At 41.3% G+C, this 235,055-nt stretch overlaps 1 protein-coding gene across 3 annotated transcripts; it reads left to right on the forward strand.

Annotated features, from left to right (window-relative positions):
- The first annotated feature begins 4,209 nt into the window (after positions 1-4,209).
- On the forward strand, positions 4,210-208,397 carry DOCK8 (dedicator of cytokinesis 8). Of its 3 annotated transcripts, XM_087444521.1 has the most exons (48): positions 4,211-4,512; positions 49,407-49,509; positions 61,301-61,476; positions 64,207-64,278; positions 79,165-79,288; positions 83,422-83,634; positions 88,109-88,194; positions 92,416-92,482; positions 94,888-95,037; positions 99,124-99,204; positions 100,308-100,467; positions 102,378-102,514; positions 104,106-104,199; positions 104,940-105,102; positions 127,277-127,394; positions 128,852-128,922; positions 129,962-130,100; positions 130,708-130,809; positions 133,791-133,886; positions 134,581-134,815; positions 137,671-137,835; positions 139,019-139,188; positions 142,113-142,208; positions 145,616-145,711; positions 152,088-152,237; positions 153,973-154,086; positions 157,369-157,524; positions 159,469-159,608; positions 163,307-163,476; positions 167,442-167,587; positions 169,489-169,671; positions 170,048-170,180; positions 171,156-171,243; positions 175,289-175,385; positions 176,797-176,931; positions 177,835-177,987; positions 179,314-179,472; positions 180,091-180,191; positions 180,935-181,127; positions 185,917-186,060; positions 187,348-187,479; positions 187,933-188,067; positions 189,495-189,584; positions 192,618-192,854; positions 195,326-195,469; positions 196,748-196,854; positions 206,708-206,878; positions 207,287-208,397. In XM_087444521.1, the coding sequence occupies exons 1-48, from the start codon at positions 4,460-4,462 to the stop codon at positions 207,345-207,347; spliced, it is 6,306 nt and encodes a 2,101-aa protein (XP_087300647.1). In that variant the 5' UTR covers positions 4,211-4,459; the 3' UTR covers positions 207,348-208,397. The 3 variants fall into 3 exon arrangements, with proteins under 3 accessions (XP_087300648.1, XP_087300647.1, XP_087300649.1); XM_087444522.1 differs by lacking the exon at positions 142,113-142,208 and having other exon boundaries at positions 4,210-4,512; XM_087444523.1 differs by lacking the exons at positions 4,211-4,512; positions 49,407-49,509 and adding an exon at positions 50,477-50,599.
- The last annotated feature ends 26,658 nt before the right edge of the window (positions 208,398-235,055 follow it).

The raw sequence follows: 235,055 nt of genomic DNA on the forward strand, positions 1-235,055 counted from the left end.
AGTTTTGTGCAGCAAAACGTTTCTCATTGTCACACGAAACTCCAGCCTCTTCTTTCCTATTTACACGTGTCTCGTTCCTAGACCATGAGTTGTGGGAAGTCAGGGAACAAGTTTTGTTAATTTTTTGCCCCTAATATCATTTAATACAGAGCCTGACCTGTGGTAACCACTTGGTAAATATTTCAGGAATGAATACAAGGTACATAAATGATAATGAGAGAATTCATTCATTCATTCATGAATTAATCCAAGCTCCTTCTAGTTATAAAATGCTATAGTACAAATATTCCTATTGAATAGGAAATAGCATTGTACGTTAGTATATAGTCTAAATCCAAAATTTAAAATACTAATATACATAGTAAAGTATACATACAAATATATATCATATGTGTGTGTGTATATATATCTCACCATAATTTTTAAGGAAAAGTTTCTTAATATTTTATTCTTTTCATATTTACAGATTTCTTGTGACAATATAAGGAATGAAGTGGAGAAAATTAAGAACTCCAAATTCTAATGTCTGAACTATAGCCGGCTTTAAATACCAGCACTCAAATCTTTCTGTATCTGTCCTCAACTATAACACAACAAAAAAAAATCTACTTGCTAGTAATAATCCATGTACTAGTTCAATTTTTCAACCCAAGAAATAAATACAAAAGAGAGCTGGAAGATATTCACAGAAAGACACAATTGAAATACTCAAGAGAATAAAAAAGACTCTTACTTCCTTCTGAAAGATACACGAAACTTGGCCACTCTAATTCAAGTTCACTTTAACAAGTATTTATTGAGTGTCTGCTCTGTGGTCAATACTGGATCAGTTATTCATTCATTTATTCAACAAGTACTTATTGAACACTTGCTATGCGCTTAGCATTGTTCTAGGTAATAGAGACAGAGCAGTAAACAAAACAAAAATTCCTGCACTAGAAGCATGAGAATAATGACAAACACACAAATAAAATATATCGTATGTCAGATAGTGATAAGTGCTATGGAGGAAAACAAAGTTGGAAAAGGAGCCAGGAAGTGTCAGGACTAGGGAAGGGGTGTTGCAATGTTAAACAGACGATCATGGAAGGTGGCATTTGAACAAAATCTGATGGAGGTCTTGAATGCTTTGGAGAATAAGAAAGGAAATGTGCAAATGTTCACACATTTCTCTACAGTCCTGTGGACCTTGCAGTCCACTAGGCTCTGTTTATTGGTGATGACCCATTTAAGTAATGAAAGGATGCTGACAGAGCGAAAGAGATACTCCCCTAGGTAGAGTTGGGACTTGACGACTTGAACTTTGAAGAATAGGGAGAGACTCAATGGGATGTGGGGTGAGGATGGCAGGAAGAATGACGTAAGCAGAGGAGGCCCCAGGCAGAGAGGAACACTGCCTTCTCCAGGAGCAAGTTGGAGATCTTCTCTGCTTCTACAGAGAGGTAAAGTATAAAGCCACTTATGTGAAGTGGAGAAGCCACTATAAGCCAGTTGGAGCAGGTCACGCTTCATCATAGAGGCTATTGGGGAGCCACTAAAGTTAATTGAGTGGGAAGAAACATGATGAAGAAACAAGTATTTCAGTAAAATTAATACAGTGGTAGAGTTAGATTCAATCCAAATAAGGAGAAGCTACAGGGAGAGAGGCCATTTAAAATCTTATTTTTGTTATCCCGACATTAATTTAAAAGGGCTGCGCCAGAATGGAAGCAGTGAGAACAGCGATATTTATAAAGGGGTAATGTGTATGACAGGTCTTGGTAGATGATTAGATCTGTAGGGTAAAGAAGAGGAAGAAGTTAGAGCTGACACATTCAGAAAGTTCAGAGAGAGGCAAGCAGATGGTGTCATTCTAAGACCAAGGACTCTGGGATCCAAACAGGGTGTGACTCACTCAGGATCACATAGTTGGTGAGAAGCTGAAGTCAGAACACAGATCTTCTGCTTTTCCCCCACTACATGCCTCCAATGTTTTAAATTTGGCAAATGGGGAAATAGCGTCATCAATAGACAGGGATGATTATGGAGGCATAGTGAGCTTACAATTGAGTAGCAGAGTCGGAGAATTTTAGATTTTTATTTGTGGAGTATGAAGATATTCAAATGGAAATATCTGGGAGTAGGCAAAACTGCAGGATTGGAAATGACTCTGCCCCTTATTAGTTTGGGCAAGTCACTTAACCTCTCTGAGCCTGTTTTCCCAGTTGCGAAGTGGGGATAATGTTATTACTTAATGGTTGCTATTAATTAATATTTGTAAAGGGCTTGGAACAGGTCCTGGTACAAGGTAAGTGTTATTTAATTGTTTGTTAAATAAAATAGGTAAGATGCAATGTAAAGACAGGGGCTGGTTTTCCAGGGAGGTAAGAAGAAGATGCGGAGAACACCAGGGGAGAATTTGGGATGATTGACATAAAGTCTGCCATAGAAGTCAAGGCAGGAATTTTATGAAGGTGAAAAACAAAATCGAATGACACAAAGATGCAGAGAAAGAGGATGGCCAAGAGAGATCATAATGTGTGGGAAGAAGGAGGCCTACCTTTATGATCCCTCCTGCCCCCCAAAAAAGGGTTTCCTTGATTGCAAATTCTGCAATTTTGAGATGCTCTCATTACACTTTATTTGTGTTTGTGTGGAAATCAGTATATTTTTGCTGTGTATGAAAGTGTGTGTCACAAACATTCAGAAACTCAGCAAAGCCCATCTGAAAGCCTTAGTACACAGTGGACTAAAGACTCGGGTGTAAACAATTTTCTACGAATCATCCATTTGTCCTCAATTTAAGAAGTACTCACAGAATTGTTCTCTTAGTATTTTTCTATCTAAATCTCAGTGCAGTAAATATGCTTAGGAGCATTTTGAAAGTCAGAAACTCCACATTTCAAACAGCTTTTTTTTCCTTTAGATTCTTTGCATAGTCTATGTAATGCTAGACCTAGGAACTTAGTCTTATGTGCTTAAAGGCACTGATATGGGGGGGTGGGGGGGGGAGTTACCTAACCAGCTCTGAAGAATTGCTAAACTCTCTGAAGCAACCCAAACCAGAGAAAAGAAGGCCATCAGGTAGGAACTGAATTCAGTCCTCAGGCATTTTAGTATTAGGCTGCAAATTGCAAACCAGCACTGTCCAATAAGAATATAATGTGACCCACATATGTGAGCCACATATGTAATTTTAAATTTTCTTTAATGCAAGTCACATTTTAAAGAGGTGAAAACAAACAGGTGAAATTAATTTTAATAATGTTTTATTTACCTAATATATGCAAAGTACCATTTTAACATGTAACCAACATAAAAATTATTAACAAGATATTATGCATTATTTTTTCTGCATAATCTTCAAAATCCTGTGTGTATTTTACACATTCAGCACGTCTCAATTCAGACTAACCATCATCTGGAATGGTCAATAGTCACCTGTGGCTAATGTGGCTACCACATTGGGCAGTAGTGCCACGTTGAACCAAAATACCTTGCTTTAGTATTTTTTTAAGGGCAAGTTGACAGAGGCATTATTCAGAGAGTGCTCCAGTATAGCAAAACTTAGAGCAAACCAATAACTTGAAATAAACACGGACTTTTCCACTCTAGTGAGCATTGGGGCTTTTCTGATTTTTCTTGAGTTGAGGGCTGGGCTTCTTAGTAGGCTTCTCAGTCTGAAACTGAAATAAACAGGGCTGCAGCATATTCTTGAATCACAGGAGAACTGCGTGCAGTGTTTTCCCAGAGAAAAGCATTTTTCCCTCGATTGTAAAAAAAGGTTTTTTTTGATAACTTATAATGTTTATTCCTTGGATGGATTCATTACATTTAACGTGCCTCAGGAAGGATGACGGACATATCGTTCGCAAAAGTTGATTTGCGTCCTGAAGTTTCCACCGGCTCGTTTTTTTTTTTTTGTTTTTGTTTTTGTTTTTAATTTGCCTTCTCCCAGGCACGGTGTGAACTCCTCATAAGGCCTAGAGTGGAGAATTCCACGGTTGGTTTCCCGATCTCGCCAACTCTGCGGAGCGGGCGGAAGGCGCGGATTCCCCCTTCTTGCCCACACGGTCTGGCAGCTTCGCAGCTTCGGGCAGATGGCGTTTCCGGCCTTGCTCAGTGGTCGCCGGGTCACCCGCCCGCGCTCCTTTCTGCCGGAGGTCAGGGCCCCGGGAAGCGCGCGCCGTCGGCCTGAGCAACCGGAGGGCAGTTCCGCGGTGTGTCCACACCCTCCTCGCCCGCCGCTCCCTGCGTGCCAGGCCGGGCGCCGGTGGCTGGGCTCTCCGCCGCAGCTCGGGGGTTGGTCCCTCCCCCGGGGTGATTTCAGCGCTGAAGGTGGAAATGCGGAAGTTTCCAGCCCCGGCTGACAGATGAGGCTCGCGTCCCGCTCGGCATGCTCTGCCGCGGCTCTGCGGCGCGCCGGGCCCCCGCTGTCCGCACCCCGCGATCCTAGAGGCCGCCGAGCCGCCAGCGCGCCATGGCCACGCTGCCGAGCGCGGAGCGCCGCGCCTTCGCGCTCAAGATCAACAGGTAAGGCGCGCTCCGCGGCGCGGTGGACTCGCGGCCGCACCGCCCCAGCCGGCCGAGTCCCGGGGAGTCTGCACCTGAGACCCGGGCAGCGCGCGTCCCCGGGGCTACTGCGGTGGGGCACCTGAGCTCGCGATGACCCGCGCGCCGAGCTCAGCCAGCTGCACCCCGAGAATCCCAGCCCTCCCGGTTGTCCTCTGCCACGGCGTCCCTTCCCAGGGCCACCACTTGAGCCTCCTCCTCCCCAACCCCGCCTCGTCCGCGCCGCCCTCGGGGTTCTGACAGGTGGCCCGGCTCAGGGAATGTGAAGGGCGCAGGGTTAGCTGTGCTGGGCACGCCACGGAGTTTCTTACAAACTGCGCCTTCCTTTGAGGCTGCTCTGAGACGGGGCAAGAAAAGAAGTAGTTGAAATGAAAGTTATGCTTTGAGGCAGCTGGTTCAAGACTTGGGTTGTTCTGAGTAGGGTTCTTTCCCCTCTCGTTTTATTTTTCCAGAAAAAGTTTGGCTCCTGCCGACACCGCTATTTTTATTCCCTGGTCCAAAGGAGCTATGAAGTGGAAAAAGTGATTTTTAAAATTCTCCGTTTAAATAAACAAAAAGGAATGGCCTATGGCTGACGTTTTTACATTTATAGCACTCCAGCAAAGAACTGAGGACCTGGATCCAACTCACCATCCAATTCATAATAAAAATTGCACAAACTAAATGTAAGCACATTTACTGCTCAAAGTTCTCACCAAAGTTGCTTTAACTGCAGTTTTTCCTTCACTGAAAACTGCTGACAAGGGTTTGGTGACATTTTTGTCTTGCCCTGAGAAATCAAGACTGTCTGGTTAAAAGATAATAGGACACTCGTCCTGAAGGGTCAACTTGTTCTCCTGCCCTCACTGCTCCAGTATTTGTTAGTCTTCATTTGCTAAGCCTGTGAAAGGCTAGTTCCACAGTACTTTTTTTGTGCTGCTTGTGTATGAAGAGGTTTGAGCGGGAAGGAATTAGAAGCCCAGAATAACGAGGCGGTAAGAACTTCCAGAGGGCATATTGAGCTTCATTGGAGATTTTATTTCCACCTGCTGTGAGGCTATGAGCAAGGCATTTCTCTTACCTTACTATTTCTTCATCTTTAAAATGAGTTTAATTATTAATGTGTACTGTGTATTAATGTTGGAAGCCAAAAGGTACTAGTCAAAAGGCATTAAGTATATGAGGGATCTCCCTATGGGGACTTTTTTCTGTATTAGGTTTCATGACTGTTGCACACCAGGAGGGGCAATTCATTTGGAGGCTGTAGGGGATCAAACTGAAGCTACTGCTGGAGATATCACTTGCCATAGCTGCTCCTCCTCCATCCCTGTGAATTTTAGGTCAGGAAGTGTGACTCGGACAGAAAGATATTTGAGACTGTGGGTTGGGTGGAGTCAATATGGGGAGAGCAGCAGGACCGACATGAATCCTACAGGCAATCTTGACAGCAGCAGTGGGGTTGGTGTGGTCTAGGGGTTAAGAATAAAGGCCCTGGCTGGAACAGATCTGCTTGGCGATTGGCTCTCTGCTATGAATGAACTGGGTGACACTGGGCATGTTATTTAACCTCTCTAAACTTTGGTTTCTTTATATGTCAAATAGGGATGATCATAGTACCTACCTCTTATGGCTATTGGGAATCTTAAGTGAAATAATATGTACAAAGTGCTTATAGTGCCTGGCTCAGAATAAATGTTAGCTAGCCTCATCAGCGTTACCATCAGCTTCATCATTGTCATCATCATCTCTGTTATCATCATCTTTGAGATCCTAAGAAAGAACGGTAGGAAGGAAAGCTGAAGTTGAAGGACTTCCCGTACAGAGACCAGTTTGGGCTGGGTATGGAGATGCCAGTGGCTGGTTGGAGCTGTCTTGGGGCAGATGTTCTCCCTCATGTCTTTCATCTCTGTGCCAAGAATACCAAACACAGTCAGTGGAACAAAATGTGTGATGGAATCTGATCAAGAAGAGCCCTACTCAAGTTAAACAAAATATAAAAGATTCCTTAATCCTTGGGAAAGAATATCGATTGGATATTCCTATTCTAGGGGTTCTGTTTTCCCTTTTGAAGCATTTTTGTGTATTGGGAATTATTATTTGTCTATTGAAGAATTATGCTCAGGAGTTTGGCAGAAATTATTGTTCAAAGGAGTGGATTGATAAGGACATATCTAGTATTAATATAATATATTAAAATTCACCATTTATTGATCACTTATTATGTCCCAGATACTTTGTTATATACTTAATGGGTTATATCATTAAATCCTTACAAAAATCTTGTGAGACTCACATGAAGTCTCATACAGAAGAGGGAAATGAGGCTTAGAGATGTAGTTGTACACAAGGCCGTGTAATCTTTTCAAGGCCACACAAACAGCAGTGGCAGAGCTGGGCTTACAAACTGCTCCAGAGACTGTGCTCTTAATTGGGCACATGCTGTTTTGATCCATGTATCTTACAAATTTCCTTTAAAAGCAAGCAGGGAATTAATTTTTTTTAAATCATCATTTCAGTAGCAGCACTGGCAAATTGTTCTGTGTTCCGATCAGTGTTTAATAAGTAAGAAAACTGACAATGTGATGTTTTGCAATTTTGAAGTTGGAAAAGAAAATGTTTTCCCTTGCATGCCTACCCACTGTTTTTTAAAAAATAGATCAACTTACAAAAGTAAGACGATGTTGAAATATGGCCATCAGTACATGCAGCATGGGTTCATATTTTTTCACCTTTCTGCTTAGAATGATACAGACTATCCCTTAAAAACATTTGTGGGTTAAAATCAATGTGCTTCCTATTAAGAAAATATTGGAGTCTGATATATTAAAAAGTTTTATTTGTCAAGAACTCAGTTCCGCCTATACTAACCTCAGAAAGAGTGAGCAGGCCACCTCACAGTAGGAAAAGAATGTCCCACGGTTCCCAAATTCTGTGGCTACCTGCAAGCAGCATTGCCCAGTTTAGGGGCAGGCCACAGCGAAGGAGGAAGCTGGGAATGCCCACCAGTGTCCATTCCCCCATGATTGCCCTGGCTCTCTCACGCTCTCATGAAGTGTAAAGGTCTGTGTGTTGGAAATCGTCATATAGGTCTTGTTTTGTTTTGAGCACCAAGAGGAACTGTATGACTTGTTACAGACAAACATTTCTCTGGAACCCATAGCTCAGGGAGATATAAGAGAAAAGATCCTCCACTGAATTTTTTTGAGCTGGAAGAGTAAAATTTAATTTCTTATAAGTGTTATACACTTGTCTTCATTTCAGTTTAATTGTCGCTGACTTCCTGTGCACAAAGGAAAGACTAGATCTGAATGAGGCAGTTCATAATAATGTTTGCACTTGGGATTTCAAGTGCTGCTATGTTAAATGTGATAATATAGTCCTTCTATGAGCACCAAGTCTTATCAATGACCTTTTGTTCTTACTAGCATTTAGTGCTTTCAGGGATTGTAAAAATTATTACTGATATTCTGAAATTTGGTTAAACAAAATCTTGGTTTCTTTTAAATACAGAATATATGTAGAACTTGACCAAATAGTAAATTAAAATAAGGAACTTAGGTAAAGAGAACAAAAGTGCAGAAAGCAGAAAAAACATTAATGATCCTCTGGACATTCAAGATGGAAAGAAATAAATAATAATGGCTTATGCTTATATAATGCTTACTGTATGGCAGGTATGGGTCTAAGTCTTTACATATCATAACTCCTTTACCCCTATGAAGTAGGAACAATTACTAGCTCCATTTTACAGATGGAGAAACTGAGTACAGAGAAGTTATGAAAATTGTCCAGAGTTATAAACAGCTAATTAAGGGCAGAGCTGGGATTCAAATGCAGGCAGCCTTGCGCCAGAATCCTCTCCCTTAACCATTATACCATGCTGCCATCTCAGTTTTATTTTAAAATAGTAATAAAATAAGTAACATTTATTGACTACTTACTGTGTGCCAAGTATTGTGCTAAGAACTTTATATACCTTCATTTCATCATTGTAGAAAAAAGAATAAAATATTAAGCTTGATAATCCTCGTTAGATTTTATGGAGGATTAAAAACAAGATGCTAAGAAGACAGAATAGAGTTAAATAAAGATTGCATTCAAGAACAACCCCAATCATCTTGGACATAAGGACCAGAACAAGATGATGATGTAGAGATCTTCCTGAGAAGTATTTGCTAATTTTGTCTGCAAAGATGATACAAGCATAAAAATCTATGTATTCATATGTATAAATGTGTGTCTGCCGGGAAACAGTGCTGTTCTTTGGTAGTGATGGTGGGTGGCAAAGTGCGGTGATGGTGCTTTCAGAAATTGCTTCATTTGTCTGCTGTATTCTAGACCAAAGACCAGTAGAAGAGGCTTCAGGCAATCCAATTCAGAATTGTGGTCTTTCACATTCAGAATCATTTTCTTCTGGATTCTTGGAAAAGCTCCACTTGAACTTCAGCATCTAGTGCTATTGAAAGAATCTTCTGCCAGGGTGAAGTTTTCTTTAATTGGAGTTCTTTGAGCTCTGACAATTCACATGTATGTGTGAAGCTAATGTTTACTTCATGGACCTGTGGAAAGAAAATGTAATTACATCATGTGGTTATCTCAGGAGAGAGGGAGAGCTCAGGAGACCAGGTCTCCTGTCTCAGCTCCCCACACATAGCTGGTGATGGCATGGGATAATGTTAAAAACACCTCAACTTTCCATCCTCTTTAACAGGGACCTTGAGAAGGCAGGGAAGTGACATACTCAGAATTCTTGCTGGAGAAGGCTAAGAAACAGGACCGCTTAGTTCTTTTCAGTGGCAGACTACCACGTGCTGATTCATGTTTTGGTCAATAATAGGGGTTAAAGCAACTGGAATGCGCTATCCTGTTCCCACAAGTGTCCAGTCTAATTTGTGACCAATCAGCAGGCACTAAGGTTCTCTAGGCTCTAGGAGAATGCAACAGAGTTTGTACAGTTAGGTGTGGTCCCTGTGCTTCTGGAGTTTGCACTTTAGTGGTGCAGTTTGCTGTATTGACAACTTGGGGGTACGGAGAATCAAACCAGGTTGCTATCTCTGAAAGCATATGTGAAGGCATATGCATGCGGGGGTTTGGTGAAATCAAACAAATTGGTAAAGTAGGGTATGAGACTATTATACTGTGTCCCACTGCATTCAGATCAAATGCAGGATTAGAAAAGCAGAAATGGGAGGGGCGGTTTCTCCTGCCCTCTATTCTTTCATTACATTCGTCATTAAAGATAGGAAAGTACTACAAGCAAAAATTTCTACCACTCATAAATTACAGCTGTTAACATTTGGTGTACATCCTCCCATGCTTGCGAAAATGAGGTCATATTGCACATACTACTTTATGGTTTTTTTTTTTTTCATTTAAAAATATGAACAACTCTGCATATTAATCAATGTAAATCTTCATTATAATTTACATAGGCTGTGTGAAATTGCGTTGATTAGATATGCAATGATTTATTTATTTATTTATTTATTTTATTTTATTTTTTTTAATTTTTTGTTTATTGCAGTAACATTGGTTTATAACATTGTAAAAATTTCAGGTGTACATCATTGTACTTCTATTTCTGCATAGATTACATCATGTTCACCACCAAAATACTAATTACAACCCATCACTACACACATGTATCCAATTATCCCTTTCACCCTCCTCCCTCCCCCCTTCCCCTCTGGTAACCACCAATCCAATCTCTGTCCCTATGTGTTTGTTTATTGTTGTTATTATCTACTACTTAATGAAGGAATGCAATGATTTATTGAATTAATTTTCTATTATTGGGTCTTAAGATAGTTTCCAATTTTGCTTAATAATGTACAGAGCTTGATGGAACAGTCTTATACATACATCTTTATGTGTTAGTGCAAATACTTCCTTAAAAATTTCTAGGAGAGAAATTGCTTAGTCAAAGGACAGAAACGAAACATTTTTTAAGCTTTCGATACACATGGTCACTTATCTCCCAGAAAAGCTGTACCTATTTACACTCCCAGCAGTGACCCTAAGAGTGCTCATTTCCTCACATTCACACCCCTGCTGGGTTTTATCATTCTCTTAAATCTTTTTTCTAAACCTTGACCCCTTCTCTTAAATATCTCTTACCTCTTCCTGTTTAGCTTCTCTCCCAGATCCCTGCATGACCTCTGAAGTCATTCTTTGGGGACTAAAATAGTCATGCATTTCTCCTTTTTCCTTTGCCTCATAGACAATTGAAGATGGTGATACCTCTGTCTTGCTCACTTTCTGTCTCTGTTCATTGAATTGGTGGGTTAATGATAAAGAAAGATTGTTCCAGCAATTTAGTTCTTTCTTGATTCTGTTTTAGACTCTAGTTGCCACACTTTCACTTGTTTTTTACTTTGCTTAACAATCTAATCCAATCTACCCCTCCTTTGCATAAATTCTAGCCCTTTTAAATAAAATGACAAATAGAAAAAGCAGAATCCCTTTCCATCACAAAAGAAGATTCTAGGGGCTGGCCCTAGGGTGGCATAGTGGTTAAGTTCGTGGGCTCCACTTCAGAGGCCCAGGGTTCATGGGTTCCGATCCCCTGCGCGGACCTACGCACTGCCTATCAAGCCATGCTGTGACAGGTGTCCCACACATAAAGTAGAGGAAGATACGCACGGATGTTAGCCCAGGGCTAATCTTCCTCACCAGAAAACAACAAAAAAAGAAGATTCTAGGTGACACATGGGTGACATTCTGGGTAGTGTGCCTTCAAAGTGGTCATCTTTGGGGTCGTGCCACTTCTTTGAAGGATAATAGCGTTATCCAAAGCATTTTTGGAGATCCTTTTAGAATTACTCTCAGAGACTGGAGGACATTTATTTTAAAGAATAAGCTCAATGGTATGAAACCATTTTCCTTTAAGGGAGAATCTGCTTTTTTTCTTACTTGAAAAATTTCACAAATATAGAAAATACAGATGATAATATGGCAAGCACCTGAGGGTCCACTGATCAGAATTAACAAATGTTAACATTTGGTCACTTTTGCTTTAAATATTTTTAAATGAAAAAAGAGAGCAGTGCAGATAAATTTGAAGTTACCTTTTGTTCTGCTCTTCAATCCTATTCTCCCTTCTCCTCCTTCAGAGGCCAGCACTATCACTAAGTTGTGCTGTGTGTGTGTGTGTGTGCGCGCGCGCGCGCATGTGCACGTGTGGACACACAGCCATAAACAATATATTGTATGGTTTCTGGAATGAGCCAAAGTTATTAGCAGTCAAGCAAGCCTGTTCAATTGGGTAATATCAGTCTGAGTTAAGGATAAGATATAACTATAAAAGAATGTAGCTATCTTTTAGGCGCCTCTTCAAGAGGCTCTGACAGCAATTGCAAATAGGAGTTCCAAAAGTAATTTCAAGAAGACAGCTCTATCAGAATAAATTGCATGGCACTTCTTGTGTGTAATTATTAAAAGATAACAGTTATTTAGATGTGTACATTCTGGTAATGTTTTTCAATCACTCCTTACATTATAGTCACGTTACTCATTTCCCAGAATGGCCAGGAAATTTTTCAAAAAAATTTTTTTCTCCATCATATGAATGTACCCATGATTTGCATTTGACCTGAGATAAGCAGTTGAGTTGGTGACAGGTTTATTTTTAAATAATATGGTTTTAAAAGCACAGAATAAAGATTTTGTCTTACTGCCTGGACATTTGATTAGGGCAAGTATGTAGATTAGCAAAAGAGGGTGTGGTATTTGCTCAAAAGTCTGTATATGAATATTTTGGCCTTGGTGTAACTGAATGGTTGGGCTGGATTCTCCCCTGTTTGTTCAGAGAGATGTAGTCCCTCCATTGCATCATACCTCAAATGGGATAGAGTGGGAGGAATGGCCATGGGTGGAAATGCTTTTCCCTAAATCTCTGCTATGCCTTGCTGCTACACAGGGCAATACTCAGCACACAGCAAACACCTTCTTTGGTGGAAGTGTTTGAGTTCTCTGCACTCAGTTCTCTGCTGTGTACAGTGAGCACTCAAGAGAAGCTGGGATCTCATCAAGAGCTTACCATCTGGGGTCCAGGATTGTTAGGGGGGCAAACTAGAGTTGCCTAAAAGGTGCTAGTCATCATGCAGTAATTTACACTAGAATGTTCCATCCACTTTCCCTTACGCTGGTAGAAAAACTCAGGTTCAAAGTCCACTAAAAATACAGTTTATTCTGCAATTTAACATAAACATTGTTTCAGGGCAGTGGTGGCCATCTGTTCTCTGTGGGAACAAGACTGTCATCTCCCTGTTGACATTCTGACTGGTTTCCTTCACCTACTAGTATTTTACTCTTCCATTCCAAATCACCACCTGTTCTCACAGTATCCTTTTAGAACGGGTTTCCAATTTACCTCTTGTATCTTGTTCCCTATCCAATAATTTCATTCAACTCACAAGAATTTCTTTGATTGCCTCTGACTTTCTCTAGGCATTATGAGAGACAAACAAAAACAGAGACAGAAACCCAAAATAACTAGTATATGCCCCCAGAATTCAGCTGGAGTGAGCAGTTTGATGTAAGAGAACACAGGAGATGGTGTTGATTGTGCAGCTGGGTGAGGGTAAGGGCAGGAACTCAGAGGGGAAGGCATTGCAGCCCTGAGGGGTGAGGAGGTAAGGCTTCAGCCAGGTCTGAGGATAGAGAGGTGACTGACAGATGAAACTGATGTAATGGGAGAATCACTAGCAGTGTGCAGAGTGGATTGGAGGGGATTCCATGAGAGGCATAAGGAGGGACCTCCAGTTATTCTGATGTGAGGTGATGAGGTCTGGGATTAGGCTGGGGTAAGGAGAATGGAAAGAAAGCAGACTGCATCTACAGATACTTCAAAGGGAATCACCCGGACTCGAGACGCAACTAAATATTTTTTCATTTACTCTTTTCATGAATATTGATTGTAACCTATTATGTGCCTGGAAGCATTTGTTCTAAGTGCTAAGGATCGAGCCGTGAGTAAGACAGACAAGGTTCTTGTTCTAAAAGAAGTAATTTTCCTTTGGGAAGACAATAAAGAAATAAACTAGGAAATATCAGATAAAATAAGTGCTATGCAGAGAATGTAAAAGGGCCACGTGTGGATACTGCAGATAGAATGGTCAAGGAAAGCGCCCCTGAGGAGATAACCTCTGGGCCAGGACCAGGCTGCGGAATTAGCAAGTGCCATGGCTGGGGCAGGAATAAGTCTGATGTGTTGGAAGAAAAGAGACAGCCAGTGTGTCTGAAGTCAAGTGAATGAGAGGGAGAGTGGTTGAGATGAAGAGAAAAGTAGGCAGAAAGCAGATCATAACAAGGCCTTATAAGCCATGGAAAAAGTTTAAATGTTATTCTAAGCACAGTGGAAAGTTTTTGGAGCAAAGGCATGATGTGATTGACATCTGTATTTAAAAGATCACTCTGGGTACCATGTAGAGAAGCAAGAAGTAGAAGCAAGGAGAGCAGGTGGGAGGTCGTGCAGCATCCAGGAGAAAGATGGCAGCAGGACTAGAGAGCGAGAATAGAGGGAGAGGAGCAGTCAGCTCTGGGATATATTCTGGAGATTGGGCTGGCAGATTAGATGTGGGGTCGGGGAAATGAGAGAAAAAGAGAAATCAAGACGTCTCCAAGGTTGGAGTTATGGGTGGATATTGATGCCTTTAACAGAGGTTGAAAAGACTGAAGGATGAGCAGGCTTTTAGGGTGAGTCAAGAGTTTAATTGGGGACATATGAAGTCTAAAATGCATATTAGAAATTCAAATGGAATTACCTACTATGCAGTTTTATCTAGGAATCAGAGACTCAGGGGAGAGGTCAGAGCTGGATGTTTAAATTTGCAAGTGATTACCATGTAGATGATGTTTTAAAATTATGGAGGAAAAGAAAATATTGAAATTATCTTCAAAAGTTGTTTTAATAGCCGCAAATCTATATGTATAGCATGATATCATTTTTATTGAAAAATAAATATATTTATATCCTGTAGAGATAATAGATCAATACATATGATAGGGAGGGGACCAGAAGGACATAGGCCAACATAAGTGTTATAAGTGGTAAACCTGGGTAGTAGGATTATTGATGATTTTTGTTTTCTTGTATGTGAGGTGTGTATATGTATGTATATTTTCCCAATTTTCTTCAAAGAGTGTTTTCGTAATTGGAAAAAGTAACATTTATAAAAGAGATAATGCCAAGATTTCCATTCTGGGAAAATTGGATAAAGATGGTGCCAATGAGAAATTATGTAAATTAGGAATTAGAGTTAGTTCTGGGAGGATGATTTTGTACCTCCTTGTAGAGTTTTTGTTCAAGAGAATGTAGTATTCTGCACATTGACATATATTTGCTCTTCCTCCTTGTGAGAGGATTATACTTTCCACCTTGTTGAAGGTGATGTGGTCACTTTGAAGTGAAGCTTTAAGAGCCAGCCTGGCCTTTGTCATGTCATCTTTTCCCTGTTTTATACAACCAGTGCCGTTCCAGACAGAGGCTGATCTGTCAGCCTGCATTCTGGGGTAAAGATAATTAGAGCAGAGCCACAGTTGCTCTTTGGAGGTCTTTGTTTTTATAAGCCACTAAAATTGTTGGATTATTTGTTATCACAGCATAACCGAGCCTATGCTGACTAATACAGATGAGCATAAGATATACAACATTTCTGTTAGGCAGCTTGAGATATAGACTTGGGGCTTGAATGATAAGTCAGGATTGAAAATATTGAAGTTATCAGTGAGGTGGGGATGGGAATGAAAAATGGACATATTTTCTAAGTGGGAAAGTATAGTAGGAAGAGAAAAGGAATGGGCCTGGGGGAAGAGTCACTGCCAGTTGGTATGAGAGAGAAGAGCTACAAAAAGAGAGGAAGAAAAATTTGGCCAAGATATGGCAGACAGGGGTAGTATTAGAGAAGGAAGCTAACAGGGCAGTTAAGAAAGTCAGATGCCAAATTATGAGGACGAAGAGCCATTGGATTTGCCTTGGCGGTGGTCAGTGTAAACCTCTGAAACAGCAGTTTTAGTGGAGCTGGGGGAAGGAAGTCAGATTTCATAGGGTTATGGCGGGAGTCAATGCAGAGGAAATAGAGGAAGCTGGTAGAGACCACTCCTTTAAAAAGTTTGGATGAGGCAGAAGAGAACTGGGACAACGGTAACCAGAAAGTTCTAACAAGGCTTTGACTTTTACACAGATATAACACACATGCTGAAGAGAGAATGCTCTGATCTTAGAAAGTGCGTGTTTTATTCCCATAAAATATGTCTTACGTGTGGATAAAGATATTCAGAATACTCAGTACTGTCTAATGTATAACAAATTTTGCTTTGCACTAGCATTAAGACTCCTGACAATAAGTAAAATATTCTATTTAGATATTTTCTTCCTGGGAGATTTTGAAACTCACTGGCACTGCCGTGCATTATCTTTAAGAACATGATAATCCTTTCTATGTTATTATCTTTACATTCATCTTCATATGTTTGAAGTACAAAAAATTATAGGAAAGAGTATCAATATCAGTTATATTTTGCTGTTTAACAAACCACGTGTGGTGTGTTGAATTGTGTTCTCCCAAAAGATTGCTAAGCCCTGGTACCTGTGAATGTCATCTTGTTTTGGAAATAGGGTCTTTGCAGATATAATCAAGTTAAGTTAAAGTCATACTGGACTAGAGCGGGCCCTAAATCCAGTCACTGGTGTCCTTATAAGAAGAGACTCACAACCACTGAGACACACAAAGAGGCCACGTGAAGACAGAGGCAGAGACTGCAGTTATGCCACTACAAGCCAAGGAACACCAAGGCCTGCCAGCAACCACCAGAAGCTAGAAGAGGCAGGGAAGGATTCTTCCCTAGAGCCTTCAGAAGGAGCATGGCCTTGCTGACACCTCGATTTTGGACTTCTGGCCTCCAGAACAGTGAGAGAATAAATTTCTGTTGTTTTAGACCACCGGGTTTGTGGTAATTTGTTATGGCAGCCCTACGAAACTAATACACTACCCCAAAGTTTAGTGACTTAAAACAACAGGTTTTTGAGTTACTATTTCTCATGATTCTGTGGGTTGGCAATTTGAGTTGGGCTCAGCGAGGCAGTTCTGCTGGTCTTGCTGTGGTCATTCATGTGGCTGCAGTTACCTGGTGGCTCGACTGAAGCTGGAGTGTATAAGATGGCCTCACTCACAAGTGCGGGGCCTTGGTGCTGGGTGTCCCTCTTCACATGGGCTCTCTTATCCTTCAGTAGTCTAACCCAGTATTCCTTACAGGGTTGGAGGGAACATTCTAAGAGGGTGAAGGTGGAGGCTGCACGGCTCCTTGAGGCTTAGTGTAGCACTCATACAACATTACTTCCGCCGCATTCACTTGTCAAAGCAACCCAGCTTCAAGGAATAGGGAAATAGACTCAATCTCTTGAAAGGAGGAGCTGCAAAATATTTGGCCATTTTAATCTATTACAGCACCCAACAAAGAGAGTAATCACATCCCATTTCACACTTCACATATTTAAGCAGGTCTTGTCATTCCCTGCTCAGATCACAATACCCATTTTACTGGCAGAGAAACTGAGAACAGATTAAATTGACTCCTTCAAAGTTACCAATGAGTCATGCTTGGTGAGAGACTTTTTTGGCCCACGGAAGACAGCTATGTGTCTGGAAGAGGTGCACACAGTCCTACCTGGAGGCGGGTGAATGAACTTAATAACTTCTTGGGTTTCTCTGAAATCCTATAATTACATGGATGGAGCCCAGATTGCAGAGCTGACTGGTTCAGAGATGAAGCAGCAGTTTGAGGATATCGGAGAGAGAAGGTGCTTGAACATTGCTGTGCGTCACTCAAAGGAGCAGGATTTGAGGCTAAATTAAATGACTAGGAAAAGGGTCAGCGAGCTCTTTATCTTCAGGAGTTACTAAATGGGCTTAAATATTCAGTGACTGCTGTGGTCCAGTGTAAGTTCTGGGCTGGGAAGAATTAAAGTGAGTAGAAGAAGAGAATGGAGCAGGGAGGCAGAGAGACCGACCTCTCAGAAAAGGTATGTGCTATGGGCTGTCTTAGAAGGATCACCTTTGTATCAGTTAGGGTTGCTTTTAGCTGCTGCAAGGAACAGACACCCCCACCAAACAGTGGCTTAAACAAATTAGGGATTTATTTATTTTTCTTACATAATAAGAATTCCAGTGATTGGCAATCCTGGTTTGGTCTCATAGCCCAAGACACTACTGGAGACCCAGGTTCCTTTCGTCTTTGTGTTCCACCCTCCTTAGTGTGTGGCTCTTGTCCTCATGGTCACAACATGGCTCCTGAAACTCTATGCATTGAAAAAATAGTGAAGACAAGAAGAAAAGAGAAGGCAAAAGAGGCATGCCAGCTAACTTTGCTCCCTTTTAAGGAACTTTTCCAGAAACTCACACAATGACACTTGCTATATAGCTCATTGGTCAGATCTGTATTACCTCTACCTACAAGGAAGGTTGGCAAATGTAGTTTTTATTAGCCCAGAACATTGCCACCTCCAACAAAATTAGGTTTGAGTTAGAAGGAAGGGAATAATGGCTATTGATAGGCAACTAGTGGTCTCTGTCATAGCCCCCAACAATTGCTGTGGGTATGAATTAGTGACAGAACTTCCATTATGGCATCATGGCGCCTCCACCCCATTAATACTTATAGCAGATTAAAGCTCATCTAATTCTAGGACCCTGGCCTAATGAAAAGGGATATCCAGGCTTATAGGTCCAATATTAATCAAGGTGAATTAGCTGTTGTAGCAAATAATCCCAAAACCTCAGTAGATTAGTGCAATAAAGACTTCTTTCACATTTATGTCACAGTCTGATGCAGCTCAGCTGGCTCTCCTCCAAGCAATGACTCAGGGACCCAGGCTGCTTCCACCTTATGGCTCTGCCATCTTGTGACTTTCAGGTTATTCTGGCATCATTCAGCCAGTGGCCAGGAATAAGAAAGAGTGAAAGACTGAGCATCCAATTCTTAAATACCTCGATTCAAAAGTGGTACACATCACTTCCACTCACGTTCCGTCGGTGAGGACTACTTACAAGGTCCATCAATATACAAGGAGGGCTGGGGAATATAGTTCTTGTCTGGCAGCCACTTTCCAGCAACTACTCTTCACTGTGAAAGGAGAGCATGAATCTTTGGGGGTCAGCTAGCCATCTCTGCCACAGGGTTCCAGTCACAAAGGAGGAACCATTAACGAAATGTCGATAAACATATGTGTAGATAGATGTTGGCAGATAGATAAAAACCATGAGGTCTCAGTCACAGCAATATGGGTGTGGAGGCTATAAGGGAAGCAAAAACCAAAAGCATATGGCTGAAACCCCTGAGATTGTAGGAGGAGAAGTAAGAACACAAGGCGTCATTATCCTGTAAGGCAGGGTGGCTGATAGAAAAAAAAAAAATTTTAATCAGATTGTCATCAAGGACACCAGAAGTGCCATGTGCAACTGAACACTTTCTAGAAACCTCACAGATTGATAAGGAGCCAAGTTGCTCAGCTATTTTTTTTTTTCTGAGAACAATCAGTTTTAAAATATTTTAAGAAAAACCACAAGATTAAGATATTTTTAAACAGCTTTTGAGTGATTAATTTAGAAATAATATTTCATTTGACAAGAAACAAGATGTTTCTGATCTAAGAGAAGGAAGCATTCTAAAAGATTCACTCCCACTTGTCCAGCGTCTCCTCTGTGACAGGAGAATTTTCATGAGAAACTCAGTCACTTGACTTTCCGTGACTGGATCACTTGAGGTCAGTTGAATCCTCTTGTTTTATGTGCCCTTTAATCATTTTCATAATCTGTGAAATCAATCTTGCTTATTCACGTTAACAGTTGTAGCAACTCACAAAGCCCTCACTGCAGAGAGAAACAGTGTAGACCTTCAAGTCAGAATCTTGGAGGCAAACAAGTCAGATCCCTGTCCCAACTCCACTGAGTCAACAGGAGCATCTTTGGCAAGTTCTTGAACTTCTCTGAGTCTTAGTTTTCTCATCTGTAAAACAGAAATGTTAATAATACCAACATCACAGGGTCAAATGAAATAACATCTATGAAAATGCTACATAAATCAAAGATTACTGCATACACATTAATGAAGTATCTGTAAAATGGGAATAAGAGCCATGTTCCTGTGACTAGTCAGTGAGGTAACACATGTAATACACCCAGCACTGGGTCTCACACTTGGGAGATGCTCAGAAAAGAAAACTAAAAGTAAATATGGACAAAGTAAAATACGGTGGAAATGAGAGATGGAGAAATGTTACAAGCAGCCCCACAACAGCTTAAAATAGGTTTCAACTCATTTACAAAGCCTGCCCCCCTAAAACACACACACACACACATGCACACACAGACACCCTGCACATACTTAATGGTAAACTTGTGAGGAGAGAGGTGTAAAGCCAAAAGAGAAATTTGGATCTTAAATTTCTCCATGACCTCATATTTTCTGAATGCTGAAAGAGAGGATAGAGGCACATTGTTGCCTTTTCCAAAGAGTAACTTTTATGGAAAATCCTGGCGGTTATGAAAGACAACCGGGGGAACCTGGTAGAGCCACTTAGGTAATGCATGTCATGTGATCACCAGGAATGTTTATATGAGGGATGGAAAGAAATCAAAAGTTGAAAAACTAGAACCATTGAGGAGAAGAAGTGATTCATCCTGAAGAATAGCAACTCTACAGATGGGAGACCGACAGACATGTTTCCTATCCTTTTCTAAAATGAAAAATGGCTTCTTATTACAGAAGCTATGTTTGTGAATTATAGAAAAAGTGGAAGTGCACATAAGTAAAAATTTTAAAAATAAAAATTATTTCTAGTTGTTTGACCTAAAGTTAATCACTTTTAACAGCTTTATATATATTTTTTAGATACACAGACGTATGCATGTTTTCTACAAAATTGGAAGCATGCTTGTGTACTGTTTTGTAACCTGCTTTTTTTTTTTTTGGTGAGGAAGATCAGCCCTGAGCTAACATCCGAAGCCAATCCTCCTCTTTTTTGCTGAGGAAGATTGGCCCTGGGCTAACACCCATGCCCATCTTCTTCTACTTTATATGGGACGCCGCCACAGCATGGCCTGACAAGCCGTGTGTCAGTGCGCGTCCGGGATCTGAACCTGCGAACCCCAGGCTGCCAAAGCGGAGCGAGCACACTTAACCACTTGCGTCACTAGGCCGGCCCCTGTAACCTGCTTTAGAGAAAAAAAAAAAAAAATCATGAACAACTTTTCATGTCACTAAATATTCTTGCATTACATTTTTAAATAAATGCATAACATTCTCTTGTGAGGATAAATCATAACTTTAATTCTCTACTGAGCTACATTTATTTCCAATATTCACCACTAGAAACAGCACTTAACTGAATAAATTTATGCATTCATCTTTACTTACATCTTTAATAATTCTTCAGGATAAATGCTAGAAATCGAATCACAGACTCAAAGGTATCTACTGATGTATACATATATATATATATATATATGGCTACTCCATTGTCCTTCTGGAAGGTTTTGTGTGACATCTGTCTTTACATTGAAGTTTACAAATATTTGAAAAATATGGCATCCCTGAACTTTGCTTAATTCTTGGGGAAAGTTATTGAAATATGGTTTGTGTTCAAATAAGTATAAACTGTTAAGGTCTTTTATAGATGTCTTCAAGAAAGAATTAAGTTCAAAAGATTGAGCTGAAAGCATCATTATTATTGAGTCATTGAACCTAAAAGTAAATTTGATTTGGACAAATATTACTAATTTGTCAAGTTTCCTTGTGGCCACAGTTTTTAAAACAAATATTTTCTGGATAATCTTGGTCCTCTTTGGGGCTATCTTCATATGAATTATCAACATTTCCAGCTATACCCAAGAATATATAAACTAGCCCTCTTACAGTAGTTGAATGTATATTTTCTTGAAGAGAGTAAAGTTATATAGAAGTGTAAGATCATCTAGAAAAAACTATTAATTGATTATGTGCAATTTCTTTTCTTTTCTTTTGTTTTTTTGGTGAGGAAGGTTGGCCCTGAGCTGACATCTGTTGCCAATCTTTCCTCTACTTTGTAGGTAGGTCACCATCACAGCATGACTTGAGGAGTGATTTAGGTCTGTGTCCAGGATCCGAATCTGTGAACCCAGGCCACTGAAGCAGAGCTTGCCAAACTTACCCACTATACCACTGGGCTGGCCCCTACAATTTCTTTTCTTTTCTTTCTTTTTTTTTTTTTTAAAGATTTTATTTATTTATTTATTTTCCCCTCAAAGCCCCAGTAGATAGTTGTATGTCATAGTTGCACATCCTTCTAGTTGCTGTATGTGGGACGCAGCTTCAGCATGGCCGGAGAAGCGGTGCATTGGTGCGCGCCCGGGATCCGAACCCCGGGCCTCCAGCAGTGGAGCGCACGCACTTAACCACTAAGCCACAGGGCCGGCCCTCTTTTTTTTTTTTTTTTTTTTTGCTGAGGAAGATTCACCCTGAGCTAATATTTATGCCAGCCTTACACCTCTTTGTATGTGGGTTGCTGCCACAGCATGGCTTGACACATGGTATAGGCCTGCCCCCAGGATCCGAACCCGCGAACCTGCGCCGCCAAACCAGAGCATGCAGAACTTTAACCACTCAGCCACAGGGCCCCCTGCAATTTCTTTTTTTGCCAGGGTTACATACTCTTTACATTTGTCTGATATTTAATTCTTTATTATATCCCCTAATTAATTCATTAACTACTTCATTCATCCATCCATTCATGTGACAAATATTTCTTGAGCACATACTATGTGCCAGGCACTCTGTTAGACTTTGGGGATATAGAAAGACCCTGCCCTCATAGAACTTGGATTTTAATGGTGGAAACAGATAAATGATAAATCCACAGATCAATATAAAATATCATATCAGATTGTACGGTGATGGATGGTAACTAGACTTTTGGTGGTGAACACGATATAGTCTATACAGAAGTCGAAATATAATGGTGTGCACTTGAAATTTATATAATGTTATAAACCAATGTGATCTCAATAAAAAATATATAAATATAATGTCAGATAGTGTTAAGTGCTATGAAGCAAAATAACACAGGGTGAGGACATATGAAGACACTAAGTCATTTTGAAGTCAACATGAATATTTGAGCCACACCAGAGTTCAACTGCCAATTTTACCACTTTCTAACCAGCTTTGAGCAAGTTAGAAAGTAAGAAACCAGCTTTGAGCAAGTTCTCTTGCCTCAATTTCCTTATCTGTTAAATAAAAAGATAACATTCTATTCCTCCATCTTATGAGGATTCAATGAAACTATGCAGAAATTACTTTCCATATGGGTGTTCAATAAATATTATTTCTCTTTCCTCTTCTGGAAAAGGGAAAATGATTTGGTATAAATAATTGAATTCTCACTTGAGATTAAGAAATTAGGAAATTCTTTATTCCATATTAAAGGAAGGCATAGGTAAATGTTTTGAAAAGTGTTTTTTTGTTTTCTGAGCAAATTAAATAGCACTACTACTCCGCAGAGAAGGGCAGCTTCAGCCTTCACATCATGTAGTTCTGATGATTCAGATTTTCCTTTGCCACTTCTTGAACACAGCTATCTTGGGCTGCTACACACAACCTGCAGGACCTTAGAAAAATCATACATTTCATCTCTCTGGGTCTCAGTTTCCTCAAGATGGAGTTATATAAACTGATTTCTAAAATCCCTTTCAGAGGTAACATCACTTTGTCTGTCCTTTTATAAGTTCTTCCCCTACTAGATCCACTCAAAAGGATGCCTGCCAGACCCCAGACTGTCCTTGAGAAGAAATTTGGGACTCAGGCCTATCAAAAATGATAGCAACTTGGCTATGACTTTTTTCAAAATTCTGTTTTCCTGAGAAGTGGAAAGATCAATTGTATAATTTATCTTCATTGACAGAGGAAGACTGATATAAACTAGAAGAAACTGAGACACCAGTAGTATATTTTTTGTCACATCAGAAGGAAAGAGAGAATCTCAATGTGATCACTGATAATTATCTTAAAAAATTAATTCTTGCATTTATTGAGCACTTACTCTGTCCTTCGCATGCATTACCTTGTATAATTCTCATAATAGCCTAAAAGGTTAAGGGTCTTCTTATTATCCCAAGGATGTGGATTTGGAAACTAAGGCTGAGTGAGGCTATGCAATTTACCCAAGGATGTGAGTGGTAAAGCGGTGGTGGAAACCCAGGTATAACTGAGAACAAAGCCATGCATTTAACTGCTTGCTTCTTGTTATTGCCAATCGCTGCTGCCAGCAAGCCAACTTTCTTGCTGGAGTAAGTTTTCGTCATGGCCTTGCCATGGAATTTGTTGAGATTGTTTTTTCCATATGCTGTAATATGTTTAGTTTCGCCTCAAACAGGTCAGAGGATTAACTTTCAAGAGAGATGGACCGTGTCCGCTCTAAACCCAACGAGAGGTAGGCTTACAGTATCTGAAAATTCTGTGGAGGTATCTCTTCATCACAGCTTGAATACGATTTTATGGGTTTTTTTCTTTCTTTCCATCAGAGTGGGCCAAAATAGACTTAATTTTCCCTGAAATTAGCTATGAAAAAAGATGCATTTTCAAACTGAAGATTCTAACGTTTCGCCCTACCACATTATCAAAACTACAAACAACACACTAAAAACACTGCCCAGCCTTCAGGGGATTAATAACTCAGTGGTGTAATGCATGAAATTTGATTTTCAGATGGAGGAGAGAATGTTTGGGATGTTGGAATGTGATCTCTCTATGTTTCAGTGTAACAAATACATTTCCACTCACATCTAGCCCCTTCAAACCAGTGCACGTTCCCACCCCTGAGTGCTGCTAACGTGAGCTGCACTGCAAACCCACAGGTGGAGAGTCACTGTGTGTTCATTCTCTGGGAAGACATCACAGTGTGGAGAAAGAGACGCCGCCCTGGTGATCAGACTTGGGTTCTAGTCTCTACTAGCAGTGAAATTCGAGTTTCAGATACAAAGAAGAAAGACCTGATCGGTTCCCTGACAGTACGATATTTCATGGTTGACATGTTTTGTTTAATGTCAAGATTCCCAGGGTGCCCCGATATGGACCACCACTGTGTTCTCAACTGCAGAGCTGTGTTTTTTCTTCTTCCCTACCCTTCCCTCTGAGGCCTCAAGTGGCTCCAGATGAAATGGAAAGTGTGGGAGAGGTGGGGTGGGGTATGGGTGGGTGGAGTTATGCTATATACCTTATTGTCCAAATCTAGATGACTCTGACACCGAATGTGTTTCCCACCCCACTGTCTGGAAGAGTGTGTCAATGAAAGGGACCCCTTGGCCCACAATCCTCCTTTCTCCCCACAACTCTATCATCCATCTTCAAAGACAATCTGTGGTACCTACTATTCCAAAATCTTTTCACCACAGTCCGTGGAAGGAAATACACTCTACATTACAATCTAGTATTCTCTCTCTCTCTCACACACACACATGCTGAAACAAAAGTTTCAAGAAACCATATTCAACTTGTACTATTTCCAATGCACCTTGATGTTTTCTATTGTCTTCTGTTCTATCGTAATTTTTTAAAATGCTGGTCACAACCCACTAAAGTGACCTCAGATCAAATTTTCATAAGTCAGATTCTACCTTTTATACACGCAGAGCACTCTTGACTCCCCTTCCTAGCACTTATCACAATTTGTAACCCTAAATTTGTGTGATTTTTTTATTTAATGTCCCCCCGCCCCACCTGCCCCTAGTAGAGTGGAAGCTTGGGGAGGTTAGGTTTTGCTCACCTTCAAATTTTTAGAGCCTAGCACAACGTCTAGCATATAATAGATGTTTAGTAAATATTTATTAAATAATTAATACACTAATTAACGTGGCAAGCCTTCCCCAGGTCTGCATGGGTCTTCCCTAGAATTCTGTTACGCTTCCTAATGTTTGCTCCCAGCTGTGGAGGTTTGCTGTGGGGGTTTGAGGAAAGCTCAGAATTACTGGAGCTGCTCCCCTACCGTAGCCCCTGAAGGCCCCACTGGTGTTTTCTTCCTGGTCCATCTGTGGTCAATCATGACAGGGGGCCCAGTGCATTTTGAAGAAGGCAAGTTCTTGGGAACAGGTGCCTCCCTCCGAGGGAGCTGATGGAAGGGCTCTCCAGGGGTGGGGCAGACCTCTGGAAGTCACAGCACACTGGATTTTCTGACTGCTGGCCTCTTGTTTTGCCCACATCAGGTGAGTTTATCATTCTGGCTCCCCTACCTCTTAAGGCTCTTTTGCTGGTTCCTGACTTCAGGTCCCAAGCCCCTAAGGCCTCACTCAGCCATCTGTCTACAGTGCTGTAGGCTGTCTTCAGCTAACAGCATGGTTACTTAGCCTTCCAGATATTTGCCCTTTTAAAGGCAGCTCTTAAGGAATTCATAATACATCTCTAAGGATGAAATCATTAGGCATCTTGAAAAACAGTGAAGAAATTGAGGGGTTCTCTCAATAGCACCCCAATGAGGCCAAACCCTACCCTACTGCCTACCCTAGGCTGGCTCCATTTGCTCTATTGCTGTGAATGAAGGAAGGAACTAGTATTTTGAAGCATCTCCTCTATGCGAGGTATCAGGTGCTTTTCCAAATATCTCTCATCCTCACGCAATTTCAGGTCATTGGCAGAAGGAGGATGCCATCCAAGATCTGTTGGGTCAGTTGGATAGCCCCAAGCTGGAGATGCTAAAACTTCAAACTCACTAGAACAAGTGATATGGGACTTTGAGATAATTATTCAGACAATTTAGGCACGCAAACAAAACAACTAAAAGGGGCACCCAAAAATGTTCCCTTTTGACCTATTTTTTATCTGACAGAGGCAGGAGAGGCACAGGAAATGGACTGTAGGAGAATTTAGAGGATTATTTCCCATGGAAGGAGGAAGGACAAATACATATTTGAAACCTTTAAAAAATACCTATAAAATGATTCCATTTTCTAAGTGGTCTTGCTGCTGAATCCAGAGATTGTGGGCATGTAATTTGAAGGTACTTTACAAATTTTTATTTTTATTTTAATTTTTTAAATTTTTATTTATTTATTTTTTTCCCCCAATGCCCCAGTAGATAGTTGTATGTCATAGTTGCACAGCCTTCTGGTTGCTGTATGTGGGACACGGCCTCAGCATGGCTGGAGAAGCGGTGTGTCGGTGCGCGCCCGGGATCCGAACCCGGGCCGCCAGCAGCGGAGCGCGCGCACTTAACCGCTAAGCCACAGGGCCGGCCCACGAATTTTTAAATAAGACCTTCAGCAAGTTCAAAAAAGTTAAATAAAGGATGATGCCACAGACAAAATGGATTTACCAGCATTTTTTTTTCTTTAAGATGAGTATTGAGTTTAGAATTTCTTAATTGGCATTGAAGATCACATGTGAATATTAAATAGTTAAAAGGTTTTAAATGACATGAATATTTTCCTTTTGACACTTAGTAAAGATATTTTCATACTTATGGCCAAAATAGAATTTAATACTGCATAAATTAATTGTTATTCACCCTTGATGTATAGAAAGAAGTGTGTTTCCTTATTATCATACTATTAATTTAAATTTGCTGTTTGTTGTTTAATGTCTCTTTAAAGTCAACTGGAGAAACAGATTATGAATTGCTATTTTATATCTTTTCATTGCTTCCCCATTTTGTAAATTAATCAAATATGGTAAGTTATTGAGCCTGTAGCATTAACTTGAATTTGCTAATCTTTTAACTGAAAGGGTATTTTTGACAGAAAATCTTTAGTGGTGTCCAGCTGTCATTTTTTAAATATTCAAACTAGTTTTATGGCAGAGAAATCTTTGTTTCAAAAGCATGGCAGTCTCTGGGGAAATAAATATTTCCGGTTTAAGTTCTGTTGATAGTATTATCATTTATAAATAAACTAAAATAGTTCTAATTCCATTCTGTTGTCTCAATGTAAATTCTGTTAAAAACGTCTTTTCTGATCCTCTCTAAATTAAAAAAAAAAAGAAACAAAGTTGAGTAAACAAGCTGTACAGACTTTGTGTTGAAACGTCAATACCTTCAAGAAACAGAATCTTGTGTTTAGTATAGTACAGATTCCAATAATCTGGTGGCATGGAGGGCCACATTTGAGGTGACTCTTCTGGGGGACACTAGCGCTGAGGTGTTACACACTGCCACACTCACTCTCCACCCTGGGCTCGTGTCCCTAGAACCCCAGAAGGGACTCCTCAGTTCTCTTGCTTTGGCTGTTTTTCTCTACACTCTGCTTGACCTGTGCCTTTTAGACAAAACAGATTAACATTGCCCTCTTCTTAGCCCCCAGCATTGAACTTTCTATCATCATATGGCCTGACTCATTACCAGTTTTATTTGGTCAATTTTACATTTCTTCCTTTCAAAGAAACACCATCCACCTATGTCAAGTGCTCCTTTTTTTCTTCTTTTCTCTGATTCAACTGTCAGGGCCTGAGGAAAATTGAGACATAAGTGATGTTGCCTTTAGATTCTCTACCTTCCTGTTCCCTGCCCTCCATTGCTCCTCCCACTTCCAGCATGTTCTGGGATTCTCATCCCCACATGGTCTCTGTGGGTTCTATCTGTACCTGTCTTTCTTCTTCTCCACCAACCACTTTCAAAACCAGCCCTCAGCCGATCCATCCTTCAACACGAATTGATTTATGTCTGATAAACACTTCGTGGGTTATTGCCCATAGAGTTATTTGCATTTTTACTGAGATAATGCTATTACTAAATGCAGGGTTGCTGCCTGAGGAAGCAGAACTAACTCTGGAAAATGGGGACTTTCCAGAAACAGGATAATCTATGGTTGGGCATTTGTGGCCTGATATGGTTACTTCATTCTAGTGGGCAGAGTGGAGTGAAGGAAAAACTGAATGAGACTTATGGAAGGAGGATTACCTCCACTACAGACAGGTAGCAGGGAGATAACACCCTCCCAGTTGAACCCAATGCCCCATCTTCTCATTTCTCTCTTTGTACCTGGTTGTCTTCCTAACTTGTTGCTGCTGTAAACATTTCTCTTACCTGGGACCCCTCAGGAAGGGGTGAAGGTGGAGGGAAAGGACTGTTGAGAAGTTGCCCGGAATCTTGGGCCAACGCCAAGGAACGACAACGCTTCAAATCCAGAGACAGCCCTATGGCATGACTTTTAGGGACAGAACAGCCTCACCAATGTTCACAGCATCCCAGATTTGCCACGCTGAGTTCTCCTCTCTGACAGTAGACTGTACAGCAGTGCAAAGACAAGTCACCATCCAAGGCTTAGCCTGCCTCTGACTGCAGCCTATTCTTCCACAAAGATAAATGAGAGAAGTCAGTGATGTTTTATGTACTGTCAGCACCAATCTGACAGCCTCAATAAAATTCCCTTCAAAAATGTAATATATGATATCAAACCTTTCTTCTCTGTTCCTGGTTCGAAGAGTGTATCACTTCTGCCATGCTGTTTTTGGCCTTTCTAAGGATATACTGTTACTTTTAAGTACAGCATCAAGACAATTCATAACATCCTGAAAGTTCTGTGAAGTTGCCATTGGCCCTCTCCCTTGTTTTAGAACACAGGCTTTGTAAGGAGGAGCCATGCCTTGTGACAATGTAAACTTCTTGACTGTATTCCACACACTAAGGATCTTCTAAGTTGTCATTAATGTCCTGGCACAAGCATTTACCATATCTTTAGGAGCGTGTGGGGTTCAAGATGTGAGAGCAAGTGAGGGCTGGGTTGTTTATTATTAAACTGACAGGAAACAGCCAAGGCTCATGTGCTGCTGCTTTCAGTTGGGCAAACGAGGATAAATTAATTGCTTTATAGAAATTCCTTTCTACATTCTTCAGGGAAAATTTTTCCATGTGAAGCTAAATGATCCAACTGGGCAGTTTGGGACTCAACAGCTTTGACATTGTCCCTTGAAAGAATGAAACAATTAAAGCAACTGATTTCCTCTGAGAAAAGACTATTTATAATAATCTGTCTACTCTATAGAAAACATTCACAGTAGACTCATCACAACAAGACCTTCTGACACCACATAATGCTGGGTTTTTCATGGCTGGGATTCTCCCTTTTTTTTTCTTTAATGCTTCCCCCAGTTTTAGGAACAAGATTGACTTACCTGAAACAATTGCTGACCCTTCCACCCTCAATCCCAAATTTATCCAAGCACTACCATTTGGGAATGGCCTAAGGGTGACAAAAATCAATTCAAGAAACTGAGGACAATCAGCAAGTGGAGTTAACAGTATGTGTATAATCCCAGGGAGGAGTTTCACGAAGGATGGAGAAGGTCAACAGTGTCTGATGCAACAGTTAAGTTAGAACAGGACTGGAAAGAGGTCACTGGCTGCCCAGCAGAAGGTCATCAGTGGCAGTATCAAGGGCAGCTTCTGCAGAGGGGTGGGGGTGGAAGCCTGAGAACAGTGGATTAGGGAGTGTGAGGGAGTGGAGGAAGTGGAGGCTTGGTGGTGAGGGGAAGGGGAGAGATAGGAAGCTTGAGGATGAAGCTTTTCTTTTCTGATAGGACTAAACTGAGCAGGTTTCTAGGAAGAGGTAATGAGTCGGCGGATGGAGAACGCTGGTCAAGATAGTATATGAAACATTTGAGGTAGAAAGAGTTAGAATAAAAACTTGAATGGAATTTCTGTTGCAGGTACCTCCTCTGCCTTCCCCATCCCACATCCCGGAAAAATATTTGGTGCATTAACAGATTTCGAACTTCAAAGGGCTGCACTTTTATTGTGCTTGAGATTTGTTCCTTGGTGAAAGATGAAGAGACAAAACTACACAAAAAAGAGAATCACAGTTGATGAAAAATCAACCTTCCATAATTGCTCTTAAATCTTTTACCCATTGCTAATATGGGTATTTGAATTACGTTTGGAATGTATTCCAAGACTACTTACCCGTGGCAGGATTAATGATATTGGAGCTGGGTTCAAAGTCTCAGCAACAAGCCAAAACCTCTTCTTTTCAGCAGTCCGGGTAAAGTGTAATATTCCTTCCTTGGAAAGCTTTCACATGTTAGGCTTTCCATTGCTAAGCTGTTGGAAAAGGAAAATGCCAGAAGTTTAACTCCTAGGGCAACTTTCTTATGCAAGTTCCTTAACCTTTCTTGGCCTCAGTTTCCTAATTTGGAAAGGGGAGATAATAATATCTACCTCATAGGGTTGTTGTGAGGATTAAAGCAGCTAATTACAACAGTGCCTGTCCGACAGTGAGCGCTCATTAAGCGTGAGCTAGAATTGTAGCAATAGTAGTTATGGTAGCAGGCTTTTCTAGGTTATAAGGATTATAGACACTCTCAGGTTACCTCTGTTAATGGTGGATCATTTTAAGGATACACCACAAAGTAAGGAGAACAGGAAACTACTGAGCCAGCACACTGGGTCTGCAGATCCAAGGGCAATTCTTTTTTTTTTTTTTTTTTCCCTTGCCAACATTTACAAACTGCAGATTTCACACAAAAATCCAGATTTCCAGTAACACTAGGCGTGTACTCCTACATGGCAGTGATGGCCTGGAGCTGAGTAGTCCCCTCACAGCTCCAGATGGATCTGTGATCTTGGGTTTGCCAAGGTTAGTGCCAATCCCTGCTATTAGGCATGGGCCCAGGGCCTCCATGTAAAGCTGGGCAGGCTGCTCACTGCAGAAGGCACCCAGCTATGGGCCAAATACGGGCTGAATTCCTACAGTCTACCAAGGGCAATTCTTATACCCTGATAGGTTTGGGACTCAGGGTCTCCTTCTTTCCTTCTTTTCTCTACCTGCTCCTCCTTCCTCTTCTGCTAACCCCTCTAATTGACATCTTTCCCTCTCATGGCTTCTGCTCACTCGTAGCTTCTGCTCCTTTACAACTTCTGCTTACCACCTCCTATCTGTGTGTTTGCATGCCTCTGCCCGCTCCACCATGCTTAACAGGATCAACTGATTAGCCCAAGATCATAAAGTCAGTGGCTGATGAAGCAGGATGTGAACAAGGTTATTACTCGTTGGAAAATGATTACTATGTAAGTTAGCGTGAGGGTATTGAAGAGAATTTCTTGTTAGATTTGCTTATTTAAAAAAAAATCCTACTTACACTTCCTTGCATGAATTATTAAACAGGCTTTATTGTTAACTTTTATTGTAGCCAACATGCATTTAAACTGACTTGTTCTTTCCTAATCTAAGGAAAACTGGGAAATGGGCAAAGTTGGTCCTAGGTGTCCCAAGGCACAGAATGCTTTATTCTGTCTTTGGGACGATGGTTTGATTCAACATCATTTGTCTGAGACTAGCCTTGAAAGCCTGATTTTACCTTCTTTACTCTCCATGCCTCCTGGAAAAGGACTGGACCCCCATTCCCACCATTACTTTTTGGGACTCATTATCTTCCTCAGCCCCCTAGATCCCCATGGGGTACTCTGGGCTTCATTTCCTCAATGTCCCTGTGTGAGATTAGGTAGAAATAGATTAAGCTGATATAGTGACCTGACACCATAGGAGGTTAAGTTTATGTGTTCTTCTTTCAAGTACCTAATCCTTCAACCCAATAAAATACTCCCTGTATGCTTCAGAGGGGTGGGAATTACAAGCATAGCAGATGACAGTTGGTCAGGGATTTTTGCCCCTTTTAAATCATAACACGTAGATTTCTGCCCATTGTGACTACTTAAAGCAACTTTCTTTGGAAAAAAAGACCACCGTCTGCTTCCTTGGACGTTAAGAGAACTGACTTCTCGTCCCAGCTTTGCCACCTGTGAGGCTTGTTAGCTTCACGCAGTCCTTTAACCACACCAAGTGTTGGCTTGTCCCTTAAGCATCCTTGACTTGTCTTGCCTACTTCATAGGCAGTGAGGCTCTGGACGGGGAAGGGGAGACCTCATAGGCTCTGAAACTTATGCTAAAATAAGATACCAGCAAAGCTGGAGCCGTGTATAGCTGCCTTCTTGTGGGGAGCATCTTGCCCTTGACCAGAAGGGAGGCCACAGGAAGAGCTGCGTGGATGTTGGCTTTGCACCTGCCGTGCGGCCTCTCCACCATGTGTGATAGCTTTATTTCAGAAACCAGTTGAGGTTTTTCGTTTCTAAAATTTCATTCGTGTTCATTACCATGCATTAACTTCAACTTAGCGTGTTTAGTGCACAGTCACCTGGTATAAAAACATTTGAACACCCTCAGGGATTATAAATACACACTCATGCCTTGAGGAAAGAGAGTGTGGCCAAGATTTTGAATTGTGTTCAAATGCAAGAGGCTTTTAAAACACAAAGTATTCTAGAACTGTAGAAAGTTAAAGCTAAATGTTATTCCCTTGTTAAAGGTAAAAAGTAAAGCCATTTTTAGAGAGTACTTTTCCGTGTGTGTTTAATATTTAATATGTGTGTTTAATATTTGTTTGAGAGCAGTCTGGTAGGAACCATGACATCAACAGTAAGATACATTCTTAGTGTAATAGCCAGAGCTAGGGCAGAATTTGCAAACCCTTGGTAGGCGTACGGGTGGCTGAAGAAGAATTTGGTCAGCAAGATCTCACCGAGAGATGCAATTCCATTCCACAATTTGTTATGGATTCTGAACAAGACCGTCCTTCTAAACCCTCATGGACTCTGCAGAAAATATGAGGCTGGAAAATGAGTAACTCCCAACTCTTACTATTTGGTTACTGGCCCGTATGCGGGCTTAGCTGAGTGCATGCCTTCTGAAGCAGACCCTGTAATTATTCAGCATTTAGAGTGCAGTTCATCCTACTTAAGTGAGCAATATTACCTTTCTTTTATTTTTCCCTGTAAAAAATCCATCCCTTCCTTCCTCCTTTCTCTTTTCTCTTTCTTAGCTTTTGTAATCTAAAGTGCCTTGAGCTTATTTACATAGCGGTGAAGAGGAAAATATTTACGGTATCCTGGGAACCTTGACCTTCCTGCCTCAGGGATGAATCATTCCCCTGCTGGGGGAAGTGGGAAATTACAGACAGAACCACATGGACACGTTCTCCTCCCAGTACCATCCGAGTGAGCACCAAGTATGTGTTATTACCTGAGACTTGGAGGTTGGTTTAATAGTGAGGGAGGTTTCTCAGTAAGGTTTTCCATCGGCTTTGAGTTCATAAGGCGGTCGTTGCTTGTTCTCAGAGTGTGCATAGGTAGACTGCACCTGACCCCCTCAGGTTGTTAAAAGTGCAAATTCTGGCCGTGCTCAGACCCCTGAATCAGAATCTCTGGAGGTGGAGCCCAGACATTGGCATCGTTGACCAGCTTCCTAGCTGATTCTTGTGTCCACTGAAGTTTGAGGGTCACTGCTGGAAGGAAAAGGATTCCAGCACAGAGATGGCCAAGGAGGTGTTCGAAGTTTGGTAAACTTAGCCTTGTTGTTATGGTATTAACTTGAATATCAGGAGGTTTCATATTAAAGTTTTCTAAAAAGAAAAAGAAACACAGTCTCAATACATAAAAAGAAAAATTGTCGTATATATGCCCAATTATAAGTATCTTGCATAATTTTCTAGGAGTCTAAACAGAATATCTTTATATCATCCTTATAATTACTATTATTATTGTTTTTTTGTGTGTGTGAGGATGATTAGCCCTGAGCTAACATCTGATGCCAATCCTCCTCTTTTTTTTTTTTTTGCTGAGGAAGATTGGCCCTGGGCTAACATCCATGCCCATCTTCCTCTACTTTATATAGGACGCTGCCACAGCATAGCTTGACAAGCGGTGCATCAGTGCGCGCCCAGGATCCAAACCTGCAAACCCCAGGCTGCCTTAGCAGAGCATGTGCACTTAACCACTAGGCCACCGGGCCAGCCCCTCATCCTTATAATTATTTTGAGATTCTTTCGACTGTTTTCATTTTAAGATGGGTAATACAGGAGAAATCATCAATTAATGGAAAAATAAATTTCTTTATATACAATCTTCACATTTGCCATATGTCTCTTAAAAAAAAAGTTCATGTGACTTTACCATTCACATCCTCTAATCTGTTATCAATTCTCAATATTAAGAATAACTTATACCCATTAGCATAAATTTTGCTACACTTTTATACAATAAGTATAGTATTATTATTCTAATATTGCACATGGGGAAAAGTACTGCATAAGAAACCTCTTCCTGCCCAAAATTAGATGAGCTGGTGTTTTTAGCCAATATTCTTAACTTAAAATACCTTCTTGGTCCATAACTCAGGCTTCACAATTTCACCAAAGCACATACTCTAATAATTTTCGTCTTGAATAACTGTTTCACAATAATGAAGAGCACAGAATGTACTCTTGTTTATTCGGAAGTGATTTAAGGGATTTTTACTTCTGCGTTATCACACTAACATGACCAACACTTTAGTAAAGGATGAGTAAAGGAACTTATTTTTATAACTAGATAGAAATCTTATTAAGGATACAGCAGCAGGATTTTTGTGGCAAAGAGTGGATGGAACGCAAGAATGAGGCTCTTTCTCTCTGAGGCCAGCAGGAAAGAATGTTTGCAGAAATGATAGAGGACATGGGGGCTTCCTGGAAAATGTTGGTGGAAGATTGGGCCTTGCTTCCGGAAAAGGATGAGTGCTAAAGTTCAGAGAGTGTGATATGCCTGTCCAGGCTAGAAAAACAAGCTGGGAGAGGAAGACTTGCCTCCTTAGGTCAGAAGAGGCTCTACTTCACGACTTGACCCGGTTACCCAGTTCTCCTCTGCCTCAGCTTTCTTTTCTGTAAAATGGGGGTATTACTTATCCCATGGGAGAGCTGTTATGAGGATGTTTTTGGTTTTATATAATGTGCATGATAGTTGGAACTTATAAAGATACAAAATTTAGAAGCCTCAGGGAGATTTCCTTTGCTCTGTGAGCGGCTAAATTAGGTTAGTTGAGGTGGGGTCTGGTTGCCTTTCCTTTTTGAACAATTTTCCCCATTTCAGCCATCTTCTCCCCTCCTATGAAGGCACCGAAAGAGTCTCTTGTCTCAGATACCTGCTCTCATGAAGCACAGCAGTACCATGAGCTGAAAGATCACTGGACAAGGCTATGCTTGATACAAATAATGGCGGCAGAAGCTCAGACATCAATGCACATTCCAATATAAGCTTCTTAGGGGCAGAGACCTTTGTCTCCTTTCCTTACTGTAGAACCTTGAACAGGTGGGTGCTCAATAAATATTTGTTGAAAGAATAAATCAGTGTCAAACTTCTGGGCTTAGGTCTCATCTTTCCTTTCTACTCTTCTTACCTAAGAGATTCTCTTCATGCTACAACTTTCCTAACCTTGCTCTTTCTCCAAAACATCCCCCCTTCTAGTCTCCACTCCCCCTCACTTCGGAGCTTTTTCCTACAGTAAATAATAGTTAACCATTAGTAGCTTAATAACTTAGGAACAGTGCAGTTTCTCTGGTTTAAGAAACATTGTTCCCATCCTCCGATCTAAAATAAATTTTGAGGAAAGATGGAGATGGTTTGGGATTGGGGAAGAAGGGACTAGGGGAAGTGGTTATCTTGGGGTGCATTAATGATTTGTATAAAATGGTATGTTTTACTTAAATCTGGCTAAGTAGGAAATATAAGCATCGTTAAATGTTGGTATCTTGATCTTCAAATTTACTAGCTAGGCAGGGTTAGTTAGGCTGAGGAAGGGTGATCAGGTGGCATAGTCCAAAGTCTCTGAAGGAGGATGAGTAAAAGGCTAGGGAAGGCTGGCAAGTAGAGCTGGAATCTGCCTGCTCACAACAGACCAGTGGTTCTCAGACTTGAGCGAGCATCAGAATCACCTGGAGGGCTTGTTATAGCACAGATTGCTGGGCCCCACCCCAGAGTTTAGGATTCAACAGGTCTTGGATGAGGCCCGAGAATTTGCATTTCTAACAAATTTCCAGGGGATGTTGATGCTGCCGGTCCAGGGACCACACTTTGAGAACCATCGCAATATAGGGCAAACTCGAAGATACGACCGACTTTACGGTCCTCAACTTAGTTCAGTTGTCCACCATAGGTTGAGGCTGTGTTCAAGGGCAAACAAAAACTCTCCACTAGTTGCCTCAGCAAGTTCCATAACTTAATGTAGGAAACTCACAAAAAAAGAGGGAGTTAAAATTGCCCCGTTTTACTTTATAGTAAAAGACATTTGTACTTCACAGCTGAGATCACATTGGGTAGCAGAGGCCAGAAGGCTCTTGGGTGAAGCCACCCAAGTGAAGCCACCTCACTAAGACACAGACATGCCGGTAATTCACTGCCCTGGCCAGCACATCTTAAAACAAATAGCCCCACTATACGGCCTTGGATGAAAATATAGCATGTGGCCTCTAAGTGGCCAAAGAGTTGGCCATGCCCAGGACAAATAACTTAGATAAATCACAAATCAGAGTGGAGAAACGAGGTGCTTGTAGCACCCAACAACATTTGTTGAATCTGGGTGGATCGGGAAGTGGGTGCAAGGCCACAAAGTATGCTGAGAACACAGTTTTAATTAGAAATTCCAGGAGACTTAGACATAAAATAATGATGATGAAAGGAGCCTTCAAGAGACTCTTAAGGTGTTCAGGCCCATTCCTGTGTTTCAGCAGAAGAATTTAGATTATTCAGAAAGCTGACAACATGATAGGTTAAAAATATGTGTGTCTGTGTGTACATGATTTCTGTCATAAAATTTTGGCAACCACAGCACAATCTGGAAAAAGAAAAGAGAATAGATAAAACCTATTATCCTACCTCTTTAACATAACTGCGGTTATGTGGTTTTCCTACTATATATTTTTTATATAGTGTACTTAGATTTAAACACTTTTTTTAAGCTTATATAATCATAGTGACTAAGGGCATGGTCTTTAGGGACAGACAACCTTGGGTTCACATTCTGACTCCAGACATTTCCAGCCCTGAGTTTTGCATTTGTCAGATGCGGAGGATAAACTCGAGTTGTAGTGTTGCTGTGTGGATTCAGTGAAATGGTAACGCATCAGATGCTCAGCTCAGGGCCAGGTGTGGTATAAGTGCTCAATAAATAGTGGCATGATTTTCTGTTCTCACTCAAAAGCTGTGTCAACTTTCTATAATCCTAATAATTGGGAAGTTTTTCTCAACATCTAGAAGCATACCTATTTTTATTTTTCATAAGTTTGGTAAAATTTCATTCCATAAATTCTTCTGTGCTTCAGATGCTGCTTTCAAGAAAATCTTCCGTGACCAGCTTGTTGAGAGCTCTTGTGTCCTGAGTTTTTCTTAGAGATTAGACTCATCAAAGAGGAGTCAAAGCCAAAACATACGTATGGCCTTTTGGGCTTAGAGTGAGAGACTGGCTCAGGTGCTCTTTAGCTAGGCTGTGTGACTTTGCTCCAAAACTGCAGATTCTGACCGCACCATCGCAGGCACCACATACAGCCATCTAGATGATGGTTGCTAGGGAGCTGGGTGAGAAACTGGGGTTGGAGAGGCATAGATCTCTACCCCCGTACTGTAAAAACAACCCCAAGCTCACTCCCGGCCAAATTTACGTCTACAACCTGGACCTCTCATTTCTGCTCCAGATCTGTTTATCCAACTGCCAACTTGACCTCCATTGGAGTCCTCACTGGGACCGCAAACTCAGTGTGTCTAAACCAAATCTTCAGCCCGACAGAGGTGATCATACTGTCCTGAGTTTTACAGTTGCCCTGTAAATGGAGGGATTAATTTTATTAGTTGGCAGCTTCCTGCCCACAAAGGGAAGAAATGAGCGCCTCCATGAAGACCTTGGTTTTGCTTAACAGACAAACAGATTCTTGACTCTATAGGATAGTTACAGATAACAATAGGTAGAATAGCTAGTTAGTTCATTAACTCCTTAAATTTGATGAAACCATTTTGTACGTTCTCTTATATTGCTGGTTAGAGTGTTAATTAGTAAAATACTATGAAGGACAAATGCACAAACTCTTTGACCCAGCAATTCCACTTCTAGGACTTTATCCCACAGATATATTTATAAATGCATGAATTAACATACGTGCAATTTACTGAACATTATTTGTGGTTGCAAAAAATTAGAAACAACACGGGAATGTACATTGGTGCAGCCACTATGAAAAACGGTGTGGAGGTTCCTCAAAAAATTAAAAATAGAACTACCATATGATCTAGCAATTCCAGTTCTGGGTATTTAACTGAAGAAAATGAAAACACTAATTTGAAAAGATATATGCACCCCGATGTTCATTGCAGCATTATTTACAATAGCCAAGATATGGAAGTACCCTAAATATCCATCGATGGAAGAATGGAGAAAGATAATGTGGTATATATATATATATAAATAAAATGGAATATTATTTAGCCATTAAAAAAGAATGAAATCTTGCTATTTGTGACAACATGGATGGACCTTGAAGGCAAAATGCTATGCGAAATAAGTCAATCTGAGAAAGACAAATACCATATAATCTCACTTACATGTGGAATCAAAAACAAAACAAAAAACCGAGCTCATAGACACAGAGAATAGATTGGTGGTTTCCAGAGTCGGGGGGGTGGAGGGGAGGGCGAAATGGGTGAAGGGGATCAAAAGGTACAAATTTCCAGTTCTAAAATAAATAGGTCATGGGGAAGTAATGTACAGCATGGTGACTATAATTCATAATACTGTATTGTATATTTGAAAGTTGCTAAAAGAGTAGATCTTAAAAGTTCTCATCACAAGAGAAAAAAAGTTTTAACTATGAGTGATGATGGATGGTAACTAGATTTATTGTGATCATTTCACAATGTATGTAAATATAAAATCATTACATTGTACACCTGAAACTAATATATTATATGTCAATTATACTTCAATAAAAAAATTGGAAACAACAAAAATGCGTAAAAGGACCTGGTTAAGAAATTATTGCCCATCTATATAGTAGAACACATATGCAGCTGTAAAAAAGAATGAGGGCATTCTTATGTACTTATCTATTAGGTGAAAAAAGCACAATGCAGATCACCAGTAAATGGATAAACAGATTATGATATATCCACACAGTGGAATACTCCTTCATAAAAAAAGGAATGAATTGGGTGCTGGCCCGGTGGCGTAGTGGTTAAGTTCGTGCGCTCTGCTTCGGCAGCCTGGGGTTCACAGGTTTGGATCCTGGGTACGGACCTACACACCACTCATCAAGCCATGCTGTGACAGCATCCCACATGTGAAATAGAGGAAGATTGACACAGATGTTAGCTCAGGGCCAATCTTCCTCAAGCCAAAAGAGCAAGATTGGTAACAGATGTTAGCCCAGGGCCAATCTTCCTCACCAAAAAAAAGGAATGAATTATTGATACACGCTACAACATAGATGAATTTCAAATATTATGTTCCCATTTGTATAAAAAATGGGGGAAAGAATATACACATGTATTTGCGTGTATACTGTAGCTATATATGCACAGAAGGGTACACAAGAAACTACTATGTGGATTGTCTATGGGGAGGGAACCTACATAACTGGCAGACAATAGTAGGAGGAAGACATTTTACAGTGTTCTTTTTTATACTTTTTATATTCAAAAATACAAATAATATTACATACTCAAAAATAGAATAGTTTATAACTATGTCTAGATATTATATATAATTTTCTCTTTTTTTGTTTTTAACAATTCATTTACTCAGACTAGGTGCATAAAGAAGATGATGCTTAATATTATGCAATTTGCAAAAGATAAGCTAAGCAAATATTTAGAAAGCTAGTATGTTTTTGTTGATTTCTAGTTAAATTCCGCCGTGGTGTCAGACTACCTGCTCTATATGATATATGACCTTTGAAATTTGTTGAGACTTGCTTTGTGGTCCAGTATGTGGTCAATTTTGGTAAACAGTTCAATGTGCACAAAAAGAATGTGTTCTCTGTCATTAGGTATAGTGTTTTCTACATAAGTCAGTTAGATCAAGTTTGTTTATCATGTTCAAATCCCATATATCTCTAATTTTTTTATTTACATGTTCTGTCTCTTACTGAGAGAGGTATGTTAAAATCTTTCACTATGATTGTGGATTTGATGTTTCTCCTCTTATGCAGTTCTTGCTTTGCATATTTTGAGCCTTTATTACTTGGTACATACATATGTAGAATTGCTATGTCTTTCTGGTGGATTGACCTTTGATTATTTAGGAAATGTCCTCTTTAATTTTAGTCATTCTTCTTGCCTTAAAGTCCTTTTTGCCTGGTATTACTATAGCTACACCAACTTTCTTTTGGCTATTTTTGCATAACTTTTTTTCACCACTTGGTAAACAATTTATTTAGGCATTTACCCAAGAGAAATAAAAGAATGTGTCCATATAAAGACTCGCACCTGAATGTTCATAGCAGTTTTATTTGTAATAGCCAAAAACTGGAAATAACCCCAATGTCTATCAACAGGTGAATGGATAAACAAATTGTGGTGTATTTATGCAATGGAATACTCCTCTATAATAAAAGAGAATAAACTATTAGTACACACTACAACATAGATGGATCTCAAAATAATTATACTGAGTGAAAGCATCCAGATAAAAAAGGAGTTTTATTGTATGATTCCATTTATATAAAACTCTGTGCAGCAAAGGAACCTGTGAACAAAACTAAAAGACAACTTAACAATTGGGAGAAGATATTTGCAAATCATGTATCCGATAATGCGTTAATTTCCAAAATATGTAAAGGACTCATACAACTCAACAACAACAAAACAACAGCCAACAATCCAATTAAAAAATGGGCAAAGGATCAGAACAGACATTTTTCCAAAGAAGATTTACAGATGGCCAACAGGCACATGGAAAGATGTTCAGCATCGCTAATTATTAGGGAAATGCAGATCAAAACTGCAATGAGATATCACCTCACACCCATCAGAATGGCTATAATTAACAAGACAAGAAGTAACAAGAGTTGGAGAGGATGTGGAGAAAGGAAACCCTCATACACTGCTGGTGGGAACGTAAATTTGTGCAGCCACAATGGAAAACAGTATGGAGATTCCTCAAAAAATTAAGAATAGAACTACCATATTATCCAGCTATTCCACTTCTGGGTATTTATCCAAAGAACATGAAAACACAAATGCAAAAAGATATTTGCACCCCTATGTTCATTGCAGCATTATTCAAAATAGCTAAGACTTGGAAACAGCCTAAGTACTCATCAATGGATGAATGCACAGAGAAGATGTGGTATATATACACAATGGAATACTACCCAGCCATAAAAAAGATGAAATCTTGCCATTTGCTACAACATGGATGGACCTTGAGGATATTACGCTAAGCAAAATGTCAGAGAAAGTCAAATACCATATGATTTCACTCATAAGTCTAAGATATAAACAACCACCACCACCACCACCAAACTCATAGATACGGAGATTAGACTGGTGGTTACCAGAGGGGAACGCGGGGAGGGAGGAGGACAAAATATAATAAAATAATAATAAAACAGAGCATATGTGTATGGTGACGAATGGTAATTAGTCTTTGGGTGGTGAACATAATGTAGTCTACACAGAAATCGAAATATAATGATATACCCCCGAAATTTGTGTAATATTATGAACCAATGTTACCAAAAAAAAATTCTAGAAAATGCAAACTATGGATTAGTTTGCATCAGAAAGCAAATTAGTGGTTACCCGGGTTTGGGGAGGAGAGAAGATTAAGAAGGGGTATGTGGAAATTTTGTGATTGCAGTGATGGTTTCATGAGTGTATACATGTGTCAGTCATAAATTGTACACTTTAAATATGTGCAGTATATTGCATGTCAGTTATACCTCAATAAATCTGTTAAAAAATAAAGTATGTCTCTTGTAAGTAGCATATAGTTTTTTTACGTAATCTGATGATCTTTGTCTTTTGGAGACTTTAATCTGATTATATTAATGTAATCACTGACATATTTGAGTTTAAATATACAATTCTACTGTGTTTCTTTTCTATTTTTCAACTTGCCTCTTGTTTCCATAGAGATGACAATACGTACTTGACTCATTAGAATTCTAATATTAATTGGTACTTTTACCATTTCCCAGCCAATGCAAGAACTTTGGAACATATGAACTCCATTTACCCCTCCCTCCTTTTGTGTCATCATTGACATGTATTTTAATTCTACATATTTTTTAATTCTATGTTATTATTATAATTATTTTGTATAGTCACCATCCTTTAGATTTACTCACATATTTACCCTTTGATTTGTTTCAGCACGTCTGTGCTTCCATCTGTGATCACTTTCCTTCTGCCTGAAAACCTCTCTTTACTATTTCTTTTAGTATGGTCCTGCTGGTAATAAATTTTCTCAATTTTTGTTGATCTGATGAAGTCTTTAATCTTTATTAAGAATATTTTCACTGGGTAGAAAATTCTAGATTGGTAGTTCTTTTCAGCACTCTAAAGATGTCATTGCATTGGTTTTTGGATTTCACTTTTTCAGTTAAGTCCATTTTTAGTCTAATTATTACACTTGGAAGTAATATGTCTTCAATATGTCTTTGAAGGTAATATGTCTTTTCCCCAGATTTTTTCAAGACCATTTAAAATTTCTCTTTGATTTTCAGCAGTTTTACCATGATGTGTCTAGGTTTGGTTTTCTCTTGTTGATTCTGATGGGGGTTTGTAGAGCTTTATGAATCTGCATCTTTGGTATTTTTGTCAACAATATTTCTTTGAATATGACTTCTGCTCTTGTTTTATTTCTCCTCCTCTTCTGGGACTTTAGTTTACATATGTTAGATCTGCTTCTTTATGTGTCAACTCACTTTTCTGGAGCAACTCTTTTTTGTTTCAACAAACAAAAAGCACTCCATATTTACAGGTGTTCTTTTAGGTGATTATTCTGCCTCATCAGTAGGTGGTGATTATGTCAGGAGAGAAACTAACTTATGTGCTGACATAAGGGCTGGGGAGATGAGAGACACTGAAGACAGTTAGTAATCCTTCTTCTCTAGGCTTGCTACAGGAACCCTCAACACTTAAGTCATCTAATAAATATTCTTCTATATTCAGAGGAATTTTCCAAGTGAAAGGGATTTGGGACTCCCCTGTGAGGAAGAAACATAAGTTCCACAGCTTGTTAATAAGTGGCAAACTTCTCTTGGTAGTCATGTTTCCACCTGTTGAATCATCTTTACAGAAGTTGTATAGTTATGGCATGTCTGTTTATGAGAAGAGATGGAAAATATGAGAAACTCTAAAACCTGAAATATCTATTGTGAAGCCTCAGGCTGACAAACTTCTGAGGAATTCATTCCAGACTTCATTGCTCAAAACATGTATGTATGTATGTATATGGGAGGATGGAGTTTTATATATATGTGATTATATATATTATATAATATTATGTATCTATTATATACATATAAAATTTGCTACAGAAATTCATTTGGTAACCTGTTAAAGATGTACTTATTAAAAGTATCTGAGGATGCATCTCAGAAAAAGCCTTAGATCATTTTTAGTGGTCAACTCCGGAAGTACTACTCACTCTTGAGCCAGCCCTGCGTTCTTAGACCTTATCCATGCCATGCACTGGGGTCCAACCTTGTGTTATTTACATCATTCAGAGCTGGTTGTTCCACATGCAACACATTTAAAAGCCTTTATTATTGTTTTTATGCTACACTGCCCTAACCTTATAATTCAGGAAGTTTGGGGGGTAACATTCTTTCTGCTTACTTGGTGTAAATCATTTCCAGTCCTGAACAATGGCTATTTTGCAAGGTTTAATTATACCACGTGCTTGTGGCTACGTCTAGATATATGCCAACCACAAGTGTCTGTAATTATTATTTATTGCTAGCTGCGTACATCACACTTTGTATTTGTTGAGTGTTTTACAGTCAGTTGTTAGTTACTAAGAGTAAATTACATGTTTGCTTTTCTTTATCTCACCCCTTTCACTATTGTTTAAAACGTGTCACATTCAAGAAAACCCTAAACCTCTTTAAATACTTATAGACAAGGTTTTTTCTTGAATCGGTTTTAAAATCCTTCCAAGCATTTTGGCTGCTGGCCACACCAGCATACAGTGAAAGAATTTTCCTGTAGGGATGAAAGCCAGAGAGAAGCCTTCCAGGGCTGTTTGGTTTCCTAGCGCAGCTGCTGGTATAGATCACGGGGCTGATTGTTCCGCTTGGAGATTCGTGAGCATCTTTGCCAGTTAGAGCTGGAAAGGTGCCCAGGAGATCGTATAGCCCAGCCCCTTCATTTTACGTGTAATGAAACTAAGACTCAGTCTGGTTAACTAATGTACTTGAACTCAGACAGCTGACACATGGCAAAGCTCAGGACTGAGTCACTGAGTTTTCGCTCGTCTTTTTCTTTGCTCTTCTAGCCACGTCTGTTATAAAGAAACAAGGCAGCCTGATGGTTAAAACACTTGAAGTAGAAGTATGGAATTCTAATGTCTAGATGTCATGAAATGGGAAAAAAAAAATGCTTGAAATGCATTGTCCTCTTTTCCATCAGCCCTGCTACTACTCATTTTTTTTTCAAGATATGCTTCAAAAGTCCCCTTATCCCAGAAGCCTCCTAAGCATTCCTAGGCTGAATTAGTAACTCCTTCCTCTTTGCATACAAGGCTCTGTGCACATTCCTGTATTATAATACTTATCATATTGTATTATAAATATTTCTTCAGTTATCCATCTGTCCTCCTCCCTCCCACCCACTGGACTGAGCTTCCAGGAGCAGCAATAGTATCTTCTTGGACTTCAATCCCTAGCACTTGACAGAGAGCCTGGCACTTTGTGTGCCCTCGATGTTTTATGAGTGAATGAATGAATGAACCAGCCACTCTCTCATAGTCTTGCACTATCCGTGAATCTTATGCTCTATTGGACATAAAAATCACCTGGAGTTGCTGGTTAAAAATGCAGTTTTCCAGGCCACACCACAAGAGTTGCTGATTCAGGACTAAGGTAGCATCTAGGAATCTGCATTTTTATTAAGCAGCTGATAATTTGATGCAAGAGGGTTGATTTAGACACTGGGATGCTAGGTGTTCTCTTGAGTGACAGTCCGTATCAGTAAACTTAATAGCTGATGTTTACAAAATTTTTTAAAATTCCGAGTAGTGCACCTATGCCTGCATGCTACTTGATATGTACACATCTTTTTTTAAAATGATGAACTTAAGCAACTTTACAGGAGAAAGAACTGAATGGGGTACTTATTAAACTTCCTTTATATAACTACCAAGAGGATTTCTGATCCGTGTGGTATATTTACACATATATTGTTAGATATTTGTATTCAATTCCTCATATGACTTTTTATTTTAACTTATTTTGTATGCACATTTCCGTGGGTCAACCTAGTTCATATTTTAGTTATTTTAAATGGTAAAATCATATTTCATGTATTTTATGCTATTATTTACTCAGTGATCTCCCTAATATTGGATGCTTTGATTATTTTCAATTATTGGCTATTACATACAGAGTTTTTATGCTCATTTTGCTCAAATTATATTTATGTTTGTATGAATTCCATGGGGTATATTTTCCAAAGTGAGATGATTAGATAAAAGAGTGATCAGAGCTTTATAGTTCTCGTTGAATATTGCAGCATTACTTTCCAGACACTGAACCAGTATACAACCCCCCAGGGGGTGGGGCATGCTGGTTTTCCCACAGCTTCACCAACATGTAATTTTATCATTCCAGCCTCTGTTTGCTAGTTTAATAGGTGTGTAGGGCCTCTCCAGAGATATTTTATTTCCAAGTTCTGTAAGTGATACAAAGTAATTTTTTTCCACGTGGGATGATTCACTATTTTCATTTTAAGGACAAACAATTCTTCTCCATATTTGACAGTTTTGAAGGGAGAGGTTTAATTCCCTTTTGTAGAATTGATCCTGTAGGAATAGGAAATAGGATCTGCGTTAGGTACTGGGGCAGGCTCAGTGTGTCAGAGAAGAAGATTGGTTGTATAGTTCTGAATTAGGAAACTTATGTGGAAGGCTGCAGCAGAAACACCATCTGACCCTGTTTAAGACGGACTGGAGACCAGAAACATTCTGATTTCATGATGAAAAAAGTATTGGGGCTTTGGCGTAGGACGACAGATTTTGCATCAAAAAGAAAGCAAGAACCTATCCCTCCTGCCATTCTTTGATTCTCTCACAATGCCGCTCCGTTTCCTGAACATTTCTAGACATCCCCATTTCAGGTAGACCCCTCTGGTCTATGGCAGGAAGGGTTTTTAAATGGCCATGAAACTAAAAAATGTTATTTGAGAGGTCTTGCGGGGAGGACTTGGAGGCTGAAGACTGAGGAGCTGTCGGTCACATCTGTGAAAAGTCAGCTCAGTCGCAGAAAAGGGCCTTTACTTGGTTGTCTCGGCCCTATGTGACTATGGTCATCTTATTAAGTAAGCAAATAAGTGGTCGCTGTGCTGGTTTGAGTTCCTGTGGTGCGAAACCCAAGATACAATGTTGTTTATGCAAGATGGGCCTTTTGTTTTGGGCAGTGGTCTAATCTGTTGACTTTTTAAAAATTGGTGACTGTCCAACTTGTAATGAAAATCATCCTATTGAGAACTTGGAATCAAATTCTGAAAAGCTTCTTCCATTCCTGGCTGTTACTAAATTTGGGAATTTTTGCCTTCACTGTTGTTTTGATAGAATACTTACACACACTTAGGTCTATATCTATATCTATATCTATATCTATATCAGCTTTATTTAGAAATAATTCACATACCACACAATTCATTCATTTAACGTGTACAATTCAGTAATTCTTAATGTATTCACAGAGTTGTGCATCCATCTCCACGATCAATTTTAGAACACTTTTGTCACCCCAAAAAGAAACCCCATTTCCATTAGCAGTCACTCTCCATTTGCCTCCAATGTTCCCGGCTCAAGGCAACCACTAATCTACTTTCTGGCTCTATAGATTTGCCTGTTCTGGGTATTTTATATAAGCAGTCATACATGTGGTCTTTTGGTTTAGCTGATTTCACGTAGGGTAATGTTTTCAAGGTTCATCCATGTCATGGTATATATCGATACCTTTTTCCTTTTTATTGCTGAATAATATTCCATTGTATGATATACCACATTTTGTTTATCCATTCCTCAGTTGATAGACATTTGGGTTGTTTCCACTTTTTGATTATTATGAATAATGCTGCTATGAACATTCACGTGTAAAATTTGCATGGAAGTATGTTTTCATTTCTCTTGGATATATATCTAAGAGTGGAATTGCTGGGATATATGGGAATTCTATGTTTAACTTTTTGAGAAACTGCCAAACTGTTTTCCAAAGGAGCTGCACAGTCTTACGTTCCCACCAATAATGTATGATGCTCCAACTTCTCCACATCCTTGCCAACACTTGTTATTACCCATCTTTTTTGTTATAGCCCTCCTAGTGGTTGTGAAGTGGCATCTTGTGTGGTTTTGATTTGCATCTCCCTGATGGGTAATAGAATGCTTACTCCTTATCCTAGTGTTTTCTTATACTTTTAAAAAATTAAATGAGGAAAATGTCTCAGGAAATTAAGGAGTACGATTAGCATGGGCGGCTTGAAGCTTCTCTGGGGTCTCACACACCACTGCCTCATAATGTGAGGGGCCACCGCGGGCGCGAATGTGCTCCGGTCATTGTCTTCCATTCGTGTATCCATTCATCATTCAGAATTCTGGGGAGGAGAGATAATTGTCCTGTGTGGGGTTATGTGCCCACCCCTTTGATTTGTAGTTGTGTCTAGACAGTGTACAACATGCGTGTGCAAATCCTGAAAGGAAACTGAGGTGCTCTTGGGTTGAGAGAATGGATGCCACAGGTAGGACTGGAATAGGTGTCCTGTCTCTTTAGATGTACCGCATTGCCGAATTTGGGAGCCAAGCGGACCATGCCAGAAACCTCATCATGCAGGGTAATTAATAACTATGCCTTAGCACATGTTATAATGGAGAAAATATAACAAGCTTTATTTATAATATTTAAATATTTTAAAATTTTAATTTTTAAAATTTATATATCCCTTTTTTGGATATGCAGCATATTTCAAATATATGATCTCATTTGATCCTCAATAATCTCTGTTAGTTTGTAGTTATACTCTATAGTGGCCTCATTATGGTTTAAATACTCTTTTGTGAACCAGCCTAAGAATCCAACCACCAACAACTGGTTTAGTGAGAAAATGTGTTCCGAGTTCCAAACAAATGACTAACAAATGAGTGCCCAATAGTCAGTCTGCTTGTAAGCCAGGGTAGCAGTGGTCAGCAGCTCATGCCAGCAAGTGTGAGGAGACAGTGGAGAACAACTTTCATGTGCCCGGTTGCTGGCTACCAGGGATGTTGGCTGAGGGCTCAACAGTGTCCACATGGGTAACTCAAAGGACCACTCCACTAGGAGCAATTTGGAAAAAAACACAGTCTTTGGAATTCCAGGTAGCATCTAAGGTGCCTGCAGGGAGGTAGAAGTGTTCATGTAACACTAGAGAATTTTCTGTTATAGCAGGCAGCCAACCGGAAGGGTTCAACTGCTTGAAATGAGAATGGCTGGATCAAAATGGCGGCTCAGTGTTTGAAGGACTCCTGTCAGAGACCAGATGTCCTCATGCAGAGACAATGCCTCTGAATGGCCTGGGAAGAAGGAGCCAAGTGTCCTGGATCTTTTCCTTGGGCCTCAAACTCTTCCTCCTCCTGGTACTGGGCAAGAGCCATGACTGTAGGCATCCTGGCCTCTGTGAACTTCTCAATGGTATATATTATCAGACAAAAGCTTCAATGTCCACTCACAGGCCACAGAGGACATTTTAGTCAGTTCGGCCAATCGCCCAGTCAAAGCATAAGTTTTGTAACGTAATATCAAAGATTGTATCTATAACTGTGATGATTTCTTAAAATAACCACTTCATTTAGATTTTTCTATTTTAACCCAAGGTATTCTTCAGCGGAAATAAGGAAACAGTTTACTCTACCACCAAATCTTGGCCAGTACCATCGACAGAGCATAAGTACCTCTGGCTTCCCCTCTCTTCAACTAGTAAGTATGGGTGATAAGTTTGCTTAGAGAATGGTCAAGTGCAGGACTACCTAGCCTATGCTTCTGCTTCCTGATTCTCCTTACATCTTCCCACTGCCACCTTACACCTTCAGCCACCAGTTATTAGCTCTGTGACCACTTTTTGACCTCAGACAATTTCCCTCTCTCCCTCCCTCAACTAGGGCTTAGAGTACAAAGTGGACCTCCAGGGGTGGTGGTTGTGCAATCTCTGGACTTAGTGGACTTCCAGGCTGCTTGATTTCACCCAAATTATGATTCATATTTTGGGGAGGGGGAGGATTAGCCTGGAACTTTACTACCATTTGTAAGATGCTTTCATATGGAAAAATGTATTCCAAAATCTGAAAAGCCAAGTTATAAACCTTAATTTTTTTAAATCATTTTCTTGGAAATGTAATTTACATACAATCAAATTCACTCATTTTAGGTGTACGGTTTGATGAATTTGGCCAATTTATAGTTATTTAACCACTACTCAATCAAGATATAGAACAGTCATTCTTACTTTAAAAAGTCCCACCGTGCCCCTTTGCAGTCCATCTCCTCACTCAACCTCCAACCCCTAGTCCTGGGCAATCACTGATCTGCTTTTGTCATCATAATTTTGCCTCATCTGGAACTTCAGATAACTGGAATCAGACAGTACAAAGCTTCATTTTTAAAACACACTCCCCCTTTTAAGTTGAAGATTGTCTACATTTTTATATTAACACCAATTGTCCAGCGTGCATATATGTGTTATATTATTTGAGGACTAAATGCCAGCATGTGCCAAGTGGGATAAATCTGACTTAAATGAAATGGTTTGTAAACCCGAAGCGGATATTCACTTCCTTTGTGAGAGAGCTACAGCCTCCACTGTACTCACTTCCTCACCCTCAGCAGAGCTGCGCTCTCTTGCTAGTTCTAGTGGTTATCTGGAGGAGTTAGGGTATGTTTTGTTTCTCTCTTACTACTTCAGCACTACTTCTGCTCTTAGAAATTTTGTAACCTTCCACTCGGTTTCCTGTAGCCGCCATTTTGACTCCTGTAACAATTTACACGCCGTGTAAGTGTGTATCTTTTAAAGGTATGTTTATTGGAGTGATTTGTGGTTATTTCAGTAGGATAATTTGTGGGTTGTGTCATTGATGAAACAGTAGTACTAAAAAACGTATAGCACCTTTTACTGCAAGAGGTAACTTGCAATGACATTCTTCAAAAAAATCTATTTATGACTCCGGTGGCTTGCTAGACTGCCCTTTTTATTTATACTTTCTTATCTGTTTCAAAATTACAGATTATAATAAAAGCACATCAAGTGCATAATGTCCATGCTTTCAGATATATTAGATAAGCTTTAAACCAAGAGAGATTAGGTGTGCTTTTTGGTTTAATTTGGTGCTAATATATATTTCATTGAAAACCAAAAAAATTATTTTTACATTTCTGACTCAAATTGTATTCCAGAATATGCAAAATGCAGTTAAAAAATTATTGAATACACTTTTATGTCTTAAACAAGGTGGGGAGGTGTGGTTTGGTGCTTTGCTTCTCTGTAAATAAAGATTGTGGCTTTCTGCGGTAGCTGTCTTGAGAAATAGTGTGGACATCACTGTTCAGAGGCTTTAAGGAAGTTTAGCTAGCAGGCTTAACCCCTTCTCCGCATGCCACCTCTGACGTTAATGCTGCAGCCGTCAATTTCTTCAGGAGAAATCTTTTATTTTTTTAAAGTTCCAAAGAAAAAAATTGCTTACTATTTGCAGGTGTTCTTTTGGTAGTTATGCTGCCTTATCAGTAGGTTTTGACGAAAGTGAATTTTGGTGAATTACTTCATTAACTAGGTAGTCAAGTTACCATGTGGCGTGACTACCCATTTTCTAATAGAAGATATCAAAGTAGCAAAAATATTTAACTATACAAGAATCATGTGTTCCTACCTGTGATAATTTATTCCTGGTTCTATCTGCAAATGAATATCCTTTAAAATATATTACTCCTGGTTAGTTTAGTTTAGTTTAGTTTTCTGAATATCTTTTCCCAGATCTCTATTCCAGCTTCAGCACAGTCTGCTGCCCCTGTTCCTTCTCGTTACCTGACCGAAGAGCAGGAGGCATGAGGGAGCCAAGAGGCCTGAATTTGTTTCCCTTTTTTTTTTTTTTATGGATGGCCTGCTTAGGAAATCACCCTAATGTTTACATGCTTGTAGTGTTGTAATGTCAGAGGGAAGTGGCTGTTCTTTCCCTTGAGTCATCTTCCCAATTGAAGGTTCCTCCAACAGAAATCATTGACTTAAACGTGGTGATCCCCCTCTACCTTAAAAAGGAATTATTTCATTTCATAGAATCAGCAAGATTCATTTCGGGCAAGGCAGAGGAGTAGTTTATCATCTAAAGACTCAAACTGAAGCAGCTTTAAAAAACTTTTCTTAAATGAGAAGCCATAGACTGTTCATTGTATTATTTTGGATGATTGAAAAATAAGATTAAGAGCATTTTGACCTTTGTTTCTCTTACCTTTGTTTATATGACCACCATTTCTACAACTCCACATGCTTATACAAATGGTTGTTTAATTTTTAAAAGTATTTAATTGGCGCCAAGTTATTTAAAACCCAATCAGTTATAAGTTTGTTGTTGTTTTGCAAGAGGTGAGAACTTGAACTCAGATGGATCTGGAGTGAAGTTAACTGTCACTTATTAGATATATAATTTGGGGCAAGTTAACCTTTATGAAGACTTTAGTTTCTTCATTTGTGATATTGGCATAATAGTACTACCCCTATTAGAGTTAATATAGAATGATATAATAGATGCTGTGTAAATAGAGGCTAATACTGCTGTCTATGTATTTGGCACTATGGAGACACTGGGAGATTAAAAAAAGATGGAAGGTGTTGAGTGTGGTAGGTATTCAGAAGAGAGAAAGATCCATGATATAATAGTAGGTAAAGGCTTGATGGAGAAGGCTGAGAGGACTTAGAGGAAGGTTCTCAGCCCTAACTGCCCATCAGAATCGCCCGGGACCTTTAGAAACATACCTGTTGCCAGGCCCACCATAGAACAATTAAATCAAAATCCTAGAGATGGAGCCCAGGCATTAGTATGTTAAAGTTCCCTGGGACTTTATCATGTGTTCCAGGTTAAGGATGCTTTAAAGAACCTACAAAGGTAGAAGTGTTCCAAATAGGAGGAAGAACATAAAGAAGGGTCAAGTTTCTTTTGTTGTCCTAGTTGCTCTGAATTTCGGAAAGTGTGGTAAGCAAGGATCACTTGCCAACTCTATGGATGTATCCTTATATAAATATAATGGCTTTCTGTCATAAATCTGATAAATCAAATGAGAGGAAGGGCGTGGTTGATTTTTTTTTTTTTTTGGTTTTATTGGGTGTTTGTATTTTAACTCTAATTGTAAATGTTAGCTGTGATGATTACGTGTACATGCATTTTCAAAGCAGGTAAAATATTTTCAAATTTTGCATTTTTGAATATGAAGAGGATTCACCATTTGCAGTTGGTTTTTTAGACATGATGACAGAATGTCCTGGACCAATTTGACAAGCCTGTCAGAGTCCTTTGTGACCAGTGCCAGAGAAGGTGGCCTTACGTGTAGAACCGCCTGTTGGCTTTGGCATTTTCCATGGCCACAGCCATGCAAACAGATTGGCCAGACAATGCCAACAATGCATTGTTGCAATGCCAGACAGTGCCCGCCTCTGATGCCAACCACCTACATAGGCAAACAACTCTATATTTGATGTCTCATTAAAATGAAACTGTGAAATACTAAAACTATTTTTCTACATTTGATATCTTCATTAAAATGAAACTGTAAAATACTAAAACTGTTTTCTGACTATTCAAAGCAGAAAGGGGAGTGGAACACACAAAAGAAGAAGGGGTTGGGATCTATACACTAGGGTAGAAAGAAAGATTTGAGACACTATGTATGTGGTTAATAACCTTAACCTACATTTTTTATAGAGGGAAAAATCCTATTTTTAAAAATGAGAATGGAGAGATTTGAAGTGAAATGGAATGAATCAGCTGGACCATAACGGCTCTGGCTGAAGAGAAGGATGTAAAAAGCCACATCCTGGATGTTATGTACCAAACACCATGGTTACATGACATGTTTGTATATAACATTTATGTAAAAAAAAAAAAGAAGAAGTCTTGTACCTTAGAAAGCATTTATTTTTGTTGTGTTTAAGCTTCTGTGCAATAAAGCAACCGTTTTCTTTTACCGCTAAGGATGACCTAAACAGCAGGTCACTTGATAAATATGGTCTTCTTTTCTTTTTCTGATGCTATTGTTCTTTTGTGCTTCATCTTTCAAAGAGTTGTGCTATTCTTAGGTTTCACTGATTTCACTGGAGGGGACATGATGGAAAATGAAGATCTTAACATAGTTATCATGCAAATTCACAGTGGAAGATAAAATGAAAGAGTGGCACCCTGCATGCAGAGCAGGAGTTTCATTACTGTCGTTGTAAAGCAGGGGAATCAAACCCATCTTGGTGAAAAGAGATTGATGCCCATGATGGCATGTCAACATCTTCCACTGAGTGGCATCAGTGGAAGATGCAGGGAAGAAGCAGGGAAGTATTGTTTAATCTAAGCCATGAAGTACTTTGAAACCACTGAAGCCAAAAGAATCTTACTGTCTTCAGCTCTGTTTACTTAAATACAGTAGAGAGATGAGAGGATTGTCTTAACCATTCATTCATTCAAGAAATATGTATTGGGTCTCATTCTGTACCAGGAACTGCTCTAGGAGCTGGGGGTACAGTAGTGAGTATAACAAAGGCTCTAGCCTCATGGAACTTATATTCTAGAATGGGAGACAGACAAATAGGTGAATGTAGAATATATCAAGGGGTAGTAAGGGCTTTGAAGAATGAAACAGGGAAAGGGAATAGAGAGTAACACAGAAGAGAGGCTGTTTGGATTGTCTATGAAGACCTCTCTCTGGAAAGGAGACACTTGGGAAGAATTCTGAATGAACTTGACAGGTATCTGAGGGAAGAGTATTACAGTCGGAAGGAACAGCCAATGCAAAGTCCCCAAGGCAGGAATGTGTGGCACGCTCCAGAAACAGCGAGGAAGCAGAGTGTGAGGTGAGCAGAGTGGGCAGCAGGAGATGAGATCATAGAGAAAACAGGGCTGGGTCATAGTCCTCAGAGTCCATGGAAGAACTTTGGCTTTTACTTTGATTGAGATGGGAAGTCACTGGAAGCACAGGCCCAGCCTGATCTGACTTTTTACAAAGATTGCTTATAGTGTTCTTTTCATAAGGCTCACTCTGGCTCCTATGTGAAGAATATACCAGGTTGGGGAGGACAGTTAGGAAGTTTCACAATAACTCAGGAAAGTAAGTTGGTGCTTTGGTATAGCGTGGTGGCAGTAGAAAAGGTGAGAAGTGGTTGGATTCTGGATATATTTCAGAAGTAAAGTGAATAGGATTTTCTGATGCGTAAGGTGTAGGGTGTAAGTGAAAGAGAGAAAGCAACATTGACTCCAAAGTTTTTACCCTGGGCAGCGGGTGGAATGGAATTGCCACTTGCTGAGATGTGGAGACTTGGAAGATATGGGAAGAGCAGATTGGCAGGAAAATTAAGAGTTAGTTTTGAATTTGTTATGTTTGAGAGGCCTATGTGATCTCCAAGTGGTGATGAAGAGATGTAATTAGAAAAATCAACCTGGATTTCAGGGCCAAGGTTGAGGCTGCAGATGTAAATTTGTAATTTAAAAAAGAAAGTATTTAAAGCCATGGGCATGGATGAGATCATCTGGGAGTAAATTCAGATTGAGAAGAGAAGATCTTTTAGGACTAAACCCTGGGGCCCTGCATAGTAGGAGGAGAACCTAGAAAAAGTGATGTTCCGAAGGTAGAGTGACCAACTGTCCCGATTTACCCGGGATTCAGGGGTTTCCTGGCACATGAATTTTCAGAGACTGAGACACACTAGGGACAGTTGGTCGCTCCCCATGTGAAGAAAGTGCTTCAAGGCCCAAGCACAAGGATATAGTGCTTCAACTATGTCCAGTGCTATAGATAAACCAAGACTGAGCAACAGCCATTGAATTTGGCAACATGAAGATCTTGGGTGATTTTTTTTTTTTTTTGTGAGGAAGATCAGCTCTGAGCTAACATCCATGCTAATCCTCCTCTTTTTTTTTGCTGAGGAAGACTGGCTCTGAGCTAACATCTATTACCAATCCTCCTCCTTTTTTTTTCCCCAAAGCCCCAGTAGATAGTTGTATGTCATAGTTGCACATCCTTCTTGTTGCTGTATGTGGGACGCGGCCTCAGCATGGCTGGAGAAGCGGTGCATCGGTGTGCGCCCGGGATCCGAACCCGGGCCGCCAGCAGCGAAGCGCACGCACTTAACCGCTAAGCCGCGGGGCCGGCCCCTCTTGGGTGATTTTGACAAGACTCGTCTCTTGTGAACAGCCAAGTAAATTTGAGAACTGCCCCCCCATAGGGGTAAACATGTACGAGGGTACAAGACCAGTGCACCTGGAGACATCATGCCTCTTCCCCCAGCCCCACCCAGAGCAGCGTGAAGTCTCCCCAGTGCTGTAACAAAGGACCCAGGTCCCTTGCGATTACCTGTGTGATTTGGGTCATTTAACCTCTCTGTTTTTCAATATCCTTATTTGTGAAATATTGTCCAGATTTGTTGTTTTAATCTGCCACCAGTGTCCAGTCTACACACTACACTGTGCTAGGAGCTACAAAGATTAATTTTAAACAGATATGGTTCTAGTGCTGTAGGAAATTTCAATATCAGAACAAGTCGAATCCTACCCCATGTCAGGAAAACTAGCCTTTGATGTGCATCAGAGGACAAGGAAAAGCTCAAACTCCCTTAATTAAAAAATGAATATTTGGCTGTGAATAATTTAAGCTTTTAGGGTGTTTATAATCTTTTTTTGTATTTCTCATCTTCTATTGCCCAGGCCTCTGAAGACAGTAGCTAGAAAGAAAGACTGCACAAGTCTTCACTAGAGAAGGGTTGAAAATTGGTGGAGGGCAGTGACTGTATCTCCTCAGCCTAGTGCCGGACCGATGTAGGACCCCAGTACTTGTTGAATGAATGAAAGTAAGTGTATTAGTGTGGGTTGACCCAGAGCGGCAGAACCAGTAAGGGATGCATATGCATGTATATTGAGGAATTGATTACAGGGAATTGGCTGACCCCCTGGTGGTGGCTGGCTAAGCAAGCCTGAAGTCCGCAGGGCAGTCAGGAAGGCAGGATCACAAGCAAGCTGGAACTCCGCAGGCATGAGCTGGAGCTTGGTGTCTCTGAACTTTGAGAGGGCCTCCACTTCTTTGATAAGGCATCCGACTGATTAAGTCAGGCCTCCCAGGACAATCTCCCCTTTGATTAACTTACAGTCAACTGATTAGAGGCTTTAATTACATTGGTAATATCCCTTCACAGCAGCATCTAAATTAGTGTTTGATTGTAACAGTAGAAGGTGTGTGTATGCTCCAAAATAGCTGTAGCCTCCCTTCCATCCTCCCACTCTGGCAAGAGAAAACTCTTGTAGCCCACCCTGTCTAGTAACATACTAGGAAGGGAATTTGGGGCATGTCATTCAGCCTAGCCAAGCTGACACACCACAAAGCCATCACAATAGATAAAGTCTGGTTTAGGATAATTTGAAGTCTTAAGTTGTTGTTTCATTAAGGAGTTTTTTATTTTGATTTTGATTATTAGGGGTTTTTTTCTTACATTATTTTAACAAATGGTAGACACAGTGTGATAATACATGGTATAAGGTGACCTTCCTTTAATTAATTACTTTATTTTTTATTGTGGTAACAGTGGTTTATAACATTATATAAATTTCAAATGTACATCATTATATTTCGATTTCTGTGTAGATTACATCACGTTCACCACCCGAAGACTAATTACTGTCCATCACCACACACATGTGCCTAATCACCCCTTTCACCCTCCTCCCTCCCCCCTTCCCCTCTGGTAACCGCCAATCCAATCTCTGTCTCTATGTGTTTGTTTCTTGTTGTTTTTATCTTCTATATATGAGTGAGATCATACAGTATTTGACTTTCTCCCTCTGACTTATTTTGCTTTGCATAATACCCTCAAGGTCCATCCATGTTGTCACAAATGGCCAGATTTCATCCTTTTTTATGGCTTAGTATTCCATTGTATATATATGCCACATCTTCTTTATCCATTCATCCCTTGATGGGCAAATGAGGTGACCTTCTCAAAATTACTTTGGATCATACAATGCAAACTAGTCTTGGGTCTCCACCGACTAGGAGACCACATATAGCTCAACTGCAGAGAAAACAAAAGCGTTAATTTTTATGTTTGGCCTTTAAGTGCCCAAGGGCCCAAGTCCTGCCTTAGGGACTGACCTTAGAATATGCCCACCCCATTCCCAAACTTCATCCCGTCACGAAATACAGTGCCACTATAACTCTCTTCAGTGTTTGTTTTTTCCCTTTGCTTATCACTCAGTAGGCACAGTGTATGTGTTTGTGTGTATGTGTTGGTTGCCTCCTAATAAAACCTGCTCTTGAGATTAAGACTTCAGATAGTTTAGAGAACAGAAATAATTTTTGGTTCCTGGTTATTATTTGAATTTGCAAGAGGAACAACTTGCTTGGAGGCCTAGTAAACAGTAGTTGGAGTCTCCACCCACTTGCCAACAGCAAGACTAGTTTACGTCAAGTTTGGAATGAACAGTTTCCTCCCTTGTTGGTTTCGGTATAAAAAGGGTAGGGGAGACTATTAAATGCCAGCTTGTGTGTAGTGCTAGAACTATACTCACTAATTCTATCATTACAGTTTGTGTTCACAGTCTATTCAGTCCTGAAATAGATTCAGACCCAAGAGTTTATGACTTTATGACCAATTGTTTATATTGCACTAGGCACAGTGCTACACAATTAGTGTACAATGGTGATACTGTGTTCTTTATCATAGCTCCCCCTCCAAAGATAGCGTTGTTTATATGTGAGAATGTGGCAGAAGTCACCAGCTCATGGTTGACTAGAGATCCATGGAAAGATGCATGAGAGTAGCTACCTGTACTCTTCTGTATCCTAGGACCCAACTCAGTGACTTGCATTCAGCAGATGCTCAGCAAATAATTGCTGGATGAGGGAGTCGGCCATCCTTTTCTCCCTGGTTCTTGGACAGCTTGTCCTATAGGTAATAGGCACTGCTATCAGCCAGGTTTTTCATCATTTGTGGCTTTGAATTTCAGGGACATAACAAGTATAATACTTTGGCTGGACCTGAATTTTTTTCTCTCTGATGATTTCACACAAATACCACTTCTCTGTGGAAGTTTCTACTTACTAGTTAGTGCTAATGTCGCATTGCTTCAAATTGTGCTTCAGTATAATTTTTAAGTATATATTTCTAGTGCCTCTGCTTGAATATTATTCATAATAAATTTACATTTATTATTACTTCAATTAATTAATTAATTACTTTACTATTATTACCTTGAGCAGCCAATCACATGAGAAGCTCAGAGTGGAACTTGTGGGTAGTGGTAAATGTGTTTTTTGAATCGCTTCCAAACACACTTACCATTGCCTTGTGTTTTAATTATTTCTGGAAATACAGATTCCCTGAAAAGCCCACAAGAGAAAAGAAAATTACAGTGGTTGAGAACATGAGCCTGCCTGGGTTTGAATTTCAGGTGGGCTACTTCCCAGCTGTGTGACCATGGGCAAATTATGAAATCTCTAGCCTTCAGTGTCCTCCTCTGTAAAATGGGGATAATTAGAGTGCATACCTTGTAGAGTTCTAGTGAGGATTAAGTGGAATAATGTGTGTAATGACCTAGCCTAATTTCTTGCCACATAGTAAGTGCTCAATAATTATTAGTCCAATGGGTATAAACTTTACAGTAATAAGATTGGGCATGCAAAAAGCACAGTTTTCTTCATTTCAAACTGAAGTCATTTCAGTCCCTGACTCTGAACTCGGTGCTGAGTGGTGGTAAAGAGGGAGAGAGCCCACTTTCTCCTTTGCAGTTGGTCTTATGTAGGTGTTGGTGGTAGACTTAGTCATTCTATGCATAGATGATGCCTGTTGTTCCCTCTGGCAGAGGTCCACAGTGTCCTTTGCAAACTCTGTCCCCACCTGGCTCCTGCATAGGCTGATCTTGGCTCCTTGAGTCCCTGCTGGTCCTGTTGCTTCATTTTGAGAGGGCCCCTGTAAGGACTATGGTCCTCTCCTTAGCTGACCTCCAGGTCCCCAGTCAGAACCAAGGGAAACTTCTTGGCTCTGTCACACCACGTGGGAGCTGAGGGGAACTAGGGGAGTGTCTTTGCTCTCTTCTACTGAAGTATGTCCTATTGCCTTCTCTTCTGCCCCTTTTGGCCTTCACAGCACAGGGCATTATTTAAGTCTGCCACTTTCGAGAATCTCAGACCAGAAGGAGGGCATATGTTTGCTCAATTTTCAGCTTTGTCATCACTCCCCAACATGTCACTCATGTCTCCGCCACCACAGGGACAGCAGGGCAGGGGAGGAGACGGGGCAAGCCGCATCTCCATTCTCTAATGCTGTGTCCTTTTGCCTCTTCAACAGCACTTGGTTCCTCTTCTCCAACTTGGAGCCCTTACGTCTAGTCTGGTGTCCGATTTCAGGGTGATGAAAAACTGGATTTGTTAGCACTTCCCGTGGATCTGTCCTTGTTTCATACCGAGGCAGTACAAGTCAAGAATCCAGGGTGTTTGTTCTGTTGGCCCATTGGGAGGCAGAGGTAGAGGGCACTACCTCCTTGGGCTGATGACTCCAAAGAGGCTGCCATAAATGAACGCCATCAAGCTGCTGCTGTTATTATTATTATTATTTATTATTATTATTACTACACAAGGCCACTCGATCTAAGTGATTCTTATACTCCCTTAGGCAGTGGTTTCTAAGTCTTTAGATTTCACAGGCAAGAAAACAGTATTTGTTGAATTGCCAATTTTATTTCATTGACTACAGAAAGTTATTTTTTTGAATTACTATCTATTTCTATCATTTCTTTTATCCCCTCCCTCTCCCACTGTAGAAGGATATGACTGAAGAGCAAAAAACAATCCTCTGAAAGCGGGTGCATTTAGCCATATGAAACCTCAGCTAATTGCCCTTAGTTTTCTCATTTAACTGCAGTCCAGTGAAAATGTCTTCTAGACCAGCAGCAGTCAGCCCAGCAGCGTCTGGAAATCACTGCTGTGGACTATTTCAGCCACCAAGTCTGGTTCACTGTGAGTTGTGATTATGAATGAAGTGCTTTCAAGGATCAACCTATAGGATAACTCAGGCCAGAGGAAACCCCGTCCCTAAATCCTCAGACACAAAGAGTGTCAAGTTTGCCCGAATTTCTAGAAAACTGCCTCCAATTCACTACTTCACTGTATTTGGGTAAACATGGCCTCAGAGAGCTTTTGCAGGAGAAATTATAAAAATTCAGCAAAGCCTTGTGATCTCATTTTGGATCTCCTCAGGATTCTTCATCAAGATGCAATTAAGCAGAGAAAAATTCTGCCTTGGGGTGTGATTTTAATTACTCATCGTGTTCCGACTTGACTTTTCGTGCTGCGTTTCTTTTCCTTTCTGTATCACTGCTTCTGTGTTTGACAGCTCCTCCAAAGACAGCTCCGCTTGGTTGTAACTAAGAGGAAAGTGCACTTACTGAGTGCAAAGGGGGCAAGGCAAATGTCTACTGTCGCCTTCGTGCTTGTGCCTGAAAACCGTGTGGGAACCTCCCTCTTCTTTTCCCTTCCCCTCCAGCCTCAGTTTTATGAGCCAGTGGAGCCGGTGGACTTTGAGGGACTTCTGATGACACACTTGAACAGCCTGGATGTGGAGCTTGCCCAGGAGCTGGGAGACTTCACCGAAGACGACCTGGACGTTGTGTTCACGCCAAAGGAATGTCGGACTTTGCAGCCCTCTCTGCCGGAGGAAGGGTAAATCATTTTCTTAAAATGTAGATGGGATTGTGCATGTCATGACTGTTATGGGTCAGGGGGCAGATGCCCTAATGCTGGAGTTGTTTTAAAAATAAACAAAGTTACTCAGTTCCATTAAGATGTGCAGGACGTCTATATGGTACGATGACCTACACGTGGATAGTTTCTTAATTGGTTTGACCAGAGGTTCTGAAAAGCCGTGTGGGGACTAAGCCAGTTAAAGGGATGCAGTGAGACAAAATGGAATGCTCAAGAAGAGGTGAAGAGTTCAGGCTCTGGAGCCAGGCTCTTGGTGTCAGCTCAGTGACCTTGGGCGAGTCATGTGACCTCACAAAGCCTCATTTTCTCCATTTGTAAAGATGTCAACATTTTTCATAATAATCATTGAAATGCCTCCATTCAGAAGCACTTTAATTGTTTCCAGATAAGAGACTGGATCAAGTCACAAACATAAGTTCAACCTACATTTATTGAGCATCTACTATATGCTGGGTACTGAGATAAAAAGATGAATAAGGCAAAGTGTCTTCCTTTGAAGAAAGTTTCGCCAAGTGAAAAAACAATGGGGAAAGCTCTGTAGAGTGAATATATGAATAGCTGTTTAGGGCTTGAGTTTCTACAGTGGGTGAGTCTATGTGTTTATAGGTGTGGGCATTAGCTCTTGGTATCAAACAATGGAATGATATCTAAATGAAGCTCTTGTTACTTCCATAGTGTAAAAAGCAACGTCTCTTTGGAGATTTAGGGTGAACTTTTATTTGCATTCATTTGCAAAACAAAATTAAGATTCACATCCTCTTGGACATTTTCAACCTTCTCATCTTCCCCAAACAGTCCCAGAAAGGAGATCATGAAACACGCCGCCTGCCCTCATTACACTGGGATATTCCAGTTCTATTTTGGATTTTATTTCATCGTAATTTAAGGGGGTTGGATGACAGTGATATGGTATTATTGTGACCTTTTGCTCTCTTGTTTAGATAGTTCTCATTCACATAGGAGAGCTGACCATATGCTCAGCAACAAGATTTTGAAAATACCCGCTTCCCAGAAAACACAAACATTGTGATCCTGGGGAAACATATTTCTCTGTGCTCAGTCCATTTATTCAGGTGTGACTTGAATATAGGTAATGTCTATTATTTTTACCTTTGGTAGAGAATCGTTTAATTTTATTTCCTTGTGTAAAATTTTGGGGTAATTGTCTTCAAGTGAGGTCAGAATCTTGGAAAAACCTGTTTAAAATACTTACAATAAATTTAGTGGTAGGAGGAGTTTTATTTTTTGAAATTTCATGGAAGAGGTAATTTTTTTCTTGGCATCAGTATTTGAGTATAATATTGCCTTGTCACCAGAGTTTATAACTAACACACTTTCTGTCTGATGACTTTAAAACAAACTACTATTTTAATCATTGCCAAAAAGTCTTCTGTATAATTAAAGCCCTGGAAGGCATCATCATCATCATCAGCGTAAACAATGGCTGGCTCCTGTGAAACCCCCTGTGCCTAGCCCAGACCTTTATGCTGAGCTGTGATGGTGTGGTGGTTATAAGCCTGTACTCACAGGTGAACTGCCTGGGTTCAAATCCCTGCTCTATCACTTGCTGGGTGACTTTGAGCAATATCTTTATCATCTATTCCTCTGCAAAATGAGAAGAATAATAGCTCCTGCTCTATGGAGCTGATTGAAATGAACGGAATTAATATATGTAAAGTGATTACATCAGTGCCTAGTGCATAATAAATGGTAGCTAAGTGTGAACTATCGTATATAGGTCATATTATGTGCCGGATGCTCTTCTAAGCACTTCATATATTAACTTATTCATCTTCATCACAGCTCTCTAAAGGAGGCACTCCGCTGTTACTATCATCACTTTAAGATGAGGAAACTGAGACACAGAAGGGTTGAGTGACTGGCCCAAGGTCACACAGCTCATAAGGAATGGGGCTGGGATTTGGGCGGTCAGGGTCCAGGGATCACATGTCTAACTTTTACGATATTTCGTCTAATACTAACAGCCATAAGGTGGGTACTGTTCTTATCCCCTTTTTACAAACAAGAAAATGAAAACTTATAGCATTTAGACCTATTTATCTCTAGTACCAACACATTTGGAAAACAGCAAAAACTCTGCTACTGTGGGGAATTGGTTATTTCTGATTTCAAGACTCAGAAGCATTGGAAGAGTCTCTCTCATGACCCGCTCCTAGGCAGGTAGACAAGAACCACTGGATTAATAAATCACTGACTGAAGCCAGTGCCTTTCAGCTCCTCACAGCCTGGGACAACTGTTCTTCTCCATGGCCTTCAAAAAGGAAAATATGCATGTCCTAACAGGGTTACACATGAGCAAAACATATGCCCAAATTACCCTGTGAGGAATTGGTATTTCTGCTTATTTCTCTTGTTTGTATGTGATTACAGCTAGTTCTACCTGTCTTGTGTTGGAATGCCCTCAAGGATAGGTACAGTTTAACATAATTCTCTATAATAAAGAAAACCCACGAAGCATAAAATGCTAACATGTTTGTCTCATCAAAGTAAAAATGTTACTTCCTCAGGAATATCTCAGACACTTGAAATGAGTCGATCAGAATGCCCCTAGCTTTCTCATTCGGTATGGATTTGAAATCATGCTGTTCTCCTGGGTTATGATAAGGGATTGTTTTGTTGTTTTGACTCAGTAATAACATGTTTTTATTTCATTTTCTACCTCATTAGAGTTGAATTGGACCCTCATGTCAGGGACTGTATTCAGACCTATATTCGGGAGTGGCTAATCGTGAACCAGAAGTAAGTTCATTTTTTTTCTCTTACATATATATTTATTTTATATATATATATATATTTTTTTAAAGATTTTATTTATTTTATTTTTTTCCCCCCAAAGCCCCAGTAGATAGTTGTATGTCATAGCTGCACATCCTTCTAGTTGCTGTATGTGGGACTCGGCCTCAGGATGGACGGAGAAGTGGTGCCTCGATGCACGCCCGGGATCAGAACCCGGGCCTCCAGCATCGCAGCGCGCGCACTTAACCACCAAGCCACAGGGCCGGCCCATATTTTTTTAATTAATAAAATTTTTTTAGAAGGTTTTAGGTTTACAGAAAAATTGAGTAGAAAGTACTGAGGGTTCTCATATACCCCCCACCCATCCCTAACAGTTTGCCCTATTATTAACATCTTGGGTTTTTTTTTTTTTTATACACATATCCCCAGATGATAGTGAATATCAATTTTAGGGTTACAAATAAATTTTAGCGAGTAGGCGAATTTGCAAATACAAAATCTGTGAATAATGAGAATTGACTGTATCTTGTATTCTCTCCTGCTCAAACGCCTTCTAAGGCTCCCTCCTGCCTACTATATCAAATATAAACTCCACCTGCTTGCCTTTCAAGGGTTTTAATAATCTGGCCCCACTCAATCTATTAAAATTTATTTCCATTAACTCCTGGAGCCATTTTCTTTCTCTGGGCCTGCCTCCCCTTCCTCACTATTCCACCACATAAACAACTCAGTCCTACCTCCGCACCTTTGCTCGTGCTGTTTCCCCTCTGAGCATGTCCTCCCTTTTTGCACCTGTTGGCCAAATCCTACCTATGGGTTAAAGATCAGATCAAATTTCTTTTTTCTTTGTGGAGCTTTCTCTGACTGATTTATCCTTTCTTGGTTGGATCTTACTTGAGTGTGGTACATTTGTTACAATTGATGAGCCAATATTGATGCATTATTATTAACTAAAGTCCATAGTTTACATTAGGGCTTATTTTTTGTGTTGTACTTTCTATGGGTTTTGACAAATGTGTAATGACATATACTGACATTACAGTATCATACAGAGTGGTATGAAAATAAAAATCCCCCGTGCTCAACTTAGTCATCCCTCCCTGGCAGTCACTTATCTTTTTACCATCTGCATATTTTTGCCTTGTTCCTCCATGACTTTTTGTGGCTTCATAGCTCATTTCTTTTTTTGCTGAATAATATTCCACCGTATGGATTTACCACAGTTTGTTTATTCATTCACCTATTGAAGGAGAAAGTTACACTTTAAACATAAAGAATAGAGCCTTTTTGTTTTGTTTCCGTTCTGCTGAATTATTAGGGGGCAAAAATAAATGAATTGAAACTTGGCCTCAGATTCAAAGGTAACATTTAAATTTGTGACTAAGAAATAAATTACGTGCTAGCCTTCCGGTCAAAAAGGCCCTTCTGTCCTGGGTTAATTAAATGTTCCATGACATTGTCCTGAGCTTTTTGTCCCCGTGCCACTGACCTGAACAGCGCTCTTTCATGAGAAACATCTACACACACTAAATTCCCAACCTGTATGTGTGTATGTGTTGCGGAGCTGGGTGGGAGTTGTCTGCAGATTGGGGGCATATCCCACTAGAAAAATATCAGAGAACCTTTGACAAGACATAGTAGTTTGAAATTCTGATGTCCTCACCTCTTCAATACTCCAGTAAGAATTACTGTTCCATACATATCCCATAGGATAAATGATGAAAGACTTTGGGGGTTGGGTTTTATCCAGCTCCTGGAAATGTGCCCTTGAATTTGTGCAGATGTTTTTTGGACTAATGTCAGTATGCATACCATTTTCAATAGCTAAGAAAGAGAAAGCATCGCTTGTAAAAAGTCATTAAGAGAAAGTTAGATGTTAATCCATCATCTGTCCTAATTTCTAATGCGAATGGAAAACTAAGTTTGCCAGGCAGTCAAATAAGATTATACTTTCCTGGTAATAAATAAAAGATTTCAGAACAAGTTGTACTCAAGCTTTTAAATGTTATAATTAGAGATACTTTCTGGACATTAAAGTTCTAAAAACATCTGAGAAGGAACAATAAATAGAAAGGTCCATTTTACTACATTTAGTTATTTTCTGTTTGGGAACTGCACTTTTTCATTCCTCATGGCAATTCCCATTGGAATATTCTTTTTTCTCTCTCTCTCTCTTGCACAAACTTAAAAGAAAAAAGGACTCTTTTTTAGGATACTCATTGTAGAAATTTTAGAAATGATAGGGAAACAAAAGGAGAAAACAAAAATTACTCAGTTTCACGATAGATAACCACCATTAACATTTGATGTATAGCCTTTGAATCATGTTTCTTTGTATATAATATTTGTATAAAAACTAAATCAGATTATAATACTATTTTGTAGCATGCTTTTTCAATCTTCACAGTAAGTGGTGAATATTTCTCTTTGCTATTAAATCTTTTTCCTCGACACAATTTTTTAAGTTGTTGTATAATGTATTTACACCGAAATTCATTTAACCAGTTTTAATGTTTAGATGATTTCCTGTTTTTCAGTGTTATACTCAAATACAGTAACATTCTTGTACACATCTATGATTTTTTTCCTTTGGAATAAATTCCTTTAAGAGGAATTTCAATGTCTAAGGGTACGCACAAAATTAAGGATTTGGGAATAATATATCAGAAAGGTTATTAACAATATATGCATGAATCCTCAGGAATATTGGATGTTATCTTTTAATAAATTTCCAATTTTATTTGTAAAAAGGCTGTCCTTTATTTGCATTTTCTTTGATAATTAGATTGGGCATCTTTTGTCCATATATTTGTTGGCCATTTGACATTTTTCCTTGGTGCTCTTCTTATTCATGAAATTTGCGCATCTCTGTTAATGTATTTGTCTGGTCTTGTTCATGTTTAGGATTGTTTTTATTTTTAAGGATATTAATCCTTCATATATTAAAAATTCCTTACCCAGTATGCTCTTTATCTTTTAAAATTGTTTATAATTTTTTTAACATTCAGAATTACTTATGTAGTAAAATCTGTATTGACAATTTCCCTTATTTCTATTTTTGCTATCATGCTTAAAATTTAGTTCACAAACCTAATGTTATTTACTAGGAATTTTGGATTAAAATGTTAATCCAGACTGTTAGCCACTTGTTTATTGTTCTGTTCCCTTATGTGTCTTCAGTTGTTTTTATCTCTTCTGTAGGAATAATAATTATATCCATATATTTATTCTATTCTAGTTTTTGTGTCTTTTTTTCCATAAAAAACAAAGCAATATCTGTTTTAACTGTATATTTGGCAACGTACTGGGGATGAGGATTGCCATTGGCCCCGTACTCTGTACACTTATGTAATGAATCGATTCCTTTCCCAGAAATTAGCTAATGGACACGTAGAAGTGTGCAACTTTGAAACTCATTGTCAGTTTCTGGCAAGCTTTGACTAGTGTTTTACTGAGGAAGCACCTTTTTCTACCCCACTGTTTGATTCTTTGGTGCTCTGAATCTGATACTCTGAACATGAAAGCTACGATTCCTAGCACACACTCCTCCCAGAGATCATTCTGCCCGTATATGGATCTATAATATTTACTTGTGGGTTGAATCCAATACACTATTGCCAGATGCCCTTCATCTCCCAACCCTACATACATTTTCAGCTCAGTTGTTTTCTATAAGTTGTTTCTATATGATTTGCAGAATCCTGGAAGAAAGAGAAAGGCAAGGAAGGTGGTGGTTCTGGTAGTGGCGCATATGAGTGAGACTAGGTGGAACTTGTGAGTGGCTTCACAGAGAACGCTCTTCATAGAGAATAATCTTCAGACTTCCAGCCAGTATAGACACTGACTGTTTAGAGTCTGGCAGGAAGGAAAATACCAAGTGCCTTCCTTTGGGTTTCCCTTTGGGGAGACAACTATGGTACATCCTTCTCTGTCCAGCTGCATCTGATCCACAGAGATTCTGTCCAGACTCAGGCATTAAGTTATCTGTTAGTCTGGGTGGGTTTCCATTTTTTTCTGGGTCTTCATAGGCAGTTTACTGGGAAGTTAGAGGAGGATGCAAAGGGGGTTGCTGGCTAGTTGTTACTTAGAGATTAATTAGCTCTCCTTTGAATTTATTATTTTACGTATCAAATAATGCATGCTTGTTTTGAAAGAAATCAAGTAATATAGAAGTGTATCAAGTAAAAAGCAAGTCTCTTGCCTCACTACTCGCTTGTTACCTGCACTTCTCTTCAACCCACTCTTAACTGCATAGAGGTTGCTGTGTAGGCTTCCAAATCTTCTTTTCAGGCCCTCACAAATATATATATGGATATTTATATTTTTGCATAAATATATGTGTATGCAAATACAATATATAAATATGTATGTATATTACATGTATATGCATAATATTTTTTTCAATAATATCTTTGACATCTTTCCATATCAGAGATCTATCCCTTTCTTTTAAAATGCTGCCTGTTTTTCCAGGAGTGAAGGAATATATCATAAGTTATTGACTCTTTTTCTCTATTGATGGATATTGTAGTTGTCTCCATTTTTCACAATTATAAATAATACCACAATGAACATCTATGCACATTTGCCCCTACACAAGTGTGAATATTTCTGAATGTAGAAATGGAACCAGTGCACGTGATACATTCTGAAAGTACTGCCAGATTCTTCTCCAGAAAAGTTGTGCTAATTCACTCCATTACCAACTGGGCATGAAACTGCCTTTTCCCTTCATATCTTTGCCAATGCTGGATATTATTAATTAAAATAAAATTTAAATTCTTCCAATCTTATTCTAATTATCATTTTAAACTGGAAGCTATTATACCTACTTTCTGAATATTGTTTCCTACCACTGAGTTTTCTTCTCTTATCTATTCTAAAATCCCAATTAAATACACATTTACCATACAAACTGAAGTCCCACTCCTCGGTATTTACCTGAGTGAAATGAAAATCTATCTTCACATAAAAATCTGTATGCAAATATTTATAACAGTTTTATTTGTAATTGCCAAAAACTAGAAATAACCCAAATAGTACTCAAGTGGGTAATGGATAAACAAACTCTGGTATATCCATACAGTGGAATACTACTCGGCAATAAAATGCAACAAATTAACGATACGTGCACCAACATGGATGAATCTCAGATGCATTATGCTAAGTGAGAGAAATCAGACAAAAAAGATAACTGCATGATTCCATTTATATGACATTCTGGAAAAGGCAAAGCTATCGGGACAGAAAAGAGATCAGTGGTTGCCAAGGTCTAGGGTGGAGAAAGGGGTTGCCTGCAAAAGGGCATGGGAGAATTTTGGAAGGATGCTGGAACTGTTCTATACCTTGATTGTGGTGGTGGTTACAAAACTGTATGCATTTGTCAAAACTCACAGAACTGTAATCTCAAAAGGATGAATTATAATTGTACCTCAGAATCAATGGATAGAAATCTAGGATGGTGCCTGGCATTAAGTAATTACTCATTAAATGTAAGGCCTATTACTTTGCTATGGTGTTTTATATTATTTTTATAGAATGGTGGTTTCTCTGGAGCAGGAATAAATGAATTGAAATCCTGGCTCCACTGTGTATCTGCTGTGTGACCTAAGGCAAATGACTTTATTTCTTTGTGCCTCAGTTTCCTCATCAGGAAAATAGAAATTAGAAGAGTTCCTACCTCATAAGTTTTGCTGTATACAATAAATAAAATAACACGTGTAAAATACTTAGAAGATTTCTTGGCATATGGAAATAATTCAACAAATATTAGCTACTATTTATGATATTTATTAAATAGTATTACAGAATGTGGCTCAATTGTCTCTGCCCAATTCACAAATAATTTAAATTAGACCAATTAGTAGGATCTTATATGCAAAGGAAAAAAACAAAGGAAAACTCAGTATTGTTGAGGATTTCTTTTAATTTAATGATCTGGGGTAGATTTTACATCATAGGCACTGTAATTTATATATTCATGGAATAAAGATAAGATTTGGGAAATCATAAGACTTATACTTTAGGGCTTATCTAGTTCCAATCCAACCTATCAAAATATTCCTTTCAAGTGAAATAAGATCTTCTGAAGACTTCAGAAAAAGGATGTATATAAGCATGTCAAAAGAATGAACCAAAAACTATCCTGTATATTTTAAAGCACCGTGGGGGGAAAAATTACTTTCCTCTGGAGGACCATAGTTAATGAAGCCACTTCACCTTCTATGGACATGTCTTTGTCATCCATAACCATGCAGTCAAACACTGATTTAGTTAGCTCTTTTATTCCCCAATTATCTCCTTGCTGATATTACATTTCTCTATAATATCTAGGGATAGTCTTTTATGTCCTTGCTATCTGTGATAATGGCTTTGAATCCCACTTAGGGGGCAGGGAGTGGAGTAATGGCCACTTCTGTTCCCTCCCACTCTCATAATTCTATAGGACATTTGCCACTCAAGTTCTATAATTGAGACTTTTAAATCAGACAAATAGTGCTGTCCATGAAGGATAGAGGGAAGTTTTAGATTTTCTTTTTAACTTAATGGGAAAGATTAAACTACAGAGAAACACAAACTACGTGATCTCCTTTTGGATGAAATGTATTTTCCTACTTGAAATGTTTGTCTGTGTTCCTTAGACTGTAAGATGCCTTGAATGAATTCCATTCTCTCTTTCATGTCTATAGCACAAAGTTTGGTGTCTTTTTTTTTTTCTTTTTTTTTTTTTTAATTTTTTCCCCCCAAAGCCCCAGTAGATAGTTGTATGTCATAGCTGCACATCCTTCTAGTTGCTGTATGTGGGACGTGGCCTCAGCATGGCGGGACAAGCGGTGCGTCGGTGCGCGCCTGGGATCGAACCCAGGCCGCCAGCAGCGGAGAGCACTCACTTAACCGCTAAGCCACGGGGCCGGCCCCTGGTGTCTTTGCTCTAAAAATAATAGTGCTTTTCTCTCCATGACTTTTGAAAATGACTGTTGATCTCATGAATAAAACGGTGCCATGCTTACATGTTTATCTCATCTCATTTCCCTATATTTGATAATTTTGTATAGATTGGTGTTTGCTGACGCTCTTTGAGTCATGTTCAATATTTTAAGCACTATTTCCTCTGTCATTTTCTTGAAATGAACTAAAGAGTGATCAGCTTAAGAACGTGTTTGATGTCTTGGTGAAGAATTCGAACTCTTAAGTAATTAAACTTGTTTACATGCTATTTATTCTTGGTGTATTATCCGCAGTGACAGTGAAACATTTCATGAGTGTTATGAGCAGCATCATAAAAGCCCTCAGACTTTATCTTTCATCCTGGGTGATTAAGGTAATTCTGAAGGAAGGTCGTGCTGAAGGAGAGCCGGGATATCAAGGAATGGGGTATCATCTGTTTTATTACTCCATATTTTACTCCCAGTGAACTGGTAAACAATTAAAATTCAAACACATCAGTGCATATAATTCAGTTACTCCCAAAACACCATAAAAATGTCTCCCTGATCAATAATTGCTTATTATGACATGCATTTGTTGTGCTGGCTGTCAAGGTGCTTAGCTATTTGCTTTCTAAAAGTATGGAAAACAAGCTGGGCTCAGCAGCCTGTGCAGTTACAAAGAGCAATCCAGCTGTGGAAGTCACTGAGCCACTCGCAACCTGTTACTCACAGACTCCCCCTCCCCACAAGTCCACACCCACTGAAGCCCAATTCACAGGCCAGGGCTTTCGTGAAGCCTTCCTTGACCTGGCCAGAAGTAATTGCTCCCTTTCTGAATTTTCAAAGCATGTTGTTTGTATTTCTCTTAGAAGCTTTTGTCATACTGTATATTGCATTCTAATTACTCCCCTGCTAAATATGTGATCTTTCTCACTAGACTATGACTTCACCGAGGACAAGGACTCCTTTAGAGCTAGGATTCTTGTGTATTCCTTTTTGCACCCTCTTTGGTGCCTTACTCGCAGTAGGTACTGTGTATAGACATTTGTTGAATGGAAGAATGAATGACACTTTAACAAGCAAATATTTATATCGTGTTCCTCTAAGACAATCATTCTCAGATCTCTCAAACCCAACCGTCTTTCTGTGTAACATATTTTATAACGCGACCTTTGTAATCCACAAGCTTTCTCAGTTTTAGAAGTCAATAAAATGTCTCAACCGTTATATAAAGGAAAAATTAAAAAAACACATAAAATGGCATGTTTGTAAAAATATGCAAATGCTTGGACACAAATACACCTGAGAACATAATGAGATAGCTGTTCGCACCTGCAGGAAGAATCATTTTAAATATAGCACCTACAGAAGCAGACTGCAACAGGGGCTGGCCCAGTGGCTTAGTGGTTAAGTTCACACCCTCAGCTTCGGCGGCCCAGGGTTCCAGGGCCCGGATCCTGGGTGCAGACCTACATACTGCTCGTCAAGCCACATGGCGGCATCCCATATACAAAATGGAGGAAGACTGACAACAGATGTTAGCTCAGGGACAACCTTCCTCAAGCAAAAGGAGGAAGATTGGCAACAGATGTTAGCTCAGGGCCAACTCTTCATCACCAAAAACAAAAGCAGACTGCAACAGGTGTGTTGTATGGATTACTCAGATACCACAAGCAGGACTGCTGTTAGTAATGTGATTTTCCAAAAGGGGGAGAACTCTTGGTAGACCTCTAATCAGCACAAAGTTTAATTTCCCCTACATTTATATGATAGTTGTTTTTCTGGAAAATTCAGTGCAAAAATATTTTACATTTATTGTAAGATGGTATAGAGGTTTGGCTCAGATATTTACAGACTGGTTTTTCACCTCTAGGAAATTTCAGCAGGACATTTGATACTTGTGTTGGATGCTGAATTTGGGATGATCCTTTATTGTGTGTGATGCCCCTGCATTGCCAAGTCATTGAGACAATCGAAAGTAGAAATATTAATTACCTTCATTGAGAACCATTGCTACCAACACATTAGAAAATTGGAATCCCAAAATCCAATACAAACCATAGTTTTAGCAGCATGCCTGGGAAAGGAAATCCACAAACACTTCCTGGAAGGGGTGGAATGAACAAGTTTAATCAGGACAACAGCTTCACACAGGTGTTTGATTTTTGGGAGAATTCTACAAGTGAAATCCTAAAATGAGCACTTTTCAGAGTTCTACTTTTGTTTTTGATAAGAAAGTAAATTCCCCATATAAAAATAATATAGTTCAGCAGAAATAGGATGTTATGAGACTTTAAATTCAACATATCCATAAAATAAGGGTATCTAGATCTATAATACATGCACTGGTGTGTATTGCATCTAGTGGCATTGTCATGGATGCTAATAATAATGGCTATCATTTATTGAGCTGGTGTGTGAGCATCTTAGTTGAGATTCCCTAGAAGCTGAGCCTGCAACAGGGATTCAGGTGCATGTGATTTTCGAGAGTGTGCTCTTTAGGAAAAGCCTGTAAGGGAGTGAGGGAAGCAAGATAGGGAAGCAGAAGTCATCTAAGGGTAAGGGCTCAGATAAATTCTTGGCCTGACACACAGGGTGCTCTGAAGGGATGATACTGCAGTGTTATCCCTCTGTCCCACTTTGAGGCAAGAGATGGGACTATTGTACCCCTCTGGTCGCCACTGGTCGCCACTACTGGGCCAAAGTGGGAGGTTGGGGGGCTGAGGGGCGGAGTGAATTGCTCAGACATCTCTGGGCACAACAGCTCCTACATGCACAGCAGCTGTAGAATGGATGCATGAGTTGATAAATGGGACCCACAAACAGTCTTTATGTCAATGCCAGACATCTAACATATCTTATTTTCCTTTTATTGTGAAACAATCTCAAATTTACAGAAAACTTGCTAGTACAAAACTTTTTCCGCACCTCCCCCGAACCATGTGAGAGTAAGTTGCTGACCTAATTCTCCATTACCCCTGAAAACCTTCGTGTGTAATTCCTACAAACCAGAACATTTTCCATCATGATTAGAATACAGCCATCACATTCAGGAAATTAACATTGATACACTTTACCATCTAATCCTGAGACCCCATTGAGCTTTCACCAGATGTCTCAAGAATGCCATTTAGAGCAAAAGGATGTAGTTCAAAGTCATGCATTGCGTTTAGGTGCCACATGTCTTTAGTCTTATTTACTCTGTAACAGTTCCTCAGTGTTTCTTTGACTTTTATGACTTTGAGATTATAGGCCAGTTATTTTTTAGAAATTCCCTCCATTTGGGTTTGATTATTGTAAATGCCCCATTCCTCATCAAGCTTTCAGTTTATTTATTTGTATCAATATGGAGTCATAGTTTCCTATTTAATTCAATATATTTTAATCCATTTTTATCATTTATTTTGATGCTCCAATTGTCCTCAGTTTGACCAATGTGAATCCCTTCAACTGGCTCTTTTGCCTTTTTCACATGTTCCTAGCAGTCATAGATCACATCCTTGCTTTCTGCCACAAGATATTCCAGGCTGATCTTACCCTTTCCTTTCCTCATCCCTGGAATCAGTCATTTTTTCAAGAAGTTCTGATTCCTTTTAGTGGAAAATGGTACTTAGCAGCCAAGATGTAGGTTTTGGATGTGCTCGTTGTTATTAAGGTATTGCTCCTCCCATGTTTTCTCAGTGACCAGAGTTAGGATGTGTGTGTGTGTGCGCGTGGGTGTGGGTGCTCGTGTGCATGTCCTAAAAACCTTGAGTTCTTGTTAATACGTGCAGTCCCAATCCAACATCATAATATTCATTCTTGTTTTCTTCCTCTCCATATTTTTAACTCCCTTCTCAGATAGTGAAAAATCAGGCCCCCACTGTCCTGAATATGTTTACTTACTTGATTAATCTCTCTGTATGTAGCCATTGCCAACACCCTCCCTTATCCCGCACACAGTTGCCCTCCTCCTCATAGTCTGCCTCTGACACCCTGCAGCAGGCTTGCCCATCCTGCGTGGATGTCCTCTTCAGACTGCTCTGACACTTAGTGCCAGGCCAACCCTCCACAGGGACACCCTTGTCACGTTGCCTTGGCTCTGACACCTCGTGACAGGCTTCTCCAATTCCACTCAGAATGTCTACTCGTTATCACACACCAGGCTGCCCCAGGATGGATGCCATCCTTCTCAAGAAAACCGCATTCCTTTTCTTCAAACACACTTGACACATTTGGGGACAGTCCAAAGACCAAACATATTTTGAGAGCATTCTCTTTAGGAGCAATCTAGAATAGACAGAATCCGGGCTCTAGACTCCAGGCCCTGGGTTCATGTACTGGCTCCTTACATACCGGCTATGAGACCCTGGACAAGTGACAATCTATGGATGCCATCCTCACACCATATGGGGTCTGATTCTCCATGCCAGGCAACCCCTTTAAACGTGTGCCCTCCTCACCCTGTTTGGCCTTCAACTTCCCATTCTGGGCCTCTTCAGCCACTCCCCACCCTGAGGCATGGATGGCTACCTTGTTCTGATGGTTTTCGCACCAAATTGTACAGGAAGGGAGGGGAAAGAAAGGGAAAAGTTATGGGAAGGAGAAGAGGAAAAAGAAGAACATGTATTATATTCAGTCCTCACAATAGGCCTTCAAAATGAGCAATATTGCCTTCCATTTCACACTTGAGGAAACGGGGTCAGAGAGATTGTCACTTGTCCAGGGTCTCATAGCCGGTATGTAAGGAGCCAGTACATGAACCCAGGTCCTGGAGTCTAGAGCCCGGATTCTGTCTATTCTAGATTGCTCCTAAAGAGAATGCTCTCAAAATATGTTTGGTCTTTGGACTGTCCCCAAATGTGTCAAGTGTGTTTGAAGAAAAGGAATGCGGTTTTCTTGAGAAGCAGTAAATTGTGTTCATTTCCTGAGAATAGTCTTTCTACCGCTTGGCTACTTCCCCATCTCTCTCTTGTCTTCAGCTAGGCTCAACAGGAACCTGACTTTCTTTGGCTCAGTTGCCCAGGATTGGGCAATGAGGCTGGCACTCAGGCAGCAGTCTCACTACCTACCAGTGGTGGTTGCTGCCTTCTGTGGCTGGCACTTCTGAAATGAGTCATCATTACATGCTTGCCACCCCTTGTCCTGGCCTCCTCAGCCAGCTTTACCCTTGCTGCCATGAGGGAGCTTTGCAACTCTCCGAGATTTTAAAATGGAGAAGTAGATGCTAAATCTAGAGTGAGGAAGGGGAGAAAAGTTTGCTCCGGTTGCAAACACACAGCCATGGGATACATTAGTCTTAATGTTTTCCATCCCCCAAATTCTGAGGGTTGGCGCGTATAGGGTTAGAGTGTATATATTGTAAAATGAACTTTTAACACTAGTCTGTAACTCAGTTTTTTTTAAATGCCCCTTTGTCAGTGTCTTTGGGGTCCATGGAAAGAATTCCAGAAAACATTCTAGCAAAATGGAGCACAAAAAACAAAGCATCCATTTGCATAAAATAGCAAAAGAACAATTGCCAAATAAATTTCATTTCTCACAGATTTAAGCATCTTTTGAGAAGAAATTCATTTGAATGTTTTCAGATATAATGTATGAACTTTTAATTGTGAAATCTTAAAGATGGAGGAAATACCCTAGAATTCACCTCATGTCCATGCCTCACCTATGAAGAAACAGAAGCACGGAGAGAAGTGACTTGAGGATGGCTCAAGGCTGTAATTGTGTGTGTATGTGTGTGTGTGTTCACTTGTGAGGAAACAGTCTTGGAAATAGGTGCATTTTATAAGACAAGAAATAAAGCTGAGGCAGATACAGTTGTGGTCCCCAGGGCACATAAGGTCTTAAGCCAGGCTGCTTCCTTATGGTATTTCTGTGGCTCAAGCAGCTTTCCTTGTGAGAAGACATGTGACGTTGAACCTTCCACATCGATACCCTTTGGAGTACACAAGCCCTAAGAAAAGCAAAGGGCAGATACTAAAGTGTGAAATTTGAATTTTAATTCATTGTTTGCTTTTGATTTTAGAATGAATTTATGTTAGTTAATTCCTTTGGGATTTTTCCCCTTACAGGTGGATTTTTCAGGAAAAATAATCACCTCTTCAGTATGTTGTAATTACAGGAGTAGTGTAATCTTAGGATGCAACTTAATATTTGCCACTACTTTGAGTTGGGTGGTTTTTCTCCAGGACATTATATCACATGCAGCTTTTTCTTTCAACTCTTAGGGAGAGTCCAAAGAAGTCATTTTATGCACTGGGAAAGCCTGCCCATCTAGCACACGCACACACACGTTGCTGCCTAAATTTATATTGGTGAGAATAACTTTTAAGAAGCTAACACGTTTATGAAATCCCATGTGGGGCTTTCTCTCAAAAATCTCTGTTAATAGAAGATAAATATAAAGTAAATTTTACTTACACGTGTATCTACTCTTTTTAACACTACCATTGGCACACTTAAAGCAACTGGAACCAAAATCATTTTCTTAGATATTTTAAATAGTTATTACTTCTGAGGAACTGTTTGTAAGGGTCCTTCACAATTCTTCTTGTTAATTGATGTTTATGAACAATGTGACTTATATTTTAAATTGCCTTTGTTTTGCTGGTGTTTAGCAATCTCAAACCAGAAATTATGCTGGATATTTCTCTTGAAATCCTTTCTGAATGTTTAGTTTTATTTCCTTATTCAGAGTACACCTTATGTATTTACTTATTTTTTCAGTTCCCCAATTTGGCCTGCTGTTCACCCAGCCCCATGATACAGGTTTGGTCAGGGCGAGATGCAAGTGGCCAGGACATTGAAGATGGCCATTTACAATAAACCTTGACTTCTTTTAGTCACCAAGCCCATCTCGTCTCTCTTCTAGGCTATTTGTTGTCTCCTTTTACTCAAAACAAATTGCTCGTCTTCAGCGCACAATAAAATCCAAGGACAGAGTCTTGTTCTCCCTCAGACGACACTGCGACATCTTATTTTTTCTTTAATTAATTCAATCAACTAAAATTTATTGAATACTTGCTCTGTGCCACTGTGCATAACCCCACACTTCGCTCAGCCCAAAGAGTTATAAAGTCTGTATTTGCATCATTGCTAGTAGCTCTCCTACATTTCCTGCTTTATCTCTCTGCCATTTGATCTGCCTAATAAGTCCTAACCTCATTTCATGTCCATTTACCAACGTGCTCAATGGTTTTTCTAATAGTGTGGGAAATCACACAAAATGGGTGCATGTTTGTGTGGTTGACTTGGCCACATGTTCTCCAGGAAGCCTTTGAGTCATAAAAATGGGGAATACACATGTTGGTTTCTATAGTTATTATTTGACAACTTACATCTGTTGCCTTTTTCATAATGGTCTAGTTTCTTTCCCCAGTGACAGTATAGACGTTATATTTTAAACTTTTTCCATAGCTACACATTTTTTAAACACAATTTTAGTGGAGTACATGGAGTGGAGATTGAGAATGTTAGCAAAGATTTTCGGTATATTAATCATTTATTTCTATTTTTTCTTAACCATGTCCCGCCTTTTTAATTCATTATTAAGAACATGAATGTGGAGATGAAACGTTTTTCTCTATTTTTGTCTTCAAACGGTCTTTATTTGCTGCTTCTCTACATTGCTAGATTTCTTCCAGCCTCTTACACTAGGGTCATAGTTTAGCTTCAACTGGGAGCCAAATGCCCTACAGCTGAAATGGCCGCACCTCTGAAGTGGCATTTTCCCAGGCCATTCCTGCCTTTAATAATGAGCCAGCCAGGAGGCAAGTTTGTATCTCATTACAACAGGGCCTTGTATTAGGCCTGGTGCATAATTAGATGTGAGGAATTACAATTGGTCCTCTCTTTGCTAGATCTTTCAGCACCATGTCTATACTTAAGCCATTACTTTTATTTTTAATTTAATGGTTTTGCATCTCTCTCTCTCTCTCTCTCTCTCTCTTTCTCACTTATATAATAACAACAATAAAAGAAACCAAGGAAGTTCGGAGATTTGCAGCTTTAAAAAGACTGGATCCCGAAAAGATTTTCACAAGACGCTTCAGAAACAGACGTTTGAGTCGGAAACCTTGGAGGGCAGTGAGCCCAGCGCCCAGGTATTTCCTGTCCACAAACATGGTTACCAGGTTACTAGGCTGTTCTGCCCATGGCGTGCTGTCGATTGATTTTTTTTTTAGCTAGAAAAAAGGCTGGACTCATAGAAGAGTAGAGTGGGAGGAACTCTACCATCTGAGTCAGTGATTTTTTTTTTCAAACTTGTTTGTAGCTACAGAAATTGGTGTTCAAATGAAAAACCTAGAAGCTCAATAATAAAAATAGATAAAAGTGGAGGAGCTCTGATTGCAGGGAGGAGGAATTGGGCCCCTCCCTATAAGGATTCCTGCGGAGACTCAGTGGTGCCCCTGAGCAGGCTGCAGAATGATTAAAAGCTTTGCAATGACTGAGGGGGACTGCCTGGGTTCTCTTTGTGATTCTACCATGTACTACCTCTATAGCCCCAGGCAGGATTAGCAAACTCTCTGGGCTTCAGTTCCCTCCTCTGGAAAACAAGGATGATAACAGTAACTAACTCATGAGGTTGTTTGAGTATTAAATGTGTTAATATGTGTAAAGCATTTAGGACAATGCCAGCTCACAGTGCCCCATAACTATTGGCTACTGTTATGGTTGTCGTCATTATTATTAATATTACAGAGCAATTACAGTTTAAGAGTCAGTCCTCTATTCCCCGCACCGCCCCCCCGCCCCGGTGTTCATAGCAGCATTATACACAAAAGCCAAAGGTGGAGACAACCAAGTATCCATGGACAGATGAATGGATAAACAAAATGTGGTATATACATATAATGAAATATTATTCAGTCTTAAAAAGGAAGGAAATCCCAACACATGCTACAACATGGATGAAGCTTGAGGACATTATGCTAAGTGAAATAAGCCAGGCGTAAAAAGTCAAATACCGTATGATTCCACTTGAATGAGGAACCTAGAGTAGACAAATCATAGAGACAGAAAGTAGAATGGTGGTTGTCAGGGGTTGGGGGGAGGGAGGACTGCAGAGTTGTTTAATGGGTATAGAGTTTCAGTTTTGCAAGATGAAAAGAGTTCTGGAGATTGGTTTCTCGACAATGTGAATGAACTTAACGATGCTGAGCTATACACTAAAAAATGGTTAAGATGGTAAATTTCATATTATGTATATTTTACCACAATTTAAAACAAATTTTTAAAAAGTCAGTGGTTTAGTTCAATCTGCCCTTTTTTAGATGGGAAAAATAAAACATAGAGGAAGAAATTTGTCTAAGTTTGTACAGGACTTCTTAAACAATATAGTTTTCAGCTTTCGAGTGCCCTCATAACACAAGCATCTCACCATGCTGAATATGACTAGAAGGTTTTAAAATAATACGTGTTCTCCAAACAACATGGTCTCTACAGCCACGCCAACTACTTAATCTGAGCTCTATAGAAGAATCAGCCATTCATTTCAGTGCCGAATATGGCAGGCTCACTGAGGCCTCGATGTCTGTATGCTCTACTCTATGGGAGGTTTAAGGGATTGTTCATGGTAATTTTGACTAAATTCAATTTTCACCGTACATGATGACCAACTAAATTGTTTGTTGTATCAGTCAGACAGAAGCCATACTAGGTATTTCCACAGAAGAAATTTAACATTCGGAACTTGGTTAAACAGGTTTTGGAGGACTGAGAGAACCAAAGAGGAAAATGGAAACCATGCAGAAATCGTAACTGCAGGAAACAGCACATTACCCTGGGGCTGGGGTCTAGGGCAGTGGTTCTCAAACTTTAGCTTCATCAGAAGCCTCTGGAGGGCATGTTCAAACACAGATTGCTTGACCCCAACTCAGAGTTTCAGATTCACTAGGTCTAGGGTGGGGCTTGGTAATTTGCATTTCTAATTAGCATTTCCCGGGGGATGCTGATGCTGCTGGTCCTGGGACCATGTTTGAGAACCACAGGTCTAGTGGGAATCACTTGGAGTTATCAGAATCTAGAAGCTCAGAAGAGCGGCCTCAGAGTTAGGACTCAAATCTCTGAGGAGGGAGCCCCTCCTCAGAGTGGTGCTGAGGAGGCCTACCTGGTGGTGTTATCTCAGGATCTCAGAGGAAAGACCTGGCGGAGTCTGGGAGTCTGGACTCAGACCTCCTCGAAGGAGAAATTGCCAGCTGGTTCTGGTACCTCTAAGGAGATAAGATAAGGATGGTTCTGGAAGTGCCAAAAGAAGCTCAAGGCTAGAACAAACTGCCACTACCAAAGTGAGAGGAACTGCAAGCAAAGAGGAAGGAGCCAGTCCCTTCCCCCTCCTCCAGTCGTCCAGTCTCTCTGTAGCGCCCCCTATTGGCAGGACCTAAAGGGAGCAGTGGCAAAGCTGAAACGTGATTTGCTGAGACCTGGCATCCCACAGCAGAGTATAAAAGGGTGAGTTTGGAGCTGAGAGACAATGGGTGAATGACCGGCACACCCATGAAGCATATTCATTCTTCCAACATACTAACAGAGCACTCAATGAAGTCAATGGCTGGGTTTCAGAGCCAAGTTATACAAACATGTGTTCTTAAATATTAGACTAATACTCATCACAGAGAGATGCTCAGACCGTGAGATGACCAGCAGCATCCTCCATTTCACTGTCATTCTTGTGCACTTTCTTACTGAGTGGAATGGTGAGGCCAAATGCCTGAATTTACGTGAGTTAAATACGTATATGATGTGACGCCATGGTACATATATATTTCATGAAAATTAAATCATATTATACATAATATTGTATAAATTCCTTTTTCATATTAACAATGTAATATGCTATGATCCTCTTTCTCTTCCAGTGAATACATCTTCTCTTTTTTTTTAATGGCTGCGTAACACTCCATTGTATGAAAATTCTAAAATCTCTTAATGCTTCCTCTTTTGGAGGGACATTTGGATTGTTTCTATTATTTTGTTATTACAATCAATGTTTTAGAGATGCTCTTGCCCTCACATCGTTGCTCACTTGTCCACTTATACCCTTAGAATAAATTCTAGATACATATATATATGTATGTGTGTATATATATATATCCAGATAAAAAATATATATATATATCTTTAAGAATATATGTATATCTTGACATCCTTCTAAAGAAATTGGAAAATCCAATTCATTTTCCCAAGGCTTTTATATATTCTAAAACAAACAAAAGTATTAATAATTAAAGTATTAATATTGATTGTTGCTAGCACATTTGATTTAGGCAAAATTTACAATTTAGCAGACTAGCATTTTTATGAGATAGATAGAGGTCACAGAAAGTATATATTGTAGAGAAATTGTGTAGCAATGTGTTCATTTAGTAGAACTTGAGGACTTGAGGATAACATTTACCATTAATTTTATAGATATTTACAATAGATCCATGTATATTCTTAGGAATATACATTATTGCTATTTACCATTATATATTCTTTGCCAAGTCTTTGGTTAGGAATGCAATTCTCAATTTACAGGACATTCCTAATGGAATAAAACATACACTTTGTGACTGATTTAAGACAGTTGTTTCAAACACACTGCAGCTAAAAGTGGACACTGCCCGAATAGCGAATTCTTTCCCTTTCTTCTGTTCTGATGCTTATTCCTATAACCAAAGTCCTGTACAAAAGTGATGCCCACATGGGCACTCTATGTATTTGGAAACATGGGAACATGTCTTTGGAAAAATAATATTCAGCTTTGGAGTTTATATAAAGTTTCATTTGGAAGGCTCCTCACAGATCATCTTATTTTCCAGTTTCAAAAACCAAGCTCTGGAGTTGAGATTAGGACGAGGTCCCTCTATTGCCCAGGCCCGTGTCCTTTCTGCTGCACCTTCTTGCAGTTCTTGGCTGCTTGAACATGAGTCATGAGCCTGGTTTGTAAGAAACTTGGCTCCCAATCTCCAGAAAAAAATACGTCAAAACTAATAGGAACACAGTGCTATTTTCAAACCTTTCCTCAAGGATGGGTTTATCTACATCTGAGGAGTAATTACCTGCTTCCAGGTGGGAAGGAGACATTTAATTTTAGGATACTCAGGCCAGGAAACTAAGATATTCTTGTCAAACCCTCAGTTTGTTCAGAAACTCCTTGAGGGCTGATTCTGATTCAGTCTTGAGACATCCCAGATTCTTTAGTTCTCGTTTTAGACCCGTGTTCTCTCTCACAAAGATGTGCCTTTTCTCACAGACAGGGCCCCACCCGTTAAACGTGCTGTGTGATGTGTCTGGGAAAGGCCCGCTCACTGCCTGCAACTTCGACCTCCGCAGCTTGCAGCCCGACCAGCGGCTGGAAAACCTCCTGCAGCATGTGAGCGTCGAGGACTTTGAGAAACAGAACGAGGAGGCCCGGAGGACCAATCGGCAGGCCGAGCTCTTTGCGCTTTACCCATCAGTGGACGAGGTGGGTGCGACCATCTTCACGCTGGAGAGCTTCAGTGAAGACACAGAGAGTCGCAAGGAAAATATTACTACTCTATAGCAATGTCAGGATGCTTAATCGTATGATTTCTGGCACTCTGTTTTTTTTTCACTAAGGCAGGCCTGTGTAATTGCAGAGCCAACTATTGACCGTCATACAGATGAGATTCCAATAACAAAACTAGGATTTTCATAACACTTTACAAAACCCTTTCGCTGATATTATCTCATTTAATCCTAACAACATTTCAGGGGTCTATATGCAGTAATCCCACTAAGCAAGTCAAACCATTCTTTTATTTGGGGGTATGTTTTGTAATTAATCCATCAAGACATGTATTACTTAAACCTTGATGTTCTTTAGTGTGTTGTTAAGATTTTTTTTTTGATGGTCTCTGTGAACAACCTAAGAGACTTGCTTTGAAAACATTCCAGGCTAAAATAATCATAGCCATGCTCCCAATGCATAGAATGTTGGGATCTTGATTGTCCACTTCTTTATAGATTGGAGCTGACTCAGAACAATGTGATAAGCTAGGCTTTGCCTGTGGTCATTCCCTGGGGCACTTCGGATGGGATGAGGGATGACCTGTTTAATCAAGCTTGTTTAGGCTCCTTATACTTTATAGGAGGCTCTCAGTCTTCTCTTCGGCATGTCAGAATATCTATACTCCTGGCAGAACAGATACTACAGTATCTCTGCTGTCCTAATTTTACTGAAAGTTTAGTCGCAAGAAATAAGATTTGGGGAAATTTTGTGTAAAAGATATACCATTCATCCATGCCTCTAAATATTTGAAATTTGATCTTTGGATCAAGAAATACCATCAGGGAACCTGATTCTCACACCTTTTGAAGCCCCCACCCCTGAGAATTGTGTTTGGTGACTTGCCCTTCAATGGACTGACTTACCACTGGTCAGCAGAAAGGACAGTAAGGGAGAGAGCAGTCAGGAGATATGATATTGTGTCTACCTTGCAAATATTATTGAGGACATTGACTGACCTGTTCATCATCCATCACCTGCCTCGATGAGGATCCAAGGGGAAATTGTCCCTCAAGCCTTCAGACAAAGAAGAATTGTGCTTCCACTGAGAAAATGTGTATACTTAGATATTGTGCACATCTTATAGTCAACTCTCCTAAATTCTTAGAGTCAAATTTCTGTTCACCTCTACTAAATCTTATGGCTTACTGATTGGTGTCCTGAATTTACTTCAGCTTTCTTTTTTTAATCCTTATTTTCCAGCCACCTTGGTTTTCTTATCTCTTTATTTTATTTGCAGTGGTCTCAAATCCTTTTTCTATTGTCGGTGGCCTCAAATCCTTTTCTGAATGAGGCAGATCAAAAATAAACAAGAATAATGTGGGCAATGTTATCATCTCCATCCTTCAGATTTCAAAGTAAGAATCAGAGAGGTTAAATAACTTGTTCAAGATTCAACAGACAAATTAAATTATAGAACGAGAATCCTAACCATTAACTCCAAATTTTGTGTTTGCCTGTTTATTTATCTACATATGACAACCTGGTATATTAGCACACATAATTGAAATCCAAAGATGATATGAACAATCACATCTTATAACTTTTCAGTTTCCATCTATAACTTTAAAACTTTTCACCCGATTTGTCAAGAAATATTAAATGTGACTGATTTGACCTTGACTTGCGTTCGTCTTCCTCCCAATTCCATGATGGAGATGCCAGTATGTAATAAAGAGACCCAAAATGGACACCAGAAGAAAGAAAACAATTAAAGGGTGAAGAGAATACTTCCAGAGAGACATCAGCTCATTAAAGTCTCCCTCTTGGGATTAAATGGGAGGATATCCAGTCTTGAATCGATTACAAGAATGAATCATAGACTGTTTTGAAGCCACTTTGTTTTATGGTCTTTGAAACAAGGCAGAAACTCAATTGAGACTGACAGTTACTGTAATCCAGCAGAGGTCCTAATGGGCCTGCTTTATTAGTGGAGAGGAATGCTTTGTAATTAGTGTACCAGTTATTTGTAAATTGGTACGTCTGAAGTGCTTGAGGGCTCCTATACCAGCCCTTTAACATGTTAAAGCTGTACACACAGAAATTGCATTTGCACTTCTAATTTGTTCTTTCTCCAGAGAAAGTCCTGTGGAAGAAAGGTAAATTTCTGGCCTACCGTGAAATGATTACAAATGCTGATTTTTTGACAACAAGTTAATGAAATTATTTTATATTATCATTACTTTATTTCCTGGTGAGGAAAGTTAGAAGAGAGGTGAACCATTATATCCAAATCCAAATCCAAAACCGAGTCTACAGGAGAGGCAAAAGTGGAACTCAGCCACTAAGCTTCCACGAGGCGAGTTCTTTCCCTGATTCGCTCTGATTCTGTAAAGGGCATCCTGTGTATTGATCCCTAAGAAAGATGCCACTATGCTCCAAACCATTGAAGAGTTTGCATTTAGGTTGCAAGTGACAGAACCCAACTAAAACCAGTTAAGAAAAAAAGGGGGGTTACTTATTGGCTCACATAATGAGATTGCAGGTAGGCAGATGAAGCGTTGGCCTTAGGATCCATTGGGCCAGCTGATGGAAGAATATCATCTCATACTATTTTTTTCTCACTGTCTTTCTCACTCCCTTCCTTTCTGTCTCTCTTTCTCTCTCATCTATATCTATATCTGTATCTGTATGTGTGTCTGTATCTATATCTCTCCAAGGAAGGTGAAAACAGGTCTCCACTAAAACTTCACATTTCCTCTTCTGCTTCTCTGGCAGTTTGTTCCTATTTCAGATAACTATAAAGGCTCAAAAATTCATATAGGTTAGAAGAGACTTAGGAAATATGTTAATATATAGACCTTGTTTGGATCCTGATTTAACAAACTAACTGTAAACAAAATTGAGACAGTTGGGGAAATTTGGGACTGACTACATATTGAGTGACAATAAGAAATTTTTGTTAATTTTTTAAGAGAATGACAGTTTTGTATTTTTAAAAGTCATTATCTTTTAGAGATCTGTACTGAAATATTTGCAGATGAAATTCTATGACATCTGGGGCCTTGCTTTTGAGTAATCCAGTATTGAGTTGGAGGAGGTAGTAAGTGGGAGTATAGATGAAACCAAGTTGCCCATGAGTTGAAATTGTTGAAGCCAGCTGATGGGTAAAGGTGGTTCATTACATTATTCTCTCTACTTGTATATGTTTACAATTTTCCAAATGAAAAGCTTTTAAAAAAGGATTCCAAAGGTTGAATCCAGATCAAAAGTAGTCTTGGAAACCCATGAGTGTCTTTACGTTGAGGTTGTTTTGCAATAACGGGGACCTTCCCTTTCAGATGTGTCTGTTCTAACACTCTAAAAGTTCCAGCTTGTTCCGAGGGAGTTCAGCTCAGTGTAGGCATCAGAACAGCACCTCCTCTGAAACAAACTCAGCGACTCCACCCAGCAACTGATAAACACAGGTTTAGGCCCTGAAGGAAGATAGAGGTTAGAGTAGAGATGAGTTAAGCACTTTGACTTGTCCACCAAACTGAGTACAGATTTAACAAGAAAGTGACTTTTCTGCAACTTGTAACAATGTTATGGTTGCTGTGGGGTGTTTGGTGGGAAGCTCCCATCATTTATAGCCCAGGAAAATATAATTAGACTGCAGACCACCACCAGTGTTTGGATAGCCTAGTGCAAGAGCAGGAATTAAAGTTTTCAGGGACTTGCACTGTTTATCTTTGTATATGTGAAATATAATTAAGATACTATGATAGTTCAGATTTGAATGTTAAAAGTTACAATAGGGACTTGATATTTCTCTTTAAGTCTTTAGTCCCTATGTGGTAAATAGACAGGTATATCTCTTAATTTGTCATTACTAAGCTTTCCTATACTTAAAACTTGAGCATGTTCTAGCTGGACATATCTGTATAGGACCTATAAATTCAACCCCAAATCTCTATCATCTGTTTAAGGAAACAGTGAACTGAGAAAGATACTCTGTATTAGTCTTGATGGTTTACAACCTTAAGTGAACTGTTCTGACTCAGATCTCAAGTTTGAAACTTACATATTTACTAGTAAAGCCCTTGGCAGGAGAAATATTCGGAATGTGTACTTAGAGCCAGCAAAAAAAAAAAAAAAGTCAACAATAGGTACAAGATTTTGCAATGCCATCTGGTGGATGTTACTAAGCCATATCCATGTTCACATTTCCTTCCTTCCTCCCTCGGTCTCTTTGTCTTAAATGCTTAGCTTTCTGAAAGGAGAAAATGTTTGCTGTACATGCTGACTTGGAAGCTTGGGGGTTGGATAATAAACTCTCTTGTAAAATCAGTGTTATTCTGCTGTTAGAAATAAAGCAAATGCAAGTTGTCTTGAGCAGTGGATGACAGCCTTCCCTTCCCTGGGGTAACTCCAACTGGAACTCTTCATGGAAATTCACTAATGATTTCTTTTACAATGTGATTGATAATAGGAGGATGCTGTGGAGATACGTCCGGTACCAGAATGTCCTAAGGAACATCTGGGCAACAGAATACTGGTCAAGTTGCTGACCCTGAAGTGAGTAACAGCAAATATATAAACCACCTCACTGAGGATGATCTTGCCTTTTAGATACAAACTGTGTCTTTATCATCAGAGCTTGAATCAGGCAGGATTTCCCAACATACTTTCAACAGTGGGCAGCTGTGGGGTAGTGGAAAGAGCAGAGTTTGGAGTCAGCTAGACTCAGATTCTATTCCGAGTCTATTCTGCAGTCTGGACTCATCTATGGGCCAGTTATTTGCCACAGTTACTTTAAAGCAATTGTCTCCAAACTTTCTGATTGTCTCTTTTTATAGTAAAAAAAGTCGTATGTCCTCTATATGTGTGTATTAATTTTGTACTTGCATATTAAATATTATATATTATAAAACATGCATAAATGAGAAATTTTAAAGGATGAACTAAACAAATTAAAATAAATTATAGTATTTTCTTCCTGCACTCCTTCCTGCCTACCCCTGGATTGCTTGCATACCTCTCTGTCGTCTTTGCAGACTGCTACTTTAGAGAATCAGTTCTTCCACTGTTTCAAATCACAGACTCTTGAAAATAATAAGTTGTAGATGCCCTATTTAGGCAAAAGTACATAAGCATAACATTTTTTTGTACCCTCTTAGGAAGGTCATCCATCTCTTGAAATCAATTCATGGACCCCTTAGGCAGCACCTGGTTTGCAATTAGGGCATCTGGATTCTGGATTCAAGGCTGTGTTTCAACCCTGGGAACTTCTCTGGGATTGTGAGTTCTCACTTGTAAATGAAGTTGTTAGACTAGTCGGTCTCAAAGTTCCTGCCTGCCATAAACTTCTGATTCTAAGGAGTAGCCTCCCCAGTTCCTCTCTTCAGAATGCAAGCCAGCAGGACGGCTCACACAGTTGTGGGGACTCTCTTGAAGTGTACCCCCTCCCCCTAGCCAATTCTGCCAGTAGGGGAGGGAGGCGGGGCCTTTTGTCCTATACACAGAGATGAGCAGCCTATAAGCCAGTGCTATATCAAGGAAGGGATACAGAAAGGCACACTCTAGCCCTTGCGAGTTGACCCAGAGGTGGGAACCTCCTAGCTCTTCAGCAGGAGGACCAAGTGTAAGTGGCAGTTCAGTTCCCCTCTGCATTGTTCAGGAAATCCACCCTATTGTCTGTGGCACTCACCCACCCCCACAGGATGCACATCAGGCCCCTTTTAGATGCAGTAACTATGCCTTTCAGGATTGGATGAATTCTCCCCTCTAAAGCTTGTCACCTTTCCAATAAATTACTGGCAGCTGTTCTCACAGGTGGGGAAACATGGCCACTGAGATAGACATGTATTATTAAAAAAAACAAATTGAGTCACTTGGATTTCTCTTGATGAAAATTGTGAAGTGCAGTTTCTAGTGATTCTTCCCCGAAGTGACAAAGCAGAAATTAAGTAGAATTGAGGTGTTTGCTCAGTGCACTTGGCCTGCTCAAGTGTCTTAAATAGTATCCATACCAACATATACCTGCAAGAGGAACGATGAACCAAAGAGATTGTCCTAGCTGTAACTACTTTGAATAAACTGGATAAAAGAAAGAAAGCAAGTTCTCATAGGTAAACCTAGAATGTTAAAATATGAATAGTAAAAATTTCATGATAATGTTCGAGACACACATTTCCCCCGTTGACATTAACATGCAGAATTCTATTTATACTACTATAGATTTTGTCAGATAGGGATTTTTTTAAAAATTGTTGAGATCTGTAACAATCATTGTTTCGCTTTTGAGAAATATGTAAAGCCTCAAGGATACAGAAAGAATTAGGCTGGACACTGCAGATGTTTGTAGCAGCAAGAAAAAAAAAGAGGATGACAATGAAATCTTTTTCTATTTTGTATTTAAGTGGGGAAATCTTTTAATGTAAAATTTAATACCATCTTATGCAAAGTAACCTTCGCTGGGAGGAGTCTTCTTGGTCGTGAAACTGTAGTGTGTGTAAAATTTACCCAGGGAGCTTGTTTTAAATGCAGATTTGGGAGACGTTCCACCACCATTTCCCCCAAGAGATTCTGGTTCAGTAGATCTCAGGTGGGGCAAAGACACCTGCATTTTGACAAATTCCTCATTTGCTTCAAAATGCTAGTTTCTGAGAACTACATTTGGAGAAACACTGGAGGAAAAAACTCAAGTTCTGTGATCAGAAAGGGCTGGGCTCAAACCCAAGTGTGCCAGTTCCTAACCCTGTGACCTTTGGCAAATTACTTAATCTCTCTGAACCTCAAAAATGGGGATAATATCTGCATTATACTATTGTTGTGAAGCATAAAGGAATTGACATGTCTAAACCATTTATCACAGCACAATTATAAGTATGTGACAAATACTAATTCTCTTTTTCTTTCTCTGAACCGTAGAGAACTTAACACTCAGTTCCCACCTAATTAGATCACAGCAATATTCAGACCTTGGAACGCACAGTTAAATACAGGTTGACCATGCCAGGCAATAGCCTGGGCACAGTAAAGCCCCCAATTAATGTACCATTACCTAATAAGAAGAAGAATAATCATAGAAATCTTTGACATTTTTTTGTGGTAAAATATACATAACATAAAATTTATGATCTTCACCATTTTTCAGTGTACAGTTCAGTGGCATTAAGTACATTCACATTGTTGTGCAACCATCACCACCATCCATTTGCAGAACTCTTTTCATCTTCCCAAACTGGAACTTTGTACCCATTCAATAATAATTCCTATTCCTCTGTCCTCCTGGGAACCACCATTCTACTCTCTGTTGCTATGAATTTGACTACTCCAAGTATGTCATGTAAGTGGAATCATACAATACAATGTCCTTTTGTGACTGGTTTATTTCTCTTAGCATAATGTCTTCGAGGTCCATCCATGTTGTAGCATGTGTCAGAATTTCCTTCCTTTTTAAGGCTGAATAATATTCCATTGTATGCATATACCACCTTCTGTTTATCCATTCATCCCTCAATGGACACTTGGGGTGCTTCTACCTTTTGGCTACTGTAGATAATGCTGTTGCTCGACATTGTTTTTAAAGTACGTTCACGCACATTATCTTTCATGATCCTTACAGCAGTCCTGGGAAGTGGGAAGAGCAGATGTCTTTTCCTCATTTTACAGATAAATAAGTGGAACTAGGAAAGATAACCTAATTAGGATCCCAGAATTAGCAGGTAGTGGGAGAGGGAATGAAGCCCAGTGCCATGTGAGTCTGCCATCATTCTCAACTGGCTCGTTTCCAAAGATGTCATTTGACTACTGACTCCTGTCTGTGCTTACCTCTGCCCAAATATTCTTATGAAGAAGTCCTCTTTTCAGACAAAGCTATCCAATGATAAGGTCATCCTCTCACGCATGGCTTGAAACAAAATATGGCCTAATTTACATGACTTCGGCAGGAATGGTGGTCCAGGGCCTGACTACTGGTGCTCTCTGGTGCTCTCAGCACCAGTAGTGGTGTCCAAGGTCATGGCAATTGTTAAGCAGAGAAACGTGGAGGGTGCACACCAGTGTTTCATGTGCATCCTATAATACGTGGTAGGATTATGCTTTGGGGATGCGTTCTCTTCAAATACGCCATTTCAAGGGGAATGAGCAATTACGGCTAACAGGAGGGCTCTTCTTTTGAGCTTTACTTGGGTCCATGTACCTCAGTGTTTATTGGCAATACTCAGTGCCCTCCCCCTAGGTCAACTCAGCAACTCCCTCGGCAGTGGAGTTAGAGAGGGCCAGACATTAACCCATGCCGTAACCCAACTTTCCTTGGTCTCAATTAATTCTGAGGAAAAGCAGCTGAATTTTCCTTTTTACTACCTGAAAAGCCCCATCCCTTACAATTGAATAAGAGGGATTCCTATCCCAGCAGTAAAATGTAAACTGTAAACAAGGCCTTTACCTAGGACAGAGACTCTACCCTCTGAAAACACAGCAGCTACAGTGATAAGAAGCGCCTTGTTGGATCAGACCAAGGGTCCATTCCTCCCCGCTCTCTCTTGCAGGACCACCAACAAGCGCTTTTTGGGAGAATGTAGCATCCACCATGATCTCAAAGGATTAGGAATTTTCGTGAGCCTCCCATTTTTCTCCATTAACATCCTAGTGTGATTCTCATATGCATGGAGTTAGCCAAATATTTCTGGAAACTATTTACATTTTTAACTAGTTTATAGATCCAGGCACTTTCAGAAAATTCAAAATTACCTAAGTTAAAATCATGTAGATTTTTCTCTCTTTCTCGGACAGGTTTGAGATTGAAATTGAGCCTCTGTTTGCCAGCATTGCCCTCTACGATGTTAAAGAAAGGAAAAAGGTAAGAAAGCAAAAATAACCCATCCCTGAGGGCACACATATTGTTCATGATTCTATGGGTTCGTCTTTTTAAATCTCACCTCTAATGCAGCAAAAACATGTCAGATTTGAAAGCAAATGAACTTTGATGCATCCGGTTCTATTGCCTTTGCAAGTTTTGAAGGAATGATCTGGGCACGTTAGTCGTTTATGTTCTTTGAAGAATCTTTAAGGGAAAGCCCTGCTGGACATGGTGTCCTGGTTGGGATAGAGAGATAAATGAAATAGCGGCATGTGGGGTTACATGTGAAAGAAAGCAATTTAAATACATTTTTTTTATATAATTTTATTTATTTATTTTTCCCCCCAAAGCCCCAGTAGATAGTTGTATGTCATAGCTGCACATCCTTCTAGTTGCTGTATGTGGGACGCGGGCTCAGCATGGCCGGAGAAGCTGTGCGTTGGTGCGCGCCCGGGATCCGAACCCGGGCCGCCAGCAGCGGAGCGCATGCACTTAACCGCTAAGCCACGGGGCCGGCCCTAAATACATTTTTAACAAGCTCAGATATGCATGTGATGTTTCCTTGGTTCGGGAGTTTTTTGCATTGTGAAATAGCCTCATCATGAGTGGAAGGCATCTTGTGCAGTAAAAGTCCAAAATTGCCACAGAGTGAAGACCTCACCAGTTGTAATGTGCTTTTAATTGAAAAGAATTCAAGGAGCTAAGACTTCCCTGTGAGTGTTTTAATGTTTAGTCATTTTGTAACCCCCAGAGGAGGACAAGAATAGCAAAACTAGAGGAGGACAAGAATAGCAAAACTAGAGGAGGACCGCTCTGCCCCTCTTTACCCATAACCATTCAGCATTTAAGGAAGTGTGTATCTCTTGAGTAAATATTAATAATCACTGAGATTTGTATTAATTAGGGCAGGTTAACTGGTAAAACAAAGAGACCCCAAATTCCATAGTTTAAAGCAGTGGTTCTCAGACTGTGCGTCCATCAGAATCTCCTAGAGGGCTTGTTAGAACGCAAATGCTGGGCCCCACGCCAGAGTTTCAGTAAGTCCAGGTGGGGCCTGAGAATGTGCGTTTCTAACAGGTTCCCAGGTGATGCTAAGGCTGCTGGTCAGAGGACCGCATTTTGAGAACCACTGACTTAGAGAAGTTTCCTTTTTTCCTAACAATCCTGGGGTAGGGGATGCTGGGTCAGCAGTGGTCTGCTCCACTCAGTCATTCAGGAACCCAAGCTGGCAGTGGCTCCTCCATCTTCAAAGTCACTCTTGTCACTGCCATTGCAGCTTCTAAAAAGGAGAAAAGATGGGTGAGGGAGACCTGGAAGTTTGACACATCACTTTGCTCACAATTCGGTGGAAAGAATTTAGTCACATGCCCACTCCTAATTGCACGGGAGACCAGTAAATGTAGCCTCTGCCTGGGCAGCCACTTTTCAGGGGAGAAGGGGAGACCCAGCTATACAGTGGCTCTTAAGTAACACTGCACTGGGGAACCAAGGACCACTCATCACATCATGCTCTTGCTCAAAATCTCTAATGGATCCTCACTACCTGCAACATTAAAAGCAAACTCTTGGGGCCAGCCTGGTGGCGTAGTTGTTAAGTTCGCCCATTCTGCTTTGGCGGCTGGGGGTTCACAGGTTTGGATCCTGGGCCCAGACCTACACACCACTCATCAAGCCATGCTGTGACAGCATCCCACATATGAAATAGACGAAGATTGGCACAGATGTTAGCTCAGGGCAGATCTTCCCCAAGCAAAAAGAGGAAGATTGGCAACAAATGTTATCTCAGGGCCAGTATGGCTCTCACCTGCTTTCTTTCCCTCTATAGCCTATGCAGAGTCAAGCTGGACTGATCTCTGTTAACTAAACTACTCTCTCCCTAGTACACCATCACCCTCCAGCTCTGCCTATCTTCTTCCAAGGCCCATCCATTTCACATGCCTCCTCCGTGAGAAGCATTCCCAATTACCCGGACTGGATGTCATCTCTCACCCTCAGGAATTTCCACAGCGCTTTTTTGTATGAGTGTGGTCACTTATATTTTGTTCTGACTGCAGTTAGTGACATATCTGCCTTTTCCTTCATTCTTGATTGTGAACTGAGGGCAGAGGCAATGTCCTGCTCTTCTTCATTGCAGTACCTAGCATTGTCACTGATATTCAGGAAATACTGGTGAGTTGATAAAAATTTAAATGTTTCCAGAAACATCTCTCAAATGGCTCCAAAATATCTAAAGATTGCGACAAAATATATATCAGATTTTCCAGCAGCCACTAGTCATAAACCATGTCTATGATTACACTTACTCCTTTGGCGAAATTTCTTTGTGGTTTTTTCATGCTTTTGTAACATGTGTAGACCATGAGCACAACAGGTCTAACATTTGTCATTTTGCCGCTCATTTACAGATCTCAGAAAATTTTCACTGTGACCTGAACTCTGACCAGTTCAAAGGATTTCTGCGTGCTCACACACCTTCTGTTGCCCCATCGAGTCAAGCAAGATCTGCGGTGTTCTCGGTCACCTACCCATCCTCAGACATCTACTTGGTAGTCAAGGTAGTTAAACACCATCTGATTTGCACATTCCAATGTTCCTGTTGTTGCATTATTCCCAGAGCATGTTGAGGGTGAAAGAGATGTCAGGACGTGTCTACGTGTCCTCTGTGAGATTCTCTTTGTTACCTTCTCAACTTACTCCTTTTCCTTTACAAGCAAATTGTGTCAGCTACTAGCATGACTATGGGTTTTGGAGTCATAAAGTCCGAGATTTGAATCCTGGTTTTGCAACTTGGTAGTTGTATGACTTTGGGCAATTACCTAACGTTTCTGACACTTAGTTTCCTCATTTGTAAAGTGGGGATAATAACACTGCCCTCAATGGGCAGTTGTGATTACAGAATAAAGCCTGGCACATGGTAGGCACTCTTCCTCCTAACCAAGGAAAGTACCCTCAGCTATCCAGCTGTGGGAGGCTGCTATGGAGAAAATCTCAGATAGAGTTTCCCAGTGATGTTCACATTTTTCTAGAGACCTGCAGTTAAATGTCCCCAAGTCTAGGCTCTGACAGTTTGAGGTATGGGATATAGTTTCTAAGTTTCACTCTCCCTTTTCATCACTATCTCATAGACCAAGTAGGTCTAGTAACAGTCAAAATCTGTGAGGCAGTTATAAAGAGAAGGACCTTTCATTCTAGGCTGTCCTCTTCACTGTTGTAAGAAAACCAGACTTTCTCTACACACCAAAATGAAATTAACAACAAACATTATTTTACCTACCTTAAGCCGAATGATTAGTCTCATTGACTCTTTACTCCAAAATTGTTTAAAAAAAAATCCAAGTGTTTTCATTTCGTGGATACCCAGCATTCCAGGTTTGGAAGCTTTTCGAGTCAGCACATTGTTTTATGTCCACAGTCTCATTGGTTCCCCCACGATCCTATGGGAGTAGCATATAGATTCCAAAAAATTCAGGCGACTTGGATGTCACTTAACAAGTGGCAGATGTCTTTCCATTCTAGCTTCCTTTACACTGTTTTATGAAGATTCTGAAAGGTCACTGTAGCTTGAAGGGAACTTAGTTTAAGTATTTGGAAAATATAGCTAAAATTCTGTGGCTAAAGGACACATTTATTGTTATCAAACTTATCAAATGTGTGTCCTTGTCATTACAATATTACTTAGACATATAAGGAAATTAGCTTAAAGCCCACTCTAGCAGCCCTGTAGTTAAATTTTGAAATTCTCTCTCAGCCTGGGAAACCAAAGAAGCCAACACTAGCTCTGTAGATCCAATTTTTTCTTCCAACTCCGCTTCTCAGTGGATGACTTTATTTTGGCTAACCCATAGTAGTCTGCTAAATATCAGCAGTTACTTGTGGGTTACTATTTCTTACTAAATATATTCCAAAATTTTCAGATGTATAAATGCATTCATTTGGCATTAATAAGCATTCTCTAAATTGTCTGGATATAGTTCAAAATTTAAATCTACTCAGTAAGACAGTCCCTGGTTTGCTTCTGATTTTTTCTTTACTATAATGCCATCATTGTTGCTTCTTTCCTTCTAAATATGTAGTAAATGGTGTCTTAATATTTAGCACATTCAGGCAGATGCCATTCAATAAAGAGGGGCTTCTTTATTTCTTATTTTTATTCTCAAACTGAACACCAGGGTCTTAACTGTATTTTAGATAGAGTTAGCTATTTTAGGTATGCCATATAATATTGCTTTAAGGAGTTATTTCAGGCTTAAGGGTTTTGTTTCTCAACTGAGGGAGGGAGAGTAAGGAGGAGAGTGAATCTGATTTAAAACTTTAAAAGTCCACATGCCAGGCATTGAGCCAACCCCTCCTGAATAGGGCAGAGAGTAGCCTCTTTATCTTAAAAAAATTCCCAGGTAATTCTGATATGCTCCTTTCCCTGCCTGCCATGGTTATGAGGACTCGTGCATTTCTTTTACACATAAACCGTGAAGGACCATACAGTGGGCTCGCAGAGCAGCCTGTAGCTCCTTCTCATGAAGTATTTGGAGTTACCCTTGTCCAACTTGGTGAAGGAAATAGTCTCTGCTGGTCTGGTCGAATGTGGATTCCCTTGCTTCCAGGTTCTGGAGATCCCTCTCCTGTGGGTTCCACACCATATGCTACCAGTGTGTGAAGCCATGGCATTCCCATTCCTTGCTTTAGGGTCCTAATTAAAAGAGTCTTTATCTCTATTCAAAGTTCATTTTAAAGACTGTATTTTTATCTTTTGATTTCATGGAAAAATTAGCTTCCTTCCAACTTGCTCTACAAGCTCCTGTGAGCATCAGGAGAATAGGGACCAGACTTATTCTGTTCACCACCTTATCTCCCCAGCAGTTGCCACATAGAAGGAACTCAGCAGATGTTTTTTGAATGAATGAATGTTTTTTGAATGAATAAGTGAATGATTGCTGACCAACAGGAATACCCTCAATCTCTAGCTCAAGTGTTATGTGTCTGTGTTCTCAAGCTGGTACATCTCTCAGGGGACTCAGCCTTGTCTTCACGCTATGCCAATGGGAAGGGTTTTAAACTTCTTTTGTGAGAAGAGAGACTTCCTACTTGCAGTCTCCCTGAGACAGATATCCATTGAGCAGCCCCATGCCACTTGCTTTGAAACTCCATTAAACACCCTCCATCACTAGGGTATTTCTGGTTTAAATTCTTTGTGCATAACTCATAGTACTTATTAAGAATGTGGGCCTATTGGAATATGTTGACCCAAATTTCTTCTTCAGGGATCATCTCAACTAATGACACAGGCTAATGGCACTACATCCACTTGTTTTTTTCTTCAACATCTAAGTTAAATTAAATTTTCTTTGAGCAGAGGTTTAGGAAATTTCAAATTTATGCTTCTCTTTCTCTTAAACATGGTGCCTTCTTTCTCTTAAACAAACTGCCCAAATTTGTGGCCAGTCAGATCCTTTACCTGAAGGAAAATGGAAGAAGATGCTTGACAGTAATAGCATTCATTCGTATGACCAGCCAGTAGCAAAGTGAAAAGCTGCACAATCCTACTGCTTTCAAGTTCCTCTCCAAGTCTGTTAAATCCAGAGAAGCAGCCCTAATAGGAAGTACAAGGGAGACAATTATAGATAATTTATTAGGTTCATTTATTCATTTTGTGGAAGGTTTCAGTCCCCAACCTGACTTTTGCAGTGGCCGTATCTCTTTTTTACATTGTAAGTAATAATAAAGAAAATGAGCTTTTCACTTCCTACATATGTCTCATGGGTTTTGTTTTATAAAATAACTTTTATTGCATTTTTTATTGTAGGCATAATACATGTTTATTGTTTAAAAATGGAAAATACACATAAGCAATAGGAAGAAAATTAAAATAGCACATAATCCCACCATACAAAGACAACTACTGTTAACATTTGCTGTGTATCTACTATCATTCTTTTAATATGCCTTTTTTATTTTATTTTATTTATTTACTTATTTTTTTGTGTGTGTGAGGAAGATCGGCCCTGAGCTAACATCTGCCAATCCTCCTCTTCTTTGCTGAGGAAGACTGGCCCTGGGCTAACATCCGTGCCCATCTTCCTTCACTTTATATGGGATGCCACCACAGCATGGCTTGATAAGCAGTGCATTGGTGCACACCTGGGATCAGAACTGGCGAACCCTGGGCCGCCGCAGTGGAGCGCGCGCACTTAATCGCTTGCACCACCGGGTCGGCCCCTTAATATGCCTTTTTTATTTATTATTTATTATTTTTTTTTTTAATTTTATTTATTTTTCCCCCAAAGCCCCAGTACATAGTTGTGTGTCATAGTTGCACATCCTTCTAGTTGCTGTATGTGGGATGCAGCCTCAGCATGGTGGGAGAAGCGGTGCCTTGGTGCGCGCCCAGGATCCGAACCCGGGCTGCCAGCAGCGGAGCGCGCGCACTTAACCACTAAGCCACGGGGCCGGCCCTAATATGCCTTTTTTAAAAAAATAAAACTGTATAGTACTCTTCATACTAATTTTTTAAATCAAAAACCATATATCCTGGGCATCTTCCAATGTCATCAAATGTTGTCATAAAACATCATTTTGATGGTTGCATATATTCAATTATATGGATGTAATCATGTTTTTTATTTTAATATTATTTTTGTTGGTAGATTGAAAAAGTCCTTCAGCAGGGAGAGATTGGAGACTGTGCAGAACCCTACATGGTTATCAAAGAAAGTGATGGCGGAAAGGTATGATATTTTGAGTATTGCTGAATGATGACATCTTAGAATAAGCAGGTATTTTTCAGAAGTGTTCCACAAAATAATTAATGGGGTTTAGTCCATAATATGTCCCCATATGAGACACTAATAAATTGTATTTTAAAAAAAGAAGAGAAACTAGTCATTGATAACTTTTTAAAGAAATAAATTATTGAACTCAACAAATGATGATGGACACATCAATATCTAATTACAAAACTTGGCTAGATCAAAGTCATATCCTCTTGTCTTGGTTCTAAGGCTCTGACCCAGCTGGTTGGAAGGGCCACAGAGACCCCACAAAATTAAATAGTGCCAGAGCTCTCCTGGCCTTCCTCAACAGCACGGGCCACCATCATTTCTGGTATGGATATTTGGAAATTGGCTGAGACTACTGTACATCATAAATTCATTAATATAACATAGGTACTAAGCCTAGGAAAGGACATCTTTTCTCAGCCCATATGCAAATGTTTCCAATATGATTTTTAAAACATGGCCTTTTTGGAATAAGACTTGCCTAATCGGCATCATACTACAGACTCATAAATTTCAAATAAGATTTATTGAACTCAAGACTTTGTTTTTTTTCAAATCTACCTTTTATTCTGAACTTAGAAAGAACACTTTGGAAGTATTGTCAAGCTAATAAGGAAGCTGTTAGGAAGCTTTACAGATCTTCCTGGAGTCTACCAAGGCACTTTTTGAAAAACAGGCTGTCTTGAGAGCTTGGTAGATCATATACAAAACTTTTCATCCCAAGATTCTCTCATGCAAATCAAGTCGTGCAGCTAGCCCTAAAAGAGGAACTTGTTGATTATCTGGTATAACAAACCTTGGGCTTCTTTTTTCTAGCTGAAGGTGTATTTAATAATTGAATGTAACCTTTCTTTAAACCTCTCCTTTTCTAATCTGTATTTCCTGGTCAGCTAGACCTCTAGCCTGAGTTGTGTCATTTTTCTGCCTAGTCACTCTTTTTAGTCAGTGGGTGGGGATTCTGGAGACGGCTGTCACATCTAGGGCAGAGGCAGTTGGCTTGGTGCTGGTACCATATTGTTTGTTTCAGCTTGTGTCTTTCCATTCGCTTCTAGAGTAAAGAAAAGATTGAAAAACTAAAACTCCAAGCTGAATCCTTCTGCCAACGCTTGGGGAAATACCGGATGCCCTTTGCCTGGGCTCCCATAAGCTTAACAAGCTTCTTCAATGTCTCTACCCTGGAGAGGGAGGTAACCGATGTGGAGTCCATGGTTGGTAAGATTTTCAACTGCAGTGGGAAGGGGAGGGCTCCTCGATGTACCAACTCTGAGGTCAACTGCTTATTAGTGCGCCTTCGGGTACAGTCAGCTGTGGGGAGTGGGAAGGAAGAGGGAGATAAATAGGCTGAAACACTATTATGACTATTACAAATGCTTGATTGGACAGTTGTGCCCAAAACAATTATGAACGTTTGTAGAGCTTAAATATACTCTTTTAATAAGATTTTTGGTTGGAATTTTCTGGACAGTTTGACACTTTAAAAAGTTAACTTGCAATAGCCACCTCCTCTTGAAAGTAAAATTCTTGAAAATAACGAGAAAATATAATAACCATCTCTAGTGTGTTAAACAAAGGCACCAGAGTTGGCTCCTCAACATAAGAAAAGCCACTGTCACGAGGGCTTCAAAAAGCAAAACTCAGGTTCCTCAGCAAAATTTCCAGTGCCTTAAAGTTTATTTTGCCAAGTGCAATGAAAAAGTGGATGCCAAAAGACTATCTAGTTACTGTTCCAATTTATTCAGCATATTTCTCTTTTTCATCACCTCACCCTGGATCTGAATCATTAATTTTCTCAACAGTTTGGGTATGGAACTGTTCAGGAGGGTTACAGAGTTTTCAAGTAGACCCACCCCCACCTGTGGCAGAGTTTCTGTTTTCCTAAATGTCTTTGTATCCAGCAAATATTTAAGTCTACAGTCACATTTTCTCGTGACATTTCTCGTGCATTCCTTAGCTCTACTGCTTCCGAAATGTTTCCTTTAGCAGAGGAGTGGACGAAACGGTATTTTGTTATTGCTGCTTCTATTCTGGAGTTACTGTTGCATAATTACCAGTTAGAACTCCTAGGTTATTTCTGATTTATCAATAACAAACCTCATTTTAGTGCCTGCTGGCCTTCACACCACAATGTTTTTTTTTTTAATGCCAACTAAAATGCCAACTTCTGTGGAGACCCAGGTATTCTTATTTGGAAGAGTTACTCACGGATCTTAGAGGACACCATAAACTATAGGGCTTGCTGGGGCCTCAGTAATCTCCAGATCAAGGATAAATTAACCTGACTACAGAGGCTGATTCTTAAGAAGCAACCAGAAGATGCAGTGTATTATACTGTGGCAGAATGGCAAGTTTCAGTGGGCAGTGGTAGCAAAAATTTCCAATTCACCATCACAGCAAGAATTAAGGATAGGAGAATATTCAAAGATAGGGTTGGCAATTTTAGAGTTCTAAGTAATTTGACCATTCATAACAGAACCCCTGAGTTGTGCAGCGTAAAAGCAACAAGATCCCCACCTAAATCTCAAAAAGGGAAAAGAAACAACTAAGCAGAGTGTCAGCATCCCTGTCCAGGTCTGGGTGTGACTCAGGGTCCCCGTGAGGCAGAAACGCAGCTCTACTGCCTGGTCCCTACAGCAAGAGCAGAAGAAAGCTCAGATTCAGAATATTCTCAGGCTGACCCCTAGCATGTTTGGATCACAATCCCGAATGCCTTCAGGGGCATTTGAGTGCATGCCTCTCCCAGTGGAATGCAAATGTAAAAATAAAACAAAAGCAAACACTGTGCTGACTAAATAAAGCTTATCTGCAGACCCTGTTCTGGCTGCAATTCTGGACTCCTGCTGGGTGGCATCTGGCTGACCCTGACCTCCATGTGGGAGGGGACTGCGGCTGCTCATGGCCTGTGCACTCTGGTCAGAGAAGGATTAGGGGCTCCAAAAGGGGGACTAAGACAGGCTAAGACAGGTAGGGGCCAGTGGAAGGAAATTTTCATTCAAAAACAAGGATGGCCGTGTTCAACGTTCTTGCTCAGCGACTTTAAACATATCTTATATGTGGTAAAATTAATAAATGCTTATATTCAAACAGAAAGGCATACATTAGAATGACAATTGTTTTCCTTAAAGGGAGAAGCACCGTGGGTGAGCGGAGAACTTTGTCTCAATCTAGAAGGCTTTCTGAAAGAGGCCTCTCCTTGGAGGAAAATGGGGTTGGCTCCAACTTCAAGGCCACTCCTATGACCGTCACCAGCTTTTTCAAGCAGGTATCTCGCCACATTACAGGCTGTCTGGATTCATCCCCATAATGGCATAGGTGTTGGAGCCCAAAGCGGGGGTGGTATATGTAGTGATTAAGAGAACAAGTTAGTAGCTGTTAGTTAACCTCACCAAGTCTCAATTTCATTATCTGCAAAACAGGGATGATGGTGCTTGGATAAGATGACATGAGGCACGTAAAGCTCTTCTCAGCGTGCCTGCGATATAGCAAGTCCTAAATGAATGTTACTTTTTTTAATTGAGAGAAGGATTTGTTCCCATTAATACAAACTATCCTGTTTGAACTGTCACGGTCAATTCATTTATTAGGCTATGAAAACAGTCTGGCTGAAACATCGTTTCTCCCTTGGTCTCGGGGTTTCCTGGCCTGGCTGTTGTCCTTCTCACCACTATTCTTTGTGCAGGCTTTCCAGGGCTGCCCCCTGGCTCAGAGAGGGTGACCATTGCAGATGGTGCTCTTTGTTAGCTCAATAAACATGGAGACTTTACAAAACAAAGAATTTCTCGAAGTAATCAAATTCATGGGACAGAAAGTGCAATGACAGAGAGTGAAGTGATGGTTGCCAGGGGCTGGAGGAAGTGGGGAATGGGGCGTTGTTATTTAATGGGTACAGAGTTTCAGTTTTGTAAGATAAAAGAGTTCTGGAGATTGGTTGCATAACCATGTAAAGTACTGAGCACTTGAACAGTACACTCAGAAATAGTTAAGATGGTAAATTTTGTATTATGTGTATTTTACTACAAAAGAAAAAAAACTTGACTTAGGCTTGGTTTGACTCTGTTTTAGAAAATTTTCCAAAGCTCAGGTAGTCTTCATGGGGCATTTCAAGGGGTTATGTTAACAAACTGAAGTGCAGAAGGGATGCTGAGGGTCTGTGCACCATGCCGCATACTACAAATAGCACGGGACTGAAGGGTTTCTATTCGGATATACCCCTTCCGATTGTATTACCTCACGGGGTGAAGTAGTTGACTTAACTACATCTGAGTTTTCTCATCTGTACTTGGGAACAAGACATATCTACCTACCTACCCCCCTTACCAGGCTGTTGCAAGGATTAGAGCTCTTGCCCATGTATCCCTTGGCAGAGTGCCTGTCCATGACAGCACTTGGAGGGTAGTATTTATGCTTAGCCTTCCTAGTGAAGACAAATGCAAAGAAAATGAGGATAGGAAAAAGATGGAAAAATGCTTTCTCCATCCTCAAATCTTTGAAGAAGGAAGTAAACTTATTCTGTCTTATTCCAGGGAGTAAAATAAGCATCAGTGGGTTTAAGTTACAGGGGGAGAAGTTTTAGGCCTAGATTTCTAATGGTCAAACAGGCTTCCTTAGAGTGCAGTAGACGCCCCATCCCCAGAGGGATGGATGAGAGGCTGAGTGATGGTAAGTCGGGAGTGGTAGAGAAGGAATATTTGACAAGAGGTTGACCTAAATGATTCCAGAGTTGCTTATAAGCCTAATTTCTATGAAAGGCATGTTAGAATAAAAGTTAAAGGTCAGAATCTTCCCAGAAATTGTCGGTCCCTACCCCAGGAGTCGATGGTGCATCTACCCTAAGCTGACTTTTCTCTTGGCAGGAGGGAGATCGCCTCAGTGATGAAGACTTATTCAAGTTTTTAGCTGACTACAAAAGATCTTCGTCCTTACAGAGAAGAGTCAAGTCAATTCCAGGTGTGAATGGCTTATCTTTATCCTTGTAAGCTGTGCCGAAGCCGTGTATGATTTGACAGGTTATTTGTCTAATGCTGCAATTTATAAAATCATGTTTATGAAGTGAAATGTGAGATTTTGCATTAGGAGTTAAGAGTCTGAATTGGTCTACTTTTTTTTGAAAATCTATTAATATTTTCTTTTTCAATTAAAGGATTTATTCTCTGAATAAACATCATGCTTTAGGTCTAGTTTCTCAGATAATCACATAATTGTTTGAACAGAGGAGCCTCTTTTATCAAATAAAATATTATACAGAACTCTTAGTGTAAAAAAAATAGTGACAGTGAGATGCTTTGGTAGAAGGTGAGGGTGCCTTCCTTATCCTCAATTTTAACAGCCCCTGTGGCACTTCCACAGCACCCTGGGGTAGCAGGGAACCCAGTTTGAAAACCACCAATAGTTAGTTAACTATGTACTATTATAGTGTGGTGGTAGTTCTGGAAGGGACTTGAAAGATCCTCTAATCCATTTCTACTATTTGTACAATTTCTTGCTTTTTAATTTCGAGAAACTAAATCTCAAAAGTTGACATGATATGCTTTTTCTCCACGTATAGGAAATTAGCTGGGAATTCCAACCTCTTACACTCCCACAACTTATCCTTATTTTCATCAAAGAAATAGAGTACAACAATCTTCCTTGATTCCCTTGTGACATGACGATGTCTTTACTAAAACAGTCCTGGTTTCTCTCTTTAGGCTTGCTCAGACTGGAGATTTCTCCAGCTCCAGAGACAATCAATTGTTGTCTGACTCCTGAAATGCTACCCGTGAGACCCTTTCCTGAAAACCGGACACGTCCACACAAAGAGATTTTGGAATTTCCAATCCGGGAAGTATATGTCCCTCACACTGTGTACAGGTAAGAAACAAAGGCTCTTGGAAAATCATTAGACCCACATTCAGAGTTTTGTTTGGATAAATGCTTTTCATCCTTCAACCCATCTTTCTACTTCCTACTTTTGGGGGAAAATGAAACATGATGTTTGCATAACTATAGATAATTGCTAGATCTCTTTCTAAAGTGATTTACCTAATTTTCTTTAGGAAGAAAGTGTTACTTCAGTCATAATTGGAACTTAGGAATATAGTAGATGTGTTCCTTCCAGAAACAAAAAAAATCCTCCTAGTCATTACCTTGGTTTTCCTGTGTGCAAGAAGGACATATTAGGGAAAGAGCAGTGTAACCAAAAGTGTTCTCAGTGTCTAAAAGACAGATTTTTAGCTCAAGACCAGCTCAATCCAATACAATTCACAGCAATGATAGAAATGGTCTTTATGTTTGCTGCCCAATACAATAGCTACTAGCCACTTGTGGCTATTCAGCATTTGAAATGTGGCTAGTGCAATGGAGGAACTGAAATTTTAATTTTATTTAATTTAAATTCAAATAGTTATAAGCGGCTGGTGGCTACCATATTGGACAGCAAGGAGTAGACAGTGAAGGCCTGAAAGGTTAGGTTGCCCAGTTTCTTGGAGGGCCTTCACATGGGGGCTGGGCGGGAGCTGGTCAACATACATCTGCCAAAGGCGTTGCTGCTCACATTCTTTTAGTTTTTATTTTGAAAAGATTTTTTTAAATGCAGAGAAGAAGGCTGTAACAAACACCGTTCTCCATCTAGAAATGACATTTTGTTGTTTATTGTATTTATACATATATATGCACACACACCATCACAATACATAATTTTATATATATATAAAATTAAAATTATAGAATTATGATTGTACACACAGTCATACTGATTAAGTTGAAGTCTCCTTTATCCCCAGTCTCCAGGCACAGACTTCTGCCTTGCCTCCCAAACATCACTGTTATCATGAGCTTACGTGTGTTCTTCCTTCCATTTTCTCTGGTTTTATACATACACACACACATATGTGTATGTATGTATGTGTGTATGTATGTATTATGTATGTACCTGAGAACACTGAATGGTATTATTTTTATATTCTTTAAAATGTACATAAATGGCTTCACACTCTGTGTGTTATACTGCATTTTTCATTTAACAGTATGATTTTTTTCTTTTTTGAGTATTACTGTGGATTCATGAATTTTGATTCAATGTGTTACACTCAGTTACAGTCATTATCCTTTTTAGTGACTCAGATTTTCACAAATTTAACCAATGGGAATTTCTTAACAGCCTATATTTAGAAATACTAATATTGATTTATATAGAGCTTTGTCATTTTTAACTGCTGTATAGTATTCCTTTATGTGAAGAGGCTGTGTTTTATTTATCCATTTCTTATTTTTCTATTGATAGACATTTTGTTTTCCAATTTTGAGCTCCTACAGACACTGTACAGTGAGAATTTTTATCTCTGTCTCTCTGTGCACGTGTGAAAGTTTTTCTAAGGAATATGCCTAAAAGTGAAATTACTGAGTCACAAGTAATATACATTTTCAAGTTTATTCATACTGCCACTTTTATCCAAAATTGTACCAGTTTGCAATCCTTCCAGCAGTGTAAGAGTCCTGATTCCCCCAGATCGTCACTCAGGCTTTCCAGTATGGTATATATATATGTGGGACTGAAATGCAAAGAATTTCAGAACTCACCTAATCCCAGCACCCCCAGCCCCACATTTCCAGATGCACAACATTGAGACCCAGACAGGATAAGCGAGTGGTTAGTTGCGGTCAAAAATTACACTGAGAAATACAGACAACCATCCACACAGTTGGAAATGGACCTCTTCCTTTCAATATTGGTGAAGTACACTCGTATTTCTCCCATTTAATCCTTTCTGAAGCAGCTCTTGGTTTGCTATCTCCCTCCTTAAGTACAAACTCAGCCCAAGACCCTCTCCTAGATAAATAAGCGTTCCTAGGGTGTAGTGGTTTCAGTTCTCCATTCCCTAGAGGGAGATGAAGGCATGATAATGTTTGCTTATCGATGTTGTCTTTGTATCTTTTTAGAAACTTTATCCTATAATTGGAAAAGAAAAATGCTTGTGGCATTGGGATAAACTTGCACCAAATGAATTCTATAGTTATTCAACTTCCCCTCAGCATTTAATCACCCATGGGAGGCATTTACAACTTCTCTACTCCTTGCTGCAAACATTATCCCTTAATCACATCACAGCAGGACTCAGAATGCATTAGTGCACCGAATGATTCAGAAATGTAGGAGTGCTAAGGAGGACAAGTCTGGACAGATTACTATGGACCCAACTTGGCATCATGAAAAATGGACCCACAAGTGCAAAGTGAATATTCTTTAGCTGTACTGTACACTGTAGAAATGCCAAGGCCATCCCATTAAAAACCAGGTCTCTACTCTTAGGTTGATAGAATAAAACACTTCCCTCCAGTTTGATTGTAGCATCTTCTCTTGGCTCCCAGGCCACCATATTTTATGGCTTGTTTAAGGAAGGAAAGTTGTAGTGAATTTGGTTCAGAATCTTACTATGTGAAAACGTCAAGGAATTCAGGGAGCATCTGTCTAAATCTTTGTTGTTAGATTTTTAGTATTTCTTCTCTAGTCCTTGCATGCTTTATAGTGGTTTTGATTAGGTTGGTCTTGACAGTAACCCAGTCCGAGACTAATTCTCCCTTTTCCTACACCTCCACCCCCATTTCACAAAATGGAAATGGAAGGCTCAAGTCAGGTCTGAACCCCAGGTCAAATTGGTAAGCTGACTAAATTTGCCTTTAGAGACCTAGTCTTCTCATTTCTGTCACTTTTCCCCTCTTTTTGTTTCTTGCCATCTCCCCCTACCTCAAAAAACTTGTAACCTCCTGGCTTTTCTATATCCTCCCCTGCCCCCACCCTGCAAATCAAAGTCTCTTTCCATGCAGAGATCTCTAAACTTACTTACGTTATGGTATCGATAACAGGTATGGCCTTAAGTCTTATCTCTCCCAAGAATATTATTATTTCGGTAGGGAGAACAGTTCCCGTTTCTTTTAGAAAAGTTTTCTCAGACTTAGTTGAATTCTGGATGTCATTCTAAGGATTTGTCACGTAGGGTAACTTTCCCTGTTGATGTTGCCATTTGCGTGGCTCTAATCCTGGTCACAGCTGTATGCCGTTAAGGAAATCAAATAAATGAAAATTAAGATTTACATAGCAGATAAATTTGGGGATGATTCTTTGTTTTATAGAGGGTTCCCTTCTGGAATTTGAAATGTGACTTATAAAAATTTGATCTACCTGGAACTTGTGGAGGATACATCTATTGGACCAAGCAAGGAATGCATGCAGTGACAAAGCCAGGATTCGAATGTCAAATTTGTGTACTTTTCACATAAATCGCAGAGCTCCCTTGGGTGGAGGGAACTATTACATGGGTCTAATGGCAGAGGTTGTCTGGCTTTGAGTGTGAGTGTTGGCCAGAGTCACACACCATGGGATTCTAATACGGTGAGGCTTCAGTTGAACGCCGTATGAGAACTCAGGTTACTTTTACCTCTCCTAAAGGAGCATCTGCCATGGGCCTCAACTAAAATTGCCTTCTGTCCCTCAGTCTCCCCATCCTCCCACCTCTTCAAGTGCCTTCTTCAATTGTCCTGCCCCTTCAGGCGCCCTCAGTCAGGGTCACCATCTTGTACCCCAGGGGCACCATTCACGTTGTACTCTCTGTGGATGCTGCCCTGGGGCCTCTACTATACTCAAATTGCTGTAAGGAGCAATCTCTGACCAGTTGTAGGAGAACAGTGCCAGACTCCGGAAGTATCCCTGTTAGCCAGCAAGGGTTGGTCACTCATAAAACAAACACTCACTCTGAGGGAAGAAAAGAACTTCTAGAGCCTGAAGTGCTCATTCCAGGAATAACCAGTGTCTCCCAAACCCTCTGTAGTGCTGTGTGCAGCCTCTGTGCGTTAGAGGCGTGGGTCAGATGAGTGTTCCCTGAAACAGACCCAAGCAAGAGCTTTTTCAAAATCACAAGCGGTAGGACAGTAATTCTGAAAGCAGAGCAGAACAGCTGGAAAAATTAGGTTGATAAACAGGATTATCCAGATCTGAGTTTGGCATTCCTTTCTCCATGCCCAGATTAAGAAAATACTCATTGTTAGCCCAGGAACACATTTGCACCCACTCCTGGCTTATTTTCCATGCGGCCCAGCAGCTGGTAATGGACACGCCAGCTGCCTTCTGGTGGGGGAAGAAGGAAAACAGCACGGTGGGGGCCAAGGCCCAGCGATACCTTTAAGGGCATTTTATCCTGTGGCTGTTAAGGGGGTATGTGCGGAGATCAGAGACGCTGAGGTTGTAATGAGCTTGTTAAGCTCCTCGCCATCCCCTTAACTGGTGATTACATTAGAAAAGCCACATAAAGTGCGTTTTCATCTCTCATCCCAGCCCCCGAGAGCCGCTGAGGTCTTTTTATCCAATTATCAGCCTTGCTGTGGAGAACTGTGCTTGCTGAGAACAAGCATATCAGTTAGAACATAACTTCTTTGATGGATAATTAGCTGTTTTCAGGCCTCCTCCTATTTAGCTGAATGTTCTCGGACCAGAAGTCTGCATTCTCAAAGCTCGCCTGTGCCTTCTATGTCACAGTGCAGTTTTGAGGAATACTACCAGACTTGCATCCTACGGGGGCAAAAAGAATGGCACAGGATAAATTTGTGAACTCATCTTGAATGGATGTCTGGAAGTTATAATTTAGTGAGTAGGATTTGTAGGGAAAGGAATGATCCAGAAATAATTCTGGATGAGGTGGTTAGGAAAGTATCCTTGAGACAGACTTTATTCTGTCCAAGGAAATAGACTCCCAATCTGAGCCCAGCTGGCTCTTTGTCCAGACTGGATCTTCTCCGTGCTGGGGTGGGTGGTGGTAGGGAGTGGCTGTGCCTCAGAGTCCATCATGGAGCTTTATAAAAGTACAAGTGTCCAGCCCCACTGGCAGACTCCCATTTAGGAGGTCTGGGTGGAGCCTTGGGGGTCCGACAGCCTCCTTTAAGAATCGAAGCTTCCCCTCCCTTTCACGGAGTTCCTTGTGATGAGTTCCTCTACTCTGTGGAGTCATCCAAATGTCCACAGTGACTTAAGCCTCTGGAATCTCAGGGGACACAGCCGTGCAGCTTCATCCACCTGACTTGGGAAGCAGTCCCAGCGTATGCTGGGGTATCAGGTGAGGTGGATTTGGCAAAGAGCGAGTACTTGTCTATTAAGAATCTGTAACAGCAGGAAACCTGTCCACGTGAGGATGATGTTTGTTATGACATAAGTCTCCTCAGATGCTGTAAATACGCCAGTATTATTGCTAATTAATGAGTGGTGGTTTATGATGATTGGCCCTGGTCTGTCACCATCAGAACAATGCCTTACTTAAATAACTGTGAGAACAGTAACTCCCCATTCTTATTTGTTTCTTTAGTTGTTTGAGTTTTATTTATTTGGGGATCGGTAACCTATTCTAATGGTTCGAAATTTTTAAAGTACAAAAGCGCAGAGTGAAAATTCTCTCTACCACTCCTGACTTCCAGCTATTCAATTCCCCTCCTTGGAGACAGCCTTTAAAATAAATATTTATATATATATCTATATTATATTGATATATATATTTGATTTTATTCATTTATTTATTCTACAAATACTGTTGTGTGCCTACAAGGTGCCAGGCATTTTCTAGACACTGGAGAAACACTCATGAATAAAACAGATGAAAATCCTGTAAATTTCACAGCTCAATCCTATTTTTGACAATTAGAAACAGCCATTTTTATCAATTTCTTGTGTATCCTTCCAGAAATAAACTACATATGTACAAGCCAATACAACCCTGAATTTTACCTTTCCCCATGCGAGTATGGTAGCGTCTTCACACTGTTGTGCACCTTGCTTTCTCGTTGGACACTGTGTTGTAGAGAGCGCTTCTCTATTATACATAGAGCTGCCTCATGCTTTTCTACAGCTGTGCTGAATCTCATTCTAGGGATGTGTCATGATTTATTTAACCCCATACTGATGAGCATCTAAGATGTTGCCAATGTTTTGATATTACAAATGATGTTACAGTGAAAAATCTTATGTAACCTTTCACACATGTGCAGACACATTTATTGGATAAGTTCCTGCTTTTCACCCTTTAATGGAACGTTCAAAGAATTCTGCCTTAAGTCTAAGACAGCCCTGAAACCCAGTCCTGGGTTTTACCAGACTTAGCAAGCAGTTGCTTGTGGAACACAAAGCTTGTTATAAACAAACGCTTTATTTAGGAACAGCAGTGCAACGCAGGCAAAATCGAATCATTTGAATTAGCCAAGAAATGGAGACAAAGGCAAGTGAATTCCTGGTTCCTGAATGATCCAGATGATTAAGTCCACGTACTTGACTTTGCTATTGCAAGTTGGTCTCAATAATAAATCAGGAACACAATCACCACTTTCCTGATAACTTACCCCAAAACTCAGCCATCCTCCTTCTTTTTAGAAGAATAGAAAAATTCAGGAGGGAGCCAGTTACCTAAGATTACTTAGCAACAGTTGCAGGTTTTGCAAAGCTGTCCTTCCAGTACCACATTCAGCCACTTGAGGGCACACTTCGCTCACTTTCTAGATTCAGACACACTCAGTGATCTTTTCCATTACAAAGCAGTCGTGATTTATGAGAGGAAAATACTCATTTTATTTTTGCCCTTGACGTGAAGGACCCAAAAAAACTGAAAAATATGCAGGTGTCCCGAAAGATCACTGTTGTTGTTTTTTGCAAATGATTTTTACTCTAACCTGTCAGCTTCTGCCTTTTTTCATTAATAAGTCATGACCTTAGAAATCTGGCACTTTTTTTGGAAGAGGTGGTGGGGAGGAGGATGGAGAAACGTATCCTGTGATGGAGAGAGAGAGCGAAAGAAATCTCTTTTTTTGGAGGGTGTTGTTCACTGTACATATTTAGACATTCACCAATCCTGCCTCGTATACAAACCAAAAGAATGGGGGTGAGGCAGTAATGAAATAGTGTTAAGGGGGTTCTGTATACATCGTGTCACTAATTCTGCAAGTCCCAACCCCACATCCGTCTCTTTTATGCTCATGCCATTTGAGTCTACCAAGCTTTCGTGTTACTGCCTGTAAACAACTGTCCTAATGAAAAATCCTGCTCTGTCCATTTGAGAGTGGTGAATGTCATTTTTTCCATAGAGCCTTTACCTAGGATTCAGCAGGAAGTTTTCCTGAAGCATCCTGTTTTTACATGGGTTGGGAGTGTAAGGTTGGTGGGGGCAGAAGCAACAGAGAAATGATGAAAGTAAGGCAAATCTGGGCCTGTGTCTGATTATGGTGATGAAGAGTTTGCCTAGATTAGAAGGAGCCTCCTAAAATTCAAAACACCTTCTTTCTTTGCTTTCTATACTTTTGTTAGTTTTTTTAATTATTATTTTAAAATTAGGTCTTTGAAGTGGCTTGTCTTCTGATGAGATATCCTTTGGGGAATTGTGCCTTCTTATTTCTTTTGCCGTTTAGGGGGTGAAAATCTTCTCTGCTTTATAGCTTTTTCATCCTTCCTTCCGACTTTTTTGTGTACTTTATAGATGCCCCAAAGGTTGGCATTCATCCACTCTTCCCCTGGAGCGTTTGGCCATCTCTGCAGCAGAGGTATTTTAACAGCTCTCCGTTAATGGCTGTCCTGTGGTTTCAAGGCCTTGGACAGGCTGCCCTTGGCCCCTCTCAGCAGAAGTCAGAATGCGCTGGGGCAAAATATTAAATGCTGTGTCAGGGTCTTCCCAGGGGCAAAGTGGGTTTGGATGGGGGCGATGCAGGCTAGCCCCAGAGCACAAAGTAAAACAGAACCATGAGTAGGGAAGGACTGAGTTTGACAGTGCAATAAGGTAATTTCTCAAAAACCATGGCTAATGAGACAGATGTCATGCATCTTTTATCATTAAAAAATGAATTTCACTTATCCACTGGCCTAAACACCACAAAGCTTATGAAACTTCCCAGAATGTGCTGGTTCCACCTCATTTGTTTTATGTTCTTTGTTTGACAACCTTCAAAATGTAAGCTGAGATCCATGAAACTGGGTGGAAATATAAATATTATGGTTTAATAAGGATAAAATTAGAGGAACTCAACTTAATGGCTCCTTTTAATGATTTTTAAGAGATTTCCATGCCCAGGCTAATAATTATACATTTAACAATAAGAACATCTCAAAGCCCATTTCTCAGCTTTTCCTAGGGTTACAGTTTTTTAATATGGAGCCTGTGGTTCCTTTTGTATCTCTCCACTTACTTGATGGGGTGACCTGGGCGGTGTTTTCTCTCCTGTCAGAGTTCTAAGGCTGGTGTAGCAGCTTTTCTGGAATTCCCTCCACGGGTTCACAGATGGGAAGCAGACCAGTTTCTTTATCTTATTAATAGATTTACATTTCTGTTATGTCAAGGTGCCAGTTAATATCCTCAAGGATGACATGCACAAATATACCATACACTCGATTTAAGAAAATTAAAAAAGGAGACAAAGTCAGAAACCTTAGATTTCTGTCTCCTTCTTCAGCTCAGAATTGCATGAATTTACCTCCCAGAGCAGGGACACGGCCGTTATTCTTCAATTAATTTTACTCTGTTCCTTTTCTCCGCTCTCATGCAGATCTTCTGAGCTCGCTTGTCCTTCCCTTCTCTCCCCTTATTGTCTGGGTGGGCACGTGTGAGGGTGGGCTCCCCTCGGGCCACCTCTGCAGAAGCCTCCCTGTGCTCCTCAGGCTTGGCTCATCTCACGCTCAGGTTCTGTTCTCTCTCTTCTTCTTGGGTCGTTGGCCTTTACATTTCCTGGTGGCAAAACTTTTTACTTCACAGTTGTTGAGCTGAATGCTGCCAGTGTACACACCATCCAGGACACTCCGATGCTACTGTAATTCTTTTGTAACATCAATGAGCTATTCTTACTGGAGAGAGGGAAAGGGAAGGGAGATGATTCATTCTCCTCGGGCAGGTTTTCTCTCGCTTTGATTACCAGCCAACCCATGGGTGAAGGAACTGATTGATGGCTGCTTCCTCTTTTATAGAGAACAAACATCAAATTAGTGATCTGTCCTTACTTAGTGAAAAAGAAAATTGATAACACTTATGCTCTCCACCCCTCCCCCTATAATATTTTGAAACCGATGAAATTTTGTTTAGACTGAACATAAAGAGCAACCTTAATGGGGTAAAATGGAGGAAGAGTTTTTACCGAAAGGGACCACTCACCCTGAAGGGAAGCAGCTCTGGTGCCAAGGAAAGGACACAGGACCAGAGCCAGGAGGTGGAGCCTCAGTTTCTTCATCTGTAAAATGGGATAACCCTGTGATACTTGGGGAGATTGATAGAGACTTTACACATGAAAGTGCTTCGTGAAATGTGAAATGCTCCACAACACACGTGTTAAATGCTATTTATGTTGTGTATACACTGTGACCCCCTGACCTGATTGTAAACTCCTTGAAGGTAGTAGAGACTCATACTGTTTCTCCCTTTGGCACCTAAAACTGTTTTGTACATGGTGGAGCTCACTCAGTAAATGCTTTTTGGTCTTGGCATGTGGAAGGTGATGAAGCCCCTTGATTTTGCTGAGTTTCCTGGTGTTTTGCCCTGGTAGGGGTTTGGTGGCGCCATGTGGCCACCAGGGGGCGCCAGTCACACCCCTGATTTCTCTAGTATCCTGATAATGCTGATTATCTCCTCTGCAAGGTCCTGATTGGCTACTCCAATTTGCCTTGTATGGTCTATCTCTGCCTGAGATTAAACTCTACGTAGGGGAAGACATTACTCTAGTGAGAAGGTTTTGACATGATCTCATCATTGGGGCTTAGGTTGGCCCTGGAGAAATCAGTCTTTCTATAGTCTTGTTTTGAGAGTTTAGCCCTGGTCTTGTGCAGGTCAGGAGGGCAGACAGTTCCCTAACCAGCTTCAACATCAATCTCCGCTGGAAAAGAGGCCTTGCTATTTCCCTAGTGCCCCTGTAGGGGGCGCCTTTCTCACTCACCCTTCTCCAAGGCTAGATTATCTACAGTTCTTTCAAACGCCAGAAAGCTGTCATGGGAACTGCCCATTGGTAAATCATGTAATATTTTTTGATAATCATGTTATCGTCTTTCTTCACTGTCTTCTTTCCCTGGTCCTGGAATTCAGGCTGGGCTCCATTTGACAAGTTACATTCTATGCAGATGCAGCTGACTCTGTTAGTTTATAGGACCTACTCAGTAGGCAGAGCAACGTTCACTGAATGGAAATGATAAAGTGGACTAGAAGGGGAACTCGTGAAGGGTAGAAAGTTTTCATCTTTATGCCTAGGGTCTGTTGACTCATCGGGAAGGATGGTGGCAGTGCTTTCTGGTTAAAGATGTTATGACAGCAGTTCCCTGGCCAGCTCTCTAGCAACAGCCAGTGTCCTGCAAACCCTCCATTTTTGTACTGAACCCAGTGTTTCTAACACCCATGTAGAATTTTCCCTAAAGGCGGAAAGAACCTTATGCAAATCAGGATTTGTCCAGAAATTTAGCGTTTACCCAATAAATGATGCTACAGACATGTCAATACCTCCCAGCGGTTCACGTGCTTGTTTGGTGGGTATTGGGTGTGTGACTGTTTGGAGAAGGAAGTGGAGAAACAGCAGCAGCAGAAGGAGTAGCATTTGATGTTGCTGAATATAACCCCCACGGCAGGCCTGGGTGGGTGGGTGGGTGGCTTCAGACGCACAGCTCTGAAGGTGGCCATCTCCACGTTGGGTGAGACCCTGGGGAGCAGGACTTAGGGTCTTACCGCTCCTTGGAGGAAACCAGTTTTTGGAGGAACTATGGCACATGGTGTGAGCACAGAATCGTTGTATTACTGAGCGTGATCCCTACCGTGACACCCTTGGCGGAAGGGGGGCGCCAGAGCCCAGAGAGGGACACGCTGCTTTTATGTGATCTCTAGTGTCTTCTCCCAGAGTTGAGTTGAGACCAAACCAAACTCTAGCATGAAAATCCGTATCTCAGGCCAGCAGCCAACAAAGTGCTGACTCTGTGTTTCTAGGTCAAGGAGAAGTGAAGTCTGTAGCAATGACGGTTTCTCAACCCTCTGAGTGGTCTGGGGAGTGGGCACAGCGCCTAGTGGACATGTCACACTGGTGTGAGTGTGGGGAGCGAGATCGCTTCCCCTCTCCTCCTTCCTCACCCTCTGTCATGGAGCAGGATACCTTTCCTTTGAAAACCTTGCACACCTGGCAATACTTGTCGCCCTATGAATGATGTTGATGCATTCACCTAACCAATATGTTTAAGCCCCAACCATATGCCAGGAACTCTGCTTTTTTTTTTTTTGATAATTTTTATTTTACTTATTTATGTTTTCCCCCAAAGCCCCAGTACATAGTTGTATGTCATAGCTGCACGTCCTTCTAGTTGCTGTACGTGGGACGCGGCCTCAGCACGGCTGGAGAAGCGGTGCGTCGGTGCGCTCCCGGGATCCGAACCCGGGACGCCAGCAGCGGAGCGCGCACACTTAACCACTAAGCCACGGGGCTGGCCCGCCAGGCACTCTGCTTGACGCTGAAAGAGACAAGGAGTGACTGCCTCTCTTTGGAGGCAAACCCCAGTCTCCTAAGGGACACCAGAACCTCTCACAACTGCACTGATCTACTGAAAGATGTGCGTGCAACTTCCTCCTGCAGGCACCTTCAGATTTTTGCAAGTTCTCCCTCCTCCAAAACCCAGACAAGCCTTCTCTCACCAAGTACCCAAAGCAGGTCTATGTTTATAGAGGTGGTTGGAGGCATCTGGACAGTTTATTTCCTAGCAGACCTGCTGTTTCCCCCAACACTTTCTTTTCTAACCTGAACCAAGGCTCTGACGATATTAAAACCATCAGGAATGATAAGGCAAGCATTTTAATGAATAGTATTGATTTATTCCTTAGCTGTGTTTTTGAAGGGGCAGGGGACTAAGAAAGACTCTGCCCCAAACCAAAAGAAAAAAAAAAGGTCAGCTTCAGCAACAGCAAAAATTGAGAAATTTCTGGTATGTGTATATGTTTTTGTCAGCTGACAGATTTGTTATAGGAAACTGTTTGCAAAGCCTGGAAAAAATGTGCTCCCTCCGTCCCTTAAAAGAACATGCAGGTTGGTTCATGTTAGTCCTCCACATGACAATTCTGTCTGGTGCTCTTTTAAAATATGCAGCCCAGTCCAGATTTGGCATTAACTTGGCATTTAGTATCTTTAAACTTGAATTTTAGGTCTTTTACAAAGCCAAGTAGTATTGAAATGTTTGTTTCATTTTTACTTGGGAAAACTTTCATTAAATTTTTGTTGTTTTAGGGGAGAAGGCAGGATGTTTGTGGTAGGGACTTTTTAGCATTCTTCTTATCTTTTATCTGACCTGTTACAGCCTTTTGAAGAGACATTAATTCAGTTAATAGAACTAAAACCAAAGAAAAATTATTTATTGATGTTTTTACTAATTCTCAAGTTTTTGTACATAGTTGGAGATTGGATTGGCTCCAAAGAGGCTATTTTGATATTAAGACTATTTTCCTAGAGGTAGTCATTATATAATATTCCTTAGACCAGGAGAATAACCCTGAGATCCAGTTGAGGAAGAAATTTTACAAGGTAAAGCCATTTTTTTTTTTTTATAATTTTTATTTATTTATTTATTTCCCCCAAAGCCCCAGTAGATAGTTGTATGTCATAGTTGCACATCCTTCTAGTTGCTGTATGTGGGACGCGGCCTCAGCATGACTGGAGAAGTGGTGCGCCGGTGCGCGCCCGGGATCCGAACCCGGGCCGCCAGCAGCAGAGCGCGCGCACTTAACCGCTAAGCCACGGGGCCGGCCCAAGGTAAAGCCATTTTTTAAAGGAATATCATGTTTAAATATCAGTGAATACCTGACATATACTTTTTTAAGATGTGTGTACTTCTTTTAGTAATCTGTTGCTATGTAACAAAAACTTTGCAGCTTAAACCAAAATGGTTATTATCTCACAGTTTATGTGGGTTATTAGGTGTGGCTTAGCTGGGTGCCTCTGACTCAGGGGTCTCAAAAGACTGCAGTCAGGATGTCAGCCAAGACTATGATCACCCAGGGTCAGCTGGGGGAGGGTCACTTCCAAGCTCACTCGTGTGGTCGTCAACAGGATTCAGTTCCTCTTGGACTGTTGGGCTAAGAGCTTAGTTTCTCACTAGCTGTTGGCAAGAGGCCTCTTTGAATTTCTTGCTGTATTGGTCTCGCCATAGGGCAGCTCACAACATGGCAGCTGGCTTCCTCGGAACAAGCGAGAGAGGGGGGAGAGAGAGAGAGAGATGGAGAGACAGAGACAGAGACAGAGAAAGCAAGATAGAAACCAGTCTTTTTGTAACCTAATCTCACCAGTGGCATCCTGTCACTTTTGTTGTATTCTTTTGGTTAGAAACAAGTCACTAGGTCCAGCCCCCGCTCGCGGGGAGGGGATTACACAGGGCAAGAATGCCTGGAGATGGGGATCATTAGAAGCCATCTTAGAAGCTGCTACCCCAGTTCTTAACCAAGCTACAGACAGTTGTGGTGCTTCAGTTGTGTGAATTTGAAGGAGTTTGGGGAGATGGGAGTGTGCATGAGGGAGGGGGGATTACCTCTGTGGATGCTGAGGCCCGGGCTCGCTACGGAGAGTCTTCCTGTCGACCTGTTATGTTTCTAGGACATCTGCAGCGCCTCGCTCCCTAATGGAAAAAAACTACTTCTTGACACACCCTCATAGGTGAAGAGTCCCTCTGTCTACCCCTCACTAACCCACGCTCCAAAGAAACAAGCCTGCACTGTAGGGTGGAAATTATTTTTTCACCCAGGTTAAAGCAGATTCCTCAGGTTTTCTTAGATTCGGTAGTGGAGAAAAACCTTAAGCTGTGCCTGTTAAGGAATGGGGTCATTTTTGCCCTTGCCCAGCACCTTACCCATCCCTCTCCCCACTAAGACCCCACCACACACTCACCTTCCAAGCATCTGTGAATCTATGCGTATATAAAGTCTGTGTAAAGTCCTCTGAGTGGAATGGAAATCGTAGCTATGGAAGGGTGAGTTTGCACATGTCTGAAGTGTATATTGCTAAAGGAGTTCCCATCTCAGCCTATGTAGAGTAAAATACATTCTTATTCAATATTTTCTAGTCATCAAAAAAAAAAACCCCACTGAAAATAGGGGTCTGATAGACCAACTGGGAGCAAATCTCGGAGCCGGCCCTGTATGGGCATCACAAAGAGTATTCAAATAGCTTGGACCTTAAAACCACATCATGGGTTCCATGGGAGTAGCTGGGAGTTGTGAGAGCTGCAGTTATCCAGTGAACCTTTTGACTATTTTGTCAGTGTCAAGTTTAAGAAAGTTTTAGAAAAAATTTGGATTTGAGTACCTTCCCTCCTTCCCTTGTTTTGTCACTCTCCCTGACACCCTAGCACTGCCTCATGGCTAATAATTACCCCATTCTTTTTATCCCCTTTTTCCGCTCACACCTACAGTCCATAAATCCAACCTCTTTGTAAGAAGGCAAGGAACTGAGTAAACTAATTCATACTAAGGTGGGAGCGAATGGTATATAAACCACTTAATACATTAAATCTGCTAAGCAGTGTTTCAAAAGAATATTTGGTAACATGGATATCTTAATTGGTAAAATTTCAATTAGTTCAACAAAATATGGTTAAAGGAAAAGTTTCAAGCAAAGTTGAAAAGAGATTTATTTTTTCCCTAGCACGTTTCAAATGCTTGTGTATTTGAGATTCTTTTCAATAGGAATCTGATCCGGATAAGACCTAAGATCCTAAACATCCCAACTTTCCCTTTGGGTCTTTTGCTACTGAAAATTAGTTGGACTTTTCTTACACAAGTAGGAGGGGTTTCAGGAGACTACAGTGCTTTCCCTTGTTGCTAAAAGGTGGCGTTCTCTTCGCCCAGGCCTGAGGTCCTGCCTTATTTTATGACAGGAGGAATTCCAGGCTCGCATTTAAGAGGAACTTTTATCTGTCTCATAAAAAGAAGGGGTGGGAATTGATGTAATAGGAAAGGTGCTCTGCAGGTATAGAAGCTGTGAGCATTTAGTTGGTTCAGGTTCAAAGAAAAATTATTGTTAGTAGTAACAGTTGTTCTATATAAAGACACCATATCTGATGTTCACAGTGTAGTTCATCAATTGAGAAAGCGTGGATTTTTTCCCAAAAAAAAAATCTTTAAAAGTGGTGTAATGAGAGATATTAGAGTTTGCTGTCATTTTGTTTTGTTTTCGTCTCTCCCTCATTTGATTTCTATTTTTTTTTTTAACATAACAAGACTGTAGAGAGAGAATATGGGGTCATTTATTGTAGTGTTTCTAAACAATTTGGTAGCATTTTGTCTCTGTCTTCTTAACTGCATTTCTTTTTGTGGGGGCAGTACCAGCATTTATACATAACATTGCAGCCCAGCCCACGGAGCCCAGAGGTTACTACGGGGCAAGCAGCTGCTTGCAACAACACCCCCGGTGCCTCCTTGTCCCCAGGCAGGCAGCTTGGGGTGGACTCTGGTGCTCTAGAACAGGTTTCATGCTCCGTTTTTCTTGCTCTGATTTCTGATAATGGAATCTTCTCTTCACCTTACACATCAGAGGTTTTCTTTACATTTCGATTTTTCATTGATTCCTTGGTGAGTTTGCGCTTTGATCGAACCTAAAGTATTAGAGACAGGAATAAACACAAATCATGGCATGAGACCCTATAATGACAAGACAGGACTTGGCAAATGTTTTATTTTGATGCATTTATTTATAAACCTTCCTGTTCTAAAAAGTATCTGAGGCAGCTTATAGAGATTGTATAACAAAGTATAAAATTTCTGAGTGCAAGTTAAATGAGGAGAGGGAAATCAATCTAAAGCTGGGTCAGGTTAATATGCAGAATATATCTTAAGGTCTTGACAGTTCCTTAAAAAATCACCTGCAAAGTTGACTTTGAGCTTCCTAGCAGCCAAGCAAAAAAGGGAATCACAATGAACTACAGGATTCATATGTCTGCCAAATTAAAAACAGACCATTTCTCTTGGGTCAGTGCTTGTCAAACTTGAAAGTGCGTTTGAATCACCTGGGTGTTGTCAAAAGGCAGGCTCTAATTCAGCAGATCTATAGTACATCCTAACTGGCTCCCAGGTGATGCTGATGCTGCTCCTCCCTGGACTGCCTGCTCCTCTGAGTAGCAAAGTCTTAGCTCACTCATAAGCAAGTATTTACAAAACATGCTCCCACTTAAAATATATAGCCACATTAGGTTTGCAGGTTTCCTAGGTAATTCCAGAATGCATCAAATATTGAGCTCCGAGATTTCTAACTTTAATTTGTTCTTGGTGTATTTAAAACATCAAAACCTCTATTTAACACTGAGGGACCGTACTCACTCTCGTCTTCCAAGTTAACTATGTTATTTCAAACCTTTTTAAAAAATCTTATAGTTTGTTTAGGGGAACCTGCGTTAGCCCTTGTAAATAATGTAATAAAAGACCACATTATAATAGAGTTCTAGTAAATCTGATTGTTGACCAAAGAGACGGTTCAGTGTTGTTCTTAGAAGTAGCTGGGGTTGGGCCGGCCCCATGGCTTAGCGGTTAAGTGTGCGCGCGCTCCGCTACTGGCAGCCCAGGTTTGGATCCCGGGTGCGCACCGATGCACCGCTTCTCCGGTCATGCTGAGGCCGCATCCCACATACAGCAACTAGAAGGATGTGCAACTATGACATACAACTATCTACTGGGGCTTTGGGGGAAAAAAAAAAGGAGGAGGATTGGCAATGGATGTTAGCTCAGAGCTGGTCTTCCTCAGCAGAAAAAAGAGGAGGATTAGCATGGATGTTAGCTCAGGGCTGATCTTCCTCACAAAAAATTAAAAAAAAAAAAAAAAAGTAGCAGGGGTTATGGGCACTGGGTCTAGCTTGATAGCACCCAGATCTGAATTCCACTGTGCATTTGCTGTGTTACCTTGTGCAAGTTATGCAGCCTCTCTGTGCCTCAGTTATATCATCTGCCCAGTGAGGCTAGTGGTAGTACCTGTCATAAGTGCTTATAATAGTGCCTGCACATAGTAAGAATTAAATACGGTTAGCTATTTTATTGTTACAATTAAAATAAATTTTCCTGGAAGTGAAATGTAAATGATAAATAAAACTACCTCCTCAGCTGCTCACCTTGCATAAGTACCTTAAAATAATGTATCTAGACTTGCAATTTTCTTTGGGGCGCTTGAGTAAAAGACCCTGAATAACTATAAGATATTGCTGATATTACTAGGCATTAGAATTTCATTCTGTTGGAATCAAAGTCTGTTGCCAACAAATTACTAAACGGGGTAAGAGCCACCAACCTTTTCCTGGAGTTTTTGAATGAGGGCGTCTCGTTCATGCAGTTGGTTTTGCTGCGTTTCCACTTCAGCAAATAGTTCATCAATTCTTTGGCTCTGTCTTTGCAGAAAGGGCTGGAGAGGGAGAGTTTTAAAATGCAGGGAAAGGAAAAGAAATTACTTTGAAATTGCCAAAGTAGGTTGAGAGTGTTTATTTAAAAACCTGGCAAGCTTTTTATATAGAAAGCTGTTTCAGTAGTGGTGCATCAGGAGAGGCAGCCCATCTACTTCAACCCAGTGTGTATCGCTGGTGGTCTTCCGTTAAACCAACACTTGTGTCTCAAGCTGTAAGAAAACTAACAAAATGGAAAAACCAATTTCTGTTATTTTATCCCGCCCTTGCCCACATCTCTATATCCAAGATCCTTTTAAGACCTCCCCCAGCCCGAAACACCTGAACACATGTCATTTAAAACAGATTAAGATGCACCCACTTCCTCATTTGTTATGTATACTTTAGATATAATTTTACAAGAGTCTGCAAAGTAGGGGAAAATTTTTTTGCCCATAGGTTAGACTCAGTGGAGTTGCCATTGACTAATTGACACAATGTTGCATTTGGTAAGCATTTCATTTAAAATTCATTAATTTTGGTTTTGAGGTTTTACTTTCCATATTTCAGAGCTAATAATTTGGAGGGGTGGTCTCAGACATTTTTGTGGAATCCTAAGATGTTCATGGATCTTAGGCTCTGTGCTTCTCATTCTGAGAGAAACATGGCCCTGCCCACGATGCAGTCCCAGCTCAGGGTAGGAGATCATCAAACACTTGCCAACTTGTAAGGAAATGGATTTCAGTGACAAGATGGAACTGGAGAAGTGTGTCCTCAAAAAGAGCATTTTGCCATTTTTTGAGAGGCTGCGCTAGAGAGAGAGATGGGAGAGGGTGTATCAGTGAGACACAGAGAAAGAGAGAGAGACTGAGGGAGACTGAAAGAGAGGCAGAGGGAGACACACACAGATTAAAGACACAGAGAGAGAGAGAGAAAGAGGGCAAGCCACCGAGAGAGACAGAGAGAGAAATTCCCTAAGTAACATATATTATCGATGAACATATATGATTGATTCCCTGAATAACCTATATTAAGATCTCACAGTCCTGCAGAGTGTTTAGAGTTGCATTTTAAAGTCCATCTGTTTCACACAATCCTAATAGGAAGATGATCTTCATTTGTATCATAATTTGCAGTTTACAAAGCACTTCTTGAGTATCATTGCATTTGAGACTTAACTCCCAACCTTTTTATTACAGGTGAGGAAAATGACCTGCCCACCTTACATTGGTACAGCATTTTGTAGTTTTTTGAAGAATGTTTCCATCCATTATCTTATCTGATGAGAGCCACTGACCACAGCTCTCCATACAAGCCCATCTTCATGGTATAAAAGCAGCTAAATTACAGGCATTACTGATGTTCAAAAGACAGTAGAGATAACCCAGGCCACGAAGTCAGCAATTTTTTTCTTTTTTATCTCCTCTTTTCGTTTTTTTTAAATCATGTGTTTGAAATTATTACTTTGTTACAGGTTCTATACTAACATAACAGAAAGAAAACCAAAATTGACACCAATTTCAATTCAAAATCAAATTACTTTTTTCGTTTCACCACATTATCTTTTAGCCCTTACCCTCCATGCATATTCGATTTTTGAGTCCTTACAGCCTCTCATACATAACATTTTATATTCTGAATTTTGGCTCAACGTTATGCAACAAGTATAAGCGATTTAACTCACTTCAGTCTCACTTTCAGAGATACGTAGCATCAAGGGTTGTTTGACCTTGAACAACTGCAGTTAATCTGTTGGCTCTCTTTGGGATTTCCAAGGCCCTGTAATATTCTCAGAGTAGAGAAGGCTAGGTTTCTGGCTCTATGACATGACCGAGTGGTCCTCCATGTACTCCTTGGCAGGAGTTAGAGCACTCCTATGGGAGTTAGTGACGCAAGTATATTTTTCTTCAAAACTTAGTTTAGGTTGCCATTAACAGCAATGGAAGATACATAAGTATTTGCATCACAAAGAGTTAATGTGCACCACCACTCTTCTTAACCAGGAGAAATAACCCCAACTTCATGAATCTTACCCTTGTTGCCTATTTTCCAATCTGTTAAAATCATGGTCAACTCAAATTATCAATAGTGATCTACTCACCATGATGTCATCCACCACCTTTGTCAGAGAAAGCCCGCCTGCCTTGAAGAATGCAGCATCCTCCATCTTCTGCTCCAGAAGTTTTAGCTTCTCATTCAGTTCCTCCCTGTATCTCATTCCTGCAACCAGCCGATGCTGAATCTCAGCAACCAACTGACGGAGGCCTTCGTTCTTCTTGTCGAGCTGCTCAGCTCTCCTCTCAAGGCCCTCTCTCTTTCTCTCCTGTTGGCTGACTTGTGTTAGAAGCTCAGATAAAGAGGTGTTCAAAGTGTCCATTTGTTTAAACAGGGAGCCAATGTTCTTTTTGCTGTAGTTCACTTGCCCCTTGAGCTCCGCTCCCAGCTGGAGAAGCCCCTGGGAGAGGACACTGATGTCGTCTTGGGAATAAGTGACAAGAGCAGGTTTTTCTCTCTGTTTCCTTGCACTGGATAAAGAATAGGCTAAAACAAGGAGAAGCCAAACTGATGTTTTTTGCATTGTGGCTTTGAAAGATTTCAAGGTCCCTTGGGTTACCCTGTTTTCAGCAAATGAAAGAGAAGATGATCTCAGGATGGTAAAGAGCAGAAAGAATTTGGTCAACAATCTGATCTCAGAATGATCAAATTCCACAAGTTAACCTCTAACTTCCTAAAGCTGCTCCATTACAGCAGTTTAATAATAAGTGGAGGGGTTGTTTCTGAATCAGTGGAAAGAATTTGGAGTTTCCAAAACAGTTTGTAATCAAGACAAGCCGTCTGAAGTGGCTCCAGGAAGCAAATTATTGATGAATACCAAATGTCCTGTTCTATGTTGTGATGCTTATGACTGAAGAAAACCGTTTTTGTCCACATTTGGGGAAAAATGAGATTATACTAAACGCCTTGCACACACACTGGCTCTGTAGTTACTAAAGCAGCTTTCAAAATAACTTTGCCATAACAAGTGATTCCTAATTTGGTTACAGGCTGTCTTCTCAAAAAACATTAAATAACATAATTCTTTGGGTTTTCTCTAGCTAAAATGAGGCACTTAATTTATCACATATAAAACATATGAGCCTGTCTGTCAGTTTGTTAATAATTACTCTTATCTGGCTTAGGCTCTAGGGATTACTGACCAGGCAGGCAGATCTTCCCTCCCAAGAGAAAACATTATTATTTTCTTATAATCATTTCTTTAAAAGCTTGCAGATTTAACAAAACGTATCACTTAGCGTTCTTCCCAATAAGTAATATGATGATACTTGGGAAAAGCATCTTCTTAAAAAATTTTTTAGGCAAAGTCATTTAACCTCCCTGGGAGTCAGTTTCCTGGCCTGCACAAAGGGATGTTGGACTCAATTCTCTAGAAGTTTCCTTCCAGCTTTGGACTCTTTGGAAAGTGCATTCAGTACAGGCAGGACATTGAATGCCCACTGTGATGATGTTTGAACGTAAGGTTCAGCAACCCCTGTGGAAGCAGTGTGCAAAATGGTTGACCAGTGCTGGGGGGTTGGGGCAGGGGACAGGTAGGCGGTGCCCCCAGTAGGAGAAGAGAGTGGTGGCAGCGAACTTGCCTATCCAGTCTGGCAGGGCTTCTCCTGTTGTGATTTACTCAGTCCCTTTCATCCAGCTACTTCAAAGCATTTTTACAAACTCTGGCTCATTATTTCTTCAAGCCCTGCATAAAGAAAGGTTGATTGGTATCTTTTAAATTAATTCAAAGACAAAGAAACTGAACTATACAGAACCTAAAGAGGTTCTTCCAAAAGTATCCTGCAATGCAGAGGGGCAAGATATACAAAGTGTTCATCACAGCTTTATAACTGAAAAACAGGAAATAACCTAAATGCTTGTTTTTGGAAACTGGTGTAAATTATGGCACATTCATAATATGGAACATTGTGCAGCCATTGAAATCGTGTTTATTAAGAATATTTAGTCACATTGGGAAAATGGTCATAATTGAACATTATATGACACAAAAACAAGATGAAGCTTTGTATATACAGTATGATAAAAATGTTTAATGTATAGAGGGAAAAAAGACTAGAAGGAAATATGCTAGTCTTAACAGTGTTTTTCCTCAGTGCAGTGGGATATCAAGTAGTTGCTGCTTTATTCTTTTCTGTACTTTTCAAGTATTCAAGATTGAAAAAAATGGATACATGTTTTCATAATCATATATTACTTTCATAATCGTATGTATATATGATAATCGAACGATTATAAGAGAGAGGGGGTGTGTGTGAATGGAGAGGATCAATTCAGTAAGATGGTAGGAAAGACCTCTTTGAGGATATGACATCTGAGCTGAAACCCAAGAGATGAGAAGGAACCAGTCATTTTCAGAACTGGGAGAAGCTCTTCCACACAGGGGGAACAGCAGGTACAAAAGCCCTGAGGTAAGAACAAGTTTAGAATGTTCTAGGCCTTGAAAAAAGGCCAATGTGGGAAAGTGATGAGTGGTAAAATCAGAGAAATTGCCATGGGCCAGATCATGCAGGGGCCATGATAAGAAGTTTGGGAAACCCTTATAGGGTTTCAGCATTCACTGAAGAGCTTGGTTAAAATAAACTCTAGACCTTATTTATTGGTTCTTCGTCTTCTCTTTTCCAGAAACCTTCTCTATGTCTACCCACAGAGGCTGAACTTTGCTAACAAACTAGCGTCTGCCCGGAACATTACGATAAAGATCCAATTCATGTGTGGAGAGGACGCTAGCAATGCTATGCCGGTAAAGATGGAAATAAACATTTGCCTCAAACCAGGGTGCTGAACGTCCCTTGTCAATTCGCACAGACAAAATCCAGGCTCATCCGTGTACAGAATACGTCTATTCAGACCGATGCTTCTCAGCATGTGCAAAGGCCTTGGCTACTGGTCCGATATTGGTCCCAGGATACTGATGGGGAAACAGGGTCAGACTAAACTGAACATCTCTTTCCTAATGTATTCCGTGGTGAGCTGTGAAATTTGGAAATGTAGATCATTTTAGAGGACTGAAAAATATCATAAAGTCTTCCCACACCACCCGAACAGCAGAAGGAGAGAGACGGGCCCCATGTGTCAGCCATGTTTGCTGTACTTCCAGATGTGTACTGAGTACACATCTTCACCAGCCCCAGTCCACATCTAGATAAATATCAAGTACCGCCTGGTAATAATAAACACACGCCATCTCAACACATTTTAGGAGTGGCTCTTCATCCTGAGGCCAAATATAAATCAAATAACAAATACATAATACAGTGTTCTCTAAGGAACCCAAAATGCCAGAATTTGTATCTTTTTAACCACCTGCTACTGAATAAGATGGGTGGTTATGTATCACTATTTTCCATAAGTCGTAGAATTCAGTTAATATACTTTTCTACTGAAGTCATTTTTTTCCAGTGCTTCCATTCTTCAAATATCTACTTTTTTTTTTCTTAATCATCCTCCTAATTTTCCACCTACCTTCCTAGTGCAAAGGTATCCTCTTGTAATGGTGGTGGGAAAGAAATCCTAGAGGAGGACTCTCCTGGTTCTCTGTGCTCTGGCCCCTGGCAAGTCCAGCAGGGCTGCCAGGTACAGCTGTGCAGATCCTGAATATAGCCAAGGTACCCAGCCAGGGGGCCACACTCCAGCCTGTTCTCCACTCACCAAGCCCTGGGACCTGGCATGGGCATTACTGCATCTAGAGGAAAGGGCTTTTTTTTTCTTTGCCCGAAGGTGAGTGCACTTGTGAAACCATGTACCTTTAGGACCGAATCAGGCCTGAGGAGGGGTCCTTTTGTAAATAGCACAAACATATGGATAGGCCAGTGAAGGTTCTGATCACCCGAGTGACCAGGCCCATGTCTTAGGAGGGAAAAGAGCCTGGATCAGGGATCTCTCACTGAGGACAAAACTCTGTGACTTTGGCCAGCAGTATAGACCTCTAGGCAGTGAGGCAGAGGGGAGAAAGCGCTGGTTTTCCAATCTCACAAACCTGTGACGCTTGGTCACTTATATAGTGACCGTTGGGATCTCAATTTACCCTTCATAGCCAGTTCTTCTGCATCCCTGTGGTTGGGCCAGTTGTAGAACTCAGCACTCATAATTTACAAAACACAGCTCTATGAGACCAGACCATCCTATTGGGCTGATGATAGTTGATTTGATATACCCAAATATCACTGTTAATTTGGTCCTTTGTATATCGGTGAACAGGTCATCTTTGGAAAATCCAATGGGCCTGAATTTCTGCAGGAAGTATACACAGCCGTTACATACCATAATAAGTAAGTATATTTCAGAGTTCTAAACATATGCCAGGATTGTTTCACTATCTCCTGGCTTTTCTGAATCACCTAGCTGATTCCTCCCAACAGTTTTTATAATTCAAGGACTAAGGGACAGAGGAAATCCATGCCAGTTCTGTGAGACTGTGTTGGAGATGCACAATTTTTGCCATTAACTAAGACTGTGAGAAGAACATATCCTCAAGAACCTAATATTGTTTTGAATTTTCTGGAGCCTTCTATTGTAGTACGATACAGAGAGGTTTTATGGTGTTAAATAAAGAAATAGGAGCTAGAAACAAAATCAGGCTCTCCTTTTTCAGTCTCCTTGTCTTTTATACATCACTCCATACCTGCACGACTACCTGCTTTAGGAAAATTTAAGTTGACCAAAGGAGAAATGGAACACTCATTATTATGTGGGTAAATCGAGTCACAGAATAATGTCTAAACTGTTACTCACATTTCACAGGTAGGGGAGGGAAATCTGTACAGGGTCAGATGGGCTTGGGTTTGATCCTGGCCTGATAATCTTGGTCTATTTGAGTCTTTTCTCTGAACCGATATTCCTGGGTTGGGTTGAGGATTAAATGAGTAATGTACATGAAGCCCTTAATAATTCAGTAAAATCGGGTTCCTTTTCCTTCCTGCATCATTCCTTTCTCTAAAATCCTTTGATGAGTGCCAGCCATGTGTGTGTTCCCGTTCTTGGGGTAGAGATAGAAAAGGAGGTCACAGCAGGACTCCGAACCTCATCCTCTTTTCCAATTAAGTTGTTGAATTTTTCCATTGCACAGAGATTTTTTTTTCCCCCCAACAAAGCCTTTAGTCTATAAGCAGTCTTATATAAGTGAAGTGTATCCAGTGACATAAGCTTTGTCTCAAGGACTTCCAGCTTAGGAGCAGAATGATGTAAAACAAAAAACAATACCAAGCAGGCAATTCTGAGGAACAAAGTGTCTGTGGCATTACAATTTATAGTCAGGGAAGTCATCATTCTTGCTAAAAGTTATTTGTGCATAATGTGCTTTTGAAACAGGTCTCCTGACTTCTACGAAGAAGTGAAAATTAAGCTTCCTGCGAAGCTCACAGTACATCACCACCTCCTGTTCACCTTCTATCATATCAGCTGTCAGCAGAAGCAAGGAGCCTCCGTGGAAAGTCTCCTGGGATATTCAGTGAGTCATTGTCAACTTGCCGATTCACACTGCAGTTGTTGGTGCATCCAAGGTCCCTGCGGAGATAAACAACCACATTCTATTCATTTGCTTTTTCCTTGTCAGAAGTAGCAAAATGTGCCAAATCAGATTATAGCAAAGAGCAGAGATGACTTAGCAAACGACAGATTTCAGGAATGGGAAGCTAGCGAGTGATAGATATTGAAAGAATACTCGTTTATAAAAAAGCATTGCAATGTCCCTTATTTCCAAATTTTATATATATGCTTCACATATTAAACTAGCTTTTTACCCCAAAGAGAAAAAAGTTGTCTTTAAAAAATATAAAAAGTAAAATAAACGTTGATGTTGTTCAGACACACAAACACTAGCTGTAAAGAAAAATGCTACTACTTGGGCTCTGAAAGCAGTAAATCATTGATATTACCATCTCAGGAGCTCTCAGGGAATTTAACATGCAAAGAACTTGACAGAAATTACTGCCAAAAAGAGCCCTGGTCAATATCTAATCATCATTTAGTTGTATTTGATTATTTTGAGCAGATAAATTGCCAGAATTATATGCTATAATAAAATACCACTTTATTCTTTGCATCATCTGTTTCAGTGGCTGCCAATTCTCTTAAATGAACGTCTTCAAACTGGATCCTACTGTCTCCCAGTTGCCTTGGAAAAGCTGCCGCTCAACTACTCCATGCATTCTGCAGAGGTAACCAGCAAGCTGGCCGTCAGCTGTTTCCTGTCCAGCCGGGGTCGTGGACCACCTTATCAGATCGACTTTCCATTCCCTTAAATGTGACCGAGGATGCTCAGCATGTTTTGGGGAGCAGTCATCTTTCAGCACATGGCATTTTCTGAGAGCACATTGTTCTGATAGGATGAGAGAAATAACTGGCCATGAAACTTCATTCATTTAGACATCGCCAATTCAGAATATTTGGTAAATGCAACCTGCACTTGAGGCAGCATTACCTTGCATTATCTACAACAAAGGGATTCACAAAATAATGTATTACAAAAGGGGAGGCAAATAGAGCCCATTTGTGACAACAATTGCTCTCAGCACCAATCCTTATTAAAAGGTTCCCACACCAGATTCCGTCAGTTTCTCCTCTGGGTCAGTTGTTACTATCCCCAGGTGGATGGTGGGGCTTTCATCCCTCTAAGGATCCCAGTGTCAATAGTCTTTCCCTCCTCCTATTTCCTGCACTGTCTCTGGCCCATGCACTCTGCTGCAACACACCCATTTAAAGGGAGCCCAGAGATTCTCTGTTCTGACCACACCAGCACCAGCTCTCATGCTGCTCAGTCTGGTAGGCATAGGTTTACATCAATAACTATTATTTTGACGCAAATCCCAGACATCATATCATTTCATTTATAAATATTTTAGTATGTATCTGAAAAGATAAGGGCTGTTTTTTTAACCATCACAATACCATTGTCATACCTTAAAAATTAGTAATAATTTCTTAATATCTTCAAATATCCAGTCAATGATCAAATTTCCCATTATCTCATTAATGTCATATTCTTTGTACAGTTCTTTGTTTGAATCAGGATCCATATAAGGTCCACACATTGCTGTTGGTTGACATGTCTTTTAAGACTCTTAATCTATAGATCCCTCTTCACCTCTTTTGTTTTCCTTGCAATTTGCAAGTTGAAGAATTTCCCAGGAATTTGAATTTTGATCTTTTACAGTGACCTTTCTTCCCTGCTTTGACTACACATCCCCCCATCCCCAGGCTATTCCATTTTTCTCATATTTCCCTTTTTTCCCTGGAAAGAGAAGCTTCCTTTGCCCTGGGCCACAGGTATGTACCTGGCTTTAGACCAAAACTCCTCTCCTCAAAATCACCGGGGATCAGCTTGAGTATGTTCACAGACATTCGCTGATTACTCTTTATGATTTAGACGCAGACCCTCAATGAAGCCCTCAAAACCACCTTTGTATCATCAAGCTGCACGTTCTAATTTCCTAGACGCCCAATTATCTTCTTAATGCTGCAGAACAAACCTGGGTTTTTGAGACAAACAAATCCTGATCCAAAATCCAGATTCTACCACTCCCTGGTTGTCTAAAGATAGGTGAATTTCTTACCCTCTCTGAGTCTCAAAGATGAAACAGAGCCCAGACCTCCTTGTAAGGTTGCTTTGAACATCAAATGAGATAATGTATGTCACGCCACAAACTCAATACTTAAATTAAGTTCCTAATATTAGTTCCTTTTTCCTATTTGTCCTAAGCTATCTTTATAGATATGCCCTCAGCTTCTCCTAATATCCTTCAGACCCACACTGATTAGAACAGTCACCACTAGTCACTTGTGCCTGCGAAAATGTGGCTGGTCCAAACGAGATGTGCTGGAAGTATGAAATACAAACCGGGTTTCAAAGACTTAGTAGGGAAAAAAGAATGTAAGACATCTCATTCATAATTTTTTACATTAATTACATTTTGAAACAATAATCACTGGCTATCTTGGGTTAAATGAAATATAGTATTAAAATTATTATGGCAAGTTCCTTTTTAATTTTTCAAATGTGGGTACTAGAAAATTTTAAATGACATATATGGCTTACGTAGTATTTCTAGTGCACAGTGCTACTTTAGATCATAGATGGCAGACTCCAGAGCCCCCAGGAGTCCGGCAAGTAACATGAGTGCTGAGTCCTGGTGGAATTTGTTCACGGTGGAGATTGTCTGCCCCTCAAAGGTCATAGCCACTCCTCCACTCTGTAGATCGGGGCCTTGCTGGGATGCAAATCTAATGTCTTCATATCTTCCAGTTCTCAAAAGAAGTTAGAAAAGCAGGCTTTCGTGTGAAATTTTTTTACTTTCCAATGTTGGCAACTAATTCAGAAGTTTCCAACACTGGGCCAAACAGAACTCATCTATGGGCTGGATCCAGCTCTAGGCCCCAGTTTGTGACTCTGTCTTAGATAGTTCCAAAGGTCCCCACCCTGTGGGGGCGGGAGGGACATCCTACCTTTGCATCCTACCCTTGCAAATACAGCATGCTTCCTTCCGTTAAAATGCAAGAGATGCAAACCCACACTCACCTGGCTGGATCAGGCTAGGCCCTCCTCACTCAACACTGTATGATGTCTCTAGAGGGAGACAATTCTGATGGGAATTTAAGGCAAGAAATAGTCTCTAAGGACTACAGAGCTATTGACATATAAATGGTATAAAAGAGTCATTTTGAGTAATTAAAGCAGGAGTCTAGCAGGACTGCTACTTGGAAACATTTTGTTAAAAGGGAAAGTAACCGCAAGCACTCAAAAGCATTAAAATTTCATGGCTTATGAAGATATTCTATGCTTTGTCCTGACATTCCTGATAAATGGGGAGATCACTGGGATATTACTTTGTTTCAGTTCCTAGAATCAAGGATTATCAGTGCTGGATGGGAGCTTCAAGACAGATCACCCAGTTCAAACCGCTCCTTTCAGCATAAGAAAAGGAAGGCCCAGAGAGTTTGATTGACTCGTCAAAGTAAAAATAACTGGTTTGGTGCAGAACTGAACTTGAACCTACGGCTCCTAACTCCAAGCCCGGTTGTATTAGTGTTCCGGGGAGTTTTATATTTGTATAACCTGACATTTATGGTCAAGTTGCTTTGCTCTGCTTGTTAATAATCAGAAAAGGGGATTGAATTGCTAATTTTTTTTTCTTTAACACAGAAAGTCCCATTACAGAATCCTCCCATTAAGTGGGCTGAAGGACATAAGGGAGTATTTAACATTGAAGTGCAAGCTGTTTCTTCCGTTCACACCCAGGTAAGGAACATCGAGGTCCACCTCACACAGAGCCAGAAGGCTAAGAATGGAGACTGGGGTGCTGCAGAGACTCCTATAAGGACGGTCTAATACAAGATCAATGAAAATCTTTGTGCATGGATAAAACAAAAACAGCCTTTAGCTCTTTGTGGAGACTTACAAGCCTGTTCAGGTTTTATTTGTTGTTTAAATGGAAAGACCTTATGAAAATGTTGAGCACCCAAGTGTAGGAACCCAGTACCTGCACTGTTGGCTGAGAAATTGTGTGAAGAGACTTCATTTGAAACATTTTCCTGCTGCTGTCTCGCTTCCCTCTGTAATTCTGCCATTTCTCCAGCTTTTTTTCCCCTGCGGTTCTTCTTTCCCTCCTTTGCCTGCCACTGTCTGCATTTTACCTCTATTTAGACCGCTCTCTTGGCAGGGTCTTTACTTGGTCTGCTTGCCTCGGTTTACAGAACATCTCAGAGTCCAAATTATTTTTCCTTTGGTTAATAATTACTGAGAGGTTCTAGTCTGAGCGCACTGCTGTACGGAGCAGTTCACACCTTGGTCTGAAACATCCGTGCCTTAGAACTTCTTGTCTGAAACCCTGGCTAAGAGGTTCTGCCTGTAAAGAGCTGTTTGATTGTGTTGATGAATCCACCGGGGACACTGATGGGATAGGACCCATGAGGCCTGCCGTCTGCCTTCCCAGGACAACCACCTGGAGAAGTTCTTCACCCTCTGCCACTGCCTGGAGAGCCAGGTGACCTTCCCCATCCGCGTGCTGGATCAGAAGATCAGCGAGACGGCGCTGGAGCACGAGCTGAAGCTCAGCATCATCTGCCTGAACTCCTCCCGCCTGGAGCCCCTGGTGCTCTTCCTGCACCTGGTGCTGGACAAGCTCTTCCAGCTGTCCGTGCAGCCCATGGTCATCGCCGGCCAGACAGGTAGGAGCCCCGTGGGGCTGCGAGGAGGAGGAGGCAGGCGGTGCCTTGTTTCGTGAAACAGGATTGTCCAGAACTCTGTGGAGCAGAGACAATGAGATCTTCCTTTCTGTTGATGATGTGAGTCCAAGGGAGGCCAAGTCCAGTGCTATTTTTTTGAGACTCTCTGGATGTTAAAAAAAAAAAAAAACGTTAAAACAGGATGCTCAAAATTATAATTTTTAAAATAGATTTATAAAATGATTAGAGGCAATCTTTCAAATTCCATTCTCAGTAATTGATGGATTTATTTTACCTCTAAGTTATTTCTGTTTTCTTGACCAACAAGGAAATATAATGTTTTAAAGAAGTAAGATAACCCACATTACATGGAAAGAAAGGGACACTCTAAATTGAAATTCAGTGTGATCACTTTTTTCGTTGAGATATGATGCACGTACCTTACAATTCACTGACGTGTACAGTTCAGTGGTTTTTAGTATATTCACAAGGTGGTGCAACTGTCATACTGTCTAATTCCCGAACATTTTCATCAGCCCCAAATGAAACCTCATGGCGGTCACTCCCCACTCACCCCTCTCCTCAGTCCCTGGCAACCACTCATCTATTTTCTCTCTCACAGTATATTTTAAATGCTGACTTTTAGCAAATTAACACGAAATACATTGTGTAAGAGTTCCTTTGGAAATAATGTTGTGTAAGACGTGGGTCCAGTGGTTCTCCTGACTCCTGCAGGGGGAGACTGAATGCTGTAGAGCATCTTTGTTTGACAGTGTTTTGAACTGGGCTTATAATATCCTGTGCTCGCCAGTCCAGCAGAGGTTTTTGGGTACCATCTGTGCTCCCAGTACTGTGCTAAGAGTTGTAAGCTTTGCAATAATCGAGAGCATATCTGACCTCAGAGGACTTACAATATAGCAAAGAGCAAGCAGCACAGGATGCAAGTCCTCAAAAGGACACAGCTAAATATTGCAGGTTGGGGAGAGTGCCTGAAAACATCCATCTGGGAGGATGAAGGAGGCCCCCAGGAACAAGATGGTGTTTGAGATAGCCTTGAAGGAGGGGTTGAGGGAAAGCAGCCAAAATGGGGACAGTGAAATGAGCATGGCAAAAGCAGAGAACCAAAAAAGCATGAGTGTAGCAGGAAAGAAGTCAATAACACAGTTGGGCTGTGCAATATGAGTAAATTGCTGATGGTAGTGGAGGGTGCTTGCTGAACTGTAGGCTTTCAGAGCCAGGGAAGAGCGTGTCTTCTTAATCCCTTGTTGGAAGGGATTACATCTGGGGATGCATCTTTGTGGTTCCACAGATCAGACATCCTATGTTGTAAGCTAACATTTCACACGCGTAGCTGTCACCTCTCCAGCTGGATTCCTACAGCGCCATGACCTCGACCCTCCCTAGATTTCTTTCTGTGCCCCCACATATGTGGCATTCTGCCTTGTGTGCTCCAGCCATTTCATATAGACTTGCTCACTAGACAACATGTTCACTCACACGATTTGAGCCTCTTCTCCATAGCAAGTTGCCACCTTGTCATGTGGGGATGATGGGGTGTTGGGACACGCAGAATAGGTGGAGGCCTCTGGTCTCCAAGCATTCATTCAGAACCTATCTGTGTCAGGCACTATGAAAGGCACAGTGGGGAGACAAGAAAGAATGAGAAATGCACTTTGCCCCAGAAGGGCTTCCAGCCTGCTCAGAGAGACAGGATGTACCACCAGAAACAGCCAAAGAATCACGTGATTTGGTTTTGCTTAAGCCCTGCACTGAGTGGTGTCAGAGGCTTCGTGGAGGAGATGGGATTGTGCCGAGCATCGAAGGGCTGGTGTGATTTTGTGGGTAGGAGCAAGGAGGGCTTTTTAAATGAGGACAACAGCGTAAGCAAAATCGCAGAGGTGAGAAAGAGCAGACATGTGATGGGGACAACAAGATCAGTGCCTCATTTTAAGGGAAACTGAATTTGAGCAGAAAAGGGTACAAGGTTGAATGCGTAGTGTGGAGCCAAACTGTGGAGGGCGGGAGCTCCAGAGCAAGACAGTGTGTCAGTAAATCAGTCGTTTGCACTGGTCCACTGCAGGGAATGACATAATTCACATAGGTGTTTGTTTTATTTATTTTTTTGTTTTGTTTTTTTGTGAGGAAGATTGGCCCTGAGCTAACATCTGTTGCTAATCTTCCTCTTTTTGCTTGAGGAAGATTGTCCCTGAGCTAACATCTGTGCCCATCTTCCTCTATTTTGTATGTGAGATGCCGCCACAGCATGGCTTGATGAGCCATGTGTAGGTCTGTGCCCGGGATCCAAACCTGCGAATCACAGGCCGCCAAAGCAGAGCACGCGAACTTCACCACTACACCACTGGGCCAGCCCCTCGTTTTTAGATTAGTCCGTACACCAAGAATCTGTGTTGTGCAACAAGCGTCTCAAACCACAGTATGCATGAATCACCTGGGCATCTTGTTAAAATGCAGATGCTGACTCAGGAGGTCTGGGGTGGGGTCTGAGATTCTGCATTTCTAACAAGCTCCCGGGTGATAACGTCGGTGCAGACCCCACTGAGTAGCGCCAGTTTACAGCATGGTTTAGAAAGGGGAGGATGTCTGGACCATCTCATGGCTTTGCCATGCGCTGGCGGGAGGAGGAAGATGAAGGAGGAAATGTAGAGTCCTTTGCGGTGAGCAGAGCCAGCATGCTGGAGCTTACTAAAACAACTCACCCCGCCCCAGGCCATCGTCTCAACCAGCCTGGTTCTGTTGGTCAGTGGTCAGGACTCCTTGTCATTGCCCTGGAGAACATTCTACCTCAGGTTCATTAAGGACTGACTGTGGGGCCGCCCATTTTTCTCTTGCTTCCTCAGCCAACTTCTCCCAGTTTGCCTTTGAGTCCGTGGTGGCCATCGCCAACAGTCTGCACAACAGCAAGGACCTCGGCAAGGATCAGCACGGGAGGAACTGCCTGCTGGCCTCCTACGTGCACTACGTCTTCCGCCTCCCGGAGCTGCAGAGGGACCTGCCCAAGTCAGGTAGCGGTGCCCCGAGCATGGGAGTCTGGTGGGCAGAGCGCTCTCACCCCACCCCGCCCCACCGCCACATAATTCAAAATAACATAAAAAGCCCGAAAGTTAACTTTCATTTTTCAGAATGACACAAAACTTACATGAATACCGAAATTAAAAGTTTATTTCTAGATTTTTCTCTCTTGCTTTCTTCCTGACTCCCTCCCTTTCTTTATGCTCTAAGCACTTATTTTTTCTACCTGTTTGATAATCCTTCACTGGTCTTTACCCAGTTGGTGACTTCTGATTCAGTTGAGGATCTCTTTTTTAAAAGATGAACGAGTGACAACAGGATTCTAGGATAATAATGATAAGGAAAATAATAGATCTTTGATAGCAGTGATTCCTAATCTTTTCATTATGGAAAAGTGAATCCCTTTTCTCATTTCCCCCAAACTAAACTTTTGAAATAATAATAATCCATTTCTCCACTCTTCTTAATTATTTACATAGGTAATAATCAACCAGAACTTCTGGTCAGCACGATATAAAAAGTAGCATCAACAAGTTCACAAAATTCCAGGCCCTAATGAAGACACTTGGCATTTTTATTAGTCCATGCAGCCTCATTTCAAGGAAATCTGTAATTTCGATTGAGTTTTTTAAAATACTGGTAATATCTTATACTCACATAATAACTTTTGAAGACATGTAAATACTTAAAGGTGAAGAACATTGATATATGGTATATACTTATCCTCATAAAGTTCAGATGCTTCCTTGGATTTTCAAATCTTACAGAACTTTATTGCATGACTTAAAAAGTTCCCATCATATAAATATTAATATATTAAAAATATCCACATTTCCAGCTTGTCTTGAGAAATCAGAAGCTCTGGCAACCCTGGGGGCTGTTTCCCCCTGGCAATAATAGGCTGGAGCTGAGTAGTAGCCCCTGCCTTTGGATGAGGCATATGCTTCCAGTTTACCACAGTCCTCACCTCTCCCTACTGCCTTACACCCTATCTACCTACCCCCAAAACATTGCCTCCCAGGCCTCCCCTAGGCATTTGATAAGACCCTAATTCCAAGACTTAATCTAGTGGGATTTCATTCCCCTATCTACCACATGCCTCTTCACTTACTTCTCAAGCCCAGTAAGTGACTCTGGTCCTCTTTCTGTTCACGTATCTGTACCTGGTGGGAGCAGGTGGCCCCGTCGCTCTGCCTGACCCTCGCTACCACACGTATGGACGCACGTCTGCTGCTGCTGTGAGTTCAAAGCTGCTGCAGGCCCGGGTGATGAGCAGCAGTAACCCAGACCTCGCGGGGACACATTCTGCAGCAGATGAGGAAGTTAACAACATCATGTCTTCAAAGGTAGGGAAGATGTCAAACCCTGGAAAGTGATGCAGGCTTTTTTATTTTTAACTAACACTTGGAAAAACAACACAAAATCACCCACTGCTGGTGCCCACTGTGTTGGTCAAACGCTTTAATGCTCAGCGTTAGAGTTATTAATGTTCTTTCCTTTTGAAGTGATTGAGACCATTCTGAAAGATGCAGAGGCAAGGCTGGCATTTGAGGATCTGCTCAGAGTTGGTTAACTCGGTAGGAAGTGTTTAGAGCATAGCTGGTTTCACCCCATGGAGTCAGTGAATACCGTGAATTTTATTTTCACGGAAAAAAATTTAGCTTTAACTTTTTTCTTTTTTTTGATGCCTAGAAAGGTCGTTTTTTTATTTTGTTTTGTTTTTTAATATCTGCCTTTTACATTAATTTAACATCCATAGAATGATTTTCCCATATAATAATCCCAAGGAGCAAAGCCAGATTTTATAAATAGAAACTAAGATCCTGAGAGGGTTGGTGACTTGCCCTAGATTGTTTTTCCTGCCGTGGCTTCTTTGCTTTTTCTTGATAAACTTTTTCTTTTATAACAGTTTTAGATTTATAGAATTATTGTGAATATAGTACAGAAGGTTTTTGTATGTTCCATAGCCAGTTTCCCTGTTATTAACATCTTACTGTAGAATGATACATTTGTCACCATTAATGGACCAATATTGATATATTATCAACTATAAGTTTATATTTTATTCAGATTTCCTCAGTTTTTCCCTAATGTCCCTTCTCTGTTCCAGGATCCCATCCAGGATCCCACACTATATTTTCTAATCATATCTCCTTAAGATCCTCTTGGCTTTGACAGGCTCTTAGACTTTCCTTCTTTGTGATGACCTTGACAGTTTTGAGGAGTACTGGTCAGGTATTTTGTAGGATGTCTCTCATTTGAAAAAATTTTTTTAATTATGATATAATTCACATACTATTAAATTCACCCTTTTAAAGTGTATAACTCAGTGGATTTTTTTCACAAAGCTACCATGAATTCTTAGTCTGAATTTTCTTTCCAGTTATCTATGGCCTCAGGGTAGCTAAGCTTTTAGAGTAATATTATTTCCCCTGGTTAGGATAAATCAAACTCTCTAGGTTTTGACATAGTTTCCCTTATAAAGTCCACCCTCTTGAGATAGTATGTTGTGAGAAATGGAGTCTGGAGACCAGGGTTGGGTCTTGGCTCTGACACCATGTGTGGTCATAGACAAGCCAGTTCCCGGCCTGGGCCTCATTTTCCTCATCTCCGTAGAGGGTCTGGACTTTGGATGAACTTAAGTGTCATCTGTGGGTCCACTCTTTTAAATTTTATTTATTTATTTATTTTTCCCCCAAAGCCCCAGTAGATAGTTGTATGTCATAGTTGCACATCCTTCTAGTTGCTGTATGTGGGACACGGCCTCAGCATGGCCGGAGAAGCAGTGCATCGGTGCGCGCCTGGGATCCAAACCCGGGCCGCCAGCATCGGAGTGCGAGCACTCAACCGCTAAGCCACAGGACCGGCCCTGTGGGTCCACTCTTAGAGATACTGATGATCAGTTGCACATATGAAATTGTTGATATTCTCTCCTTTTTGATTTACAGAATCAACCAGGGATGTGCTAGAGCTGGCTCACACCAGTTTCTGAGAGCTGACTGTTAAAATTTTCAGGAATTTTTTGAATCAGTTATTAAACACAGACATTATTAAAAATTAAATTATATAAACTAACAAATAAGTTGTATTAAAGACAAAGATAATCTAAATGCAACGTGGTATCCTAGATTGTATCTTGGAACCGAAACAGGACATTAGTGGAAACACTGATGAAATCTGAATAGTCTGTGGTTTAGTTAATAATAATGTGCCAATGTTAATTTCTCAGTTTTGACAAATGCACGGTAGTTACATAAGATATTAACATTAAGGGGAACTGGGTGAAGGGTACATAAGAACTCTCTGTACCACCTTTGCAACTTGTCCATAAATCTAAAATTATTCCACTTTAGAAAGGTAGTACTTAAACCTCATCCTTTCCTAATTATTTTACTACATTTTACTATTATCTGTGTTCTTGAGGTTATGTCTAATGTATCTATATGGTGAAAATACTATATAATGGTTTGCTACTGCACATCGCTTCCCAACACTGTGTTCAGTGACGTCGTGTTAACTTGAGATCAGCCATGATGGAAGCATTTACAGCACAGAAATTGACAAATGCTCCAAATCAGCCCCTCCTCCCGAGAGCTGGTTGTTAATGACTTTCCAGCACACCACGGTTCAACCTCATATCTAAGGTCCCTTTAAGCAGTATCGTTTTCTGGTTGCCCAGGCGAGAAGTGGTCTGTAATTATCATTGACAGCCTTGATCGTTACAGTTTCCTTTAATAAGACAAAATATTAAATTTCTATGTGGACTGGGTTAAGAATTGTCCAATTATTTTGTAGCAAGGGGAGAAAATTTTGTCCAACTAAAAGAACAGAGTATAATCCTTCCTTTCAGAAGTGGTTTTTGACAATCTCTTAAATACAGTGTTTAGGAGACTAGGTTCAGTACCATACTAACCCACAAAGAGGCACTGTTTCCACACATTTTTTCCTGCTCTCCCAATAAGTCGGAGACTCTTAGAATGTTGAAGGGACTATTCAGCACCTCCTTGGTACTTAACTGGGTTTTAACTATAGGTTACTACACACCAAACTGTTAACAGTGATTATTTCAGGAGCAAGTGGAATTAAGTGAAACTTCACCTACTTTTCTTTGTTTTATATTTATTTATGGCAATTGTTTTACCTTTGTAACCAGAAAAAAATAAGAAATACATTTAAAATGAATTCTGAGGTTCTGATTTCCAGACTGCTGGCTCATCATTCCAATGGACCACTGTCAGCGGACTGTTGAGTCATGGTTTGTCTATTTCAGATTCCTGATCGCAACTGCAACCGGATGTCTTACTATTGCTCTGGCAATAACGATGTTCCAAGTTCAACCGCAGCCCCAAGGCCAGCCAGCAAAAAGGTACTGAGCAGGGGGCCGGCCCCGTGGCTTGGCGGTTAAGTACACGCGCTCCGCTACTGGCAGCCCGGGTTCGGATCCCGGGCGCACACCGACGCACTGCTTCTCCCGCCATGCTGAGGCCCTGTCCCACATACAGCAACTAGAAGGATGTGCAACTATGACGTACAACTATCTACTGGGGGGCTTTGGGGGAAAAAAAGGAGGAGGATTAGGCAATGGATGTTAGCTCAGAGTCGGTCTTCCTCAGCAAAAAGAGGAGGATTAGCATGGATGTTAGCTCAGGGCTGATCTTCCTCACAGAAAAAAAAAAAAAAGGTACTGAGCAGGGCAGGATAACTTGCCCATGCCCTCTCACTGTAATTGAAAATAGCCACCATCAAAGTGCTCTGCTGCCTTGTTCCCGTCCTCCTAATAGACACACACACACACACATTTGCAGCCTGTCTCTTATTCTCCATTTTTTGACCACCTAATTACCTATTAATTAGTGGTTCTCCAAATTTACTGTGCATCAAGAGTACCTGGGTGGCTTGTTAAAACTGATTGCCGGACCCCACCCCCAGAGTTTCTGATTCAATAGATCTGAAGTGGGGCCCAAGAATTTGCATTTCTAAGACGTTCCCAGCTGATCCTGGTCCAGGGACCACACTTTGAGAACTACTCTATTAGCTTCTTGTTTAGTAGAAGGTGAGCTGGGGACAGCTCATCCTAAACAAAAGTAAATGGCAATAATTAGGTATCATTTATTCAAATACTATATCAAGTCACATGAAATACTTCCTCGTAATTCTTTCTAATCGGCCTTACCTATGAGTTCAGAGACTTTACAAGCTGTTAAACTGCTCACCAGAACTCCTTATATTAAAATTCTCCAATTGTAATCACAGCCTGTGTGGTCTAAGGGGTGGAGGGAAAAGGAGCCGTCTGTCACAAGTCTTCTCCTCTGCCAGGCACCCAAGAGTTGCACCATTATAGGAGTTACTTAAGTTAACGTCTTAAGTGTCTTTCAAGACCCCTATTAATATGTAAATATGCTGATTGGAAGGGTAACAGAGGAAGCCATTTACAACAGCTGACACCACAGGGAAATGTTTATTAAAAAGGCAAGGAGGGAATGAGCCGGAGCCCGGCTTACTTCGGAGTAGGTGGAGGAAGGACCATGTGTGGGGAGGCCCTGCCAACCCTGCGCTGCAGACTTTGCAGTAATCCGGGCACCGTATGTCTGGGGAGGGGTACCGGGAGTTAATTATAAAAGAAGAAATGAAAGAAGATATGGCTAAGTGCTGAAAATAAATTTTTCAGTTACTCTAAAACTTAGCATTGGGCTTTGCAGTGACTGGTTACGAGTACCATTTTCCTTCTTAAAAACCGTGATTTGCCTCCTGCCTGCCTTCCTTAAGGCAGGGCCTGATTTCTTCTGGGCACAGTCATGTTTGGTTCTGCCATTACCTTGTTTTGACTTTGTTTCTGGTCATGTTCATCGCCAGAAGGGAATCATTTCATTTCGGAGGGAGGTTTAGCCAGTGTGTTTCTTTAATAGCTCAGCAAACAAGGTTTAACTGCTTAGCTATTTTCTATAACCTCCAGAGCACGGTGTTCTTGTAAGAATGTTGCCCAGTAAGCAGCATAAATTACTTTAAGAAGCGGCTTAGCCTCCTCTAATCTCTTCTTGCCATAAGACTCTGGCAGGCAAACTGACCTATTTTCCAGAGGTTACCTTTGAAGCTGGTGGAGCATGTCTTTCTTACAGTGGGAAGATCTGGGTGTAGCCGAGTTACATCGTGTGCACGCTGAGGTGACCTGCTAGATTAACACTCAGCCTCATACCTCTCCCAGATGGAGGGGCTTCACTTAAGTCTCACATCAGCAGACACGTGTATTAACGTGTGTTAAGGTTATAGAGGTTTGGCTCACCTGGCAGAGGGAAGTGGCACATCTGACAAGCTGAAACACTGACATGCTCTGTTCATCACCATTAACTGGCTTTGGATGTAAATAGTCAGAGTATTCAGACACCTGCACATAGATTTTCCATTTGTCCCTTTTAGTTCAGCTGAGTAACTCTCAAATTTTGAAGTTCATAAGAATTAGTAAGTTGTGTTGCATGCATACTGTACATTGTGGGTAATTTAAAGGTTTGTCAAGGGCAATCTTTGCTGTAATCAATTTTTGCTTTAGGTGTTGAATTTAAAACTTTACCACATAAGCTAGTACCCTAGGGTATGATATTAGGGTGTTCAAGTAGTTTTAGCTTTCTTATCCACGGAACAATAAAAAATTAGTTCGTCTGTATTTATTCTAGGTTTTGTGGTCATTAGATGAATGAAATCCATAGAAAATGCCCTGACATCGTTTTTTATGTTAGTTAGGGTGACCAACAATCCCAGTTTGCCCAGGACTGAGGGCATCCCTGCAATGCAGGATTTTCCATTTTAAGACCAAGACAGGCCAGGCAAACTGAGATGAGCTGGGCACCCCACCTTTAGTCTTGAACTTCCCCATCAAAACTGTTGTCAAGAACATTAACAAGTAGCCAGATACACTAGGGAATGGGAAAGATACAAAAGGCACTAAAGTCACCGTCTGCCACATTTGCTGTCAGGCAGTCAGATGACTTGAAGAGAAGCGTAGACGTAAAGTGGAGCTGAGGAACTTACAAGCATCTGTTCCTGGGACCTAGCAATTTAGAAGCTGTGAGTTCAGGCCACTACCACTACTCCTTTTAAGGCAGAGGATCTACTCATAAGCCAACCCATCACGTTTCCCACAAAGCCATCATGGATATAAAAACAAGAATCGTCCAATCTGAAAGGGCATTTAGATACCATCTAGATAGTGATTCTCTAATTGTGGTCCCCAGACCAGCAGTGTCAGCATCACCTGGGAACTTGCTAGAAATGCAGATTCTCAGGCCCTGCCCCAGACTTAATCCGAATCCAAAACTCTAGGGGTGGGGCCCGCTGTCTGTTTCTTCACGAGCCTTCAAAGGGATTCTGATGCACATTCACGTTCAGGAGCCACTGCTGTCAAACAACTTGATGGATGAGAAAACTGAGGGCAAAGAGAGGAATGGCTTGCACATGGTCACACAGAGGGTTTGCAGCAGAATCTGATAGTAACAGACAGTCCCAGGTCTGACTGCTACCCCAGAATCGGCGTCACTCCATGCTGAGGCCATCCCTTCAAACCCAGCTCTCCTGTACGATACCACCAGCGGCCTTCTCCTACCTGCCTAAAATGCCCTCCAGTCTCAGGTTATTTCAGCACTGACCATCCACCTGTGGTCTAGGACATCTTGGACACATGTGTTAGTAACTAACAAGCTATTACAGCTGGTAAAGAAGGAAAGAGGTGTTGGTGTGTAAAGCACTTGCCGTCATAGTCTGGTTTTTGTGGTTGTTGTGCAGCATTTCCACGAGGAGCTTGCCCTGCAGATGGTGGTCAGCACCGGGATGGTGAGAGAGACAGTCTTCAAGTACGCCTGGTTCTTCTTTGAGCTTCTGGTGAGACTCTTACATGTTTACATCTATGCTCACTAGGGCATGAAAAGCACATTGCAGAAAGGCAGTGAAGTTTCCCGTATCGGGAGCTGACATTTTATCCACTGAGTTGCTCCTGCTGAAAACCTGGGATCATTCCTTGGAATCTAACTCCCCCTCACCCCTCCATCCATATTCTGCCAAATCTTGTTGACTCTACCTTGAAAATCTACCTCCAGCCTGTTGCTTCTCACCATTTTCACTGCTCCCCACCTGGCCAAGCCACCGTCATCTCACATGTGCCTCTTGCCATAGCCTCCTCTTTCCCCCGCCTGCGTTCATTTCTGCCCTCAGCCCATCCATTCTGCACGGGGCTGCCCATATTAAACAAGATAAGGTCACTCTCTTCTTTAAAGCCCTTCAGTGACTTTCAGGGTACTGGAAATAAAGCGCAAAATTTTATCATGGCCTAAAAAGTCCTTGTATGATTCTGTTTACCTTCATCTCTAACCTCATCTCATGCCGTATTCCCGCCTCATTCAGCCACATTGTTCCCATTTGGGGTCTTTGATGATGCCAAGGCCTTTTCAGCTTCAAAACCTTTTTCAGATTCTAGCCCCCTCCCCACCTTTTTTTTTTTTTTTTTAATTTTTTGTTTATTGCAGTAACATTGGTTTATAACCCTCCCCACCTTTCATCTCCCCATGAACACACTTTTTGGGTGCTTCTCTTTGGGTTTTAACTTTAACGTCACGACCTCCGAGAGGCCTTTTCTGACCACCTGTGCTGTAATATGTCTTCCACTCCATTGTTCTCTTTTTAAACACTCTATTTTCGTCCTAGCACTTATCACAGTTTATAAATGTTTTTCTGTCTTGCCTATTAGGTTTCTAGGATTTGGGTCTATCTTCTTCACTATCCTCTCACTAGCCCAGAACACAGCTTGGCATCATATAAGCACCAACTAATATTTCTTGGGGGGAAAAATAAATGAAACTCAAACTGTTCACCTTCAACTTCTATCTGATCTCTAGCATAAAATCAAAAGGTACAATCATATGCCTTAATTTTAAAACAGAGAGAATAATACTTCTTTTTTGTTTAATTATTACTGGAAGTGAAAGGATTTTACCATAAAGCCACAATAAGCATTTTGTCACCGTTGATAAATGGAGATGTGTTGTGATATGATGTTAAGTGAAAAAAGGTATAAAAACACAGACACCAACTACAAGAAAATGCACATACAAACAATCCAGAGGATAAGGAGTGGATTGAGATTTAGTAATAGAGTTAGCTTTATATTTACTGGGTTTTTCCTCTGTGACATTAAGTGAATAATTTTTTTTGGAAGAGAGAGAGAGATGATAGGATTTCCACCTGGGCCCTGGCTTATCTATGCAAGTTCAAGCCACGGAAAAGGGAAAAATACTGAACAATAGGACACTGAGAACAACGAGGTCCAAGGAAACAAATATAAAACACACACTGGGGAGGAAATGGGAGTGATGTGCAATAAGATTAAAGAAGTCAGGCCAATGCCACAGAAACTCAGCCAGCTTTCAAATCCTTAGAGTTTCACCAAGTTCCAACCCCTAGTTTGAGAAAGGTTTTGCTGGAGAGCTGTCTTTTCAAAGCACAGTCTCAAATCCCTGCAACAGAATCACCTGGGGGTGCTTAGTAAAAATAAAGCCGATTCTTGAGACCCTTTCTGGAACTACTGAATGCAATGAGAAGGAGTGGAAGCCAGCAGTGTGCATTTACCTGTCTTCCTAGGTGACTTCTAAGCACACTGAAGATCCACCGGTCCACACCACCTCTGCTCTGTGAGACCTAAACAGAGCTAGGGGTCTTTCCGAATTTGTACCCTGCCATCACCAGGATTTGCATTCTAAAAGCCAAGCTGATTAAGATGGGAGGCTGCAGCTCACAAGTCTTGGGACAATAGCATTAACAGTGAGACATGAGCTCTATGCTCTGGGAGGAAATGGACTGGTCATAAAACTCTTTCTTGGGGCCAGCCCCGTGGTAGCGGTTAAGTGCACACGCTCCGCTGCTGGCAGCCCGGGTTCGGATCCCAGGCGTGCACCAACGCACCACTTGTCAGGCCATGTTGTGGCAGCGTCCCACATAAAGTGGAGGAAGATGGGCACGGATGTTAGCTCAGAGCCAGTCTTCCTCAGCAAAAAGAGGAGAACTGGCAGATGTTAGCTCAGGGCTGATCTTCCTCACACACACACACACACACACACACACCTCTTTCTTGAGGCATGAGAAGTATCAAAACCAACACTTCCTGCCCCGTACATCCTGCTTCTACTTACCCATCCCTCCCACCACCAAGTTTAGGGAAGATTCACTTGGGGCATAACCCATCTATGGATAATTCCGACAAAGAATCCTAAACTGAGTTCATCTGTCAAATTGCAAATAAAAAAAAAGACAAGCAAAAACTCAGTTTGGTATTATAGAATCTCATAGAAGAAAGTCCCAAAGGGAAGCAGTATCCCAATTTGAAGATGTTTTATGTCATTTACTCACACACATATACACACACACTTCACCTAATCACTTTTAGATCTTATTTAATAGTTATATATTATAAGCACTACAGCTGTTAGACTGGAGAACCAAGCCCCTAGGATGGTGGTTCTCAGACTGCTACCTGAGGGTTTCAGTAGCAGCTCTAGGGAACCGTTAATGCATCCTTGAAACCTCGGTAAAGCCGTGTGTGATAACCACCCTGAGGAGTTATCCGCATTGCTCAGTGGAGGTTTGCCCAGCCCTCTAATCCAGTGAGGGCAGAGCATGAATTCCACAACTTGTAAGTCCAGGCTCTTTTCCTCTGCCTCTCCTTGGAAGCTCAAAGTTATAAAACATTTTCTTAGCCTGACATACTAACAACATGCAAAACCTTTGTATTCAGAAGTCAACTTTAATGCAGTGCTACTGGTATTATCACGTTCCCAATCAGAAGGAACTCAGCATTGCTAGGCCTGAGTGGCTCCACATGGCATCCTAGAGCTCTCCTTTGAAGGCAAGTTTGCATTCTCTGCAGGTGTAACGATGACTCTGTCCTTCATATAATCCAAGTAACAGCTGGCGTCCCTGCAGAAGGAGAAATTATAACATCTAAAATGTATTGAGCATCTTAGTATGTACATGTCTGGCACCATTTTAAGAATTATCTCATTTAAGGCGGGAGTTTTCTGTCATCCCCAACTTACAGATGGGTTTGGAGGAAAGGCGGAGGCCATAACGAGGAGTTTCTAAGTCTGCCTAAATCTTTGTCAGTACCACTTCTCTGCCCCTAATTGCAAGGAACGAGGAGCCATGGTAAAGGTGAAAATTGCTTTTGATCTTCCACATTTATTTACTAGGTCTCGGTGGGCCCAGGAGAGAAAGCAAAAGCTAGAGCTGATAGCTCTCCTTACCACTAGAAGTCCCTTGTGGTCGACAGATGAGGTCGTTGAAAAGAAAGCTCTTGCTGATCTGAGCACAAGGAGGGGGTTGGTGAACGTGCAGGTCACACAAGACACTGGTTACCCAGGGCTCTGCAGGTGCTAACCTAAGTCTGTCAGGGTCCTGGCAGGACAGCGTTGGCATTACTCAAAGGGGTTAACTGAAAAACATTTATCAAAGGGCCTCTGCCCAGGGTGGACGCAAGGTTACAAGAGCAGATAAGGGTTGGTGAGGCACCCGGCGGGTAGCAAGTGCCGGAAGCCTTTATCCTAGCTCTAAAGAAGCAAGGGTAGGGAGCAGTGTAACTGGGGCCGAGAGACAGCTGAGGCAAAGAAGAGGCGCCACATCACAGGAGCTGGAGTGTTAGAGAAATGTAGCTCCTGCCAGAACCACACTGTGGCAGGGATGAGGGCCAGGGAGTGGATAGACACCCAGACCTCTCTATTCTCCTGCTCACTGAGCCCTGCGGTGCCTCCCCTTGGCCAACTCCGACTAGAAGCCCAAGGACAAGGAGTCCTGAGTGACATAGTCCATAAAGATCAGCTTCTCAAGGTTCAGGGATAGACAGAGAAGGGCAAGAAATGGACCCAGGGGCTGGGGCGGGGGTGAATGGAAACTGTCAACCCCAACCAGAACTTTGCAAGGAAACTGATCTCAGACTCAGACTGGGTGCCCAGTCCTCCACACATTGTTTGTGCCTTTGCCTTATGGATGCCAGGAAGTTATTTAAAAACCAAAACAGTTTTTTCCCAAGAAGCTTGAAGAGAAAGAAACGACAGCCTCCTTGGGCTTAGCCAACAACCTGGGCTGTTGAACACCCTTCGGTTGTGTTAATGTCTAAGCGCTAATGAACAACCACTTTGGCATTAGAGCTGTTGAACACAATCCTTGGGTGAATTTCACACTTGCTAATGAATAAATCCCCGTGCTTCTAGAAACTGCTGAGCCAGGCTTTGGGGACCCAGAGGTAAATGGGTGACCTAGTTTACTCAGGATGTGAAGTTCTGCACCAAGTGGTTCTTTAGAGGTAACCCTGCTTTGAATGGGCCACAGAGGCCAATATGGGGGAAAACTTTTCCTGCCTTACCCCACCCTACAAATAATGGGCCAAGCATCCACAGTATTTCTACTGGATGTTCCTGTCTGGAGATCCAAAGGACACAGTGGTTGGCAAGTTGCTGACAGTCTGGAAAGAGGCCATTAGTTGGAAGTAAGGTATTGTGAGAATTATTTATTTGGTTGTTGGATGGCCAAACTCAGCAGGCAGGAGCCAAATACGACAGTGAGTTCCAAAAGCCTGATGCTGGGGTGGGTTAGCCAGCAGAGAATCAGGATTGGGGTAGCCCAAAACAAAGAGGTCTTGTCTTCCTAGGTCCTTTGTTAGGAGCATAGCAAGAAAGACACTTTTGTCAGACAAAAATGGGTTCCAGTTCCCACTCCTCATTCAGGTCCTTCCACCAAGCGTATGAGACTCTCTGGGGTACAGACCATCCATGTGTCCTGAACCAAGAAGGACTCAACAGCAAAGAGAAATCATGGTTCTTGCACTGGGCTTCAGGATTTTATGTTCTTAGGTTTTCCCCATGCCGGCCATGGCATTATCTTAAAACACGAAACACATAAAACCTATCAGTCTGTTTTTCTCTTCTTGTTTTACCTTTTCTTTGTTTTTTATCTGTTTGTCTCAGTGGTAATGAAAATCGCCAGTGCTGCATTCTTAGAAATCTATATTAGTGCATAAAATTTCTCCCATCTCGCTCTTGGGAGTGGAGGTCGTTTTTCCCATACAGCTGTCTTTGTCCCCTCTTCTTCCAGCCCTGACCTAGGGGGTCACCTTCATGCAAATGTGGGTGGTTTAACTTCCAGGGCCATTTCTTTTTGCAGTGACTCTCTGGTTAGCATGGACGCGGTCATAAAAATGACCTCAGAGGGTAGACACCCAACCACAAGAGCTCCCAGTCTTTCCCGTCAGACTGTTCCTGATAGCTCTAAGCAACTTCCAACAAGGACAAGAGGCAACCTCAGACTGTCTCAGAGGAAGCTGTATTGACCCACCAATCTCCTGGCCCCAGGAAGAAGGCCAAAAAATAAGCATGATCTAGATTTAAAATTGTGGTAGGCATTAAGCTGGTGAACTGGTCATAACACAGGCAATCACCAATTAACACATAGATTTTTATTTTAAAAATATATGTAATATATATATACATATGTAATATGTATATATATTATATACAAGGTATGTTATAATATATATGTATATATATTATATACAAGGTATATGTTACAATATATGTGAATATATTTTATATGCATTATGTTAGTCTTATAGAACTCAAAACGTAATTTCTCCTAGAGGCAATATTCCAAGTAGTGGTTAAGTTTCCAGCTAGCATACTGTAGAATTGTTTTTAGAAAAACTGTGCTCCCTATGTCAACTTGAAACTCAAGATTAAAGGAACATTTCTCCCTCTTCTCTTTACTGTAGTTTCAGGGACAGAAATGACTTCATTTCACATCAAAAACAGTATCGTAATCAGTTCCTTTTCATGTCCTGTGTTGTGTGCTATGATTGACGCCTAAGTGGCTGTGGGAGCCCAGTCTCAGTCTGCCTTCCCGCACCTGGGCAGTTGAGAGAAGAGGAGGCTTATGATGCTGCAGCTAAAGAATTAAGCTCCCTGGCTTTGCCAGCAGCAAGAAGGAAGCCCCCTGACTTGGGGTCAAGAAGAGGACACCCTTCCCACCTCCTGCCACCATGGTAACCATTTGTGTGCCAGGAGCGTGTGTTGGTCCAGAGCCTGCTTGGGCAACCACCAGCATAGATCAAGTGTTGGAAAGTCCATTGTTAATGAGCTTTTCTTCCAGCCTTTTCCCCTTTCCACAGTGTACAAGCAGGTCACCAATTTTCATCTTGACATTTCCGCCACCCCCTCTGTAGGTGAAAAGCATGGCCCAGTATGTACATAACATGGACAAACGGGACAATTTTCGGAGGACTCGTTTTTCCGACCGTTTCCAAGATGACATAACTACTATTGTTAATGTGGTTACCTCGGAGATCGCAGCCCTTTTAGTAAAACCTCAGAAGGTAACTGTGTCATTTACTCTTTACTTTCTAAATTTTTTACCTTGAGCATATGTTATTTTCATAATCAGAGAAAAATAAGCATCATCTTAAAACAGTAATTAAAATGTAACTACCTATACATGACAACTAAATGCATATATTATACTGGACGGGACCCTGGGGTGGGGCTGGGGGATTGCTATAAAAAATTGCAATATGAAATTTCAATAGTTTAAGTTATTGTATCAATGTTGATATAACAGAGAATATTCTTGTTCTTAGGAAATACAACCTGAAGTGTTATGAGGCAAATGGGCATATTTGCAACCTACTCTCAAATGGTTCAGAAAAAAAAATTTGTGTATATAGAGAGAATGATAAAGCTAACACAGCAAAATGTCAAGTATTAATGAATCTGGGTAAAGAGCAGACAGGAGCTCTTTGTACTATTCTTGCACCTTTTCTGTAAGTTTGAAATTATTTCGAAAAAGAAAGTTAAGAAACAAATAAAATAAAACAAAATTTTAGAAGGTAACTATAAAAGTTGAGGCAGCAGTGATAATTATTAAAACCTTTGTCGTTATTAAGAATTTGTATAGTACCATGTGCTCAGGAGAAGATTTCTGTTTGGTTATTTCTCGTGGCAAACTTTGTGAGAGCATCCATTTTGGCAGGCATGAAAAATGAGGCACAGTGAGGTTGATAAATTTTCCAAAAGTCACACAGCCAGCAGCACGGCCAAGACTGAAGATGCAGAGCCCAGAACATTCAGACAGTTACATAAACCACCCAGGAGTGACCCATGTGGAGGATGCTGGGAGCGCAAGGACTTGCCCCTTGATGATACTGTGGAAACTTCTTTATCAGGTCTCCATCCATCCCAGTGGCTGGTCAGCTTGGCCTGAATTTGCAAACTGCACATCATAACAGGAGGAAAATATTTTCAAATCATATTTTCAATAGTGTCAGAGAAAATTGATTTATCATTCTGAGAATAAAAGACATAAACATGAAAAAGTGAATCCCCAGTTGCTCTAAAGTGCTATAAAATCCCTCATAAATATGAGCACTGAGAAGTAATAAAAACAAAAACTCTGGCCTCAATTCATGCAAGAGTTCACTCTACCGTGTATGACTCTGACCTCTCTTTGGCTGGGAATGCTGCCTAATTGGAGAAAAAAAAATCCTTAGGTAAAAACAGATTCTTTTATCCTGATTAGATTTTCTGCAATAATCCTTATAAATTAAGAATCTGTCTTATTGAAGATAGTGAAGACATTTCAAGTTGGTTTTACCAAAATAGTAATTACCAGAGTCAAATAAATTCTGGTAGAGGTAGATGAAGAAATACGAGGCAGCCATTAAAAACTAGTTTTGAAGAAATGTTACAAATGTAGGAGAATGTTCATAATATAATATTGAATGAAAAAATTTAGGACCCAACATTGTACAGAGAGAATGAGCTCGATTATATACATGTAAATATGCATGTAGGGAAAAAGACTGGAAGTAATATACCTGAATATTAACAGTAGATAAAGAATTACTTGATTCAACCTAACACTCATGGCATCAATTAAGAGCTAAATTATATTTGCTGCAATTTACAGGGTTACCTGCTTTGCCCAGTGTCTCCCAGAAGGACACTGGCTAAGAAGTAGGACCTGCCTCTCCCAAATTTCTCACCAGGGACCTGGGAGTTCATGACCAGAGTTTACCACAAAATGATTTGGGTGTTTGTATGTTTGTTTTTAAGGAAAATGAACAGGCAGAAAAGATGAACATCAGCCTGGCTTTCTTTTTGTATGACCTTCTCTCACTCATGGATCGTGGCTTTGTGTTTAATCTCATCAAACATTATTGCAACCAGGTGAGTGTGCCCTGAAGCCCTGGTGTCCTTGGCTCCTTCTCATCTGACCTGATGCTCACTGCCATGGGGTGCTATCTTATTCATTGCCAAGTTAGACACTTTGACTCTTGTATATTCTGGGTTTCGTGGTCCATTCCTCATGTCATTGGTTTTGTGCCATGGACATCCCCAGACACACTGGTTTACATGGATTCCTGGAGCATTTACCAACGCACCACAGAAGAGTCAACAAGTTAATCTATGGGAATAGAAATTTGGTAGTGATATGATCTGCTTTTCTCAGTTTAACATTTAACAGAAATTACACAAAACTAGCATTCAGTCTTTGACCAGGTATAGAATTCACAGTGTGAGGTCTCTTTTCACATATTAATTAAATTGCGTTTGTGAAATTCTGACTTTAAAGAACCCTGATAAAATCAGTCAAAGAGATTGAATTTCACTGAGCACAAAGCAAATATATTATAATCCAAGAGCATCTTATCAGTGCCATCTCCCCAGATTTTTAAGTGGAATTCTTCTTTTGTTCACTCTCCCCCTCAAACTGTCCCAATGATAGTAATGTAAATAGCAGTTCTCATTGTTGCAACTCTTTTTCTTCCATATAATACTCTGACCCCCACTACTACCATCATTGCCACTATCACCACTACCTGCCACCATTATCTTCTGTTTCCGATTCCCCCAGAATGGAGTAGGGGAGGAATACGCCGTTCCTCTTTACCATCCTTCTTAGGTGTTGAGGATTACAGGTCACTGGATGGATTGCAAATATAAGTTAATCTGTTTTTCAAAATTTTAAGTTGGGATCTATGGAAAGAAGATGCTAGAACACCCTATAGGCCTAGGGTTAGCTGCTGTTAAAGAAAAAAATGATTCATGACACTTGTTAAACAGTAAGGCAGACATCATTCAGGACGATCATGGGAGGTAGAAGGACCATTGCGATGGGGTTTTGCAGTAGAGGAGAGAGATTGGTCTCAACTCTGAATGCAACAAGGAAAAGGGAATTTATAGCCAAGGAGCATGGTAGGGGTGGTCAGTGGATGAAAAATTACGAAGAGGAAACATCAGGGGATGCTGGCTAAACCAACCTAACAGGATTCTTGCTCAAGGCAGGCCGTGCTGATCAGACATCGCCTGCGGGGCTGAGGGATGAGGAATTTTGTCAGATATCGAGGGAGATCAGATATCAGAGATATCGAGGGTGGGGGATTCTGGCTAAACTGATTTAGCAGGATTCTTGCTAAACTTGGGCCCTTGAGGAAAGCCCAAGGGCAGGCCTGTTTGAAAAAGAGCCTGGAAGAGCCTGACTGGAGTGTGGTCAAGGAGAGAATCTTCCTCACTGCTCACATGTGGGCAGTTTTCATTACAAAAGGCAAATAAAGCAATCAAATGTAGATATCTGTCTGCCCTGCAAATGCACGGTTTCATTTTCTCTTTCTCTTTCCTTTCTTTTTTCTTTCCCTCTCTCTTTCTCTTTTTAATCCTTTCCTTTTCTTTGAAGTTAGAGTGTACTTATAATTTACCCTCTTTTTCTCCCTCTTTCCTGTCTCAGCTGCTGGAGAGCCTTAGACTAGGAGACCTGTATTCTAATGGCAGTGATGCCATTAAACCCCTCTGTGATTTTGGAGAGCTTCATCATTGGGGGCAGTAGCTTCCTGGTCTGCAAAAAGACAAGGCTGGATTAGATTTACTCAGGCTTTCGCATTCTGATTCTCTGCTCTATGCCTGCCAGTGACACCCATGGATATTGCTTTGCACAGTTGGTAGCACACAGGCATAAAAAGATCACTGACCCCAGTCAGTGGTGATTTAAGTCATTGGTCCCAGCTATCTCAATACAGTATGCACATCATACCTGGGGCAAGACCTAATCTTCCCAAGTCCTCTGATTTTGTCATTTTGCATAACCTGATTCAAACATTCTGTCATGAGTGACCATGAGTATAATCTTAGTCTTTTGTTATTCGTCTTAAGAATAGACAAATCTAGTTTTTCAATTGCTCTATGTCACTTTTAATGTGCCACTAAGTGAGCACCCGTGCTTGGGTGGGGCCACTGAGGCCCACTCACTCTTTGCGAGTGGCCATTAAGTGATGGACATAAGACCAAGTTCTAACCGGTTCAATTTGCTGGTGGCCCTGTTGGTCCAAAATCAGCCAGCAATGCACATCAACAAGAGTGTGGGTTCTGGTTACTGTTCTTACACAGCATTCATATGTTTTATTTTTTACATAATACATAATGGTATTCATTTGTTTCAAGTAAATGCCTAACTATAGATTGATTCTATAGGCAAAATGCCACAACACAATGGTTTCTCCTAAAATGGCTGAAAATATGTGCTCATTTAAATTATATAGTTTATAAAACTTCCCTTAAAGTGCATGAAGAGGAGGCGTGTCCATTTGCAAGGATGAGATGCTCGGTTTCCGGTGCTGGGGCAGGAGAGTGTTTTTGAGGATATATTGAGAGGCTCAAGGTTCATCAAGACCCTCATGTCCCTACTTTACCTTAAGAGAAGCTGCCTCTGAGTCGCAGCACAGAGTCTGGGTCCTTCAGTTGTCAACTCCCCTGAGGGAAGCAAGAGATCTCTTCCCAGACTGTCACCTTTGTTAGCTTCTTATTGCTTTTTTCATGATTTGTTTGTGTAAGGGAAGATTTTTCCTGAAAACTCTCCCAGCTTTCTCTTTCTTTCTCCTCCTCTTCCTCCTCTCCTGCTTTGGGGCAAACCATTTGGCTTTTTTTGCAGAGACTGCCTACTTTCCTAAGTAATTTGATGCCTTCATCTAGGGAACTGGTTTGAGAACTTCCCAATGGGGCCTTTAATTAGAAACTACAAAAGAACACTTGTGGCCTTAAAGTCATCCAGTCATATTCCATTAGTTTTGTGTGGCCCCATGTGGGGTCAATTCTTTTCATTTAGTTTCTCAGACACAGTGGAGTTTTTGTAATATTAATTATATTATGTTACACTGAAGACATACCTCCAGGTTATTTTCAACCCAGGCTTGCCATGGTGTTATAGATTTGACAAGGGTCAGGACGAGAATCCTCATTTTGACAGCTCTTAGGCTAGAATCATTAAGGGGAACAGTAATAGTTGAAAACTTACTGGGCTTCCCTGTGATGCAGTTTGCCATCTGTTGCACTGTCCTATTAATGTTTATTAAACTGATTGCCTTAATCTGGGGAGAAAGAATATTTTTGTATCTGTCAACCTCAACACCATTCACCTTATAATAAACACTTCATTCCTCTTCTCATTTTTCTTTCTAGCTGTCAGCCAAGCTCAACAACCTTCCAACGCTCATTTCCATGAGGCTGGAGTTCCTGAGAATCCTCTGCAGCCACGAACATTACCTCAATCTGAACCTCTTCTTCATGAATGCCGATACTGCTCCAGCATCTCCCTGCCCCTCCATATCTTCCCAGGTAATCAGCTACTGAAAGAATTGTTCAAGCTATTTCATTGAATTAGCTTAGTGTGGTCATTTATTCCTATAAAGGTTGGTCTTCTTAATTAGAAGGGAAATCAAGCTCTTCAAACCAGATCAACTGATCCAAATACACACAGTATGCTCCCTGAAGTCACACCATCTAACTCATCGTTTACAAGCTAGGTGATTGGTTTCTTCCTAGGCTCAAGGGTCCCTGCTGAGACCAAGTAGAGCAAGGAATCCATATGCACTATGAAAATTTAGAAATTCGTAGAAAAGTCACATATCTTCCTTTGTCTGACGTTAGTCATCTTTCCACTTTAGTTTGACAGTCTCCTTTGCTCACGTCCCTTTTTCTAAACCCCAGCACTATAAAATTTATGAAATTGCAGGTTCCTTTTATTGCTTCCAAAGTGATCTAATAGTGGTTTTTAACATGGACATTATATCTTTGAACTATCCTAGAACTTTCTGCTGATGCTGTTATGGAATGGAATTCAGCACAAGATGAGTCCACCTTGAATCACATTCCAGAGAACGTAGCTCTTGAAACACTAAAAATATCTCATTATATACTAATCAAAGGTCTATTTTGTAGAGAGTGTATTTCTAACAAGTCTTGCTCTTCGCCAGGCAAGAAAAGTAACACTTGTGTTAATATTTAGAGACAAGGCTCTGAGTGACGTGGCCAGTCTTTTTTTGTAGAACAGTATTTCTCAAGTTGGTTTCGGGGGGCCCCAAATTCTACGGGGTGGTAAGAGGTATTATCCAAATGCAGGATTCCAAAGTCAAATAAGTTTTGGAAACCCTGTGTTAACTGGTTTCTTTGTAGTAGGTCATCCAAGAGTCTATCACTTGTTAATGTAAATTGTAAATGCCCAAGGGGTGAGGAGGAAATCGTAGGAGGTTTATGATAAGCAGTGATTCTCAAAGTGATTTGACTATGGAAACATTTTTTCTTTTTTGCCCTCCATAGATTTCTCAAGGGACTAGTGTCCTCTAGAAAAACTTTAAGGAAATGCTGCTTTATGGTCACATTCCATTTACAGGTGACAAATCAGTAGGTCAGATCAGCAGGCAAGATTTCTCAATATTAGGTTCTATGTCTGTTGCACATTCCTTGATCCTAGCACAAAGGTGAAGTCTTATCTTCTTAATTTAAAAAAAAATCTTAGCCATTCATGCCAGATGACATGATCCAGATGTGCACTGCATGACCATCTTCATGTGAACTGGGAAAGAGCTGACTTACAAGCAGTAATTCCAAATATACTAACTCTGCCCTAGGTCCTCTCCCACATTTCCCTTCCTACTGCCCCAGAGAGTTAGCAAACCCAGGGACCAGACCCAGCCTCACCAAACCATAAAGGAATTCCAGAGACATTGTAGAGTTTCCTAGTGAAATATTAAGTGTGTCCCCAAGATAAGAGCACAGGAATTTCCTAGGGCTGGTCAATCTGACGCTTCCCTGCCTGACACCACTTTCGTTCCAGGCCAGCGAAATTCAGACAGTGTGCATAAGCCACACTCAGAAGTGTAGCTGAGTAAACAGGGGTCTTAGATAAAGGGGGCAGTTTGTTATAGAGGCATTGCCTGCTAATAGCCACAGCAATGGATCCAGTTCCCATTTCCCTATGTCCAAATATTATCTTAGGATTTTAATCTTCAATATTTTATTTGGGGTGGGGAAGGGCGTGGTATTCATTTGTGACAGAGCCTGAGTGCTTTATTTTCATCTTTCCCAACGTAGGAATGAGAAAGCCAAGTGAACACCCTACACTTCTGCTTCCTCATCTGTCATGTGGGGATACTAGTGGTACCTGCCTCACGGGGTAGAGCTCACAAAGCCTGGCCGTAGCACGTGCTCAACAAATACTAGCCATCATGATTTTAATTCCAGTTGTTGATACTCATAGAACTGCTCCTTGCATTTCTGTAGAACTCAAGCTCCTGCTCCAGTTTCCAGGACCAGAAGATCGCCAGCATGTTCGATCTCACTCCGGAGTACCGCCAGCAGCACTTTCTCACTGGGCTTCTCTTCACTGAACTGGCTGCTGCCCTGGACGCCGAAGGGGAAGGGTATGTGTCTGACCTTTAAAATGGAATATGAAGCAAAAAAAAGATGCCCCTTACTAAAGATTGCAGTCTAACCTCTTGTGCTTGGTGAAAAACTTTACCAATCACCCGTTCCGAAGGGTGGAAGCATCTGTGTTTTGAAAAAATGGTGCCAATAGGAATGTAGAAAGGCATGGAGGAGAGAGGGAAAGCATAATTGGCTTTTTTCAGCTACTTATTCACTGAGAAGAGTTTACCAATTCTAGTATAGCAGGCTTCCCAGGGATGCTTTGATTAGTCAACTCCGCAGGAACAAAGCAATTTTAACACATGCCCCTGGGTAATCTTTGCACACAGTGGCAGCAGCAAGATGCCACTTGGCTTAATGCTGACAAAGGAAGTGGCTCTGAAGAGAAGGCAGTTGTACACGTGCAGGTTAGTTTTCTTGCAAAGAGATCATCCCAGACTAAGAGAGATGCCACAGGTCCAGGGCTTATAAATCCTTTCACCTCTTGTAAACCTGATCATCCAGGGGCCTGTGGCAGTATCTAGCCTTGAAGTCAACAGACAGGGAGGGTGGCAGACCACCCCCTTCTTTCCTTCTCTCCCTATGCTCCATGAACCTATAGGATCAGAAAACCATCACCCACCTGATTGGATGGGAGGAGACAATGCCTTCCAAAATGTTATACATTCCATTCAGCAATTGCTGAATGCCCACCGTGGGGCACACACAGTTGAGTGTTGGAGTATATCAGAGATATATCAGTGCATAAAACAGACAAAATTCCCTCCCCCATAGAGTTCGCCATTCAGGAACTCAGATCCCAAGATCATTAGGATTGGGAAATAATTTAGGTTCATCCCTTTTGGTGTTCAGATGAGGCTCACAGAATTGAAGGAACTTTCCCAGAGTTACATAGCAGAACCAAATCCAGAGCCATGGTCTCCTGAGGCCCTCACTAGGGCCCACTCTCCACACCACACATTCTCCCTGCCTGGGGAGCTTATGCCTGTAACTCTTACAGTATTTCTTCCTCTGCTGAAGAAGTTTCTGGAATAAAGTATGCTGATTAATAGCAGCGTTGCTGTATGTTACAGACTTTTGTCTAATCGAAAGTTCTCTCAAAGTGCTTATAATTTAGTGAAGGAAACAGGACATCCCTGCATGAAACAATTATAGGAGCACATCTGAGTTGGTGTAACTGTGATGACAAATGGAGTCTTAGCACTTTGTCCATACTGATATTCCTAAGTGAATGCGTGTCTCTGTCACCTCGTAGGTCAGTGTGGATATCTCATGTTCTTAGCTCTAAATTCTGCCTCCTTCCAGAAATTCAGGTCCTGAGTGTATCCTTAGAGAGCTTCATGTTCCAAGGCTTCAATTTCATCTTCTCTCAACCCTAACTAAACTCCTCTTAGTTTTCTCAGTAGAATTTTCTACCTTATAACTAACATAAATTCCACAGCAACACAAAGTGCCCTGACCCATATGCTGATAAGGTGCTGAGAAGGGGATTTGAGCACCAAGAAAATTGCCTTCGTATACAAACACACACACACTCTTTCTTAATTGTCCTTTAATAGAGCTGCTTTCAGTGATTCTGAAAATACTCTTTAGTATTTACATTAGCAGTAGTTTCTACCTTCCATTTCCCTTCTAGTGAGATGTCTAGGGAAACAGCCCTGACATCTGTTTTGATTCCTTGTAAAATTGTCCATGTTATTTTACTAGCAACAGAGTAGAATATGTTCAGAGGTCATCATGTAATTATGTTCAAGCAAGTAGATACGTTCTTCAAACACACACACACACACAGACACACACGCACACAGGGTACCTTCTCTACCCCCCTGAGGGTAACTAATTAAGAGTGTCATTCCTTCGGCAACGCAATAATACCTGATTGCTGAGTTGTCAGTTACTCTCCTGGAAAGTCATTAGAAATACTGCCACAGACTTTACCATGGGGGCTAAAACCTCAGAAAAATCTCATCCTTTAACAATACTTGCTCTTGATCAGTACTTCCTTTTCTGCCAAGATGATTAATAGACTCACCAACACCTGCCTGTCTGTGGTACAAGGGCCAGTGGGACACATCTCAGTACCTGTACCCCTGTAAGGAACCACAGCTCTAGTTTCTAATGTATCATCTGGAACTCCTGTTACCTCGGAGTGTCCACAAATGTCCACACATCTTGAAATCCATAGTGTTTTTCAAGCATGTGGAAATTATCTAGCATCTTTGTATTATGCTACCAAATGTTTAAAGACGAATTAATTCCAATCCTTTACACACTCTTCCAAAAAATACACACACACACACTTCCCAGCTCATTCTGTGTGGCTGGCATTACCCTGATACCAAAAGCAGATAAAGGCATCACAAGAAAACTGCAGACCAATATGAATATAGATGTAAATATTCTCAACAAAATACTGGCAAACTGAATCCAACAACATACAAAAAGGATTATATACCATGGCTAAGTAGGATTTATCCCAGGAATGCAAGATTGGTTTAACATCTGAAAATCAATTGATATCATACACTATATGAATAGAACAAAGGACAAAACCCACTCAGTCATCTCAATAGATGAAAAAGCATTTGACAAAATTCAATACTCCTTCCTGATAAAAACACTCAACACATGCTATAAGAACATAGGAGAATTTCCTCAACCTGATAAAGGGCATCTATAAAAAGCCCACAGCTAACATATTTATAGTGAAAGACTGAATGTTTTCCTTCTAAGATCAGGAGTAAGACAAGAATGTCCACTCTTACCTCTCCTATTCGACATTGTACTGGAAGTTCTACCCAGGGCAATTAGGCAAGAAAATGAAATGAAAGGCAGGAAAAAAAGAAGTAAAACTATCTCTATTCACAAATGACATGAGTTGTTTATAGACAATCCTAAGAAACCCACTAAAAAACTATTAAAGGTAATAAATGAGTTCAGCAAGTTTGCAAGGTACGAGATCAATAAACAAAAATCAATTGTATTTCCATACACTTGTGATGAACAATCTGAAATGAAATTAAGAAAACAATTCCGTTTAAAATAGCATCCAAAAGAATAAAATTCTTAGGAATAAATTTAACAAAATAAGTGTGCTGACACAAATGTTCAGTCCATAGTACCTTCATACTCGTAGGATGGCTATAATAAAAAAGACTGATAATAATCAAGTGTTGACAAAGAGAAAATGAAGCCTTCATACACTGCTGGTGAGGATGTAAAATGCTGTAGCTACTGCTGAAAACAGTTTGGTTCCTTTAAAGGTTAAACATAGAGTTACCGTATGATCTAGTTATTCTACTCTGAGGCATATACCCAAGAGAAATAAAATTTATATCCACATAAAAACTTCTAATGAATATTTATAGCATCATTCATAATTCATAATTGGCAAAAAGTGGAAATAATCCAAATGTCCATTAATTGATGAATGGACAAATAAAATGTGATATATTCATACAATGGATTATTGTTCAACAATAAAAAGGAATGAAGTACTGATGCTACAGCATGATGAACTTGAAAACATCATGCTAACTGCTGACCAGGGACTAGAACACAGGCAGTCTGTCTCTGGATTCTGTACAGTTTTAGCCTATTTTGCTTGGTTTTCACGTTGTCACCCCATTGTTTAGGAACATTCTGTTCGATCTCCCTTCACCATAACCTCTAGCTTTCTGTGTTGTGACAACAGGATCAGCAAAGTGCAAAGGAAAGCTGTCAGTGCCATCCACAGCCTGCTGAGTTCTCACGACCTGGACCTGCGTTGCATCAAACCAGAGGTGAAGGTCAAAATCGCTGCCCTTTACCTGCCTTTGGTTGGCATCATTTTGGATGCTTTGCCACAGCTCTATGACTTTACAGGTAATGACTTCTGTTTCCTTCTTTGGATTTGGGGGGCTCCTGCCAAATGCTCTACTGGAATGAGGTTTGTCCTTAGCTCTAGTGCTGAAATGCTTGTTTGAACAGTTCTCCACACCAGTGCTCTCCAGACCTTTTTAACATAGGCCCAATAACTTTTGTTTGTTGTTTTTTAAGACACATAGCCCTGTGTATGTTTTTATCTAGAGATTATTTATTTGTTTGTTTATTCATTCATTCATTCATTCATTGGTCTGCTGGTATACAATGAACTTTATAAACCATACACCACAAAGGATGAGGTAATAACAGAATTACTCCCTTTGGAGATCACTGCTCTAATGCCTTGAAATAAAGGTGTTCCTTCTCTTTTCTTTTATGAATTTTTTTTTTTTAAAGATTTTATTTATTTATTTTTTCCCTCCAAAGCCCCAGTAGATAGTTGTATGTCATAGCTGCACATCCTTCTAGTTGCTGTATGTGGGACGCGGCCTCAGCATGGCCGGAGAAGCGGTGCGTCGGTGCGTGCCCGGGAACCGAACCCGGGCCGCCAGCAGCAGAGCGCACGCCCTTAACCGCTAAGCCACAGGGCCAGCCCTCTTTTATGAATTTTTAAGCAAAGAAGCAGACTCAAATGAACCTAAACTATTGTTCCATGCCAGAAAATATCATGGTGTCTTTCAGTATTAGGAAATTCTGCCACAGCGGAGGAATTTTGCCTTTGGCACTAAGAGGCTGATTCTAATGTTGAGAAGTCAGTATTTCCCACTTAGCCACAAGAGGAAAGGATACATTGTCTGAAAGGGGTGTGTGCACCTCCTGAGTTTATTTCCATACTACAGTGTGGGTTAGGGAATGTAGACAAACAAAATTACCCTAGACCTGAGGAAAACAATCCCATCTGCCTACCCTCGCCCTAAAACACACATACACATACACATACACATACACATACACATACACATACACATACACATACACATACACATACACATACATATACACATACACACACAAAAGATTCTGATCACTTCAGAGTGGTTCTTGCTTTTCCCTCAACTCAAGGGAAGTTCTTAGAAATTACCATGCTGCTCTCTTGACTGATAAAGGATCCTGAGGAATGCTGACCTGAGCCCAGCATCCTTGCAGGCAATCATCCTTGGAATCTTGGAACCATCCAGGTTTTCTGCCTCCTCCAAATGCAGAATTTCACATGTGACTAAGTTATCTCTAAAGTCATTGTGGTGACAATTATTTAGCTCATAAAAATGAGCAAAAAAAATAGGCAAGGAAATTAGAGAATCAAGCTTGGACCCAGGGGTGAGCAGGCTGCACAGTGAGATGCAGAGAGCTTCCTCTGGTAATGCCTGACTAGAGGGCAAATTGAGAACACAGTGGTCTTCAAAATTTAAAGATGTCATTCAGAGCATGGCGGGTGACTTGCAGGCCATTTCTAGAATGTTCACCTGAAAGTTTCTAGAAAGTTTCATTTGAAGATCTATGACTTGTTTGTTCCCAAAGCAGGGAACCACATTAGCACACATTCTCCAAAGCTTCCTTGTTGATTAAAATTTTCCAAATCAGCCACTTTGGGTCAGAACTTTTCAGCACTTGGTCTTTGAGCTTTTTATTTTTTATTTATTTTTATTTTTTTATTTTTTTTGTGAGGAAGATCAGCCCTGAGCTAACATCCATGCTAATCCTCCTCTTTTTGCTGAGGAAAATCAGCTCTGAGCTAACATCTATTGCCAATCCTCCTCCTTTTTTTCTTCACCAAAGCCCCAGTAGATAGTTGTATGTCATAGTTGCACATCCTTCTAGTTGCTGTATGTGGGATGCGGCCTCAGCATGGCCGGAGAAGCGGTACGTTGGTGCGCGCCCGGGATCCAAACCCGGCTGCCAGTAGCGGAGCGCGCGCACTTAACCGCTAATAGCCAGCGGGCCAGCCCCGGTCTTTGAGCCTTTTAAATCTCAATGGTTTCTATCCATATGCATTGAACTTTATGGTCATGGTGTAGCGGACAAGTGGAAAGACAGTAAAAGTAATCCATCATTACAGGTAATATATTGCATCTATTACAGGTGGAATCTTTAGATTGGTAAACTAATAAGAATATAGTCTTTAAAAAAAGATACAGCTGAATTCAAATTCCAGCCAATTTATTACAATATGTGACCTTTGAAAAGTTTCTCAACCTTCCGACGATGTCTCTTCCCTTTCCTCAGTGTAAAAATGTGTTAACAATGTCTACATCTTAAGGTGATAAAGATGAAATGAGAGATAGTCTACAAAAGCATTTAATGCGGCAAATGTTTATATTCTTCCCTCCTTTTCCTGTAACCATGACTCTGTGCATATTTAGGGGAAGTAAGAATGTATCCTCAAATTATGCTGATAATGTTGTCAGGTCTTGCATAACTGCCAGATGCTATTCGTTTCACAGTTTGTTTAAAAACCTAATTGCCTTAAAAAACAATAGTGAATTAGTATTTTAAAAAATTGAGTTCTAAAAAAAAACTGAGTTCTCTTTTCAGAACTTTAGTAGATGAAAATACTGTTCACACTCTAATTTTTTTGAAAAATTGAAGGTCCATATACTTATAATGTTGACAGATCTTACAAAATACAAGTTTTTAATGAATCAATCAGTTGCAAGTGTTTTAACACTTTTCTAAGAACTGCTTACACAAATACTCTTTCTGTGTGTGTGATTGGTAGTGTTCTTACAAACCAACCTTTTAAATGGTGGATTGTTGTTTGTTTGCATACACCTACATCTATGTATATATATAGATACATCTGTATTATATAGATAGAAGAAATTAACATTCATTTCAAACATTTGAAATTTAATAAATTATTGCTGAATTTGTGATAATAGCTTGTTATTCTCTCTGGTACTTGTTTAAATCTGTAATTATAGGTTCCTTTCCATTTGGTCATTGTTTAAAATATATGAGTAAATTTTTTAAACATTATATTATACAAAAGTGTTATGAAAGCTTTGAAAATTTTTATTGTCACAATTTGAAAAATTAATTTTTAGCCTAATCTTGTGCTGGATATTTTGCCCCTTTTATTAGCCTGCCTGCTTTTTCCTATAGATGATAGCAGATAAATAATACTAAATGTTTGTCAGGTTTAAAATTACTGTGCTGACTTTAGTGACTAATAAGTACCAGTCACACATTGGGTATTGGGTAGGGGACATAGGGAAACAGCATCTTTGGCTTGACATCACCAAAGATTTTTTTTTTTAAGACAATTTTTTTAGAGCAGTTTTAGGTTCACAGCAAAATTGAGGGGAAGGTTTCCCATTTATCCCCTGCCCCCACACATGCATAGCCTCCCCCATTATCAGCATCCCCCACCAGAGTGGTACATTTGTTACAATTGATAAACCTACATTGGCACATCATTATCACCCAAAGTCTATAGTCTACATTAGGATTCACTCTTGGGTTGTACATTCTAAAGGTTTGGACAAATGTATAATGTGTATTCATCATCGTAGTATCATATAGAGTAGTTTCTCTGCCCTGAAATTCCTCTGTGCTCTGCCTATTCATCCCTCTCTCTCCCTTCTCCCCTGGCAACCAAGAAACTTTTTATTGTCTCCATAGTTTTGCCTTTTTCAGAATATCGTGTAATTGGAATCATACAGGACATACCCTTTCCGATTGACTTCTTTCACTTAATAGTATGCATTTAAGATCATGGCTTGATAGTTCGTTTCTTTTTAGCATGAAATAATATTCCACTGTCTAGATGTACCACAGTTTTTTTATCCATTCACCTACTGAAGAACATCTTGGTTGCTTCCAGGTTTTGGCAATTATGAATAAAGCTACTATAAACATCTGTGTGCAGATTTTTATGTAGATGTAAATTTTCCATTCCTTTGCGTAAATACCAAAGAGCACGATTACTGGATGATATGGTAAGACCACTGTTGTTTTGATTGCAGCTGCAGATGCCCGTAGTGGAAAAAATCGCTCCAATGGCTCAGATGAAGAACAAGAAGGGACCAGTGCAATTAACCAGAATGTGGCGCTGGCCATTGCTGGGAATAATTTTAATTTGAAGACAAGTGGAACAATGCTATCTTCCTTGGTATGTTGGTGCACATTTCTCTGGTTTATTTTTGTGTCTTTTCCTGTCTTCTGTTGGGCTTGTTCTTATATTCACCTACCAGAACCCAGCACAGCACAGGTAGTGAGATTTCTGCCTCATTGCTTGATGCTGGAAGGAGTCATTGTGGGGCTGGCAGCTGTGGAGGGAAATGGCACATGAGGCGGCACACAGTCAAACAACATTCTGGCAACCACAAACTGACTTCAGGCAATCTCAGTGGTGCCAAGTTCAAGGCTCACAACGCCAGGAAAGGGGAAAATCTGACACCACTGCAAAGGAGGTGAAACCAAGGCTCCCTCAGGTGGGAGGCTTGACCTGTGTTTGTTCTATGTGCTTATTATTCATACTGTGTCTGCCTCCAAAAAAAACGATTGAAGGAGGCCATTCACTTGGTAGAATGCTTCTTAAGCAAAAGACTTCAGCTTTTCTAGGTCCCCAGGGAGCCTAAGTGGAGTTGTTTGTCTCTGTCCTTTTGCACAGACTCTGTGGGCTTAAAGGGGGGATCCTCCAGGAACACAACCTCTGATTCTCTTGAGGTGGATCTGTCTCTGTTCCTTGATGAGCTCTGAGTGTCCCTTTGTCAAGATAGCACTGCATCCTCCAGCTGAATTTAACTTTGCATTTCAGTGTAGAGTATAGATCTGCTGAGAACTCTGTTCTCTCCTGGGAAGGAAGCATCCGGACCTAACTCTTTTTTGCTGGATGACTGTCTTCTCTTCCCTCCAGTACTTAGTATCCCCCCATTCCCCAGTACAGTCGCATGCGGGTTGGAGGGCAAGGAGGTAAGAAAGAGAAAAGACACTCGAGATTTGACATCACTCATCCTACAGTTTGATAAATATTATGTTTTATGACCTCCTCCACCTTTCTAATATCCGTCTTGCCAAAGTTAGCTGCTTGAGGCAGTGTGTACCTTTTACATGGTTATTTGCCTCTAATGGAGAAATTCACATGCCCAAAGTTCATCTATTAAAAGATGTTTATTCCTTGTGAAGTTGTAATACATCTAAAGATTTCATTTATTCTTGTCACCATACTCAGAAAAAGTCAAGTTACAGTAACTTCATAAGCCCTCTCATTCTCATCCAGAACTAACAGTTCCCTCGCACTCACAAATACCTCATGCAGTCTCACCACTGCATTCCACTGGATATTAGCTATGCTGCATGAATCAAGGGTGCAGCCATGTACTGTTCTTTGGGCTGATTTGATGAGTAACAGAAAGTGTGCTCAGCGCTCTAAAATGAACACTTGTGGCCAAAGAATTAAAGCAAATAACCTGAGCCCCACACCCTCGCCCCCAGGAAAACATAAATTGTCGTTCAAGTCCCATCACAGAGGACTCCACTAAATTATGGATTTGATTAATTTCCTGAGCAGCTCATGACTCTTACATTATACTTTGGACTCTGTGACCAAGAAGCTCAATCTTGAACAGTTAGGGTATTTCTGGAACCCAACCAGGTTAGTTCTCGGCTCTAAGTCCAACCCTCCAGTGTCTAGCTTAAAGGAGAAATACTTGGAGATCTTACTTAGCAGCATGGAGGCCCCTTTGTGTCATTGGAGATTGTGGGGTGGGGTGCGTGGTGAAGGTCCAGGGCAGACCACCAGACCACACTGCTCCTGAGACAGAGGGTGCCCATAGTTACCTGGCTGAAAACCTGGTTCAAATAGTGCCCCACGCAAGCCCCTTTGCTGAGCAGCCCAGTTCACAGCACAAGGCTTCCTCTTCTCAGGAAAAGCAGAGTTCCTGGAAAGTTCCCCAGCCAACTAAGAAGTGCAGTTGCTGTGTTCTAAGAGGTTCGCATCCTTTACGCTTTCAATGTTTCTGCTGCTCAACTTCTTCCCCCACGTCCATCTCCCAATCTGCCTCTTTCCAGCCCTACAAGCAGTATAATGTGCTGAATGCCGACACAACCCGGAACCTCATGATTTGCTTCCTCTGGATCATGAAAAACGCTGACCAGAGCCTCATTAGGAAGTGGATTGCCGACCTGCCATCGATGCAACTGAACAGGATTTTAGATCTCCTTTTCATTTGTGTCTCATGTTTTGAGTACAAGGTAAGTGTGGGGTGACTCAGCTTTACACCAGCTCTTGTCTCCCAAGTTCAATCCTGTCTTGTCATCATTCCGCTTTGTTTGGGCAATGGAGGCATCATTAATTTTTCTTATTTCTATATTAAAATCCATAACCTATTTGCATTATAGATATAATAATTCCACAAGGAAAGGATCTCTGCCTTCTGCAGAGAGGCATTCCTGTTAACATCCCATTCCTGTTAACAGGATTTCCACCACAGGATCCCCCAGAACAGCACCTCCATGTAGCACATGTCCAAACTGGCCACTGTCAACACAAGGTGTTCTGGTTTGAGGATTCTCCTCATAGGCAGAGATCTCACCAAACTAAATGTCTTTCTGCCTCTGTCCTGTCCAGGGAAAACAGAGTTCTGACAAAGTCAGTACACAAGTCCTGCAGAAGTCGAGGGATGTCAAGGCCAGGCTAGAAGAGGCTTTGCTCCGTGGGGAAGGGGCCCGAGGGGAGATGATGCGGCGCTGCCGGACTCCAGGTGTGTTGGATCAGCCCTTCCCTACTTTCGGCCAGAGAGTTTTGCACCTTTGCGGGAAGGAATGTCCTCCCAACATGAGTAGACACCATCACCTTCTTAAGATGTTACTGTAGTAGAGACAAGCAGGGTCTGGGATTCTCTGCATGAGGTATGTCATGTTAGCCCTGTGCCTCTATGGGAAAGCTGCTTTCCTGAGATCACAGGAACCCTGGAAATGGCCCCAAATGGCATCTTCTATTTAAAACTTGTTGGTAAAAGGTCACATCCAAGATCGTGAGTCATAGGATGAGAAGGAATGGTGTCTCCTTCAAGGCTGGAGCCTCGCTGTGGGACATGTGACTAGTCTATCTGGAGCAGAGTCAAGAACCTGGGTAGTTCTGGTTCCATGATCATCTCCCCACATCATTCAGGGCACTGTTAGACTGGAACCAATCCCCCCAGTGGTCTCAGAGTGTTCCAGTCCTCCAGGGACCCCACCATACAGGAATGATCTCAGAAAGGCTGAGCTTGTCGCTGTAGAATTGAGTGAAGTGCTCAGGTCCCTTCAGTCTTATTCACTGTGCTCAACGTAAAACAGAGTGACAACTCCTTCAATGCGATGGGACTCAACGTCCGGGAACTTGGAGGGAGCTCAGATTTTTCAGTGGTGGTTGGGCATCCTCATTCAACCCCCACACTCTCCTTTGCAGTAATTCAGTGAGAACCCCCGGTTTCACTGGAATCCTGTGTTCATGAGAAATGTGGTCACCGACACTCCAGAAAGGCAGGGGTTCTTCTAAAGCTCTAGCCTATCAATCAAAGAGCGGGCCAGCCGGGATGTGGGCAGGGACACATCTCCTACCAGCATCCGGCGTGGACTCTAATTAGCGGGAGAAGCGGTGCTGAGTCTCCTCACTTAGCTTGTTATGGAACTTCTGGTTATCTTGAAAGGTTTCATGCTAATCAAATTCCTGTCGTGCGTTTCTTAACTCCTAGGGAATGACCGATTTCCAGGCCTAAATGAAAATTTGAGATGGAGGAAAGAGCAGACACATTGGCGGCAAGCTAATGAGAAGCTAGATAAGTGAGTCACTCAGCAACTTTGTGCTACTTTTACCTAAAGTTCAAAACTATTTTTCCCAGGCTACTTGTATTACTGAAATAACTACATCCTTCCAAGCGTAAGAAAATGAAACATCATTATCTGTGTAAATTCAGGTCGTCCAGGGACCCAGGATAATCAAAGGTATGAGGAGTTATGATTTCTAGCTCTTAAACATTTGTCACATTGATAAGCATTTAAAGAAAACTAGTGTTTAGCAGTATGAGAGAGCTTAACAAAAGCTGCTGATGGGGGCAAGACAGGGTACCCAAGACCACGTCATTTCAATCCACATTTCCACTCCAGAGACATGCAAAAAGATGTATATTCAGGGATATTTATGTCAGCATTATATAAAATTATTTTTTAAAATTGGAACATTCTAAATGCTTAAGATTAGGGAAATAGGTAATGAAATATTAGGTTGGCATTAAAATGTTTTGAAGTCACTTTAATGACATGGGAAATGCTTATGGTATAATTTTTTTTTTTTAATAATTTTATTTATTTATTTATTTTTCCACCAAAGCCCCAGTAGATAGTTGTATGTCAGCTGCACATCCTTCTAGTTGCTGTATGTGGGACACAGCCTCAGCACGGCCGGAGAAGCAGTGCGTCGGTGCGCACCCGGGATCTGAAACCCGGGCCGCCAGCAGCAGAGTGCACGCACTTAACCGCTAAGCCACGGGGCCGGCCCTGCTTATGGTATAATATTAAGTGAACAAAAGCAGGATAGACACTTGGTTTTAGAGTATAATCTTAAATCTCTAACTACATATAGTAAATACATTTTTAAAAGACTGGAAGGAAATTTACCAAAACATTAAGCATGGTTTTCTTTAGATAATATGGGTAATTGATGTTTTCTTCTTTTTATACTTTGCTGTATTTCCTACGATGGATGCATATTATGATGTATGTTATCAGAAAAAAATTCTAGAGAAATAAAAAAAAATCCTGCTTGGATTGCAATATATGCTGTGTACATATTGCTATATATGCAACAATTTGGACATATGAGGGCTAAAATGAAATTGTTTGAATAGATAAAACATGTCTGCTATTCCTCTTAGCAGCAAGTAGCCTAATGAGTCTTAGGGTTCCCTAAGCAAAACATTATATGGCTAAAGACACACCCCCCCAACACACACACACACACACACACACACACACACACACTTGACAAGGTGTAAGTAGGGTATCCCTGTGGTGTATAAAGCACCCATCATAAGGGGGGTGAAGGGTCTGGCAGATGAGTAGCATTGTTGTTTTGTAAATAAATATAAGTTACTATCTTGGTCATTAACACAAGAATGAATCATTCTAGTCCACTTATTGGACTTTTGGGAGTCAAATTTATTTTAAAACATTAAGGAGATATAAACATTTTTATTATAGATGTTACTTGGAAAGCCCAGTTGTTGGTCTTATGGATAATATCTATTTGCTTTGAGTATTTTATTCTTGCTCTAAGTTCTCTGAACTGACTTATGAGATATTTGGTTCTGAGAGTCCATAAGTTCTAGTTCAGGCAATGAACCCCCCCCTCAAAAAAAAATTAAAGAAATATGAATGTAGTTAGGTGCTACAGAACTGCTTAGGTGGTTGGGCCATCTGTTCTGTGAGATTAAAACAGCCTCGCAAGGCATGTTTTGCCTCGGCGCGTAAATTGATGTTTCGGGAAACCCTTTCCTTTTGTTTGCAGAAACAACACAATATTGAGCCCTTCCGTGCAGGACAAACTAATTCTCTCTAGGTCAGTTCCCAGCCCTGAGCTACATGGAGGGCTGCTCAGTGTCAGAGCTGATGATTCACTTCTGCAGATCCTCAAGGGCAATGTTTTTTGTTTTTTTTTTTTTAAGAGAAATCATGGTAAAATTGTAACTGCTCAATTTAGCTATTTGGAAAACTTTTTGTAATTAGAATAGTGTTATCTGTCACTTTTTTCTTTCAAATCACTTTTCAATTATTTTGGCTCTGTTTCTTTTAGACCAGTAATTTTCAACCTGGGCTGGACGTTAGAATCACCGGAGAGCTTTTAAAGCATCCAGTGCCCAGATGTACCCCAGACCAATTAATACAGAGTCTTCAGTGGTGGGATCCAGAAATCAGTATTTGGTAAAATTCCCCAGGTGATTCTATTGTGCAGTCAAATTTGAGAACCACAATTTTAAAGGAATAGTTAGTAGGCTTTTTGAAAACCAGAAAAAGTGGTGGTGATGGTTGCACAATAGGATGTACTTACTGTAGGATGTAATACCACTGAACTGTACACTTAGAAATGGTTAAGATGGGGGGCTGGCCTGGTGGTGTAGTGGTTAAGTTCACACACTCCACCTCAGCAGCCTGGGGTTCGCAGGTTCGGATCCGGGCGCGGACCTACACACTGCTCATCAAGCCATGCTGTGGAGGCGTCCCACATACAAAATAGAGGAAGATTGGCATAGATATTAGCTCAGGGACAATCTTCCTCACCAAAAAAAAGGGGGGTGGTTAAGATGGTAAATTTTATCTTATGTGTATTTTAGCACAATAAAAAAAATGGGAAAAAAAACAAATTAGGACACTCTACATCTGCATTGTCCAATACAGTAGCCACAGTAGTAATATAGGGAAAAATACTCACCAGATTTCGAAGACTTAGTACATACAAAAGAATGTAAAATATCTCCTTAGTAGTTTTTATATTGGATTTTGAAGACTTGGTACAAATAAAAGAATATAAAATATCTCAGTAATTTTTATAGTGATTACACAATGACAATATTTTTTGATATACTGAGTTAAGTAAAATATATTACAATTAATTTCCCCTTTTTTTTTTTTGCTTTTTTTAGTGTGGCTATCATTTAGAAAATGATATATGTGGCCCCTATTATGTTTCTGTTAGCTAGCATTGCTCCAAATCTAAACGTACCAGTAAATTAATAAAAAGTAGCTTTTACATTTGACTTATTTTACACAAATATCACTTGGAGAATGAGAAAAAATGTAGAGCAGCTTGGGACCAGAGAACCTATCCTAAGCGTGAAAACGTTTAAAACACAGGGAAATATTTATTCTGAGCCTTCCATGGTATGTGAGCAACGACAGTGCCCCCATTCTTGGGTGAAGGGGAACCAAGCACAGCTAAGTGGTGAGCCTGGGCCAAGACTTCTGAGCTCACAGCATGACGCCCCAACCTCTGTGCTAACGTTTTGGCCACTGGGACATCTTGGGAAAGTCAATTCTTTACACTTTCCTTTCCTGGCAACTAAATTTAGATGATACAAAATACTCCTTTCCAGCTTCACTTGGATCTTATGAAAATGGAGGAACTAGTGCATAAAACGCTCTGATACCTTAAAATGAAACCGAGTGGAGAAGAAGCACCGTGTTGTTCCCTAGTGGGTAATAACCAGTAACGTCCAGCAGGATGTTAGGAGGCCTGCCCCACAAGAATGCAACCTTGCTTCCCACTGGAAAAGGACGAAAGGCCCACATTTGACTGCGCAACCTCAGGGCGGCCTTTGGGAAGTCGAGAGACTGACTCTTTCCTGATCCGGTTCTGAAGCATCACCCTTTGCTAATCCAGCAGCATCGCTATTTGCCAAATTCACGTCACACCCAGTCTCGCTCCCTCCAGCTTATTGCAGAGGCTTCCCATAGCTGAGATCTAGAGATGGTTCTCCTGCATCAAATGCAGGAATGGCCCTGAGGCTTTACGCGGCAATCTGATCGGCTAGCCTAATTGCTAGTAGCAACCAATAATTGCTTTTCTACCTATTTTGTTATTTTTGTGATTGTCATCATTATTCATAATAATGGGAATGAGGATGGCCTGGAGACTTGACCTAGAAAATCTTTTTAACCAGACACTGATCACAAAAGCCTCCTGCACTCCTTAGTTACCTGTAGCCAGCTGTTTTGTATTCACTTCAAGATCGACTACTCAGAAGATTTCTAGGCGTTGTTGCCTACATTGCCACCATTGGGATATGGCCAGGTTTGATATGCACTTTAATCTGACCTCTTTTTTGTTTCTTAGAACAAAGGCAGAGTTAGATCAAGAAGCCTTAATCAGTGGCAATCTGGCTACCGAAGCAAATTTAATCATTCTGGATATGCAGGAAAACATTATCCAGGTGAGGACAACAAACCTGATCTATTCAACATGGATATGTTTACTGGAACTTAATGAAGAATTCTTCATAGAAACTTGTAAACGAAATCAACATGATCCCCAAACGCCTTTTTTTTTTAAATGAAGTTGGGCAGTTTACTATTGACAGTAGTGTCCACCTTACAAATTCCAGAGATACCAAACATTGTTCTGGCTTCTTGCCCTTGCTCTTCACTTGGAAAGAGTTAGGTGCTTGACAAGCTGACCCTTGTAGTGAAATCTGCCTGAGCATGTACCAAGTTTACAACATGGATGGTGGGCTTATAGTTAGGATCTAGAATAGGGATGGTAGCTAGGGTTTTTTGATGGGTCAATTCTGTTGAATTATGGTTGATGGCTGGTATGGGAGCTAAAATTGTGACTGGACTAGGTAAAAAAGAATGTGTCTATTTTGGACACAAATTAGTGGAGGAAAGTCATTTGTACCGTGAATTTGCCATCCCTGTTGTAGAAAAGCTTAGTGTCACTGTGAACTTTGCAGTAATACAATTCACCATACTAATTTCATCTTCTAAGTGACTATTTCCAAAAATTCCCGAGACGTCTAGGTGATAACGGGTTTCAGTTAATCTGATAAGTGAGTCCTTTCATGTTTCCAATGAGAAATCATTTATTAGAGTAGATCCAGTATTGCTTTTTAGGGCTAAAAGAAAAAATACTGTTGAAACACAGTGGAACTGTAGATATCCAACTTTTAAGTTGTCTAAAATCAAAGTAATTGCTATACAAAAATAAAGACAAAAAAGTATGTAGTATCTTTGATAACTTAAATACATGGTGTCACATTGATTATATCTTTATACAACACTACTTTCAGTGCTATATGCTTAATACCAGGCCTCAAAATGTATTTGCAATTTTCAAAGAAAGCTGAAACTTGTTTGTCATCATCTCTGGTGGTGTTAATCTTGCTATACCTGATAAGTAATCTTCTATTTAGAAACATCGCTGCCACCATGCACCCCCTATTGTACTGGAAAGCCCACAATTGTGTTTTGAAGCTCAGAAGGAAAGCTGTGCTTTCTAAACAAAAAAGGAAGATTCCAAAAGCTGTTGCCAGGGATGGGGGGAGGTGTGCCTTATAACTTAGTTTAGCAGTCCACAATTAGGCATAAATGCCAAATCAATGGGGAGTTTTGGAATAAAGTAATTTGGAAACGACTTTGGTCTTCAGTCTAAAGTCATTTGGTCTCAAGCTCTCATGATAATGGATGATATGTGTGGTAGCTTACCAAACCATTAAGATCTTAGACCAAGAGAGATGGAACATCAGCATCACTGTGCCATTTGTCAAAAGCATCTACTTGTGTCTTCTCCCCTCAGTTCCCTGGCACAGCACAGGGATTCAATGATGCTGTTCTTCCATTCCCCAGGCAAGCTCGGCTCTGGACTGTAAAGACAGCCTGCTGGGAGGCGTTCTAAGGGTCCTGGTGAATTCTCTGAGCTGTGATCAGAGCACCACCTACCTGACTCACTGCTTTGCGACACTCCGTGCTCTCATCGCCAAGGTAAACACGGGACGCTTGTTTTCTTACTCTTAATTAAGAGCTAAGATTCTCGTCTAGCTTCACACTTCTCTCTTCAGATGCACCAAAACCCACAGAGAACTGTATTAAGTGATATCGTGGTAAAAGGTCTTAAGTCTCCCTAGGAAGAAAGTGCATGCACTGATTCTGTGGGCACTCACCGTGGAGAGGAAAAACAGTGGCTCTCACACTCAAAATGTGGGCTGAACTATAGAAATTTGGAATGGCCACTCACTGGAGACGTGAGAGCAAAAATCAATTGAGCAACTTTGCCTTTCACCCTTTTTTTTTCATACCTCATCTCAGAGAGATTAAAGTCCTACACATGACTCCCTTTAGTAAGACTTACAAAAGGTCATGTCATAAAATGCCAGAAGGTTTAGAAATCAATTTCTCATGGCCTGAAGAATATAGATTTTCCTGAGATAAAATGGTCTCATGCAGATTACTGTCTCCCCCTTTGTTGAACCTCTCAGTTGGTGCCTTCTGCGTGGGATATTTACACTGAGAAAGTGGAATTCTTCTGCTATCCACTATAAGGATCCTTTGTCTTTCTTAGCCACCAGTAATTTCCAGGGAACCCAGTAAAGTCAAGATAATTCCTTCAGAGTTGTGACTTTGTCAGTGAATGCAACCTGGCTAACAATGCGGTTAATTCTGCAGCCCTGATCTTAGTCGTGCAGTTCCTAATTAAATCTTACGTCTACTCCATTGGTTCAGTCCTTCTTCTGACTCAAGCAGTTCATTATCTGTAGGGAGCAATGCGTTTACTCTTCCGGGCTTTTTGCTTGTCCAAGCAGGCATTTGCATATTTCAACAACATCCAGTCCAGAAAGTGTATGGAAGTGCCAAGTGATGCCTAATGGCCCCTTGTGTCTTTCCTAGTTCGGCGACTTGCTGTTTGAGGAGGAGGTGGAGCAATGTGCAGACCTGTGTCAGCGCGTGCTGCACCACTGCAGCAGCAGCATAGATGTCACCCGGAGCCAAGCCTGTGCCACCCTCTACCTCCTCATGAGATTCAGTTTTGGAGCCACCAGTGTAAGAGCTCAGACCAGCTGGGTGACCCCGAGTCGATAGAGAAACAATGCAAAGCATTAGTTGAGGAATAGTTTGCAGCATTGCAGTTGACTTCTGTCCTGTGTGAAGGAAACAATTGAGTATGTAGATGGATAGCAGCTTTTATTCGAATTTGTGTCCAAAAGTGAATATCAAGACTGATGAATGCAGTGGTTTCTATCCACGTGTTTCAATTAAAAATGAATAAATATATGTAGATTAAAAGTTGTCGTCTGTGGGAAAGAATACAACAGGCAGGTTAAGAATTCAGAAGAGTTTGTGCTGTTTCGAAATTCTGATTGACTTGTACCAGAATGACCTGTGGAAGAAAATTTGAAATAATCAGTATCATCTAGACCTGAGTTGGTTTTTTTTTTTTTTTTTTGGGTGAGTAAGATTGGCCCTGAGCTAACATCTGTTGCCAATCTTCCTCTTTTCACTTGAGGAAGATTTGCCTTGAGTTAAAATCTGTGCCAGTCTTCCTCTATTTTGTATGTGGGTTGCTGCCACAGCATGGCCACCGATGAGTGGTGTAGGTCCACACCCAGGAACCAAACCCGGGCTGCTGAAGTGGAACATGCCAAATTTAACCTTTAGGCCACAGGGCAGCCCCTAGACCTGAGTTTTAATCGAAGCTTAGGAGCCTTTTGGAGTTCAGCTTTATTGCAGAACAGTTACCCTTTGCTTTGGGTGACCCTTTTTTCTAAATTTTGGTAAGTTCTTTTGGAATTTGCATTTGTGGTCATGTTCATGAGCATGCTCAAGTGATATTAAAGATAAATTGGCCCATGGAAGAAAGGCAGGATCCTCAGAATCTATTAGGCGTAACTATTTAAAACTCTTTAGGACATTCCTCAGGGGACTTAGCATAGCTCTATTTTTCCATGGGCCTGAAAGGACAGGAGAAACCCAGAGTCCAAGGTCTCAGAAATCCTGGCCATGGAGATCCTGTTCCTCTTTGCAGTTTAAATACAGTACCAAGAATAGGAATCTTGGCACAAAAGGAGACATCCTGTGACCGAACTTTGTAGGAACCTTCCAGCCATGCAGCATGGAGGCAGCCCAATCCTCAATGAAAATTTAAAGGGAGTTGACAGATTTATGTCAGAGCAATATCCATTTAAACCATTTAAACAACACTATGAAACTTGTGCAAAGTATAGCTCACATTTCATTGAGAGAAAAGGAAATAATTAAGACTGGGTAAAAGAAACATTGGAGAGTTATTGGTGTTCTGGCTCTACTGCCTTCAATTATCTACTAGCTGAGTGCCTCTTATTTGTTCCATCTTTTTTTTCCCTGACTCAGAACTTTGCAAGAGTAAAGATGCAAGTAACCATGTCCCTGGCATCTTTGGTGGGCAAAGCACCAGACTTTAATGAGGAGCACCTGAGAAGATCCTTGAGGACGATTTTGGCCTATGCAGAAGAGGACACCGCCATGCAGACCACACCTTTCCCCATGCAGGTAGACTGAAGAGCATGCCTTGTCTCATGCATGGGTTTAGGATCAGCCAATTATAAACTTATATACACATACACATATATATGTGTATATCTATCATACTATATAATTGTAGATAATATATATAACATTATATTATAGAATTATATATAATATACATAGTTATATATTATAGAAAGTATATTTATATTTATATATAAAATTATGATATATAATTATATGATATATTATCATGTATATTTTGTGGAACCTAAGCTGAGGTCCTAAGCTGCCTCCTACTTGGTATAAAAAGCCCTAATGTTCCAGAATACAGTTTAGGGCTTTTCAGGATGCAAATAACTGAAACTAGTTCACACTAATTTAAACAAAAAGGTGTTGGAAGATAGTATAAGGATTCAGAGAAATTCATGGATCCCAAGGGCCAACTCACATCTGGGCCTCAGAAGCGCCTGGACCTGCAAAGTTGAAGACCACAGAGGATCCAGTGTAGACACCCCTCCACCTGCAATCTCTGCTCTCTTCAAAGCCTGTCCATGGCTGCCCCTTGCACTTTCAATGCAATCCTAACTCATTACCATGGACTACAAAGCCTAATTGTTTGGGGCATACACTTTTTTGCAGGTGGAGGAACTTCTCTGCAATCTGAATAGCATCTTATATGACACGGTGAAAATGAGGGAATTTCAGGAAGATCCTGAGATGCTTATGGATCTCATGTACAGGTAAACTTTTCTGATAAAATCAAAAGGGTGTCACTTGAGGGTCTAGGGTTTGTCCCTGTGGAATTCTTATTAGTGTAATTATCACAGGCAATGTGGGCACACTGGTTTGGATGACATCCAAAACTATATATAGAAATTGTTCATAGTGAGTTGATTCATGTACAAGTTTTCAGAAAGATCTCCCTAATTGAAAGTGAGACACCTGTTTTATAACACTATACCATATAATGAGAGAAACGAACTATCAACTGTTACATGAATTATTTTCATATGGTTTTTTCCAATTATATTCATACATATATATACAGTTTTATTTAGAAATTATATTTTACTCCATAGTTTAAAACTTTGCCTTACAGTCCTTGTTCAGGAGAAACTACTTACAGAGGCAAAATTGTTCTGATGTGATGTCATAGGAAGGATAGTATTTCTGTTGTTTTGAGAGAAAGGAAAGAAAAGAAAAGGAAGAAAATTGCTAGAGATCCATTAAAATAGACATTATTTTATCAGATCTTTTTTTTCCCGTAAAGCTTTAACTAAATGCTATTTCTTGGGGTCCAGCACTCCCTAGACATAGAATGAAAACAGCTGGACTGATAAATGTTTGCCTTTTCTCTCATTTTCTGAACGTGTAGGCAAAACTCTTGGGGGGAAAAGTTCTTGGGAAAAAAACGTGGCTATACACAGTAGAAAAACCGTGTCATTAATCAGTTGTCCTTGAAACTTTCTCAATCTGTCTTCAGAATTGCCAAGAGTTACCAGACGTCTCCTGACCTGCGGCTGACCTGGCTCCAGAACATGGCGGAGAAACACACCAAGAAGAAGTGCTACACGGAGGCCGCCATGTGCCTGGTGCACGCGGCTGCCTTAGTGGCCGAGTATCTGAGCATGCTAGAGGACCACAGCTACCTGCCTGTGGGCAGTGTCAGCTTTCAGGTAAGGGGCAAGTTCAGCTCTTCCTTTAGAGCAGTGGTTCTCAACTAGGGGCAGTTTTGCCCCCAGGGGGCACTTGATAATCTCTGGTGACATCTTTGGTTGTTACAACTGGGGGTGGGAGTGGTGCTACTGACATCTGATGGGTACAAGCCAGGGATGCTGCTAAACATTCTACAATGCATAGGACAGTCCCACCACAAAGAATTATCTGGACCCAAATGTCAATAGTGCCAAGGTTGAAAAAATCTGCTTTAGTGTATTTATTAATTTGCCTATTCTCATTGCTTTAGCTTCTTGGTTTGTTTTCTTTTTAATTATTGTTTACAGTAAATGTACAGTCAATAGGCCCTTTAGGTATTCCCAAACACTTGCACATCCATGATGTCATTTGACCTTCCCCGTCAACCAGTGAAGCAGGCAGATAGGGGAAGGTGTTATTACTCCCATTTCACAGGTAAAGAAATTGAGAGAGCAATTTTTCTAAGGTCGTTTAAACTCTTTCTCAAAGACTTGGAGTTGGCACAGTATACTGACAACCGGGAAAGTATTTTCCAAACATGGGAGAAATGATTTCCCTCATGGCCCATTCCTTTGATTACACTCCCCAACTCTGTAGTATCCCACTCTCTAATCCAAAATCAAGAAAGAACCAAACTGACCTGGGAAGAGGAAAAAAACGGCTGAATCAATACTTTCTTAGGATAAGCTGAATATTACCCATAGTTAGCAAAGGGAAATTGTCTGCCAGGCCTGAAAGTTGGCTCAGGCTAGGATGCTCAGTGGCCAGTGGGACTGTTTGTGTTGAATAGTTTAGTACAGTCTTTAGAGAAAACAAAAGTGTTATGAGGACTTTTTTTTTTTTTGTAAGGAAGATTGGCCCTGAGCTAACATCTGTTGCCAATCCCCCTCTTTTGTTTTGCTTGAGGCAGAGTGTCCCTGAGCTAACATCTGTGCCCATCTTCCTCTATTTTGTTTGTGAGTCATCACCTCAGCATGGCTGAGGAGTGGTGTAGGTCCACGCACGGGATCTGAACCCACGAACCAGGGCCCCCAAGTAGAGTGTGGGGAACTTAACCAGTATGCCACGGGGCTGGCCCCTGAGTACTTTTTTTTTTTCTGAGTACTTTTTTTAAAGAGACATAACCTATAGAAATGACTATCCCTGAAATAATGAAAATATAGTACAATATAGAGCCCTTTTCAAGCCAGACTCAGAAAGTTATTTACAAGTGTTTGTATTGTTCTTGTTTGAGTTAACATGACTGATTTGATAAAAGGCTTTCTTCTCATTATTGTCCTTCAACACAATTTTGTGATGCTGTGTGAACCAGAAGGAGAGGACAATTCAAAGTAGCTTTCCCAGGCTTAGAGAATAAGTCACTAAACTGTTATTGGTGGAGCCAGGAGCTTCTGATTTCCTAGAATACTGTTCACCTGCCAAGCTGTGTATTGCCTCATATTATTAACTCTTCCTTTCTTATGGTCTTCAATAACAACAATATTTGTTCTGTCACTTCATTCTCAGCAAATAAATTTTATTCTCAATTCAGAAATGTTTGTTATAAAAGCCAAAAATTAAACTCTTATCTAAAAAGCATAAAAATATCACATCTGATTTTGAATTTCATAAAAATGAAGGCATTTATAAAAATCATTTTATATTTATCTGCTTCTTTCATCAAATTTATTTTGGCCATTTGAGATTACCAAGGATCAATTATATAAGTGCTACTCTTTCAATTCCCAGAAAATCTTTAGGTTTATCACTTGATGTTGAATTGTATCATCCTCTTCTTTTGTTTCATTAACTGAACTATTTCTTATCATTCTTTTATGCCTTTTTCCAAGTTACTATATTTTATTTGATATTAACACATAAATATTAATGGGATTTCATTATAGATTTTCGAGTTTAGTAAACTTGAAAATTCTAATTTTACCTAGGATTCCATTGATTTGCATAATAAGTCATGCCAAGGTGAGATAGAACAGTTATTCTAGAACCAACAGGAAAACTCCATGTTGTTCCTCTATGGGGGTATATAGCTCTATTTTTCCATATATCTTTATCCATTTATTCATTTTTTTTTTAACTTTATTTATTTTTCCCCCCAAAGCCCCAGTAGATAGTTGTATGTCATAGTTCCACATCCTTCTAGTTGCTGTATATGGGACTCGGTCTCAGCATGGCCGGAGAAGCGGTACATCGGTGCGCACCCGGGATCCGAACCCGGGCCGCCAGCAGTGGAGCACGCGCACTTAACTGCTAAGCCACGGGGCCGGCCCTATTCATTCTTTTAGGTGATATTTATTGAGGACTTATTCTGTCCTCTTGAACTTTCCATTCTAGCCAGAGAGAGCGACATCGTATAACTAATTATTCCATTCCTTATTCAATTACAATTATGGTACAGGCTGTAATAAAGAAGCACAAGATGCTGTGAGTGTTCGCAGTGTGACCCAGCCTGGGGGTTGTGGAAAGCTCAGAAGGACAAGGAAGGGGAAGGGGAAGGCAGAAGGGACTGTGAAGTGTGAGGTCTGCCTGATACACAGAACATGGTGAGTTAGGCATGCTCAGCTACAGAAGAGAAGCCAAATTATGTAGATGTTTATGAGCCAGTTCTCTTCTCTCTCAAGTGAAACGTACGAAGTCTTTTTGGAAATGTATGCTTGCAAGTGACAGAATACCTAACCCAGACTGACCTCAGGTAAAAGTGGACTTGATCAGCTGGCATGAGGGAGGTGAGCCTAGAGTAGCACCTGCCAAACTGGACCTGGGGGCCCAAACAGTGTCGTCAGACCTCAGTGTCATTGCCACTTCCTGTCTCTGCTTGCTGTTACGTTAGCTTCATTCTTCACAGGCTTCCCACACTCGTTGAGAAATATTTAGGTTTATATCTTCCTAGGTTCAAGTCCAGAAGAATAGGGAGATGCCTCATTTCTAGCAGTTTCGGAGAAAGTCTTGTGCATCTTATTGGTTCTGACGGGGTCATGTGCTCATCCCTGAACTGATCGTAATGGCCAGAGAAATGGAATGCTCTGATTAGCTGGGCCAGAGTTGAGGTCCACACCTGGAGTTATGGATGGTTCCCCAGGAGGCCTTACTTAATAGAAGGATGAAGGAATTCTGGGCAGCATTAACAACAGATGTCCATTGTTGATTTCTTAAATGCTGTGTGCTCTAGTTTTCAACCTTGTTCTGCTCCAATAATATTGAATTTTTGGAAAAGAATTATAAACTGGAGATAAATCAGTGCAAGGAAAATAACTTTAAGGCCATCGAATTCCAAGGAACTGAGATCGTTGAAATTCTATGCCCCAGAGTGCAATATTTATTCCACAAATGTAGATATGGATACATTCTCAGATACTGCTGTTAATTTCACCTCCCTAATTCTGAAGCCAGGAAAGTTTCCCCAGAATCTTTTTCCCCTGACTACAGCTAATGAGGCCACATCACTTCAAATCTGTTCCACCTCATGTAGAAAATTGCATACAATTCTAATAGTATTTGTTCCTTGGGTTATTAGATTCTTTCAATTGAAGCTCTTAGACCTTCTGTTATCTCCAATTCAGAAACATCATAATAGAAAGACTAGGTTTAGGAGAAACACTGGCTACAAAAGATTCTGAGAGCCTCCTATATTCCTAAAACTACTTTACAGTATTGGATGTAAAGATATAGGACTGTGACAACTCTCTCTTCCTTGATTGCTAAGGTTGATTCACTTGATCTTGCTAGCCAGGCCAGAAGGCAGACAGCTTTTACTTCACAAGCCAACTCTGGTCAATTGGTAGTGGCTGACTGGAGTACTGTGCTAAGAATTTGGAGACTATATCCAAGCGTTATGGGAAAGAATGCTATAATTGATTGGTTATGCCTGCCATGAGTGCAGGAGTAGGAAAGAGTGGCATGTGTGCTACCTGTTTGCAATCCCTATGCTAGGAAGGTTTCCCGTTTCTTTTATGCTCCATATGCATTTCTTCCACAGCTATGAAACAGGTCAAAGAAAATGACTCTTGACCTGTCAAGAGTATGAAGTCACTGCCAGGGCCAGAGCTGGGGTGAGACAAGTGAGGCGCTTAAGGCACAGAATTTAAGGAAGCACTCACATTCAGCATCACCACTTAAAGGACCCTGAGAGTGAGTGCCTCCCTAAATTTTGTGCCCTGGGTATCTCACTTGGTTCCCCCTAGCCCTGGCCCTGGTCACTGCATTCTCTGCTAGAGACGTTAAACACTGTGGTTTATGTAAAGAAAAAGTATGTAGAAAGAAACAAAATGTTTGGGGAAAAAAACAGTAAGTGCTGCATGGCCATAACAATTTCCACTAAGAAGACATTCTCACGTGCTATTGTCATGTAATACGGCTATTCATCTGCAAGTGCAGTCCGTAGTAGCAACAAGGAGTCTGATGAACTGTTAATTGGCCTTTGCCTTTTAAAAACCATGACCCCTGCTGGATGTCCCTTAGGTCATTTCACTAAAGTAATTCAATTGTTGTTACAATGAGGTAAGTGTCCTTTATATATCTCCTAATGGTTAAAAAGAAAAGAAAGCTGTGAATATTGAAGACCAGTTGCTCAGTGCATCCTTTCAAAATGAATGGCACCCAGAGCCTCTTCTGGGGGGAATTACAGACCTTGTGTAATCACAGGCTTGGTAAGGATCTTTGAACGTGGGCTTCCTCATCCGCATCCTCATCCTCATCCCCATATTTGGGTCCTCATGGTGCATTTTGTTAGTCTGGTTCCCCTGTTCTCCAGGCTTATACTGTGGTCTCTTTCAGAATATTTCTTCCAACGTGCTGGAGGAGTCAGCAGTCTCCGACGACACCCTGTCCCCTGACGAGGATGGTGTGTGCTCCGGCCGGTACTTCACCGAGAGCGGTCTGGTGGGCCTCCTAGAGCAGGCTGCAGAGCTCTTCAGCACGGTCAGTGACCACAGCAGGTCCCTGGGCCTCTGACTTCAGGCTGATCTCCCAGTGCTGTGAATGCTGGTCTTAACGGCCAAGCCAGCCCCACTTCAGATGACATGGCCAAGCCAGCCCCACTTCAGATGACACGTGCAGGGCTATGCAGGGCAGGGGAAGGGCCAGGATGACTTTGCTGTATGCAAATTACATCAGCTCTCCGAGGGAGATGAGAAAGCCTTTCATCACGGCAATATTCTGGTTTCCAACTCCATGCTCATTGGCTGGGCGGCAGTTTCGCAGTATTATTTCCATTTAATAGGGGTGGAAACTAAGCCACAGAGAGGTGAAATGGCTTGCCCAGGGTTACACAATAAATGATGAGACCTGTTTTTATTTCCTCATTTTCCCTCTCATAGGGGAAAATATTGGGGAGGAACCACTGGGAGGAGAGGGAGGAATAAATAGACAGCATCTTCCTTCCTAACAAGTGAGTAATCCTCAGGTCATCACAGACCGGGACCAGCTCAGAGAAGATTGGGAGCAGAAACCACTGAGACTCCCTTCATTAACGTAATCTGGGTCTAAACACTCCTAATAAGAGAAAAAATATATAAATTAAGTCAGTGAGATTCAGGGCAGAGGAGCAAGTCTCTTGTCCCTTTTTATTTTAATAATCTCCCTCCTCCCTCCAATTTTAAGCCAAGTAAATATTTACTACTTCACTATTTTTAGCTGATCCAATTTTGTTTTCATCCTATTTTTCCTTGTTGTCTACTTTTCATTTCCAAGTTTCCACCCTACAACTTCTATGTATTTTAATTATTGTTTTAACTATCTTCTCTCTCTCTCTCTTTTTTTTTTTTTTTGGCTTTCCATTTCAGGATTCAGCAAAAGTCCAATATACTTCTATTTTTCCTAAAATTTGAGAAAATGAACAGTTAGAATCCTACTAACTCCTTTCAGGCGTACATTGAACATCTGGCTACAGGGGAGTCCCCTGATGATATTCAATATGCCACAGCTGCCTGCCTGAATTGTTCTTAGTCCCTGCTGCCAATCTCCTGTCTTGTTTTTTCTCCGTGAAAACCCTTTTCCCTACTTAACATCATCACATGGGACATTTACCATGTCTAGTTCATTTTGAGTGCTACAACCATCCCAAAGAAGCTCAGACATTACTTCTGCTCTGTAAAATATTGTGATGCCAATAATGAATCCATTCTCCAGCACACAGTGAACTCTGATTGCTCTTCCTAGGTTTCCAGTGGATTAAATTCTCTTTGATTTCCTCCTCCTCTTTCCAAGGGAGGATTGTACGAGACGGTCAATGAGGTCTACAAGCTGGTCATCCCCCTCCTGGAAGCGCATCGAGACTTCCGGAAGCTGACGTCCACTCACGACAAGCTGCAGAAGGCCTTTGACAGCATCATTAGCAAGGTAGCTGGGGGTCCCGGCCAAAAGGTCCTATTACCTGGCAGCAGGTGACCCTGTCCCAGGGATGCTTGGCCCTCCTTCCTCTCTAGAGAGTGATTTGCCTTGAGCACATCATTGCTGTAGCTCTCACCTACCAAACGGAAAAGTGCTGGGAATAGACAGGACCAGAATTCAGACTGAGAAAGAAGGCAGCTTGAATTACTTTACAACCAGGAATTGTGAGAATCTTACAGAGACTTAAAAGAAGTCCTAGAAATCTTTCATGGAATTTCTTTTGTTATTATTTCCAAAGCTTATTGCATATACACTAAATTTTTTAAAGGAGTGATTTCTGTTTATATTAGCCATAGGAATAAACGCCTTATAACAAAGCAATAAAAGACTCCTGCCCTTTGCAACCCAATGATCCTCATGAATTACATAACTATGGAGAGGTTTTCTTATTTTGTTCATCAGGGTCATAAGAGAATGTTTGGAACTTACTTCCGAGTTGGTTTCTATGGATCCAAATTTGGAGATTTAGATGAGCAGGAATTTGTTTACAAAGAACCTGCAATTACCAAGCTTCCTGAGATCTCTCATAGACTAGAGGTAAGAAAAGTGATTCTGTGTGCTTGACATTATATACTTTACAAAAACAAGTTAGGGTGGGTCATTACCAAAAAACCAAAAGTGTCGTGGATTTATCATTGATCTCTATATAAATTTTTCCACACTGCATTTATAATATGAAGGTATTAGGTGAGATCATGAGGTAAAGCAAGATTTGGATAGTTTTACCTTAAGATTCTGTGTATACTTATCAAAGTTTGTACATTTATATGGTGAATATTTATTTCCAAGACTATCCAAAAGTCAGTCAATGTCATGTGCTTTCTTATAACCCTTTCCAAATTTTAGTAATAGTTTTTCAGCTTGAAGGTTATCATCTTGACTTTGAAGTAATCTGGCCAAACTACCAAATACCCTAGAAAGTGCTGTGACTATCGTTTTGCTGTCACTGGACAACACATCCCACTTCTGACACGGAGATGCTCTACAGGCACGCCCTGGCCTGTGGCACAGCAAGCTCTTCCTGCTGATCCAAGGAACATTCCTCTGTGGATAATCAGAGTCAGTGTCCCATCCCATGGCTGGCAGCCCCAATCCAGCCTACTGTTTACATTTGATCTAATGTAGCAGAAGAGAGCAGCATGTTCTTGGAGAAAAAGGGAAACAGCATAGAGAAAAATGAGAAAAAATGACACAGACATTGAAAAGGCCAAGCACTAAGAACTCAGGAGGAAAGTCAAGGGATGCCCCCAAAACAAAACCCTCTCAGGCTGAATAACTGGGGTCCCCCAAACTGCTGACAATAATTAACCAGAGATTCACTCCTTATGCTTTCGTGCTATTGCTTTGAATTTATGCCCTTTCATGGCTGTAAAACTTAAAACACTTTTGTTGCCAAATTGCTTCTTATACTATCCATCCATGCCAAATGAGACAAGAGACATTAATCCTTACTTGACTCAAAGAACCATGGCCCAGAGTGGTTGGGTGACTTGCCCAAAGTCATTCAGTTCATGAGAAGAAGAACTAGCAATTGACCCCAGGTCACTTGGTTCCCCGCTATTGTTCCCCCTACTTAGGACTAGAAGTGTATATTTTGTCTTCTTGTACACTGTGGTTTCTTACATTGTGGGAAGCCTGGTGACCTCCAAGTTCCTAGGGTAGAAAAGGCAAGAAGTAAATAGTGCCACACCCCTGGAGTTGCTTCAGGAAATATGATGAGTTGGTTGAATTAGAGGCAGCATCCATATTATAGGGAAGCATATATCAGTTTGCAATGCTGGACTTCCTTATATTTTTATTTTTGTCTCAGGAAATGCTGACCTTGCCTCATGAACTCAGAGGAACTTTCAATAATTAATGAGCAAATTCTCCCTTACACTTGTTCCAAACTTATTCCACCTCTGAGATACAGTGTTGCATTATATTAAAATAACCTTTATAATCAGTAGGTTCCTCTTGCCTAGGGATTTTATGGTCAGTGTTTTGGTGCGGAATTTGTGGAGGTGATAAAAGACTCTGCTCCTGTGGACAAAACCAAGCTGGATCCAAACAAGGTATGGGGAAATTCGTAAAAAGTAACCATCAGGCTCTGATTCCCTTTGTTCTACCCCAAGAACATAAGATGACCTCCTCTCTCTGGGCTCTCTAAGTCATTTAAATGCAGCCAGACTTTTTTGTCTAGGCTTCCACTACTGTTTGGTTAGATCTTAAGGAAACCATACTCAAAGGCAAGAATCATAATCGGAGCTACCATTTATTAAACACCAAATGTGTGCCTGGCACTGCTTTAAGCCCTTTACATACATCATTTCATTTCATCCTTCAACAGCCCTTTGAAGTCGGTGGTGTTATTCCTATTTTACGGATGAGAAAACTGAGGTATAGAAAGGTTAAGCAACTTTCCAAGGTCATGCAAGTGCCAAAGCCAGTACTCAAATGACGCTTGTCATCCTCAAACCCTTCATCACTGCTCTTTACTGCCTTTCTATAAAAGCTTTAAACTCTCAATGTAAAACATGTTGAAAGAGGCAGACTTCTCACTGACGGCATTTGGTGGCACCTTCTTTAGGCTGCAGGTATTCCTTCCAGCCAAGAGCAGGGTCACTGTGCTGTTGGGGGAATGGTGGAAAGGGCTTGGCCTTCAGTGTCCTCACTTTTCACATGAGAGTGTCTTCTGTCTCAGCCGCAGCTGGGTGTACTGCAATACAATTCTGACACTCAGCACCCAGAGTTAGTGTCACACTCCACAAGCTACAGGCCCAGTCGTCCACAGACTGCCCTCTCTTCAGACACCAGCCTCAAGTGGGGCCCCCAGGCCACCCACACTTCTGACCAGATGGCTACAAATTTGAGGGTTCCCACAGCACCCCTCCGGTTATGTAACTCACTAGAATGACTCACAGAGCTCAGAAAAGTGCTGTACTGACAATTACAGTTTTATGATAAAGGGTACACATAGGGCAAGGACTGGGAAGGAGCCCAGAGCTTCTGTGCCATCTCTTTGTGGAATCCAGGCATGTCACCCTCCTGTCAGGTCAGTACGTTCACCTACCAGGAAGCTCCACTGAGCCTCAGTGTCCAGAGTTGAATCAATCCAGGTCGGCGTGATTGATGAAATCATCAACCGCATTATTGAACTTAAGTCTCCAGCCCCCTTCCTCTCCCTGGAGGTCAGGCTAGCCCAGAGTCCCAACCCTCTAATCACATGATTGGGCTTTTTGGTGACCAGCCCCCCATCCTGAAGCTATCTAGGGACCCAACAAGCATGAGTCACCTCATTAGAGTCACAAAGAGACTCATATCACTCAGGAAATTCCAAGAGGTTTTGAAGCTCTGTGCCAGGAAACAAAGACGAGATACATTCTTTATTATACCACAGGGGGATGCATTCCTGCTCAGCCCGCCTCATAGACAGATATATCCATGAGAGAGCTTTCCACACTGCTCAAATAATGCAAGTTCGAGGTCTTATTGAGGGTTGGGGGGCCGAGGAGCAGTGGCCGCCTGGCAGGCCTGTAAAAGGAAGAGTCCAAACTCTTCTGTCAGTTCTGTCCTCCAGGACATTAAGAAGATGATGCACGTAAGGGAGGAATTGGCCAAATTTAAGAGATTGTTTTCCCACATATTTCAGAAGACTTGCTCACTTGAGACACATTCCCTAGTCTAGGCTTGCAGCAATAACTGGTAAGAGCTGAGCTAAGCTTCAGACAGAAATGTTCGAGGTCCCTGAAAGATAGGATTGTCTGTGTGCCCACAATGATCTGTGCACAGCTGTGTAGAGTGCCAGTGACATACCTGACACAGGGTGCTCTTTTCCCCTCTTTTATAATGCCCACGGTAGGCTGTGAGAGTTTTAAATGAGAATCTGAACCCCGAATTACAACCAGATTTCATCACACTAAACAGTGCTTTATGGTCTGAGGGCGGTGACCTCACCCATCCATTTCAGTGGGTGGGTGCTGCAGAGTCTATGGTCATTGTCATTCTTTTTTTTTTATAGAGGCCTTCTTTCTTGATAAGTGTCCTTCTTCATAGTGTGTTTGTGTGTGTGTGCATTTTTTAATGAGGTACATGCAGTAAAATCAAGTTTTTTGGTGTTTAGTTCTATGAGTTTTGACGAACACACATATAACCACCACTGCAACCAAGATATAGAAGAGTTCCATCACCCCAGAATATTTCCCCATGCCCCTTTGTCGTCATTCCCTCCCTCTACTTCCAGCCTCTGCTAGTCACTGATCTGCATTCTGTCTCAGTAGTTTTGCCTTTTCCAGACTGTCATGTAAATAGAATCATACAGTAAATAAATGCAGTCTTACAGCCTTTTGAGTCTGGCTTCTTTCACTTAGCACAATGCATTTGTTAGTTATTGCTTTTGATTGCTGAGTAGTCTTCTGTTGTATGGATCTACCATCATTTGTTTATCCATTCCCCACTTGAGGGACATTAGGGTTGTGTCTAGTTTTTGTCTATGAGGAATAATGCTGCTATAGACATTTGTGTACAGGCTTTTGTGTGAACGTAAGCTTTTATTCCTCTTGAGTACACACATCGGAGTGGGATCACCAGGTCAAATAGTCAGTGGAATTTCACTGTATGAGAAACTGCCAGGCTGTTTTGTCAAGTGGTGTCCCATTTGCCCTCCCACCATCCATGTATGAAAGTTCCAGCTGCTCTCCATCCTTGTCAGCACTTGCTGTTGTCAGTTTTCTTTAGTGTGGCCATTCTAATAAGAGCGCAGTGGTCATGGTTGTTCTGAAAAGGAAAATTTGTCTCTTCTGAATTGCAGTTTGCAAACTTTCATGCCAAGTTTCAGTTGCGTCATTAGCTCTGCTGGGAGGGGCTGCTTGTGGACCTGACTTCACACAGACACACTCCCCTCTCCTTCTCGCAGTCCTTTCCCTGCCTGGGGTGGAGAGGAGGGATGGCGGATGGCTGAAGTCTCGCCTGATGCTCTCAGCTTCTGTGGCTTTTGTGAACTCAGTGGGGGGTGCTGTGTGCGGGTTCCAGCATGCCCCTCCTGTGCATCCTGGGTGGTTGTTTGCAGAATAGCTCATCTCTTCCTTCCCCTACCTTTTCCCCTTCAGGCCTACATACAGATCACTTTTGTGGAGCCCTACTTTGATGAGTATGAGATGAAAGACAGGGTAACCTACTTTGAGAAGAATTTCAATCTACGGAGGTTCATGTACACCACCCCTTTCACCCTGGAGGGGCGGCCTCGGGGAGAATTGCATGAGCAGTACCGGCGGAACACCGTCCTGACCACCATGCACGCCTTCCCCTACATCAAGACCAGGATCAGCGTCATCCAGAAGGAGGAGGTAATGGCCCCGGGGGGAATGGGCTCTGGACTGAGGCCGCCGTTGAACAAGTGGGCCTGCGTAACCTTCCAGGATGACACACAAACCTCCTTCGTGCTCCTTTGTGCAGACTGGAGTGAAAATCTAGAAGGGCCACACTTGAAATATGATAATGGGGGTTGTCCTCTCACCCTCGTGGTGCCAGGAATCCCGTTTAGGCAGCTACGTATTTTATAGTGCTACTTTATATTTAAATATTTTATATTTTAGTTATATCTTTAATATAAATACATTTACATAATTATAATATTTAACATTTATATGTTAATGATAAGTTCTATGAAATACATATTTTAATTTTTATTTTATATTGACTTTTTCTATACTTAAAAGCTTACAGGTGATTCAGGCATAGTTGTGTCGTTAATTATTAGAGACAGGAAGAGCCAACGAGCAGCTCCAATGAGTTGGTGTTGGTGGTGAGCTGGAGGGAGGGCACTGTGCAAGGTAGACAAGGAGACAAGCTGACTTCTAGTCCCAGCTTCCTCCTGTGGCTTTGTACAAGTCACTTATTTTTAGTCAGTTTCCTCCTCTATGCATTGACAGGAAAGATCCCTTTCCCTTCTCTGGTTCTGTGTAGAGTAGAAGACTTCTAATCCATTGTAATGGGACTGATCAAGAAAGTGTCTCAAGCCACAGAATCGCTCAAAATTAGACATACCATAAATATTTTATTTTACTTTAAAACCCATACGTGTACATTTATTTGTCATTCATTTTATATAGGGGCACAGCCTTCTCTGCGATTTTAGGTTGGCTGATCACAATTCAGCATCGTCTTTCCCGTATAAACCCCACCCATAATGCACTGTCCGTGATATTCAGTTTGGGTTTCTATAAAGCAGAATGAGAGCTTAAAGATCCTTATTAAACAATATGAGAGCAGAATCCTTGCAGATTTTTATTATGTTTTGCCCCTAGCCTTTTACAGTTGTCTTGCGCACACCTAATATGACAGGAATCCTTATAGCAACTCACTTTCATGTCTTGCCCAAGCATTCAGCATGGTTTTCATTGAAACAACTCTTGTTCTTTCCACACCCATCCTTCATCAGTTTATGCATTGTTTAGTTAGATTAGGTCATTAAAATAACAAGTATAACAGGCATAATCAAGTTGATGAACAAACACAGATAAACTGTGATGAATACACACCTCATCAGGCAGGAGCAGAAGTGACCAAGCTTACTGGAGAGAAGCCCACCAACTAGAGTATTCAGCAACCACATCAGAGAGTGGGGTTCACAGAGGGAAGAGAAAGCCTGAATAGTGACTCAGTTAAGAGGAGACTGGTATAAAAGGCATCTGCTCTATTTCTTATTGTTTTGGACTTTTGAACACTAGGACATGTAGGCATAGCACAGAAATAAACTCATGGTCCCAGTAAGAGTCCTCACAAATTTTTCTTGCCTGTTTGTAGTTCCCTGAGAACCTCAGTGTGTTAATTTGCTAGGGCTGCCATACAAAGTACCATAGACTTGGTGGCTTAGACAACAGAAATTTATTGTCTCACAGTTCTAGAGGCCAGAAGTCAAAAATCAAGGTGTTGGCACAGTGGGTTCCTTCTGAGGGCTGTAAGTGAAGGAAGGATCTGTTCCAGGCCTCTCTCCTTGGCATGTAGATGGCCACCTTCTCCCTATGTCGCTTCACATCGTCTTCCCTCTATGCATGTCTCTGTGTCCAAATTTCCTCTTCTAATAGGGACATAGGTCAAGTTGGATTAGGGCCCATCCTAACAACCTCCTTTTAACATGGTTACATCTATGAAGACCCTGTCTCAAATAAGGTCACATTCTGGGGTACTGGGGATTAAGACTTCAGTAGATGAATTTTGAGGGGACATGACTCCACCCATAACATTCAGGAAGACTCCAAATAAGCAGAATTTAGCAACTAGCAGATTGACTGTTAAGATAATTCTGTTTACTAGGAATTCACTTTACGGTGAGTTGGAGAAGGCACACATGATGCCAAAATCTTGTGTTATGGTGGGGAAGAAAATCTTGGATGCTTTCCCAATTATAAGTCAAGTAACTTGTTCAGTAATAGGAAAGGAAACCTAACAGTGTAGAAAGAACATGGATTTTGAATGTAGACATCATTCTGATCAAATTCTGACCTCCCCACTTACTACTTGTGTCATTTTGTGGCACTTACTTAACCTTACAAATTCCCTCTTTGACTATAAAATGGAGAGAATACAGAGGTTGTTTAAAGGAGTAAGTGATAAATGTATATAAAGTCCTGGGACACAAGTACTCAAGAAATGTTAGGCCCTTCCTTCCTCTTAACCTGTCCAGATAATTTTATTACTCTGAAAGCCTCCTTAGCTGCTTCTTCAAATCCAGGTGCCCTCTTCATCATAGCTCCAGGTTTGTCCATGGCTTGTAAGACCAAATAATAATTTCCCTACATTTATGTCTTATGTTCAGTTTGTTTTGACACCGATCGAAGTTGCCATTGAAGATATGAAAAAGAAGACCCTGCAGTTAGCAGTTGCCATTAACCAGGAGCCCCCTGATGCCAAGATGCTTCAGATGGTGCTACAGGGCTCCGTCGGAGCTACTGTAAATCAGGTGAGCAAAACCAACTGGTGGGCAGCTCCTCTGGTTCTTGTTATTTAGATTTTCATTATATGTCTGCATCCTCCTTCCTGTTGATGAGCAGTCTGATCAACATACAAATGATGTTCCTAAATTTAGACTGAACATTGTGAAATTTAGAAGACTTTGAGGAGGACTCTTCTGCTTCATGTAGCAACCCAAGGTAGAAAAGAAATCCTGGAGATGAGTGGACCATGTCTAAGGAGTACCGTTTTCTTGGAGAAGTCTTCACTTAGGATCAAACCTAGCAATATGATCCAGATCTGGGGTCCTGTTGAAGAGTTCTTGGTCATGTCCAATTTAGGCAGAGTCATTGCAGGGCTTGAGACTAATCTAAGGATGCCTGTAGGAGACAGGGGAGAGGGTCTAGAACATCCATCTGCTGGGTCAGTCACCAATGAAGCCAGCATGCCAGCAGCCTTGCTAACTAGGAGTGACCTAGGACCAGGCTTCTTGGACCACTTAAGACCAGAGTGGACCTTCTCAGACCCATTAGAATCCTAACTCCCAAGTTCAGCTTGGAAATAAACCAGTCTCAGATGGAAAGAGTATTAGCTTAGTATTCTCTGTCCAGTGTGCCTCCTTAATTTCAGATCTAGATCTGCTCTTGTCCACATCTCCACAGTCAAAAACTCAATGAGTATTGTGACTCTTTCCTCAATCAGCACAATTGGACTCCCCTGCAAAAATTCTGTGTCCACTTAACATCAAGGGAACAGAAATAGCAGAGAGGAGAAACAACTGTTATATTTCCAATATTAGAAAATGTTAGGAAGCTTTTGCTTTAGTAAGTGCCAGTCCTTTGGTGAAAATGGAAGACTTTATAAGCCCACAACCATGGACTACATATGTACTATGCATATCTCTTATCTCTGGTTCAAGCCAGCAATTACACAAAATGGTGCTCACCACTCAAGCAACTAGAGAAGTGAATATGAATGGATGGATCAAGACAATCCCCATTTTTATAAAAGCAACTCAAAGCACATACCCTGTGATGTAGTAGTTACCTTTCTATATGAAGGAAACCTTATTATTAGTATTTGATTAAAAAATACATTTATACTTCTGAGTATTCTCCTGAAACTGCAGACTCCTCTAAGGAATCAAAGCTTTTCTGAGATATTCAAGACCTTCCTTGATTTTTTGTTCTGGTCAAACTAACTACAAAATTAAATGTTCAAAGGCATTTTCTCTCGAGTGATTTGATTTTTTTCCAACATCAGTATTGTTTTTTACTTTTTCCATCAGGGACCACTGGAGGTAGCCCAAGTGTTTTTGGCCGAAATTCCAGCTGACCCCAAACTCTATCGACATCACAACAAGTTGCGATTATGTTTTAAGGAGTTCATAATGCGGTAAGGAGGAAAATGGCTGGGAATTCAGTAGACCTGTGCTTCTCAAAGTGTGGTCCCCAGAGCAGCAGCTTCAGCATCACCTGCGAAATTTGCTAGGAAGGCAGATTCTCAGGCACCAACCAGACCTACTGAATCAGAATCTCCAGAGGTGGGCCCAGCAACCTGTGTTTCCACAAGGCCTCCAGGGGATTCTGATGCACGTTCGAGTTTGAGAACCACTGCAGTAGAGCAGTACTACTTACAGTACTAACACGTAACTCACGCTTCAACTGTCGAGTGCTTTCGTGTCTATCATCTCCCACGTGCCTCACAATCACGTTGTAAAACAGGTATTATCACCATCCTCATCTTACAAAAGAGGCAACAGAGGTTCAGAGATGGGAGATGATTTTACTTAAGGTCACACAGCTGGTTAGTAGCAGAGTTGAGTTCAAACCCAGGTCTTCTGACTTTAAATAGCCCATGCTTCCATCCATGTTGATGGTCCACTGACGTGTTAGAGTCTGAGAGGTTCTTGGCATCGGCAGTCTTCATAATTTCCCATATCATGCAGTAACTTATTTTTAGAAATGTGAAGATAGACATCGGGAGATAAAGGCAAGATTCTAAAACTGGGCTTTTTCAAAGGCATTATCTCTATGGCACTTCCCACTGTCAGACAAGCTTCATCTCTGCTCCTGAATTCTGCAAAGGAACTGGCTCCAAGAGCAGCCTGTCCAGCCTGGATAGGAAGCCAGTCTTTGGGCAATGTCTTGCAAGCTGTTGCAGTATACAGACAGCTATGTTGGGTCTCCTGTGGCCCTAAAAAGAATGATTATAAAGGATGTGATGGCATTTCACTCATAAGAGAGGACATCAGAAAAATGTGTGCCAATATTTCTTTTCATCCAGAACCTTGGAGCAGCATATAAAGTGTAAGAATATCCTTACTTGGCAGATGGGCATAAAGGAGGCTGCAAGTTCAAGTTTGCTAAATTCAGTGAAAACTCATCGGGATGCTAGTGTTGGGTGGGGTTAGAGATACCTCCTTCTTCACAGGCTTTGATGAGATGTATGCAAATTTGCTGTGTACAGAGGAGACACACTTGGTCCTGCAGTGAATCACAGCTGCTTGGTAATAGGGTGTGTGTGTGTGGCTGTGTATGAGTGTGTGGGCATATGCACACATACATGCAGACACAGAGGTTATATTTATTAATGTTTTGGTATTTGAATCATTTCCTGTATTTGATAGCAATTCTGACATTACACAAAAGCTAGATTTTCTTCAGTAAGCAGTGCATTTTCATAGATCAAAAGGCTACAAAAATATCAGAGGAATTTTTATGATCTATTTACTTTCCACATATCTTCATTTAAAATTAGTTATGGTCGAAGGCCCCTGAAGTAGGAAGTGGCCCGGGCCTCTCTGGAAAGGATCTATGAAATGTTTAATGAGCATGCACTATGACCCAGGTATGATATTAGTTGTGGGAGTACAGGAGCTGGGTATTCCTCCTCCTGACAACAGGATACATATCTGCGTGGCTACATAATAACACAATGCAGCATGGGCCAAGAACTGTTAAGAGTGAAGTAAATACAGGGCTATAGAGTTCAGAAAAGAACAGTCAGTTACAGGCTGGAACGGCTGGGGAAGACTTTGTAGAAAACATCACTTAAACCTTGTCTTGAATATATAGGTGGAAGAAAGGGGGTAGCGGGAAGAGGGAGCCATTACTGGTCAAGTGACCAACATGACAAGACTCAGAGGCAAGCATGTCCATGATGCCTCTGGGCTCCTCTGAGTTGGCAAGAGCAGCGTGTTCTCGTTGAGCATGCTAGGACGAGGTGGAAAGACAGTGGTACTGGTAAACGGAGCTCTGAGTAGAATTTAAATGTAAAAGGAAGCTTGTTAAGAGAAGCCGTGACTTTTGTTTCTTAGTTAAAATGTACTTATAAAATCCCTATTGAACGCACATTTTTAATTAGCTCCAGCCCCAGGACAAGTGACTACAAAGAGAACTAGGGCTGAGTAAAACTGTTCCAGGCAAGATATATAAAAGGAAAGGGGTTTTCCAGGGATGGTCCTTTAAATAAGTCATGCGTTAGACTTTGGATGGTGACGTTCTCTTTCTCCCCAGATGGCCTGCAAAACTGCCTGATTTTCAAAATCAAATTCACCGTTTAAAATGTTCTCCGGCCCTTCTAATGGTGATTCCCATGGGAAAGCAGGCTATCATCCCACCTTCCCCAGTGCCAGTTGGGCTGCCCCATTGTTCTAGGAAAGCCACAAGAATATCTAACAGTGCTTCTCAAACTTCCCTGTGCAAACAAATGACCTGGGGATCTTGTCAAAATACACATTCTGATTTTGTGTGTCTGGGGTGGGCCTGAGACGCTGCATTTCTAACAGGCACCCAGGTGATGCTGATGCTGCTGGATGGGACCAAACTTGAGTAGAGGCTATAACGCTGTAGAGGTTGCTTGATTGCCTCCCTCAAACATTTTCTCCTCCTCCTTCCCACGCCCGCCCCCCCAGTGGCTTTATCCTTCAGGCCATGCCTGTTGTCACTCACCTCTTTTCCTTTCCTTTCCTCCCTGCAAAACAGCAAACGTGCTCAAACTGCTGCACTGCTGAACTGACTATAGATGTCAGTTCATTCATTCACTCAGCAAATACTTACTGAGCCCGTACTTTGTGCCAGGCACCGTGCTACACATGTGCAAGGGTGAAGTCCCAGTACAAGTGGGACAAGGCTACAGGCAAAACAACGCTGCTGCTCACTATTTCATCTCTGGGTGCAACTAGAGGTTGACTTTCCTTCCACTTTATTTCACATAGACCAAAGGTAGTGAGAGCGATTGCGAAGGTTGCATAACTGTATAAATCCACTAAAACTCATCAAACTGTACATTTAAAATGAGTGAATGTGATGGTCTGTAAATTACACCCTCAGTACAACCAGGTGAGGAAACCTTCCTTTCCCCATTGCTTAATTTCTTCTCAAGTCCATTAAAGTAATAGCTTTTTAATGACTAGACTAACTATTTTATCAAGTTGTTTGCACCCGTGTATCCCCCCCTGCCCCCCAGCTCCCAGACAGCCAAGGTGGTGCAGGAGTGGAAAATGTCTGGGGTTGAACAGCTCTCAGGTTTTCCCTGGAGTGAGCTCCAGCTTCTCAGCAGACTTGGAGTGTTGGTCGATAAGCCCCGATTTCCAAGGTGAAGATAGTGAGCCTTCCGATGCTGATTGCTAATAGCGGAAATGTACCCTTGCCAGGTGCACTGAGCCAGGTCCCGCTGCTGGGCAATGGCCTTTCTGCCTCAGCTGTGGCGGAACCGGATACAGCCATAAAGAACCTGGCAGGCTGACCTGCTGTAGCTGATGCTTCTCCTGCCAGTCCTGGGCTCTTCAGATGGTTGCCAAGTTGGGACCTCAATCCCTTCCTGCCTTTTGCTGAGATAAGAAAAAGTACCTCACAGTTTCAGAAGGCAAGATGGAGAGCTACAGCATTCTTTTTCCCTCCACTGCCCCCCCCAAAGCACCCAAACCATTTTAGACACTGCAACCTGTGCCAATTTCTTCTTCTTATATTTCTTAGTCAGCTTGGACTGCTACAATGAAATGCCACAGACTGAGTGGCTTGAACAACAGACATTGATTTCGCACAGTGCAGAGGCTGGGAAGGCCAGGATTAAGGTGCCAGCAGATTCAGTTCCAGGGGAGACCCTCCTACTGGCTTGTAAACGGCCACCTTCTCACTGTATCCTCACACAGCAGAGAGGAAGAGGAAGAAAGCTCTCTGGTATTTCTTCTTACAAGTGCACTTATCCCATCGTGGCCTAATTTAAACCTAAACTCCTCCTCTAAATACCGTCAAATGGTGGGGGGGGTTGTTTAGGGCTTCAGTATATGAATTTTGGGGGACAGATACATTCAGTCCATAATATTACCTGAACTTTCCTATAACTATTCCTATAAAGACTAAGTGATTTTTAAATTTATTTTTATATTTAAACAAAATATAGTAGTACACAATGACACCAGTCACACACTGCCTTTAAGAGAAGCAGTTTCAGATACCCCCAGAGAAGGTCCACTGCACACGTGGTCAGAGAGTCAGAAAACGGGGTTGGGCGGTGGTGTTATAAGCTGGAGTTAAGTCTGTGAAGATGAGGGAGAGGGAATTTGCTCAAGTGGCCAACGGAGAACAAATGTGTATAGTGTAGGTGAGAACCGACACAGGAGGTAGAAAGAGATCTGAATATTTGGTGGGAAAACAAAGCCTTCAAGATCATGAGGGGTGGCTCAGAAGCAGGTCGACTATGGGGACATATGAGTGACTTTTGTCACTTTTCCAGGGTCACAGAGACCTGGGTTAGTGGGCCAAGGATGCTAGACAGAAACTGAGAGCCAAGCAGAGCAGCTTACACACACACACACACACACACACACACACACACAGCTCTTCCCCCTCTCCATCCCCTCTGCAATGATTCTAAAGAGAAAAAAAAATCCATTTTTGTTACAGTGTGATTCTGTCCCCCTCTCTTGCTCCACTCCCCAACTCCCTCCAACAAGCTCTTGGTCCTCAGTGCTTTTCCTTTCACTCACTTTTTTTTTTTTTTTTTCACTTTTTCCTCTCCCTGTGGGAAGGGGGCACCATGCCCGAGGGTTGCTGGGGCTGATACCGAATTAGCAAATGTGATACGATCATTGGAAACCCAGGGCTCAGGACTCTTCAGGACAGGAGCCCAGGGCCTGAAGGAGGTTGAAGCCAGTGTAATGTGAACCAAGCACTAAAGACCAGCCTACGGTCTGATCTGGGGACTCCCACCCCCACCTGAGTTCTAGTGTGTTCAGTAGGTCCTCAGAACCTGCTTCCAGGTGTCAGATGTGAGATTGGACACCTTCCCAAGCCCATAGCTCCAATCTAGCTCCCCTCCCTTCCCACATCTGGCCTCAGGAGGAGGAAAAAGAGCCACTGTGCCTTCCTCGAGGGAGGCAGCCACACAGGCCCAACAAGGGGAGGTAGAGGTGGCTCAGGGGACAGCAGGAAGGCCCAGCCACTGCTCCTTGTCTGCCCTGGGGTGCGCCCCCCTGCCCCCACAATGCTGTGCACTCTCAATCTCCCGCGCCTCCCCATCTGCAGTGACGGGGTCACATGGGATGAGTGCCTTCCGATGGGCTGTAACCCCTACTTCCCTCTAGGAAAGGCAGGCAACACTGACTGAGCAGCCCTCCCCCGTGGCAGCCGCTCACTTAGGTCCTCACATACCTGACACCATTTCATGCCCATAAACCCGTTTTATAGATGAAGGACATGAGGTTGAAGGAGGTTGTGATTAGCCCAAGGTCACACAGCAAGTAAGTGGCAGAACCAGGATTTAAACTAGTCCTCCATTGGGACAGGCTGCCCTTGGGATCTGGGGTCTGGTAGTGGTTGGGCTGGGAGGGAGGAAATGAAGGGGAGAAGATTGGAGAAAGCCACTGGGATGGGCCTGGCAGAGGTGGGTATGCCCATGGACTCTCACATCCACTGCAACTCTTCCTGTGGAGAGGCCAGACATTCCTTTCACACCCTGCCCCCAAATGATCCTTCCTTACCTTAAGGGGCCTGGAGCATATACATTACTCCAGTCATGGGAGGAGGATGGGTCCAATTCCTCAGTTTCTCCAGGATCTCTGTCAGATTCTCCCCTTGTTCCAGTAGCGATGTTTTGGGCCCTGAGTGGAGACTTGCTAAAAAGTTACTAGGATGAAGCTGAGAAAGGCAGAATACTACAATTTGGGGCTCCAGAGAGAATAGTTACAACTTGAGACCAAGGCCGTATGCCTGAATTCTAGCTGGAAAGGTCAGTGTTTTCCCTAGGCAGCATGTGTGGTGTTGGGGTGAGGAATGTGGGCTCTTGAGCCAGGGTTCAAATATCCACTCAGCCTTAACTAGCTCTCTGACCTTGGGTATGTAACCTAACCTCAGTTTCCCCAGCTGTAAAATGGGAGTAATAATGGTAACTACCTCTTAGAGTTAAGTGTCGGGATAAAATGAGTTAATATGAAGAGCTTAGAATGGGGCTTGGCACAACTAAGTGATCGATGAGTGTAACATTATTCAGTGGGGCAAATAGATACCTGATCAATCCTACTCTTTCTGAGTAGGAAAGAGACTTAACAGTCTGATTTAAATATAGAGATTGTCTGCCTCGCTAAGGTTTGTACCATAAGATGCAGTGGGGCTGATGAGACATCGCCTGGGAGCAGCAGGATCCTGGATTTCCATCTGACTCTGCTGTTCCCACAGGTGTGTGACTCCCACCAGGGCACCTCATCTCTTCGCATCTTAGTTTCATCAACTATGAAAAACGAGAGACTGGAATATACAGTCTCTAATAGTCCGTCATTCTCATAGTGAACAGATAGTTTCTTACTCAGGCTGGGTCAATCAGGAGTAATAATAACAATGTGTTCTAGGTTTTAGCTGTGTGCCAGCACTGTGCTAAGCATTTTATATGTTTAACTCATTTAATCTTTACAATAATTTATGAGGTAGGCTCTGAGCATTTAACCCAGTCTAGGGCACATAGTAAGCAATCAGTGTATGCTAGCTAGCTGTTATTACTTCTGATAATAAAGACTACAGAGAGTTTAGTTAATTCTCCCAAAGTTGTCAGAGTAGATATCCCAAGTTAGCAGTTAGCTTCTGCAGGCCTCTTGTAGTCTGCAGTGTTACAAACCCGTGCCTTGAAGTCATCCTGAAACTGATTTTATTTCATCCATGGTAGTAACTTATAACTGTTAGTTAAGAAGCAATAAAAAATAATAAGGGGTGATGTAGATTTCTCAGGATGCAAAGGCTATATACCTCCCCTTCTACCCCATCCTTGAAACCTTTGATATGTAACCCAAGTGTCCTACAATTTGCTTCAATTAATGTCAAACTGAAAAGATAGGTGAAAATGCAGTTAAGGGAGTTCTTTTGGCTTCTGGCTGAGTTAAATCAAGTCCTTCTATAGCAGGCTAATTCTGTGATGAAGCTGTGGTCATACGTTTATTTTTGCCCGGGCCATGTAGCTTTCCCTGCCCTGTAGCCACATTCCACCCTCTTTCGGGATGACCTTTGACTGTCGTCCTGAAACTATGTCCAGTGGTAATAGGGGTGATTTGGCAACAAGGTCTGGGGATCCTCATAACTTAACCCAAATCTAGCACCACTATTAGGAAAACAGTTTAAACCACACTGATCACCGGAATCCTTTCATCTGAAGGATGATAGAATTATTACTAATTATTGTATGTTGGCTAAGTTTCAGCCATTATGTTGTCCCTTCAAGGCTTGTTGATTTGTAAGTTCCCTTGGGTAAAACTGTATAAAATAAAAGGCAAGACTTTATCATGTGTAAATAATATGATTTTCTTCTTTGGTATGTACCATACTATGTGGGAGACCATGAAAACACTAGGCTTAACTGTCCACAAGTTAGACAAACACAATGTGCTTTAAAGATTCTATCTTTTTCGTGTGTGTATGAGGAAGATCAGCCCTGAGCTAACATCCATGCCAATCCTCCTCTTTTTGCTGAGGAAGACTGGCCCTGAGCTAACATCTATTGCCAATCTTCCTCCTTTTTTGCCCTTTTCTTCCCAAAGCCCCAGTAGATAGTTGTATGTCATAGTTGCACATCCTTCTAGTTGCTGTATGTGGGACGCCGCCTCAGCATGGCCGGACAATCGGTGCGTTCCCGGGATCCGAACCCGGGCCACCAGTAGCGAAGCACGCATACTCAACCTCTAAGCCACGGGGCCAGCCCCTAAAGATTCTATCTTTAATGCCCTGCAGTGTCACCATGGTGGGGCTAGGTATAGATCTGTTTTTGTTCATTAGAGGATTTGTGTCTCTTTTCAATTCTGGAAAATTATCAGCTGTTATCTCTTTGAATATTGCCTTTTACTCATTTTCCATTCCCTTAGAGATTCTTTTAGATGTGGGTTGGGCATCTCCATGATATCTCTAGGTTTCTTAACCATTTTTTTCATATTTTTAGTTTTTATATCTCTTTAGTGATTTCCTTAGATCTGTCATATAGTTCATGAGTTCTCTACTTGTGTCTATTGTTTAACCTGTCCATTGAGATTTTTCTCTTTGTTTTCCTGACTAGATTTTAATTTCTAGAAGTTCTATTTGGTTCTTTTCTGAAATTTTCCTGATCTCTTTTTTCATACTCTCTCGTTTTTTTAATCATGGGTTTTATATCTTTGATCACATCTCTATATTAACTTTGGTCTTTTACATTGTCCTGTATCTCTGATTTTTATTGGGCTAGTTCTGCTTGTTGGTTCTCCCTCATGGTGGTTGGTTTCTGCATATGGTTTGTAATTTTTTATTGTGAGTTCATCTTTGGCAGGGGTCACTTTCTGGATGGCCCGTGGGCCCTGATGGAGAAAGTGTTCCTCCAGAACAACTTTACATTTATTTCTATCTGATCCCTAGGGATTTCAATCATCTTGGTCTGGTGTTTTTTTTTTTCTAATTTCTCACCTTAGAGCACCCACAAGAGAGGAATGTAAATTTGTAACTCATACCCACGTGTGGTGCAACCTTAGAATTTCAGTTTCTCAGGGTGACTTTCTTTCCCATTAATGGCCCCAAACTGATAGCAAGCTTCCATTCTACCTCTCTGGACAGTTTGCAGCATTTTTCTAGACCCCTTTTTATAGATGGGGTGGCTTTTCAAGGCTCTGAACTATATGCAGGTGGCATAGCCAGAGCCCCTCTTTGCCCTGGCCAAGGCTACATCACTTATCTTGTGTGGGCATTGAAACCACTCTACCTCCCCCAGCCTGCAGGACCTATATGCAATCTTAAAATCCTAACGGGCTGTCCTGACAGCTGCCATGGCACCAGCTCCTGCCGTCACTCTGATTTCCCTCTTCCTTTCTGGCACCTGGGTTTCTCTTTCTCTTTTAACAAATTTTTGCTGTGCTTTCCCAGCACTGCCACATGTATCTAGCAGGAGGGAGCTGGAGGGCACTGGCTCCGTCTGCCATGTTGCCATAAATCACAAAATGTTTTTTGTAAGCAGAACAGGTTCCGTTCTGCAATGACCTGAATTTGAATCGTGGATCCACCACTTTCTTACAGTGTTATCTTGGGCAAGCAACCTAATATTTCTGAGCTTCAAGGACAAAAAAGAGATAACACTGACTTTCCAGGTTTGCTGGGGAAATTAACCAGATAATGCATGTAAAACTCTATGAATAGTGCCTGGTACATAGCAAGTGAGAGCATCAATATCGCCTAGGCAACTTTTCAAAAATACAAATTCTGAGGTGCTGCCCCTTAAGAGATTCTGATTCATTAAGTCTGAGGTAGGGCGCAGAAATCTGCATTTTGAAAATCTCCACAGGTGATCCTGATAGGCCATCCAGTTTGCAAACACTCCTAGGAGTACTCGAGAAATGCTAGTAGTCTCATCAGCCCACATTTCTTTTTTTTTTTGTTTTTTTGTGAGGAAGATCAGCCCTGAGCTAACATCCATGCTAATCCTCCTCTTTTTGCTGAAGAAGACCGGCTCTGAGCTAACATCTATTGCCAATCCTCCTCCTTTTTTTTTTTTCCCCCAAAGCCCCAGTAGATAGCTGTATGTCATAGCTGCACATCCTTCTAGTTGCTGTATGTGGGACGTGGCCTCAGCATGGCTGGAGAAGCGGTGCGTCGGTGCGCGCCCGGGATCCGAACCCGGGCGCCAGTAGCGGAACACGCGCACTTAACCGCTAAGCCACCGGGCTGGCCCTCAGCCCACATTTCTAAGCACTTCAAACTCCTGTGAAATAAAACCTCATTTTCCCCCTACCCTGATATTTGCATCGCAGATGCGGTGAGGCCGTAGAGAAAAACAAGCGTCTGATCACAGCAGACCAGAAGGAATATCAGCAGGAACTCAAAAAGAACTATGGCAAGCTGAAAGAGAACCTCAGGCCAATGATCGAGCGGAAAATTCCAGAACTCTACAAGCCAATATTCAGAGTTGAGAGTCAGAAGAGGTAAGAACCGGGAAAAAGAGGATAAAGGATAGAGCTTGGGGCCCAGCAGACACGCTCTGCAGCACTCGGTGAGCTGTGGAAACTCTGAGAGTGGGAGCGGGGCCTGGAATCAGAGAAACCACCAGAGTGCGATCCGTTCTGCTCCCATCCTGATCCTCCCTGGATCTTCTCCTTGACCTCTCCAGGACCCTTCCTGTTGGCCTTCCGCCAGCGGTCTTCCCAGGGCCAAATTACTGCCTGTGTTATTTCTGGTGCAGTGTGAAGGGATCTCAGAATCTTCACTTATTTACTTATTTACTGAGTTCTCTGTGATTGATGTCCTTTTCTAGTGGGTGATTTTCTCCCTGCCCTCTTTTTAAAAGGCTAATTGATCTTTCTTACCTCTGTTCTCTCTCTCCTTAATTTCAGAGACTCCTTCCACAGATCCAGTTTCAGGAAATGTGAAACCCAGTTGTCACAGGGCAGCTAAGAAAAGTTGTCTTCATCCTTGAAGACGGAGCCTCCGCGACGCTGGAGAAGGACCCACTGGTACTTAAAAACACAGGACATTTGCCACGTAGGACAGACCGCATGCTCCCTGATGACACAGCGCTCTGGAAACTTTGAGAACCAAGTGACCATGGGAATTACACCCAAAGAGGGTGTGACAAGATTTTGGCCATACTGGGGGGGATGGAGACAGTGGAGGATGGTTAATCAGGGGTGGCTGTGTATTTATTAAAACGTTTTTTTTACAATATTGTACAAAATAAGGCATAAACAGTGTTTCCTACAGAGTGGTCAGTCACTGTCTAGCCTAGAGATGACTTCCTCTGGCCCATGTTTGAATTTACAGGATAAACCCCAAGTGCTGGAGGAAAAAAGGAAACCTTGTCCACCAAGCTATTCAAAGTGAATTTTCCTCATCCTTTATGAGAAAGGAGGGTGAGCTTGCAAGAGTGCAAAACATCTGTGAGGGGAGGCCCAACTAGAAATCTAAAAATCATGATGGCTGGAAGTTCGGGGATAGATTAATTATTTGTGAACTCGTTACCCTTTTGGTAACAGTGCACAAATTATTGTATAGTTATTTTTGCTTTATTGTTACTGTTATGTTACATTAATTTAACATGCGTTTATAGGGGAACACACTCGAAGCAGTGATTTAGGAGATACATGGTACTCTGAGCAGTCAGCCAAAAGTTGTGGATGCTGCATTCCCTTCAATTGAAATGATTCTCCGATAATGCTTTGCATTTTTTTCTTATGTTCGCTCTCGCTCACTCTTTTTCTCCTTCCTCCTGGGACCAAGTTTCTTCTTATAAAAGGATAATATCTCTGCTCTCACTTCAGAACATTGTGCTGTCGTCAGTATATGTACATTAGCTACAGACTATATTCAGCTTTGAATTCTTTTGACAATGTACTTTAGGAGAAAGATGAACAAAATTATTACTTGAGAATTAAATTATATATTTTTAATATGACTGATTACCTTGACTGGTACTAAACATGTAATAAGAATTGTAAGCAAAATGTTTCCCTTTGCAACTTGTGTTTTCCATTTTGACAACTCAACGTTTTATAAAGCACTTCACAGAAGAAAGATGCATAATCATGGCCTTGGTCAAACAGTGCTATCCAGGGTCACACCTCTTATTGCAATATTTAATCTTGGTAGTCTTGGGAGAGAATTGAATTTGGATATTCCATAACTTTTTGTTTATATCATCAGGTATGCATGAATTTATATTCTGAAAGAGGATTTTTGTTTTCAATTACTAAATTTTAAGTGGCAAACTTGTTTTCTTTTTAGACATTTGGGACACAACTCTTTCTAAATTGTAGAGGAAGATTTGCCCTGAGCTAACATCTGTTACCAATCTTCCTCTTTTTGCTTGAGGAAGATTCGCCCTGCGCTAACATCTGTGCCAGTCTTCCTCTATTTTGTACGTGGGTTGCCACCACAGCATGGCCACTGGTGAGTGATGTAGTTCCACGCCCAGGAACCAACCCAGGCTGCTGAAGCGGAGCTTGCGGAACTTAACCACTAGGCCACAGGGCCAGCCCCGTTAATTGCTTTCTTAAATGAGTACACATGACATCTTTTAATTCCTTATGTTATTTAGCATCTTCTAGGAGATACTGAGTGAGACTAAGGTCAAAAAACATTGTCACTGCCCTCCTAAATCTCTCAGTTTAGTGAGGAAGAGCATCTATATGTATGTAGCCATATATATGGCAGACTGGTACAGGCCCTATAGAATGTCACTTTTTCTGAGTGACTCCAAGATGGCCATCACATTCACTCCCTATCACATTCTGCCCTAAAACAATAAGGATTAGGTGCTAAATTATGTAGGGCTGGTTTTTAACTTAAGGGCCCTAATAATCCTAATGACCTAAGATATTCCTGACTAAATGTTCCCTGCTTTTAGATACCTGTTGTCACTTTCTTTTTAGTCTCTTTCATACCACAGCGGGTGCCCCTTGCTTCAGAAGTGCAGGAACTGTGTTCACTGCTGCATTCCTACCCCCTAGCCCAGTGCTCGACAAACAGAAGATAATAAATGTTTGTTGACTGACTAAATGAATGAGTGGGAGTAGCCCTGCTTCTGGCACAGTACTGTCCAATAGAAATATAATGCGGGCCACATATATAATTTAAAATTTTCTAATAACCACATTAAAAATAATCGTAAAAAGAGACAGGTGAAATGAATTTTAATAATATATTCTGTTTAGCCTGATATATACAAAATATTATAATTTCAACATGCAATCAATATAAAAAATTATTGAGGTATTTTACATTCTTTTTTTCATACTAAGTCTCCAAAATCTGTAAGTATGTATTTTACACTTACAGATTTTACACTTTTCACTTAATATTAAAGACCAGCCGCATTTCAAGTGTTTAATTGCCACCTGTGGCTAGTGGCTACTGTGTTGGATGGTGCAATTCTAGAAGCTTCCAACTTTTATAACTTGATGCCTCTGATCTGTAGGCTCAGAATATAGATGACCAAAGTAGTGGGAATAGTGTCCAGAGTAAGAATGACAGAATTCTGATTGAGAGCCCGTGGGCTTACCTGGAAGTGAATCTTGTGGAGTTGGGGAGTATAGGCTTGTAAATATTGGTTTGTTTGCTCATACTCTTTCTGAGCTAACCCCAGCTCTTTTCTCAATTCCAGATAGTTTAAGTAAGTTATAAATAAAGTGGAGGCATTGCTGTACTTATTTAAATAACGGATTAACAAAGAATTTAGACATTGGTCCTCTGATTATGTAGTCTAAATACTGGATTGAGAAAGAAGCATTTTAAACATCCCTAAGAATAAAACAAATTAGGCCTTTTGTTTTCTGAAAATTAGAGAAACGTGATATGCCACGATAGCCATCTTGATTTTACTTTGGAAAACCCTTCTGTGAAAGCTTATTGGAGAAATCTGATTAGCTTCCTGCCTTTTCTCCTTTAGCAAGGTCAAGGGTGCAATTGTCACTATCTTAATAATCTCAGGAAAATGAAACATGAATATACTGCATAGACCTGATTGGGTTTGTCATGTCACACATTGTCTTAAACTCCATAATTCTCTTCAGTAAGGAATCCTTTCCATGACAATAGATTTGTTTTAAAACGAAAAACTTTTCAAGCTGGCATTGGTAATTGTGGTTGCAAGTATGTTTTCAAAGTCAGGGAGCATTTGTTTTGCTTTGAATGTATTTTTAAATGCTTGTTATCTCAAATGTTGTAAAGCTGTTATTGATTATCATTTTGCCAAAAAAAACTAAAGGTTCTAATATATTCCAGAATGGTAGGTATGTCCACAGTATCAAGGGTATTCTTTTTTTGGATTTAAGGAAATGCTTCCCAATCTTTTTCACATCATGGGTGTAAATGCTATCTACGGAGGCATAACAACCTGCACACTCCTTAGCTTAAAGTGACAACAAACAATAAATATCTTGCCCAGTTCCTGTGGATTAGGAATTTGGGAGTGGTTTAGCTGGGCAGTCTGACTTGAAGTCTTGCAAGATGTTGGCCAGAGCTGCCATCATCTGAAGGCTTGACTGAAGCTGGTGGATCCTATTCCAAGGTGGCTCATTGATAACATTGGACAGTTGGTGCTCGTCGTTGATGGGAGGCCTCAGTTCTTCTCTATGTGAACCTGTCCCCAGACCACATGACTGGCCTCATGGCATGACTGCTGATTTCCCCTAGGGTGAATGATTCACAAGAAGCAAGGCAAAAGTGGCAATGTCATTTATGACCTAGCCTCAGAAGTCATACTCCCTCATGTCTGCTATATTCTGTTTTTTAGAAGCAAGTCACCAAGTTCAGTCCACATTCAAGGGGAGGAGAATTAGGCTCTACATTTTGAATGGAGGAATGGTAAATAATTTTTGAATATATTTTAAAATCACCATAATGGAACACATTAAAATTTTGTACTTGTTGTCTCACTGGGATAAATGGACAAAGATACTTGCTGCTAGAGATGACCAGGCTTGGAGCTCTGGCTGCCCAGAGTCCCTCCCAGAGGGCTGGGTTAATCAATCTCAAGTAATATTTATAACCCAGCCCACAGGTGCACCACGGCACACCACTTGGGAAGCCCTGGCCTAAGTGTAGTCCTCAGTTGGCAATCTTTTGTAAGGGATAGAAAACCAAACTCAAATTGGTGTTTTTAAAGGGGATGATGGAGTTCAGTGGCTCACTTAGAATAATCCAGAGGTAGTACTGGTTCAGACCCAGCTAGATTCAAGACCCACACAATATGTCCTGGGTCATCTCTGCTTCCTTTTGTTTGGCTCCATCCTCAGGCTTTCAGCAGTGGTCTCTGGAAATTCCAAGCTCATCCATCATGGCAAAGGCAGTCCTGAGCTTCACAACCTTGTACCACCAACCTCCACAAAGAAGAGAGGTTCTGTGTTCCAGAATGCCCACTGGAATTCCTTGGGTTCACTCTGATTGGAATGGCTCATGCTAACCAAGGCTCGTGCACTAGAAATGGGGTCAATGTCAACTCAACCCACATGGCAAACAATAGAGGGACTGGTAATTCCTCAAGGAACTGGAAAGAAAGGGAAAAGGAAGCAAAACAAGCCACGGGGGCTCACTGCAGAACATTTTGCTTTAAAGCAAATGTATTCAGAAGAAGGAATTTGTGTGGAGATCAGGATTACAGTTTATTTCATATCATGTTCACAACCTCTGACCTGGCAGGACCATCCCCAGGAGGGAAGACGATGGGAATATGCAGTATATGAAGGAGGACCTGGAGCTTATCGCATCCTGAAGAAGAGTGGGGATGGGTAGATGTGGGTGGGATGTTTTGCTGTACCAGTAATTCATCCTTTGGAGTGTCTTGCTAAAAATGGTGCAAACGATCAGGAATTGGAACCATAGAGCTGAGGGCAGGGAGGGGCACTGGTAGAAGAGTGAGGGCAGCAGGGAAGTAGAATAGATATTAGGTTTGATTGGGAAAAGTCAAGCATCAAGGTTGTGTCTTGTGCTCATCACTGTATCCCCAGTGCCTGGCCCATAGTGGGCACTCGATGAATGTTGTAAATAACCAAATTAATGAATAGAGGTGGCCATCAGTGGTGATTTCTGCCAAACTTTTCCTTTTCTGTAGCTCTGAGCTAAAAGCAGCACCTAAAGGAGGGCAGATGATTAGGGTCAATTGGCCCCAGAAGAATAGTTTTCCATTCACTCGTGACTTTACCTATTATCAAGGCCTGGGCAAGAATTAAGAGGATTTTTTTCCCTTTTCTGATGATTTCTCTTGAATCATCCTACACCTTATCCTTAATAATCTTAAACCCAACCTCACAGAGCCTGATTAAAAACTGAAATCTCTGATGGTCACTAAGTTTTCAGTCATAGGATTAGTGGAGGAAATGCAGCATAGCCTGGGTTGAAAACTATTTGGAGAGCTGTCCACCTACCTGATCCCTAAGGCCTTGATGCTGCCACACATCTTGGGGAGCATTGCTCTCTCTAGAATGATGCTACCGAGTCCAACCCAGTTCCCAGTCTGACGATGATCTTTGTGGCATTAGCTTGACAGCTAAAGGACTTTCACCTTTGCTATTTTCCTCATACTTCAGAAGATGGCAAGTCACTGGTAGCAAGGATAAGGGAGTGATTTTCAAGGTGGTACAGCTCTAAAGGATGCAGTTGAGAAATCAGCTCTCTTGTCCCTTACCAGTTCCTTTATGCAGTGAGAGAACAGGACACGGATGAACAAATTGTTCTGTTAGTCAACAGGATTATCAGGGTTATTAGTGAAATAATTTTTAAAAAGACTACGTGACTGCCAAAAGTCTCTGGACCAAGGATCAGAAGTCCTGGTTTCTTATTCTTCCACTTTCTAGTCCGGCAACTCTGGCCAAGTTGCTATACCTTTCTGAGCTTCAGGGTTTTCCCCCTGTAAAATAGGGATAAGAGTTGCTCTGTCTTCTTCCAACCCGCTGAGGAAATCCAGTGAGATAATTAATGCATGGGAACGTGTTTTAGAAACTCAAAAGTGCTGCCCCGAATGTAAGGAAGCACTATTTACAACCGACACCTCCAGAAAGTTTAGCCAGGCCCCCACACGTTGCATCCGCTGCTGGAAACATCAATCAAAAGCAGGCCAAAGGTGCGGGAAGGACAGAGGCCTGACTTCCCAGAAAATAAATGCCTGGTCTATTCAACTTGCAGTGCCAGTGCACGTTGTCTGCCAAAGGCCAACAGCAAAAGCCTTCAGGGTAGAAGGAAGAAAGGGTATCAGTGGAACTGAGAGGGTACACAGTGGCGCCTGGAAACGCAATCCGATCTGGCTTCCCTTCTCCTCGCGTGCAGCATGTCTCCAGTACATTCCTCTGGAAGGTAAATACACGGATTCCAACAGCCCACCTGTGTGTTCCCCAGCCTGTAAGTGCCCCCTGAGGGTATCAAAGCACACCAAGTCCACTTGAAACAAAGCCACAGAGCGGCAAGTTTCCCCGATAGTAATAGGGAAGAAAGACAGGACTTGGCAGCCATGACGGATTTGCAATAATTAAGCTCATGTTGCTTGTTTAGAAGCACGGGTTTATCTGCACCCTTGCCTGCTTCACTCAATCGGACGCAGCCGGGACGCGAATGTCTCTAGATGCATATTAAGTAAAAAGTTTCCTAAAGAAGATTGCTGCGTGGAGCCCAGCAATTGATTAAGAAACTCAATGGCCCTAAACCACCGAGAACCGAGCGAAAAGAAAGAGACCCCACCAAGCGCAGTAGTTTAAATGGGGCCTAGAGAAATCAAGCAACCCCCTGGGGTTTTAAAGCGCATGCGCATGGGGTGTTCTTGGCTTTAGGAGCAGAAAAGTGCTTCCGCATAGGGGCGGCGTGTTAATGGGAAGAGACGATCCTGCGCAACATCAGCCAAGGGATTCAGAGATGCTTGGGGGCCTTTTTTCTCAGGAGTTGTGCAGCTGCAGGAAAAGGAGTCGAAGTGGGAATCAAGTAAAGTAATATCGTGAGAAATGAGCATAGTCCTAAAATCTCCTTCCTGGGCCCCCTCCAACTGGAGGAACTGAGAAGGTGCAACTAAATGTGTATTTGTGATGAAAGGGTGAGAGGAAATGCGAGGGAGAGGGGTCTAGTGAAGTCTCCCGAGAGGAACCTTCCACCTCTGCCCAGGCTTGATTTTCACCTGCCTGAGCTCTGATTCTCATGGCAAGCCCAAACAGCTGAGAGGGCAAGCGGGACAGCCTTTCCACAAAGATGAGGAAATGAGACCAAGTCCCTGCCCTAAGAGAGCACCCCCACTCCAGCGGGGGCACATGTGTGCACACAGCTGTGGTTGAAGTTCGAAACAGTCCCCGCCCTTCATTACACCCGAGCTCCAATTTGGAACCTAGCCAAGGCTAATCCCCCACTCCACACTTGGTTCTTGAAATTTTCTTCCGTTTCCCACTCACCCCTCATTGGCCTCGCACTCTCTAGTTTTATCTGTCTCAGACTGTCTCCTTCACTTGATTGGAAGTTCCCTGAGGCCAAGAGCTATCCCTCTTTTTATCGGTGAAGAGATTGAAGATCAGGAAGTTCTTATCCAAGTAGACACTAGCCATCCTGGGCAGTTAAGACAGACTTGTTCATAGTTCATGTGGTGATTCTTGTCATATAAACTAGACATCAGAAAATTTAAATTCTCCTTCAACTAAATAATACCAAGTTTACTGTTTTGCAAGGAGCTAGTCAAAGTCATGTTAATAGAGGAAATATTTCTTCAAATAACACTAGATTGTGTTGTCGCTGGAAATATTAAAGCTTACCAGGTTGAAGTTGCTTGTTTTTTAGGTGATGAATGAAAAAAATCGACCACAGCTCTCACTGTGGGAACTGCGATCTGATCACCCACCACCGTCTCCTCCACCTACTGGGCTGAACCTTGTCTTTCAGAGCTGATGGAGCTGGCACAGGAAAGCCCACAGCACCAGTGGAGGCTGTAAATGCTGGAGTTTGCAAGCAAGTGCCAAGAAGGAATCAAGGAGGGGAACTATGTGCTGAGGCAAAAAGATGGGGTTTCCCAAGAGGACACTGGACTGAGGGTGTGAAAGAAGGAACTATAAGAGGGGAGGATGGGAGAGATGGGGTGGGGACACACTAAGCAGAGAGAGGTCAAGAGATGGGCTATCTGTGTAGGAATCCCTCGGCTGAGAGCCTTTCTGCCATCTTGCCTAGAATGAGACAGAATCAAGTAAGATAAAGTCACAATTTCTGGTCCTTCTTCACTCAGCTGTTCTGTGAGGTTAATCACATTTTAGTAAAAGAATGCATTCTCCTAAACCTCCATTGTAGGTAGATGTTGCCACATAAGGACATGTGAGCCAGCCAGCAAGCACAAGGAATGATAAAAAGAAATCCGATCCCCACACTCCCTTCCCTCTTTGCTTCAGTCAGAAGTAGCAAGAAACGCCTGTATGTGACTGAAAAGGGGCCTTGCTCCTCTAGGGCCAAGGTTTTATCCCCATAGGCCCAGACATGGTCTTGTATAATTATTGGCACTTCATAAATATAATAAATAAAGACAAGCATTTCCATCAGTTTCTATGCCCACCTTATCCACAGCCCCTTGTTGAAAGCCTTCCCTGCCCACAGTCTGAAGGGGCAGTTGTCTCTTCTGAGTGACCAGGTTCCTGCTCCCCCCAGACCATGGCTGACTGACCAAGGAAACCAATGTGAGGCAAGGCACAGCCTCAGGCCCTGAGTTTCTAACTCTTATTTCCGCTTTCCTCAGGTGTGGTTACCCTCGTTTCTATGGGATTTCTGACCCTCTACCATAGCTCTCTCTTTTAATGAGGTAGCTTGGGTGGGTTTCTGCCTCTTAGCACCAAAGGCTCTCTGTCAGGACCTGATTGCTTATGGGAATGCTGCAAGAAGGAAATGGAGGTGAGGTGGATGGCCACAAAGACTTCCCTGCTCCTCCCCTTGAAACAAGATGGCCGTGTGAATTGTTTTGGCTCTCAAGAGGCAGCAAAGTGATACTGTGTGAGTTCTGGTCTAGGTGTTAAGAAGCTTGCCAGATCTTCTTTCACCCTCTTGGAGCTCTGAGCCACTATGGAAAGAGATCTAGATACATAATTTGTAGGGCCCAGTATAAAATGAAAATGCAGGGTCCCTTGTTTAAAAATTGTTAAGAATTGTAAGGCAGTGGCAAAAGAGCATTAAATCAAGCAGGGGCCCTTCTGGGTGTGGGGCCCTGTGTGACTGCACATGTTGCACACCTATGAAGCTGGCCCTCTGGCCACCCTGATTGAGTGACCTCATGGAAAGAGAGAGATCCCTGGCCATGTGCTAGCTGTTCCAGCCATCGCAGCCAAGGTGCCTGACGTGGGAGTGAAGACACCTTGGATTTCCAGCCCCAGTTGAACCTCCTGAGGGGAGGCATGAGTGCATGAATGACTCCGGGTGAGACCAGCAAAGAACCACTGAGGTGAGTCCAACCCAGATTGCAGAACCTTGAGCAAATACATGGTTGTTATCCAAGTAAGGCTTACTAAAGCTCTCACAGCAAATGGGCCTAGTCTTTAGGGCCACTTACTTGAGATGGTTTGTCATACAGCAGTGGAGAACTGAGACAGGAGGAAAGAGAACTCACAGCGACTGACCCCCGCTGTGCTCCAGGCCCTATGCTGGTGTTTTGCATGTGCTGGCTCACCTGATCCTCGCAACAACCTGGGCTGTGATTCCTGTTTACACGAGAGGCTACTGTAGTTCTGTGAGCGAGGCATTGGCCCCACCGCTCCACAGTCAGTAAGTGGCAGCGGCAGAATTTGAACCTGAGTCTGACTGATTCCACAACCCGTATAATATCCCTACAATGAAACAAAGAAAGATCCAGGGAAGGTGCACGGAGACTATTAAGTAGGGATCTGATGCAGTCTTTCCCAAGTTTCCTCACAAATCCCATGGATGAAATGTCAGACAGGGAAATGATCACCATGTGAAAGATCCCTAATGGGCATCACTTCACAGCTCTACCATCTTCTCCCATAATTCATATGATCCTGGGTGACCTAGAAGTATCCTACAGTGAGGCTTTCTCTGGTTTTCTGATAGGCCTGATACTAAGAAAATCTGATGTGGTTAGCTAGGGGTAGTCACCACTTATTTATATGTGGATTATCCCCCGACGAACCTCAGGCATCTGCGGTCATCTGGGAATGTGTCCAGGCAATGATCTTGCCCTCAGAAGGAACAAGAGTTAATTTCAACATTAGATTAAGCCAGAGTTAATTAAGGAGCTGAAACACCTGTCCCTATGTGATGACATCTAACAAAAAAAGACTTTCTATTTATATTATTCACTGTTTTGAATTTTCTTTACCGAGGCTTCTTGAGTGTCATCAAGGGGTGAGTGAGTGTGTAGGTAGGTGCCTGTCCGTCTGACTGTCTGCCTGTGGGTGGTGAACTCATCACACTAGGTCAGCCATGAGATCACGGTTAAATGCTAAGTCAGCCTTCAGTGAAATAGCGACATTCCCTAGCACAGAGGAAATGCTGGAGAGCAGTGTGGACTAGTGTTTATGAGCACAGCTCTGGAATCAAAGGTACTGAGGTTCAATTCCTAGTCCTTCCTCTTACTCATTAGTGATTGCAATGGACTGAATGTTTGTGTCCCCCCAAAATTCATATGTTGAAACCCTAACGCCCAATGTGATAGTATTAGGAAGTTGGGCCTTTGGGAGGTGATTAGGTCATGAGTGTGGAGCCTTCCTGAATGGGATTAGTGCCCTTATAAAAGGAACCTCAGAGAACTCACTCTCTCTCTTTCTGCCATGTGAGGACACAGCAAGGAGTGAGGTGTCTACACCCAGAAGAAAGACCTCACCAGACACTGAATCTGTTGGCACCTTGATCTCAGACTTCCAGCCTCCAAACTGTGAGAAATCAATTTCTGTTGTTTCTAGGCCACCCAGTCTATGGCACTTTGTAATAGCAGCTGAGACAGAGATGTTAGGCAAATTGATAAACTTCATAAGCCTCAGTGTCTCACTTATCTGTAAAGTGAGATATGTGAGGACTAAATGAGATAAAGCACCTGACACATTCAACAAGGGGCCAGGCCTAGGACAAGGGCTTGATAAATGTTAGCTGTTGTTTCATTTGATGGGCAAAAGAAGGTAAACCTTGGTTCTTTGATTCTGCCCTGCCTTTTCTCCTCATCCTTTCTCTAAAAGTGTCTGTGTGTAATTTCTGTCATCCCTCCACTCTCCCATCATCTGCCGTTGTCTTGTCCACTCTACCCATCCCCGTCTTGCTCTCTCTAGCCCCACATTCCTTTGCCTTCTTCCCCTGAACTGAGGTTGAGCATGGGGGAGATCAGAACAGGACAAAAGGCAGCGAGACGTTGGTGTTACGGTGGCAGTGCAGCTCTGCGGGGCTGTCTAGACTTTCCCATCTCTGGGGATACCAGTTTTCCAGGACTCCTAACATTACGAGAAACCTCAGCAATCACCTGATGATGCCCAAACCCCTCCCTCATTTTATGGGTAAGGAAACTAAACCATAGAGAGGACCTTTAGTGGCCTCCCGATGGTATTGGACAAGGCTGGGCAAGAACTCAGGTCTCCAGATTCTTATCCGAAAGAAAAGGAGAAGGCCAAGCCCATGTTTCCATCTCAGCCAGGATCTCCTGTCTTCCCCAAAGCACCTTACCTACTGTCTCACCCAGCTGTGGAAATAGCAAATTGTACCAAGATTTTGGCCATAATGGACTCTCCTCCGTGCCTACTAAGAAGCTCATCTCCTGGGACAGCAATAGAAATAATATTAATAAATAATAACCATTGCCTTTTTTTGAAAGCTTACTATTTTCTAAGTGGTGTGTTAAGTACCAACGTATCTTATTTAATGGATTTTTTCTTTACTATGTTAAAAACTTTAAATTTGCAGCATTGGAGTCTGACTTCTGAGCCAAAGTGAGCAAAAGCAAAAAAGATACAAATGTGTTTTCTAAAGTTTTTTCCCCCAGATTAGCTCTGTTATGTTGTACAAGTTGCCTTTTCTAAGCCCCATTTCTCAGCTGTTCAGTGGGGTTATGGACATCTACAGGGTTATTGTAAAGTTCAAAAGCAAAGTTCAAAAGTTCAAAATACTTGTCTGACACTAAGTATTCAATAAACAATAATTATTGTCATTACTCCATTTTGCAATTTCAGCAGAGGTTGTCAGGGAGTTTGGGTGATAGGCAAGAAGGTAAAGGACATTATGGAAAGTCTGAGAAACTGTAATAAGGATAATATATTTAAATATATTGTTTTCTTTTATATTCTGTGAACGACTTTTCCCCTGATTGCTCTGAGATATCTCTATGCCTTGGGGAGGATTGAGATTTTTATAGCAGGAATGCAAAGAGAAAAAAAAGTACAGGGCCAGCTTTCAAGTTTTGAATTTGAGTTTGTAGAAAGACAGTCTTCAAAAGTCAGAGGTTGTAGAAAAAGAAAAGGATTTTCTAAATTCCTGTCACTCCCATTAACATAGCAAGGGTCAGAATATTGGACCTGAACTCTAACCTATTGGTAGAGAAAACTGAGGTTTGACATAGGGATGTCCTTGCTAAACAGAAAAGATGGGATGTTTTTCCTTTCCAAACTAGGCGAGTGCTGCGAGAAGATGAGACAGAGGTTGGAGAGGAAAATGTGAGTCTTATGTGTCCTGGCATCTCTATTCAGGGCTGAGATCATGGGTGGAAGATAAAGTGAGAGGAAGGAACCCTGAAAGGACAGGGAATCTGTATCCTGTTCCTCATTTGAGACTCAGCCAAGGGACCCTCACACAAGTGGCCCCTGCCAATAGGTAGCACTGAAGGAGAATAAAAATTACAGCACGAGTCTTTCAGCATTTGGCTTGGAGGAAGCCAAGGTGCAACTTTCTCTGGTTGTCCTGCATCTGGGTTCATCAGACACCAGTCGCCTCTGCCATCTTACCTAAGTTCAACCCCAAGGAAATTAAAGTCATATACCTGAGGTGTGCCAGTTGGGGAGTCAGTGCCACATCTGCCCTGGCCCCCCCAAGATTGGATCCCTGGGTCTGTCTCCAAAAAAGGTAGGTAATGACGTTGTCAAGGCAACTGGTGAAGGAAAGGGTCTAAAGATTACAGTAAAACTGACCATTCAGAACAGACAGGTCAGACTGAGGTGGTACCTTTTGTCTCTGCCTTGATCATCAAAGCCCTCTAGGGATCACCCAGAGACAGAAAGAAGCAGAAAAACATTGAGCACGGTGGAAATAGCACTTTTGATGGGATTGTCAACATTGCCAGACAGATGCGGCACTGATATTTAGTCAGAGAACTCTCTGGAACTGTTAAAGAGATCCTGGTGCTTGCCCAGTCTGTGGGCGGCAGTGTTGATGGCCACCACCTCATGATATCATAGATGACATCAACAGTGGTGCAGTTGTAGTTAAGAACTACAAAGGAAGATATTTGAATAAAGGATTATTTGACAACACAGCATGGTTGTCAGGTAGAAGGTCTGCACAAGTGCTTCTGAGCCTCCTCAGCCCCAGGCAGCACAGGAAGTACTGAGACATCTCTACATGTCCTTGAGGATGAGGGTGCAGCTGAGTTGAGAGTCAAGTTGCCATGGCAAGGGATGGGCTACCCAGCCTAAGCCAGTGACCAGATGAGGGATGTGGCTGAGACACAGAGGGGTCTAGAACACAAAATTTATTTAAACAGCCTATTGTTTAACATTTGGATTGTACCTAATTATTTGCTATTGAAATGATGCTATTTAAAATCATTTGCATGTAGACTTCCTCTTCTTTGGGATTTTTACTTACAAGAGAAGGGAATTCCTGTTTATTGATCACCTCTGTGCCAGGAGGCTAGCCACATTAGGTTCATTTCCATTAGCCAAATTTTTCAAAAGAGGAAGGAGAGGCTAAGAGAATCAGATGACTCTGTTAAGGTGATTTAGCTACTAAGTGACATTCACTTGAAAACATGCATCTTAAGATCAATGGATTAGTGCAAACTGCAAAGGACAATACTTTCTAAAAGTATATAAGAAAAGTTCCACAGGATAAAAACATATTAGACTTTTGTGGGGGCTACAACTGAAGGAGGAGAGAAAAATCCAAATAGTTTTCCATTTCCTCTGCTATAGCAGCTCCTTTCTTCTCCGACTAACAGCCTGGGGTCTTCCTGACCTTTGGCTCCCCCATAAGGAAGTTCATGACAACATTGTTTTCAGAAGCCAATACCGTATCCTCCTGTCTCTACTTGCAAGAAAATAACTGGGCTCCCAGTAAGTATAATTGGCTGTTAACAGTGATTTATTATACACCCAGTTCTCCAGGTGGCCCTTCATATGTAGATTATTTTTCCTGAAAACAGAAAAATATGGAACTTTTTCTTATCTCATCAGGTTATGACAGGTCTACAATCCACTCCCTCAAAACTAGAACCAAAAACTTTGACAGAGTTCCCTTAAGACAGAGAGAAACACAGAAAACACATTCCATCTGGTAAATAATTGCTGGGGTTGCATTCCTGTGCATTCAGGCGGGAGCTGACTTCTGTACAGCATAAAGCTGTGAAAATGTCTATGCCTAATGGGGCAACACGATAAGATCTACTCAGACCTCTCCTATCCTCAGCTGGCAGCCTTCTGGGGTGCTGGTGCATCCTAGACTCTCCACTCACCCACAATCAGATGAACTACACAGACAGGAGATTATTCCAAGATGACTGAGGAGGTTCAGTCTTAAGTATAAAACGTTGGATGGACACATATAGCCAATATTCTAGAAGAATGAAGAGGAATATTCACCAAGGTCATTTTCAGATGACCATAGTTGCAGAACAAGGTCACATGTGGTTCTAAGTTACCTGTCTTCTCCCTAAAGAACAGGTTGGAAAGCATATCTAAAAGGCTATATCGATCTTGTGATGGAATGCCTGGGAATGGGAAAAGCATTCAGCAGTAAACAGCGAGCTTCCAAAAGGACTTAAAGTAGTAAATTTGTAGCAGGTTAATTACAGTGGGCAACTCTAAGTTATGATCTTCATTCAGGAGGAACTCTTTTAGTCAGAGCTTTCCACATTCCTCATAAGCTCCCTGCCTCTGGAAGCATAAGCAGGAGAGCCACGTATTAGAGATGTTGTGGGGAAGATCCGAGAATTTGGGAAGCTGGGCTCACAGCCTCAAATGCTTTTAGGGATTGGGCAGATAAACTGTGTGAAATGTTAAGGCATTAGGAAGTGGATTGAAAAGAGGAGGACTGGGCAGGCACACCCCACCTAAAGGCATTCAAACTCCGTATTAAAAAAAATAATAAAAAATAAAGAAAGGCACTGGCCTGGCCAAATAAAACATCTCTGCAGGTTTTGGCCTGTGGATCAAGAGAACGGTTTGCTCCTCCCAGACTAAAAGATCCTTAAGCCTTTGACTTCTGGGTTCTATCATGTTGTATGTGGAAATAATGCACTTTTATCTATTAAGAGCCAAAGGTGTTAACCTTTGCAGTAGGAGGAGGCGGGGTTGCCTAGAAGTAAAAAATAAGGTCTCCATCCTCCAGGAACTCAAAGATTTTTTTTTTTTGATTTTTTTTTGTTTTGTTTATTTATTTTTCCCCCAAAGCCCCAGTAGATAGTTGTAGGTCATAGCTGCACATCCTTCTAGTTGCTGTATGTGGGACGCGGCCCCAGCATGGCCGGAGAAGCGGTGCGTCAGTGCGCGCCTGGGATCCGAACCCGTGCTGCCAGCAGCGGAGCGCGCGCGCTCAACCGCTAAGCCACGGGGCTGGCCCTCAAAGATATTTTTAAACAAGACATGAGCATACAGAGGCAACTAATAATGCCAGGCAAAATTATGTAAAGGCCTATAGCCGCTCAGAGGAAGCATTGCTAACTTTCATCTAGGTTGGTCCACAAAGAGCCACAGAATAGACAAGGCTTAATTTGGCCTTAAAAGGATAAAAAAACATTGAGATAAATGGAAGTCAAGTGTCAGGTGGTAAGAACAGTACCAACAAAACAAAACAATGGCCAAGAGGTAGGGGAGGGGGAGGTCCTTGGATCCTTGTGAAAGATCTTCCAACTTCTTTCCCAGACCCTAAAACTGGCTTCCCATTACCCATTTTGTTCTGAGCCTGGGTCCTGCTCCTCCTCAGCCTCCAACCTCTCCCATACCAGGAACTGAAGCCTTTTCCTAGGGCCCCAGTTCTCCCAGCTGGGCCCCACCACTTGAAGTCAGAGCCCTTAGAACTCTCGTCTATTGCGTGCTGCATACCCCAGCCACACTGCCTGTTTGCAGACTCACCAACAGGCTGCTAATCAGCCGCCTCTAGGACAATTACCCCTGATGCTAAACCACCAATGCAAATGAAATCAATGTTCAAGTGAAGAGGGTAATTCTAAAAACCTGATGATCTAATCTTATCAGGGTCATCATTTCATAATGTATATAAATGTCGAATCACTGTGTTGTACAGCTGAAACTAATACAATATTGTATATCAACTATACTTCAATTAAAAAAAAGTGAGGAGGAAGAAACACTTCAGAATTTGGATTTGTCTTTGAAACTACTTGGTATTTGTAGCATGACCTTGGTGGTGTCCTAACTGCCATCAGTGGCTCACAGTGACTAATGCTCACAAGATGCCCACATCTGTGCCGAGCTCAGTACACACTTGCCCTCACTTGCCTCCTCACAACAACCTCTTAGGTGGGTCCATTATTATCCCCTCTTTAGTGGTGAGTAAACTGAGGCTCAGAGGGTAAAATAATGTGCCCAAAGTCATGCACTCAGTGAGGGGCACAGATTCAAACCCGACGTCTTCTGTCTCCAGAAACCAACTATGACCATTAACCACCACATAATGCTACTTCATGTTCTTCCACCATTCCTGTGGATGTGTAAACACACTCCCCTGCCCAGAGGCAGCTGCTGGCCTGTCACATGATGTAAGCATCCCCCACCTCCCAGACAAAGCACTCCTTTGATGTGTGAATTTGTATCACCTGCTCTTCGAATATGCGGCATTCTCCCCACATTAGAATCACCTGGGGCACTTAAAAAAACTACTGATGCCTCAGCCCCAGACCCTAGAGATTCAGATTTAATTGCTTTGGGTTTGAATCAGACGTTGGTAGCCTATAAGATCTCCACAGGTAATCCTAATGTGCAGGGAGGGTTGAGAACACAGACAGTGGTAGTGTTTGAGAGCGAGGGCTTAGGATCTGATTTCTGTAACCACGAGTCAGTTATGGCACCTGGGTGAGCCTTCGTTGTCTGGCCTGTAAAATGGGAATTCCAGAAGTGTGTACTTCATAAGGCTGATATGAGGATTAGGTTAGACAGAAAAAATGGTATGCAGTGATGGTTAGGTCCCTGGTCCTACCTGTAAAAGCCTCATTGGTCCAGAATGAGACTGAAGTTTATAGTTTCTCAGGCAAATACACCACTGGTTCCATGAGAAAATGTATTCTTCCTGTGTTCTGCTCGGACCTCCTGGCACCACAGGTTAGAGGATGGGGCTGGGCAGGCATGCTTGGCAAGTTGCTAGTTCTTTCCGAGATGTGAAGGCAAATACCTTTCAGAGTCAGACAGCTAACACACAGGTGTGAAGTAACGGGGATAATGCTTTTAGGAGTGCTGACATCAGGACTGAATTGGAGAGAAGATGCCCCAGGAAGGGCACTCAAGTTTATTAAAAATAACAATGGCTACCCCTAATAATATGGTACTGGCCAAACCGATCCATCTGTGCCCATTTGCAGCAGGTGAGGAATCGGTTTGCACCTCTGGGAGCTGCACGTTCAGCTTTACAGAGCCAGGTCAGCGGCTCCTCACTGCTTCACACGGGTGAGCTGAGAGAGGCCACTTCCCTTCCATCGGAAGCCAAGGGTTTCATGGACGCTGGCGTGATAGTGAAGGGGCCTGCAGACCACATCCAGGCTTGTTAGAAGCAGACAGGCAGGTAGCGGTTAAGTTCCTACCTTACGGACAGACAGTCCCCACTCCACACCCAGCTCTGCCTCAGACTAGCTCTTCTGCCCTAATTCATCTCTGAGCCAGTTTCCTCCCAAGTAAAATGTGGATAAGTTATCCACCCTTTGAGGTTGTTGTAAGGATTAAAAGCACAACAAATGTAGAGCACTCAGCACAGTGCCTCCACTCTTAGCACGCCGGATATGTCTGCTTTTGTTTGATTTTGCCATTCTTCAACAAAGTAAGGAGAGCCTGGAGCACTGTCTCTCCCCGTGCCCTGGAAAATCAGTGACACCAGAGCTAGACAGTTCATCTAATCCATTACCTCATCCCTGCTTTGGACCCACAGACACAAGCATTGAGAATTGAATTTGAAAGAGAGAGTGAGAGGTGCGATAAAGGGTGTACAATGAAAAAGAACATAAAGGTGGAGGATGTGTTTCTGGTGTGTTCTCAGGGAGCGTGGGGCTGATGGCTTGCTGAGTAGGGCACAGAGAGGTGACACGGGCCTCCTCCCATATCTCTGGCCTGTGACGGGCCCCGTGACCACTGGGCAGGGCCCTACTCAGTTATCACAACAGAAAATGATGTGCTTGAGGCAGGAGAGAAGGACTCTAGATTTAACTGGGGACGGCTACTGTCAACGTTTCTGAGAATGAGAATCTAGCAGGAGCTTCATCCTACCTTGGCATTTGCCATAGAGAAGTCAAGAAAAACAAAAGTTAAGTCTTATAAGACAGGCGTGTGACTGTGGTTCGTTCCATGACAGGCCCAAGTTTGACTTGAGAGAGGCCCTCGAAGCCTGGACTGGTCCTAGATTGACTTTGGTCCTTGGGCCTTAGGGAGCAAAATTCATTAAGCCATTAACCCAATTTTCAACTGGCAAACCCTCTCCCATTCTCAGTCTCTCTGCTTTGGATGAAACTAACTTTATCCCTGTCTCCAAGGAGTGGGTGTGGTATTCAAGTCTGGACAATCAGAGCATCACATTCCGGGACCCCAGAAATCGGCGTGTGACCCTATCAGAGCCAAAGAGATAGAAGGAAAATCTGTTTTTAATGGCTTTATTGAGGTATGGCTTACATACCATAAAATTCATGCTTTTGAAGTGTACAACTCAATGATTTTTTAATAAATTTAGAGAGTAACCATCACAACAGTTTGGTTTGAGAATATTTCCATAATTCCAAAAAGAGCTCTCTTGTCCATTTGTAGTCATAAGGAGACTTTAGCTGAGGAGTTGGAGAGATTCCCACATTCCTTTTGCCTGGGCCTGTTTGCAGTAATGACGACAAAAGCCTGCAGCTACAAGGCAACATCACGTAGAACCTGAGAATGAAGCAATAACCGCGGAAGGGAAAACCAAGAGATGGAGAGAATCTGAGTCCTAAGGTCACTGGCTGAGACTCTGATCAAGCTGAACCTGAAGCCAGTGCTTCCCCTGGACTTTTCAGTTACATGAGCCAAAAAGTTCCCTTTTGTCTTAAGCCAGTTTGACTTGGGATTTTCCGTCTCTTGCAACAGGAAGAATTTTAACTGACTCCAAAAATTGTTGATCAGACTCTAACGACTAAAGTTGAAATCTTTATTAATTGGATATTCAAATAGGAAGGCCCATCTTCAGATCTGTTGTAATTATAGAATTGTTTTATACCTGATCATCGAGCCATTTTACAAATGAGGATTCAGCCCTGCTGAGGTAAATTGCTTAACCAGGATACATAGCAGAACCTGAATAAGTCCTTGGCTCTGTGTAACCCTGAATTTGATCCTGTCTTTCTTCCTCAAATCATCATCATCATCATAATAGCCATTACCTTTTATAAGATGTTTAATATATGACAGACCTTATTCTAAATATTTTACAAATATTAACTCAATCTTCACAACCATCCTACGGGTAGGTACCGTTATTTTTCCCATTTTACAGAGGAGGAAACTGAGGTCTAAAGAGTTTAAGTAACTTGTCCAAGGTCATACATCTTGTAAGTAGCAGAAGCAGGACTCGGATGCAGGCCCACTGGCTGCAGAGGCCACACTCTTAACTCATGCACTGCACTGCCTCTCATAAATTAAAATTAACCTAACATAAGCTTTTAATCAGAGTTCCATTGGTTTTTCATCCAGAAACGCTGCCTTTTTCTGAACTTTCATTCACTGTAAAAATAAAAGCAAACAAAAACTGCAAATATTTTCCATATTCTATAGGCTCTTCAATTATATAAGACAATTTTTTATCTAGCTAATTTCAAGGAGTCATAAACTTGTGCTTCTTACAACTTCGTCTGCCCTTGTCAATGCACAGTGCACATAAGGACTAATCGGGGTAAAAGTCTTATTTTTATGCCTTCCTGTGGTGAAAAACTAGGTGAGTGCTCTGCCTTATTAATTTTAATTGATATTTAATGATATAGTATTTAATAGATAATAGATATTTAATATCATAATTTAGTATGAAATTTACATTTCATATCAGCTAACTGACAAAACAGTGAAAAACCTGGAATTTAACAGCCCACTTATAGAAACAAAATATACACATGTTAAAAGTAACATAAATCTATCTTCTCTATTTTCTTGAAATCACCAGAAATGCTATAGGAATGTAACATACTGTGTTCTTCCACATTTTCCCATACATTGTGTCAGTTGATCCTTAGCTAAGCCATGTGGTTAGACAGGGATTATCAGGTGAATAGACATTGTTGTTTTTAAGGCAGTACCGTGGAAGCCTTTCATTTTTGTGTAGGGGAGTGAATTTGTTTTTATGTAGGGGAGTGACACGGTCTTGTAGAAAACTCAGCTGGCGAATGTATCTAGCATGGTTGCAGGGTGGGGTGGGGATTGTAGGCAGGGAGAGCAGTTTAGGAGGCTGCTCTTGCAAATACCACGAATGTATTTGCTTTATAAATATGGGAAGTCTGTACCAGTACTTGAGACTGACTTGGATCTCGGGGGCAACAGAATTTTGTTCCAAGTTCTAATGCCATTGTTAAAATCAGTGGGTCATAAACAGGGCACTAGAAACCATTCAGCTAAAGGGAGTGGGAGATAACTGGAAAACAATGGTATGAGGGTGCTGGAGGGTAGGAGTGTGGATTGGAGGAACTGATGGTGGAACCTGCGAAAATTATTCTGGGCAAGTCTGCTCAGTTTTCAAATGATGGAGGTGGGTTAGAACCGGGCTTCCAAACCCTCCACTAGTGATCCCTCATTGCAGAAGGCGGCCTGGTACCCACAGAGGCTAGAGGCATAGAATTTAGCAGCCCCTTCCAATTTTGTTTTTGAAATTCTTGTGGAATTTGCATTTCATTCTCTAGTAAAGGATATGCTTGCCTTGGGGATTCATGAAAACTTGACAAGAAGTCAGCATCTTTCCCATCAAACCTAGGCCCCACTTTCCTAAGCTCTCATCTCCAGTTTTCCTCTTCCGTAGCTCTGCGTGATTTCAGGTTCATCTTGTAAGGAAACAGTCCAGTATGGCTACTAACGCCCTTCAAACTCCGTACTAACCAGTTAATCTGCTCCGTGAATCCCTACAAATATGGAAGCACACTGGTACACGGTTCCCTGGTGACTTGCGTGCAATTTGGTTGAGGTTTTTTCTGCAGTCAGTGGTCTGCCCTCGCACTGTCCAGTATAGCAGGAACGTGAAGTGTGAGAGGAGAGGAAGACGGAGCTGCTGGGGAGGGAGAGGCTTTGGAGAGGGCATGAGATTAATGCCATACGAGTAACAGCAGGTTTCCTCCACCTTTGCTGCCCGTTCATGCTGAAAGAGGAAGAAAAGAGACAAGCCAAAATTTTCATTCACCCTCAGATTATTTTATTCCAACTTGGAGGAGAAAACCTGGATTTGAGCCCTGTTTCTGCCACTTAAGAGCTGTTTGAACTTGATACGTGAGCTAATCTGTTACCTTAACTGTAAAGGGTAGTTACGGTAACTGAGTCTTTCCTGTCTCCTTCACAGGATTATTGGGAGAACGCGTGAGTCAATGTCTATGGAACATGCTGCACACCTACTGTGTGAAGAGGGAAGTGCCAATAATGACTGCCCCTTTCATTTGGGGTCAGGATTCTGGATTACTGCCGTCTGTTGATGTCTACAATCTTGGTGTTATGGTTACAAGGGAGAGCCTCAAGCAGTATTAAGCGTATTATTTTAAGAATGACGTAGCTTCTGGCACCATATTTTGCAAATCAAAGATTGTAATTTTAGGGATAATGGAACACTAAAAAGGGAGTATTCTGGAAAATTGAGGGCATAGGTCAGCAGAGAGATATTTTTTAGAAAGTACTGGCGTGGGAGTTAGGAGATTTGATCTCTAGCTCCTCCTCCGTCAGTGCTCTTGAGCCATCGTGGCACCATTCTGGGCCTCGTCCCCCCAGTCTGTAAAATGAGGCTGCTTGACCCATTGTTTCTTAACTGGGATGAGTTTTGGAGTCACTTGGGAAGATCCCCAAAGGTAGAACTTTTTTGTTTCTTGCTGTGTTTCCAAGGCATAGAAAAGTACTTAGCACAGGGTAAATGGTCAATAAATATTTTTTTAGTGAACGAATAAAACTTTTTGAAAATTCGCAGGCCTGGATCCACTCCAGAATCCTCATGGAATATGGGGTAGAACCTATATGTATATTTTGAAAAAGCCCTCTGGATCATTTTGCCAAGCAGCCGTGGCTTAAGAACCACTAAACTCAACAATGGCCAAGGTTCCTTCCCCATAGACTTGTCAGATCCAGCAAATAAAATTATAAGACATTCAGTTAAACTTGAATTTCAGATAGACAATGAAAAATTTTTTAGTGTAAATATGTACCATACACTATTTGGTTGTTGCAACTTATATAAAGCTGACTAGGTAAGGCTTATGCTTAGGCTGATGGTTAGAGCCAGAGGATGGCACCTTGAAACTGGCCCAGATTTGGCAATCAGATAGATAATCTTGGTTTGAGTCTCTGCCCTGATTGTGTGATCTAAACAAATTGCTTAACTTCACTGGGCTTCCTAACTATAGTATCCTGTACTATGTATCCTGTACTATAGTATTGCTGAAAGTGTGAGCGATAATATAGGTGTGACGGTAGCACTTAGCAGGTGTCTAATAAAGTTTAGCTGTTCTTACTATAGTGGATATGTTCAGTTGGTTTGAAGAAAGAAACTCAGTATCAATGAGACCTTTATTGAACGCACTGTCAACTAGTAAATTGGCATTCTGAAATGACCAAGATTATAGGTAATAGTTCTGGGTAGACCCGGGCAAAGTTAGACTGAATACTGACCTTCTAGAGAACAATACCTCTATGTCTAGGGGAACAAAACATACTAAAAATTAATAGATTATCCAGAATAAATAAAGGAAGGAAGTTCTTTCATTTCATTCATTATGAAATGTCATTTGCTTAACTGACTTTTTCTAATGTCAAACATAAATATTTGTTCAGGTTTTATATGGTCACTATACAGAGGGATAGGCTATTACTTGGGCAGTGGAAATACTTCCATCCTCACCTACTTTGTCTCTCTTCTAGGCTAAAAGCACCTTCTGTTTCTAGAGCTTTTGTTGTTTCTAGAAATTTCTAACACATTTCCTCTGGTTAAAAAATAAACACATGGCAACAAATGTAAAATGTTCATTAAAAAGAAACAGTTCTCTCTAGAAACATCTATTTGGACAAAATCTTTAGATAATTTCATTATCAAATTTGAAGAGGTATGGCTGGAAAATAAATTTACCATTAAATTTTCAGCTGAGCTACTCTGATATCAACTACACACTTTCTTCTTATTGTTATTTCATTGTTTATCCACCACATATTTATTGTTGAGCGTATATTATGTAGCAGAGACTGTTGTAAGTGCTAGGGATCCTCAGTGAACAAAACATACCCAAATCCTTGCCTCTGTGGAGCTTGTCTTCTGGGATAGGGAGAGAAATAGAAGCATCCTTGATAAGTGAGTTATGTAGGATATAGACGGTGCAATCTGTTGGTGAAGGAAGGAGCTGTGCTGATCTGGTGATTGAGAAGAGGAAGTCAAGCACAAATGACCTAAGGCAGGAGCCTACTTGGATTGTTCCAAGAATAGCAAGGAGGTTAGTGTGGCTGCAGAGGAGAGAGGGAAGAGGGGAACAGGAGGAGAGAAGACCAAGTAACTATTACTGTCTTAATCATGTTAAAGGATTCCATGAACCTAACTTCCAGTTTTGAGTTTTAGTTTATTTGCTCTGTGACTGCAAGGAGATCCTAAACTGCTTACCTGGAATGATGCTTCTTAACTTGTAAAGCATGGGTAGGTTAGACATTTACTTCACGAAACTATGACTAGAGGGAATCAGTATAGCTCAGTGATGATGTATGTGCTTTAGTTGATAGATCTGAGTTCATAGTTTGATTTCCTTACTTGCTAGATGTGCGCCCTTGGGCAAGTTCCATCACCTCTCTTTGCTTCAAGTTCCATCTCTGAGAAATGAGGCAACTAAAAGTGCCCCCTTTCAAGTTGTGAGGGTTGGAGGAGAGGGTCCATGTAAAATGCTTAGCACAGTGCTTGGCACATAGAAAGTACTAAATAAATACTGTTATCATTTCTTGAGAAGTATAATTAGGAGGATTAGGTATTTTGAAATATCTACTTCAATGTATGTTTAACCAAAACATGCTTTTGAGTAAAAATGTCTTATTATTGTTATTTCTAGTGGTGTTAGCCAGCCTCCAAGTTGATCCCCAAAGATCCCTGACTCTGAGTATTCACACCCTTCTATAGTCCCCTCGCACACTGTACCAGGGTTATGGCAGAAGTGATGGTGTGTCACTTTTGAGATTAGGTTATAACAGACATTGCAGCTATCATCTTGGTCATTCTCTCTCTCTCTCTCAGTCATCACTTACTCTGGGGGAAGCCAGCTGCCATGTTATGAGCAGCCCTATGGAGAGGTCCCAGTGGAGAACTCCACATGACCAGGAATGGAGGCCTTTTGCCAACACCATGAGTCAGAGACTTCTTGGAAGTAAACCCACTAGCCCGGGTCAAGCATTCAGATGAAAGCAGCCCTCACTGACATTTTGGCTGCAGCTCCATGAGAGACCCTAAGCCAGAACTATCCAGCTAAGCAGTTCTCAAATTCCTGTCCCTGAGAAACTGTGAGATGATAAATGTTGGTTGTCTCAAGTTTTGGGGTAATTTGTTTATGCAGCAATAAATAATTAATACAATAGTTTATATATGTAAACTTAGAACTGTAAGTTTTAATTAACTTTTGAATATAAAGAATTTATTGGACTTAAACCTATTTCCATCACTTGTGATCTTTAAAGATCACTGATGATCCTTGGTAGTTTACAAGCATGTATTTTTTTACATAGTTGTTACCAGTGTATGTATCACTGTATACACTCTACTTTGTATTTGATTTTTCCCCTTAGAATCATTTCATATGTACCAACAGATTGCAACCTTCTTAGCATTTTTACTGGCTATGTAGCATTCTTCCCTATTGCTATGTCACATCATCTCAAACATTCCCTATTGCAGGACCTTTGAGTTACTCTCAGTTTTCAAAATAATAACGCATAATACAAATAGTGCCAATTAGCAGGGCAATGTACTGAGAGTTAAATAGACAAGGTCCCTGCTCTTAGATACATAAAAGACAGACAGCATAGAGAGGGCAATCCTTCTAAGGTACACAGACTACGAACAGATATTGAACACATGCATTGGTTGGATAAGTGAACTGCCCTTTAGGCCAACCTAAAATGGTGAGTGCAAAGAAGCTGGATGAACTTATTTGCTAAGATAATAATAATAATAGCTTTCTAGAATTCTGTATATATCCTGGAGAAACATAGGAATGACAATAGACAATAAAACTTTGGAAAAATCCTTTAAGTAATTGCCTTGGCTCCAAGTCTCAAAGGAGAATTCCAGAGAGGGTACCCCTGAACTAAACCATTATCCCCAGACTCTGTGTGTCTGCCTCTTCCCCTTTCAGTATTTTCTTCCTCTCCTTTATCTGTGCTTTGTCAGGCTCCACAATTGTGTATAGAAGAGAAAAGTCGACTAAGCCTTTCTTTGTTGAAATTCAGCCCTATGTTATATGCACCAGGTCTCCTTTGAATACAGCATTCATTAAAAGGCTCTATGTAACCAGATCCTATGAGCAGGGAGCTATCATGTCTCCAACTTGGTTGGTTCTGGTGCTCAACCGTTGACTTTACCCTTCCTGACAGGGTTTTGAGGACCACCAGGTAAGCAAGCCACCTTTAACATTTAAAAAATAATTCGTGATGGAAGGGAGATACATTGAACATATCAATGAGCACTGGACATGACTAACTCTAAAACTTCGTTAGCCTGTGCCTGTGCCCATCAATCTATTGAACTAGACACAGCCCTGCCAGTTGGGGGAAAAGTTAACACTTCTCTAGTGACAAGACTGAGGTTGTATTGACATCAGTCTTCCTTATTAGGTTTCAGCGGTGATAATCCTCAATTGAATGTGGGGCAGCCTCCTTCCCTCCCCTCAGTGCTCCTACTGCCCATGGAAGGCTCCCCTCCCCATTCAGCTTCATTCAGACAACCTTCATTTTTATCTTCCATTAAAAATGTGCTTAGTGAAAAGGCTCTGAGGCTCAAAAGACAGCCCAGTTGTTTGAAAACTACTGAGTTAGAGAATGGTGCCATGAGGTCAAGGTCAAAATGTCACTGGGTCAGGTTTTCCTTGCCTAGGGAGGAAAAGCTTCAGTGACAATGACTCAGTGCAAAGTTATCACTAACATAATTTAAAACAAAACAAAAATCAATGTAATGCACATGCTGTCTTTGCTGCAAGTGATCAGTGCTGAGTTCTGGCTCTGCACTCCAGCAGCCTGGGTTTGAATCCTGCCTCTACCACTTAGCACTGTGGCTTCCTCCAGATATTTGGATCTCCCTAAAGCTCCATCTTCATTTCTGCAAAATGTGGATAATAATCATGCCTACTTCACAGGAGAAGTAAGTTCTCAATTGGTGTTATCAATTATTAAAATTATATTGTTTTAATTATAATAATACTTTATATCTCTTTCAAGCCAAGGTCTATTATATTACAGTTAATTTTGTACATGTATGAACTTCCCTAAAAGACAGGTAGTTTCTTGAGATTCTTCATCTTTGTGTCCTTTATAAAGCTTAACCCAGCGCTTTGGGCACAGTAGGCCCTCAATAAATATTTGTTAAATAAATAAATGTTCTAAATATAGTGGGTCTGCAGAGACAGGCTTGCACACATAATCCCTCCACTTAGCATCCTAGGAGAATGTCATACAACTTTTGAATGCTCTATGAATATTTTATAATAGTAACAACAATATAATAAAGATTATAATTATGAATAAAGATTACTCTTAGCTCAAATTTCCCAAACTAGGGTTATGTCCTTCAGCAACATAAAAAAAGTCTTCATACAGGACTTCAGCTTAATGCAAACTGAACCCTGACTTACTTTGTAAAATAACTAAAGCAAATGTATCCATGTATCCTTTACCTTTCAAACAGTTGATTCCAGGAGTCAGAAGTTGGAAGCTATTATGTTACAGGTTGAAATAAATTAGGTCCTCTTTTCTTTCTAGATTTAGATAATAATTATCTTACATGTTTTCTGACACAGTCAGCATCTAGACTATTTCACATTCATTTCCTAAGCTTCATAATGCTTACAACTAAGTGGCAAACCAGCGAGTG

Source organism: Ceratotherium simum, chromosome 20, assembly GCF_057802395.1.
Source record: "Ceratotherium simum simum isolate JZ-2026a chromosome 20, ASM5780239v1, whole genome shotgun sequence".
Taxonomy (NCBI): domain Eukaryota; kingdom Metazoa; phylum Chordata; class Mammalia; order Perissodactyla; family Rhinocerotidae; genus Ceratotherium; species Ceratotherium simum.

What these genes read in the sequence shown, in the direction of transcription:
- DOCK8 (XM_087444521.1), top strand. Translation starts at nt 4,460, where the DNA reads ATGGCCACGCTGCCGAGCGCGGAGCGCCGCGCCTTCGCGCTCAAGATC. An exon ending in TTTCTTCCGTTCACACCCAG is followed by an intron (nt 133,887 to 134,580) that starts GTAAGGAACATC and finishes CTGCCTTCCCAG; the next exon opens with GACAACCACCTGGAGAAGTT. An exon ending in TCAAACATTATTGCAACCAG is followed by an intron (nt 154,087 to 157,368) that starts GTGAGTGTGCCC and finishes TTTTCTTTCTAG; the next exon opens with CTGTCAGCCAAGCTCAACAA.